The sequence below is a fragment of the Zonotrichia leucophrys genome, chromosome 13 (genome assembly GCF_028769735.1).
Source record: "Zonotrichia leucophrys gambelii isolate GWCS_2022_RI chromosome 13, RI_Zleu_2.0, whole genome shotgun sequence".
In the NCBI taxonomy this organism is placed as follows: domain Eukaryota; kingdom Metazoa; phylum Chordata; class Aves; order Passeriformes; family Passerellidae; genus Zonotrichia; species Zonotrichia leucophrys.
In genome coordinates this window covers 11,210,725-11,429,614 of record NC_088183.1, presented here as the reverse complement: position 1 = coordinate 11,429,614, position 218,890 = coordinate 11,210,725, and the positions used below count along the sequence as shown (strand labels likewise).

The 218,890-nt window shown below is 37.7% G+C and overlaps 1 protein-coding gene and 1 long non-coding RNA gene across 5 annotated transcripts; both read left to right on the top strand.

Annotated features, from left to right (window-relative positions):
* The first annotated feature begins 8,371 nt into the window (after window positions 1-8,371).
* Window positions 8,372-175,736, top strand: GABRB2 (gamma-aminobutyric acid type A receptor subunit beta2). Of its 4 annotated transcripts, XM_064725285.1 has the most exons (13): window positions 8,372-8,451; window positions 13,989-14,111; window positions 38,629-38,746; window positions 39,523-39,755; window positions 39,882-39,973; window positions 40,768-40,835; window positions 83,407-83,627; window positions 109,188-109,270; window positions 149,162-149,299; window positions 150,474-150,626; window positions 153,803-154,047; window positions 165,939-165,989; window positions 169,599-175,736. In XM_064725285.1, the coding sequence occupies exons 4-13, from the start codon at window positions 39,679-39,681 to the stop codon at window positions 169,944-169,946; spliced, it is 1,476 nt and encodes a 491-aa protein (XP_064581355.1). In that variant the 5' UTR covers window positions 8,372-8,451; window positions 13,989-14,111; window positions 38,629-38,746; window positions 39,523-39,678; the 3' UTR covers window positions 169,947-175,736. The 4 variants fall into 4 exon arrangements, with proteins under 4 accessions (XP_064581355.1, XP_064581354.1, XP_064581353.1 ...); XM_064725284.1 differs by lacking the exons at window positions 8,372-8,451; window positions 13,989-14,111 and adding an exon at window positions 37,844-37,899; XM_064725283.1 differs by lacking the exons at window positions 8,372-8,451; window positions 13,989-14,111 and adding an exon at window positions 38,336-38,482.
* A 7,602-nt stretch (window positions 175,737-183,338) lies between these two features.
* Window positions 183,339-192,854, top strand: LOC135453889 (uncharacterized). The gene is made up of 3 exons (XR_010441979.1): window positions 183,339-183,514; window positions 192,070-192,300; window positions 192,425-192,854. It is a non-coding gene; the product is annotated as an uncharacterized LOC135453889 (long non-coding RNA).
* The last annotated feature ends 26,036 nt before the right edge of the window (window positions 192,855-218,890 follow it).

Genomic DNA, 218,890 nt, shown 5'->3' with positions numbered 1-218,890 from the left:
TTTCCCAGTGAATTAATTAATTTTACAGGGAATATACAGCAGAGTATAAGGCAAATAGTTTCAAGATTGTACAATTCAGTGTAAGTGGAATGCCTGCCAGATTGGTATTCCTTGATGCTCATCTTTCTGTCAAAGGACAGTGTTTACTCTGTTTACCCTTTCAAATGTTTCCTCTGCCTCCCAAAGCCTTCAGAGAATATATGCACATATTGTTACCTGTGCTGCTCACCCCACTCTGCCACAGACAATTCCAAGTGTGGATGAGTCATCTGCTCACAAATTGCCTTCTTGCTACCTTGTAACACCAGGAGCTGGCACAGGACAGAGCAGCTCTCGGAACTGAGGGAACACACTGAGGTAAAGATGCTGCTGTCCTATTTATTCTTGTCCTGTACAAAGCTCCGCGACTGTGAAAAATTTTCTAATTAGTACATACAAATTTATGCACCTGCAAAGACATATGCAGACATACATTCTTATTTTTCATATTAAATGCTTAAACATTTGAGCCTATTTGCATAGGAGATTGAACCTGTATTTGCTTTTATGTCCAAGGAAGTCAGAGGTCCAAACAGACAGAAAAACCATAACACTTCCAATCTCAGGCTGGTTCTTAGACATTATTCAGTGTGCAGTCTAGCATAAACACTTCAGTAATGGAAAGAAGCTTGCTTTTGGCAGATCTTCTGGTCAGAAAATGAAACAAATTCTTCATTAAGCATTTTTGAAGGATATGGGACAGACTGCTGTTCAGTTGTTAGTACCTATTCCACCTACCATGCAGATACAAAAATGGCATTTCAAGGTACAGCTAGAGCTGGCTGACACTGTGTGTACAAATCAATACAAGTATTGTGTGGTTTCTTGGTTTTCTGAGTATTTCTGTCCTCATAGGAACTGATTGTTTCTGGGAAATGTGATGTATCCATGAATCATTCTGTGAAAGCTGGGGGCTCTGTCAAGATTCCTACTGAGGCATCTTCAAACAACCTAAACCAAACTGAAGGCCTTAGGCTCCTCACTTGCTGTACAGAGGTGAAACACCACAAAACAAACCTGGCAGGAACCACACTGGAACAAACTGTGCAACCCTCCTTTGCCCCAGAGCTTGAAATGATGCCTAATGATTTTTGCCTTTTTTCTTTTCTATATTCTGTGTATTCTTTACACATCTATTTGGAGCTCTGTGCCTGTTACTGCATTCATAGCTGGTTCTCCCAGGACTATTCCCTGCCCTGCTAGGCAGAAAGACAAAACACATTTCAAGAGCCCTATGCTATCTTGGTTCTCCTTAGAAACCAAGGTTGAAAAACAGCTCTTTTAGACACATTTTCAACAACAAAGTTTAGTCCCATCTAAGGGGAGAGGAATTAGAAGGGGCTGAACTGGGGGGAATTACATCACTACTAGTGCTCCTTATTGGTGATTTTTGTCAATTATGCTAATTTACTAAATTTATAAAACAGTATTCACCCTGTGGGGGGTGGGCATTTGTGGACATTTTCCATATCTGCTCCTGGGGCCTTTATATTACCTGCTATACTATTATCATCTCAAAAGTGTGTGTTGTTTCATTTATAGATTCTTTGAGGCATCAGAAAGACCTTTTCTTTGCTGGCATTTTTGCCACATGCCATTCCAGTCACCTCTCAATATTTTGCAGCAACTGTGTCCTGAGCTGCAGAGGGAAGGAATCAGGGAGTGGCAGCAATACCACTGTGTCACCATGTGCCTCTATGTGTCCCAGTCACCTGTTTTTTAAGCACCATCACTGACAGCAGAGCTGATGGCAGAGTGATCATTCTGTCACTGAACTTTTTGAAGCCTCGTTGGCTTTCCAGATCATCTCATTTATGTAGTCAGATTCACAGTTATTAAAAGAGGGTGTTCTCTTGTACCTCAGAGATGCAATGCAGAAAGCAAAATCTGATTCACTGGGTTAATTGTACTTGGTAGTAGCTATCCATTTTTATTTCAATTTAAGAAACCTTTACAGAGCCATTCACAACTAAACAATGAGGCCTAACATTAATTTGTCAGGAATAAAATCCTTTATCTGAGGATAGACATTTATAGTAGGGGAGAGACAGGTTCTACTCCACATTCTCTGGTTTTTCTGGATCTTGCATAAACTCTCCTGTCTTGACTGTATTGGCAAGTGTCCAAGTCCTAATCTAGCAGAAGGAAGTTCTCCTTATGTCACTGTCAACCTGGGACACATTGATTCTCTGATTGTTTGGATAAGTGTCTGGAACAGGTGTAAGGTCCAAGCTCCAAATGAGAAGGAAATCCTTCTTTAGCAGCAGCACCTGGGGTGGGAGGTGCTGGGAACTGCAGGTTCACTGCCCTTGACTTGGTGTGGAGCTTGGTGAATTCAACAGTGTTAACAGTAATGCTTGTGATTATATAATTGCAATAATGGTGGCAATGCCTTCTTTTCACTGAACAGGAACTCTGTGATGAGAGAGAGATGGTTTCTAGCCTGGCATCCTTCACATTTGAATAATCAGTGAACACCAATTGTTAAGTCTCAAGATTTCTCCTTTTCTGTAAGTCAGTCCTTTTTTTACAAAGCCTAGAGATAATGCTCAGCCCAAATGCACAGTGAAAAAAATCCCAGCAAGTCTGTGCTGGCTTTCTGTTAACTGTGTGGCAGTAGTTAAATGGGTTTCTGTTCAGCCATGGAGGTGGTGGGCTGCCAAGGACGTACAGACAGAGCATTGACACATTCGATATCTTTAATATAAAGGTAAAGCTGTCTGGTCAAACATATGCATGGCTGCACAAGATACATAAATTAGACAAATTATTTAAGGGATTGTAATGTGCTGGTTGGTATTTTTTCCTTGAGCACATGTCTTTAGGAACTCACATTTAGAAAGTAGCCTAAAGGAACAAACCAACTTTCAGATGTGTTTAATAAGAATTTGCCAACTATTGTCTAATGAGCTTTTTTTATTGTACAGACTTAGGGTTAAATTTAATTTGTTTTCATGTTAGTTTTGGATATAGATTTACTTCTGAGATAAAGATATTTCTCTACATTATTTTTTCTTCCAAAAAGAAGATTAAAACTCCTGCTTATTTTAAACTGAAATGAAGGTTAAAAATTAACTTCTGATTTAATCTTCAGCGGGTTTTGTTTTTTTCCTTTTACACAAGATTTAAAAAAAAAAAACGTGTGTGTGGAGCTTATTTGTCTCTTAGAGTCACTTAAACCCCTGCATTGCCAGGATAAGTTTTTTGTGTCTAGTGAATCCATATTTTTCTCTTGGAATCTCGTAGTCACTGGTTTTTGAGTTGTTTGTTAGCTAATAAGCTAATGTAGAAGTGTTACTTTATTGTAGGGGCTCTGAATAAGATGTTAGGTCCAGAATTCCTTAAGTATATAATTTATTATACTAAACATATGGATATTGCCCTCTGGAGTGACTGTGAAATACATTGGTTACCACTATCGTCCCTTCCATCTCCCACTCCTTGCCTGTGATCAGGGGTTGGATTTATGTCACTTCCCTGTAGATACTCACCTAAGCACTTGAGCAAAATTAATTCATCTATATTTGTCTCTGTTTTATATATTCTCTCAAAAACAGTTATATAATTGAAATACATCATTTAAATGCATGAGTTCCAAAGTCATGCACTTGTATTTCTCTGCATTTAGGAATGTGCCATTAGCTGGGTACTCGAACAGAAAGCAAGAGCCTCTTGTAAGTTGTTTGGCAGTCACAAGTTAGACCAGCTTTTAAATCTTGCATACTGCAGAGCACCATTTATACAAAATATGTTAAGTATTTGAAATAAAAATTTTTAATTGTCCCTTTTAGTGTGGCAAATAATTTTCCTGTGCTTATAACCATGAGGCTTTCCCCTGCTTCTTTGCCATCTCTGGAGGAAAAAATGAGGGGAGGGGGAAGGAGCAAGATTTCTGAAAGTATTAATTGTGGATTATTTGGTAATCCTTAAAGGTTTCCACTTATTTTCCTTCATTGCACAATATTGAAATTTCTTTTACCTTCCATGTTGGAGAGTATTTGGGTGCTTGCATAAACCACCCCATCTGACATCTGAATCTTTCCCTCTTGTTGACAGTTTGGATAGAGATAAGCCACTTAAGTGTCTCTTAATTAGGTTCATTCCCAATGTTGCTTGAAGTTATTAGAAAAGATTAGATGTTTGCATTACAGAAAGCAGCAAGATGCACATGTACTGCTCTGTATTAGTAAAAAAATATCAAAACCATTTTATTCTGAAATTTCCTGTTATAATGTCAATAAATACAACAACAATGCATTTTATATTAATACCAATACAAATTATATTTCTCACACATTTCCCCTGTGGAGTTAGCAACTTTTCTTTCTCTCTACCTTAGTACTCACCCAACCTGCATATTAATCATAATATTGAATGGGCTTTTTATTTTACACCAGTCCTAGCATCATCAAAGTTATGGTGCTGTAAAATATTAACTCACCAAACATCTCAGAAAATGTAGCCTTTGTAAATCTCCTGAGGTATTTTACAGTCAAATTTTTTGCTTACTTGTCTGTAAATATTTTAGACTATCAAACAGATGTGTTAAAATATTAATTTCTCATACTGCAAAAATTTTCTGCTCCTTCTTGTGTTGCAAGTAAATCACTATATATTTATATGCAAGGTGCTGCATTTATTTTTTTTTCCAACAGAAGTTGTTAGGCCTCTTAAAGAACACCACAGTTTTGTGACTTTGCTGTCCACATCTGTAAAGATTGTCCTTAAATGCCTGTTACAAACCAGTTCAAACACAGAAGGGTGAGGGAAACTGAGCTTCTGTGAATAAAACAGTTAAAACCCAGAAAAGTTCAAAAAATATCCAAGAAACAAGATTAAACCAAGCAAGGTTAGATGTTGGTGCCAAAAACTATTGGCATATTTTATTTAATAATAAAAGAGGCAAAGAGAGCCCAAAATTGAATCACTTTATTTTATTTCTGTCAATGAGCAGTGCAGATCAGGAGGCCTATGGAGGGTGTGCTGGTTTCTCTGCAGTTTTTGTAACTCAGTTTTGCTATAATGGGCAAAGGTGCTTCATGAAGATGTTAAAGGCATAAATGATGACGTGCCTCACTCTAAATGGGAGCTCACTATCTCAGCCAGTTGACATATGGATTGAAAACTTCAGATAAAGCCAAATGCAATGCAGTTTAAGGAAGTATCTATTTTTGTAGCTTTTCTTAGCTTAAAAAGCGAGCATTGTTTAAATTTTGGTTAGGTTGTTTTTTTAACTTTTACACATAGTGTGAGTTGCAGGGGAAAAAAACCTAAGCACAACAAACCAAGAAAATGCAGTTTATTTTCAATAAATATAGTATGTACCCTCTTCCAATGCAATCCTGAATAAAAATATAATTAAAGATGCAGGTTTATTTCAAAAATTTCATGCAGAATTATTTATATAGAAAATTACAGGAATCAAAAAAGATTGTTATATTAATCATGTCTCTGCCAAATATTTCATGTAAAATAATTTTTGTTCAATTTCATAAACCCATATAGTCTCTCAAAATTTTAATCATGTGCTGATTAGTAGTCCTCCCGTTCTTAAGAATTTTGAATCATCTGTCTCTCTTTTACAATAACCTTCAAAATTATAACTTATTGTCATTTTTTTCTATCTTTGGAAGTTTGTGGTACTGTATATGCTATTTACTACTATTTTTACAGTGGATAAAATTGTATTTCTTGGATGAGCATCTTGGAATCACTAATTTGACACTGGTTATAAAATATAGAAATACTAATTAGAATAAGTGCTTTCTAGGTATTTATAGCCTTTACTAGAAAGGGGATCTGGCAGTGGCTGAAATGAAATACACGGAGAGAAAGAAAATAGATAAATTGTTTGCTTCAAATATTTGCCAGATGTTCTTTGACATGATATATGGTAAAATAATTAAATATACTCCAGAGTAATTTTATTACAACAGATATAATACTTAGAGGCTTATCAGGTTGCTGATGCTTTTACATTAATGAAAAATGATCCTTTTAGTCTTTAAATAGAAAGATAAATAAACACAATGTCAAGAGTGGATTGAAGTGGATCTTTGATAGTTCTTCACATATGCATGATATAATCTCACCTGTTTATATGACTTAGTGAACTCTCCCATCTTGTACTGTCATCATCAGGACCCTGCAAATAAAGAAATGCAGACAAAGCTTAGAAAATCTGATTTGGAACATGAAATTTCATCCAGAACATTCTTGTTGGTAGAGCTGAGGAAGGAGAGGTGTGATCCAGGATTCCTGGTTCTGCGGAGCACCATGAAGGGGCGGCAGTGAGTGCTCTGTGCAGGGCTCAGACCTTGGGCACAGAGCACCTGGGAGAGCTGGGCTGTGCCTCAGAGCCTTGGGCAAAGACAGCCCGAGCCAGCAGCTGAGCTGTGCCTCTCACAGCAGGAGCAATGTAGTGGCTATGGCTGCCAACAACAACTAAAAAACCCACAGGTGCTTTCTTCCCAGACTGTAGAGTATTAATTTGCACAGGGAGTGGGTACAGCATAAGCATGGGTGTGGGATCTCAGGATCTGAGTCCTGAGGTGCCGAGCCACCGAGACCACCCTTGGGGGGCTCGGGAGTCCTGTAATGTTGCCAGAAGTGTCTGGTGGCTGGACTTTGACCCTATACGGGAGACGACACCTGTATGAGGATAGGAGGATTTCACCAGGGTGAATGGTGAAGGGATGAGTTAATTAGAGGGTGAGACACAGGGTTTAGGATTTCTGTACAGGGGGGTTTAGAGAAGTAAGATGGAGGAATTGGAGTGTGTCCTGTCCTTCTTCTTCTTCTTCTTCTCCTCCATCTTCTTTGGTGATGGTGGCACTTTTGGATTGGTTATTACTGAAAGTGCACCGGGTAATAAGAATAAATGGTATTGGGGAAAAATGATAAATATTGTACACGTAACCATGGGTATAAAGATACGCGGCTGCCCGGAGGGCAGCACAGTGTGCTCATGGCTGACTGCTGAGCAGACCTCTGTCGGGCCGAAAGAAAATCTTTTAGATAAACAATTAATAAACATAAAAACAGAAAGAAGAACTGAAGCCTCTTCTCGTCCTTCGATACGCGGGCTGTCCCAAGGCCACTCCAGGCCTTTCCAGGCCATCCAAACAGCCGAAAAACCGACACATGGGCACTGGATTTTCCAATCAAGCAAGGCTATAGTTTAGCAGATTTATTACAATGCTCACTAGCAAGGCTATGGTTCCATGGGATTGTGCCCCTCTGTTCCCATTCATCTCCTCCTGCTTCACTGTTGATAATTTTACTTTCTGTAGCTTCATTCAAACTGGATCATAGGAAAAAAGTCCATCAATTTAAAATTAAATCCATCTGAAAGTACACATTTGCTTCAATTAAATGGTTTCTATTTCCTCCACTATTTTTGCAGTATTTTGTTTATTATTTCTTGTATATAGTAGATAATATATTTTATATATAACCATATAAACACAATTTTATTCAGCTGTGGCATTTTTTCATATATGTGCTAATACATGTAATATATGAGAGACAAAATAGTTTAGGCAGTGGACAAAACCCATTATAGGACAACTGGAAGAAAAATAACAGTTTAATGACAGCTATTTTTATCTTCTTTATCCTATTTCCCAGTATAATTATTTCTGGATCAGTGTCCTCCTTTTTGGATGCTGGCTTCTGTGAAGATACTGATTTATTTTTTTTTCCTTTACTCTAATATATCCTTACAATTTATTTTCCCCAACTTGCATAGCTATGTTTTCTCCATTTCTCACAAAATTATTTATAGCATTAAAAAAAAATTCAAATGCTTATATTATTTTAATGCTGACATGTCAGCCCTTTCTTCACAACAGTAATGGAATTCCTAATTGAATCTTTCATGTGATTTCCCTATGCAAATGCTACAGTTGTAGAAAATTAGATACAGATGCTGTTCCTCTCAGTTTAATCAGTGTGTTGGGTCACAGTGGCCTTAAGTTCTTAACATAAATTCAGCTTTCTAAAGTCTGAGTGCTTGAGTGGATAGGAAGAAGGATGCTGGGTCTATTTTGAAATGCCTTGAGATCTATGGGAGCAAGTGGTGATCAGTGGATGAAAACTATTGTGTATAATTTCTGAACTGATGAAGTGGTAATGCTGTGTTTCCTCTAGGACATGTATTGTAGGGGGATAGAATATAAGAAAATAAAGATAATGCAGAAAGTAATCTCACCCCTAAGGAGTTGCAGCTGGGCCAATTATCAAAGATGAGGAACAGGCCTGACTTTACCAGGCCACAGCTGTGACCAATGAGAAGAAGATGCTATAAAAGAGTGGGGTGGCTGGGTGAGAGGGGAATTGGAGTCAGTGGCTGCTTTGTGAATAAGAAAGAGTCAGTGCTCTGAGGAGATGCCCCCGAGAAACACCAAGAAGGTATGGAACTTTTGTGATAAGGCAACAACCAGATGGAACCCCTGCAGTAAGATGGCAACAATTTATGGGACCTGAGTTGGATAAAAAACAGCTCCTGCCTAATTAATTTTTGCTAGAGATTTCCATTCCTCTCCTTGTACATTTTGTACATTACTGGGCTTATTTTTTATGCAATTTTTATCCAAAATTTATGCAAATAGAATTGTCCATCACCATACTCTAAACTTTTTCCCAGGTAGCTTTTAATTTAAAAGTAGTGCCTGAAAAATATAGCAGCAGTAATTTTCAATTGACTTTTGCCTCCTTTTATTGTGTCCATTGAGTTCCATCCTCCTTTGTATTCCAGTAAATGTAGTGCAGGCCTGCAGTCTCTGCAGGCTCATCGTTTTACATTTTGAAGCTTCAACTGCTTCTGGTTTAGCTGATCTACCCCAAAATCTGAAGTTTTTAGTGGTGTACTTTTTTGGGTGTAATATTCCAATTTTAATATTAGTGAGTGTGAACCTACAAGAATGTGTATTAAAGTTCACATGAGTGCAAGATTGATTCATGAGAAAGAGCTAATATAGGTAAATCTTGTCTTATGGTAAAACTACAGCTGACAAGAAGATATGGGAGTCTGTTAATGGCCCAGCTCTTCCTAAAATTTATTTTCAGGTAAAAATTTCTATAAAAGTCTACACTAGTGATGAAGGATAAGTTGTAGCAATAGCCAGTTGGAAAAATTATGATGATAATAAAATTTCTTACTCATGACTTTTTATTGAAATAAATACTCTGAGAGACCTCTGAAGTTCTGTCTCAGCTGCAGAGAATCTGGGACTTCTTCCTATGAGGGGAATCTGGAGGCTTTGGAAGCTTGGCAGGCACGTGGTCCCCTAAATGGGGGAACGTGATCTAAACCTGCCCTAAGGACTCTGTCCTTACAACAGCAGCTCTGAACTCTTGCCATGCCTTATTAACTGGGCTCCCACTGACCACAGATCAGGAAAACTCTCTTGGAAGGCTGCAGTAAAGTCAAAGTTTTGCAGGAAACATCTGTGTTTCAAGATTTTGTTATCTTTCATAAATCTAAATGTCAAAATCCATTGCAAAAACCCTTTGTCTTTTCTCAGTCAGAGGTAATTATGATACTGCCTTCCTTGTCCTTCTTTTCTCTTATGTGTCTGCCTTTCTGATTTTGAAGATGTAGCTTGCAGAAGTCCATGATAATCTGAGTTTCTGCAGTGCTGCTACAGTTGGCTCTTGTGGAGTTTCTGCATGACAGCCTTCATTGATGTGGAAATGCTTATCTACTGCAGCTTTGAAAACTATTAATCAAATGCCTCATGGGAATTGCCAGCTTTCCTCAAGAATGTATTTTCTTAACCAATGGCAGATAGAATTTTTGACTGAAATTTAGCTGTTCAATCTGTGGGAGTATTGTTGAATGTCTGTCAGTTTCAGCAACCAAAGACTACTAAATAATCCCAGTTGTCATTGTCTGACAAGCAGCTTTTTATCAACAGATAAAATACTAGTTGTACTAACAGTGCTGCCCTAGTAAAATATTGTTCTGATTATTTTCTGTTATGTCCTAAAAAAATTTCTAAAAAAACTCATATTTGCTTACTTTTTCCTTGTATTATTATAATATTATCTTCTTGTTTGGTATATCTAAAATAAAGAAAGGAGCCATATGCTTTCATAAAAACCTAAAATAATTTCAGTTGAAAGGAACTGCTGGAGGTAATCTGTTCTAGTACCCTGCTCAAAGGTTGGATCTAGCTTCAATGTCAAATCAATTTACTTATGCTTACATCTATCTCAGCTTTTTCAAGGATAGGTTTGCAGAACATTTTTGGCTAGTCTGTTCCATTGTTTGACCAATCTTCCCATGAAGTTTTATTTCTATTTATGTAGCTGGAATTTCTGTTCTTGTAGTTGTTTTTGTTTTCTTCATGTTTTAGATCAGTGCCTTAATACTGTTTATCAGAAAGTGAAGAAAAATGTTCTCCATGTATAAGAAAAACCATATCTAGAAATGGGAGGAAAGGTTTGGTGCAGGACAGAAAGACTAAACCCTAAACAAAAGTTCATCCTCTCATCAGGGAAACTCTTACTGTGTGAAATGGAACTTTCCAGGTGGGCTGAGCATGGTGCTGCTAACACCCAGGTCGAAGGTTCCATCCTTGTTTGGGCCATTCACTTGAGAGTTGGATGGATGATCCTTCTGGATCCCTCCCAACTCCAGCTGTTCTGGGATTCCTCCCACCCTCTCTGATCTGCCTTGCACATCCAGATGTGCAAGCCTGCACGAGGTACCTGAAACACCACAAAGAGCACAACACAACCAGCGTTTCTCACAGTGAACAACAGGAAACAATAACAGTCTGTGTGGCAGTGTTTAGCAGAGAATGTGAAATTCTAGAGGAAATGGGAAAGGAGAGGAGTGGGGCACAACAATGACTGAGTAGCAGTGAGCCTCCTTTAGGCCACAGTGCAGTTGCAGAAATATTCCTACTGAAAGTGCCCCGAGTACCTGATGGAGAGAAGGTATTCTTGGCAAGAAGAGCAGTAAAAGAAAACACGTTTTTTCCTATGTCTCTGACAGCTGCAGGTCCCTAGCAGCACCGTGTCAGGTGTCCGGAGCTGACCAGCAGCTGCTGCCTGCGCCCATCTCGTTTGTTTTCCTGTCTCCATCTGCTGGAGGCAGCACTGACGGGCGCTTACCGGGCTTGGGGCTGCCTCAGCACACAGATAAACCTCCGTGTTCTGCAACGCACCAAATGCGTGCTACAGCCAATTAGGATAATTTGCATAAAGACTATATTGGTTTAATTGAAATTATTGAAAAAATCCTATTTTCAGCTTCCTTTGCCCTATAATATATAGGCACAATGTTAGGGAGAGGAACATTCATCATGAAATCTATTGATTTTAACAGGTGATGCATCACTGATTTTTATTAAATGGTTTTGCTTCTTAGCATTAATTAATTGTGTTAGTACTAATGTGCACTTATTAAATATTTCACAAAAAAATTATTGCAATAGGAGTCTTTAAAATTTTAACAGTTTGGTTATGACTACAGCAGCAAATATTGTGTAATTTCACTCATAAATTCCCTAAATTAGAGGCATTAGTGCTTCAAAGTTGTCCTAATAAAATGTTTATTATTTTCCATACCCTTATCAAAGTTACTTTACCTTTTAAGTCTGCTATATACTTTCATTTGCAAAGTTTGGTTGGGTTCATAAGATTTATTATCCACAATCTGCTGAATTTCTGTGTTGTAGGTATAGAGGAAAGTGGGGTTTGACATCTTTAACTCATTGGTTGAGATTTGCATGATTATTGGTGATCAGCTGCTCTAGAGGCACTAGAAATTCCTGATAGGAAAGCTGCTGGTCTTGAAGTTGGCTTTTTGTGGTACAACAGAATCCCAGTTGGAGTGTAGAGAACCATCCAAGAAGAATATCTTTGTGCCTTTACTCTGTGCCGTATTTTACTGAAATATTTTATCTGAGAAAAAACTATGTACGCAGCTGCATGTGAATCCAGCCAGCCATCTACTCAGCTCTTGCTTGAACTTCCCAGCTTACTTTTACTTTTATCTGAACATCATTATGTAACTTTTGCTCATTAGGAGGACTGATCCTGTTTTTTTTTGTTTTAAAGTTAGCAGTCTGAAAGTTTTGTTACTTATTCCAAGGTGAAGATCAGGCTGATATTTATGTGCTTTCTTCTATCTGAACTATGCTGAACTGTTATCAAAATCAAATTTTGATCTACATTCATTATATCAGGATTTGTTAATTTCTACCCAAAGTCAGCAACAATGGTGTCAGAATGTTTAAGATATGAAGAAAATTACATTGGTCTTCCACTGCTCTGTGCTGAGTTTTTCAGTTTATTTTAACAATCAACTAAGTTAGATGTTATGTAACCAACTGAAATGCACATTGTCTTAATTTAAATGTGTATACTGCAGGCAAGTGTAGTACTTCTAAGTAATTTAAAAAACCTGCCCTATCTAAATCTCAATCTTTGCATAATTCCTAAAATATTGTAATTTCATGCACCAAGAGAAGTCTCAATTTTGTGATTACTTTGCTAGCAATGTTTTAATACTCTAAAACAAGTTTTTAGTAAGTTTTCCTCATTTTGTCTTCTGATAAATCTCATTCTTAATTTTCCATTATTATAATTTTTCCAATAAGAAATGATACTTTAAATTTTTTCCAGAATCATAGCACAAATATATCATCCAGTTTAATGAAACATTAAAAATTAAGCTTAAGTGCAGTTGAGTAAAATCGTTAGTTGATCTACAGTAGAGATATATGATAGTGATTTAACTTTCAATCTGTGGAGTCCTTTTGGGACCTCCCTTGTCTTTTTCAGTACAACTCTACCATTGGGGTGGGGATGTTTCATCTATCTTTGTGTTCCTCTAATCTTTTCAGTTATTTGGATGACTATTAGGGCATACAATACCTAAATTTCCTGAATAATGCCAGAGATAATTGAAGAAGAAATTCAGATCCTTTGGAATAGTTCTGAAGGTGGATAAGACGATGAGTGAAACTAAAAAGAAATTTGCTGGTGGACTGAAAGAAAGATATTTGGTCTTTTTGGTATAACTTTGCCGTTTGATGTGTACAATTACATCTGTCACATGTGCTTCATTCCCTATAAGGACAGTTATTTCTTTCAGCACATTCAGATGTTATGTTCAATACATGTGTGTATTCAAGTTAATTAATTTTTCTCAGTTTCAATACTGTGAACTGATGATCATTTTAGTTCTTTCAGGTGATAAATTTGTCAGTTTTGTCAGCAAATACAGTTTAGGTACTAAAAAATAATTCTTGAGGCAAATGAGAGAGATTTTTAAATTCTAAAACTGTGTTAATGGGGCAGAATGAGACCTGATAATTCAGAATAACTTTTCCTTATTTAAAGAAGACCTCGATTGCGTGAGAGGACTGAGAATTCAGGAGCCTTTGCAACATAAGCAAATTCTCCTTACAAATCTTTCTGCCCTTCATTTCTGAAACAATGACTCTCCCATTGTGAGGGAACTCACTTGGGTAAGGGAGCAAGCATTGGATGTTAGTATTAGTTTTATTTTGGAACTCACAATAATGTAATCAACAGAATTCACAAAATTGTCTTTTCCTCTGAAATATCCAAACTGAAAGCTAAAACATAATTCAAGGGAAAACTACCCCTAGAGTAATTAAGTTGGAATTCTGCACTTTATCATCTTTTGCTCAAGGTTTCAGTTTGATTCTCCTGATTGTTTCAAAGCCTCTAATTTTTTTGCTTAGTAAAAATAAGGTAAGGCTTCCCCTACTGGTCTATTTTTTTACTTTTTGTATGCAAGTAGGTTAAGCTGCAGAAGTTTCATACTCAGTTTTCCTGCCATTTTATTTTTGACCTTGAATGTTAAAAAATAAAAATTCTAGTATTCCAGAACTACCATAGTACAATTCCAATTCTTGTACCAATCAACTGGACTGTTGATTCATTGCCGTCCTTCTCTTCTGCAGGCTGTGGTAGCTCAAAAGGGTCCAGTTCCAAGGGTCACTTTATCAAGGCATGACCAGAATGGAGCCTGTCAGTAAGATGCTCAAAGTGTCATGTGACTAAGGAAGCTCATTAATGCACTCAAGGTGAGCATTATGCGGAGATTTAAGAAATTCTAGCTGCAAATATATAATCACAAGATAATTTTGGATAAATGACCACTGATTAGATCGCTAGATAGGGTCATGGAATCTGAATATGTGGAGACCTTTCCAGTACTCTGGAGCGCAAGGTGTTGTTTTAACATCGCTTATTTAAAACATTCTCATTACTCAAATTTTAAAGCACATCTCTTTTTCCTGATTGTAAAAAAATTTGACAGCACAGGTTCACCAATAACAGCAAAACTTGATGACATTTGTTTAAAGCTGTAGTGGAATCAATGTAGAACAAATGGGCAGTGGGCAAAACCTGCAAACATGTCTTTAGATCTGTAGAGTTATTCTTTTGTCAGATGATGAGCAGCAGCTTATTTGGAAGGAGAAATTTCATTCATGGCTGCCAGAATATCTATGGAGAAAGATGAGTGGACTAAGTGAGGCTTTTCTGGTGAATGTGTAGGAGCAGAACTTAACTTTGAATAGTTAACACTTACCCTTGGGCTTTCAGAGAGCTTTAGAAATTGCTTCTCTCCCTTCATTCAAGTGGGAATAAGAAAACCATTGGAAGAGAAAGCCATACATGGTAACTAGAGTACTCAAAGGCTGTGTATTTTAATGATCTTCCTTTGTAAAACCAAAATATCTGTTAATTTTTTTTAAGAAGTCACTTAAGAATCTGCTGTACTGAGTTCTCAACAGTTTTTTGCTGCCTTTCACTGTTAACTTCAACTCCTGATTGCAAATATGATCTCTTTTATCAAGACTTGGACAGGTGACTAAAAATTAGTAGGCTTGTTGATGACAGCTCATGCCTTTCACTTATCTTTCAAGTCCTTCTGGGTAACCACACTTGATTATTTTCCTCACACCATTTGAATTGGAAGTATTGACTTGAGTGACCATTTACAGGTGGATGCTGTTCAGCTGGTTTTGTCCCTGTTCTGAGGATTTCTGTGTCTGGAAATAGAAACTCCCATATAATTGGTGTCATCTCAGTCATGGAGGACAAGGTGGAAGATACCGCTGGAAAATACTTTCTTCTATTGCATTAAATCTGTCTGATATGGGCACATGGCGTTTTTCCTAGTTTAACTGTGACTTTATGACCTGAAGGAGGCTTTGCAGAGGGAATGAAGAGGGGAGGGATGGGCACCTGGCCCCTGTAGCAGCAGGGAGGCAGAAGCTGTTCTCCTCCATGCCCCATCCTCTCCAGGGCAGAGCCTGATGACAAAGATGCCTTGCTTGGTATGAATTCTTCTCTCAAACAACCCAGGTCCAATGATGACAAAATAACTTTCCTGTTGGTTTGTAAATTGAATCTAAATTAAGAAACTCAGAAAGATAAATTACTGTCTCAGATGTGTGTCTATGATACTGTCACCTCTTCCTTTCTTCTTATTTTTTCTCCTCCTGGGCACATCATTTGGACATGACCCCCAAAAAGTAATGATAAAATAAGTGTAACCAAATCATTGGAAAGACATTTTATTTTGAAAGCAGTGAAACTAAATGAAGACTTTATTTTGTACAATGAAGGCTAAGTAGAAAAACATGGCAGTATTCTGGTTTTGAATTTGAGAGACTTCAATGGAATATGACTTCTGGGCTCCAAGACACTCTACTTTTTTAGTTACTTCAAATAATGTTTCTAAATAACTCATTGCCTCTTAACATCTCAATGTTGGTGTGACTGCTAAGCAAAAAGAAAATCTCTTTAACAGCTGAGCACGTTGTCCAGCAATGCTGAAGATGAAGAGAAGCATTTACTAAAGAAAGATCTATTTAGGTGCTTTGACGATACAGTCAGATGTTTAACAGAATTATTTAAAGGCAATTTAGACAGCAGTATCTACTTCCCACTGAATTTCACTTAGTCACTTCTATAAATCCCATATGTATCTTCTACATCTTTAGGCACACAACTTTAGTTGAAAATCTGTTAAAGCTATAGGCAGACTTCTGTTTTCTGCTACTGGAGGAAAATCACATTTTTAAGGCTAAGTCCTCAAGTTAACAAGAATTTCAACCTTGGAGAGGGTTGTTCAATGGGAATATTAAAATTATTTGTGACATTGAGTCAGGATGGCCTGGTAGAAACATCTGTGCATATTACTTTTCACTAACATAATTAATTTGGTAAGCAATGTAACCGCAATTGCAGTGCTCTCATCAGCTTTCCTTTTTCTCATTTCTTTTTTTCTTTCAGAAATTAGACTATTAAATATTGCTGGCTGAATACCAATTCTAATATTTTCTAAAATTAAATAATCATAAATCTAAGTAAGTATAGCTATTTTCTTGTAGGAATGGAATAATCTGCTAAGTAACAAACTCCTACAGAATGAGAGACATAAATTTGTTTGGTGTTTGCTTTTTTCCTTTTAAATATATATATTAAGCTTTTCTACTTTTAAGCTTACACACTAGTAGGGACTAGGGATGAGTAAAGCCCACACTGCCATGTTTTTATTCTAAAACAAGTATCCAAATAATTCTATGGATTTATTTAACACATTACTCATATGGACAATACAATTGGAAAGCCATCTTCATATGCAGTTGTCTGTTATGATGACATGCCACAACACCGAAGGGAAGAGTGGACAGTGTTTTTCTTTCTAGTCTCAACTGGTGTTATCATTTGTTTTTCTTGATATTATTCAACTGAATGCATGGGAGAGAGTTCCAGGTGCATCATTTAATGTTAAATATACGTGCAGTATATTCCTGGCTTCATAATAAATACAAATCTTCACTCTTAAAATGTTCATAAGGTTAGTAGGGATGCTGGTATGGTCTCAGGCCAATTCTACGTACTAATTTTTAACACCTATTCTTATAATGAATCAGTTTATACAAAACCCAGAAACTTAGTGCCTTAACATTAATACTTAAATTTGAGCTTTCAGGCTAGGGAGTTTTCCTTAATATTAATCACTAAGGGTGTTTGAAGATATCATTTCATATAAAACACAGAACAGGTTGATACCTGCATTTCAATAAGAAAATCCTGTATGCAAGATTATTAATGAAAAGATAGCACATAAATTTAACAGCCGGTGACTCCACCTGGTAAATACTTGGATGCTTCCCAATAGGTTTTGGGACAATCTATTCAGGAAATGAAAGAAATAAGAGGTAACTCCTGTGATGTTGGTAAATTAACTGAAAGGTGTAAAGGGGGAACACAAAGCAGCAGCATTAGTAGATTTTAAGTAGGCCAGTAGCATTTCTCCTGCATACACATGTATAAAGCAGAAGGTGGTTAAATAGTCATGGCCAGCAAAATATTTTGCTAGAAGAAATAATAATGAATTGGTCATTTGCACATAAATATAGAGTTGTAAATGTTTTAGCAATTGCAAGCAATGTGTGGAGGAGGGTCTACTGAGGGAAATAGCCTGTGGATGATATACAGTAAGTGACCTTATTAACTCTTGTTAGCTGCTCTTGGATGCTTAGGCCCCAAAGAGGTTCCTGTTTTATTTGTGTTGTTTCTTTCTCTGCTGTATTTTTTTAGCATGAATTGACCATTTGCAAAGATTCTGTGCCACTGTGAAACATGCTGGAGATCATTATTAATAAATTGATACCCAACTCTGCAATGAATTTTATCTAACCCAGATCTCACAGCTCTTGTGTTAGCTAATTGTTAGAAAACCCTGGATAAATAGCTGTAACTTATTGAGACTAAAGTAGGCATTGCTCTAGATGAAAAATGGTTGTGAAAAAAGGGTGGAATACAGACAACTGTACAATCTTTGATAGGGCAGGTTGCAACCCATTGCAGGTTTAATGTTTTCATACGCTCAAATGGTGTCTGGTAGGCAGGGAGTCCTGGCTTCCCTCTGACATGCAGGATGAAATGGAAGCACTGCAGAGGTTTCTAGGGCAAGAGACTTGTCCTATCCTTTGAAATCCTATCCTTTGAAATCTACAGTGAAACTATGCAATATCCTAAATCTACAAGAATAATCTGCTGTGCTTTCATGCTGGGGATGATTTGACCAGACACAAGGAGCTCTGGACTGGTCTACCAGGATCACCACGGATCATGGCAAATGCCTATCTGCTAATTTTAAGTGCTAGTGACTTTCAAGGACTGTCTGAAACGGATTTATTTTGGTAGTCTACCAAGAGTGATGAATAAAACTCAGCATTGAAGGAAACTGATTGCAGGGACAGTATTTCTAGGCAAGTTATATTGCATGCTCATAGCACAAAGCAAAGTATTTTCTAATGTATTTATTTTCAGAGTTGAAAAAGAGTTTTACTTATCCTGCATCAGAATGTATATATAAGAGCTGACATTTTCATAAGGCTGTTGCTGATTTCATGGAAGAAATACACTTCATTCTAGCTAATATAATCTATTTTTGTAACAGACATTTGGGTCAATCTGTTCTCATACAAATTTTTAATAAACACATTCTTTCTCCCACCCAATGCAGTCAGAATAGATGGGGAAATGTAAAGCAAATGGGCAAGCTAGGAGCATTTCATCTTTATATTTCCAAGAAATGTTGTTATTGTTTACTACTACATAGTGTGAGGACAATAAAAATAAATCTTACTTTTTATTGTAGTCTATGAAGTTTCAGGGTACAGTTTAAAAACTCTATTTTCAGAGCTGAGGAATAAAAGCTGGTATTTCTGCTGACAGATGGCTAAGGATGTTGTTATCCTGCCTGCATGTGCAAACAAGGATTATTGCAGTCTCATTGCCTACACCTTGCTTTCAAACTTTGGCCTTTCTTTTATTTACAAAGCTGTTTATTAAACAACACAGGAAGTTGATTTCACTGGGCCTCTTCTTGCACAAGGCTTGTGGAATATAAATGAATTAGGGTTATGTTCTGAAACCATTTTATCTTACAGCAAGATTTAATAGGATGTACATGTAATTAAAATTAAGACTTGATTGCCAACACCAGAGCTACTCTCATGCTTATATATTTGGTTATCTTAGAGAGTGCTCGTGTTAAATTTTTCAGTAATTGAAAAATACTATTGCATTTTAAATTATTTAGCAATTATTGCACAGTTTTTAAATTTAATAACCGAACCAGTTTGGCTAAAATTACTCAGATCATTTGAGTTGCTAACACATTTCAAACTACTTAGACCAATCTGTGAGCTTGTGGCATTCTGCACTTTTATAAACAAAAGATAATTGAATATCTTCACGAAGGGCTTGCCTTCATGATATGCAGAGTAGAGAGAAATAGTTCCAGTGACTGGAGTCTGTGTGTGGCTTGGGTTTTTTGCTTTGGTTTTTTGTTTGTTTTGGGTGTGGGTGTCCTGGTTTAGGGCAAATTTGGGAGGAAACTTCCAAAGGGGACCCTCTAGAAAGCAGATTCAAGCAGCCACTCCCCCAGCTGGTTCAGGAAAAGGTTGCGTTGGAGAAAAGTGGAAAAAATTTGTTTATTTAACAAGCAAAGTATTCATAAGCATAAAAAATGAATAATATTAGACCCTTGCTCTGGGAACCAGTCCTAAAGGTGCAGAACTTAATATCCAGCATAAACAGAACAGACAACTGGGGATACAAACATCTTCAAGTCACTCTAGGATGGTGGGGTTGATTGCTTTGGTTTTGGGGCTTTCTTGGATAAGGCAAAGCATTCTTTTCCTGATGCAGAAGAATATTTTTCTGGAGATCAAAGGTTTGGGTTTTGATGAATTCACAAGAAAACTCAAGCCTCAGGATTGGATCAGATTGTGGGGAAAGTGATGTCTATCCACTGTGTGGCTTTGCACCAAGAAATGTGACTGACAATCTCTGATCAGGGAAGGTTCAGAATGAGAGAAGCTGTGTCCAGGTGCTTCTCAGCAAAACGTTCATGTACCAGAGCCAATTATCAGGTGTCAGTTATTTATTCTTAATAATAGCTATTGAAAAAGTCCCAATGCTCAATTCTATTTTCACAGAACCCCTGTGTTGCTAAATCCCAATTTTAAGCATTTAAGTAACAGAAGCTCAATTTGGCTCCAAGATTAATTTTGCCCAGACTATGATTTTTTGGAGATATTTTAATTAAAAGAAACTAGGTTCTGGAATTCTGGTGTGAATGTGAAGGGGGGCAAAAATCCAAACAAAAATTTTTCCCCCTGCATATTCTGCTTTGATTGAGAGATGGGGTGAGGAAGAAGGGGTGAGAGGAGAGCTTTTCTAATGAATAAATTGGAAAGTACTATTGATCTTTTTTTTTGTCTGGAGGGTTTTCTTGGGGGCTGAGAGCTAAAAGTTTTAGCATAAATCTATGTAAAAAACAGTGTGTCATACTGTCTCATGATGAAGGCAGATCACAAACAAATATCAATTAAGCAAAGTATTTACAGGAACAAAACAGAGAAGGTGTCCTAATTGTGCTCATGAGCTGCAGCTCTCGTTTTCTGTGGCTGACCAGGGAAGGGAGGGGTCCATACTGTAGCTGATGAAAAACAGAGCTTCAAGAAGTCTCTGCAATCTTCCTGAATCACTGCAGACAGGAATTTGTCATCACTGTCTTTTAATTCTGCTTTGGCCTTTTTGCTGCTGGTTTTGTCAATACTAATTTAGGGAATTTTTAGCATTTTTTAATATACAATCCAAAGTATTGAAAAAAGTGGCAATGTGGCAGTGTTTTTGTGCATTTCTGCACTGCATGCAGCCCATGTCAGTATCTTTGTTGGTTACCTTGGAAACTGTCATGGGGGACAACGTGATTGGCTGCATCTTCCAATTGATTATTAAAGTCGTGGGCAGTTTCAAGTGCCAGACATCTCATAGGTTGCACAAGTAAGTAGCACTAAATGATTCACAATTTCAGATTCTTTTATTTTGAAGTAAGCCACATGAAGCAGTACATCTGCAATGCCTTGGAAGTTTGACTAGAATGAGTAATGGATTGCAAATTTCCTCTTTGTAGAAACTATAGTGTGTTGAGGGATGTACCTTGGTTTTTCTTTTTCTTCCTGGCTGTTTCTACTGTGGAACATGCACAGTATGTCTGAGAAGAAGGAGAAAAAAACCTCCCAACCTCCCCTACAGCAACAAACCCAGAATCCATACTGAAACAATAAATAGTTTGTTAGATCTGTTACAAAATATAATCGTTTACTTTATGTTGTCAGAGAATAGAGATTTACATCTCTTGAGCTGCTTATGGGCTTCCCCTTTTTTATATCATAAGAACTGATACCAGAGTTCTTAAGAATAGTTTAATAGCCTGTCCTGCTCCTATTGATGAGTTGATAAATAGTGATAGCCTGTAGTGATACATTCAATATTGTGCTTTATGATTGTGCTTTACATACATTTTTTTCAACAACATAGGAACACATCTTTTATTTTCAACCAAAAATCTGTTGGTGACTAAGGCCTCCTTATGTCCAGTTTTCTCAGCTACTTTTGAAAAAAGCAAGTTGTATAGCATAAAGCAAAGTCATTGTCTTGAGAATATCTTTAGAAAGTCATGTTGATAACATAGTTCCCCTATGCTTTCAGTGTCTGATGTTACTTGACCATCATTGCCTACAGAAATACCTGGTTTTAGTGAAGAGTTGATATCACATTGCAAAGAGTTAATGGCCCAAATTATTCTTGGATGTTTCTATGATTGTATTAGGAGTAAAAAGTGGGTTTAAAGTAAAACTGCTGTACCATTTAGGGATAGTTTATTATCTTTATTTTTCAGCAGCTCCTTTCTTAGTAGCATTTCATTTGTATCCTTGAATGACTCCAGGATTCTCAGAATTGTAGATTTTTTTTTTAAATTCAGAAAACAATGTTTAGTTGTAGTACATCTTCACCTCTGTGCTCAGCCCTGAAAGCAGTGAATAGAATAGGCTGCCAAGGAACTTCTTCAGTCTCCACCTTTGTAAGTTTTCAAGCCCAGACTGGATAAACCCTAGGCAATCAGAGCTGATCCAGTTTTTAGCAGAAGATTGTGCTAAATGACCACTGAGGTATCTTCCAGCCTGATTTATCCTATGCTGTGAACCATCTCACTGAAAACTGTGTCTTATTTCCAGCTAATGTTTATCTGACTGCAGCATTTAACCATTGGTTCCCATTGCTCATTGCCCTGTTAAGGAATTTGTTGGTACTTGATGCCTCTCTCGTTGTGAGTGAATACTGAAATACAACAAGCAAACCAACTCTGGCCTGTTTCAAGACCAGCAGCCGGACAGACACTTGGTTTGTCTACCGTGTAAGTCATTTGCTCTATTTTGCCTTGGGCAGGACAGCACAAAATAAGTAAACCTTTTTTCAAATGCATATATTGAAGCAGGGTGCAGAATTCCCTTTTTGGAGTTTCCAGTGGTGGCCACAGAAGTCTTTTCACATTTCTTGTTTCAACGTGGTCAAAAATACTCAAAACAGATATCTGGACCAGAAGTATTCTAATCAAATAATTTTCTGTGTAAATTTTTACGCTATCATTTGTTGTGTGAAAAAATGAATCTGAAGTAAATTCTGTTGTATTTCTCACAACTTCCCTCACCAGCTGGGCAGTGAGACTTTAAGCAAAGGCAGCCAGACACAGGGATCTGCAGGGCTGCTCCAGTCTGCAGCTATTATCACTCAGTCTTTTAAAGCAGAAAGTCCCAGGAATTTAAGGGCTAACCCTCCAGAGCAATCAGGTACCTTTTTCTGCATGGATGGAGCACAATATTAAATTCTCCTTGTTTTTGATGCCTTGCAAAAATTAAGTTTATTACATGCACATGATTACCTTCATCAACAAAGTTTGTAATCTTTTGAAAGAATAAAATCAAGCTTTTAGTCCAGACCAATTTCCTCTAAAAAAATTTAGCTGTGAATTGAATATTTTTCTATAATTTATCAAACAGTTGCAGCAGCTTTCCTTTATGTTGCCAAGAACAGAAGTTGGGCATCTGGCCTGTGGTTACCTGATTCATCCCTTTTGGCATTTTTAGTATGGACACAACATTGCCTCTCTTCTAATCTTCTGGAGTTACTCCAGCTTTCCATGATTTATTAGAAAGTTAATGCTAGCAGACAGGAGATTGCCTCTGATTCCTCTCCTTTAGTACTCTTTGGGGGTTTTTTGTTTGTGCTTTGTTGCTGTTGTTGTTTGTATATTTTTCATATAAAGCATTACTGGTTTTTAAAATTGTATCTCTAATTATTATACTATGAATTATATAATTTGTTACTGCATTTATACTGTGGCTATTTTTTTCTCTTTTATTAAAAAAAACCCTCCAAAATTTATGATTAATTAAAAATGACAGAATTGACTTAATCTTAGCTGTCTGACTTTCTGGGAGAGGATCCTAAAATCAAACTGAGAGTGGATTGAGATGATTATATTTCCTATTGAAACATGAAGAATTGAACTTATTAAGAGTTCTTTGTACCACTAATCCTGAAATCAAACTTGAAAATTAAGAATATGCTTAAATATCTTTAAGATATGTTGGGCTAAGGGCAATATCTCTGTCCATGCTGCACAACTTTTAATTTCTATCACTTACTATCTTCACTTTTTTAATTAATCCTATTTCTACCATCACCTGATCACTGAAATGATGTTGCCTCTTTCTAGCACTATCATAAACTCGGAACTTTTCATATTCTGGTTTTTAGCAACCTTTGAATTTTCAATCTTTGTTTTCCTAAGTATTATTCTTTTTTGCCCACCACTGGATTTCTGATTTGGAGGGAAAGTGACCCTTTGTAAGCACTGAAGATGGGGAGTGCTACCTGTTTGTTCATGCTGAAAAAATCAATCAGGATAGTTAGTAACTAAAAGAGCAGCACGGTCCAGAATAGGCTCAGTTGCAGTGTTTGAAAACATTATAACATTTTACTGCTCTGGCTGCAGAATAAGACTGTTGGCCAATCTGCCACAAGGAAATTCTCCTTACGTGTTGCCCATGCATTCTGGGTTGATGTTCAAGATCTGTTCTGAAAGCCTATTCAGAGATGAACCTTCCTGGCTTTCTCAGAGCATGGAATATGCATTTACAACTAAAATTTTGAGTTTCTTGACCCTCTGAAACAAATGACAGATTTCCATCTGTATTCTAATTTAAATGGATTTAAAATTTAAATTTAAAGGGATTTGAATTCTGGTGACTACCAGCAGCAATAAAACCAATTATGTATGTGTTTGTTCCTCATCCAGGAGAATTTCCAATTTATCTTTCACAACAGCTTAAGAAGAGGGTGATAGAATTCATACTTTTGGTTATATCTTACATTGCAACCTAAGACAAGAACTGACGCCCTGTTGGTCAGGGTGGTGGTGGCAGTCCAGTTAAATGGTGGCTGCAGTCCTGTTGGAGTGATGGATGTGGTTCTGTTGAAGCTGTGATCCTGTAGTAAAATCTGCTCCTCCTCTGGAGGTCCAGTGGTGGTTATTGAGCTCTTGTCCTCTGGGAATCCAGTGGCAGGGCTCTCATGGTGTTCCAACCTCAGATTATATCCAGGTAGGAATGTTTGATTCCTCCCTTGGGTGGGGCATCTCCCAATGGGATGGTGTAACTCTGTGAGGGATGCAGTGAGAATAAAATAGAATGCATGGGAATGGAATACATACTTTTGGTTGCATCTTTTATTGTAACATTTAGCATCTCAATTATTGGTATTATGTAATGCTTTATTGATGATTTTTTACTCCTCTGTTCAGAAAGTTTACCTCTTATATGTAAAGGTTCAGGTAGCTTCATTCAGTCTTTCTTTCTCATGGAATCTTTATTAAATATTATACAAATTCATATCATTAGCTTCATACCAACCATCCAATTGTTTCCTTCATTGTAAGGGCTGTAAAATATAATTATTTTCTCCTCCCCCTTAAGATCTACTCCATCTTAAACTAAACAAATATTTACCTTTACTTGGTTTGCAGTATTTCCTTTATAGCCTTTCTTTTATATCTCCAATTCTATCAAGTCCTGATACTTATGCTGAATTCTTTAATGGAATCTCAAGGGCCTGGAATGTTGCTTAGTGCTTTCTCCAATGGATAATTAAGTGTTTAAGATCAGATTCTGACACAGAGAAGCACCATCAAGTATCATCTGCCAGGAAAGCTCAGCACTGCATTAAGGCAGCAACTGCTGCTGCCTGGTTTTCTGCCTGGTGAATCTCTGCCTGTTCCGCTGCATTCTGGCCCCCTGGCAGTCTCAAGATTTGCCTTCTTGCTCTCTTGCTTCAGCTTTTCTCCTTGTCATTTTGTTGCTGTTCTCTTTTTCTAAGGTTCTGTCATGCCCCCAGCTGTGTCCTCTTGTGCACAGGACTGGGCACACCTGAATTGAACTTCCCAATCTGCATTCTGTGCCAACTCGCTTTGTAAAGATTTGGAGTTCTCAACTAATTTTGAAATTAATGATATTTGGATATGAGGAAGGTTTTTTTCAACTTGAATGTCTAAATATAGTTTAAGCATTTTCCCTTTGTCTGTACCTTATCCACACCTCAAAGATTTACTTGGGCATGTCAAGTGTTAAAAATTTGGGAGGTACTGAAACACATGCCCCAGATAAAGAGCTGCAGCATCAGGCAGCTCTGAAAAAGCATCCTTGTGTACCAAGTGATTTCACAGGGTGTTAGGTGCTGCTTGTAGCAACAAGTCCCTGTGGCTGTGTGTGAAAGAGTGAGGATACAGCAGCACTTAATAGAGAGTGTTCTGAATATGCAGTTACACTGGAAATTGTCTCCTGTAACACCTCACCAGTTAGCAAGAATGAGCTGACTTAGCAGTAGTAGTACCTGGCAGGCTGTGCCTGACTTCAGTCAGCATCTCTCATCAAGAGAGCTGTAAAATTCTCAGCCTGATTGTTCTTGTATCAGTTCATATCTGCACCCTAGGAAACACCACTGTGATGAACTGGAAGATACAGAGCAGCTGTTACAGCTGCTGGTGGATAAAAACCCAATAACAACAAAAAACCTCAAACCAAAACAAAAAACCACCCTCAAGTCAGTGATTGTCTGTCAATGTTTGATTGTGTTTAGGATGTGTACAGGCCTGTAGTTTCTGTGAAACTAAATTGTTTCCTGGCTGAATTTCTGTAAGAAAGGGCAGGGCTGCTCCTTGCAGCCCATATTTGATAATAGACATTGTTGGAATGCAAATAAATAGTGACTGGCTGCATGAAGCAGTAGTTTTTTTTTTTTTTCAAGAGGAAAGAGGTAAATCCAAAGGGAAATGCTTTTCCTTGTCTATAAAGATGCTGCTATGAAACATGGTTTTATCTCCCTTTTGCCTGAAATTAGGCAAGTTATTTCCTGTATTATACTAACTAGATAATATTGCAGGTGCTGAAATAGTTCAGAAGCTGCTTGCTGCTCATTTAGTACCTTTCTGTATGCCACTCTGAAGCCTGAGTACAGTTTATGGTGTCTGTGTTATAGATACTGTTCTAGACAGAGTATTCTATTAGCAATATAAGAAAAATCTAGCTCTCTAAAAGTAGCTTTGTCTTCTTTGTCTTTCATATTGTTTGGTGTTGTTACTATTTTTCATGGTCCCAGGCAAGCAACATTGGTCAGGCTGTTGTGTGGGGGGTTTATTTTTAGCTTTTTGTTGTTTTGTGGGTTTTTTTTATTTCCATGAAAACACACATGCTTGACTGCTAGCTTGATGTCAAAATATTTGATTCAAATTGTGTAAGTACTTTCTGAATATATTATTACAATCTATTTAAATAAATGCAGAAACTAACTTACAGAATGGAAAAAGGATACCTGCCTGTCCCTGTTTGCTTTCCAAAGGTATGCTCAGACTAGCAATAATCTACAGTGGCTCAAAAGTCATAAAACCACTTGTGCTGAAGTAACATCATTAGATATTTTAATTTGAAATTCCTAGCTTACAGTAATGAACAGGTATTTTCTTGTAGGATGTAGGAAAGCTACGTAATTCAAACTTCAAAGTTCTTATAGCTCTCCTGACTGCAGCTGGTCCAGAAGTGGGTGCTGAGGTGTGGTTTGAGGATGTCTTTGCCTGACTCAGGTCAAGGTCAAGTAGTAAACAGGGAATTCAGAAATTCTTTCAGTCCACTGATGTATATTCACTGCGAGATGCCATCTGCAGATGATGTGTCAGAGCTTGGTCCCTTTGTGCCCTTTTAATAAAGAGACAATGTGTAAGGGAGAGAAAGCAACTTTTTACTGGGATCAGCGTAAACACAAGAAATCCAAAGCCACTAGTTCAGAATGTGATGAAATTTGAGGCGTTTAGTATGCATGTTGTTTTGGAAATTATTGTAATTTTGCAGGGTTGAAGAATAATTTATGTCTTTAAGTTGAATCCAGCATTAGACTCATTTGACATTTTAGATTGTTACTACTCTGCAATCTGTTAATTCTCTAAGCATTGGTTAGTCTTTGTTACTAAGAAAAAAAAGGGGGGAAGGGGGGAAGTGTGAAGGTCTAATTAAAGATGGATTTGTTTACTTTTTTGTCTGGTGCTTAATAAGAAGCTGTTAGCAGATTTAACCTTGGAGGCTGGAGATTAGGCCTGATGTACTGCACTGAATATTCACAAGCAATTTTCAAATACATTTTATTTGTGATAGGCTCTAATCCAGAAGTTAAACTATGAACTTGGAGAAAATCCTTAGCATACAACACATAGCAGTTAACGTAGCTTAATATGTGACATCTTTGTACACATCTTTATTTATGTGAAATGTTGAAATACAATCAAAGATTTTGACCAAACCCCTCTAATTTAAAATCAAAGTTGTCAGTTGAGACAGCTGTGCTGCACAAAGAGGATAATGTGCAGAGGAGCCACTGCTTCTCTGGGCAGTTCCATCAGCAGTCATAGGATGCTTCTCACTTTGGATTGCTCTTCCAATGCCTTAACAAGGCAGATTACCTAATGTAATAGTTCTACTTTAAGGGCAGGAGGAGAAACAGAGAGATAAAAATAGGTATGCAGATGGAAACTGTTTCACTTTTCCATATGCTAATAGCAAACTACAAGGCCTCTTAATCATCCCTCTCATTAGCGGCTGCATTTTCTAAATGGTCTCAAAAAGATCTTTAAATGTGAATAGCCAGAGAAATATCTGCATAGATAAAATTGAACAAAAATTTGAGGAAGAAAAAATTAGATACCAAGAGTTATCATGGAATAACTGGAATGCAATTTTGAGTGTGCAAACAGCTTGCAATTTTTTAATCTAAAAAATTACTTCAAATACCAATCTCTTTGAACAGTGTAATGAGAAATGTTTTACATTATTTCCTGTAGTCAAAGGTGGCAACTTTCTTAAAATGCTTGAATAAGAATTTTTGTTGCTTTGGAAACTTTGAGTATGAAGAACAGACAAGTCTCAAGTCCAGGGACTCACTGGTGCCAAGGACAGAAAGGTAAAACACAATGATTATAGGTGGAAACTTAGTGAAAGCCATGGAGTATTCAGCAGATTTATTTATAGATGCACAATAGAAGCCTCAGATTCAAATGTCCAATTGTGTTTTTTTCTAAAGAACAGAAAGCTATTCTTCAAACATGGAAAATAAAAGTAACTCTCCAGCAATGCCCTATATTGCTGATGCTATCAGTGGTCACTGAACAGTTTGTTATTACGTGTTATTTTAGAACTAAGGCCTTGTTTGTTTAGAATTTAAGTCAAGATAAATAAAATGTGTTGCACATTATGTGATTTGTTATGAATATAAAATAAGACAGCTCTGTTCCTCTGAGATTTTTATGACATGGTTGAATTTCTCAAAATGGACATGATTAATTTCTAAGAGTCATGAAATTATGGCAGGAGTCACTGTCAAGTTGCAACCAGAATCCTCCTTAGACTCCCTTTACCATAATATACATTGTTTAGCTTTTGCTTTACTTTGAACAAAGATTTATATTGAGCCTTCTAAACACTAAAATCTTCTTAACATAGATCCCATCTTTTCTACATTGTATGTGATAGATTTTGATGGATTCTCTGGAGCACAGTGGAAATAAATCATATCTACCCAGTGAATACTCACTACAGCCCTGATTTATCTTATTTGCTGATGGACTTTTTTCTGCTCATATTTTGAAACAGCTATTTGTAAAAAGGTTCTGTATTAAGAATTATTTGTTTGATATTGAAAAAAAATGTATTATATCACATAATGTGTGGTCTTATGACTGTCTCTATTTCCAAGTCTGTTTCTTGAATAACTAAATTTACACAAACTTTAAATATTGTTTCTGCCCATTGGACTCAATGGAATTTGCTACTTTATAGAACTGGTTTTAAAACTACTTTCCAGCACAGTTTGTAATTAGGACATCAGTGACTGCAAAAGTTCAGATAAAACATGATGAAATATTCTGGGGTTCATGGCTGGACAAAGGGATGCTAAGCACTAGAACATTTTAGTATCCCCAAGTCCTGCCAGTTCTCAGGGAAACCACAGGCTGTGGGGTTAGAAATTCAGGCTCCTGACTCGTTGGGAAAAGCATTCCTGCTCATTTTAACTTCAGGAATCAGACAACACACAAGCTGAATTTTGTGTTTTAGAGCCCACAGTAAGGAAATGTAGAACTTGCAGATGTGCAGCTATTTTAAATAATTTTAAGAAAGCTGTTCAAAGTACTGAAACAAATCACTGGTTTCTAATCAACTGCGACCTCTTCAATTCTCCAAGAGTTTCTAAAAGTGATTGCTAATGTTTCAACTCTTGCATTTCTAATCTCACTTACCACCTGTAGATGCTATTTTATTACCACTTTTATTTTCTTCCAGCCTTAATTCCTCATTGTTCATCTTTATTCTTCTTTTATAACACATAGGCACACACACACCTTAAAATGTATTAATATAACTTGAATTTAATATAGCTTGAATTTAATATAACATTATCCTTTATATTCCCATCTTCTCCTAATTAGTGGTTCCTTATTCTATGACTATTTGGAAGACCTTTAGAAGTCTCTTTTTAAGAACAAAGTTTCCTATTCAATTTGTTGTACAACTTTATGGAACAGTGCTGAAATTAAGACCATAAATGTAAATTTTCACATATTATTTAAAATCTGTTTTACCAGCAGCTTATTATTTGAACTCCTTAGCCTTCCTCTAGCATTTTCTTATTGAAAATTCACTAACTTCTTTTATCCACATTTAGGCTAATCTGAAAGTCTATGTCTTCCCCTCTATATGTCATGCTTTCTTTATAATAACTTTTTTATTATAATAACTCAATCAATAAATATTCCTGATATGTTTCATGTACCATGGAGTCTCTAAAGTTTTTCAAGCTCTGTTTTTCAGGATCTTGTAGAGGCCATAATTTGGAAAGAGTAGATTATTCCAGCTTTTGGAAGTATTTACCTGTTGCCAGAATTCACTGATCACTTTCATAAGGGTGTTTCTCTTTGTTGGTTTGGTCATTTGGCAGGTTTTCTTGCTTGGTTTTTTCAGTGATTTTTTTTGTTGTTGTTGTTGTTTTTTGTTTGTTTTTGTTTTGGTTTTTTTGCTAAGGGAAAAACCTATTCTTTAGGAATTGTATGTTTTTAATGTATCAGAATCAATCTGCCAAGAATCAGCAAGTTGCCTTGTGAGTGTAGTGACACAGAGGAACATATTTAGAAGGCATATGGTAGAGAAAGCAGGGTGTGCTGCACCCTGGGAGATCTCTTCCTATTTTCCTGCAGTACTTCACTGACTAGAGCACATGCATATGGGGCTCTCTTGAATGTGTATTAATTGAATAAGAGATGATTTCCTAATGATGAATTCTATGCTCATTTAGTTTCTTTCTTGTTTACAAAAATAACACCCTTGAACAGTCAGTATACAGTAATTGCTGGTCTCCCCCATGAGAATTAAATAACATGCTTTTGTTATTCATTATGCAGTTGTTCTGTGCATAACATACAACTTCCAGCTGAAGAAAAGCAAAGAAAAAGCCAGAAGACACGATATAGGTGTATGGCCTCTCTATATACATAAATAGAGAAGGTGTAATAAAGATATGACGTAACATGGAATAAATGTATATGTTCATGCCCAGCTGCCTGGTGCCTTGTTTTCAAGCACACACGAGCAAAATGCATTTTTTGCAGGGCCTTCCCTAGTGCAGTTCCAGAAGAGCAGGGAGCTGTTGGGCTGGTGTGTGTTTCAGTGCCAGCAGGGCTGAGCGCGGCCTGCGAGAGCTTTCTGAGGAGCCTGACTAATTAGTGCATGCTGAGCCCCATGCTGCTAGAGCTGAGCTCCTGATACCCAGGCTAAATATAATTCCACAAGAAGCCCTCCAAGGATGCAGTAGTGGAGATGTGTGTTTTGAAAGGTACGAAATGCAGAGGCAATGCACTGCTTCAGTCTTCTCATTATACCCACTACTTGCAGACTTTTTGATATCTGTATCTTTGGGAATGCCTCAAAAGCTGCTTTCTGCTTCAGTGCTGTATATGGGTTTCTCATTCTCACTTTAAAGAGCAAAGTAAAATGATTGTCTCACTGAAAGATCTCTGGGGGTACTGACATCCCACATGCATTCTGCTAAGCTTCCAAAATTTGGGTTTTACTGTATTTAGTTCTTATTTTTGGCAATCAGATTGGAATTATAGCCTCCTAGGCAGCCGTTGTTAGGAATCTTACTCGCTGCCATAATCTGAGTTCCATTGATAAAAAGTGGCTTCAAGGCCAACTTCATATTTAAACCTACTCTGTTCATTGCATTTTTGTTGATTTAGTATACCAGTTTTCAGAGCTTTCCCCTGACTGTCTAACAGTATGGTGTCCAGACTGCTTCCTATGGATTTTTGTTTTCTGTTCTTTTTACTTCATTGTCTTTTCAACTGCTATAGCCTTCTCATTTAAAAATAATTTTGGCTCCTGAATTCCAGTGTTGCAAAGTACCACTTAGTTTGGTCTCACAAAACATGTCAAATTTAATTACATTTTTTCTGTAGCAGGTCAATCATTCTTACTTACAGGAATTATTTCAGAAAGTTACTTAAGGCAAAGTCAAGAATAGCCTTTTCTCTTCTGTGCTTCAGACCTAGCTCTTTCAAGATGCAATTGTCTGTTACTTTCAAAATTGTCTTTCCAATTTATGCTGTGATATATTTGGTATGATAGTTGTCCTAACAAACTTGGTTAGAGGTTGCTCTAATCTCTGTGAAAACCAGTTTCCAAAAAATTGCAAATGAATGACAACAACATCCATCAGCACCAGAAAAGAGAACTCTGACCCATAGCCCCAACAGTTGTGACAGTGGATCTCTGACCTTATAATAGGGAAACCTTATAAATCCTTATACTGGGAAGAAGATGGTCAAGCTCAAAACAGAAAAAAATTCAACTGGACTTAAAATTTAGGAAACTAGACAAGAAAGTGTTTAACTCATAAGTTCTTAATATGTTCAAGTGGTTCTTGATGCCCTATGGTGATGCAAATTATCTGTATTTATAAAGTATAACTGGAGAAATGAAAAGGTAGTTGAAAGAACAGTCCAGCTCTTTTTGAGCTTGAACTCTGAGACAGAATGAATATGTAAGTAATTCATGTATAGAGTTAGGATTATGGAGATTTGTTGTGAAATCTGCATAAAGCATACTCAGTTGTTCATAGTGAGCTAAACAGATGCATGTCACCAAAATTAGGGGAAATATATAAATAAAGAGGCATAATTATGTTACTCTGCAGAGAAGGTATTTCCCTTAAGTCTATTTTTAGATTGTTTTTGGTGGGTATGGGTGTGTGGATTTGGGGGTTTTTTTTGTAATGGTATAAAACCTGTAGAGTTGCTCCTGATTTACACTGGCAAGAAATGTCCAAAGTTGCCATGGTGAGAGATAAAATGCAAAGCAGTGCTTTGAATTTGCTGTGTAACAACATCAAGTATGGGTATTACTCAGCTGCTTTTGCCACATATGAGAATAAATTTACAAAGTTAATACCTTGATTAGTATGACTACCCAGAGCTGCTTCCAGTGACAGATTCTTGTTCTGGCTGGTTCATTCACAGCTTTTCCAAGTGGCTCTGAAGACAATTTTGTCACCCTGTTTAAGATTTCCCTGAACTGCCCACGTCTGGCAAAGCAATCAATAGGAGCTGTTGAAGTGACCTTATGGTTGGCTTGTGTGGAATCAATACAAAGTGTCCCTAGGCATCAGAGGGGAGGTCACACAAAACAAATTCATCAAGGCTTCACACCCTCTGTGAGCCCCCAGTCACTGCTGGAGGACTCAGCATACCTGTGCCTTTGACCTCTCCAATAAGACATCTAGTTTGAAAGACTGAGGACCTTAGAGGATCCAAGACACCCTCTAGTTTGAAAGCTGTAGCCTCAAAAGATATAACAACCTGAGGATGTTTTCATTTCCATCTAGTAATTCATTAGATAAAAATTAGAAAATATTTTTAATTTCCCTGTAAATCTGGTAGAGACCAGGTTGGTAAAAAGATTGAATAATTATGTCTGTTGGGTGTCTTAGAGTTTTTTAACACAATGCTTTGTACGATGGCCTTGATGTTGCTGTTCCTGACCTGAATGTGGGTTTTGCCATTAGTTTCAGTAGGGATTGTCTTGGGTGCTGAGCCAGTGTGAACTTCCTCTACCTCACCTGTGAACCTGGCACGGTAATATTGTACAAACTGGCATGGATGAGATCTATTCCAGATCACAGCTGTTTGTAAACTACCGTGTCTGAGCACAAAATGGGATGGGAGGAGAGAAGGAAAGGGAACTCTCCACAGTAACACTGAAATATTTTAAAGAGATCCTTGAATGCAAAGTGGTAAATACTGACAGTATTCCTAGGGGTTTTTGCTCTGTATAGGTTCTTGAAAGGGATTATTCCACAGTAAGTTTTGTGATTGGTTTGAGTGGGGTTTTTTTTCCTGTCCTGGTATTCTGAATTTTCCCAGGATTATCATAATATCCTCTAGGCCTGAGTAGCAACACAGGTGCCTTGCCATCTTCACTGGCCCCCAGCCCATCTCCATGCTTTCCCTTTAGGCAACAATTCTCTTTCTGCAGAGGATAATCAGCTCTTTTAAAACACTCTCAACAAAACTGGTTTATTCAGACTTGGGGATTGCTGCTGAACAGAAACATTTCTCAGTGAAATTTCTACCTTTTAGCATCTGGAAACAGAGGCAGATCCCAGGTAAAACAAGTATTGATTCCATGAAACACAACTTGTTTCTGCAATCTGCTTTCAGCTGAATCTTACACAAACATCATGAAGGAGATTTAGACACAGAGTGACATAATCTTGGTGCACATTTTTTGCTGTCTTTTAAGCATTTTACTATCCTTACCCTATGCAATCACTCATTCTGCCTTGCCCTGCCTTCCTATCAAAGGATATGGATGCTGCAGATATTTCTTAGCTAAGTGCCAATGTAGCTAAAATCAAGGAATTAAAAAATTGCTGTCTATATAGCTGTTAAACTAATTTATTCCACCACCTTGAACGAAATAGGGCAGCTTTTAGTGCTGATTTCATGATTTGATAAGAGGACTTCAGTTCTCAATCCATAGTAATTCTCAGTGCCTGATACTTTGTATTTTTCCAGTCCCCACTGAGTTGCTTCCAACTGTCTGCAATCAAAGCACTTGGGGATGTTTTGTACAACCTTTTGCTTGCCTTTTTTTTTTTTTAATCTGTAATTCAATTTCACATTAAAAGACTTTCTTCAATATATACTTAAGTTCTGCTGATCCTCAAGCTACACAAAAGATTTTTGTTTAAAGATATAACAGATCCTTGACTCATAAAATACTGCCTGGGTCAAGAACTGCAGCAAGGTCTTACCTATAGTATCTTTAACCCTGTGGAGATGCATGTAGTGAATTACAGAATGAAAAAATATGAGCTCCAAAATCTAAAGTCCTCCAGAATCGTGCAAACCAAGAAGAGATTATTATTTGCACCTCCAATTTGTTCTTCTCTTACAGTTAAGTGACAGTCACAGTTTGGATTCTTTCAGATTCTTTTAGTAGTTGAAGCTGATGTGAATCCCAGAAAATTGGGGCTATGAAAAAGTGAATTCCATTGCCCATGAAAAGCAGAATCCAGACACTTGCATGAATATTGTTTTCTGTGTTTGTGATGTAACAGGTATCTTTATGCTGACATGCTGATTGCTAATGGGATGGTGTATGGTGGCACACTAGATGTGGAGACCTACAATGAAAGTAAAGACACCTAGATAAAGTGTATTGAGATGTTGTTCAGGAAATGTCTACAATGGCTGACAATATTGTGTTGTCTTTCACATGAATTTATATCTTTATAGGATTTGGAAATTGAAATCATCAAAATAGTTTATTATTAACATTCTTCTGTTAATTAGATAATTAAATGTTATCTGATACATGGAAACAACTTTCACCTGCATATTTCTGATACTGCTGCATCTTATCCAAATGCTAGAAAATTCAGGACTTTGACAGAACACAAAAGCCTGTTGAGGTGCAATGAAAATAATTTTTTTTAAGTGGGATTTTGCACTTGTTAATCACACCATTTGTGATACAGGACTACTGTTCTTGGGGTACATCAATCAGCATCTCTTCTGTCTCTACTGACTTGAGTGACTGAATCTCTTGAGAACCTATCATGAAACTCTTACTCCATCTGGGAGTTCATTTTGCATAACGAACACATTTATAGCAACCCATCTGAAAACCTTTTAGAGTTGTTAGTACATGGACTGGGATATTACTTGTGGTGACAGGAAAATAATGCTGTAGCCAAGGGTTGACAAGATGAATACGTATGATGTTACTTTATTGCCCATTTCTTGCATAGCACCACACGCTGCTCAGCAAGGACCTGTGCGCCATTATTTCAGAGTATTTCGGTTTTGAGGGGTATTTTTTTTTCTATCTTGAAAGCAAAAAATCAAAATACTCTGCAGTTGCCATTTAAAATAAGACCATCTTTGCTGGCTTCTCTGTGAGATTACAGTACTTGTAGTCAGTCTAATTGAGATATTTTTAGAACCAGAAGCACCCAGCTGGGAACCAGGTTGTTTTCCCATTGTAAGACACCCAAAATCTTAGCAATCATTAAACATGCCACATGAACAGTTCTGCATTTTGCCAATACTGGTGTTCACACCAGTTATTTCCTTCACTTTTCAATCAAACACACAGACACAAGTGAGAACAAGAGGGAAACAATTTATTTGACAAGTTACTTAAAATAAATGGGAGATTTTGAAAGTGATAAGAAATTTTAACTGGCAGAGATAGACCACAACCCCATAGTCAGAGAAAAAGTGGTATTGTCAAAAGTGTATAGCAAAGCATGAACACATTTGTAGAAGGAAGAGTGTTGTATGACTTTGCACACTGTCAATAAGTAATGATGAAACCCCTACCCCACAGGCTTGTCTGGGCACACAGAGCCTGCAGGGTTGCTAAGACAATGTTACTGCTACAGACACATTTAGATAGTGGTGTATTTACAGCTAGCAAAAATAGTGAGCTGTGCAGATCAACCCAAACATGGCTCAATGGAACCTTTATAGGATATACATTAATTTTCCACACATAATGCACCATGATATTCACATATATTGAGTTTGCTAGAGATATGTTCAATTGCTTTTTGCTAGGATAGCCAGACTGAGAGTAGGTTTCACTGCACATGGCACAGGGGTGCTCTGGGCCTGGAACAAGTGTTCTCTGACTATCAGTGCATGTACCAGATCAGAGATACTTTGGCATTGCTTGAATTCTTCTTAACATGAAAATCAAAAATTCTTGTCATTCCAGCACCAAATATTACCAACCTTCAGCATCAGGTTCATATGGATACCTAGTCATATTCAGGTGTGGCAAATGACACATTTCTGTGATGTAATGGTAATTAATAGCAGACACTCAGAAACAGCTCAGGAGTGTCAGATGTGCTCCCAAGTTAGCACTTGCAGGTGAATTTCACAGTGCAGGATTAAAGTGCTTTATCTTGAGACCTCCTGGTCTTATCATATGATTGCAGAAAGCAAAAAAAACCCAAAAAAACAAGTGCCTATTATACATCTAAAGTGAAATGATTCACTGCACAGCATATCCACCATCTTCCTTTCAGGGCTATACTTGAAGAGGTTTGGCAGTGAAACAGCCGGGCTGTGTGAGAACAGAAACCTCCGCTGGTGAGCAGGGAGAGCGGCTCTGTGAAACCAGCCACGGAACGAAAAGCTGCAAAATGGGGTGGGGGCCGTGGGTGTTTTGATTTTAAAAACGCTTAAACGTTCTGTAACTTAGTTGTTTGGGGTTTTTTTTCCTATTGAATGCATAAATGAGAAATTTATCACCCACACAATCATGTCTGTTTCAGCAGGAAAAGTGTGTTTCCTCACTCTGTGCAATTTCAATTCTTACAAATGGGAACAGGTAGTGAAAAAGACACGACGAATTGCCCCCAGCCCCCTAAAGGATGGCTATTTTGTTTCTGGGAGGAAAACCCGAGCAGCCACTCACTCGAGGCTCAAGGCAGAGCGTGTTGGTGCGAGGCAGCGGCGGGGAGCGACAGGGGCACGGTTGGTGCCCCGGGAGCGGTGCCAGGGTGCGCTGGCAGGCCGGGCCGGGCCGAGGGGGAGCCGGGGGCGGCCCTGGCCCCGCTCCAGCGGCAGGGCAGGTGGATGCTGCGGGGCTTCCCCGCTGCCGGGCGCTCCGGCCGGGGTGGCTGTCGCTCTCTATTAAATGGCTGCCTGCTTTTCGGGGCTGCCGACTGATTCACGGTTTGGCTGTTTATATATATATTTTTTTTTTTTTAGCAGCTCTGCCGTCTCTCGGGGGCAGCTCCCCCCGCTCCACCCCGCCGCTTCCCTAGGTGAGGCTCCATCCCACCGCCTCGCCGTCCGCCCCCACCCTAGCCCTTCCCGGGGAGCCGCCGCCGCCTCCTCCCCGAGCATCCCCCGGCCCCGCTCCCCTCCTGACTCTGCTGCTCCCCGGCCAGGGTGCGCCTGGATGTGGGCTGGGGCCGGCCCGGCCGTGCGGGGCGGATCGCGGATTCCCGGGGAGCAGGAGGCGGTGGCCGCTCCGGGGGCGGCGGGGCAGGGCAGGGTCTCCGGAGCGCCTCAGCCCGCCCCGGGCACCGCGCCGTGCCGGGGAGCGAGCGGCTCTCCAGCCCGCCTCGATCTCTGAGCAACACCTTCACCCTTGTCCCTCCCCCACCACGCGCCGGTTTTTTTCTTTTTTTTTTTTTTTTCCTTTTCCTCCTCTTTTTTTTTTTCCTTTTTTTTTTTTTTTTTTTTTTTCGCTCCTCCACTCTCCCGCAGCGAGTTAAATATTTCTTTTGTTAATTGACGCCCAAAGTGTTCCCAATCCCTTCCCCGCGCCGCCCGGGCCGACCGAGGACGTGTGCACGCCCAGATCCGCTCGGTGAAGCAGCACAGATCCGCGGGGCCGAGCGGGTATGTGCGTGAGGAGGAGGAGGTGGTGTAAAAGGAGCGACGGGCACAAAGCAGATTTGAGAGGAATAATTTAACTCCGATGTTTGTTGTTTTTCATGGGTTTGTTTTTTCCCTTCTCTCTCCTTTCTGTCTCGTTTTCTGCTCAGGATTTAAATGTCACTCACAGCATCCCCAGATCAGCTTTCTGCTCGTCTCCGCTTTCTCCCGAGGCATTAATTGGATCACACGCTGCATTTGAAGAGCCTGGGTGTTTTACCCGCTAAGGTAAGTGGGCTTATGCACCTACGAGGGGTCTGGATGGTCACTGAAAGCCTTTCAGGGTGGTGTTTTCCTTCCCCTTGGCCCCCCCTCCCCCAGCTCCGGGGCCAGGTTCCGTTCTACCTGGAGAACTCGCATCCCCGGGTTAACCATCGGGCGATGTAGGGAAAATGCGCCGGGGGGCAGCGGGGTCGCGGGGTCTCCGTGCCGCCCCTCGGGCACCAGCCAGTGCCCAGCGGAAGCCGGCGACCCCCTCGGTTCCCAGCGCCTGTGCTCCGGGAATAGCGCCTGGCATCACAGTAAGGAAAGAAACAGCCTAATCCCCTCTTACAAGAAACTATTCGTCATCATTTTTTTTTTCTCCTCCGTGAGAAATATTGTAGGCGCTCATCTCCCTCCTCCCCCACCGCCCGCCCCCGTTGCCAGCGCCGGCTCCTTTGCCCGCACCTCTCCTCGCTTCAGGCGCTTCCTTCCAGGGACTAAAAAGTTAAGCTGCCCCCTCTCTCCCCCCACCTGCCCCCATACGTACGCAGTGCATTCTCCTTTTTAACTATTCTCCCTGTGCCTAATCCGAGACCGTCCAGCCCCCCCAACGCTTAAACTAGGTTGCAAAGCCGCCGTACCTTGCAACTCCTAAAACTTCTCTTCTTGCTGTGATTTATATTCTATAACAACAAAAAGGACAACAAAATATACTGGATCCTCCTGTGGATTACTTTTTTTTTTTCTCTTTTTTTAAATAATGCATTTCCTTCTTCCCCTTTAATTTTTTTTTTTTCAAGGAAATTTGCTCCATCTCCAGCAGCAACCACTGCTCCTTTTGATGTTGTGGTACGCCGTGCGCATGCGCTTCACATTAGAATTACTGCACTGGCCAGAATAAGTTGGATCTCTTCTTCTCTTCACTGAAACCCTAAATCATATCAAAAGCTAAAGGGATGCTGAGAGTCCGGAAAAAGGGTTACTTTGGGATTTGGTCATTCCCTTTAATAATAGCTGCGGTGTGTGCACAGAGGTAAGTGATTAAGGTATCTCTTTTCCTTTACTTTGAATTGCAGTGCATGCTGCTGCTGAGAGAAATGTACAGCTGGGGGCTGAGAAATCAGAAATAATACAGTATTATTCTTTCTTTTTTCTTTAGTGTCAATGACCCTAGTAATATGTCACTGGTGAAAGAGACCGTGGATAGACTGCTGAAGGGCTATGATATTCGCTTGAGGCCAGATTTTGGAGGTAATTTGACTGCTTTTGCATAAGAGAGGTTGCATATCCGGGCTGGGTGCGTTGTGTATGGGGGCGGTTTCAAACGTCTTGTGGGTGCTGTTGCTTTGGGGGGTGTGTGTATTGCCATTTCCTGTAGCTGATCCAAAGTTAAGCCCATTGTTTCTCAATTTTCTTAGCAAAGGATGCTCTTAATGCGATCACTTAAATCACTTGTATGTTCCTAATCGGTCCCTCATTGTGTGTGATGACACTTTACCAACCTGTAATTAAACCCTTGCTTAACTGGTTTTATGGAGATGCAAATCTCCCTTAAGTTCACCCAACGTTTGCTCCTTTTAGCCTAACGTGCCTGTGATCACAGCTACTATTTTCGAGTACAAGACGTGCCGTTAACTGATACAAAAATGTCATTTAACCCCCTGCGCGCTCCCACTTCCAACTAGTTTGTTTATTTCGGACGTGTTCCCTGTGGGTGGCCCTTTCCCCCCTCACACACAGACACACCTTGTGGCCCCCATCGCTCCCGGGGCTCGGTGCTCGCCGTGCCCGGGCTGAGCGGGCGCGGAGCGGGCGCGGCGGTGCCGCACGTGTGCGCTGTTACATAAAGCACCGCCTCGGCCCGGGCCCCGCGGCCGCGCTGGGACCCCGCTGCGGAGGGCAAACGGGGGGGGAACACTTCATGCCTCCCTCCCGACTTTCTGCATGTCGTTTCATATCTGCGCTGCGTGTTCGCCCTGCTAACTCTGCTAAGAACGAGTTAAGTTCTTCGAGATCACATTGCGGACCATCTTGTTGGTTTGCAGGTCCCCCAGTGGCTGTTGGCATGAACATAGACATTGCCAGTATAGATATGGTGTCGGAAGTCAATATGGTGAGTACTTGGGCTTCGGGGCTGCTCGCTCTCCGAGGGGGCGGCAGCCGCTTCCCCCGCCCCTGCCGAGGCGGAGCGGGGCGTGAAGGGACCCGGCGCGGCCTCCTGCCCTGGGGAGGCGCCGGGGCGGGGCACGCCGGCTGCTGGGGGGTCGGGGGCGGCCTTCCCCCGCTGACGGCGGCGGATCCCGGGCAGGCAGCGGCGGCTCGGAGCGGGGAGCGCGGGGCCGCTCCTGCGGCAGCTCCGGGGGCGCGCCCGCCCTCAGCGCCTTCCAGCGAGCAACGGCGCCCCCTGCCGGCCGCGCGCGCGCACCGCAGCCGTGACCCGCGCAGCCGCCGCGCCCCGGCCCGGTGCCCTCCTTGTGTGCCGGGCTGAAAACCAATTATAATCAGTAATAATAACCTCAGCCCTGCACTTGCCATTGAAAACAAAAATATAGGGGTTTGCTTCTGTGCGTGTTCAAAATTTACCTCTTTTTTTCCTAGCCTGATATTTTTTTGGATGGTGATGAAAGAGTCGATGATTTTAGGAGTTTAATTTTTCCAAGATGTTTGTCTCTCTTATTTAGAACTGACTGTCCTCAAGTACTGAACTTGTTCAGAACGTAGTAATTTGACGTGTTGCTGTCTGTGTTTCGCTTACATCCCCTGGGAGACTAATGATGTGTGGAGAAAATTGGACAAGTCTGATTCATACTTTAGAAAAAGCTGTTCCTGATTTAGATTAAACTTTACTAACATTCAGTTTTATTACTTGGGAATTTTTGGGGTCAAATTTTGAACTCTTTATCCTAACTTGCATCTTAATTGGTTAAGCACGTGGAATTTGGCCTAGCACTCACAGCGGCTTATAAAGAACGACAAAAGGCACTAAAGCATGGTAGCACATGATGCAAAAGTGATCCAAAATAAATGTGATTTTGTCAAGTATTTGTGAATTTGCAAGTTTGTTGTTTGAAGCAAACTTTCCATTATTCTTGAAGAAGTTCCAAGTAAACATTTTTCTAAATACAGGTGTGATTTTAGAGCTCTTGCTGTAGCTGTAACCATGCATTTGAAAATAACACTTGGGAAGTTGTTTTAATAACATTGTACTACTGAAATATTTAGTTCCTCAGTGTCATGCTTGGGTTCTCAGAGATGTTTCACTGGATGAATTGGCAAACATTTCTTTTTCTGAAACTGAATGACTTGTGTGATGTACAGGAGGTTTTTCATAATGTAGAATAAAGCCCTTGGCCTAATTTGAGGGTAACATTACAGGTGATTTTACTGTGGGACAGGGAGGTGTTGGTGACCCAATGCTTGATGCTGGTCTTTTTCTAGACAGCAGGAGACCTGAATAATTTCACCTTCTGAAACATTACTTCTGGGAAATTTCTAAGTGGCTAAAAGGGGTTCCAAAACTTTGTATCACAAAACTTGTTATGGTGTTCTACCTTCAGGAGCTTTAAGTGCAGAGGAAGAAAAGTACATTGTATTTTAAACCACTTGTGGTTCATTAAGAGAACTGTGGGTAGGAGAAAAGGGGGCACAGAGTTATTTCTTAGCCAGCCCTGAGCAGTGAGGGAAGGATGAGGGTTTCTTGTTGGGGCTGCAATCTCTACCAGGTCAGTGTAATATCCTCCCATCCCTTCAGAACTGGAAAGTTCATGTGAAAAAATTGTTGAAAATCTTCTGATTCTTTTCTTTGTTCCTTTAAATGGTTTCTAGACATTTGGTCTCCAGTTAAAGGTGATAGCACATCAGAACACGCTTACAGCCTAACTGTATAAGGCAGTATTATTTTTAGTATTCTGTAGTCAGTTTATTGTGTTTCTATAATGAAATGTTTGACCTTTTTGAAAAAGTCTTTTCAGACTATCTGCAGAACTCAGAGGAGGAACTGTATCTACAATTTTGTCCTACTAATTTGCCTAAAGCATTTAAGCTCTGAGTTTATTTTACTCCAGGAAGCCACCTATTTCTTAAACCCAGGCAATCACGTTACATAATTTTTTTTTTTCACTTACGGTTTCAAAAGAGATACCAAACCAAGATTATAATCTGCTTAATTGCAAAATGTAACACTTGATTTTACAATGATCTGTGTAACATAGCAAGTCCCAATATACCCTGAATATAACCTGAAATGAATGAGGAGAGAGACAAGGAAAAAACAAAATCCTTAGTATGCAAGGCCTTGGCTTTTTTGCTTGCATATTCACCAGAACTTGGAGTAGAAACCAGGAGGAATACCATGGAATGCCAGCTGATGCAAAGCCTTCTGAGATAACAAGAGACACAGAAAGAACCTTTTGGATTTATGGACCTTTTTTTTGAAGCATGGCCTTGTTGTAGCTTTGTTTGTAGTCATGGCAAACATGACTGACTTTAGATAAAGGCAGATCATTGCCTGGACTCATGTACTGACTATTGGGATCAAACTTATGCCTTGGGAGGAAGGCTAAATAATCAGAGTTCTTCAGCTTGAGATAACTTCTATTAATTTGCATGTTTATTTATTTTAAAATTGCATTTCTTTCTCAGTCTGGATATATTGCAACTACCATGGAAACTTGTGCCACCCTGCAGGGAGAACATTTATGTCACTCCAGTGTTATGGAGTAAATCATGAAGTTTTCACTCTGTTGAACAGGATAATTTAGACTTGCTTTGCTAGAAAGTATGAGTATGTTAAGGATGTTCAAGAATATCATGGTTGACTTTGAATTCTTAAAGAGGCAATGAGCACTTGCATCATAAAGAACTCAGGCTGTATTAGGCTTTACAGGTGCCTTATAATTATTTCTTTTATGCAACAGAGCAGAAACTGTAAGCTGTTTACCTTGGGCAGTCAGAAACTTGAACTAGCATTTGTCTGAGTTTGCAGAAATGGTTTCAAAGTACTGGTACTTGTGAAAACAATTTGTTCCAGCTCTGAGGAACACACTGAGTGCACATGAGAAAAGTGAGAACTTCAAGTATTTGTGGTTATCAATAAATATCATGACTATTTGGACTAATTTCTTTGTATTCTGCAAAGAAGAAATCTACAGCAGGTATTTTATGTGATGCAGGAATGATTATGGCTAATTCCACACACTGCCAAGTCCTGCAATATTGTTGAGTGTATTCTTTATTGTGGTTATACTATAGATTTTCTTAGGGATTCTCTTATTCAGGGAACAATGGAGAACAAAGATGGAGATCTGTGAAGGCTGCTTACATGGTTTTCCTGGGCTAAGGAATTTGATGTTATGTAAGATTAGATATGGTGCACTGAGTCTACTTGCATTTCCACATTTTTCTCTCAGTTAATTTTTGGAATAGACCCCTTGAAAATGTAGCAATGAAGACTATTCTCCATTCTAATTTTCTCTCTTTTTCTCCCAACTATTCCTTCATAAACTCTTTGAAAATTTGTTACAGGTTCATTAAAAAGTACAGAAATAAATTTTCTTCCCTAGACACCCCTGAAGATTCTGTGTAACATGTTCTGCATATCTATCTAGATAAGACATGAGGATTTCTATGGATAATGTTGGTCATGTGTTAGTTTTCAATGTCTTGGCTTATTCCCTATTAAATAGGTCAACGTTTCCTTCCTTTTTTTTTTCCCCCTTGGTCTGTGGCTATTCTGGGATTCTAGTACAGAATGTCTTGAAAAGAGAGAGAAATATTCTGTAGCTACAGATTTTACTCAGGAAATATATTCTTGTTGAGGTATTGGGCTGTATATGTGTCCTGGGGTGGCAGTATGGTCCAGTATCACTATGGTCTGGTTTTTTTGGGCTAGATATAAGTATAATTAAATATAAACATTCACACTGTGGGTCATTGGGGTCTGCAGAGAGGAACCTGAAGTGTTTATTTAATTCCAATGTTTGCTTGCCTAGTATGCAGGTTTTGGCACGTGGAGTCAGTGCTGTGTGTGGAGTTAGAGATGATATATTGGTTTGTCTTAGTGGGGCCATTACTGTTGATTGAGAGCATAATCCTTCCATCAAGTGGGAGTTGGAGAAACAAAGGAGCTGTTACCATCTATCAGGGAAAGGTTTATTTCTTAGTGTGTGCCAAGTTTTACATAGCAGAGCCTAATAGCTTCAAAGCTCTAAAAAAAAAACTTTTTATTTTTTTCTAATATGATATTTCACTTCTGTATTTGAGTTATTCCAAAGTTGCACAAAACAATAAGTATAATTCTTATAGATCCAAATATTCTCAGAAACGTGCAGGCATTGCTGTAATTTGCTGGTAGACCTCCGATTTTGAGTTGCTCTTGATAATGGAAGCCCACTACTTGTTTACTTAAAATCTCTCCTTTTTCTTGAGGAATTTTCAGTAGGGGACATTAACAAAGCTCAGGGTTTAGATGATTAAATAGGTTTAGATAATGAAAACAACAGGATCTGTGTAGCTGCCTCTCAAGTATCAGCAATGGCCTTTATGTGTGTAAAGGGAATAGATGGCTTGTGATATAAAAACAAATGGGGATTAAGTGGTAAGAAAATAGGGTGGAGCTGTTCCAAACCCCAAAATTTCATGGAAAAGTCTTGATAGAGAAAAATGAAGAGAGGAAAAAATGTCCTATATACACTAGTGTAGAAAGTGATGAGGAAAGTGGTCATGAAAATGGTTTCTGTCAACAATATTTTCTTTATTTAATCCTTCCTAATTGTTTATGTTGCTGAGAGAAAAAGGAAAGAACAGAGCTGAAAATGCATTGAAATTGAAATATTGGAATATTGAGAAGGTGCTGCCTTGCTAAATACTTCTGGTGCCAGAGACAGTGGGTTTTATTAGTTTCTCTGTGTCATAAATGCATGTGTTTCTTCACATAAAATTGCATTTCTCAGCAGACAGTTTGAATTTGGCTCTTGTCAAATTATTGTGCTTATGCATTACTGACTCATACTGAAATGTGTCTACAGAGACTTCTGTGAATGCAGAGCAGGTGATGTACATCTTACAAGTGAGAACTTCTTTTTACCTAAAACCTTGTTTCACCTTTCCCTTCAGTTACTCTCTGGAATAACATTGCATGACATTTTTGAACTGAACTAAATTACATTAGTATGGATTTCCATTTTTTGTTACTACATATCTCTAATTCAGGCATTTTCCTTTCTTGGTTTAAAGGTATGTGAAAATAAATAAGAGCTCCTATGTCCAAACAAAATATTTATTCTTGAGGACCAAAATAAGTCTTCCTCTTGATACTCCACATGTGGATTGAAGTTTTCATGCTGGTTTTGCTAGAATATGGGTAGCCAGAGCATGAAAAGATTAATCTAGAACATATATGGAGGAATATATCAAGTTTATAGCTACTTTTACAAGATAGTTCACAAGTAATAAATTACTATGTATATTTATATATATTATGTGTATCTATGTTATACATCTCTAGAAGGCTGACGTAATTCTCATTTTTCTTTAAGGTCAATATAAATGGTTTGTTAATTGGATTGCACTTTCAGGGTTCTACAGTGTTGCAAGACTTTAATCAGTAGAAAAATCTTGTTTGGTTGGTGATGGTGATCACTCCCTTCTGCAGACCAGGGGGTGGTTGTTAGAAATTTAAAGAGATTGCCTTGGAGGTGATTTGTACTACTGCATTAATAATTATTGTCTTCTGGGGTGGTTTTTTTTGTTTTTTCCTTTAAGAAAGCCTTGATCTATAAACATTGAAGTGTTTTGGCTCTTGCCACAGAAGAAAAGATAAATTTATCTTTAATGTATTTTATGGGCAGTGTCTTGGTGCTAATGCGTGGGAATGAACATGAAGTGCACTTGTTAGCTCCTGCTATAGGCTGCTTTATTTCATAACTCCTCTATTGAAAATCACATAAAATCTTTATAGATGAGCTGTGTAGTAGAATAAAAGATTTTTATGTTGTACTCTACAAACTTGTTACAAGTTTAAGCTGTTCCAATGGTTGTATTTGTGCTCCTTTGTGACTCCAAAGTCTGTCAGTGCATCATGACTAAATCCTTATTATTCCTCCCTCCCTTTTTTATCCTCATACATCATGCAACCCTCTGCAAGGTTTATAATAGAACCTTTAATATGCCATCATGTTGAAGAACAGTCTTGTATAGTAATTTTTTTCCCAGAAGTAATCCAGATTCCTAGCAGACTTCCAGTGTTTATTGCTGTAGTTCTCAGATAGTGCTTCTAAGAATTAAGTAAGCAAGGTTCAGTCCCCTCGTTTCAAAGGACGGTGCTCATCCTCAAGGTCATTTTTGGAAGTCCCCTTTTAAGACATGGAAGATGGCATCTTGTTTGTCTTTAGAGATGATAACTTCAGAAATAGTCAAATGTCTGGGATTATTAAAACTGAAAACTTTGCTACTATGAGAGACTGCGATCTGTCTGTACCTGTGTATAATTACATATGAATTGTGGCCATTAACAAATGTTGCCAGTTGTGGGTTTGCAAAAAGAAAACCAGGACAGAATCATCCTTTGTGCTCTACTGTAATTACCCTAACTGTGTTTCTACAGGGATTCCCACCCTGCTCCCATTTCTTGACAGAGATGCTGTGTACAGGGGATGGGTAACGGCCAGGACAGCACAAGCCCTGGAGGAATAGTGGCATAGGGGCATATTTACAGTTTCAGCCTTGCCTCACTGAAGGCCAGAGAAGTAGCAGTGCTCTCACTTCACAGCTTTTCCCTACAAATTTTTGCATGCAGATTTTCTGGCTAAGTATTTTCAAATTAGTTGAACAATGCAAAGATCCTCCCAAGACTTGGAATCACACCAACTGCATGTGACATTTTTGTATGAGTTTTTCAAATAAGAGTGTAATTAATTCGCAATAAAAACTAGAAGTTCTGTTCTAAATAAGAAAGCATTTAATATTCAGGAAATTGACATATATGCAATTGAATACAGAATATGCAGATCATATTCAATGTAGTTTATCACAGGTCAGATAAAGCATTGAGAGTGTGACCTCTTCCCCTTTCCCCAAACTTAAAAGAATAGGAGGACTGTGCTATTTCTGTCGATCTTGAGATTCTTTTTCAATATCCATCAAAGTTAAGGCCTATTAATTTTTATCTGTGAATATTGACAGAGGGATTTACTTGTTAGTTTTTAAGTAATAATTTAACTGTGTGGGGAGACAAGCAACCCTTCTGAGAGATGCATTATGCAGCTCAAGGGTGTGCTGTTATAGTAAATGTGTCACTTCTGAGTCTTTCCACTGATTTCTTCCTGTATACAAACCACTGATTCTTTGTGATTGTGCTGAAAGACAAACTCAACTTCATACATTTTGAACAGAAAAATTACAGAAAGCTTGGCCTTGGACAGGAGCAGTATATTAAATTACCGTAATGAAAGCCTGAATGAAATTCAGCTGTTATGTTAGACATTACCTAAGCACAATCCTTTTGTCTATATTTGCATGAGATTTAAATATTATAACCTGTCTGAATGGGCTTCAGTGGGAACAACATTCCTGCTCACCTGGAGCAGCTCCTTCCTGAGTAGATGTGCAGTGCAGATCTTTGTGAACTGGGAAAGCGAAATCATCAAAATGGCAGAAACTTTTGAATTTAATATGTCATAGTAGGGAATGAATGACACGCACGCTGAAACTTAGAAGGTAAAAAGAAGAAAGTTTATTTGTCGACCTCTGTGGGGGGATAGAATGTAGGAAAATAAAAGATAATGCAGAGACCCTTTCCAAAAGATAGTAAATGCAACATTAGTTTATGAAAAGTCTTAGGTTGATGTTCTAGACTGTGAAAAGCAAAACTAAATCAGAACATATGTTCTTACTGTGACATGTTGCCTGAACATTTGTATAACTGTTAGTCCTAAGTGAGATATGTGAATACGTTATAATATCAATTTACTTGAATATATCTTCTAGAGATGCTGCAACTTGGTAATTAAAAGGATGAATTGTGGGGGAATAGAATGTAAGAAAATAAAAGGCAATGCAAAGGTAATATCACCCCTGAGGAGCTGGAGTTGCACTAATTATCAAAGATTAGGAACAGGCCTGCTCTTAACAGGCCACAGCTGTGCCCAGTGAGGATGAGGGCAATAAAAGAGTGGGTGAGCTGGGTGAGGAGAGAGCTGGAGTTTGTTGGCTGTACTGTGAGGAAGGAGGAGTCAGTGCTGCAAGGAGATGTCCATGAGAAATCACCAAGAAGGTATGGGAGCTTTGCAATAAGATTGCAACCGACTTCGATAGATATAGAATTCTAAAAGTGACTCTGGATTGGAGGATGAAATTGCTACTTCTTTAACAACACTTGTCAAACTATCAGTTCTCCTCCTCCAGAAAGGAATGCAAAACCAATCATTATTTACATAAAAGTGTGTGAGAAACTCCATTACAAGAATGTAAACATTAGAAGGCTTAGAACAGGGCGACAGTAATATTTTTTAGAGATTAGTCACCACATTTCCTTGAACAGTTGGTTTGGGCAAAAGGCCCTAATATGCAAAATGCTGTAAGTATTGTTTATTTTTAGATATAACCCTTGGAGAGTTTGTTATTAGGTGTAGAGTTAAGTAAAGGTCATGCTAAGCCCAACTGAGATGAGAAGGTCTTCCAGCAATGTGGATACTCATATGTATGGGATGGCTCAGAATGGTGACTTGTGATTTAGATTTCAGAAGTCTTTCTCATTCCACTTCTTGCATTACATACAGCTCTGAAGCAGCCAGAAGTTCCTGTTGCTTTCAAGGAACTGAAGGCATCTATTTCTCAGTGAGAACCAGCTATTAAAATGTAATAATTCAGTACTGGAAAAGATACCAAAGCCTTTTTGAAAACCATTCACTGCCATGGAAGCCTTTGGAAAATCTGATCCCAATTTCTATTGTAAATGGATTTAATTTTCTTTTCCATGGAAGTTTTAATTGTTTTTAATAATTGGAAGAGATTATTTTCTTCTTGACTTAATAAAATTAGTGTTCACACTTTTAAAATTTTCCGTATAGACCTTTAAAAATTAATATTGTTTAAAAAAGGAGGTGCATTACTGCAACCACAGCCAAAGCAGTGAAATACTGTTAATTCCTTTTGGTCAGTAAGGGTCAATGTGTTGTCATTTGCATAACAGTTATCACCCAATAGTCCAGAAATTGTTACGGTCCACTGTCTAATCCTTATTTGATTATTTTATAAGAAACACTTTTATAAGTGTATTTTTGAGTTTATAGCCCTGCAGTTCCAAAGAACTTGTAAAGCATTGTGGGGTTTTTTCTTTCCAAAGGACTGGTGACCCAATAGACCCCCGTTGGCTCTCTCAGGTGTGTCATAATAAGAGTTTTAATCCATGTTTGACAAGATGTGCACCAAAGGAGGCGTAAAATTTAAGTGGAAAAAAGGAGTTTGAAGCTTCAGTAGATTGAATTCATAAATAATTTAGGAGTGTTTCATTATTCCTTATTAGGAAATGATTTATTATTTTAGATAATATACAGGGTAGAAAGAAATGTGATTAAGCAAACGTGCATGTCATTTACACATGAGAAGGAGCATTTTTCTACTTATTCCATCTTTGTTTCTTTAATCATGTAGGTCCAGAAATGACCAAATAAGCATTTTAATCAGCCTGGAATCTTCCTTAAACTTAAGTGACTGTTCAATCTGTTTTACTGTCAAATTGCTCTTTTTCACTGACATTTTGTGTTGTGAGGTACTTGTAGGAAGTCCATCCAGAATTAACAATGATACAATTTGTATCTTGTGGCAAATGCTGCCTTAGGTTGCACAAAATAAAATGCTCAACAACCGCAGTAAATAGGAAAATGAGGTAAAATTACTATCTTTTCTTAATTTTGTAGGAAGTCTTTTCAAAGGTGTGGGAACATTTCCTGAATAATGCATAGCTGAGACCTTTCATATCGAGTTTCAGCTAAAAATATATTATTATAGCTGACATATAAATCCTCAAAAAATAATTTGTAATGGAAATTCCAGGGGACCCTCAACTACAATCATTCCTGTTAGCGTAAATGCCTGGAAATAAATATAGTTTTTCATTAATCTACTAGTATGTGACACAAGTGACCAGTTACAGAGGAATCTATAATAATTCTAGTTAGCCTGCTGCATTCAAATCTGCTGTTAAAAGTACCCACGTCTGTGCACAGGCTCTGCAGAATGCTTTTGTGAGCTCAGGTCCCACGTGAGCCTTGTTTTGAAGTCTTAACATGTGTAAATGTGATGCTGATTTTTCCACAGAGGCTATTTCTGCATGGGTTTCACAGATTTGTGGGCATTTGAGTGACTTGAAATGCAATTCAAGATGATTCTTATAATGCCTCAGCCATAAGTGTAAATGGGACTGGGTAATAGTCTCCAAAAATGTTAAAATGTTGCTATGCAATAGGTGCTCTTCTGAAGTGAGTAGATGTTACTGGTGGTTTTAATTGGATGGAAAGTCATAAATAAAACTTTGCTGGCAGTTTTAAGGGTATTTAAAGTCCTGTTAGTCCAGTCATAAGAAGAGTACACTTTTTTTACTCTTGGTCTTGAGTTTGTGTTGTAACCAAATGCATTTCTGAGGCAGCATGAGGAGGTTCATGTGGGTTCCTACCAGGGCCATACTTTGCCTCTTGTTAAATTGGAGACATCACTTGACATCAAAATCTTTCTGACATAGTTTTCCACTTTCAGTTAAATGAACAAAAATGAACTTTTTAAAATCATAGAATTGTAGCCGCATTGCTATTTGCAGAGAAAAGCAAGGCACAACTTCCCAAGGATACTCTGGGATTCTTATTCTCTGAACCTCAGAGAAAGAGAACACAATTCTGATCTCATTTGCTGTTCCTGTGTTGTTCACAAGTGGAATGCATTGTGGAAGGTTCACCTGCAGGGAATTGGTGGTTGGATTCTGGTGTGAGTGTTGTGATTCACTGCCCAGTTGGATCCAGGTGTGTGTGCGTTGGGACTGTGGGCTGACAGTCATGAGGGCAGTTGAGTGGAGCTGAGTGCTTGGCAGGTTCAGTTTAGATGTAATGTAATATACAATAATATAGTATAATAAAGCAATTAATTACCCTTCTGATATCAATGGAGTCAGATGCATCATTTCTCCCCCTCACAGGGGTCACCTTTTTTACTATATAGAATCATCTCGGGTAAGCTAGATGGTAGTGCAAAGTCTAAAGTGTTGAATTAAATTTTAATTAATTTTTTAATTGCATTGATTTTTTTGTTAATGTAAAGGTGTATGAACTTTTGATATAGCATATGGAAGTTTAGGATAGATACCTATGTCCCAATAATATGCTGGCTGGATAAGAGTTTTGTTTATTGATGAAGGCAGCAATTATTTAGTAAAGATTGAGAATATGAGATTTTAATTAAAATTGCTGCTTTTGGACATGTAAAGGGCTTGTTTTAATCATTGTCTCAGTTGTTTTATTGAGGACGTGGGGGCAGTTTTCTGGTGTCACCAATGGCAATGTCACAAACAGGATTTATGTCTGGAGTTGTACGTAGCAGACTAGACAACCATCAAGACAGAAAATCTGTTTCCCAGCAAATATTCCAAGTGATAAAGAACCTCAGGAGAAAAAGATAAAATGTGATATATAGGCAGAGTTGTTTCTATGCAGAATATTTTTTCCAAATTTCCCTGGAGGGATCCGCTGTTCTCTGAGCATCCAAGAAGTTCATTGTGCTTCTGATCAGCTTCCCACACATTCTCACCCACACTACTTTGCTGTGTCATCTTAATGTCATTTTTAAATACTAACAAAAGTATTTTGTTTATAATGCAGAAATAAAAATCTTGAGAGGGGAAAGAATGCCTTTTGCATGCTATTTTAGCAGATCAAAGCTGACTCATGAGTAGCAAATATGAAGTAATTAATGTATTTAAAATTCACAATTCCTGAGTTGCAAATTTAAGAGGTGTTTTGATTATAGTCATCAGATTCCATAGACTTTTTAAAATATGCTTAGTATTATTTTTAGAAAGTTTACCTTGCTGCAGAGTATTACATTTAGAACATAGAGGAGTACAGCAATTTGTAAAGCTAGGTATAACTGGTGTTTTAAATAATTGTGCTGAAGTAAACAGTGTCCAGGTACACTGGAGGCCAAGTGGAAATATGGAAAACCAGTCTTTCTCTGAGGGAAAAAAAATGCAGTTATCATTTAATCTGGTTGGCATGGGAAGTTTTAACCTTTGTTATTTACTGCTTTTGTGATGGCCTGAACTTCCTATAAATACAGGAAAACGTCACTGACACCATTGCAGGCAAGCACTCCTGCGTGATTTTATTTGCATCAAAACTAAAAAATTTCAAAATTAGTCAATTTGTACCACATAGAGCCTTGGAACTGCAAGGTGAAACATTAGTTCTTGAGAGGTCAGTAAAACTTCAACCAGTTTCTTCTGGGAGAAAAAAGGAGGAAGGTGTTGATTTGGGAGTGAGAGCTTTGTCTTGCCTTCCCAATGACACAAATGTCTTAAAGAACAGAAAAATAATCCAGTTGCACATGGAATCACTGGTAATCTATGAACAGCAACGGAAGAAAAATTATTTGTATAACTGTATCACATATCAGTAGAAGAATTGCTTAATTTAAGACTTAATTCAATTTTTGTAAAAGACATCTTCAGCTTTTAACTTTGGCTCTATAGTATTGTGGGCTTCCTCTTGTATCAATAAGAGTTTCCAAACTATGGGTTATGAAAAGCTGCAGTTTCTTTTTATTTTGCAGTAGCAGCCACCAAGCTGTGGTAATGACCCTTTTGTAAAAAATGGCAAAGAACTCTTGATTGAAGGAGATTGAACTGCAATTTTTGTCTCATGTGAGAACTAATAATCCAGCTCCCAAGCGATCTGAAAGATTCCCCAAAAGATTAATTTTTAAGTGTGTCTAAAAGCTTCTACAAAAAGCAAGAGAAACGTTGTGGTGTTGTCACTAAATACAGTATTTAATTTAATAACTTTTTTTCTAAAGCTCTGCTGAGAAAAACTTTTCTAGAACTGGTGGTAGTGTAGCGCAGGTTTGCAAACTTTCTACTCTGGAAACATCTCCTTCTTCAAGAGAGGCCAGGTTTTATCTCAGCTGGGGTTTTTTCTGTATATAAAAGCAAACAAACCAAACCAAAAAATTCAGGAAAAAAAGCCCACTTACCTTACAAAACTTACCTTTCAGAAACCTTAGAACATGAGTAAGCCTACAATTTACAGTAGTAAAATGTCTGGAGTTGTATATTTTATGTGCCATATTTTACTGAGGTGTTTTAGTTTATTTTTTTTCCTGTCTCTGCTTGTGTAGCTGTACTCCTGATATTAAGATAACTTGAGTCTTAGAAGAATTGTCATAAAAATCAATGGTGTGATAGAGAAATCATGTTTTAATTCCTCCTCTCTGAAGACCTCAATGTAATTTTTTATCCATTTGAGCATGTGTTAAACCTTGGAGGCCTCTCGAGTTAGGCCAATGTTGCAGGAATTTGTTGTTTCCCAGTTTCAAGTTGACTCGTTTCAAATCTCTTGTTCTAAATTACTGGTTGACCTTCTAAAGCTGGACAAGGTGAGGGAGGGCAGTGAGTTTTTGTTTACTTTCAGTTTACCCTTACATCTACTTAAAAAAGGAATGGGAGAGAGAATGAAGCTATTTGATTACTTTAATGTCAATGGGCATTAGCAATTATGTCTCAGCTTTTATCAATATGATGATAATCATTGCTTATCATTATCATATGATGAAAACTTCAAATCTTGGAAAAAAAACATGTGGATTTCAGAAAGACCTCTCCATCCTTCTGAACTCGATCCTATTTCACAAAATCAGCTTGTTTGCTTGACTTTTAGCAATATGACTGTTACCCATCCAATAGTTTTAAGTTATATGAGAGCTGATTTTTCTCTAATTGTGGAACTTCACTATCCTATGTGCCTGGGCTTCCCAAATGCTACTTGTATATTTTTATGTGCTGTGGAACAATGGTTCTGTTCCCTCCATCACCTCTGAGCACTCCTGACACAGGATTTTGCACAAAGGGCTGCATTATCAACAAGGCTTCAGTTTCACAGTTGCAAACCTGAAAACGTGGTGTTTTAGCCACCTTTTATTTTCCCATCCTTCAGCCCCTTTTTCTTCTAAAATTATTGATTACTAATTCACAGCTTGAATTTACATAGATTATGAAGGTAATAATCATAATCAGGAAGGTTAGAACAGTTGCCACATTGCTTCTGTCTCAAACGAAGTCTTCAGCAGAAAAGAACTGCTGTGTTGGGCTATTTGCCCTCATGTTCTCTAAATATAACTCAACAGCAGTCTGGTTCCTGAGGCCATCTGCATTAATACATCTAGAGAAAATAAAATATCATATTAGTCACTTATTTTTTAAGTGAGCAAAACTTGGCAAAATTAAAAATAATTTCATAAGGAAATACCCTTTTAAGCAAAGACAGGATTATTAATGAGCTACAGCAAAGAGGTTTTGTAATACTGGTGATTGTGCCTCTCTTCTGTTTATAGCACCCAGTCATGGAAGTGCTTTCAAAATATTTTTTTAAGACCTAATTTTGAGAGAGCAGTAATTATTCACCTTGCTCTGAGATTTTTACTTCCTCTGTTTTCAGCCTAAAGCATTGTCTCTTAGGAAAAGGGTAATGATTTCACTGAAGGTGAACCACAGTAGCAGACAGAGGGAGGTTTTAAGTAAAGAGGTGGAACTCAGCTAAGCCAAATGTTCCAGCATATCAGCAGTATCAGTTTTCCAAAATCACTGTTTTTATAAAAATAGTCCTTTAAGTGGACACAGGCAAAATAAATTAACCAGTATTTCTGCTTGGAATAATTAATCATAATCAAACTTTTCTCACTGTTTAGACCTGCAAAAGTATTCATGTGAGGGCAGTCATTTAAAAGTAGCCTTCTTTTAGTTACTGTCACTCAAATTTTGTAGGTTACTGTTCAGTATTCCTCTCTTCTACTGAGAAAGGTTATGCTGTCATTACATTGCAAACCAGAGCTGTGGGCTGCAGTTCTCCCAGGAATTCATCTGCCTGACAGTGACACACAAAATCCTCAGGATTATCTCTTTGGCTGGTGCTCCGTTGCTGTTGTTACTTTGCAGTTCTTTATTTCTGTGGGATGTTTTTTCTGACTTTTGGGTCCATCTTACCTACAGTCTTTCTTTTCTGAATTAAGGTGTGGCAATAGCAGAAGGAGATTCATGGTTAAGAATTGGGAGGAAGTTTTAGTTTTCTTGGTGCTTTTTTAATCTCTGTGTGTAGTTTTTGTTTTGGGTTTTCCTTCAGGGTTTTGTTTTGTTTGTTTGTTTGTTTGTTTTTTCTTTGGTTGTTTTTATTTTGTTTTTTTAACCCAAATATTTTTTCTGGAGGTACTTTTGGTGTTAGTAATCATGGGAAACCTTTCCTCATCGTGCTACAGTAGAGGAGGTTTGACTTATGAAATGTCTTCTTCAGGCATCTGTTGTCAGCAGCTTTCTCTGGGAGTTATTAATTTTGGCTGCATATGCCCCTTTTTTGGTTAAAACTTATTTTCGTTCAGATATCAATTTGAGAGCTGTAACAGTCTTCAGATAGGATATAAGACCTTCAGCTCTGTGTGTTCTTCGAGTTGGTTATTTTAAAAGATTTGAAATAGTTTCTGCAGTGACTGCATTTAATAAGTCATCACTTACTAGTGACATATATACAGTAGCATTTGAGCTAGAACATTTGTATGGTTGGAAGTAACCACTAAAACATCATTGAGTACCAGCTCCAGATAAATACTGCCATTTCCATTTATGACCCTTCTAATGCACCCTTCTATCTTTTCCATGTAGATAAAGTTTGTTTTTATTTTTATCAACTGCATGCTGTTCATGCTATCCCTTTTCCTCTTGCATCTTCATAAATGCTCCTGTAGTGGAATGCCAGTGTGTGCCTAGAGAAGGAAAAATGTCTGGAATACAGCATGCAATTCTCTGGGCTGATAAAATAATCTGAGGGCAATTTTAGTGCCTCATCTGTTGGATCATCTGGATACTGTTGCAGGCATCCTCTCAGTTCTGTAAAAAAAATAAAATTCCTTGGGTTTTTGGAGCTGAACCTGAGTTTCCTTTAGCCATATTTCTGCTTTGAATCCTTGAGCTTGAAAGGCAGATTAAATGAGCAGACTAGTTAACATTAAATGGCTGATTATGAAGTTTTGTCCTGGTGCTTGGCTGTCTGTAGCACAGAGGGAATCACTCATGTAGTGCATGTTTTGTTAAGTAAAAAGTAGTGACAGAGGCACTTTGGTTAGAGGTTGGTCTCTGAGTTCCATAGTCTGTGTTCACAGAAGGGATGACTGTGTACTTAATGCTACAACAGATAATTGTTTGTTAACAGTTTCTCCAGGTACTGTCAGCCCCTTTTTTTAAACAGCTGGTTTTGAATTTCTCCCTAACACCTTCCAAACCTCTATTGCTGAATGAAAATAGTGCAAGGGAAAAAAAAAAAAGGAGATAAGAGCATTAGGAATGAATGTGAAAAACAATTCTGTATTACTGTGACTATCCAGTGCTTTGAGAATTTTAATGGAGTACCCATTCATACTGCCTGGAAGAAAACAAATCCAGCACCAGGGAATGTGAGAACATCTGGAGTGCAAGCCAAGTATCTAGGTCAGCAAATGACAGTTAAGTTATTGCTTTAAATGGTGCAAGTTAAGGATAGACAGTGGTTGAGCCTTAGTTCTGCAGGATTATCTTAAAGTCGTGGGTTTTTTATTGTTGTTCAGTGATTTAATTTATCTTTCAAGTTGCTGGGAGAATATAATTTTCAGCTTCAGCAGCTTTCCACATGCCATTATTCTATGGCCAAGGTAATTTCATTGATCTTGTTATTAAAAGTGTGATTGCAACAGACTTTGTCACAGAGGAGCAACACATCTTGAGAGACACTTGTAATAAAGAATGATGTGCCTTTGATGTCTGTGTGCGGGTTCTCCAAAGAGGAGAGCTTTTATTTATATTTTCATAAAACTCTCAATATTTTAAGTCCTGTGACATAGACTTTAGTGCAGCCTGAGGTTATTCTCATGCTGATAGAGGGCAGGTTTGAGTGGCCTTGAAGACGTGTTATGTGTCTGGGAGGACTTTATTATATGGATAAGTGTATTAGGTTGTATAAAAAATGGTGATGTGAATGAGGAATTCAGCTGAGTAATAATGGACATGTAAAAGTAGTTTGACCAATATGTCATTGTTTTGTTATCAATATTCTACAGTTGTACAATGCCATATTATTTTTAGCGGATTGTCTGGAGTTAATGTACTTTTAAACATGGAAATGAATATGTGTGAAATAAATGTGGTTGCCTGCAGCAGAATCTTACCTGCTCTTCTTTAAGTATATTGAAAAGTGCATTGCTCTTATCTCAGTCTTATCCTCCAAATAGAAAATACAGTTTCACTTTTAAAATAATTCCAGTTTGGGTTTGAGGGCACTTGAATCATACACACATACACTATAAGCAGCCTTTAGAGTCATTACGTTCTGATGGAGAAAGAATATGTGCAGGAATATGGATAAGAAAATTGGAAGTACAAAATTTAACTTGGAACTGTGCACTGTATCTGTCCTTACATTGGGAGTACCTTATTTTATGTAGAATTTTATTTATGACTAGGCATTTTTCAGAAGTAAGCATCAAATTCTGTTTTCAAGGTACAAGATGTATGCCTTATTCCTGTCTAACACATTTATAATCCATAGCATTTCCACTGAGCTGAGAAATGTGTTTCTTTGAATATTTTCTGCCAGCTGATTATCTGAGTTAACTGCAATGTAAAAAAGCTGGCATAGCTTTGCACGTTTGTGTAAGCATGTTTTGTACTCTGTAAAAAGCAATGCAGGAAATAAGTCAGCAGTGGGGCTGTGCTCTGCTTGCCTAAAACACAGCTCATTCTTTATGCATTCCTAAATTATTATAAAGAAGCCTCTTGAAAAATTTAGTATTTTTTGTAACAGAAAATAAAGAAAGAAAGAAAAAAAAGGAGGGAATGCATAGAACCAGCTAAAATTAGGAACCAGCTAATGGCCTGCTTGTTGTTCAGGGCTATGTGCAGCTGACAAGTGATGTGCTGGCAGACTGCAGCCAATTTCCATTAAAAGTACACCCGGGGTTGAAGCAATCTGCAACTTCCTCATGAGGGAAAGCACAGGTGAGCAGTGCCAGGACCTGAGGGGATGGCCTGAAGCTGTGTCAGGGGAGGTGCAGCCTGGAAAACAGGAAAAGGCTCTGCACCAGAGGGTGCCTGGGGGCTGCAGAGCCTCCCCAGGGAGGAGGTCACAGCACCAGCCTGGCAGAGCTCAGGCAGAGTTTGGACAGTCCTCTTGGATAAACAATGTGACCCTTGAGATGTCTTGAGCAGGGTCAGGAGTTGGACTTTGGTGATCCTTGTGGGTCCCTTCTAATCCAGAATATTCTGTTATTCGGTTAAGGAAGTATTTGTTTTATGTATCGTGAAAACCTCAGTATAACATATATTAAAAATCTCCAGAAAAATTCTTGCACTGCAAACCTCTCCTGGCACTTTAAGAGTTGTCACATAATTCCAGATCTATACTCCTGATGAAATTGTCACTTCTACTGAGAACAGGCTAGTTATCATCAATGTGTGCTTTGAGCTCTGTGGGGCAGTTTTCAGGGACCAAGAGCTGTGTAGCATCCTCATGGCATGTGCTGGAGCTGATGGGAATTGGGCTTCCTGGGCTTCCCAGGAATTACTTCTTGTATCTCGGGTCAGAATTGGAAATTGAAAGTAGTGACGAAAGACAAAAGTGTGTTCTATATTAGAAATTGTCACCTCTGCTTTTGGGCACACACTCCAGACTTGTGTTTGCAATGCAATTAAAAATCACTGTCATTTCAGAGGACCTTAATTATATGGAAAGTGTGGCTTGAGAAAGCTTCAGTATCTTGGTAATTGACTTTGGATTTAAAGTTAAAAAAAAAAGTATAAGTGAAGTGAGTCATATAAAACCAGCAGGCTCTTAGTGATGGATGGTTCCTCTAGACTACAGCTGCATGCCTTAATCCCCTCCTCAGCATCAGTGTGGACTGGTTCCATTCCATAAATAGACCTCATGGTAGAAAATTTTGTCTTTATTTCCACACTTCATTTGCATAATATCTCAGTGGAAATGTTTTCAGTTGAGATAAGAATGAAAACATTGGAGTCTGAAAACTGTGAAATACACATTTTAGAGCAGAAGCCATTAGCTTTCATGTTGTCAGTTTTTCTTAGCTGATGTTTAGTAGTCAGAAAAGTGCTTTGTTTCTTAATTCTACTTTTAATTTTTATGACAGGAAGTCAAGTGAACCAAGAGCTAAAGAAGTGAATGAAGTTTAACAAAATAAACTCGAATTAGTGACATCATTTTATTGCTGTGAGCAATGTATAACTGATTCATGATGTGATGAGAGTAAGGAGAGAGATCTGTTTTGTCTGCAATCTCTATGAATTAATAACTGATCTTACTGGCCATATCAACTGTGTTACCTTTCTGTCCTCATATTTTATTTTATCTGGACATTTTGGAGATGAGAATTTTAGGATTTTTTTTCAGTATTGAATGTGGATCTGTTCCCTTTTTGGGAAATTGCACCTTTTCCTCTTTGGTCACATGTTTAGTTTATAAATTGGGAGGTATATAGGAGGAATTAAGTGCTCTAAGCCAAGGTTCAGGTTTTTCATTTGTTCTTGCTAACCCTTACCTAACCTTTGTGAAAAAGAGAGAGAGTTGGATTTTGCTTTGAGCTTCTGGCATGCTCTCCTTCGGAAGGTCACCTGCCTTTGCTCCCCACCCGTCTGTGTGGGCTTGTGACCTGGCAGCTGCTGCCTCCTGTTTGCAGGGAATTCACTTTCTGGAATATTCCCCATTTCTTACTCATGACTTCTCATACCTCTTAGTAGAGAGATTGTTGAGGATTTTCTGATGGGAAATGAGAGCTGTGGTTTCATGAGCACGTCTTTTCAAGTTTGCAACATCCTTAGAAGCAGGTGAATGGTGACACAGGTATCTGTGTCAGAACCACAGAGAGTTTGAGGGTTTCTTCTTTTGAAGTGTGTTATTCTCATCTACCTGCCATATTCTGAACCTTGTTGCATAAAATGCATGTCGAGACAAAAGACAAAATGTTGATTTTAAAATGTAAGGTACCTCTACTTCCTACTGAACAACCAGTAATTTCTGGAGCTTTCTGTTGTGCACATGGATCCACAGTGTTCCTGTGGATGAATTTGCATTTTAATTCAGAAGTACTACAATAAGAAAGAAGTCATCTGGCCAGTGCTGAAAAGTGCAAAATGACACCAGGGAGGTTGGTTTAGAGAGGGATTTGGGTGAGGGAGTCAGACCTATTTTAGAAGGTACATATAGGTACTTAACTGAGCACCACAACAAGAGGAGGCCAAGCAGGTGGCCTGTGGGGAGTCAGACAAAACTGATGACTCAGATGGAAAGAGCTATGTATAATTGAAAAGCACAGCATTTCTGGTTTTTGAGGTCAAAGTCTGTGAGGATGCAGCTTTGGAAATTTGGAACAGTTGAATGGTGTGATATGCAATGGACATTTTGAGGCATAGACCATTCTTTTATTTGTTTGGCCAGGTCCAAGCCTACTGGGGCTTTAATTTGCAATGAGAGTTTTAGAGCACTGTCCACAGACAATAACACTTGCACAGTAACATTTGTGCATTTACTGCTGTCACACAAAGAACCTGAGGCAAGTGGACTTTGGGAAAAGGCATGACTGTGTAATTGTATGGATAAAGCCATTAATTACCAGCAGATTTCTTTCCAGAGCTATTATTATACATCACAATTTAACCTGTAACACTGAGGAGTTTAAATAGACACTGAAACATTCCTATACAGTCATTAGTAAAAGCAGCAGGCATGCCAAGAGCCATTACATTGCTGGAAGGTGGGAGGTAAGGAATGCAAGACACTTTGCTGTAAGGCTCCCAGTGGCTGTATGGAAAGGAGTGGACCTGTATAGGGACACACTTCAGGCGGTGTGAAACAAAAAAAGACAGCTTGAACAAGAACGAAGAAGATATTTAATGGAGCCATTTGGTTAAGGGATGGAGAATTATTATGGAGAAAATAGTAATTTTTCAGAGATCCTGCAATAGAGGAAGAACACAACTATGTGAAATTTGTATTACAAAAAACCCCAGCCTTTAATGATGTTACCCAAGTGAAATCAATGACAGGAGATTTATTCAAGTTTATGTACCATTTGTTTTCACTGTCTTAAAGGCTATAATAGTTTATATTTCACAATAGTGTTTTATTTTTTGGATGTGTGGGAGTAATATTTTTTGCCTGGCCCAAAGCTGAGTAGTTTGGCAGTTTTAGCTCTGGTCTACCCATATTTGTGGAGAAAGGGATAAATTTTTTGCAACTATTTACATTCTTCTCACTGTAATATTTTTTGTTGTCTCATGATAAATCTTCAGGCAGACAAAGCTGCTGCTTGTCTGGAGGAACATTGAGATTAGAAATTTTAGTGGAATCAATATGCTTCTTCCATGCTTTCAGAAGTACTAAACAGCCTTGAATAGCAGTAGTTACAAATCCAAAGCCTCAGATAAAAGTAAATTAATTTTTCACCTCAGTAACAATAAAGATGCTGGCTTTTCTTTGTTTTTGTTTCCCCTCTTTCTGCATAAACCTCTTCCTTCACTCATTTAACGAGGTGAGGAACTTGCCATCTTACCTGAATCCCTGAGAATGTTCTATGGCAGAAATAATCACAGTTGGGAAAATCTATTCCATTCAGGGTTTTATTAAATTTTTTTAAAGAAGAGTAATTTATGTAATAAATGCTCTGAAGTGACTTTTGGGAGGTCTTACTTATAGGACAGGAGATTCAGAAAGACAAATGTCCTGTCGAGCCAAAGCAGCACACAGGGATGGTCAAGATAGACAAGTCTGGACCTCAAGAGCTACTTGAGCACCATTTTTAAGGGGCTTGGTTCTGCTTTTTGGGTTTTTTTGTTTGTTTTTCAATTGACTTACTTCTGAGAGCATTTGCATTTATGTTAACTAGGGTAAAAATTTGGTGATGGGAGAGTCATTTAGCTTCGAGGGAGAATTCATGCGAGCATCTGGTTTTGGGGAGAAGACAAACATGTTATTTAGAGATTTGCATTGCCCTGCAAGGCTTCTATTAGAGGAGACATTAACTGAAAAGCTGCTGCTTTAGCAGGCAAAAGATTTTTGATCACTATTTTTCTGTAGATGCTTCAGAATTTGGTTTTGCATTGCTCAAGAGATAATTTTCTTTCAAAGATTGCTTTTAAGCATATTACAAAAGGAAATGACATTTTATGAATTACTGAGAATACTACAGGACACTTCCCTATCCACCCCTGTAGATTCTCAGTGGCCAAATTATCACGTATATGCTGTACGTTAATTTCACACCTAATTTGAAGCAGGAGGAATCTGAACAGTTTTATGTACTCTGAAAAACATATCTTTATTGTGAGGGAATGATCCAAAATGGTGAGAAGAAAAGAGGGTAATGTCTGTAGTTTGATTTTAGCAGAGGGAAGGCATTTGGGTTGGTGGTACTGCAGCACCTGTGTTTAAGGGTCTTTTCTGTTCATTATCCTGCTCTGTTTCACACTATGAGTTCGTTGGCATTGAGTTTAGGATTAAAGGAGTTTATTTATGACTATAGAAATGTGGTCACCAATTTCTTTTCATATGACCTTTTCTTACATTTTTTCCCCTTTGATATGTGATAATCCCCAAGTTTTTACACTTGGAGTTTTTCACAGTACCTCATTAATAGATATCACCATGCTTTGAAATTAATACTTGGCATTGTCTTTGCGCCCTTTGTGCCTGTTACATATTGCTACTATTACAGGATTTCTTTCTGTAGTATACCAGTAATATCACTTCAACATTTCTGCAACAGTGGCAGGTTTTAAGTTATTATTTTCAGAAGTGCTTTAGACTTTTTGAAGTATGTGAGACAGAAAAATGAAAGAAAGGTGTTACATTGCATTTTTAGAAAAATGAGTAAGTTCTGTTCTCATCAAAGCTCTCTTCTTATCCATAGAAATATGAGTGAGAAAATAATTTTGGTAAACTTTGCCACATAGTCACGTCTAAGTGTAGTCATGCAGCAGTAGCATTATACATCTCTGAAAAAGAGTTTTCTTTGGCTCTCAGAATTCATGTATTTAGTATCAGCAAAGGTTTCCTTCTGTTTTGGTGTTATATGCACAATGAATTTTTTTAAAAATAAGACAGACCTGAAAGGATAAGCATATTTTATGGCTAGATGATGCTCTGAACCATCTGAAATGGTTTGGTAAGAACCATAGGAGGTGCTTTTTGCCCATAACAGAATCTATTTAGCTCTGACATTAGTAATGCAGTATTATCTGAAGACAGTCAGGTCAGCTTTTAATGAGGCAAAAATTACCAAGAAAAATGGCATGTAATGTTCTGGAAACAAAAAAGATAGATAGACAATGGTTTTGCAATTGAAAATAGATGCTACCAGCTGTTTTATAGATTGGTCACTGGGGCTTTAATGTGAGATAATTAACTTGACCTCACATAAGGTAAATTATGCTTGTACTCTTTGAGTGCTATGAATGAGAAGCCCTTAGGAACACATAGAATGAACTGTAGGATCAATTTTTAAGTCTGTCTGGTGTTGTTTACTTTAGCTGACACATTACCTTATGCCACAGGGAGTATAAAAAAGGAAATAACCATCCTTTATCGAGACAAGCAAAACCACAAACATGCAGCATGTGCAATTTTAGTCTACCTCAAGAGCATTAGTGGTATTTTGGTGTCTGCTGAGATAAATTTAAGTATTGTTAGATTTCTGGTCAAATTCTAGCAAATTTTAGCATTTCCAAGTCATATAATGTATTTAATATACTTCTGCTAGCAGGGAAATATAGTGAACCTTACAGAATGTCTTAACTGGTTTCTTCCTGATCCCAGAAGTTTGTAGAAGGCAGAAGAACATAACTGAGGTTTAATGACCAAATCCCCAGATGAACATTAGGCCATAAAATGAGGTCTGCATAAAAAGAGAAGAGGATAAAAATGCCCTGGGCCTAATCTGCTCTCCCAGATTAAAAAAAAAATTAAAGAAAACTTAAAATTTATCAAGACTGTATGCTTTGGAGTTCCTTGAGAGGACCATTCCAAGATTTCATGTCACATTGCCTTCACGGTACCACTTCCTGGTCTGAGCTGGATGGGTGCTGAAGACATAAGTTGCCTCTTAATAACTGATTAATTGGAATGATTTTACTTGTGACAAATTTGGTGCTTTCACTTATTGTGTAAGCTCCCTGAGAAATTACTCATAATTCAAATATAAACTGAAAGACAAAAATAATGCCATAGAGTTCTGTGCAATATAGTGGAGCTTGAAGTTCCTAATAGGAAGAATTGAAGCTATACAGTAACATTTAATTCTAAACATGAGATCTGTGGTAGTTCATTAGAGGAAGCTGAATGACAATTGTACCAAAAAAATTGAACTATTAGAAGCAAACTTATAATAATCAACACTGTCATGAAGTTTGTAATGTAGCACTCTTCTATCAGTTACTGAAATGATCATGATTATGATTAGAACAGTCTTGGTTTTCCTTCCCATGACTGTCTGTATATTGTCTGTGTTTTGCTGTGAATATGCGTGTGATTTAAGCTCCCAAATTTCAAGATATTTTCAGTTGTTAAAATGTGAAACAGAGCTTTTGTGTCTTTGTTCTCAAGCGCCTGGTGTCTGAGTTATAGTCAAGTTTAATTTTTTCTCCATTCCCCTGGACCACAGGGGAATCCTTGCTTTAATTAGTAAATTGCTTTTCAGTTATGTTTTTACACAACCAATCATGGTTGAGTTTGCATTGCACTGTGGTGCTTATCCACTCTGTCAAGTTTGTGTTGGGAAACCAGCTCACCAGCTGTTAGGGAAGAAAAGCAGCCAGTTGGCAGCTCTTTGTGAAACCTGGAGGTGCTTATTCAGAGCTGAAGTACTGGGCTGGGAGCTGGTGCACAGAAAGGCTCAGGATCTTCAGCTCCCGATGGTGTGACTCTGCTGAGCCCAGCTGCCCTGCCAGCCCGCAGGTCACTGTGTGGGGCAGAGGAGATGCTGCTGCCCCTCATTTGTGTGCCAGGAGCCAGCAGTGGCAGCAGCCCTGGCAGACCTTCCTCACCAGCAGACATTTGTGCCAGGAGAGCCAAGAGCCTCTGCTGTCACTGAGGTCTTGTCCTCTGTGGCTCTGGAATGCCTGATGGGTTTCCATTTTCACATGAAGAGTCTTTTGAACTACCTTTAGATATGGAATAAGTGTTTGTGTCTCCAACAGCACTGTGCTGCTGTTGCTCTCCCTGCTTGCCTGTGCTCTGTGTGTTTTAGGGTGGCTCTTGATGAGCTGGCACTGGCTGCAGTTTCCATGGGCGGGCACCAAGGCAATCACCCACAAACCCTGCCATCACAGTTCTTTTGCACTAGGCTTCCCCATCCCAAATCTCCATCCACCTGAAGAAATTGGAAAACATTTCTGAAGGTACAGCTGCTTCATGGACAGGTGAAGCCTCACTCCAGTCATCTGCTTTGCCCTTAGGTAAAGAAGGGTTGCAGGACCTTTTCAAGGAGTTCATCATAGTGTAAAAATTCAAAAACTAAGCATTTTTCAAGTCATGCTTCTGAGACTGAACAAATCTGAGTTACAAGAGCTTTGAGGCCCCTCCTGTGCAGGAGTGAGGAATAAACAACAACTTAAAGGCAAGAGCAATCTCCTCTGTTTAGCTATGTGAAGTCCTGGAAATATGATGTCTCCATGCCCTCTTTTTGGCATCTAGAATACCTAATTTGGAAGGCTGAAAGGATGCAAACTCTTTGTGCTGCTGGTATAAGGCACATCCAAGTTTTTATGTGCTAGCAAATGGTGCAAACCCCAGTAGGAAGGTGTCCTGTAAGATTAAATATTTCTCCATTTTGTTTCTAGTTGTTCTGCTAAGCTGTACTATAAGGTAGGGTGAGTCTTAGTTTCTCTATGTGCCAAATGGCCATAAAAATATAAATCTAATGTTATTTTAAGACTCTGCTGATGTTTATGTGCTGGGATTAAATGGTGCAAATGCTGCAGGTTCTGTGGGTGGTCAGTTCAAACTCTGCAATTTTAGAGCAGCACTTTTGAGCAACTGTTGCTCTGTCACAGTAGCAAGTATCAGATCAAATGATTGAATCAATGTACCCTATTCAGTGTAGTAGAAATGCTATTTGTACTGGAATATTGTCATTGGAATAATGTCCCTTGCTTTGCAAGTGGCTTTGCTGTGCCTTGGCATTTAATAGCAGCAGGAGACCATTATCCTCTAACAATGCACTATTTCATTGACATTATCTCTTAAGTAACACATATTGCACAAAGAAATTTTCCTGTGTGTTTCCTTCTATGCAGAAGACAAAGTGTTCATGGTAGTTCATACAGCTAATTCTGTTGATGTGCTTTTTCCCTTCATTGGGATATGTTTGCGTTAAGATTTTCTTAAGGTATTAACAAATGAAGAAGGAAAATTTTACGATGATTTTAGAAGAGTGTGTGTGGGATCTTAGGGCTTTAATTAGAAAGCCACATAGCTAGCCTTCTCCTTTTTGTAAGCTGCATCATGATATGGGGTTGTCTGGTTCTGTTGGTCCTTTTCTGTTTTGGTTTTTTTTTTTTGGGATTTCAGCCTCGGTAACAGCCGGCTTTTGGCACAGATGTCACCCCTCACTGCATCAGGTCCTGAGTTATGCCATGTGTTGTGATACCAGCCTTCCATGTGCTGCAATAATTTTCTTGCATGTTTATTTTTTTTTTTTGACAAACTTAAAGTGATTGGTGCAAAATCATCTACTAGATTTGGAAATCTAAAGAAAAAAAATAAAAAAGAGAATAAACTTCTCAGCCTGTTCTGTGGCTGAAATCTGAAATGTTATTTGTATCTGGAGATCTCTGTAGAATGACCTATATTCTCAAACCCCACAATTTGTGCTCATCTATTCCTGTATTTGCCTCGTTGCAATTTTTCTTCCTTGAATATGCAAATATGTGGTTTATTTTTGTGGAACTAATATTGTTAATGTCCTGTCACTATCAGGTTTGTCCCAGATGTGGGGTGCCCTTAGCCAGTTGCAGCTAACTTTGCTTGGCATAACAAAATTATATCTTTAAAGAATAGCCATGCAGAACAGGAGGTGCTAAGTCTGCAATAGATGCAGAAAAATCCACCACTGAAAGATTGGAAGCAGTCTGTCAATTGGAGGTACCAAAGTGATTTCTTAAACCTTTATCATGTCCTTGTTTAGGCTTGTTGTTCATGTGTAGCAGTGGCACATTTGCTTTTAGGTGTGATGTTTGGTTCTTCTTCATCAGACATATAACAAGGTGAAGGTTTTAGGTGTTTTAACTGACATTTTCAAACTTGCTGTTTAAGATGCTTTGCGTTGTTGCTCTTTCAGATTTTGTATTCTGTGCTGTAGTCTGGAAAATTTCCTCAATTTTCTCATACCAATTTTGCATTGTAATGTGGAATATTGTGATCTAAGCTTCAATAACTTTTTCATATAGTCATTGAAATACCATTTTATGGGAAGACAGAAAAATGACAAGAGATTTTGTAGGCAAATGGATCATTGCAAGAAAAATAAAATCATAATATGAAAAACTAATTAAAATGAATGCATAGAAACATCCAAACATCAGTCTTAACCCCTATTAACTGTTAATAAAATATTGAAAATTATCTATTTTATTGAAATTCTGAATGAACCCTTCCACATATGATGTGATTTTAAATTATTTTATAAATACCTATATCGCATAGCAATATATCTGTGAGTGATTGAGAAAGTGACCTGGAGGAGGAAGTGCTTTGTAGAGACAGCAGCACTCAGCTGTATATTTTAAACCAAAAGATTCATAGATGAATTAAGATGTGCTTTCCAGCATTATTGGCTCTAGATGCAATTTGGATTTGACCTGTGGATTTGGATTTGGGTTTCAGCATGATTGCTGCTGAACTAGAATGGGCAGGCACCTACTCTGCTGCTAAAGACCACAACAACCCACTGGGGTTTTGTTCTGCTCTACTCCTACAGCAGGGCTGGTGCTGCACTGCCTGGAAATCATCAATGTCAGAGATAGAGAACTCTTGACTGCATAATCAAAGTGTTGGCCCATTTACTCTGAACAAAACCTCTGAAAAATCTCCATGGTAGCTGCATTTTCCATGATAGAGTATTAGGAAAACAATGAAAAGAAATTAATTTGTGTATTTTTTGATCTACTTTAGGTATTTAGCTGTATGTGAAAATGTTCACTTAATATATTTCAAGTCATATGCACCCATGTAAGTGTGGGTAAGATCATTGGCTTTCCTGTCAATTTTTGTGTAGAAGTAGTAGATGGAGATTTAAAAATAGTGATTCCTTGGGGTTGGTGCAACAAGGTCACCACGAATCTCATGCACTTACATGGCACCAATTTTTTCACACATTCTGTTGAGCTGACCTTAGGAAGTTAATTACTATTTAGTGGCATTATAAAGTGATCTTAAAACTGCAAATGAATAAAATTACTGTGATGTACAATGCTTCTGATAGTGCCCTCTGTTCCTGAGGTAGAACTTTAGGACACAAGTCACTGAAGTTCAAGAGAAAATAACAAGTTTTGATTTTTTTCTTCTTTCTTAGTTTATTTCCTTTTCTCTTTTTGATTAGGGATGGCAATTGGAATAATTCACTGCTGATTGTATGATGGCACATTGTCCTAAGCAGAACATTTTCCATAAACATTTGTTCCATAAGTAATTTTAACTTATGTCAAATACTTATGAATCATCCTCTTATCACTTACAAAAAAGAACTTTTAGTCTTCCATCTGTTTCTCCTTAATTTTCAGCTTTATTATACAAGCAATTACAATTTTCATCTTCTAAAAAATTCACTACACAGTTCATTTCCAACAGAAGGTAAATGAATAAAAATTTGTTTTCTTTAGTATTAGCCTGTCTGTTTTCTATGCTTGGCTGGCAGCCAAGAATATTGGATTTCAATATTCAGGTTTTACAATGTGACTTTTAATGTTAATAACAGATAATATGTGTGGATATTGTGTAAATTATCCAGTGGTTGGAATCTGAATCCTCTTTTACTCCTTTTTTGTTTTCTGTTTAATTCTAAGCAGAATGGTTAATTAATTACTGAACTAAGATGAATGTTAAAAATTGCTATTGTGCTACAAATAAACATGAAGTAATGAATAGACTGAGCTTTCCCTATTAAATAGGAATTTCCTGTGAGACTGGGCTGTTATTGAACATAGAAATTATAAAATGACCTATAAATAGCAGCTTTTCCCAGCTCACTCACTGCAGTTGTTGTATTGTCATGTTCTAAAGTCATGAAAACCCATCTATTGTGGTACTAAAGTGTCATGATATCCTTAAGAATGATACTCAGTAATTTAGTACTTCTGTCTGTTTCATTCTAACTTCATCTGGGTAGAAGAGGAGGTTAAATTTTAAATATGTGATGTGATCATAAAAGGTGAGGTCTGTGATGTGGAGGGGTACATTTTTGATTAAATCATCCAAAGACTTATTTACAATTATACATTTTTATATAGGAGGGTGCAGAGAATTTTTTCCTTGCTAAGAAAAATTAGAGCAGTTCAGGACCGTGTAGTTTTTTTTGATTTTTATTTTCATTTGACTCAAAGGAATCACGCTCATGTAAGGATTTAGAATAAACTTAGACTAGGGAATAAAAAATGCGTTTTCTGTTTATTTAACTGATTTATGGATACATTTTTTACAAAGTATGATAGCAATGTAAATAAAAAGCAAATGAAATAAAATACAAAAAGGCTTTTCTTGCACCCTGATCTAGAGAAATAAGGATTGAGATAAAACATAAGAATCATACAGAATCTAATGAAGAATCCATTTTTAAGTGGCTCACATTTATCTCCAGTTCTGAAAAGTTTCGAATTGTCACTGTCTGTATCAAAAATCCCTGGAAGTTTTGTTTGGGTTTTTTGTGGGGTTTTTTGCTTATTTTTTTTTTTTTTTCAAAACTCTATACTGAAGTATATCCATGATTTCACTAGGTGCAGGATTAGCAGATGTGAACTTTGTTGCCTAAAATCTCTGATCCTGCATGAAACTGAAGAGATAGCTGGTTTTGCATGAGAAATTACCTGGTTTGTCTTGTTTCGTACCAGGGTTTTTTTTGGTTTGGGTTTTTTTTGTTGTTGTTGCTGTTGGCTTTTGGTTTTTTGTTTGTTTGGGTTTTTTTGTTGTTTTAACACTCTTCACAGTATTGATTTGATGAAGTGCTCCTTTGTAATACCCTAAATGATATGCTTTGTTTTAAGCACTTAATATTTTCCTTAGGAAAGGTGCTTTTATTTTATAGATGGTGCTATTATTAGGTGTTTTATTATTATAGAGGTATTATTGACTGTATTTACTTTCTGTTTGTGCAAATTTTGCTGTAATTAGTTTTAGGTATTTTTTCCTATTTAATCTAAAGAGTCTTTAATTCTCCCAGGCGCAGAGTGTATCTCCAGCTGTAAATATTCCTTGCTGAATAGCTGAAACAAGCAGACACTAAATTCATGTTTCAGTGAGTTCCTAAATAATTGTGTGTGAGAGCGCTGCATTCCAAGTGTAATTGGTTAATTGTGAGCTGCTGTAGATAATCATGTTATGCCGTAGGCCAGCTGAGGTCTAGCTTGACTTTTTGAACACTGCAGAGATGAGGAGATAATTTGAGAGGAGTACTTAATTGTAATATTTGGTGACATTAATCACAAGTTGTCTAATACAAGAAATGAAGCAATTAATTTAGGGTGTGCTCGTCTCAAAGCGCTCATGGAACAGCCCAGGTTGGGAAGGACCTCAAAAGATCATGTATGCTTGCTTATATTCCATTTTCTTCCCTCTTCACCCTCACTGAGGGGAAAAAAACAAAAAAAAAAAAAAAAAAAAAAAAAAAACTACCACCAAACAAACAAGAAACCCACCAAATTGTGCACCAGTTTTCTAGATAAGACCGTGGAGTCTGGGTAATATTTTCAATAGTGAAATCTCTGCTAATGCAACATACTCCAAGCAGCTGCAACATCCTGCAGTGTTCAGGAGGAGACCTTGGTACAGGTAATAAAGAAATGTTGCATAGAGCAACACATCAAAAACAAACAGTAAAAAACTTGCCTTGATATAGAGCAGAACTTCAAACCAAGTTAAGTACAAATAGTGACAATAAATGAGCTGCTTTGAGGCGAATCAATGAAGACATTTGGGAGGAGTGTGTAAGTGCTGGTCTGAAATGCTGTTTGGAATGAATGCCTACTGCTTGTTTGAACATTTTTGCTTAACTTTAGGATTGGCTTAGGTATTGGGATAACAGAACCATGAGAAAACATAAATACCTGTTTATAGGAAGATTTATTCAATAGGATTTTCAAAATCCTTTACGTGTTTATGATTCAAGTTGGTGTTTGAAAACATAGTTTATTCTCATAATGTTTTTTATATTTTAAGTCAAAACAAAAAAAAGTTTCCATGCTAACAACTTTTAGTCATTGTGTTGATTTAATTTATGTCTATATATCCTCTCTTTGTACTTAAATTGATGTTTAGGCATTTGGGAAGAAATAATATTGTTGCAAGAATATAACACCAGAACTTTTCACTAGCATGATTTCTTTTTTAAAGATCTACAACCCTTACCTAATCTACTCTGTATGTTACTTATTATAATGAATGGAGGTACAACAATTATTTCAGGGAAGCACTACAAACAACAGAGAACTGTGGGTAGAATTCCCATATACCAATCTCATTTGCCAAACAAAGTTTCTGATAAATTTATACCTTTAAATGCCTTTGGGTATGGAACTCTTGTCTCAAAATAATTGTATAGCTATTCTCTCCTCAAGAACAGGGCAGAGCATATGGGCAATACTTAGCAATTTACTTATTTAAAAATTATTCTGAGCTGTGTTCTTTTTCTAATTATTTCACAGCAAAGATTTCAATCTTCCTGGTGGTTGGTTATGGGTTAGCTAGAATCAATAACATTGAAAAACCTCAAGGCCTGTCTGTAAAAATAGAGAAGGGTTTCTTATCCATGGTGCTGGTATCAAATTTGGGTTCTGTTGTGTTTGCTCATAAATGTGGATCTGAATGCTTCCTCATTTTCCCTCTGACTTTCTGGGAAAGGTGATGATCAGAATTCAGGAGTAGGGTGTTGATAAGCAAAGCCCAGTTGGTAAAAAAAGTGTAGTGTATTACGCTGGGGTGTTAGTGCTTTTTCTCTTGCTTACTTAATGGGAGGGAGGAAAATGAGGAAGAGAAAGAGAGAGGCTGTTTCACAGGAGTCAGTTTTCTGACAAGTGCGTTACTGAGGAATTCACTTTTTAAAATAAAACAAAATCATTCTTAAAGATAAAATTTTATAGAGTTTCTACTTCCTTTGGATATGATGGAGAATGCATCTCAAAGAAGAGTTTCTTTAAAAAAAAATTCTAAATTTCATTCAGGTAGTTTGTAGCAACATGAGAATATGTTGTATAGCACTTTGGTGACTCCTGAGACAGGAAGCATGCTGTGATCTTAGGGGAATAGATGTGTCATCAATCAAACCAGTGAACTGCTGGATAAGAGCATTTCATGCATGGATTAACCAGCTGCTAGCCAGTAGATACCAAATCGATGTGTGCTGCTTCCCAGCTAACATGGAATGTGCTCCAGCACAAATACTATATCCAGCACATGAGGTCATGGCTACAAATACATGAGCTACTGGAGGTTTTGCTTGTCTAGCACCTGCTAAAGCCCTGCACTTATTGCTGTGGCTCTGCACTTATTTACTGTGGTCTAATAATTTGGGAGGAAAAGCAAAGCATTTCAGCTAATGTCTTTTTGAACCTATTATGAATAACATATTTAACAAAATCTTTATTGTTAAGGTAGAAAATGCAGTGTTGGAAGTTCATCAGGACTGATGGAGCTGCCAGGAGATGAGTCATTGTTTTCAGGACAATCTCAGTGGAGTCATAACAGAGCTTTTTTGATTATTTTTGTGTCTTCGTATGTTTGATTCTTTTTTTATTTTCATTTCTATCCAAATTTCTTACAGTAGGACTGCAAAATAGGTTTGATATCTTCTGACCATTGGAGGGAAAGGGAAATAATGGTTCTGTCATAAACAAGGATAGAAACTCTTTTGCCAGGTTATCTTTGAATGAAAGCATGTTTTTTGTAAGCTTTAAGGAATGTTTGATGATTAGTTTCTCCTGCAAATTTAGTGTTTGTTCCTGATCCATGGATTAGTTGGTTTCCATATCTTTATCTTAAATTTTTGAGAGTTTTTAATGGAAGAATTGACAGGTTTTAAGTTGGAATATGTCCTTGGAGTTCTTTATAACAGAGCAGTTCGTTAATTGCTTTCTTTATAACAAATCAAATTGTTTAATTTTGATTTATTTCCAAATATATAAAGATGTGAGAATGATAATCCAATTCCACATGTCAAAAAAGGAACCAAATGCATTCTTTTACCTGTGGAAAAAATGACTACTGATTTTGGAAACCCTGGTTTAGTGTTCCTTCAGCTGTGAAGAAAAAGCAAAACCCTTTCTCAAGGGGTTCTGAAGTATTCATAGAGCTCTGATTCTCATTTTCCAGAAATTTCAATGAATGTCAAGTGTGTGAAGTAGAGAGAAGGCAGGAAATGTTGTATCCAGACTGCTGGTTTGGATGTCCAGATGGAAGGAATGATGTCAAGCTGAGTCCCAGCAGGTTGTGTAAATGCCTTCCAGTAAGAGTAGCTGGAGGGAACTGCTGTGGAAGTTGAAAGTTTGCTCTGTGCAAGGTCTTAAAATTGCTTAAAACCCATCCATGTGTCTGCCAAGTCAAATGCATGTAAAGTACAATTATAATGAAGCAGCTTGGTTTAAAATGTGATCTGTGTTTCCTGAATAATTTCCCGATGCACTTATATGGGTATTTGCTAGGAGGGCTAAAAAGCATGGAACCAGTGATATTTTTATTGCCATTTCCCCAACAAGAAGTCTGACCAGGGGAAAAAAAAAAGAAAAGGTATAAGGTATCCTTATTTTGTTAAAATAGGCTGGATTTGTATTAATGCCAAGTAGGAAATACTTTGCATGCCATTTCCATTTCCATATACCTTTGATTCCTTGAGAAAAGGTTCTCTTGGGTCTTGTTCTTGATCTTTCCAACTGTAAAAACAGTTATTTTCACTCACTCACTGAAATACAAGGCTGAATTGAATCCTGGAAGAAATAGTGAAACACAAAGGAGGTGACAAATTTTGAAGGTTGAGATGAGGTATTTAATCAGACACAAATAAATAAACCCATTTGGTAGTAAAGAATGCCAAATTAATTTTTTTTTTTTTTGATTCTTGGATTATATTTCTGAACTGATAGTACAAGTGTAGAGACATTATTAGGTCTTGTTGAAAAGATAGCTCCAGTCTTATAATCAGGATTGTTTACAAAGTATCTATTAACAGTGTTGAAAGTGGGAATAAATTATTTAATTGCATAGAAACTTCTTTGGCACAGATGGAAACCTTGAAGATTAAGAGAGAAAGAACAAAAATAGGCAAAAATCATGTACTGTATAGGAACAGGGAATATTTTCCTGAGAAATTGTTGGTGCCAGTTGAAGCATATAGGAAATAGTGAACAATGGCTGCATTCAAAACCTCAATGGTAACAGAATCCTGTTGATTTCTAAGTGTCTCAAATAGTAGTGAGATTAAAGAGTGGAGGCAATTGCTGAGAAAATGACACAAAAAGACTGGAATAATAATACACTAAACAGAACAGATAAAAGTGGTAGTGTGCAGTGGCTCTAAAAATCAGACAATGGGGATTTTGAATCAAACTGAAATTAAGTTGCAGTCACTGCTGGATTAGAGTGACCATCCTGATTTTTCCTTTTTGGATGATAGGGAGCTTCTTTCTAAATGCAAGTAGCAGTTTCATTGTTATTAAAGTTTTGTTCTAATCCCTTTCCAAGAGCTTTGAAAGCCCTGAGCAACTTGGTCTGACCTCACAGTAGATCTTGCTTTGAGTGCGAGGATGAAATGGAGGAAAATACACTTTTGTGACAGAGGGACTTGTAATGAAATTTCTGCTGTGAGATATTCCAACAGGTTTTGGCTTCGCTGAGCCAGGAACAATTTAGAGTATAATTCATTACTATTAGAGATGCAAATTTTTTTCCACCTGTGGATTTTTCAGGTTTTTTTTTCCTAAAGCATAATAATAATTTTTCTTTCATCTGAATACATCATTTATTCTCTTGCAGTGTCTCAACTCAGTGTATTCTCTTTGCTGAAGTGTTGTGCTGTCATGCAAATTGGACCTTCTAGCTTCCACAGGCTTGTCATCCACTGAAAGAAATGATATGTATTATAATAAATTGTCATTTTTACTTCAGTGCTGCCAGTTCTCTGCAGTGCCTGACATTTTTGAGAGGAAACAGCCTGTCACATTGTGGGCTTCAGGGAGGAGAGCTTAAAAATGCAGGAGAAGGTCTAGGTGACATGACACTATTGCTTTTTTTTTTTCATCTTCAGGCTCTTCACTGTTGAAATTTCATTAAATCTGTACACAAAGTTTCAGTATGCAAGAGATTATTGGCTGAGGAAGGGCTGAATCAGGGTGGTTTGTCTATTCCCACAAGATTGATGTGCAAACCGGGAGGAAACGCATCAGTTTGCAGTGCAGCCTCTGGCGTATTGCGCCAAGGTACAGAAACACTTGTGGGGATGTTTCTGGGGAGATTTGTGCTCTCCAGGGCACTTTGCTCCCTTCAAGGTGTCAGTTTGTTACTGCTGGATTAATGAACCGTTTCAGAGAGCTGGGAATCGGCAGGGCAGAGGATGAAGTGTTGTGGAATGTGACAGTGTTTAACAGGAGGGAGCTGCTGCTGCTGCTCCTCATGGGACTGGGAATGGCATGAGAAAACTGCCGGGTCACCCTTGCTTAGAAACAGCTCTGTTTCCAAAGTGCATGTGTTTGACAAAAATTTAGAAGAAAAAGGGAAAAAAACCCCACAAAAATGCCAGGAAAATCAGAATAAAAATCTACAGTTTAGTACATTTTCCAGATGTTACTTGCAATGATCTGGAGCAGCATTTACTTGCAATTTTTTCATTCTCTGAATGAATTCTTAAGGCTTTGTTGTTTGTGAAGGAACTTAGGAATCTGTAAAGCATAAGGAAAAAGAGCACTTATTCAAATGTTATGCCAGTTTAGTTCTGCATCTAGGCAAAACTTGAAATTCTCAGTTTTAAGCCAGAGTTCATCTATCAATAACTATATTCTTACCCTGGAATTCCTCCCTCTGCCCCCTTCTCTCCCTCCCTAAAGCATCAGATACTCAGGGTTCTGGTTGTTGTTTCTATTTTTTCATTCTTGAATCTCTTCTGCAAAACAATATCTTAGGCCACCATCTGCTCTCACCAACCTTTCAGCTGGATCTCCAGTTCTTCTTAACCACAGGTTTATTTCCACTCTACTTAACAATTATTATGATTTTGTTGTTCTTTAGTATTTTCAACAAATTCTCTACTATTTTGCAAGGCAATTATATAATATGCTATAATATAAAGAATATGAATATGATTTCTGTTGAAGGTATTTACCTTTCTGAAGATCTGTGGAAGTGTACAATAACATAGGGAATGAACTGTGAGCTCTGGGAAATAACTTGAGATACCCAAGTAAAGAGAACTTGGAAATTCAAATATAAATAAACTTTTGGATGTTTCTTGTGGCCTAAAAGATTTTATTTTACTTCAAAGACACAACTAAATAATAATTTTGTCTCAGGCAGAAAACTGCTGTTTTCATAACTTCTTTTAAGTGAGAGTAGTTGCATTCATTCATTGTGCTCTGAATTTGCTTTATTCATCTGAGAATCCTGCAGTGCTGTGTCAGGATGATGGGATCCTTTAGAGGAGAACGATCTCAGACACATGACTCTCTTAACCAAGCAGCAGTTAGATTGCACTTTCCACTCCAGGTTCGCTTTAATCAATCTTCCTCTTATAATCAAGAGACAGCAAAGCGGAGGGAGCTGGCAGAGCTGTGGCAGAGCTCTCTGGTTTCAGTGATGTGCACATTGCTGGCTCAGAGCAGTGCAGTGTCATGATTCAGTCTGGTGACCTGTCAGAAATTCAAATCAACCGTCACAGAGTCTTGCTAAACTAATTAAGGTTACAGGAAACTTATCAGCCAGAACTGCTTCATTTCATTCAGTGCATGAAATCCATTGTACTGTGAGGCTGTGCCATTATCTAAATCACCACGGAAATATAACATAAATATTATAAATATTGGCTACCCTCAGTAGTGCTAAGGAGACACAGCTTCATGCTCTTGATGCTGAAATCCTACAGTCGCTTATTTGAGATTTCATGTACTCAGGGTCAAAACTTTCCTGCTAAGTACTCAAGCTCTGCTGACACCCATTTGGCTTTCAGACCCAAGCCTCTTGCTTGATTCTGTAACACTGTTTTTCTGAGAGCTGTGGTGGAAGATAAACAGCCCATCTTGGCTGCTTTATTCAGCTGACAAATGAGAATTGCTATTGAATAATTCCAGGACAGTTGCAGCAAAATAAATGGTAAGCTTGGTGTTGGGAGCATCTTTTTGGAAATATCGTAAACTTGTGAAGATGTAATTCCCATCAAGGAAAACTCCCCTAGTAAGTTTTAGGAGACTCAGTTAAATACAAGTGTTTCACAGATTTAAAGCCAGCTTGGGAAGTTGGATTTCATAGACTGAGAGAATTCAACTTGAATTCTGTGTAAGGTTCCTGATGTCATTGTTTGTGGCTTTTTTATATCTTTTGAGGAATTTTTTTTTAATTTTCAAGTAAAGATTTACAGAGTGTGAAAAATATTTTTTTCTTAAGGGCATATGACTATTTTGGCGTTTCTTTGGTATCATACATTCCTTCAACCATTCTTTCTACTTTTATAAGTCACTTTGTGGTGTCTCCAGCATTAAGCATAATTTTTACATTATGTTTTCTCAATCAGAGACTGAAATGGATAATTTTGAATCAAACATTGTAGTGGTTGGTTTTATTTAAAAAGAGGGTTGAAAAGATTGTCAATTAGCACTTTTAAATGTTGTCAACAGTTTTTTAAATGTACATGTTAAATAAATATAGTGCTCAGGCAAAATCTTCAGCTTCAAGCTTCTTCAGAAGGGAATTCTTTTGTTTTAAAATGGCCATATGTGGAAATGTAGTAAAATGTTTTTATAAGTTAGTAATAACCAGGAATGTGATGAGGAGTGGACTTAAGCCAAACCACAAATGAGTTCTCTGTTCATTACTGCAGAGCAATGATTAACAGCATCTTCAACTTCACTGTCTTACACTATATTTACAATATACAGAATGTATATTATATACATTAGATATTGTATATTTCTTTTGCATTTTTTTTTCCTCTGAAGTTTCTTGTCTTTATTGCTTCCAGTGTTTCAGTAGCTGTTTTCTAGCCTTGTTAATACAAGTGTTGGTTAGAGTTTTAAGCTGCAGTGTGAATCAGTCCTGATTTGTGTAATGCAGAAGAAGGAGCTATATTTTAAATGTGTTTTCTCACATTGGACCTTATTATTATGCTTTGAAAAAATTTACATCTGGTAGAGTCTTTTGCATTAGACACCCACTGTCATTGTGAATATTCATGACCTCTATTTCCTTTTTTGCCTTGATCCTTCTTCCAATATAAAAAAGAGGATCAGCAATATGTCAGCTATTGGCCCATGGGTAGGTTTAGCCAAGGCCTGTGTTCTAATCTTTTGAAACTAATAATAGGCCCAAACTGATTTTTCTTTTTTTTTTTTTTTTTGCTGAAACATTTATTTGAGAGCATGAATGAAATGTCAGAACATAAATAAGAATGCCAGTATTCCAGTATTCAGATGTGATGCTTTCCTATCCAGTATCTTCTGTTACATAATTGAAATTGATGGCCATTCACTGACACCATGTCTGTCTGTAATACTTGTATTTATCTAAATAAAAGTTTAAATCCTCAGTGTGTTTAAACTTCCAGCAGCTAAAATGTTTGAAGGCAACCACTGCAGAATAAAAGTAACTCATGAATATGCTAATACTAATGAAACTGTTTGATAGTTTTTTATTCATAGGGAAAATTATGCATAAACATTAACTTTGTCTTATATTTACTGCTCTTTTGTTCATTGTATGAAATAAAGAAGCAGGAAAGTGGGAAGGTGAGGTGAGGAAAAGAGACACCTTTTCTTTGATCACAATAGAATAGGGGTAATGATCCATTTTCTGATGCCTCAATTTTTGCTCTGGACAGAACAAAAAACTTTATTAGATTTAGATCTAGGCAAACAATGGAATAATAATGAAATAATTAAAAATAATGAAACTTACAAAATTGATAATATTTACAGAAAATATGTTTGCTTCTTTATGTTCTAGGTTTTTCTTGCAGCTTCGTCAACACTAATACAGTTTTACACAGCTTTTCATGTCCAGGGCAACTGAGGAACGTCTTTATTTCTATGGTGGAAATAAAGAGTCTGTGTGGCTGCAAACAGCCAGTGCCTCTGTAGTTTGTGTCTGTGCAATGCTTTGCACTGACCCCATCAGCAGCAGCTTTGGGCTTGGAGTTCTCTCAGCTCAGCAGAATTAGTCCCTTGTGCAAGGCTGTGAAAATGAATTTGCTCCTGTTTCCTCGTCAAACTTACACTGGTTCTAACAATCCCATCCTGTGAATTTAAAAGGATGCTAAACCTTAACAAAATTAAAATCATCCTTTATTTCTATTCCTCTACCTCTTTCTGTGTCTCTTTTCCTAGAAACAAGATATTTACGTGTTTATTTTGCTATTTATCCCTAGAATAGAGGGGAATGCCCATATTTAATGTGAATTTAACAGACTTTGTTCTTGTAGTATTCCTATTAGATGAGTGTTCTTAATGTCAACATGTAAAGGATCTTGGGATACTTTAGGGACATTTTGTACCAGCACAACTTTTTTGAATGACTCTTTCATTTGGGATTTTGAAAACAGATGCCTCTCTCCTTTCTAAGGAATTAGATCACAGTTTACGTGACAGGTTTTGCTTTTTTCCTGTCTTATCAATTTCACTTTGAAATATGTAGCTTGGAACATCTTTGGGGTTTTTTAAAATTATCATTAAAAATAAAAACCTAAATTCAAAAGCTTGTGAGAATTTTATAACAATTTCAAAGGAGTTCTATTTTGACCATTAGAAACTCCAGTCACGTCTGAAAACTAGGGCCAACAGATGACAAATAATTTTTAGTCAGAACACCAGCTCTTTCTGGAACACAGTGTGTTTGATTTTAAACTCCAGCCTGGTGACTTGGCTTTTCTTTCAGCTATGCCAGTGCTCCAAATTTACAGTTTTATGTAATTCACTTCTATGCAGTGAACCATGTATGTTTAGGGTTTTTCCTCCTCTTCTTTTCCTCTTTTACTGAGGTGTAAAAAGGAAAGCATGTTCTATGCATTTATGCAGAATATTAATACATGTAGGTTATTCCTTGGAGTAGGAATGAAATGCAGCATTCCAAGGATAATAGAGAATCAATTGCTATAGATCATTACTTGATGATGTGATATATTAGTACAATAAAGACTAATAAATTATCCTACTGGAGATTTTCTGGTAGCTGGTTATGAATCAAATCCTGCAGAACAGTGATGAAGCATAACAGTAAAATTCTTCAGATGTAGGCGGAATGCTCTTGCAAGCTCATCTCATCCTGACCCAGGGGAGGTGGGAAGAGATTTCAGATCGTTAAAACTGATCAGGTTGTAGAACGGCACCAGGTGAATATATTTGGTATTTAAACACCTGGGAAGGCTCATTTGGTGTGTGCCTGCTTGAGCCCCTGCAGAGTGGCTGTGGTGGCTCCTGGCCAGAGGTGCTGGGGCTCCAGGCATGGCCAGGGGTGCAGCGAGGGAAGGGATTGCCCTGGAGCCAGTGCAGGGACAGCAACACCATCTGTGCTTTGTGCTGGGCAGGGGGAAACGCAGTAACTGCTCACAACAGAACGTCTATTTCCCTCTGCTTCGCTGAAAATTGAAGAGGCATTTTCAAGCCCATGGAGAGGGATGAGGCAAAAATAAAATAAAAAAAATCTTTCCTCCACTGAAATGCATATTTCTATAAAAAAATAGTTTATACTGATTCTTCTGAGTGCACACTGTTCTGCAGAAGAGGCAGGGTCACTTAGTTTCAGGGTTCTGTGTCGTTGCTTACGGAATTCTGCTGAAATAACCACAGTTCTCACAGACCCTCTCTAGTTCAAGGGTGGGTATTGTACATTGTAAAGAGAATAATTACAGCAACCCAATTTCAGTGATTTCCTACTGGGATGTTCAGTCTGGGAAACTGCAGAATAAGAAAAATTTATTTTTGTATTATCTGAGACGTTCTATATAGTGTTCACATGTCAAATATCCTTTTAAATGAGAGTGCATGTAAAATACACTTGTGGGATATGCTTTTAAAGTAGTTCAGCAGGAGGATAAATTTTTCTTTTCCAACTGTAATAAAAAATGCTTTAAATAGTGGACTCTCCTTTACAATGTAAAGCAGGGAATAAGAACTAATATTGCCATTTATGTGAGTATTTCTCCACAGGGTTGCTCTCAATAGATTTTTTTGTACTATTTGTAGAGGTTTTTTTAGCATTGGCTAAATATAATGATTATTCTGCATCTGGATATCAATTTTGACAAAGGTATAACCTTTGTAAACACGTTCTTTAAAAAACCAAGAGGTCAAAACATCTCTGAAGCACTGTACAATGGTGGTCTGCATCAAGTACAAGTCTCATAATACCATGAGTAATTACTGAGATGCTAATTGTGCTCTCTGAATTGTCCCCCTGAAGTAACCAGAGTTACTTCATCTGTAAAATTAAGGCTAAGTATATAGCTTAGGAACCTTAAAAAAATTCCCATTGGTTTCAGTGCCCAGGGAAAAGTTAACAGACTTGGAAGAAATTTTAATTTAGGGAAGTCTTTGGGTGGTGACTGCAACTTCAGAGACTGAAGGCTTGATCCAGAGCTCTATTGGATACAGTGGAGACCCTGAAATTAAATTTGGATCTGTGAATGTTCCTAATTTGTAGAACTTGTGAAGTGCTACAGGCTGTTAAATGTCTACAATTTTTAAAATTTTATTTTTAAATATTGAAGTGAGAACTTCCAAGCTATTCAAGAAATTTAAATGCCCCATCTTTGTGTTCTCCCTGCTGTTATAAGCACATACAAGTTGCTCAGTACCGTAAAAATAAATAAATCTACTAATAAAAGTTCTGAACAGAAATGTTTGCCTTTAGGAACAGCTCGAGTGAATACATGTGTATTTACATTGTCATTTTTTTGCAGATGTATCTTTCAATGCAAACCTTTTTTGGTTTTTTGTTTGTTTTTTCTGCTCACAGGACTATACCTTGACCATGTACTTCCAGCAAGCGTGGAGGGATAAGAGGCTGTCCTATAATGTAATACCTCTAAACCTTACCCTGGACAACAGAGTAGCTGATCAGCTCTGGGTGCCTGATACCTATTTCCTGAATGACAAGAAGTCATTTGTCCATGGTGTTACTGTGAAGAACAGAATGATTCGTCTGCATCCGGATGGAACAGTCCTTTATGGGCTCAGGTCAGTATGAATATTCCTAACTCTTCTGCCTCTTAATTTAAAACCATGATGAAAAACTAAAAATAAAAACCTTTCCTTGCTCTTTTTTGTTTGTTTTTTAATGGTTTTTATTTCTGTATTCTGTATAACTGATGATAGTCCAGAAAAAAAAAGTATTCTAAGCTTGTATTCTAAATCTAAAGATTTTATTTTTATAGAAATTTTTGAGATAAACTGCCATTTTTAGTACAGTTCAGAGACGTGTATTAAGAACAAATAAGACTGTAAATATTATTTGAAATACTCATTCTGGATTAAAAGCCTAGTTTAGAACTGCTGCTTCAAAGGAATTGAAATATGAAATACAAAATGAGGATTAGAGGAGAAAACAGAAACTGTATATGACAGCTGAACTGGTAGTTTAACTGATATGCTTTAAATATGATTTTCACTGAGATGAGGTATGACTTGAAAGGTTTTATGGTCTGTTGTTGTTCTGTATGACTGTATGGAGAGGGGTGACTGGAGAAATCAACAAAAGGGCTTCACTCTTGAGAAGCTCTGAAAACTTGGGAAATTGTCTGCTTAGTGATGTCAGCAGGATAAATTATTGCTGAGAAATGGATTTAAAAATAGAACTGAGAAAGGTGACTGCCAGTGCTGTGTGGGTGGGAACAAAACAGCAGGAAAGCATTGCCTGGGTCAAGAGCAGGAAATGCTGCAGAGCTGGGGATGGTATTGACCAAAGTTTGTTGTGTCCAGTTGTGTTTTCTGTGGGAGCAGTTCAGGCTCTGGCACTGTGGCTGTGAGCAAGTCTAGAGTTTTTGTGATTTTTCAGTGAACCAACAGATACTTGGTTCCTTGAAATGCAGCTGTAGTTTAAAGTGAAGTATAAACCAGCTACATGACGTATATTTATATTAATGGAGTGAGAGGCAGCATAACAATGGTTTTGGTGTCATTTTCAATTTAGGATTCTGAAATCATAATCTTTATTATTTTCTTCTAGAATAAATTAGAAATAAATATCAAATTTTATGTCTTCAATAATGCTAACATTTTTTTGCTATTTGTGCCATTTTTTTATTCTGAGTGCTTAAGCATCTGTAATAATTTCTGTTTTTTTAAAAGGTTGGTAAACACTAAGTAGAGCTCACAAAAAATTGTCCATAGAAGAATCAAGTAAGAGAAAATTTTGTTTTCTGGGAGTTTCTTTTGATGCTCATTTGTTTCTCATAACCCTCAAAACCTTTCATGAAATATACTTTGTTTAAGGTTTTGAGGGTTTTGTTTGTTTCTTTTCTTGGAGCTGAACTGATGTTGATACTGCTTGATTGTTTTGGGTGAAACCTTTCCTTCTTTTTCATTCAGCATAAAAAGCAAAGCAGTTTTACTGTCTCTTATGAGATGCAGTAAAGTGAAATGGTATCTATTTTTCCCTTAAAGCTGTTTAATGTAATTAGTAGAATCATTATTAATGATTTGAGCCTTTATTTCCCAGAGTTATTTTCTTCAATACTTGCAATCCCAATATGTTATCCAAAATGGTTTTGGAATAATTCTAAAATGGGATTTTTTTTTTTTGTATTGTAGTGCTGGTACACGGCCCAGAGTTAAAGGTTTTTGTTTCCTAGGTAAAATAATTTCACTTTAGGAGATAATTTTCTGGTATTCTGGTATACCTAGCAGTCTCATATTTGAGATTATCAGTTCTTACATCTCTTTTAAGACTCAGTGTATTTCCAGAGTTTTCTTTGCCCTGTGAGCTGGCACAGGATGAATGCTGGTTGTGAATTGTGCCTGGGGTCAGGGGCAGGGTGAGTGTCACCCGAGGCTGGGGATGACAACTGGGGACAGCACTTGGGGACTGCACTTGCCTTCACTGCTGTAGCAGCTCTGTCCTTGGGCAGCACAGGGGTGAAGGCACTGCTGGTTCTTGTTGTTCTGGGGTGGGGACTGTGGAACATAGCAGGTACCTGACAGATGACATGTAAGAAAACCCCTTCTTACAGGTCCTAATTGTTAATGGGCCCCAGACAAGTCTTGTGAGATGTAGAATTGATTCCTGCTCCTCAGACTCAGCCCAGCAGGGCTCAGAAAGGCTCTGTGGCTCAAACCCCCTGGGCTGGATGGGGAAGATGCACCAGAGGAAATACACCAGGGTTATGTGACTGCCCATATTCTGCTTTTGCCTTCCCTGGATCATGTGGCAATCTCATTCTAATATTAAGATTTTAATTTTATAGCTTTAAGGAGCTTTATCTATTTCATCTAAATTCAACTGAGATTTATTGTTATTGCAAATGTCCATATTACTGAGATATTTAATTCTTGCTGATTAGTAATTTCCAAATCTTAAAAAGGCCTGCTTAGTTGTATTTCTCATATATCTAAAACCCCCTATACACTATTTATTCTGAAAATCTACTGTTGTTGCTGCATTAATTTACTTTAGCTTATACTTGCAGTCACATATTCTTAGTGTGGGATTTATTTTTCTGAACTGAGATTCCTTTAAGTATCAGTCTGAAATTTTTCACCTCCCCATCCATCTATTTATAAACATCATAACATACATACATGTATAAATGTTGCTGTGAATTTGGTTGCATTTACCTTGATTGCTGTAACCAAATCCATTGAATAGCAAGTGATTTCATCAGTATAAATGTAACCATCCCTTTCTTTTGCATCCCTACATTTAATTTCTATTTCATACAGCAAGCAGTGATCCCTTAACATTGTTCTCTTTGTTTCTGTGAGCAGAGCCCATACATGGTGTGCATGTCACATCTGGTTAGATTTGATGTTGGGAAGGTAAATTTCTGGAAGGACTAAGGGGCAGTTTTGTGAGCACCTGGATTATGCTGCTGCAGAAACAGGGGAGAAAAAAGAGAAATGGCTAATAATAAATAGCTGATAATGGATGGAGGCATCTAAATGGCTGGTATGTTGTCCTCATAGCCTGCCTTCTCCACTGCAATAGGGCATTAGTTAAAGGCATAACTCAATTCTTGACCTTGTTTTTACAGGGAACATGACATGCTGGTTGCTTTTAGGTTAAGAAGGACTTTTATTTCTGAGGGATAACTGCCAGCTATTTATGTTTTGGGAAAATGTTTTATTCAGTATTTTTTTCATATTCCATCTGTCAAGAAAATTATTCACTGCTGCCAAGACCAGGACATTCAGTAGATGATATACTTAAATCACCTAAATGGTAGAAAATTGTAAACATGTAGTCTTAAATGAAGAGTCATTACAGGGAAAATTGCTATGTTGGAAATTAAGATGACTTGCAAGAGGATATTAGTGATTTGACAACATTTAGAACAGTAAATTTAGACATTCAAATCTAGGATAGCAAACAGTATAGGTTGAATAAAACTTGCCAATTTAGAATTACTGCTTTTTGAGTAACCACATTATGGTGTCTCTCTAGAACTTGCCCCTTTGCTTGTAGAGTCTTGTGATGCCATGTGTCAGAGTAAGGGGGGAATATTTAGTTTACAGTACAAAGATTAAAAATAGTTGAAGAAGTGGCTGAAGACCAAGATGTTTTGTGTGGTTTTTGCACCATTACCAGGCTGTTTACAGAGATATTGACCCTTGCACTTCTCCCAATATTCCTCACAAGAGAGCTTTGTGACTGTGGGTAGAGAATTGATAATTACTTGACCAAGAGCATTGTGTGCTATTGTATCTCTTCAGGAGGATGGTTTTATGCTTTCTGTAAATGAAGTTTGTGGGTGTTTTTTACAGAAAAATGGGATATATACAGAACACCTGATACAAACCATGTTCTGTGAGGTAATGACATTGCCATCCTGTTTAGCCAGAAGAAAAACAAAAGGAAGCAGAACAGAAGAGTTTTTTAGAAATTAAAGACTTTTCCAATTTGAAAGCCCAACAGTTTTACTTGCCAAGATTCATCTAATGCATTACCAACTGAGTCTCCAACTCATGCAGCAATAATTCCTGTTTGACTGATGGAACACAGTAATCTCCCACAAATGAGAGAATTATGTGTATGATGGCCTTGCTTTGTTCTCCATTTCCTGCTACCAGCATTGAGTCACAAAATCCTAAACAGTCCTGGATGACTCTATTTTGTGTTGTCTCAGCTGTGCCTTCTGCTGTCTGCTCACTCAGTTTCAGCTGCTTGGAAATTTTCACTTCTGCAAATAAAATAGATTCTGCCATATTTTGCTCTGGTAAGACAGCATTGGGCATTTTTGTTGCATTATTAGACGTGTTCAGCAGTTTAACTCCTCACAGCCACCTCATTGTCTATGAAATCCCATGGACAATTTTAAAAGCAATTGCTTTGCAAATGTCTTTAGTTCTCAGACCACATTCTTTAAGAGGTGAAGTGCTCACACCAGCTACCCTTCAGTAAAGCATTTTATCTTTATTTTGCTACATTTTTCTTTTTTTTCTCATTTGTTTTTGTTTGTTTTTTGGGGGTATTTGTTTTTTTCTCAAAACCTTTTCTCTTTGGGGATTTCAGAAGAGATAAGAAGAACCTGGACTTCTTTTCTGGGGAGAATATATTATTTTGGGTGCTCTGCTCTTGATCATGATGCCTGTCAAGGGGGCAGGGTTTCTGCTTCTATCACATTGGTGCCTCTCTTGGCTTTGCAGCCCTTCACACCAATTGGGGGCTTGTCCAGCCTCAGGGGAGAAGAGGAAATAAACATTATAATGAGGTACCCGCTAGTATAAATAGCACCAACAATATCTCAGAGTAGTGTTGCTGTTTGTTAAAATAAATAAGTGAACATGATGTTTATTTTTATTAGGATGCCTGAAGTGTCAGTAACTTTCTGTTCTCCAATTAAAAATACAAGTTTTCTTAATTTTGGATATATAGGCATTGCAAAGAGGAAGTAAAAAGTAATTTTTATATGACTTGTTTGAACATGAGAATATCCATCTGTGAAGAAGCGTTTCCATTGTGTTAAGTGGGTAATTTTTTTGTGCACCTATAGATGCAATTACTGACTTTTCCTTTGCCAACACTTGCCAAGGCTAATTCACAGTCTGGCATGCAGTTGTTTACTCTTGCCCAAGAAATGAGGTTAATTCCATTTCTGCGTCCAGGTTTTCAAGGCTATCAGTGTACATAGACGTGTAAGAACCCTTAAATCTTGTATGCAGGTGGTCAAAGCAAGAACTTTTTGGGAACTTGCAGAAACAAATGCAAATGCAGTAAAACATTATTTCAAACTGAAATCATGTAGCTGTTGCAAATACTTGAAAAATTGAATACTGTACAATTATGCAGAATTTTAAGTACAAAGAATTTCTGCATTAACAAGGAATCGTTGCCACCCCAATCTGATTATTTGGAAATCCTGGAGCAGGACATGTCTGATCATGGCCCTTTTCTTGCACTGTCAATAGAGATCCAGCATAAGGAAAGGAACTTAAATTCCAGTGTGTCTCTTAAGTGAATTTATTGTTGTTTTAAATTAACAAGGTATCAGCTCTGGCCCAAGGTGTGCCCAGATGCTGTTTTCCTTTCTCATGCAAATAGTTCTTTTGTAGGTTCCAAGAATAAAGCAGAGAAATGCAACTACTGCTATTTCTAATAACACTGTTTCTGTGAAGATTTGGGCATGAAACAAATCATCCAGCTTTCTCTGCTCAGTTATTCCATTTGGTGAATTGAACACTAAAACCTACCTTCTCACAGGGGTGTTGTGAAGATTAATTAATTAGTTTGTAAAGTGCTTTGATCCCATAAAACACTACACAAGTGCCAAGCATTATTATGAAGAATTATAAAATGCCAGCCCTCATGTGCACCTTGGGATGGCCGGGTTATGGATACAAATCTGCTTTATTTTCTCAGAATCCCATTGTTCCACTTTCCCTTTGTAGCAGCCCATTCACAAAATGAGCCAGTTTTAGGAAAGATGCAATTTCTGGGAAAAAAAAAAAAAAGAGGAGATCATTGACTCTCATAAATATCTGTTTTCAATTACAGACTCATAGATTATTATGTATTTTTCTGCAGGATTTGGAATGGCATCTTTTCACCATTCCTTCTCAGCAGGAGGGAGAGTAGTTGTGTTTTAAATATCTCTCCTATCTGAAAGAAAACAAAGATATCTTTCTATTTCAGTCCCTTTATTAGATTTTAAGTATGGGATGAGTATTCAGAAGGGTCTTTTGCTTTTATTTTTTTATGAAGTAGCTGTTAAATTAGTATGTGAATAATTAATTAACCTTAATAAAAAAAAAGCTTTAAGTCACAGGAATCCTTTCCATTAAAAGCCCTATTATCCAAAATTATTACATTGCAATGAAGTGAAAAGAATTCTGAGTTTTATTGCCTAACAGACAGACTGTGGCATTTAGTCTTTATTAGTAAGAAAAACTCCATCAGCTACAGAACCATGAAATAGTTTAAGTTGCTCCAAGGGTATTGCATATTCCAAAAAACAAATAGAGGTCATCAAACATTTAATCTTAAATTAAAATGTAATAATTTATATAATTTAGAATTACAGCAATCTATCATTTCTCTTCTGCAATGTCTTTGATCATATTTGAGCTGGTGGTTGGTGACCCTGAGAAGGGAGATTTTCCAGTTGAAAGGACATCCATAACATCTCAGAATTTTCTGATAAAGACTCAGCTTGATAGATGCTAAATGTGTGTATACAAACACATGCTTACATATATTATATATATTTCATTAATAAATATATTATATTTTATATGTATAAATTCTACTTGAAATATTGGGGTTTTTTACTAAAATTAGTAAAATCTGAGATGGATATCAGAAGGAGAACGAGGGTTGGGGTCCTTGTGTGTGTAAGAAAAATAAAAGTTAGGACACTGTACAACTAATAATACCTCTTGTGGGTCATAATCACTTTCTAGTTGTTGTGATTAACAGATGAAGCTTTTCTTTCACATTTTAATGTAAGACATTATGGAATACTATTTATTGAATGGAAGAATATGGGCCTTGAATGGAAGAATTTGTCCCTTCCAAATGTCTTATCTGAAGGAGTAAGTACTTGGATTTAGTTTTTATTCTAGTTAAATATCTAGTTTGGGTAATTTTTTTCACCCAAGCCACATTTCCTTTATGTTTGAATGCATTTTCTGGGAAGATGATTGCTGATTTTTTCACCCAATGTTTTATCCTACTTTGGTTTTTAACTTTACAGAATGGTAAAATGTTTTCTGAGAGATAAGGATTACCTAAACTCCTCAAGCAGAAGGAGTTTGTTGGGGTCTTTTTTTCTTGCATCTCCTGGATCCATTTCTTTATTTCTCTGAAAATTGAAATTTCTTGTGGTCTGCAGTGTGCAAATTGAAGAGAGCTCTTCTTGGAACTCGGTCCTGCTTAGCAGGAGAGAAACTAGGATAAGTTATAAGAGATTCGGAGGGTTTGTACTTCCAGGTATGTTCTCCAGATTCAGGATCTGTGTGAGCCTCAGCAGAAGAGCACTTTAAGGCTGTGTCTATCAGTGGTTTTTAGACTATAATGCAGATATTTCTTCTTGCTGCTCAGTGACCAGATTTTTTTTCCTCCTCTAAATTCCTTGTGTAAGATCATATTTTTTTTTTCTCTTTCTGAATAGTCATTCCTAGAACATTTACTGCATCTGCTAGTCTAGAACTATCTGAGAAGAGAGAGAATAGAAAACGTTTGGAAAACCCTTTTTTAAAATGTACATGAACGTGCCATCTGTACGAGCAGATGGCAAGGATGTCTCAGGGCCAGGAGGAGGCTGTGAGATCACATCCCAAGGAGAGAGCTGCATGAGAAATGTTCCTTGTGTCAGAGCAGAGGGGAGCTCAGCAGTCCTGGGGGCTGCTCCCCAGAAATGGCTGTGCCAGCACAGAAGGGGCTTCAAGGTGGTGCCATCAGTGCAGGGAGGGTCCCCAGGGGTTGTGTTCCCTGGACGTGATCTTTGCTGGCATTTGCTCAGAAAAAAGCAAATCTTCAGCACCCTGAATTGTTCTCACATATGGCTGTGAGTCCACATTCAGCATTTCCCAGGGAGGGTCTGCCACAGTGCCTTATCCTGCTCAGATTTTGAATTGAGAGGTCACTGTTTGCTCCATCTTCATGTGGTGCAGTGGGTCAATTTTGAGAACAGTTTTTCAAAAAAACTGCACCAATTGCAGCATATGGAATACATGCAACATCCTTCAATGGTTTACCTTTATTTTTTGTTTGCTTTTTTTTGTGGTGTCTGCTGCTGACACATCTCACATCTGCACGTCTTTGAAATCCCTGCAGGAATGGTGACTTTCCCTCTTTAGGGCAGCCCATTACCATGTTTAACAGCCCTTACAGTAAAGAAATTTTTCCTAATATGCGGTCTACACCTCTCCTAGTTCAACCTGAGCTGTTACTCTTGCCCTTTGCTTGTTTCTTGGTGGAAGAGAATGACCCTCACCTGGCTACAGCCTCCTGCCAGGGAGCTCTGAGAGAGACAAGGTCTCCCCTGAGGTTCCTTTTCTCCAGGCTGAGCCCCCCAAATCCCTCAGGGGCTGCTCCAAACCCAGTCCCAGCTCCATTGCCTTTCTCTGGCCTTGCTCCAATGCCTCTATGGCTTCTCTCCCTTGCAGGGAGGGGCTCTGAACTGAGCCCTGCAGTTGTGTTTGTCATCCCAATCCCTTTCCACTATGGCAAATATATAATAATTTTTCTGCTGCCCAATGGCCCCCTGTTCCTCATGTGTGTTGCCCAAAAAAAATACTTACAGCTTATGGGTTTGTTTTCATTCACCGACAAGCATCTGTCTCAGGACTGTTTATTAAAACTCTGACATTTTAAAATATTTGCGCCAAAAATTTATCTTGAAAAGTGAAAGGCATATGAAAGCATAAGACCTTTTAATGTGGAAAAATATTCTTTTCCGAAAGCCCTTTGCAGGATTGTAAAGCCACTGGGCTCATGTCTTTTCCATTTGGTCCTCTCTGTAAAAAGCAGAGATGTCCATCAGTGCATGAGATGGAAAACAAGACAAAGGCAAGGAGGCAAATGCTGAGTGTTCATCCCTCTCTCCTATTTCTCATTACACACAACAGGAGACCTTATTTCATAGTTCCATCCCAGGGTGTATCTTATTCTTGGCAAACAACTGAGAGTAAAACACTGTGCATCTTTAAACACCAATCTGTGGGCTGCTTCTCCAAGGGGGTCTCCAAAGCACCTACGGTTGGAGTGTACAAATGTTCCATTATGGTTATCCTGAAATGCCTTTGAATATTGTTTCACAGCATTAGTGTTGCTGCAGAAATGGCACATGCAGCAGAGAGGAGATGACTTTTGTTGCTGTTGGATTTTTAAAGAGGTGGTAGAGTAGCTATAAGAAAGATATGCCATTAGTCATTTCCATGTAACTGTGCTATGCCTTCCAGAAATGCATACAAGAGCTGCAATATTTATCTGAAAAAGAATTTTCTAAGGACACTGCTATGTGTTAAAGAAACATCTACCCAATCTCCCAACCAGAGCATTTTATTTCTTTTTGAAGAAAGAGATACTGAAAATGCACTCAAGATTACTTTTTCATAGCCTTCTGTCTTCATCTTCTAATGCAAGCTGGCTTTATGTTATAAAGAACTCACACTATCATTTCAAGTAAATTTTTTGCCCATTATTAAAACTGAAGGATATGGATAAAATCTTGAATGCTATTGTTCAGGAAGGTATTTTTATTTTGCAGTTATATATGTGTGTAATAATACAAATACAAAAAAACTTAGCCTGGCTTCACAGGGTCCTAGAGTAATTTCCAGGTGAGTATACTGCAGTATTCAGAATTATGATTTTTTTTAAAGAAATAGATTTTTCAGTTGTTTTTTTTTTTTTTTAACTAAGTTACAATCTTAGAAGAAATTGAAATCTGATTGAGGGTATAAAGATCTTTGTAGACAAGGATTAGGAGGAAACCTTTCCCCTGCACAGGTGGTTCTGGAGGTTACCACTGATGCTGCAGGTGGGGTCCCACTCATGCTAATCAACTGCAGCTGCACTTTGCCATTTAATTCAAGCCTCCAGTCCTCATCTCTTTTCTGCTCCTCTGATTTAACTGGACAGACCCAAAGCTTGTATCATGGTGCTCTTTCTTTTTTTATAACTGAACACTTTACAAAACCTTGTAAAAAAGATTATGTGTAGGGGTATCTCAGAATCTGATACTGGGGTATTATGGTAAGTGTTTTGGTAGTTTTTTTAGTTTGGTTTATTTGCACTTTTTGGGGTTCTTTTTCTGTTAATATTTTGTTTCCATGAGTACTGAAGGTATTTTTCTTGTATTGAAGGAGATAGAGACCCATTCCAGCTGTCTTATCTGGTCACATCTTCTCTGGTTCACCTCATTTAATTTTCATTAGGGTTCATCTTTCCATTTTATTTCAATATCGCTTTAATTTCAGTACAATCTATATTTATGATTTATAGGATTGCTAAGACAATTGGCTGTGTCCAGGTTTTAGAAATAGGGGTAAAACTGAAGAAAGGCAGTGAAATTGTTAACAGTGGGGAAATGCTGAACCTCACAGAACTGAAGACAAATAAAAGAGCATGGAGAGTAGTTATTGTTCAATGTCAAGAAAGAAAATAAATATTGAATGTTACCTGCCATTACAGATATTACAGAACTTTATCAGTAATTTGTTCAGAGGAAGGTATGGATTTAACATCAATATAAAGCAATTAGAAAATACATGACCATTAATGCAATGCTCAAACTCTAGATAGGCAGAGGTAATTATTACCTACCCATTTGAAAGAAAAAAGCATCAGTAAACCAGTTTTTTGCACTTGGATGAATTTTTTATTAAGTTATACTTGTCAGTGCAATATGTAGTAAAAACAGGATTTTGTTTTGTTTTGAAGGATTGGATCAGCAGATTGTGTGATAATAGATGTGTGATGGCCAAGCTGATAAACCTGGAGAGACTTCTGGGCTGAATATCATTCTTAGAATCATCAATTTCCCCACTCCTGCAACATAGGGTGGGAATGCAGCAAATTTAATATTGTGCCCATGGCACAACCCCTAATCTAACCCACTATTTATAGAAGTAAAGAATCCTTATACTTTGAGCCTTAAAATTCTGTTTCAGTTGAGAGAAATGAGCGGGGTATCAGGATTCATTTTTCTTGTTAATTTAGACAGGGGTGAAAAGTGAAAAGTTTTATTCCTCGCAGTTATTTGTTTTTCAGCACCTCTTACTAGCCCTGGAAAACATGATGTTCAAAGTGCTTTTTAAAAGACAGTGACAGTTCAGGCCTAGTGTGACACTCTATTATGTTCTGTTCTGAAAGTGTGATGCCAGTTAGAACAGGGTGTCAGCTCTGCATCAGGGCATTGATCAAATAAAAAGGTTTTAGTGATGATGTTTTGTGCCCAGGAACATGGGAGAGTTTCCATTTAGTTAAATAAGTTCCTCTCAATGTTGGCACAAAGGATGAGTTTCAGCAAAACCATTCCCCTTCTCTGTTTGAGCATAACTTTTGTGTTATTTTCAATATTGAGTAGTAATGAAAATAGCACCCTGGCCCTCCCCAAATTTTAATTCATCAAATATAGTTTTAGCACTGACCAAGTTTTCCTGCTTTCTTATGATTGTTTTGAAAATGCATTATCCTCTCTCCTGGCTTTGCTTAGTTTTACTATTCCACCTCATCACTGTGCTCATCCCTGCTTTCTGTTTAGCAATTTTCTTATATAAAATCTCTCCAAGCTCTAAAACTTGTGGAAAAGCAGTGTGGTTTTGTAGTCAGTTTTTCATTGAATTACAGACCCTCTGAGTTATTGTTTTTCACTAAAATTTAGCATGTGCTCTATTTTTTTTTCCTCCTAATTGTGAAAGGGGGGAGTGAAGAGGGCTGCCTTAGATTAATAGCACTGGATTGTCAGTGCATTGGATGTCATGCTTCTGCTTACCAACTACTCTTTCAAAAGGCATCATTTTCATCCAAATCCAGTGGGACCATTTTTAGAGTATTGTTTTGGAGCCACTGTGACAGCTTCAGTAAATGTGAATTTTAATTTATTTGTCTAATGAAGATGAGGACCTTGGCTAATGACTACATAGTCATAAGTGATGATGCTTTTCCTCCTACTCCCTCATTGCTTAGAGCACGTATTAATTGTGCAGATGGTAGTGGCTTAGCTGTGTGATATCTCCTCCTCTGGTGGCATTTACACTGTGCAGAGAGGGTGTATTGCCATCTCATTATTTAGCAGGATTTGTGATTCATCACCTGCCTTTTAAACCCAATGCTGTGATCACATCTTGTTGCTAAGAGGCAGAATTTGCACGTGCACTTTTTTCTTTTAAGTATACACCTGTGCCAAGCTTTGCCTGAAACCTTCAAGCAAATCAGAGCCAGGAACACTGAATTTTCATCTCCATTCCTGCTAACAACATGTGACATTTGCAGTGCCAGTTTTATGTGGGTAACTGTTTAAGTCATTCCTTATGTGTTCAAGAGATTCTCAGACTCTTCAGCCTGTGAACTTGCCAGAACTTAAGTCAGGGTTTCCAGATTTTGAAGTTTCACTAAAAGCATTTGTTTTTTTTAATTTCTAGAGCCTAATTTGTATGTGACAGGTAAAAAATAAATACTTTTACTGCTTTATTGTTTCGCTTTGCTTTTCTACTCATGCATTTATTTGTTTTTATGGCTTGCACAAAACAACAGGAGTAATTTAGGCACAACTAATGAAAAAAGTTTCTTAGAATTTTATTTCTTCTTTGATTTTATCTGTCTTTCATGGCCATTCTGCTCCCCAGATTTTCTATTATTGCTTCTTTCACACAATAGTATTGGCATTTCTGTGTTCAAACATTTTTTAGGTCACAGATTTTATATATGTTACTTATAATTTAAAGGCTTTCTTTCTTTTAAGTATCACTGCTGTGTACCTGATCACTGTTTGCAAATACCAGGGCAGTTTGGTTTGGTCTATTTTGCCTGTTTAGGAAAGATCCTGTGCTGCAAGTGCAATTAAAGGAAGTTTATAATTACTTTTTAAAAGCTACAGTTCTTTTTCTAGCAATGAGAGTTGTACCACAGGTGTCTCCTTAGCAAGTACATATTTACTGTTTCTGTAAATATGAATATAGGGATGAATTCCCCTGCACTGCCTGCAGGGTCTGGGGGAGAGTGAGCCTTTGGGAGTGACACAAAGTGATGCTGAGAGGGGGACTCAGGGCTGTGTCTGGCATGTGTCAAGGTTTCCAAGATATAAACAGAAATGGGAATGAAGAAGTGACCTAAAAAGAAGTAGAATGAACCTGAAGAGAACCTGGTTTTCCTCCATACAGAGTTGTAGGCTTGACCCAGAGCATGATTTCTGTTACCTAACACAGAAAATGCAAAGGCTTTGCATAATATGCAGCTTGCTCTCTGAGTCAAGTGCTGGTGTTGTGAATTTAGGAGTGCCTCTGCTATTCCAAGAACAGAGAAATTATTAATACCCTTCTAAGGCACTGCAGTCATGTTTGACTCTGTTGGTAGAAGCAGCCTTGGAGTAAATGGAAAGCTGAGGCAGATCCACTGCACCACAATCCAACTTGTAATACTTGCAGAATTAAAAATTTGAGATGGTAACAGTTGAAAATTCTGAGAAGTGGAGCCATTTTGAGGAAGCCAGTTATGGCCTCAGTTTCTTTGTCTCCACAAAATGTGGATCACAATATAAACAGACTCCCATCTAAATTCCTAAGAATGATTTCTGTAATTCAGTACTGATGTTCATGTGGTTACTCTTCTCTTTTGTCAGCTTGGAGGGGCAGCAGGAGAAAAACATTTAACCTTAACAGGGGAGTTATTAAACTGCTGAAATTGTTTACTAAATTTCTGGTCTGTGGTTAGAAATGAGATTTACCACCTGAGAGAGATTTTGCAGTCACTGGCTCTAGCATTAGGTTAAATGTACATGGGTAATGCATGACAGTAGTGATAAATTCTGGCCAATGCTTGAAATATCTGAAAGTAAATTTGTATCAAAAATACTGATATGTTGTGACAATTAAAAAACGCTGAATGAACCCAACAAAACCCAAACAGATGTTTCTCCTAACACAGCATTTAACTGCATACTTGAGAAGGTGCACTGGGAAATGAGAAAAATGCTGAACTGGCTTATAGAGAAATGTCTTACCCATATAAGACACGGCACAGATAATTTTCATGTATCACCCCATGTTTGCTCCTGCTTGCCCGTGAAAGTGTGCCTGTTTTGTCAAACAGTGTCCTCTCCTTCTGACCTCGTATTGCAGGCAGCACCAACTTGAGTCCCCATCCCTGCTTAGACTTTGCTGCTGAGTAGTTATTTTTTAAAAATCTCTTTCAGCATATTTCCCATGAGCACTCTGCCTCATGGAGGGAGTGGAGATAACACTGTGCTGGTGTTATCCTTGTACAGTAAAATAGTTAAAAGGTCTTGCCAGGTGGGCAGTGGTGACTTTTCACCATGGTGAGTGACAGCAGTACTGACATTTCTGTGGGTTGGTCAAGGCTCACGTGCCTGGCTTAGGGCTCAGGAATGGTGAGGATGAGCAGTGGGGACACAGCAGCCTCCAACCCCTGTGCTGAGCCTGGGGGATGTCTCTGTGCTCAACCTGCTGTGCCTGTGGTGCTTTTGCTTTGTGCCAGTGTTTGCAGTCACCTCAAAGCACCTGTGCATTTAATCAAGTAAATGCTTCCCAAGGCCCTGAATTTGATTTACTGAGTTGCAGCATGTGTTGTCCTATTGTTGATGTATAAAAGACTTTTAAGTAATAATTTTAGAGATTGGCTTAAAAAAAAAAAAAGAAAGAAAAAGGTGCACTTTCTACAGCCAAATGATCACTTTAAAAGTTTCCTGAATTGAAGGAATGGGTCCTGGACAGATCTGACATATCTGAGATAAACATTTAATTTCTCATCACATGTATGTTTGCTGTGTTGGGTAGGATTGACATTTTCCATCTGACTTTTAATCTGCCTCAAATGTGAACTAGTTTTAAATTGTTTCTTGGAGAAAAGAAGGTTCATGTATAACAAGGTAACAGAAAAAGCAATGGGGGACATATTTTCTAAATTAAATTATAAAAGTACACACCACAAAGAAATCCTTCATATGTAGCCCGTGTATTGATTCAACTTTCAGTGCAGAGTGAAGCATTAAAATGCAGCTCTGGCTGCACAGAATGTTAAAAGGGATCCCCACTGTCTGCATAAGTCTATGGGAAGCCAAGACCTGATTAAACTCTGATTAGAATCAGTTGAACTCAGACTCTCTTTGAGACTGAGGATGTCAAAGAGAGTCTGAGTTCAACTGATTCTAATCTGCCTCAGGTCACACCCTCTCTGCTAATGGGATTGTGAACAGCATCATCCTGGGCTGCTTGGCAGGTCAGAGTCAGTATCTCCCACATCTAATGGCTTTATTGATCATAAATGCAAATAACTTTGACTGCAGAAACTGATGGATCTAGCTAGCTTCAGAATGGAAAAGAAGGGGCCTTGGTAAGATTTCTGAAGCTTGTCTTAAGGGAATGCAGATTTAATTTATTTAAGAGCATTTCTTGCAGGAAAGTTTTTTTTTTTTTTTTTTTCAGTGTATGGATTAGTGTTCTGGCCACTGAGATCTACTTACGCAGAATTTTCAAAGGTTTTATTTTATAAACAGGACAGAACCAACTGAATATTCCCTGTCCAGATTTTCTATTTAGATTTCCAGCATTCAGTGTGTCACACAGCTTATCAAGCTTTCAGCTCTTGCCAGTATGATGCAGCTGATATGTCAGAAGTGGTTTTCCTGTTTCTGTTTGGAACAAAGATATGAATGTTCTGAAATTAGGATGAGGAAGAGAAAGGTTGTGACTGAGCATCCTAATTTTGGCACAGGAGGAGATGTAGCCCTTGGGGGTTGGATTTCAGAAGGATGGCTGGAGTTAACTTTGATGCCTTGTTAATTTTAGTCATTAGGTTTGACTCATTGTTATGCTTCTCTCACACATTCAATAAACTCTTAGCTAAAGCTGAGTTGAATTGATGTAGGTACAGATTTTGCAATGTTCGAGAAGGACACGGCCTCCCATTCTCAAAATAATATTCCTGCTGCTTTAATAATATATTAAAGCAATAAGAGTATTTGGTGTTCCAAATGGATCAGATATGAAATGTGCAATACAAGCCTAACAAAATAGATGGGGAGAGTGCTGAAGCCAGATCTGACATCTGGAATGTGATAGAAGGCAATTCTAAGTGATTTATTTTTTCATTGTCAATATAAAAAAGAGTTGTACTGGCTTGGGCATGTCAGTAGACCTATCTGTCAGAAGAGAGAAAAGAGGAAGTAGGATCAGAAATAGCTGCAAAATGGATTTTCCCCACAGATCTCCACTTGCAAATTAGCCTGAGCAGGAAAAATAGCAATGTTTAAGAATAAAATGAGCAGAATAATCTTGTTCATATTTTGCTCATGTCAGACCTATCCTAAAGCATTTATATGAATAAGGAGGATCTTCTTTTCCCAACTCCCCATTACAGCATTTTATACAAAAATCATCTGTAGGTGTTTTTCTTGTCTTTTTCTTTTCCCCTCTCTACAGGAGCCTTATCTAAAGTCATTTGATGATAATAGATATTTGTAATTTGAAACTTATTTGCTGTGAATTAGGCCTAAAAATATCTCCTAAATCTTTATTCATTTCCTCAATTAAGTACTGTTAAGTACACGTGGGAGTAGTGGTTGAGCTGAGGTATATAACTGCAATGCAAACAGGTGATTTGTTCAAGGCACCCTCAGCAGCCTCAGATCCAGCTGATAACTGGGCAGGATAATTGATAACTGACAATTGTCCCACTGGCACTCTGGACACACTGGGCTCAAGTGAAGGGTGAGGATCTGTAGCTTTATTTCTCTAGATGTTAATTCCTAGTGTGCCCATAGAGGATGATATATGCAATATGTCTCTTTCATCTGTGGTTTGTAGGTAATAATTTAATACAAATCGAATAAATTGTAGCCATTTTAAAGAATTCTCATCATTTTAAGGGAGCAATTTCTATAAATATAAAATTTTGTTCTGGAATACCCACTGTCTGTATTTGTACTGTCCATGTTTGTCAGATCTTATTTACTCCGGGCAGGATTTGGTGTCCTGTTTGGTATACATGGACATCTGCTTAGGTAATTTGCAGGATTAAATATAGGCACTGAACCTTTAATTGATAAATAATGCATTTTTAAAAATATTAATTAAGAGTATATTCTACAAAATAAATGATGTGATGTCCTTAATACAACCAAGACAAATCTTCTGGAAACAAAAGCATCACTTAAAGCAAAATGAGGCAATTCAAAAGCAATTAGCAGCAGAGTTGCTTGTCCTTTTTTCTTCTCTAATACTGCCTCCCCCACACTTAGCAGTGCAGTGTAGACCTTTCTATGGATCATGGCAAGCAGGTGAGGAGGAGTAAAAGTGAGAAAAGTAGTTGAAAGTAGTCTGTAATTAGCCACACTGGACTAAAAGATTTGAATCTTAATTGAGGTTCTGACACTGAAAGTGTTCATTCTGTCTTAAAAATGTCATCATCCTGTCCCCCTGCAGTTTTGTGAGATGTCAATGTCTGATGCCTGTAATGCACTTAGACCCTTGGATCCACAGCTCTTGCAGTCCTGTACTTGTACTGCCTATATGGTGCAGCCTTAACTTTAACATCAGTTTTTTATTATACACATATTTTTTGGCTTTTGGTTGGGATTTTTTTTCATATTCTTGGTATCTAACTACCTGGAGTGCTGTTGACCACTGAATTTCTCCCTGTTCTAGGGAAAAATTCCTAAGTGAGGAGCTGACACTATTCAGTGATCACTACTCTATGGACATAACAGTTGCTGCAAAAGAACCATTCAGAGCTTCCCCCAAGGGCTTCTCTGTAATTTTACAGTGCCTCTTTTAATTCTGTGTGATGTTCCAGGTCGTTATCTATTATGTCAGTTGTACCACTCCAATATCTGGAAATAGGCCCTTGGTGCTGCCGTGCAGACATTCCTAAGGGCATGAATTAAACACAGTTTTAAAAACTGCCCAGTGGTCTCTGTGTGCAGTGTGTGTGATCTGCTGACATCAGAGCTGTGGGGAAAAAAAGAATAATCCAGTCCAATTATCCTTATTACATTTTTGCAGTCATATAATGGTAATTTTTTTGCAATAAAAAGCAAAACCTAAAACCACGTGGGATAAAATGATAGGTTTGTTGACAGCAGTTGGATTGTTTATTTTAACAGCTACAGGAATCAGTAAATCAAATTATGTAAAAAATTAGATAAAAACAGTGGTAAAAAGTTGAATTCTTAGGAATGCAATTATATATTGGTGCTAGGTATTAATTGGGGTCTTGTGACATTAATATTGGAGTCAGCTTCTGTTCTTTGTGTTAAATCTAAAAATTCACTTGGGTGATGCAGTAGTGAAGTACAGTTCAGGAATTATTAGTACTAAAGATTTGTATAAAATCAAGGATAAAAACTTGGTGAGATACTTCTCAATCACGGTCACCCAATCCATAGAAAATGGTATTTGGCTGCAAAAAAAAGGAAAATACAGCTGCAGGGATAAGCCCTAAAAGTCAGAAAGAGCATTCATCAAGTGTAATTAAGGAGCATATGTTATTTACATTGTTGTGTATATTTGTGTGTGTGTGAATGTATTTGTGTTACTTGTCATTCATGATGAATAAGAATACAAAATGTAATGAATAGTGTTTACTGATATGGCTGCACAGTTTATTGAATTGTTCTGTGTGTTTCAAAGCTATTGTTGTTTTCTTCCTTTTAAAAAGATGCTTTCATGTACTTTGAGGCCCACTGTATATTGGAAGAAAGATACTTTTAAGTATTTCAAATCAGGGTTTCCATTTTCCTTTGAGTCCTGAAAGACATGCTTTTCAAAGTATCAAGTCACAAATTGGTAACTGCAAGGCAGCAGGGCTCACACATAATGATGAAGTTGTGGATCTGCTTGGAGGAGGATTTTTCCCTTACTCATTCTCTACTGTGGTGAGCAAATCATGGTGTTGTGTACCATGTCACTCTGACATGCTACTGAAATAGTTTCTGATGCATTTCAGGGAAGGACAGGTTGTCTATAGGCAGAAAATATAAGAATATATTAAGAAAAGGTGAGCAAACACTTCATTACTAGCTCTGGTGAAGTTCTTTCAAAGCAGAGAAGAGGAAATGTTTGTAAGCTTTCCTTTTTTGCTAGAAATTCAAATGTAGATAGTAGATCCTCTAATGGGGGAAGAAGCATAGAAAGTAAATAGTGTAATAGCAATCATACACAGAGGCAGTGCAAGTCTTTGCATTCCAGTCTGTGTTGGATAAAAATTTCTAATAAATTTGAGTTAGGTAGTGATAACCTGTGTCTGCTATTCTACTGTGCTTCTTGCAGCTCACCTTCATGCTGACTCTTAACTGTCTCTCTGTTTGATTGTATTTAAAGTGTGACTGCTGTTTTAGGACAGGGAGAGTTCATTTTTCTTTTGTTTCAGTGCTTTGTAAGAATTGCATGGGTTACTGCTTTATTGTAAAGGTGTTGAAAGAAACCTAATAATTTCTGGTCTGTGCCATAGGGTTTTTTGCTGATTTTCCCACCTTTCTGGATCTGTGAGTGATTCTGCTTTTTAAGACTCCACTTGCATTTATGATTTCTATTGACATTTTCCTGTGGGAAATGAGCTGTCTGACTCACAAAAGCCAGAGGAATGGGAGTTTTGGGCTCTTATCTTACTATTTCTGTAAGAATTACTAAATCATCTGCAATCATAAAACATCTTACTCAATATTGTTTTGACTTTCTACTTGAGTTAAAAAAATAATGTGAACTTTTTTCCTCCAGAACTGTGAAAACACCTTCCACTCAGTTTCCTGGAATCTGATACATGAAATACATCTGATAAATCAAATACACAGAAACCATGGATTAACAACTCAATCAAAAGGGGCTGCAGTTTCTGTGTGAGCTCATTATCCAGAGCACAAGCTCCTCACTAACAGAGGGAGGTGCAGGTTGTGTCAGCAATAAATATTGTTAGTATAGACTACATTTACAGTGCAATGTACTTGTTAGAGATAAGCACGTTATTTTAGGTGGTGAGAACTGATTAAAAACCCACTAAATTCATGTGTCCCCTTGAAAAGTTCTAGCTCTCTTCCCTAGTTTGAGAGTCTGTATTTCATGTGGTGTAATATCAGAACAACTGGTTTAAAACTGTTTTGTATATTACATTTATTTTATGCAGTGTGACTTGGATGGTAACCATATAAATTTTTAAGAGAAAGAAAGTGAAATAATGCGCTTTTTATTTCAATGCTGACATTGACTGAAGTAGACATGTCATTTTCCCAACCAGAATAAGAAATATCTTTTGTGAAATATTTTAAGACTTTCACATTTTCAGTGATTGTTAGTAAAGCAAAAGAGCTACAATCTCTGGATAATAGAGGAGATGTAGTAACTCTTTATTCCAAGGTTGCTTGTTTTATACTGCTGGTCATGCTCATGTTGTTTCATTTTCTGTAAGTTCTGTAGTACTTTAGCATAACTCCTTTTATTTATTTCTTTTGAAAGGGAGAAGTGAAGTGAATGCTGAAAGACAAGGATACATTTCTCAGTGATAAAATATTAAAATTATGAAGTGCTCCTCTGAGCTTTTCTGCCATTTTATGTAGGTTTTATTTTCTGGAAAAGAACCTATTACTTCAGAGAAAGGTTTGAATGAATTCAGTCTAAAGCTGAGGTTATTGTAGCAGAAGATTTTACTGCTTTGTGATGTGTGTTTTTTTGCAAGGATATAATTACAATGGTGCAATGGCTGAATTTTGGACACAGTGACAGGATAGTAGGAAATGCTATCTCACTTAAAGAACAATTTATAGAGCTACGTATATAGCAGAAGATGGAATGGAACCCTGCAGCAAAATTCTGATTCTTCTATGACAGAATTCTTTTACCATGAAATAAGAGCCCAATTCTCTGGTTTTCCAGGACTCTTCCCTTCTGGCATGCAGATGGCACAATAGGCTGTACTTCAGCAGGGCAATGCAGAACATCTTCCCAAGAAAGATCAGAGGCACATAGATTTTAGTTTCCTTTAAAAATCTGGTCTGCTTCTTTTACCAATAATCTCAGCAACAACAAAACTTAATGAAGTCAAAGTTTCTGTGTGAATTCTGACTGCCTGTGTTTTATCAGCTGCTTTTTTCTCTCTTTTATTACATTTAGATCATGTTTTAGTGTAATATCTTTCATATTCTTAACTTGTATTATGGTTATGCCTTTCAGCTTTGACAAATATACTTAGTGCTTTCAGAGAACACCTTACTGTCTGAGGATTGCACACTGCAAAATCAAGGGGAAATATCTACATGTCCTTACTTCCAGATGGAGTAAGAAAAGTGAGCTCTTGGCACTTAGGTTGGAATACTCAGGAAATGTTGAGGAGTAGTGAGAAGAGAGCACATTACAGGTTCTCAGGAGCATGTGTATATTGTTTCATCTCAAATAGAGACATCAACATCAATAAAAAAGCTGTTCTTTTCCTATAAAACTCCACATGCTGTTTACAATTGAAAGTTTATAGCTGATTTATAGTTGAAAAATTCAGTAGCTGAATTTTTAGATTTAATGTTGAATTTTTAGAAATGTCATTATTGTTTGGAGTTTCCTACAGCCAACTCTTTACCTACGATCACACAAGCGAAGCTTTTCTGTGAATAAACAGGAGAAAAATTCTGTGAACTCTCTAATTAGCAATAAATATATTTTATTTAAAAATAGATCTGTTATTATGTCTATCAACCTTGACACATGTTTAAATCCAATGTTATCACCCAGGAGAGAGATTTATCCCCCTGATGTTTTGTTCCCAGAATTTCCAGGTATTTAAAATTGGTTCTGCTGGCTGCTGCTGTCACAGGTATTTCCAGCTGTCATGCACGAGGACTTTTTCCAAGAAGCAAAGGTGAACAGTGGGTTTAGCTGCAGTAAATTATTTCAGCAACTAATTTAGAGAGTTCCTGACTCTCTTTCACCACACACACAGAATTCTTATAAAATCCTCAATAAAGAGATTGAGTCTGTTGTCCCTGTGAGCTGTTTGGATTGCTCCTGGTGCTGTTAATGGGGAGTCAGCCAGCTTGCAGGTACACAAACCCGAAGCAGAATTTCACTCTGCTTTCAATAGGATCTATGTGCATACATTTAGAGAAAGAATTAGTTTTTATATTTTCCTCCTGGGCTTCAGCTCTTTGAGTCCATAGGATGATGGTCTGTTAGAGCTAGAACAGGAGAGGAGGGTGACAGAGTTCTTGTACTGAACTTGTCACCCTCTTGCTCATCATTGCTGTGAGTCTGTAAACCTGTAATTACAGGTCAGGGCTGCTCCCAGGGCAAAGTTTCGTTTCTCTTGTTGCTTTTTCTCCACAGCTTTGCAAAGCCATTGCAGCTCCAAGAGGGAATTCATTTCTGTCCATCTCCACATGGCATTAGCATCGCTCTCCTCTCTTCCAGTGCTCTTTTTCCTTCACTAGTGATGTCAGAACTGTTTAAGTTGCTATTTTGGATTTCAAATCATATTTGGACTTGTCAGAAAAGCAAAATTTATAGGATTTTGAAAAACTGTTCCCTGCATAGAACTGCAAAATAAGACCTACTGGCACTTCTGGGATAGTATTATAATAGGGGTATTATTTTCTGCCTCGCTTTAAGTTTGGAAGTGTTTAAAAAAAGTTCTTTATGGCCTTCACATTCGGCCTCTGAAAGAAGTAGGGAGAATTTTCAATTCTTATTTGAATCACAAACCCTCCAAAGATCTGGAGGTGAGCAGATTTTCAGTTTTCTCAGAGTTTATCTGAATTATTTTGAATTATTGACAGCAAACTTTACTTTCCCTGCAAGTCAGTTGTGGTGCAGAATTTTTGCAGTGAAGCTGTGCTTGTTTTAACACAAGAAGTTTTCTCTAGGTCTACTTCATAATACTTTATTTAGTCAGTTCAGTGGTGCTTCAGGGTTTGCTTTTTTTTGGTGCTTCATAATCAGTCTACATTCAAAATATGGTGCATAAAAGAGGAATATGAAAAAACTCATTTTCATTGTTAGGAATCATAAAATATCACAAGGCTCCTCTTTCTTTAGCAACAGATGAAAAGATGAGTGTATGAGAGAGACAGTTCTGTGATGTGTTTCATTTCATGTGGTGCCTCTGAGTTCTGGTATTGTGTATCATCCCCAATGACTGCAGAGCCTTGAGTCACTCTGTTGTTTTTTAAAAAGCTTTCACTTTTTCACTGTTTGTTCTCAAGGTTGCATTATGCAAAACACAATGTTATATTTTTTGCACTAGTACCAGCTGTATGAAAATATTTTTAATCCTGCTGTGAAAATTGAAGCAGCTCTGCTCTGGGAGAGAGGCTTTGGGCCTGTTTCAAGCATTCCCAACTTCTAAAATGAACTTCTGTTTCTTCCTCTCTCTGAAAGGGTGTGGGTCATGTCTTTTGCCTTTAAAAGCATTCCAAGGTGATAATTCTTGCCCTCTTGTTGCTTTGGTAAATTGATTTAGCTAATCACCATGAACTGGGAACCACTAAGAATTATCCAAAGGTAGTTTTGCTGTTTAATTAATTATGAAGATGAAAGAGAACTTTTTCTACTTTACTATTAATGTGAGAAGCCAGGCTAAAAATATGAGGGAGGTAAGAGGAGAGGAAAGGACAGAGTACTGACATTATTTCAATAGATTTGCATTATGGATAGGAAGGAACAAGCAAGTTGAATTTAATACATTATTCAAAACTTCTGTTTTGACTTGATTAGATCCCTGCTCTACAAATCATTTTCCTTACCATGCCACTTTTTCCCCCGTTACTTTCTAGTGAGGTGCAGGGCATTGTGTCCTTTAAAAATTTCCTGATGTTCCCTGCAGAGCTTTTATCCAAGCTGTCTGCAGCCTTTGGCCCCTCTTGGTTTTTGCACCAGAAATCCTCTGGAAATGTGTGAGAACTGTGAGTTCTGCACTCCATCAGTGGGTACAGACACTTTGCAGAGGGCAGCACGGGCTGGGGCTGCCTCTGTGTGGAACCCTTGGATCTGGTAGACTTTGGGTAGAAGTGTTTAGTGCAGAGAAAGCTCTGAGAAAACTTAGTAGTCAACCAGGTTAGCTTTTACCATAACTCTTTTGTGCATTTAAACCTTGGCTGTAAGCCTGTGCTCTGCCTTTTCCTCTGTCTACTACTGAAACTGTTGTAAAATCCTGACTATAATATACAGGTAAGTATGGAAGTACTGAGGAAATCAAAACATACCTCCCCACAAAGAACCCAAACATAAACCAACAAAAAACATCAGCTGTAATGTTTTTCTGGTCTCACTTCACCTCTCTTGAAGTTTGCCCCAAAATAATCAGTCTTATATTGATACTGTAACAGGGTGATTTCTTTGATTTTTCTTTAGATTTAAAAATAAGGAACCAACTATTAACTGCTAAGAGAATTTTTTACCAATATGTGCTGCTGCTTGCTCCATTTGCATTTGATATCAACACACATGTGTGATTTTGTTAAAAGCTGGAATGCTTTCACTCAGAGGCACCAAAGGAGCCTTTCTCCCTGTGCTGTTGTCCCTCTCCAAAAAACTTTCTTGTGAAGCGTCTCTGGTAACACACCCTGATTAAAAACATTATATTTTCCAAAGCAATTCTATGAGTACACCTACATGGAATGAAGAAAGGACATGCTGCCAAAAGATGTTCCTTTTCTCCAAGAGACCAATAAGATAGGATAGTAAACATACTTATGAAGATTGTTAATTTCTGCATTGCAGGAATGATTGCTACAGTCAATTTTGAGTGAATTTTGACTAGGCAACTGTAATTTTCTGCCACTGATGAACGCTTTTTGGGTATTCAAGGAGAAAGAATAAAATCTGTCAAATGAAAGAGTTCACTGAAGTCTTTTTACCAGAACAAAGAATATACAAAAAGTTTATGAACTCATATTGAACATTCTAAATATCTACTATGAAAGGCCAGTAGTAAACCTCATACATGACACAGGATTTTGAGAAGAAAACTGTTGGTCACCCAATCTCTCATTAATACCTTGGAAAGACATTTATCCTGTAATGTCTTAGTGTCTGCGTGTGCTGCAGGCACTCCATCTACTCCACCTTGGGTCCCATTGTGGAGATCATCATCTTGGATTTTACAATTGGAGCTCATTCCTTTGGTCAGCCTTGCAGCTTGAAGAAAGCTCGTACAAATGGCTGCTCATTTTTCTCATGGTGTGGAAGCAGGCTCCCCAGGTGCTTTGGCCAGTCAGCTGTGCTTAGCCCACAGCAGAAAACCCCTGTGCTGAGGGGAACTGTGCTGGGAGGGCAAGCACTGGTTACCCACCAGCAGCAGACATGGCACCCAGGCAAAACCAGGCTGAGCATCAGCCATGCAGAAATACAGATTCTTCTTTCAGCACAGTGTGATGGAGGAAAGATTGGAACAAGGCACATTAACAAACTCTTCTCCTTCCTTCCCAGAATTACAACAACAGCTGCCTGCATGATGGACCTGCGGAGATATCCGCTGGATGAGCAGAACTGCACGCTGGAGATTGAAAGCTGTAAGTACTTCTGCAAATCCTACTTATTCTCTGCTCAACTGCTTTGGAGTTTTTATTTCTGTTGAATTCTGGTTTTTTCATGTTTTGTATTCAGGGGTTTTTTTTTGTTTGTTTGTTTTTGGTTTTTTTTACATGCTACTAACCCAGTTGTCTTTCTGTCTGATGATGTTTAGATCCTTGTAAACACAAGCAAAAAAATAGCTTTCCAGATGGATTAGTAATTTGTGGCACAAGGATTAGCAGAAGTTATTCTGTGTTTTTATAGACAATTTACAGCTTTAAAAGTCTCATTCAAATGCCTTGTTGGAGTTCATGTGAGGAGCACAAGGATTATTATCAGTTCTTTATCCTCCTTTACTGCTGAACTGTGTGGCAGCTTGTTTCCATTTAAAAGTGAAGGCAAGAGGTTAGAATCGTCCTTGAAATAGGTGTTTTGTGGGTTTTTTCCTAACCACTGTGCTCTAGTTAAACTTTCAAAGCATGTAAACAGTCTGTTTATATATATTGATTTAATGACTGCTGTCTATTGAACGTATATAGATAGAACTTGTCAAGTAAAATCTCTTCTCTCTGAAAAAGATTCATGATCACTTTTATAATGACAATATTGCAAGCACCTTATTTAACACTCCAATTAAGATTATATAAAAACTTTCAAGGTTAATATAACATTTTAATATACAGCACACAAGTATGTGTATTTTTAAAATAAGTTCTGTATTATGAAATATGTGGAATTTCTGTGTTTAATTTCTGCTACAGTCTGGTAAGAACTCGGTACAGCTGAACTTCTGTTTGAGAAAGCATTTAAGAATATGTTTTGCATTTGTGTCCAAATTTCATTCATCTTATTGGAATTTACAGATATGCAAAAATTCTTGTGACACTGTTGCCTGAAATAATTTCCATGCATAAGTAAGCAGAGTTGAGACTATCTTTAGAATTCTGTGTACTGATATTCACAAGCAGCAAATACAGTGGTGGACTTGGCACTGAAAGTGGATAAAATCTAGTTTGTTTGGGCTTTTTTGTAGTTCTGTGTACAATTTCCATTGATAGCATTTGATTCAGGATCTCATACCTGCAGCCAGGTATTATGCAACCAGTATATAGGTAGTGTGAGTATATATATATAGATAAGGTTGATTATAATGTGTGAGAAAACTATTGGCATAATTCAGGATTACAGAGATTTTTATTGAGAATATTTTTGCTGTGACAGTGTCTTTTAATTGTCCTTGTAGCAAGGACTTGGTATTTTTATGTTTTTCAATTGTGTGTGTAAGGTGGGGAGCTGGAGAATCAGAGGAAATCCTTTCTCTCTGTTCACAGCATTGTTTAAATGGCCAACAAGGTTTTGCCATCTCTCTGCATTGCTGAGATGACTAAGTCTTATTGGGATTCACAAAGTAGATATCCCTCCTCTCATCCTTTCACAACCTGCTCTGGAAAATATTCCCAGGAAATACCTGTCAGGTCAGTCCTTGGGTAAAGCAGAAAATTGTGTGTCTGCTTTTCAATGAGAGCACTTGTTCTCATTCAGACTTAGAATGTGGGACTTGTCAATTGAAATTTCTCTTTTATCTGATTTAGAGGTTTGATGCAGATCACTTATCTTTCTAGAAACAATCCTAAAAACTGAGGTATTGAGTGCTCAAAGTTATTGTTCCACTCAGTATGAAAACTTAATGCTCATCATATGATAGAGAGGGTAGAAACTGAATTTACCATAGAAGTTGGGATGCCTGGAGCAGAGGTCATTTGGGGATTTGTGAGCTCTGTTGCAGCATCACAAAGGTAAAATGGATTTAAATCAGGATACTAAGTGTAGCCAGCCTGTCTGTCATTGCAATGATAAAGTCCACTAAAGAATGTGGATAAAGTAACACTTGAACTGTGTTTTGAAGCACTTTAAAGTCAGACTGCTGCAGAAAATGATTGCTCTTCATAAACACCATTTTGTCCTGCTGAAAACCTGTGTGTCTACTCTTCATGAATCACTTAAGGCAAAAGTGCTGGTAGGTAGATGGGCAGGGTGAGTAAGATTGAAAGTGACCGTCCAAGTTATTAAATGCAGGTGCTGAAGTCATAATCACTTGTAAAAAGTGCTTAAGCTGCATGCCTGAAGAAGGTTGGTTTCTTGCTCCTGTGATCCTCTTAGATGGCTGTTTCACCACTGCTTTCTTGTAGTGGTTATATATTCTATGAATTCCTACCCCAGGTCTTTTCATGCCTATGAAGGCATGAAATTAATATTCATTGCTTGGGCCTACAATTTTTTTTAAATTCAGTGTCTTCTCTGACCCTGCTGGGACCTTCATAACATATTTAATTAAAACACTTGCAGTTTCTCATAGACTTCATTTCATTAAACTGATTATTCCAGTCTTTTTTAGCTTTCTCATGCAGGAGTATGTTAAGAGAACTTCAAAACTGGCATTAGTTCTTCATTAGGAATAACTAATACCATGAACAGTGTCCCAGATGAAATCTGTATTACACTGTGGCATTTATCCTGCCTTTCTTCAAAAAGCCACCTCTGCCTTTCTTCACAACTGCATATCACAGGTGAGAGTCTTTTCTGGAACAAAAAGTACAGTAAGGTCTTTCCCTTCCTCGCTCATTTTCCAGCAGTGGGTTCTTGCTGGCTTTTTGAAGAATTTTTTTGCATAATGCTAAGAACACATGACTTGGCATTTCATAACACTGTTCACATAAATCAGTGTTCTTAATATTGCTACAGTCCTCAAGGTTATCCAGTTCTTGTTATATTTGTTCTGATCATCCTTGTTCCTGACAATGCCTGCTGATTTTGTTTCATTAGAAATTTCATCAACACACAAATACTAAAGAATATTAATGTCAAGAAGGAAGAGCTTTGCTTACAGTCATTTTCCGTATTGAGCATGACCTTTCAGTGCAGTACAATTTCCTACATATCTTTTACTTATCTTTACTAATTGTCTTTTCTAAGTTAGTCTTATAAAAATACTACTATGAATTCCAGTTCAGCTATGCATTGTTTGAAAAAGAAGTTATTGTCAAGTCAGGTCATTAGAGTTGTAATGGTATTTTTATTCTGTTTCAATACATGTTACTGTCTCTAAAGTCCTTCCTCTCTTTCTCTGCTTCCTCCTTCCTTTCCTCTCCTCATTCTCTTACTGATCCCAGAATTGAATGCCTTCTTAAATACCTGGGCTTTTTTTATTCTTCATGTCATAGTGTTTACTGACATTTGTGGCCAATATCAAGTTTTTGTTAACCTAGATTTGCATCAATATAGATTGTCAAATTAGAAATTATTGTGAAAAAGGGTTGTATAAAAATATAAAACATGATATAGAGGGGGTGATATCATCTATTAAGATTCAACAGACAGCATTTTTAAGGGCAGTCTTAGTGAGATGCTAAAAGTATAAGAGAGGACTATTCCCCATTAGTTTAACAAGTATCAGTTTTGAGGAATGAAATCCTGTTTTTTTCCAGTATAGCTAGTTACAATCTGAGGTCCTTTAAAAGTAGAAGCTTGTTGAATATTCAGTTTTGCTAAGATGCTTCTGAACCTGTGGGCTCTCATGTCCAAGGGGGCTTACTCTGAGCTATTCTGCTTCTCCCTTTCTTTTGTTCTTCTCCAACATACTGAACAGCAGGGTTATGATACCAGAGAGAAACTAATTTTCCTATATATTCGTTTTTTAGTTTCCCAACTTGCAGGAAACAGAGTTTTTTCTTTTTTGGTTGAATATTGCCTTGACTCAGTAAATACCTGTCTGTTCTGCACCCTACCTGGGCCACTGCAGTTTGTATTGCTGAGTTTCTGATGATTCATGAGAATGATTTTATTTCTCTGCTGTTTGCTGCCTCTCTGGAATTGTAACTGTTGAGAGAAATGTCTCAGCTAATCATCCATAAGACTAGTGAGAGCTCAAAGGTAATAAGAAGTACAAGACAATTTGATGAATACTTCATATTCCTATAAACTAATAAAATATCATATTGCACATCCTCAGCCTAGCAGAAATTATTGTGATTCTTTTGACTATTCTTAAACACAATTATTCAAGATTCATGTGGTACATCTGGACCTTTGTCTGTTTCAATTATGTGGTGCCACATAATTTACTTCAATTCCTTCTTATCTTGTTTCATAATATGTTAGACCTGGCTATATTTATGGTATACTGAGTAAAATTCAGAATCTGCCTTGTGACAGTGGAGTTTTTTTCCATTTCTTTGTTGCTGTGGAACAAGTAAGAATTCGGTGAGTTTCTCCTCAGAAACACTTTCCATGGTGTGTGGCATTAAAGCAGCACATCCAAGCCCTTGGCAGACAGTGAGCTCTCCACGTGGCTGTACTGACCAGGGAAAAGCACTCACAGACAGGCAGGGGGAATTTTTGCTGATGAATCTTTGCTGATGAATGAGAAATAATTGTTTTCAGGACATTTCATTTATGTGAAAGCCTGAGGTGTTCAGAGCAGAAACCATTAGAATTTTTTTCTACTTCATGACAAAACCACCAGAGAAGCACACTAGGTTAAAAGATAAAAGTACACCATTCAGTAAGAGGATGTGGAAAAAGCCAGAAAAGGAGGCAAAAAGAGTGTCATTCCTGCCCGTGGCAGTGCAGCCCAGTACCAAACACCTTCTAATCAGATCATCTGTGAAATCTCATCAACAAGAGAAAGAGAAGTCATCTTTGTGTGCTCAAGGTGACTTTATGAGTACTTTGAAGGCGCTGAAAAGAAATCAAAGCAGCCTTTTGCTGGAGCTTTGAGTACTTTGCAGATGGCTGCTCTGGCCATCGATCAAAGCTGTAATCAGGTCACAGGGGACAAATGGTGGAGCTCCAGGAGCTGACCAGGCAGGGCTTTTCTGGGTTAGAGGCCAATGTGTTTGATGCCAGGCAAGGAGCTGCAGTCCCCAGCTGTGGGGTGCCCAGCACAGCTGGATGCCATGGCAATACCTGACTTCAACAACTGCACAGCAAGGGGGGAGCTAAACACATGATTCTTGGGACACTGACAGCTAGAATTTTAAAAGTTGTTAATTTTTTTCTTCCTTTTATCAAACATAATGTGTATTCCATCCCCTTTGTTTCTTCAGCTTGAAACTGTTTTGTATCATGGCCCTTGCAGAGAGGATATTCCTCTATCAGCAGAAGGTGGTCTTATCAAGGTGCCCCTTTTTTTCATCTTGTTCATCATCTCCATATTCAGATTTCCTAATTTGGATTCTGTGCCAATTCAGCCTGTACAGCACTGTGTGTGGAGCACAGATGTGTTGTTTAACAAACAGTGATGAATTCCACCTCTGTCTGTTGCCTTTTTGGCACCATCAGCTTCCAGTGTGGCTTCCTTGGGACAGGTACTTTATTCTTTATTTGTCCTCAGTAATTTCATCTCGAGCATGCTGAGAAGAGAAAAGGTATAATTTCAGTGGCATAATGCACACTGAAAATGAACAGGAAATCCTTGACTCCTCTTCAGAGTGGAGATAGGATGATTCAGGAAGAGCTAAAATAATCCCCAGCAGTGGATGATTCTTGTGTGCCGCCTGAAGAGGGGAAGGAAATTCAGACTCACCAGCAGTGCATATGATCAGGGTGGGCTGTGCACAAGGGAGCCAGTGTTTGTAGGGTTTGATAACACACACCCCCACACCCAGCTGGGGGTTGGGCTTTCAGGCTCTGCTCAAATAACACCCGAGATTTATTACCCTAAGGTAGGCAAGAGGGAAGTATTTTCCTTTTCTTGTTACATCTCAGTAAGTCTTTGCAGCAGTCTCTGCATCCTGGGAGTTCTCATAGCATTAACAAGGTGATGTACTGTTTGCAAATGAAGAAAGAATTCTACAGGAGCTCTGCAGCATACTCTTAACGCTTTCAAGCTACCTGGAGTTAAATCTAAAAGGGAATGCAGTATACAAATATCTAATCTGTGCCTTTCAGCCCCAGACCGTACCAGCAACACAGATTTCCACAGAGAAATTAATTTTAAGTGCTTTTTTTCCCATTTCTTCTCATTCTGTGGTTGAATATGGAGAACATATATAATCAAAAAGACAAAATACGAATGGTTTTAAAACTTTTAATGCATTTTGACTTTTATATTCAATTTGAACAAGAGAAAGTTTTTCCTTATTACAAATAACCCTAAGATAGAGGGCTTTTTCCCTATATATAACTACAATTGTCTTTTGTTCATCAATTACATTAAAGAATGAATTCAGTTTTTTCAGATTAGTTTTCAAAACATCTAGGGGCAGGAGGGCACTTGGGTCTGTTGTCAGTCTGATCTGTGTTTGCCCTTGGTCACTGATAGCAGCAACTCCAACAGTCAATGCCAGTGCTCTTGCTAATGCTCCTCAGCTCATGCTCAATTACTTAAGTGGGGGAAGAATGAAAATGAATATTTGAGTCACTGCAGAACTGTGGATTCAGATGAAATCTGATTAGGAATTTTGGCCTGTTTACAAAACAACAACAACGAAAATGGGATGAACTCTTACCCACCCTGGCAAAGGGTGCCCTGTGTCCCCATGGGCAGCACAGCTGGGCTGGGATGAGATGTGGCAACACTCATTAGATTCCTGCTCTGACAAGAATTCAGTTTGCTGCTTGAGGAGCAAGCCAGATCACCAGATTGGTGAGTGTGCTCTGTGTTTGGGTCACTGATACTTGTCCATTTGTCCTAAGTTTCTAGAATAGGAACTGGAGATTCATCTCTCAAATATGAGCTTAATGTTCTTCATTAGCTCTTGTTAAAGAAAAGAAATAGCTGTATTCTCCATATTCTCCAGCAGGGTTGTAATTTTTTTGTTTGGGTGATTTAGTTTTGGTTTTTTCCAAACTCCAAGTTTGCTTTACTTTTTCTTGCTGATGCTCAAATGCAGAATATTGCATCATTGGTCAGTGAGCAGGAAAACATTTAAATTGGTTTTGTTTCAGCAAGTAGAAGCCAGAGTGACTAATGAGATCTTCTTTAGTTTTGATTATGGCATTAGATTTGGGTTGAGGAAAGGTTGACCTTCCAAGCAGACAAGTCTAGGAAACGTTATTTTACTTTGGTGGAATAACAGAGAAGAAACTCAATTAGAAGCAGCTTTGGCAAAGTTAAAATTTAAAATATTTTCATCCCTTGATCACACCTTCCTGTGATGAGAGCTTTGTGAAACAAGTTAATTTTGTTTTCATTTGCTCATGTTACTTGGTACTGCTAGTCAGGCTGATCATATTGATCACCAGTTGCATTGGTGTGCAGATCTACACAGGGAAACTATTCCAGTTTTAGAAATGTTTAATACTTATGCCATTCAGAATATCCAATGTGGCTTTGACACCCTGTCCAAAATTATTTGGATGGAAATTCAAGGTATCTTTTGTGTACGAAATATTCTAACTCTTAGATAAACTTTCTCATGATATGCATTTGTTCTGAGCAAAAATGAAACACCAGTAATACTGTTATTACTCTAAGTAGCCAGAAAAACATTTTGTGAATGAGCATTTATTAAGGAAATTATGTCTAAGTGGTTTAGAGAAATAAAGATTATAGTCTTTATCATATATGTTGTATTTATAAAAGAGTTGGGGTTTATTTTTTTCCTTTTTCTTATGCAATAATTAAGGCGTGCTTTTTAATGTTGCTTTTTACGTGAGGAAAGAGAAGTCAATAAGTAGATTAATATGTGCTTACATTTCAAGCTATGCTTCAGGAATAATTCAGGATGAAAGGGACCCCAGGAGGTCCTTAGTCAAATCTATTAAAAAAAGGGGTCAGCTCTGTGGTCAGACCAAGTTACTCAGGGATTTGTCCAGTCTGGTCTAGAAAACCTCCAAGGACAGAGATTGAAAAACCTCCCCAGACAACCTGTTCCAGTGCCTGACCATAGCAGTGAAGAATTTTAATTGAAGTTTTCTATCTGATTTATCCTGTCCTGGGATCCTACATCTGCCTTACAGCATCAGGAATAAGTATTCACCATTACTGATCTGAAATAGAACCTCAGGGCTGCGTGACCTGCATGGTGAAAAAGTTCTGAGTCATGGAACAGAATGACAATTCCATGAGAATGCTCTGAATAAATCACTATGCTGTGCAAGTAGCTTTGTAATTTAACAAAGAGTTAACAATGCAGTTTTTTTCCATGTACAGTCTGGTGTGGTATAATCTCTTCCCTATCTCTTTGTTCAGGTACACGAGTGCTTTTCCCATTATATAGACTGAAGTGTGTCTGTCACTGCTTGTTATGGTTTAAAAACTCTCAAAATAAGGGTTCTTTTCCCCGTATAATGATCTCAGAATTTTCTTTATGATGTTTGGTTCAGTAACATCTTCATTGTTACATGCATTTAAAAGGCAATTCTCTGTATTCTATGACTGTACAACATACACGTTGTCTTCATTAGGTATGGAACACAGCTATAATTAGTTTTGCAGGAATGTATTGGAAATGCAGAGATTTTGAACCTGTGGTATGTCATACCTCTGCTCTTCAGCTCCAGAGCAATCCACTGTGTGCGTTTCCTCTCAGACAAGCCTGTCTCATCTGGTGACTGATGTGTCACTGCAGCTGGAATTTGAGATGTAACCTGAGCCCAGCCAATAATCTCATATAAAACCAGGGTAACATAACAGAAAAAACAGTGTGGGAGTTGGTATTTGGCTGTATGTGTAGGAAAACACCTTTCCGCTCTGACATGATGTGCAACACTGGAAGTAACACCTTGTTAACAGGAGGAGCCTGCAATGGATGGAGTCAGGTACTCTGCTGAATCCTGGCACTTTATTGATGTGCCAAAGTTGATTATTTGAGTATTTGGTGGATTTTGCATAAACTTATGTGTCAGTTTCCTGGTTAAATCACCACTTTTAGCTGTTTCCTTGAACAGTTAATTGACAGTCACCATACATTACAAGTGAACATTTGTCCAGTATCAGACTCAGCTTTATTCAAGCCAAACACACCTGTTGTGGGCTGCTGTGGGAACAACTTCCATAAAAGCACAGCAGGCACCTGAATCTGACTGTGTGGGAGCCCATCAGTGAACATCAGGGCAGTCCAAGGAACCAGCAGTTTGTTGGTGGAACAATCATCCCTTCCACAGCTGACTTGTGGGAGAATGATCTGCACCAGAATGTTACATGGACAACCTGAGTGATGCTGAAATGCTGGTAAGTTACATTTTTGCTTGTGAATTATGATTTTATTCCTATGGGGGCTTTCTGTGTCTGGAAGCCTGTAACCTGTTCCTGACACACAAACTGGAGAAAATTCTGTAAAGAGACAAAGAGCAGAACAGTTTTCATTTTACCTATGGTCCCTCTCTATCTTCTTTTCTTTGCAGACCAAAAATGAGTAATATAAAGAGTAAAATTAGGAACTCCTATCCTGTTAGAATTATTATCATAGTGATGGTATTCATGCCAAGGAACTTCTCGTTCTCCCCAGACAGCTAACAGGAATGTTCAGGGGAGCAGATGTGCATCAGTGCTGCAAGTGTGATGCCTTTATGCTGTAAGCTGTTTATGTAGCTGTAGCACAGGTAGGTAGTGGTGGTACTGTGCACATGTACTAGATTATTGTTTTCCTTTCAGGTTTCAAGAACAACTTTCTTCAAGTCCTGCCAGTTCAACAGCATTATAGGTAAATGCACTTTTCTCCTACAAAATCAACCTGACTTCCTGTCAAAGTTGCTGTCTTGCTGCTCAAGAAGAAATACCTTTTACTTCTCTCTATTTTTATTCATTTTTGGGAAGATGGTACTAAAGAACTGGGTTTTACATTTTGCTATGATGGCAGAAAAACTGGCATCTCACTATGTCCAAAATTAGCATTTTACCCTACAGTGTGCTATATACAGCATAGCTGTCTCTTCTTTTTTTTTATTTTTTGCCCCTTTGATCTCCTTCTCTCTTTCCCTTTTCCTCTTTTTCTTTCTCTTTTCCTCTTTTTTGCCCTTTTCGCCTTTCAATGAACCTTTATGTACTGCTGGTACTACTGTAGAATAGATTGTATAGGTGTGGGAAACTTGCTTGCTTTATAAAAGTACAAGGTGCTTACTAAATATGTTAACTTTCTTTAAAAAATAAAATGGTGGTTTTAACTTTCATATCTGTGTGTTTCTTTATGAGTGCAATGCAGTTATGAACACAGCAAAACATGGACAATATTTGAAATCTGCTGAGAGAAGATGACTGTGAGGTGTGAATGTCTGACAGCTAATTTTTATTTATACATATAAAAATATACTTTAAAATATTATTTTGGATGGGGATTCTTGAAAGTGGTGCAAATATAAGTGGCATTTCTACTGTGCACATTCCTATCAACTTGTGCTGCTGAGTGATCCACGAAGAGACTTTCAGTCACCTTTTTTTGAAGATAGGTCTTTGTAACTGAACAGTGAGTTCCTATTTGCACATATTTACATTTGTGCTAGCTCTTAGTTGGCCTTGAAGCTGTTCTCAGGGACACTTTGTTCTATGGCTGGATGCCAAATTGCTTTTGATTTTAAGGAATTTTAAAAAAGATATTTGATAAATTAGGTCAATATGCTTGTTATATATGATATGGCCATAATTTTGCCAGACGTGAAATGGTAAAAGTAGTGATGTAATTATCATTTAAGGATGATTTTCATAGTTGTAATGGCCACATATGAACAAGCATTGTAACCTGTTTTCATACTTTATATCTCAGAATGGCTTGCTTTTACAGGGAGCTCTCTAGGCTGATTAAAACTGCACTTCTTTTTCTGGGCATGAAATCTGCTGTTGGAAGATGAACTTTTTTTTTGAAAGGGCTGGAGCACGTCTTTCCTGCTTGAGCACTAGCCAGCACCTCCCACCAAGTCCAGCTCCTCTGGCTACTTCTTTGAGTTTGTTTCTTCTTGGACTAGAAAAGTGTTATTGTGAATGAATTCTGAGATGTTAATATGGCTGCTCTAGAGGTGATAGAGGATGATAGAAACAATGACCTTTTGTGATTTTTATTTCTCTTATGGGGAAAATACTGTGGTTTGGAGTGCAGCATGTTTTCCATAAACACAAGGCAACCTAGAGCAGCTGTTTGTTTTTGTTTGTTTTTTTAAATTTTTTTTTCCTTTTTGGGGCTTTTTAAAGTCATCTTTACCTTCAGGGATTTGGATTATTGTGGCAAGTATTTTAGCCAGAAGGTAGAACACAGCTCACTAGGGAGACTCCAGCTGGGACTGAAAATACAGCAGTGTTGGCTCCACACGTTCATAAGTCAACACATGAGGCCTCTTGACCAGCCAAAAATTCACTCAGCCTGTAAAAAAGGAGGCAATACCTTGTTATTACAAATATATGTCCAAATTTCCTAATTTGCTTTTGCATAATGGTTATTCCATGAGTGTCTGACCTTTGAAGAAGCTCAGCTCTCAGCTCAAGCACTATCATCCCTAGTGAGCTGTTCAGAATAGATTGCAAACTGCTTCCATAGGAAGGATGAATGTAAGCCCTAAATAATTATGAGAATGATGACTAGGCAAGCCTTTTAGTTAGATCTTTCCTTATCTAAATTGTTTTTCCAATCATGATAAAAATATCAAAGTATGCTATAAAAATATCTGAGCAAAATATCGGAGTCTGTTGCATAGAGGAAGATAATTAGCAGATAGTGTACATCTGTTCTTACAGAATCAAAGAAGGGCAGATGAGCTGATGTGGAGCTCTGTGTACTTTAACCTGGACTATTTTCAGCCCCTTGGTTGTCTTAGATTTTGTCCACTGCATTGCAGCTGTCTGCAGAAGGCACATCTATCAATAAGCCAGTGCCATTTCCTGTAGCGTGTGTGGGAACAGCTGATGTCAATGTAGTTTTCTGGTCAACATAGCTAAAAGAGATTCAGAGTCCTTGTCTCTCACTAAAATCTGATCAAATAAATGTTAGCCAAAAGCTTTCACCCTTTAAAGAGGTTTGCATGAGAGATGTTCCCGTCTCAAGTCATCGTTGTTGGAACTGGAACACGCAGTGTGAAGTGTGTTGTGCCTCTTTTGAGCCAAGTGTTGCTGGTTTCTCATAAAACCTGTTACTGCTGGTGTGTGCTGATACCCAGTATTTAATAAGCGGGTTTGTATTCCAGATTTTTGGGAACATGTCATCAGTGTATGGAGTTTTACCCATGGAAGCATTCTGCTGTCACCCATGTGGCAGAGTGGCTGAAAGAGATTTATAAAGTTCAGACAAAAATTTGCCCAGTCTTTTCTTGATGGCTGCTCATAGATGTCCAAGGTGTGAGGTCAGTCTGCTCCAGCTGCCATCTGGACAAGGCAGGGTTTGGTGCTTTGTGTTGTCTCAAGGAGATCCTGTGTCCTGTGACTCTTTCCTAAATTCGGCATCAGTGCCTCAGTGTACACAGTGTGAAATCCGTCTTGACTGACAGTTCTCAATCTATCAGTATACCAATGTTTGACCATACAGGATTATGATTAAGGGAATAAATGCAAAAATAAATGCTAATTTTTAAAATTGGTCTGATTTTCAAAATAAATGTAATACAATTTAATCAAGCACATTTAAATAAAAGTTCTCTTTAGTTATAACGGCTTTTGATGAGGAAATTATTGTGTGTTATTTATTGTGTGTCTGCAGCTAAATCACATATTTTTGCATTTTAAGTTGTTGAAACTAGTGCAAAAAGGCCTTGGGAAGTGTTTGATCAGATAGATTTCCCAGAAATTTGTTTTCTAAGGGTAGACATGCTGGCTTATGGAATGCACATGCTTGTGCTTCCATAAATCTTGCTAATGGTTGAATATTTCATCTAGGGGACAGGTTATTCATTCCATATCTATTTTTTACCTGTCTGTATGCTCTGTATGACTTCTCTGAAAAATGATAGTAAAGTACAAAAAAGTTCTGTAACTTTCAGGGTATTTTAAGAGAGAACAGGTGGTCTATTGGAGTTGGTGCCTATCTCAATATTCTCTTTTCTGAACATGAAGGGCTCTGATCTCCTAAAAAGGAACTGAGCCAGTTCACTTGCTGTGTGCTTGATGTTGATGATTTGAGTTTTCAGATTGTTAGAGTGAAATATAAAAATTCCTGAGAATATCCATTCTTGCTTATTAATGTTCAGTGCATGAAAGAGGGGGAACACTCACAACCACTTTCTTTCTCATATATAAGACGGTAAGGTTATCACAGGCCTCTTGAGCAATGAAAAAAAAGTCTTACACATATCTTTAAAATTCCACCTATCCCTAAATTATCAGAATTTTTTCAAAGCTCCACAGAGTCCACATTCACCCCAACAATTTGGTAATCCTGCAATGTCAGGTTAGGAGCCCAATACCAGGTTTGCAGTTGTTATCCATCTTTTATAAACCAAGTTGACTCCTTTCATGTTCCCCTGTTATTTCAAGACATGCTGGTTACTTGAATTACTTGTTATTTGTGTCATAACTCCAGACACATTGCATGTCCTGTGAAGTAAGTCCATACTTATGACCTGACCAGAAATTCTTTCTTGAGTATTTTCCTAAAAGGATGTCATCCCACAGAAAATTGGCAAGTAACCTTTATGGCTGTGAAAGCAGTTCTGTACTGTTTGGATTTTTGATTTTCATTGCCTTTTTCTGTTTTCTGTCATCACTTGCCTTTCTAGTAGTAGGATGTCTTTGCCTCCCTGCTCTGTTAAGTGGAGTAGTAACATGCCTCACTCAGAAATGTTATTTCTAGGTTTTTCCTTCCTGCCTTTCAGAGTTTGTCCTGGGCTGTGGCACAAGTATCAAGAGTCAGTGCAGTTGGTGTGTCTGCTCTGCCACATCATGGGCAGTTTCCCCATAACTGCACCTCACCACTGATGGTTCCATGCTGAACCTCAGATTTGCTTTCTGAGTTCTTGTGTTTGAATCATCAATAAGGGATTGCTCTCCTTTCTAAACCGTCTTTAATAAAGCATTCACCAGTGTGTTAGCAAAGCTGGCAGCACAGTGAGGCCTTGCCCTCTGTGCCAGCTGAGGAGCCCTTGAGGCTGCTGCCAGCACAATGGCGCTGTTAGAGGCACAGTCTGCAGAGGAAAACCACCTCTGGGCAGTCACACTAAGAGCTGGAAATGTTAATGATTTTAAATGAGCAACAGAATTATTTGTCCAATTAGTATTTTTAAACCTCTAGTCTGAAAAAAATGGTCAGCTGCCTATATCTCCCCGCCCTGCGAATGGAAATATCTCCTTTTTTTGTTACTGCTTTTTCCATTTTGAACCTAACACTCCTGTTCATGAGTGGATCCCATGTGGTGGTGCCTGGATGATTTCTGAGCAGCAGAGTTGTTTGCTGGAGGCAGTAGATGTCCTATATTTTGACATTAATAAGGCTCCTGATGTTGTATTGAATGACATTCTTATAAACAAGGTGAGGAAACACGGATTAGAGAAAACCACATTTGGAAAATAACATGAACATGATCATTGAGTTTTCAGGAAGGAAACAATTTTTTATCAAGTCTCTCTTCACTGTTTTCATTTAATGATCTGAAGATTATGGAACTTTCAAAACATTTGTGCAGCTTGAAAGGATAGAGTTAGGTTGTCATGGTTCTCACTAGAGAGGTGGCCTGAAAAAAAATCAAATTCCCAACTTTACATCTAATACTGACATCTCAGAACAGTGAAATAACAAGGTTCAAATGGCAGCCCAGGGCAGGGGTGTGGGAATCAAAACAAAATAAAAAGCCCAACCTTGGGGAGATGTCATGGATTGTGATGTGGCACTGATTGCTTGGCAGCAATAGTTAGGCTGACATCAGGGTCTATAAGTGGAAGTACTATTTGTAAAATAACTCAGTTTTTCTGTTTGGTCCTGTAGTGGCAATACCTGGTGGTCAGGATATGTCCTTCTAAGGGCTGCACCTCAAGGAAGGTTTGTATCAGTTAGAGAATATCCAAGGCATAGCACGAAAGTTAACCTCAGTCCTAGAAAACATGACTTAGAGAAAAGAGTTGTTTGGTAAAGGGAATTTAAGGAAGAGAAGTGTGAGTCTTGTAATGTACAAAATGTACTGCACTGGAAGAGGATAATCTGTTCTGTATCATGTTGGTTAGGACAAGAAGTGAAGATCTGAAATTGCAGCAGTGAAAGTTGAAAGTGGAGGTTGTGGGAATGGGAAGTAAAAAGAGAACCACAGTGAGATGCAGGTATGGAATTTCACCGATTGTGATGCACACCAGGAGGGCTCTCAAGACAAGCAGAAAACCATTTGACAGGATCTGTGGAGGTACAGTTGCCCCTAACCTTGCCAATAAATAGATTTTGCATGAATGATGGATATGATGGTAGATACACCAGCATGGAATTATCATTATATAAGCAGTTGATTAAAACCCAAAAGTAAGGCTTGATAAACAGACGAGGAACTCAACATGTCTTACTCAAAGACTGTATTTGCATTTTCCTCCTACCAGTCTGAAGCAGAGCTAGGATAAGTGTCTCTGAGTATAATCAAGATCATAAAGGTTGTTTTGATTTATTTTCTAGTAGGAGGTTGTCTACACTTTCTCCTTGTGATGGTGCACGCTCCCTCTTCAGGTGCATACAGCATCAGCAAATAACAAGTATACTGCTCTACATACTGAGTAGTATTTGATTATGCATAGATGTGTTTATCTTTCAGTATTTGCAGGCACAGGACAGGTTGAGCTGTATAAAAGGCTGTGACTTTGTAAATTTGTCTCATGTTCTCCTCTGGAATAGCTGTGGGTAGTTACCCTCTCTATTACCTTGTGTGTGTAATTTCTGTGCTATGAAAATAATTTAAAAGAGAATGAGTACTAGAGGTTTTGGTGGTTGGGTTTTTTGGGTTTTTTTCTGAGAGGGAAAATGCACAGTACCCTGCATCAGTACTTTGTGTGTTTCTGTTGCTTATAAGAGTGAAAGAAGAAGCCCATAAGAGTGTGCAATATTATTTTAAATATCCTCAGGAGCTTCTAGTGGCATTGCTGGGCTTTGAGCAATTTCAGTTTGTCAGTATTTCTGGCTTTTAGGTGTTCATGAAATTGGCACTCTTCTGGGTTGCTGTTTAAGAACAAATGTATTTCTGTTAAATTTGCTTTTCTTCCAATGTTCTGGAAATTAAGGAAGGACGTTCACCTTCTTTTTAAGTTTCCTCAGATATTTCTGCTTCATAGGAATCATGCTTTTGGGTTTCAGGTATTAGTTCTTGCTAGTCCTAATACCTAAAAGGAGGCCACTGTGAAGAAGTGGTGATGATGTGGTTCCACTTTTCTCTCCAGAGCTGACTCAGCAAGGGAGAGCATGGCATGCTGCATCATTTGAAGATCACCTATTGCAGCAAGAATTTCCAGGAATTTTCAGATGAATGAAACACAATGAATGAAACAGAAATCTAGTTTTAGATACTTCTTGCCCTGCAACTTCTCATTATCTGTAGCTTCAAATCTGGAAGTCATCTTTATTAACGTAAGAATTTCCAAGAAAAAAGTTTCAGCCTTCAGCAGGAAGGGAGAATACATTTTATTCCAATATGGATATACCAGGGAACTCCCCTGACAGCATTCTTGTGAAATGTGTGACCTATGCTCTGTGCCATAATGGGGACAGAGCCTGTCTGTTTTCTGTCTTCAATCATCATTTTATGGGTGTTGTATTCTATCCTGCTCCTTAGTTAAAAAGTTCTTTCCTGTGATTAACCTTGGCAGATTTCTGCTGTGACAGGGAAAGGCAGTGATGGCATGTTTACAGAGCCAGTCAGTTTCATACTATTAACTCTATCTAAACAGATTGCAATAAAAGTAACAAAACATGTGGAAGCAAAGTCCCACGTGTATAAAATTACTTATTAATCAGCTAAGTACTTTTAAAACAATATGCAGTGTCAGTGCAAAATATTTTTCTTGTAGAAGACATAAGTCAAAGAGCAGCCTTTGCTGTGTTGTAGCATATGCTTGTGCTTGGCAAAAGTAGTGGCAGAAAGCATGTCAAACGACAGTGCTTAGAGTATTAAAGTTTTAACAAAATGTCAGAGAAAACTGGAAGCTGGTTAATCCACAGAAATCTGTCATAAAGATTGCATTGTAAGGTGGCTTCAGCATGAATTCTGGTGACATATGGGAGCTTAAAATATAATCTAATGATATATCTCTATCGGTGAGATGTTTATGTAACATGATTGCAACAGAGATGTCTTTTCTTGTTAATTTATTAGGATAATGAAAGTTGCCGTCTTTGTAGAACAATGCAAAGAACAAGTTTTATTCAGAAAAATCTTAGTGTCAGAACCAAAATGCTTTTTTCCTCTGTGTGTTTATGAAAAAGAGAAATGATGCACCTAGTTTGAAGCATGCTGAAGACTGGCAGCCTGCTATGGAAGTCTGTGCTGCTCTGGCTTCTGCTCTGCTCTGGGCGTTAGCTCATGTGCCCAGGAGAAAGATCTGATGGAAATACAGGTGAAAGACAAAACTTTGTTCTGAGAAAGCTCTGGCAGAAATAATAATAATTCCCATAATTTCATATGGGAGTTATCAAGTGAAGGTCTTTTCCAGTGGAGCTGGAACTGAAAAAGCTCTGTCCATAATGCTGAAGAAAAATCCTGAATTATGTCAATATGCAGCAGTTTATAAACCATGGGTTTTATTTCTGTGCTGCTTCGTTTTATAGAAATTACGAAAGAAATTTTGAGTTGCAGTGTGGTTCCAGAATTCATATTGATCCTAAGTTTAAAATATTTCTGTGTTATGGAAGGGTTTTAATTCAAATAATTTTTGATGGACACAATTTTTAATGTGATGGGCTGCAATGTATCACTAACGAACCATCTGATTTTGTCAAAATCCCACATGTGACACTGTTAAAATATTTTCTCATACCCTTTATGTCAGTGGCGATACTTACACATTTTATTAATTGCATACTTACAAATACTGTGACAGAGAGCAGGAGTCTCTCTACTGTTTTTCCCTCAATTTGTGCTGAGCCCCGAGGGGCCCTTTGCAGCTGCTGCTCTTTGTGTGTGAGGTGAGGAGGCATCTCCGGCAGGGCTCTGGGGGGCCCAGGTGCAGAGCAGTGTGCAGGGATGGCCTGTCCCTGCCAGCTCAGTGCTCCCTGGGGAGCAGGACAGCCCTGCCACCGCCCTGAGCTCTGCAGCTCCTGGGAAACCTGCCCTGGACAGCCCTGCCATCTCCCTGGGCTCTGCAGCTCCTGGGAAACCTGCCCTGGACAGCCCTGCCATCTCCCTGGGCTCTGCAGCTCCTGAGAAAGCTGCCCTGGACAGCTCTGCCATCTCCCTGTCACCTCCCTGAGCTCTGCAGCTCCTGAGAAAGCTGCCCTGGACAGCTCTGCCATCTCCCTGTCACCTCCCTGAGCTCTGCAGCTCCAGGCAAGGGGCACTGCCCAGCAGGGGAAGCTGCCCTCGCTCCTCCTGCTCTGACAGTGAGGGCTTGGAAGGGCTCAGCTCTTCCCAATGATCAGGCACACTGCATTCTGGCTACTTGTACAGCTGTCTAAATAGATTCCAGCCACCTTTTAAAAGCTAGATTTTTCATTTAATAATTATTGTAGGTAGATTGCGGGAGGACTGAGAAATCCTGTCTAATACATTGTTGTGGAAGAGCAGTCTTTTAAATGAGGATGAAAGTTATTACTGCATATGTATTCAGATCACATTTCTTCTGAGTGATTTTCCTGTACCCTGAAAGATGTATGCAACTGAATATTATGCCTCTTTCACATATTCTTCCTTTTCTCTCTCTCTCTTTTTTATAACACTCATGATTGTGTGAGAGAAATCAATGCCCAGTTTTGCGGGTTCTGTAACAGGAAAGCACAGGGTTGCCACAAAAGATACCCATGTACACAATTGCTTTTAGCTGTTGAAATATTTTCTGTATCTGAGAGAACAATAAGTCTCTGTTGGCTTGTTATGTGTGGTAGGGAGAGTTGTGTGGGTAAGATGCCATGTGATTGCCTCACTGTGGGCTGTGTCATAATGCAAGTGTACAGCACAGTGAATTAAGGGAAGAGATTTCAACTGGAGGGATCTACTGTTGGGCTTTAGGGCCCCCATGTTTTATTCTTCATATAGTTTAGAGAAGAAAGATGTTGGAGGATATTAGTTCTTTTAATGTTGTTCAGGTACATGCCAGCAGCACACTCCATCTATCTGTGATGCTTTACAATTCTTGAGACTATTAATGTTCACAGCAGATATAAAAATGGCACAGTTCACAGGCAAATTGAACATATTTGTTTCATGTCTGTGGCTTGGCTGTGTCTGCATATTTTTTTTTTCTTTTTTTTCCCTACAATATGAGACCAATATTAAAAGCAATTCCATCCTTCGGTTCAGGAGAATGCCCTTGTGTTCTGTGATTCTGCTGAGCTCTTGTAAATGCTAAGAGAAATAAAAAAATACCCTTAGAGTAGCATTTGTCTGATGTGTTAGTGTTTAGCTCACCTAAGGACAATGATCTAGCTAAATAAATTGTTTGGTCTACCTGGATTGCCAATGGGAAGTAGTACATCCCCCAAAACCAGGTCATCAAAGCTGATTTACAAGGGGATGTAACCTTCTGAAGGTTAATTCTTTCCAGTTTCTGCACATGGAGTCCAGGTGTCCAGTCTGAGTCTCAAGATTAGGATTGTGAATTTAGGAATCCTAAATCTCTCTCTAGCATGAATTGCACTGTTAAAATCCTCAGAATTCTCAGTATGTTAATTTTGTCCTTTTGCCTATGAACATTTAATATGTATTCTGTCTTGTTTACTCTGCTGGTGAAACTGGAAATTTCCTCAAATTCTCATGTTTTGTGTCTATGTAATGTCCATTTTATATCCAGGCAGCAACTTAATAATCTGGAGAATTGATCACGGGTCTTAGTGCTCGCCCATGAGTACCTGTCTTTTTATATAAATATATCTGAATCCTAAGAGGCTTTAATCATGGTCATTCATTCAAAATGAGAATGGTTTCAGGTTAGGTATAATCATGATTTGAAGGACTGTGTGTCTTCAGTCATCTTCTTTTATCGCAGGGAAAAAAACCTCTTATGTGTTATAAGTATTTATATCTCTAGATTCTCTCAGAGAAAATTTCTTAATTCCAAAGTAATCTTTGGAATGATCAGTCATCTGGGCTAGAGGAGCTAATACCATAATGTCAGAAGCAAGGCTTAGTGTCTCTGACATTGTGTGCACTTTTCCCTTGACATTTTTTTTCAATTCCCAGGGTATGTGAGCACAGCCCATCACTCAACACTGCTTCCTACATGTTGAGCAGAGCCTCTGCAGCTCCCTCCTGTGTGGCTCAGGGGTTCAAAGCCAGCCTGGTGACATCATGCCAGACTCATACGAATGGTATTTCTCTGGCTGTATTTGTGTTCTGTAGAGAAAACTGGTGACTAAATGCTAATGGTTTTGTGAGTACAATTGTTACAAGCAAAAGGAACAGGGAATGTTAAATATCTCAGGTGTGTAACCCACTTCCAAGTAGTGCACACTGGCACCAGGCCCCGGAGGCTCCGCCTGATAAAAATTCCCATTTAAGGAGTGCTGCTCTAAGGTGTAGAGCAAGGTGCATTTCTTTGAGTAGCTCAGGTCACTGATTGTTGTTATTAGATTGACTAAAATCTGTATCTCTTAAAGAAAGCTCATTTATGAGAGTTGTGTCCCAGTCAGGATGAGCAGCTGGTGTGGAAAAGCACCAGACTGGGAAACAGATTTCTGATTCCACATTTACTACTAATTTGGTCACTTCTGTGACCTGTGGTGACATTTCTCTGTGCTGTAGTTTCTTTTTGTACTGTATTAATGTTTCTCTGGCTGTTGTAGCTGTTGAAGCTGTTGTAATCTAGAATGTCAGGAGCATAGAAACATGAGGAAGATGCTGCCCATAGTAAAAGTAGTGAAATAGAATATAGAAAATAGTACTACTGTGAGAGAACTGCTTAAGTAAATTGTATTTCCAGGTTAGCAGCAATAATTACTGTCAATATTATGCCCTTTCCATGTAATTACCTCTTTATTTAAAGCTGGTTTTGTAAAGCTTTTTCTATTCCATGTTTTTTGATTCAGGCACCTAATGACTCCCCAAGAGCAAGCACACCGTGCACAGATTGGCCCCATTAGTGCAAACTGCATAATAAGATAATACTATAGACTGTTACACATTAATTTTCCAAATTTTTTTGCCTTTCTTACAGATTCCAAGCAGAAATTGATAGCATTAGGCAGTGTATGGGAGCACAGTAATCTGATTTGTCTCTCCCCAAAGATTACAAGCTATACACCGTCTGGCCTGCTTGAACACAATTAACTGATTATATTATATTTTTGCTACATTTATTAAAAATATTTTATCATATCAGTATTCACATACAACATTTTAAAAAGAAATCCAGTATTTATTTATGTATTTTGAAGAAAAGCAAATTATTCCAGGTAATCAAGAGATTTTGAATACCAACAAGATTTGAAAAATAGAGCAGGTATATTGAAATCCAGGGGATTAAATGCACTCCACCTGATTGCATTTATGTAACATATGCATGAATTCCTGATTTTTTTTTTTTATTTCTTTGACTTTGGACTGTTTTTTTTTTTTTCTTACAAAACAGAGAAGTACTTGGAATTTATCTAGTTAAGAGAATGTAATTTTCAGGAGCGCTCAAGCCAGCCTTCTTTTATCTGAAACATCCAGTTAGTGCCATTTATTTTTTACTGTATAGGAAGTTGACTGATTAAAATTCAACACTTTGAATATTGAGGGCATTTGCACATAATAATGGCATTGCAATGAGGATAAAACTTCCTGCTTTTGTGTCTCAATCAATCTCCACCAAGGACAGAGAATTTCTTGTCTTATCTTATAAAACTGTAGAATATCAAGTATGAGAATAAATGTTTGTCACAAGAAACAGACGTTCCTTTGAAGAACTCAAATAGCTACAAAAAACCCCAAAACAGAGATCAGAATAAGCCCTGCTGCCCATGTTATTAATAGCAGCAGAGCTCAAGGAGACACAAGGATCTGGAATATTTCAATGAAAAGCCCTCAGGTCAGAGATTTTAGGAGAACTTGCCCGACAAGGTCACACTGGTTTGGATGCTGCAGTTATGTTCTCATCTCTGCGAGCAGCCAGAGCTTTCATCTGGTTTGTAGGATGGATTTGAAAGTGGATTGTTGGGTTTTTTTGGGGTTTTTGTTTGGTTTTTTTCCTTCTCCTGTAGTGTAAATCCTGACAGCACAGGTGAGAGGCCAGAACAATTGAGGGCTGAAGATTTAGAGGAGATATGATGCTGTGTGAGGCTTTCTGTCTGACATGGGGTTACAAATTTAAATGATGAGATTATGCTATTACCTGCTTTTTTCTACAAAGTAAAATCTAAAATTGATGTGGAATGTGTGGAACAGATTTTTCTTGAGATCAGTGACACTTAAATCTGATTTTGGAAGGAGGCTAAATTTGATCTGGCTGCCTTCACTGTGTGAAAGCCACATATGTTAAGTCTCCAAGGTAGAGCCTAAAGTAATAGAGTACTGATCAGCACTGGTAAATCATGAATCAACCCAGCTCTTATTGATTAAATCTGATGGGTTTGATAAATATGTGATGAATAGAGGCAAAGTCAGGTATTTAAGCATATTCCTTGCACATTTTTCAATTTTCTTACAGCTGCCTTGCCCCATTTCAGTTTTCAGCCTTTTCTTATTAAGGCAATTCATTATTAGGATGAAGAAGAAACAATATTATGTGAAAAAATAACATGTTAAAGTGACTTTTCACCCTTGCATATTGATCAAAGCTATCTAAATGCCAATCAGGTGGGACTTCTCCAATCTTCAATAACAGCTAATCCATTTTAGGTGTAATTCCTAGACAGAAAAGAAACAATTGGAATTATTATTCTTTTCTATGAACTGAATTAGTGATTTTTTTTTTCAAGTACATCATTAGGACAGGGGGAAGGGATCTGAGGTTAGGGACTTGTGATTTCTCAGTGATTGCAAATTTTTCAGTATATTCCTGTAGTTCAGTATATCCTTAAGGAAATGAGAGGAATTTGTAAACACTCAATGGGGAAAAAACAACTGTATAGATAAAGTCTGAATCCATTAAATTGGTCTGTGTTAAAGATATGCAATGTATATAAATACAGATATATGCATATAAACTAACATGAGGTAGCATTTTTGTTTCTTCTAAAGCATCAGTTCCCTATTTAAAGTACTAGGTGAATGATATATGTATGAATGCAGAAGTCTTGGGTTTAGTTATTCAAGTTCATGTACAGAAAATCAATAGAAGAGGTGGAATGTCTGCCTTCAAAAGCTCCATTATAAAGTAGAGTCATGTATCTAAATCAAGAGTGATCTCTGCCTGTAAGTGATTGAAAAGTTCCTTTGTGCTCCCACAGAAACACTTATTTGCTGTTTAAACTATTGAGCAGCCAAAATGAACTGCTGACAGATTTTTTATTATTTTGCTGTTCTTGCTAGGTGTAGTTAAAAGCATAGAAAGTTCATTGTCTGATAGTATCAACACCAACCTACTTCAACAAAGACAGAAAGCATGTAACACATTGCTCATTTTAATAAGAAAGATGAATTAGATGGGTGAGAATTTTCCAGGAATTTTCATTTCATAGTTATTGAATATAAGTGAGAGGAAAGTTAGAGTGTGTTCCTTTCACCTTGAAGTTACTTTTCACTTTAAAATACAATAAAATAAAAGGGTTTCTCTGGTTCTGCCTGTATCATCTGTAGAGATCCTTCAGCCATTGCACAGTGAAAGGAGTGAAGGACTGTGAGTCCCAGCCTAAGCAGGAGGATGTTTCATTCTTGGCACCTACCTGTCTTCTCATTTTAGTGACTCCCAGAGCAGAGTGGGCCATGGCACATCCTGAGGTTCCCCAGGTCTGTAACTAACAGTAAACTAACAGTAAACTCAGTCCTGTGTTACTGTCACAGCCCAGTGGGGCAGAATGAGAGCACAGTGAAAAAAATAGCAATAATAATCAGCATAACAGCAATTAAACCTTCTCTGCTGGGAGACAGGGCAATAATGGAAAGTGGAGGTTCAAGCCTATGCTACACTTCTTTATTTAGTGTGCCTTTTGTCAGCCAGAGTTAGACAAATTCAGTTTTTAAAACCAAAACCCCCTTTAATGTATCTTAAATAATGCTTTAGTTTCTTAAAATTGTTGATTCCTCCATATTGCTGAGATTTAAAAGCAGTGCTGCTGTAGAAAGTATTAAAATACCTGATTTTATAGATGCAGGTTATAATTGATGCTGGGTGCACACACAGGAATTGAGGCATTTCTTCAATCAACAGCTTGCAGCCACTTTTCAGCAGATAATTAAAGTCACTTGCTGACTGAGAGCTGAGTTAGGGTAACCAAATGCTCTAGGTGAGAAGTGGGTTGGAAGGAAATCCACAGTGCACAAACAAATAGCAATCACACAGCACACACCATGCCCTGGAGGCTTTCTTGCCACTGTAAAAGCAACTTTACAAAAACAAACATGTTTTCAAAATAAATCAGACTTGTTAAAGCTGAATATATTTAATAAAACCACTTCAGAACATACAGTAATATCTATTGCTTTGGATGGCTTGGTGAGATGGACTTCTGAAGCATTCTTTTTTCCATTCAGGGTTACCAGTAATTGCTTTTATTTCATCTACCCTAAGATGTAGCACTTGGAGATCCAGTAATATATAGATTTAATTCACAATTTCCCAAATCACAAGGCTTTATTTTGCTCTCAGTAAAAGTAATTGAAAGCATACACCATGCATACACCTTCACTTTATGATGAAAATTTTTATTTTCTAAATTGAATTAAAATTCTTATATGAGAATTACAGTAATGGTGCTCCATATTTCTGTTATTCAAAGGGCAGCCTCGAGGCAAAAATGAATTTTTTTGAAACACTCTTTGCTTTAAAAATTACTTTCTCTCTCATTATTTACGTAATTGTCAAAGCTCAAAGCTTTAATCTTGATGCTTTATTTGTCCTGCACTGTAGCTACATGTGGATTTACTAACAGTAGGGTTCATTAATGCTGGGTTTCTGATATGTATTTCTTTCCTTTCATCAGTAATAGGATAGGATTTTAACTCATAAGTATAATGCTGATGGATATAATGAACAGCTTAATCAGTGGCTTCATCTTTCATCAGTGAGGTAGTCCAGTGACTTGATGTTAATGATAATGAAGTTGCTAGTGAACCTAGAGAAAAACATTAACTGCAGTCATTAAAGATAGTAGAATTGAATTTGGATTTTAATTCACAATGTTAGTGAATGTAACAACTTGCCAGATGTAGAAAATGCTCTTATTAGACAATATATCCCTGCTAGAATTGTAAATGAAGGGTATGTTTCCAGGGATGTTTTGCATGTGGATCAAAGCAAATACCAACACGCCCCTAAACAAGTAAAAAAAAAACCAGAAGAATATAACAGAAAATGGTGATGATTCAGTTCATGGCTTTAGTTAATTTTTAATATTTCTGCTGTTGGGAACACTTAAAAAAATTAGTCATCTGTATTTCAGGAGGTATTCCAATATCTTGAGGTAAGTAAGTGTCCTCATTGCTACTTTGGGCATGCAAAAGGTAAATAGTGGAATTTAAGAAAATCTTAAATTAATTCAGCTTGGAAAATATGATAGAACTGAGTTTTTTTGGTTCTGCATTTGTGGCTGGGCAGGTGCTGTGGACTATCCTCCCAGGTGGGACATTGTGGGTGAATCCCAGTGAGGAAGCTGGTTTCACTCGCTGAAATCCCCCCTGCCATTCGGACCTTGTTCTCTGACCAAGGAAACAACCTAAGGCTCATTTGCCCACTTCCATGTGCTGTGGGCACAACCCTCATGTCCTGTGGGCACAACCCTTGTGTCCATGGGCACAACCCTTGAGTCTTGTTGGCACAGCCCTTGTGTCCATGGGCACAGCCCTTGAGTCTTGTTGGCACAGCCCTTGTGTCCATGGGCACAGCCCTTGTGTCCCATGGGCACCCACAGCTGCTTACAGGAATCTCTGCAGCTTCACAGAGGGCAAAGATGCAAATAAATGGGATTTGAACTGCATGCAGAAGTAGGTAAATCAGCATTTCAGTGCTCCAGCAGTACTGCTTGGGCTGGATTAGGATTTTGGGATGAGTCAGAGGCTGCTGCAGCAGCACTTGGAGCTGAGAACTCAGCGCTTCCCCAGTCTGAGGGAAACAAGGGTCTAAATGCCACTGGAGGAGCTGTCTAGCAAATGCAACGCGAATTATGACCCAAATCTTTGTTACCACGTATTCCTTGTCACTTTACACTTGAGAACAGGTGTTAGCCACAGTCTTCTGGCAAAATTTTCTCTTTGCTAATTAAATTCTGCCCTGCTAAACTCCCCCTGTAATTTTAATTGGATTTTGCATTCCTCAATGTATGCCATAAATTGTTATGTGAGGCTACTTTGTGCTATTAAATGGCTGCATCTAATTTGTAGCTGGCATACTCCTTAACCCCTAATACATATAATGATAATTTGGGAAGTGATTTAAAATATATTATTTTTCACAGCTAAAATCCATGAAATCTTCATCAGGCAAAACTCTTTCTTGGTTTCCCTTAGTTTTCTCAAGGGATTTTATTTGGCTAAAACTGTGTTCGAGAATTGTCTCTAGGGAATGTACAGGTAGAATTGCAAAGTGTTTCTTTCTTAAAAAGAAAATAAAAGCCCACCTTTGTCCATGCTGGGAACTAATTTAAAAAGAAAGTATTGCAGTACAAAGACTGCAAAAGAAACTAAGCTGAAACATTATTCTCAAGAGACAGAAGTCTGGTACAAAAAACTGGTTTTCTCTGTGCTTTAGACAAGTGAGCTCTTCATAAGATTATGTATTAATTTGCACATAACATAAATATATGATTTAAGTGAATTTAGGTAAAAAGAGAAACATAAACACTTCGAGTCTACCAAAGTGGAAGACAGATTGAAAGCAAAATTGTTTCCCTTGGATCTTCCTAATGTGTTTCTGAATAATTTTCCTTTTTAAGAAGGGCCTTTTTTGTTGCAATAGGCTTTTGCCTTTTCCAAATTTGATTTACCTTTTGCATTTCTATAATTTCAGTTCTGAAACACATCTAACATTTTCAAACTAGAATGATTTTTCCCTTGATCACCGTGTTTTTTTCATGAACGAGTCTCTAATGCAGCCTAGTGTTGTAGTGATGGTAAAAATACCCATGAAGGATGAGCCCAACAATATTTCTGATCACCTTTCTGTGTGAAAAACATATGTTGGTAGATCTTCAATGGGTGTAAACCCTCAGGAATCTGTCCATAATCAACCCTATCTGACGCATTGTCCCTGTGTCATTTCATTTCAACGAACCAAAATTCTGAGGTTTCTGAGTTACAAATAATTCTGAAATATTGACATTCAGTAATTCTGCAGAGCAGAGATGATGGAAGTGCAGCTTCTGTATTTCTGCTCACTTAAAATATTATTCTCAACAAAGTCAGGGAAAATTCTTTTCAAAGGTGTCATTGCTGGATATGCAGTTCTGATGTAAATCCATGGGAATGTTGCCATTGTTATGCACAATAATTATACATATGATAATGACTTCCTGTTTTATCTTTTTCCTAATATTAATTGTTATTTATATGGGATCTTTCTTTATATACTTGATATTAAAGTAATATTTGTTTATATTCATGGCTTTATGTATTAGGCTGTGTAATTATGCCACTTAGAGTGGTTACACATTTTAAAACCTGGATATTCAGAAGGAAATATGGCATATTTTTAAACATTTTCAGAAATTGTTTTTTAATGTTTTCTGCTCTTTTAAATTGATTGTTTGCTAGTGTGCCAGCCTTTTTAACTGTTGGCATTATATTAGTTCCACATCTTCAGCTATCAACCTTCTTCCCAGTGCAGTGATCCTACAAAATGTTAACAATGTAGAGCTATTTGCTATACTTAATGGTGCATCAAATAGCTGTAATGGACAGGTCACGAATACATTTGGATTAGTGAAGAGGACAAAAGTGCAGCACAGATTTTTGGTTTTTTATTGTAATTTAGCTGGCAGACTGTCTTCTATGTGTTCAATTTCATCCAAAATCAGACAAAGAAACCTTGGAAGTAAACTTAGCATTTAATATTATTAGGTCCTTTAAGTGTTCTATAGATGTTGATGTATTTTATGATGTGATATTGGAAGGTTTTTTATTGATGATGTCAGCCAGTAAACTGCATGGAGAGTTCAGGGTGTGCCTGAGGAGGAGTAGAGGTTGTTTAAATCACCTCAACCGAATATGGGGCATCCTCTCAGAGAGCTGCTCCTCTCCATCCTCCTCTTGCTGGGTTTCTGGTATTCAGCATGTGACCACAGGATTTTGGATGCTCTGTTGGGGATGACCCATTCTTTATGGTCACATGCATTTCTGTTTATGGTATTCAGGAATATTTACCATTACTAGTGGCCAGGCAGTGCCATCCAAAGAGTCTAATGGGCCTCCAGGGAGAGCTGCTCCACTTCATCCCTTTCAGGTTTGTCCTTGGCATGTATCTGTACTGACAATTTTGAAGCAGCACTGCATTATTATGAGCCTGTAGACCTGGAAGGTTTTTGGTTTCCTTGAAGAACAAGTGCCCTGTGTTTTCCCTGTTGACTTGGCAACGCTTTTGTGTTTCAATAGCTCTTGATGCTTTAAAAAGCAAGAATCAGACTCAGTCTGTCTTTCTGTATTTATGCTTGGTACAGGGTAGGAAATGAAAGGATTTCTTAGCTTCACCACTCTACACACAAGTTGGATGTTATTACAGATCTTGTGCCCAGGACAACATCACATTTGCATACCTTCCATTTGTCTAACAGCTCCCTGAGGTGTTCCAAGTCACAGGGGCAGTTTAAAGCCACTTGGGACAGGTCAGTTTTTCAGTGTTCCCACTCCTGACTTGTGACAGAATGACATGATAAAACTCAAATGACAGAGATTATTATCTTCATCTCCGTGCCTTCCTAAGATATTTTGTTTTACATTTTTCATTTACCACACAAGAGGCCTTTCATTTTAAGCTTTGGACAAACAGTTGCTTTATGCAATCATAGCAATAAAAAATTTCCTTATAATTACTGCAGCATACACATACTTGTAACATAAACAGGGTACAGCAGTAATTTAATGATGCAAAGTTGGGAGCACCACAGATAGGACAATGGTTTGATAACAGTGTTTACAAGGTGCCTGTTAGATACCTGCCTCAGGGATGTTCCTGAGCCCTGCCAGCTTCCTGGGCACTGAGGCTGCTGCAGAGCAGAGGAGGAATCCAATTTTCATATTTATGGTAGCAGAGCTCACTGTACTTTCAGTTTCTTGCTTCTGCACTGAAGCAACGTGTTCCCTGCAAGTAGCAACTTTTCTGATTCATAAAGCCCACAGATACTTAAAGGATAACACTTCCAAAGGAAAGACAAAGTTAGAAAATAAGAATATAGATGTAGATAAGGGCATATGTGATGCACATAAGCCTTGAGTTGTAAGGATAAGCTAGAAATTAATGTCACTGTGAAAGGGAAAATGCAGTTTAAAGAAGGAACAGACACGTGCAGGTATGGAACACTGTAGGTTTATTTGAAAATAGCTACATTGGTATTTTGGTGGGAGTTTTTTTTGTTTGGTTTTTTTTTGGTTTTGTTTTGTAGCTTGGATGTGACTTTGACTCATAACTCCTCCAAGAATGATTCTGTGCAGTTGTGTCAGGAATGTATAGTGATTATGAAGCACTACTTATAACATATTCCATTGCTGCATGGTTTATTATACATTATTGTATTATTCATGTGTTTTTCTCTTCATTTTTTCTGAAGAAGGGTATTTATTTCAAAGGCACGAGAGAGGTGCAGTCCACATGGGGCTCTCAGCAAAAAGTAGTAGTTCGTTAACTTTTGTATTTGAGGCTGATTTCCTTTTATGTATGTAAAAATATTGTACTGGATTCTTCTTAATGAACATTTATATGCAGATATTCTGCTTTTCCAGCCCAAGAGGCAACCTTATGTAATACATATTTGCATATTGACACAGTTACAATACTAGAGCTAGAGGAAAACAGAATAAAAGTCAACAGGGTGTTAAAATGTGCTTGCAAGGAAAAATCCCTTTAAGGCTTGGCGTTACCTTGTCTCAGTCACATCTATTTCATGAACTAGGCACAGCCTCGGGCAATGCCTGCAGTTGCAGCTCAGAAGAAAAGTGAGTGTTAAAAAAGTTACAGACAATTTTGTGAACTTATAAACTTCTAAAATGTAGTAATGAAACCTAGTATGGTACATCAATGCAGATCAGAGGAGGAAAACAGATAATGAGTAAAAGAGTATGTTACCTATAGAGCAGAATTTAATGCAGCTTTGTGGTACATAAAAGCCAAAACTTTAAACTTGACTAGGGCAAGTGGAATTTTCTAGTGAAAACAAGTGGGGTGAGGTCTCACGTGCCATGGATTTGCAGAAGTAGCTGCTGAATGGTGTGTTTGAGGCTCCCAGGGTTAACTCCTGTGCCAGATGGGTGCAGAGAGCTGAAGTAGCTTTCATTCTCCTTTGGCCTTGTCCCCATCTCCTATTAAACCACTTCCAATTCCTGCTACCTTGTGCATACCCATCCACAACCATTAGCATCTTGTGACCCACCAAATAACTGTTCCCTGTGTTCCATTTCTAAAAAGCTGGAGGGATGGGTGTCAAAAGAATTTATTCTGGCCTCTTTCAGCATCCCAGGAAAGTAGCTGGGATACTGCCAACAAACCTGTGCTGTCTTTTCTGATAGAGGTGTCACAAGAGAGTTTCCTGCAGGAAAGTCCTCTGAGCCTTGAGGCACACACAGCTCCCTCTAAAATATTTTGAGGAGGCAGCGATGTGGTTTCTGATACCAACCAAGCTGTGTGAAGGACACATAAATGTTACAGGACTATTGCAATTTTTAGAAAATAATGATGTAGTTCTAACAATATCATGGTCTATAATTAAAGTTCCTATAAACTTCATTCACATGGTACTGTATAAATAGTTCTCCACATCAAAGGTAGATGTAATTATCCTTGAAAAACTTGTAGATGACAGAAGACTTATCCAGATAGGAAAGAAAAAGTTCCCAAATCTATACATGTGGATGACTTTAGAAGGAATATTAATTATATCTTCCTCATTACTACAAGAAAATTAATTTCTGCAGGTTCAGGTAAGTGTCCAAACCCAATCATTATTCTACACGTGTAAAAATCTGTGGGGGTTTTTATGTTCTAATGAACATTTCACTCTTGGCAATAACAGATTTTAGCATGTTCCTGCTGGACAGTCTATGAGACCACTGTTCCTAAACCTTCATAACCAGGCTTGTACCTAAAAGTAGAAATGCTTTAAATACTGTGATGTCCTTCAGGCAAAGATGGAATAATATTTCAGAATATTACCTCACACTTCATTGCAAGCTAGCATATCATAATGAATAAATATTTTTCTAGATTGAAAAAATGGCACAGCCACAAACAGAAGGGCTTTCTTCTACAAATTGCATTTTTCTCCTTGTGGCCTTGTATTTTTAATACAGCTATGGGATAATTAAACAGAGTGGAGTATTAATGCAATTTTATAAATAAGGTTAAGGTTGCCAGATGTTGTTCATTTTTCCTCTCTTTTTTTAATGTACATCAGCATTCAAAATGTAGGCTGGTAGTGGGTTGCAGGAAACTTAGAACATTTGGTCTTACATATCTAAGTATTAAAAATTGAGCTTGTGGAGATGATGCTTTGCTGATTCATTTGTTTGGATATACCCCTCATTTCTATTTCCAGTTTCAAAAAACCACTTCTGAAATCAGATAAGAGAGCAAACAGCATACACAGTCTTTTTATTAAGTCTTCTCTGAAGTAAGCAAATTGTGAGATTTGTTTGTCTAAGAGAGAACAATATTCAATGACCTTCATAACTTACAAATTACATATAATTGCTCTGGATAGCAATTTTCCTATGCATAAATTAGTTAATGTAGTCAAATGAGATAAAAGTATAGGAATCAGCTCAAATCATGAAATACAGGCTGCAGTGATGAAATTCATGGTAGGGTGCAAATATAAGTATCTGGTTTCCCTACATGATCCTTGTCCTTACTGAAGGGAGACAGGAGAAAATAATTTGTCATTTACACCCACTCACTATGGATGTGCATTTTACTATAGAAGTTCTGTTCCTGAAATATGGCCTTAAAAAAGTAGAAGACAGTTGCTAATAATTATTTTCAAGGAGCAGAAACAGTGTTTAGTTTTATATAGAGAGTTGAGGGTTAAGACATTTCCATCAATCTTCAAAAATATCTTTTCAGAATACAGTTGAAAATTGTGTGTGTGTGTGTGTATATATATATATATGTGTGTGTGTATATATATATATATATATGCATCAAAGTACCAAAAATTGTTCCCTCTGCACCCATGTTGGTTATTTAATATGATGCAAAAAGAACACAGTCCTTCCTATTTGGATCATTACTTATACATATCCCTCATTTAAAAACACAATAGAGTTTTCATATTTGATTGTGGGGTTGATGAGATTACCAATGCAAATTTATGGACTTTTTAAAATGATCTAGTTAATATATGAGAGGCACCATTTAATTTGCTGAATTGTTCAGTTGAACATTTTTAGCCATGTTCATTAAAGTTTGTGCACTTCACTACCATGCTCTTTAAACTGGAGGCTTGGGTGTGGCAGGAGGCTCAAGCAGACCTTGAGTGGTCTCTGGGCATTCCAAGTTCTCTCTTCCATGTAGATCTCCCAGTTCAGCCTTCTGGGACTTGTGTTCTGTCTCTGATTGAGATTAAATCTTGTGAACTAGGGTAAACAACATTTGTTTTCCTGTAAGCAATTTCTGATGTCTGTGAGATATTGAAGGTATTTTTTATTATTTTTTATTTAACTTTGACTTTTTTTCATTGATTTAAATGGGGAAGCAAATAACTATCAATTATATAGTAAAATCTTCAGTCCTTAAGCCTAGGAAATAATTTGTATTTTCACTTTGTTGATCATTCTGGGAAAAAAAAGCCTATTGCCTGCTTATACCTGATTGCGCTTGTCCTTTCTCAGTGGTTTTTTTCACTTGAGTTCTGTTCATTTTGTGATTTAATGGCATTGAAATAGATCACTTAAGTATTCATGTATTCATTTTTATCCTATTTACATCAGTTCACATTTCAATAGAAATTTATTTCTGCCTAAATGTTGCTTTCCTCAGCAATGATTGGTATCATCTTCATGGTTGCATATTGCAATTTCCTACTGCTTCTTTGCAGCTCCACCATTGCAAGAGGTGAAAGTAAATTTCTTGGCTTCTCTGTGTCACTGACAATAAAATTGAGATTTAAGGAAATACTTTATTATATTGAGTTTCTTAATATTGAGTTTGAGTTTTCTACCATAGTACTTTTAATTGCAAATGCAACTAAACTTCCCACCATTTTTTATGTCTGGGACAGATTTGTCGTGTCTCACGTAGTCACTTGTGTGTTCCAGAACTCCTTTTTTTCTGTGGTATGTGTAATAAGGAAATAATAAACTTGACTGCATAAATCTAATATATACTAATCTGTTTTTTTTAAATTTAAAAATTAAGGGGTTTTTTCTTCATAATTTTAGTAGTAGCGGATGTGAGAAATATGTTTAGCTCTAACTTCATATTGACAACTGTTGCCACCCATGTTTTCCTCACATATGTGCTTAATGTCACCCATGCTACACTGAAATATCCTTCAAGATGATCCAGACTTAATCAATGTGCTGACATAATGCTGTCAACCTTATCCTCAGAAAAGGTCATTGCTAAGTGAAGTGGGTGGGTTAGGGAATACAAACTGTGGCAGAAATGGGGGACAGGATGTTTCTGTGTGCTGTATAAAACATCATCTAAAGCTGTTTGTTTGCCTACAGAAATCAGATACCTAATTTCCACAGTGATGCAAATCCCTGGATTTTAGCCATTTAAATAAATAAAACTGAGCCAGATGTATTGTACTTTATGGTGTTCTGGGATATGTTTAATGCATTAACGTGGCACTTGGTCTGCAGGACAAAAGGATGATGGAAATCAGAAGGAAAAAGATGGAGAGCATGCTTGTGTGCAGGCAGGGGGAAAGATCTGAGCTCCAACCCACGCAGAGGGTGCCCAGCTCTCCCTGGGGCCCCAGGAGGAGCTTGGTGCTGATGCACCCTCACTGTATCCCACCCAGCCACCATCACCTCCCTGTCACCGGGGGCTTCTGCTCCTCATGCTCCTGTTGTCTCTGCTGCCTGAGGAGCTCCAGGGCTTGCAGCATCTCCACAGTGTTGAACCAACAACGTTTTAGATCATTCCTACTGGTGGGAGTAACTGAACTTATAGAAGTGAAAAGATTGTGAGAAATTGCTGTGCTCCAGGAGATAAAAGGTTTTTGGATATTATTGCATGGATACAGTTCTCCCTATCTGATTCTGATCTCTCTTTCCTTCCCTAGAAATGTTGTAGCAGTGGAAATGTATTTATGAAAGCATTTTGCAGGAGGTGCTCAAAAGTATGAAAGATTTTCAGGGAAATCATTAGGGGAAAAAAAAATAAGGAGTTCTACCAGGATACCTATTCTGTAAGTTACCAGGCTTCCTGTAAGAATCAGCTTGAAATACCTGCATAAAAATTAAATTGATTCTGCTAATATCATGGAAATCCCACTCTAAGGCCTGGAATCAATTTCATCATTTCACTTCTTCATCAAAAGATATTTTCTTTTTTAAAATAGCTGTATATAGTAATTACAGCATCACATTTCTGTCTCTTTCTTTGACCTACCCTACTCTGCCCAGTAAGGAGCCATTTGTACAACTTGAAGATGATTGTTTTTTGAGAATGTTGCCAATTTAATCTAAAAATCACTTGAATTTCACTGCAGTCAGAAAACTGTACATACTCTATCCAAATCCTCGGAGCCTTAGGGGAAAAAGCCTTTGAAGTGGAACGTAAGAAGAATTTTAATGTTTTATGCAGAAAGACAGAATTTAGAGGGGATGAGAAAGAGGAAAAAGAAACAAGTGTGATGTGCTTTTTTCCAGTTGCTCTGGCACACAAACTCTGGTTTTCCTACTCACCCTTGTATCACCCCACTGGTTTCAGCACCTCATGTCTCATGTTCTCCTCAGCTTGAAACATCTCTGCAAATTCAAGGAAACACTTCTAACTTTCTCTTTCTGGATATGTTTTTGAATGAATAAGTGAATTGAATAAGTGAAGGCTGAAGTGATGCAGTGAAAAAAGTTTGAGAGATCTGAAAGGCTTCTGAATTTCAATATATGCTTTGCATGTTGCTTAGGATTTTAAAAGTAATTTTGCTGTTTACTCTGTGTGAATGCAAAGCTGCTGAAGAAAATCTTGAAAAAGGAGGGAGTAGTGGTTCTATGTTTAAAAATAAATGTATGGATTTTGCTACTAAAGGTATTCTACAGTATTTTACAAACAGGATTAATCACTTAATATTTTTTTGCAGCATTCATGTAATTTTACAGGGCCTGTAGATGTCACCTTCTTCAATTACTCTGAAAGTCTATGACTTACATTTATATAAATTAATGTATTATGGTGTTGCTAGCTAACAATATTTTATATAGTTGTATTCAAAACTTTCTCTTGGGTATAGATATCATGCATGGGTTCTCTCCTTTTTATCTTGGGAAGCTGCCATATTGTGAGTGGCTAGGCAAAGAAAATCCATTTGATAGCAGCAGGAGAAATTAAGTAGCTTGTTACTCATTCCCTACCTATGAGGCCATAGATTTTGTATATAGTAATGTACATTTGAATTTTTTCCACAAAAATATCATGTGTATAATAAGTCTGTTATTCTCCACCAGGTATAGGCTGTTCACCTTGTAAATGGTTGGTTTGTGATAGTGTTTAAGTCCAGAATCTGCTGTAAACTGAGTTCTCATATGTTTTTTATTGGTGAGCAAAAGACAAGTATCTCAGGTGATCCAAGGAGGGGTGTGCTCCCAGCTTTCATTGAGTCTCCAGACCCACGCAGCAAAAATTTTGAAGTAGCTGAGCTGTGCTTCATTGTAATTGCATGCTCACAATGCTCAGTCCCAGATCCAGGCTGTAACTGGAGGAGCAGCTCTTTGGATAGGCTTTAGCAGCTGGAGGTGGCATTCAGACAGCTGCCAGCAGGATGCTTCTGTCTCCTGAGGCTCCTGGTCAGGGCTGAGGTGGCTGCCCTGAGCTCAGAGGTGATGCAGGATGTGTGCATGCACTGCCCAAGCTCACACAAATTGCTGATGGTTCAGAACAGAGACAGGTTAGAGCATGGCCTCACAATCCTCCCCTTTTTTTAGGCACATTTTCACTGTTTTGCATGCTTATGTCATTTCTCTCTCCCTCCCAAAAAAAATCAACAGCTGCCTTATGTTGAGTCTCCAGGTGCTGCCATGGTGTCAGTAATGTGAGCACTTGGATTCCTGCACAGTGCACACTGGAGATGTGTAGATGTAAAATATCTCCTGGCTGTCATGTATAAACTGCAGCATTGTGAGGCAGTGAATCCTGATAAATCCTGAGTTTTTCAGAAAAATCTGCTTCTTTTCTTCCACTGTGTGGTGTTTCTGATAATTGTCTTGTGTCTAAATATTTTTGTTTTCAGTCAGTAAAGTTACAGTTTTCATTTTACGTTGTTTGTATTAGAAGAATTTCCTATTTTTGACTTGTCTTGCATAGGCTGGAAAAAAAATTGGCGCTTTTATAGTTTCTGTGTGAAGGGGGTTTTATTTTATGTTCTATTAGTTGTTTGTTTTTCCTCCACAGTGCTTCGTCATCTGTCATCCCTCAATGCATACAGGATGATAAACTCCCTGTCCCTGTTAATGGGAGCTGAGAATGTTTTGCTTCTCTCAGGATTGGTGCCATATTACCAGGACAATGTATTGATTTGGGTGGCTGCCAGTGTGTGATGCATGACAGAAATGAGAAATTGAACTTTCTGAACGTGAAGTAAATCGTGCTGATGATGATATATAAATGACTGAGGGAAAAGCAATCAATCAGATGCTCTCTGCTGGCAGCTGAGCTACATACAATTTAATATATAGTAAACCAACAGTTGTTTACAGTCTAAATCAAATAGTGTTCTGTGCTAAACTCATATTCCTGCAAAGATTACTTGGAACATTTTTGGGTTTAGTATGCTTTCCTTTCTGCTTTACCAACATGTGATGCCTGATAATTTAAAAATATTGAACTGACTGTATTAATGCTTGGGTTTTTTTTGTCAAGAGCTACAGATTTTTTTTCTAGACTGCTTATTGCTACTATAAATTGGTTGATTTTTAAATAATTTTAACTTGTAAGTAGAGTTGTTTTGAGTCCCAGATACCTGCAGAAGGAGTTTATTATAGCCACAGGTAATTGGACTTTACTGTAAAACATCCACTAGAGACATGAATAGTCCCATTCTCTCTTTTGGCAGATGTTTTGCAGATCTTAGACTTATATCCAATTATCTTTGGGTACTTTAGCAGTACACAAGAGCATTCATGTGCAGATGACTGTGATATTCTTTGCTCTCCTTCTCCACACACTGAAATGAATGGGATAATTTATCCTTTTAGGAAAGAGAAGTATTTTAATGAAAGCTTCAAGAGACTTCCTGAAATTCTCCTTATTGATAAGTCCTGTCATTCTGTGTCTGTCTCAGGTTATCATTTGCCCAATGTAAAAACCCTTCAGCAGCAGGGAATTCTGCTCAGTTCTCCCCAAAGCCACCCAGAGCTGCAGAGTTTGGAATCTGCAGTTTGAACTTGGGGGTGGGAGTTTCCAAGGATTCCTCTCTCCTGGAGAGTTGTCAATGTTTGCTTTGTGTTAAGGCTGTGAGAATCCAGGGAGAAGCTGAACCACAAATTCCTGGTAGAGGGTAAAGCTGAAGCATTTGGCAATCAGCTGGAATGTAAATCCTGGGGATCTCTTGTGAACCCTGCTATTATCAGACAGTTCAAGGCTAAACTGTTCATATGCAGTTCAGCAAAAAAGTTCTTCCAACAGATATTCTAAAAAATACAACCAAATAAAAAAGCCATTTGGGCTTTTCATAAACTTTTTCTCTCACATAGAAAAGTGGGGGTTTTCCCTGCTGAAACTTATTTTGACATTTGTTTTTTTCAGAAATATACAAAATGAAAATAAAATACTAATTAATTAGCTGTGAAGTTTAACAGTTTAGGTACCTCAGAATTAAATATCTTGCCTTGATTAATTGCCTTGATTACCATTTACTGAACTTGAATCCAAGTTCAGTAAATGGTATTAGAATCTGGAACTTGCCATTGGAGGGCAGGGTTGATGTCAGAATATCAGCAAAACTTGACAATATCACAAAGATACTCCCAAAAAACTAATATTGACCTTCCTAAAATATCTAAGGGTGTTCTTTTGTATTTTTCATAACATGAAATGCACTAAGTTGCTTTTACATCTCAATACCAGGCAATATAATTATTCATCTTTATTTCATTTTAGACTTTATTTTATTTTAGATTTGATTTTATTTTATTTCTCTCTCTGAAAGCCTAGAGGAAGACTTGACAAATATGAAGTTTCTAGGCAGGGAAACATAAGTAAGCTGTTGGCCTCTTTTCTGAGGGCAGACTTGTGGGCAGGAAGGAAAAGGAGTCACACAGAACTCTGGAATTGCTATCAACATGCTATAGGAATGCATCTACCAAAATACTTTTTAAAATTATGTGTATTAGATAGATTTTTATAGTTGTTTTAGTGGTTTTACAGATTATTTGGTTCATGTCTTCAAAATTGCTTGCCTTCCACTAAAGCTGAAGTCTATATTCTACTTGGACTATCAAAAATTGATGATGCACAGGAGCAAAACAGATTCTATGCATTATTCCCTGAAATTCAGTGGTATTTGAACATTTTGAAATGGTATTCAGTGTTCAATTTTGTCCTTAGTTTGTGGATGAGGACTTAAAATCAAGGTGTTTTATATATTTATTATCTCAATTTGCAAAGTCATGGTCATTCTGTGTTTTAGTTTCAGTGACAAACATCTTTAGATTAATGCATAATGAAGCATTAATGAATATTGTATTTCCTGGTTTTGCAATAGATTTATTTCTGATGTCTCACGATCATTTCTGTACACCAACTCTGGAGCATGGAACTTGGCTCAGGTGCCATTTGGGAACACAGATTCCTTTCTCATGGATGTTTTATCACTGTATGAACATGTGCTGTGTTCTGGGCTGTTTTGTTGGATGGTGGGAATTTTATTTTTCTTTGGTTGGTTTCTTGTGGGTGGTTTTTTGCCACTGATGGGTGTTGCATCTGTTGCTTCCTACATGGCCTCTTAGCAGCCTCACTGAATGTGGCTGTGTTTTACTGCATTCAAACCATTTTAGAAAAAGAACTATGCTGGTTTTTACAGCTGAAAACTAAACATTGCCAGTGCTGATGTTTCAGCTCAGGGACAGAAATTGCAGAAAACTCATGCTGTTTTATCCAGCCTTGGGATCAGAAGCTACCTTAAGCTGATGTACAGTTGCTATCTAGAGATGGGATATATGTAGTCTTTATTTGGTTTTAAAGGTCTGTTTTGTCAATACATTCATGTAATATATCCTTTAGAAAAGTACAAAACCAACAAATATTAAAATGTACCTAGGATTGCCTTTTGAAGTTATATTTGGAATGACCTGTGTCTGTATGTTTATAAATTGTTTAATTTTAGAAATATATTTCATATGTTTTGGGTAAATTAACTGTTCCCCATGATGTCAGAAGAGATTTGTATCTCACTTGTTTGTTCCTGTTTTTATAGATGGCTATACAACAGATGACATTGAGTTTTACTGGCGTGGGGGTGATAATGCAGTCACAGGAGTGACAAAGATCGAGCTGCCACAGTTCTCCATTGTGGACTACAAGCTTATCACCAAGAATGTTGTTTTCTCTACAGGTTTGTGGAGGGGAACCTAAAACGGGAATTCTCTTAAAGGCTTTTAAAACTGGATTAATTCTTAGTGTGCTGTTGAGCAAAAACTTTTAGAAATAGGAATAAAATAGAGCAGCAGCTGTGAATTTGGAAAGCAGAGGTTTTTATTAAAGCTTCCATAGTGTATAAGGCACTACTCATTAACATATGTAATCTGTCATGTTAAGGCTCATCAAATGAGCTGTATTTACTGTTTACCCATGAAAACTTATTAAGCCACTTATACACATCTGTTCCCCAACATGTAGGATATTTAGGAACCTTTTTCTCCATATTTTCGGATGTTCCTTTTGCCAATTTGGAGATGTGTTAGACTAATTACTTTGTCTTCAATATAAAATCTTTAAAATGCTTGTTCCAGGATTTCCAGTTTAGCCTATTCTAGTAATTGTATGACTTTCTGAAGGCTGAAAAGATGCTTTCTGAGAAGTAGCAGAAAATCAGATTGCATTTAATGAAATAACAAGAATAATAATTAAAAACACCCTAACATATTTCAATGACATTAAATTGTTCAAGAGAGGCAAGAGTTGAATTGGGCTGCTACTAGGAGATGTTTTCTACCTATTTGAGAAACCCATTAGGTGTGTTAAAAAAATTATCTTCAAAACTCACTGTCCAGATATGGGTAGAAATCACCTTTGCAGGGACTATAGAATGATTGTACATTGCAAATTCTTCAAAATCAAGCAGAAATGGGACTTGAAGAATGATTTCTAAGCACCCATATTAACAAATGTTTCAAGCACTACAATATTTCTGGTGTCCAGTGACAAAAGAGGAGTGTTGCATTTCTTGGAGAGAAGTTTAGGATCAGGGTCGCACTGAAGCTGGCAAATGAGAGTTTGTCAGGGAAGAGGAATTTCTGTGCTTTGCTGCTCTGATTTGTGTTTCAGCTGTTGATTGTTCAATGTTATGATTACCAGCAGATAAGCAACTAGAACATGTTTGTACCCTTAGCATAAAAGATTATTTAATCCCAATTCTTGCTAGAAATTCTGCTGCTGAATATCCTGAATCTTTCAGCTCTGAGTGCACTCTACATTGAATGAAAGAATAAAACAAAAATGACAGAAAAGAAAAATGTTTTCAGGCATTATACAAATAAATTATGGCCATACCAAATATTCTCTTTTAGGTGCCTACCCAAGGCTGTCTCTCAGCTTTAAACTTAAGAGAAACATTGGTTACTTCATTCTGCAGACCTACATGCCTTCTATTCTGATCACTATCCTGTCCTGGGTTTCCTTCTGGATTAATTATGATGCTTCAGCTGCAAGAGTTGCTTTAGGTAGGCATTTTTACACATCTCATGCAGTGTGCATTAGCTGAATGGTTTTTCTAGCTTCTGGCTGAGTGGATGGTGCATGATTTGAAATTAAAAAATATATGTGTTAGATCTTTTAATGTATGGGTTGTTAAGCTTTGTATTATATGAATCAGCATTTAAACATCAGAATTTAAATAAAAATTAAAGTGATTTCATGTCTGAATTAGCTAACTTTATAATCATTGTAATCAAAATTAGCCTAATTGTCTCAACATATTCTGTTGTTCTTTTGCTGCTTGTTTTTTCTTTGAAAAGAATGCACTTTGTTTGCTTTTGCCCATAGCAGTCCAGAACACACGTTCAGCATTGTGTTATGGATTGTAAATTGCTTTTCCTTTCAGGAATTAAATAAAGTTTAACTAGGTTTGTATAGCTCACTTGTCCTTATGTTGAGGGAGTGCCTCAAATCCAGTTCCTGGCTCCTCACTTCAGGACAGACATTGAGGGGCTGGGATGTCTCCAGGGAAGGGCAGCAGAGCTGGGGAAGGGTCTGGAGCACAGAACTGATGAGGAGCAGCTGGGGGAGCTCAGCCTGGAGAAAAGGAGGTCAGGGGGGACCTTCCTGCCCCCTAAAACTCCTTGGCGTGGCAGGGAGGTGCAGCCAGCTGAGGGTTGGTCTCTTCTGCCAAGTGAAAGAACGAGAGGAAACGTGCTCGTGTTATGGCAGGGGAGGTTTAGATTGGATCCTAGGGGAAATTTCTTCACCAAAAAGGTTTCTAGGGTTTCTAGCCTTGGCAGAGGTTGTTCTGGGAAGTGGTGGAGTTACCATCCATGAAGGGATTTAGAAGATTTGGTGCCTGGGGACACGGTTTAGTGGTGGATGTGGCAGTTCTGAGTTAAAAATTGCATTCAATGAACTTAAAGGTCTTTTCCAACCTAAATTATTGCAGGAGTCTGATTATTTTTTCCTTACTGTTACCTTATGTTCCAAAAGCAAAACTGTTTCCCTAATTAATCTCTAGAGTATTTGTCTATCTCATCACTAGTCCTATGTGTATCTGTTTATTCTGTGCCCCTCATCATAAGGAGCATGTTCCAAAAATAAATATTATCTATTGCCAAGTTTTGTCAAAATCAGACTGATTCCTGCCAGTACAGCTCTTGTATAGCTAAAATAAGTAAAACCCCATAAAAGATGCCATTGAAAATTTGACATTTTAATGTTATAGAATACATCTGAGGTTTACCAGACCTTTCTGTGTAGCATTTTGCCTTAAGAATTTCAGACTGCAGACATCCTGAAAAACGCTGGGGGAAAGCAAGATAAGGCAACTGTAGCCTGTAATTTTTAGCTGAGACTCATTACAGAAGGTTGCAGTTTATCTGTTTAAAAATACACTTATGGAATCCAACTACTGTTTGCTTGACTGAGCTCCTTTTATTACAGATGTAATGTTTTTTATGCTATGCAAAAAATCCAAGTCCAAGATAAGGACTGAACAAGATGTTCCTGAAAAAGTTCAAACACAAAAAGGAAACCTACAGAGGGTGGTGGCAAGGTCAGGTAGCCTGTGAAAAATGCACAAAAAAAAATCTGAGCAGCCAGGGATCAGGTTAGGTAAGCTAAAGCCCTGAGACAAAACTAAATCTGTCCAGGGACATCAAAGGCAACGAGAAAAGCTTCTGTATAGGTACATCAGTGCTAAAAGATGATGAGGGAAAATGGGAGTCCTCTCTGAAAGGAAACAGGGGGCCTGGATAGCCAGGATCTGGAGAAGACTGAGGTACTGAACACCTTTTTAATGCCTTGCTCTCATGGAAATGTGCTCCAGACACATTGCCCAAGCTGCTGAAGGCAAAGGCTGGCACTGGGAGAATGAAGATCCGCCTGCTTAAGGGATCTTCTTGGAGACCCTCTAAGGAATGTGGGGATCCCAAGCACAAAGTCCATGGGACCTGATGAGATGCATCCACAGGGCCTGAGGGAACTGGGAAATGAATTGGCTAAAATTCTGTCCATTATGTTTGAGAAGCCACGGCAGTCTGGTGAAGTCTCACTGACTAGAAAAGTGGAAGCAAAGCCCCCTTTTTAAGAGGGGGGAAAAAAGAAGACTTGGGGAACTACAGAACTGTCAGTCTCATGTTGGTGCCTGTCAAGGTCATGGAGCAGATCCCCCTGGAAACTGTCTAAGGCACATGGAAACCAAGGAGGTGATGGATGAGAGCCAGCCTGGCTTCACTAAGGACAAGTTGTGCCTGACAGAGTCTGTGGCCATCTAAAGCAGGGTCCCAACACTGATGGGATGAGGGAAGAGCAACTGATGTCATCTACCTGGACTTGTGCAAAGCATCTGACACTGTTATCCATGAGATCCTTGTCTCTAAACTGAAGAGTCATGGATTTGTTGGATGGACCACTCAGTGGATAAGGAATTGGCTGGATGGTTGCACTCAAATAGTTGCAGTCAACAGTTTCATATCCAAGTGGAGACCAGTGAGAAGTTGGGATTGTGCTGCTTAACATCTCTGTCAGCAACATGGACAATGGGATTGAGGGCATCCTCAGCAAGTTCCTGAGCTGTGTGGTGCTGCCCACATGCTAGAGGGAAGAGATGACATCCAGAGGGGCCTTAACAGGCTGGAGAAATGTCACAAAGATAATTGTGTGACTGGAGCACCTCTGTGAAGACAGGGGAGTTGGAATTGTTCAGCCTGAAGGAGAGAAGGCTCCAGGGAGACCTTAGGGCACCTTTGAGAGCCTAAAAGTGCTCCAAGAGAGCTGGAGAGGGGCTTGGGACAAAGGGGAATTCCTATAAAATGACAGCTGAGTACTGAGGATTTAGATTAGATCTTAGGAAGAAATTCTTCTCTGTGAGTGTAGTGTCACAGTGGATTATGTTGCCTGGAGTTGGGGGATCCCTGTCTCTGGAAGCATTCAAGGCCAGGGTGGATGGGGTTGTGAGCAACCTGGTCTAGTGGAAGGTTCCCTGCCCATGGTACTGGATGGTTTTGAGGAGCCCTTCCAACCCAAACCTTTCTGGGATTCTGTTAATATGTACAATGGTTAGAGATATCTTTTGTCCACCAGGGGAAAAAAAGTATTTTTCAACTCCATAATTTGAATTATATAAATTATTATTCTAGAAAATAAATAAATATTATTTCAATCACTAGATTTCTCAATTCTTTTTTTCCAGGAATCACAACTGTGCTCACAATGACAACAATTAACACCCATCTTCGAGAGACTCTTCCCAAAATTCCCTATGTGAAAGCCATTGATATGTACCTTATGGGATGTTTTGTCTTCGTTTTCATGGCTCTGCTGGAGTATGCATTGGTCAACTACATCTTCTTTGGCAGGGGACCTCAGCGTCAAAAGAAAGCAGCAGAAAAAGCTGCCAGTGCCAACAATGAGAAGTTGAGAATGGATGTCAATAAGGTAAACTGTAATGGGGATACATTTTTAGCATTTTCCCAGGAAGACAGGCTCTCATTTGTGTCAGACAGTGCTTTAAAATGTAATTTCTTGTAGAAATTGAGTGGAGTGGAATTGTGATGACCTTGTCTTAGCTCTGCAGAGCAGTGTACTTAGGCACCTCAGCAGTGAATGCTGCCCTCCAGCCTGGGAGGCTGAATGTCTTGTTTCTAAAGCATGCAGTCAGTGAAGTTTTACTGAGAGATGTTTTCTTAGTCAGAATGTAGACTTGAATATGTACAACCTGTTTCCAAAGGAATAAATCCAAAATGATGGCTGTATATTCTAGTAAGAGCTGTATGGAACACTGGAACTAAAATCTAAATTTAACCTCCTTTCATAAATCTTTCAGATGAGCTGGATAAGAGATATTTGCCACAGAAGTGTTTAAAGTTTGAGAAGTTTGCATATTTTCAATGTCTAATGGGCCAGAATACTATTGACTAAATGGGGAGCTTCTCAGAAATAAACCATCAATGTGCTGTGTACTTAAATTTGAATCTCAAAGTGGCCCCCTAGGGATGGAGAATTGAGGCAGAAAAGGTATTTGCCAAGATACACACTTCTGGGAAAAGTATCCATTATGCTTAATGAAAATGGGGCACTTATCATAAAGCACTTGTAATTTATCACTTTGACCATTTTGGAATGAATTTCACACCGTGGCAAATCTGTGCTGAATGCAAAAATATTCTCAGTCTAAAATGTGTAAACTTTCACACACACGCAAAGTTGCAAAGTTAAATAAGGTTGAATTATCTTTGGGGGTTTGGGGGCTTTTTGGAGGGATGAGAGGGTTGTGGGATTGTTTTTTGTCAGGGGAAGCTCTTTGAGTTGTAATTCATCATGACAGTCCAAAGAGAAAAAATCAAAGTCAAAATCTTAAAAAAAAAAAAAATCTGCATTAGAAAAAAGCAAGGGATTATTTGTCAATTGGAAACTTAAGTTTCATACAGCTCTAATAGTGAAATTTCTAATGTTTGTACAGAACCTCTACACACATAGTGGGTCTGCAGACAGAAGAACTTTTTATTCCAAAAATCCATCACATATTGATAGCACAAAATCATTTTACAGGTTATAGTTTATAGTCTTTTAAGAAGGAGAGTTATATCATCATGGTTCATAGCTCATCCATTTTTTTTTCTTTTTGATTGGAGAGAAACATATTTTAATGAATAAAGGCATACTCACAATGATGAGTTTAATTTTGATGTTATATTACCATATATCACCTTTTAGCATTATAAAGTTCATGAAGACACTGTAACATGTTTTTATTTCTATTGGTGATTTTTCAGCAATGAAAAACTCTGTGAGTTTTTATTTAAACTCTTAGGGTTTTTTTTTTCTTTTTTTAGATTAAATTTCACTTTTAAGGTGCTATAAATTACCCTGTAGGTAATTTTGCAAGATTAAACTTGCATTTACCTGAAGTCTTTCCTCTAACATCAATGGAAATTTAAGATCCATAGGTGTCAGAGCGCCACCAATAGCTGAGGTATATTTTTGTATGCTTTGGTTCACTTGTGGTGTTTTCAACATTCTTGTTCATACAATAGGCCTTTCAGCTGTGTAACAGAATAGCCAAAGCCCAGTGGCAAACTGCTGATCATGAAGCAGAATTTGAAAGCATAGCTGGTGTGTTAATCAATTCACTAGACAGAGTAATTTCAATAACTGTTGCAGAGCTCTACCAGCTTACTGGATTGACACAAGGTATGCTGTGGAACACAAGGAACAATCTTACATTATTTGTATTTTTTTTCATAGTGAGCCTTTCAGTTAATGCTCTAGGCCAGCATGGCTAACAGTCTCTGTCAGTTCTGCTCTGGTACCCAGATCCACTCTGATCTGGTGATCAGGTCTGCAATCCTTTAAGCAATAGGCAGGGAATCAAACAGGAGAGGATCAGAGAACTTGTCCTGCTGCACAGACTGCTCTGGGGAGAAGGAAAGGAGCTGACAGCTGTTCGTGTTGTTTGACCAGCAGCGAGAAAACACATTAATATTTAATGGACCTGAATATTTTATCTATTAAAGAGAGACAAATATTATGTAATTATTTTCATTTAAAAGAATCAAAAAGGGGTCCAAACTGCTGAAATTAGTTCATAAACAGTTTTTTCGTAAAAATCAACATATTTTGGAAATGGGATCACACAAAGACTCTGTCTTTAACTAGGCTCCAATAGGGAAGGACTGATTTTGCAAGGTATGAATGTTCTTTTGTGATATTACTAGATTCCTCTTGAATCACTTTGTGCAATATTATGAATTCATAAGAATCGGATACTATACAAGAGAAGATTGATGCCATGAGGAATAAACCTCAAAATATAAGGATGAAAACTTCTACACAAAACTTCTGTTGCTGCATTCAGCATTGACACTGTAAAAGAGGTGGATAAATAGTTATTAGAACTGCTGTTTGTAGTGCAGTATCTCTGCTTCTATTTTAGATACCAGAAAATCTGTAATGGTTTTCTTGCAATTCCAACACTCTTATTTAGTAACAGTCTCGTAAAACTCTCAATCAGCCGAATGTGGTGAGAGAAGTACTGACTGGTCCTCTCATCCACAACTCTGCTTGCAAAATCAAAGGAGAAGTTAATTCATGCTCCCGTTATGCTGTTGAATTCTCTTCCATGGACAGATCCAGGGTGGACACAGGCATTGGTAATCTCTCTATTTTTGCTTGGTGTTATTCAGAAGATACTAGGGAGCCTACAACACAGTGTGCAATGGGAGCTTTATTTCCATGGCTGTGGTATCTGCTGAATCCATTTTAATCTCTTGGAGATTTGGTGACTCAGGTGTCCTTGTTTTTTCCATTTGGGTGAACTTCATCAGGCTGGCTGCAGAGCTTCCCCAGGGTTATTCCAGATGAAACTGTGGCCACATCTTTCTTTAAATTTCACATCATATTCTTATCATGTGCAAAATCTGGTAGTTTGGGGTTTCTTCTGTCTTTTATTTTTAAGTCCTGGAATAGTCTGAGTCGGAAGGGACCTTTAAAGGTCACCTACTCCAACCTCATTTTAATGAGCAGGGCCATTTCCAGCTAGATCAGGTTGCTTAGGGCGCCATCCACTGTGACCTTGGATCCCTGTTTCCAGGGATGGGGCATCCACCACCTCTCTGGGCAGCCTCTTCTGCTGTTTCATCACTCTCATTTAAAAATGTTCTTCCATATATCTAGTCTGAATCATCACAGAAGATACACTCCATTTTCAATGATTATTGATCCTGTTTGTGATAATGGAAGGGTAGGGAAGGAATTGGGCCTGTATCTTGATTTGCTTCTTGGATACTGTAATCTGAGTAATAAAATCATGTAGAAATTTAAAAAACATAAAACTCAGACTCAGTTACCAGCAGATACATTGCCACACATTTGTTAAATCATACAGGACTTACTTGATTTTCTTTGCAGTGAGTTCAGATAAAAATGGCTGTGAGTATCATCATTTCACTCTTGAAACTTCTCAAGCTGCATTTAGCAGTTTGTTCCTTTAGTCTAACTCATCATCTTTTGTCTTGTCAAGACTAGTTCTTCTTTCTGTAAACAATCATATTGTTGCTTGTAGGTAAATCACTGCCTTTCTTCTTACTCTAGAAGAGTACTTACTCCTTCATTTATTTGAGATAGCATTCACATAATTTCCTCACCTCTCTTTTCAAGTTTTTCATCTCATGTCTTGAAATGCCTTTCTTGCCTTGGAGGTCTCAAGTTTCTTAGTCTCTTCTGTTCTGATTGGCAAAGTACTGCAAGTGTACACAAGGATAGGTACACTGAGAGTGTCCTATGTCTGCTTGAGGACCTAGCATGTCATAAAGTATGATATATATACTCTAGACCATTGCTATGCCTTTTTATTCTGTGAAATGTTTTGTTTAAGAATGTTGATGGTCATCGGTGTCCTTTTGGTCCTTTGCATTTCATGAATCTTTATGCTAATATTGTCTGTGCTTCTTCAAGATGATGAAGATACATTAAAATACAGGGCAAATTCCTGCCTCTGACTTCCCAATATCATGCACCTGTCTTCCTGTGGGTAATTATACATTTATCTGGGACATGTTATCCCTTCTATTTTAAAATAATGTACCAAAGGCTTTACTGAAATCCATAAATCATATCTCCTCATACAAATGATCTAGAAAGATTTGGGCTAGAAGCCTCTGTGACCCTGTTTTTCATTCCATTGTGATTTTTTTTTTCTTGTTTCCTTTTGGGATAGAAGGGGGCTAGGGGAGGGGAAACAAGCCACTGTCATAAATGTTTTCACATTTTCTCCCTGTGAAGTTTGGCTTTGTCTCCAAGAAGATGACTCACCTTACCACAATTCCAGTTTAGAGCCTGGTACAGCTGCAAATGATTTCTTAGGCAGACCCCCAGCCATTTTAATAAGTTTCATTTCTCTTATGAGAGCTCAGATAATGAGTTTCTTGGTTCTCTCTCAGAGCTGATTTATTCCCCTTAAATTTTTTCCAGAATCTAGGAGCCAAGTTGTTTTTGGTTAATTTTTAAATGTCCTCTTAATTTGTTGTTTCCAATAATTTTACCTTGGATGTTTCCATCTTGGAACTCTGATTTAGATGGGCTTGCTGATGCTGACCATTGTGATGAGTCTGATATATCTTCTAGACATTTGCTGTCTGATCACCTGCCAAGTTCTATATTTTCCATATGTTTTCCTGTGTTACTAAATTTCCTGTCAGCCAGCTGCATAAGCTGCTGATTTGTCTATTGGATTCTACTGCTGTTTTTTCTACAGTTACTCATCTGACCCATTTGATCCAAACTACTGTGTGCATGAATTGACTACTCTTGAGATGTAAGTAGGGTGAAAATGCTTTTCAATATCAATTAAATCTCTATTTGTTATTCTGGATAGATCAGAAAACCTTCGTTAGAGTGGTAAAACCAGGACTGTCACTTTAAAGACCATGGTAAATGAAAGGCTGACTCTTCTTCCTCTGTAAAGAAGTGCTTCTTGCCATCGGGATGTTTGACAAGAGTGATTCCCATGGAAAAGCAGCTCTGTGCCATCCTCTTCCACAGCAGCAGAGATGGTACTCACTGTGAGTATAGGGAGCACTTCTGCAGGAAGACTCTCATTAAAGGAAGAGCTACAGATCTGTCTCTTTAAGGAGGTCCTGGTCAGTCTTTTTTTCAACATCACTGTTGTTGCCTCACTCGGACATTACCCACAAACAGGATATGGTACTTCCTTTTTTCAACTCGGATATCAAACCTTACAGAGGCATTAACACATCATGATTTAGTGCACCTTTCTTCCATTTCTACTCCTTCTAATTCTTACTGATATGTCACTCAGGTAGTGTTTAAGTTATTTCTATGTTATTTAATTTTTTTCTTTATAGTTCAATCATCTAGGTTTATAAGAGTTAGCAAATTAACATTCCATACATAGAATTTCTTAGCTATGTTCTTCCAAATAATTTTATTTGCTACTTCACAGAAGCAGCATTACATTTTGCATAATGTAAAATACATGTAAATACATCACTGAATGTGGTTTTGGATTGCATGCAGTTGCAGTAATGACTAAAGTCTACTTGCTTCCAACTAAGCTTAAAGCACAGAGAATGCTCCAATGCACAGGCAATATACCTGAAGTACATGATAACATAAGTCACATAAATAAAACTACCTTTAATTTTGCAATCATACTTGGTTATTGTGAGCAGTAACACAGCAATTTCCCTCTGGGAAAGAGGGGAAAAATGTCAGCGTATTATGCAATGCTTTGTAAAACTGTTTATGCAGATTTATTCAGTCGTTTTCTGTAAATAAATGTGAAGTGACATTGCTAACCTCTGCATGTTTAGATAAGGTTCCTTTTTAAAACAATGAGTAATTCTTTACTCAGACCTCTTTCTATTACATAAGGTAATAAAAAGTCAGCACACCTGAAAGGGACAGTGCATTGCTGCTCATAGTGCAAACCATGAACAAGGGAAGCTGCCAGACTACTGGCATTTTTCCATCCAAAATTTGGCTACCAAGAACATGGAATGTCAATATGACAATGACTTTAAACACATCTTAATAGATTTGAATACAATAGAAGTGTTCTCAAAAAGTTAATGAAGGGCTTAGGAGGGTAAGAGGGTTTAAACAAATAAGGTATCTTTGCAATTCATTGCCCTCCTGGCCCACTGTTGTTAAATCTGGATTAGCACAGGGGTGCTAAAGGAGGTGAGATGGCAAACCAATGACAAATAGAAACTTAACCTGCCCTCAGAAACACTTGGTAACTTTCTTCCCCTTCAAGTTGTCTCAGCTGCTATTTTTTTCCCTACAGCTTTTTGACTAAGGAAAGGAGTCTGAGTTTAGCTGGGCTGGTTTAGTAGCTTTCCTCAGATCTTTCAGTCTAAGGGAGCTCCATTGCATTATGAGAGCTTTGAGAGAAATAAGAGCATGCAATCACCTGTTTCACAAGTGATTACATCTAATTATTTCAACTACACTGGTGGGCTAAAGATGGACTGGCAGTTTGTAATCTAGCAAGGAAATGGGGCTCCCACCGCATCCTCATTCCCCAGATGCCCATTTTCAGATTCACTGTCTAATGTAAGGGGGCTCTTGGAGCAGGGACACTGAGAACTGTCTAGTCCATTGTGCCAGAAGTGTCCTCTGTTCCAGCAGCACACTTGGAAATGGCACAGTCAGTTCAGGTGCTGCTGTGCTACCTGACATTTCCCATGACAGCTCCCAAACTTCTTTTCACCACTTTACAAGAGAATAACTGGAAGAGCCTTGTATTTTTTTTTAACCTGTCATATCCATAGATGTCTCTAGAAAAGGAAAGGTGAATTAGATGGAGTGTGTTAACCTGAGCCAGAGGGAATGCTCTGATCTGTACCTGTGGCTTTTTGCAGCTTGTGATGGCTTTCAGTGCACTGCAAACAGACAAGGTCACTCTCTTCAATTTTCAGGCTGTGGTGTGAAGATGCATTAGCAGGGCTGTAGGCCTGAGATAATAGACCTTGCTCCAAAGCAGTGCTCCAAAACAATTAGGCTTGGCTAATGCCTTTATTTCCCCACTGATTTGCTGCTGGCTTGCCACTGGCCTTTTCAGTTCATAGCAATATTTGTTCATTTCTATCTGAAGAAATCATATAATGCATCTTCAGGGAGAAGAAAGTATTGCAAAGCTACCTAAAACCAGTCAGTACGTATTACATAGAATGGCACTTTATACCCTAAGGACTAGAGGTACTTCTAGTATAAAACATGAGTAAGCATATATAACATGCAAGTGTATATAACATTACAAGATGTAAAAGCTTTTGGTAAAAAGAGGATTTTTAAACTGGTTATAGACACAGACTCAGTTAATAAACTGAACAGGATATTAAAACACTAAGGCAACAGGAAGTTCTTAAAATTTCAGTCTCAAATCCTTACTGCTCTACATTGCAGGAGCTAATGCTGCCACTGTCCAGATGTCAGTGAAAGAATTCATCCTCTTTTTCTCCAGGGAGAGTTTTCCTTTTGTTTGCAGTACAGGTAAAGCTGCACAAGGACTGATTGTTGATCCAGGATCAGAAGGTATTCATTCCACAGCAGTTTATTGAAGGACATGGAACAAAGTAGGGATGGATTATAAAGGCTTGCCCTTTCTCCTAAATTTCCGTTCATGCATTCTCAGGGAACAAGTTGCACATGAAACAGTCAGCAATGCACAGGGTGTCTGGGCAGCCTCTGCAGGTTTTATCAAACCAGAGCTTGGATAGGAGTGAAATTTGAGGAGGTTCCCGTTTTGGCTCACAGCACTTTGCAGAAGCAGTCAGAAGGTGATTTTCCACGATCTGTGCTGGTATTCCACATGACATCTGAATAAAGGTCAAGGCAGCTGCGTGAGGCTTTTTTCCCCAGTTGCACTCCTTTGAATGCCATATTTAATTAATGTAAGACCGGTGCCGGTACACTTGTTTAAAGCACATTCTCCTCTTTGCTTTTGTACTGCATCTACAGCCTGTGACCCTGAGCAGAACACAATTTTTAGTTCATAAAAGAATCCCTTAGTGCAGTTTAGGTAATTAGATCAAGTTTTGAAAAAATAAGACACAAAAAAGACAAATTATGTACAGTGAAGTAGAAGAAATCTATGTACCTGCAGTCCAGAAGGTGTGTCTGGCTAGGGAAATTTGGTGAATTGATTTGCTGAAACACAACACATTTTAATTTAGTCAGATTTGGGGGGTTTTTTTCATAATTTTAAAGCAGAAGACTTTTCATTTTAATATTGTCAGGACTAGTCCTCTGAGCCTTGCACTATCTACAGCTGTGGAACTGTCTCTGTTTCAGGCTTCTAAATCAGCAATGAACTGAAATACTTTTCTAGATCTTTTTTAATTTGGACATTTTTTATGAAATGTTAGAAATTCATCTTTCTTTTCTTTGTAACAAAAATCTTCTTGGTGATTTTTCCATAGAAGGATCTCGGGAATTTTCTTTTAGTTTTGTTATTGTTGTTGAATTAGTTGCAGTTTCTCTCCAGAGTTTTATCCTTGGACCTCTTGCTGTCTCTGAACATGTTTGTCTTTGGCCTGAGCCCAAGAATTATGTGTTCCCCAAAACCACAAGCCTGAATCTCTGAATCTGTTGACAAGTGAGTATATCATGGTCAGACGGATGGAACTGGTAGACTGCCATTCAGCCCACCCACTCTCATGACAAGGATGTGCTGTGCAGTTCTTTGCACATTATATTTGGCTTCAAACAAGAAAAATAACGTCTTTAGTATATTTTACAGATGCTGTTCTAGAGGAGCAACTTAAAAACCTTATTTTTACCATCTATTTCATATTTCAAAACCATAGCTATATCCAAATTATACCCTTGAAATTTTGAAAGTTGTGGTGATAATTGTGTGTTCGATGCATTTTTTTATATCTTTCGCAACACTTTCTTATATAACCAGTTTTGCTCTGTTTCTGTAGTAGATTTTTGATGCTAGATGTATCTGCTAAATTGTATTTTGTAAGACACCATAATGGGAGACTTATGATTGTTATAAAGGCTTGATGAAAATTTGATTTTGTCACAGATGGAAGTGAGCAGCTTGAGATGCAGATTCTTGCTGATGTGTTCTTCATTTATATTATCTTCAAGAAAATTAATTGTATTCTCTTAAATGGGATGATATTTTTAAAAAGAAATAGCAATAACTTAATCAGAGTAGTATTGCTAAAAATCTGGACTGTCCAACACCTTGGTTTTTGTGAAACAGGATTTAAGCTGTTGTTAATTGCTACCCCAGACATCTTCTTCCCAGATCACCTTCCTGTGCTTCCTCCTAAATGTCTCAGTAGTAAAAATATTGTTGCTGAAAATTGTATTTGAGAAGACATTGATGTAAACTTCAAGCTTATTGGATTCTGTGCAGAGGTTTGAACAAGTTCATATTTCATGGGCTTTTTTCAAATGTCATCAAAGCAAAGATGCTTTAGCCTCTCACATTTCATCTGGGCACTCATTCTTCAGTGCCTTAAGTACAGAATGCCATGTTTAAGTAATGCATACTAACAGGAAGTTATATTTTCAACCATTTCTCCAGAATCCTGCAATACTTGCAACTAGGTTATTGGTGGGTTACTAAAGATTATTATCAAGAAGTCACATATACCAGAAGGTAAAAATGGATGTCTAGAAATTGATTTACAATTATTTAGAGCAATGTTCAGATCTTGTATTTTTTCCTCACCTCCTTTTTTTCTTTAACTCTTACAGGTTTCTTGCAGGGTCAGGGTGTGCTTAGATATTTAGTCTTTGAAAGGTCAAGAACCTGAAGAAAATCCTGTAAAATTTGCAAAGTTTCTCTGAAATTTCTGATCTGAAACCATGAGAAACAACCTGAAACTATAAGACTTCCCCATTACTGTCCTCTAATTGCACTCTTTGCGTCCTGACCCAAATTTTATGTGTATAACAATGCATGCTAGCCTGGTTTCGTATACAGTAACTGAGTTTTGTACAGACAATGGAAATGCAGTGTTTGTTGCATTGTTAAAGACATTGTTTCGCATATGGGTATTTTGAAATATTAGGCATTTGTGTCTTATAAAATTCTATAGCTTTCTCTCAGCAGACTGGCTTATCATGTCAAAAATACCACTAAACTTTAGGCAGGTGCCTTTTGAAAATCATTAATTGTTTTTTCATCCAGAGTGAACCCAGCAGCAGCTTACACAGAGCTGTCCACCTCCCACACATTGCCTGTGTAGTCAGGGCTGTCCCCAGAGCTCAGGGGTTCCCTTTCATAAGTCAGACCTTGCTGATGAGGTGGAAGATCCCTATTACAGGTAAAGTGCACATCATACTTTCATCTGGTCTTTCTAGAGCCCCTGAGACTAGTCAGAAAGAGAATATTACTGGTTTTCCAAGCAAACCTCAGCTTTTAAGACTTGGGAAACTGTGATACATAGTAAGGTTTTCATCCATAACAAATTAAATTATATATCTAGATATGTCATGTAAGTCTTCATTGAGAAAGGAATCTTTTTCTGTCTTCATTTCTTAGGAATATCACTTCACAGGACGTATAACTGCTATATTTCAGGTTTTAATCTTTATAATAGACTGGGTACTAGTTTAGACTCCATGGTCTAGCTCACCAGATTTTGTTTTAATCTAATGGCAGCTCTACTTAATAAAAAGTAAGTTTTCAATTTGCAACTGTTTTGTTTGAAAGAGTTTTTTTATCAGGAATTCTATTCCCACTGTCTATTTTATACACAGTTTCTGAGCCAGTCTACCATAAAATGCAGCTCCTGCCTGTCATTGAAGGTTACAGGTAAAAATGAACAGTGTATGAGAAAGGAGAAATGTCAATGTTGTATCTTTTCAATTCATCAGTATAAATTTCTCTTGTACAATAAAGATGTGTTTGGCAGAGCAGCAGACCCTAATCACCAAGGAACTGATTTACTGAAAGTTAATAATTTCAGAGGTCTGGTCATCCTTGGAGGATTCCTAATGAATGTGTGTGGGAGTTGTAATTTTCTTGTATTTAACTGTTGCTAATGTATTATTGTAAGAGGAATTCCTCAAGAAAGCCATCATTTTGGAGTTCTAGGTAATAGGAAGAATATATAATGGTAACAATTCTATGCTTTCCTCTGTATTTCCTTTGTTTGAGACCATCAAAAAAGTCATGGCCGCTTTCAAGGCTCCAGAGTCAGCTTTTCTTCGGTTTGACCTGGACCTGTAAATGAATCATTTGCATCATCTCTTTTGTCGTTCACATTTAAGATTGATTTATAAAAACCCCAGTGTCTTGCATGGTTGCTTAGCTCTGGTCATTTCTCCTCCACTTCTGCCTTCACCTTTTATTTCCATAGTACTTGCTGCTGCTTTTTCTTCATCTTCATCCTCCCTTCCTTTCTCGTCCTGGGAATTTCTCCATTAAGTTTGAACTCTCCTGTTCACCATAAAGAGTCTAGTTCTATGGTTGAACAATCCTTCAGCACCAAGAGATCTTTTTAACCTTCCTCCACCTCCTTTTGAAACCACTTTTACACTTACTTTCCCCCCAGAATAATTTTAATAATTGTTTTCATATCATCATATCTTCCTTGGTCAAATGACCAGTTGGAAAAAATACATTTACATCACAACATTATGTTACCTTGAGGAGCACAGCAAGGCAGTAATAGCACCTCTGAAGCCAGAATGTACCCATGCTAATTGTTGGCTTAGAGGTCCCTATATATTTTAATTACTTGTCCTACTGTTATACTACAGTGCTTTAATTTTAAATGAAAGATAACAGCTGCCTTATCTCTAAGGAAACTGGTCTTGATTTTATTAACTTACAGGACAGAAGAATAATTGGCACATATCATTGTCCAGAAATGTATTCAACAAAGGTATCTTTCATTGTTTTCTAATGTTTTTATCCTCAGAGACGTAAAATTCAGGTCTTGACCGGTTATGGTCATTAAAGATCCCATGGCACTTTTTTATAGCGTGGTCATCTCAACCCAAGCACCTGGGCAAATATCAATTTGTGTAACTGTTCTGCTTACCCAACATTCCCCACCACCACTCACCCACCCCATAGTTTTAATTGGCTACAACATTCTCCATTTCCTCGACTAAAACAAAGTGTGTTGTTCTGCACTGTCAGTCACCACATTTCACCTCAGAGGTGATTGTGCTTCACTGGGAAGTGAAGTGGTTCTTCTTTCTGATGCTTGTAAAGCGCTTTGGGATCCTTTTGAATGGGTGCTGCTGTTTACAGTAAATGTAGATCACTGTCATTCTATCTCAGGCGTCACTTCGTTACAAAAGCATGTTTTAATTAGAGCTGGGCGAATCTACTTGGTGGAAAAAACAGTCCCAGCTCTCTCTAATTTGACAGGGAACCTTTTGACAAAGGTTTAAGAGTTAGATTCCCCTTTCCCCTTTCCCCTTTCCCCTTTCCCCTTTCCCCTTTCCCCTTTCCCCTTTCCCCTTTCCCCTTCCCTTCCCTTCCCTTCCCTTCCCTTCCCTTCCCTTCCCTTCCCTTCCCTTCCCTTCCCTTCCCTTCCCTTCCCTTCCCTTCCCTTCCCTTCCCTTTCCTTCCCTTCCCTTCCCTTCCCTTCTTCAAAATATCATGAGAAAATGCATTTATTCTTATGGTCAGTTCATTATTCCAGATGCAGGAGGGTCAAATTAGTGCTCAAGAAACAGCAGAACTTTGTGGTGTTTTCCTGGGTGTTGTAACACTTGAAGGTTCGCCCATCTCTAATATTTACTGTATTTTGCGTTATTTCTTCTGAAATAGTCTTAGAATATTGAAAAATGTTGTGCTTCAACTCTGATATGAGTGTGATATGTACAGAAGAAGACATTTTTCCCTAGAAGATAGTTTAGAATATTGCTTAATGTTTTTTTCTGCCCAGCTTCACTAATCTTACTAACTGCTTCCAAGATTATAGACATCTGCAGCATTTTGCTGCATTAAGAAAAAAAAGTTGACTGGAGTGATATCATGCTGCTAAAACATGTTTGTGTCTAACTCTGGCAGACTGAAATAGCCTTTCTTGCATGTGTGCTGCATAGAATGTATGCAAATATGTAAAGAGCACTCAAATTTCTAATATCATTGCAGATCAGAAGGATAAAGTGGTTAAAGTAGATTCATCCTAAGAAGATTTAAGATGTGAAAAAATTTTTGGCACTAAAATATTTTCAAAAATAGTATCCTAGAATGCACAACATTGAGGTGAAAATAACCCAGGCTCTGGGCTAAAGGGTAAACCCATTACATTAGTGGATGTTATATCCAACTTCCCCTGATGTCACTAGAACTAAAACTTCTTTTCTTGAGGTTATATGAAAATACAGAAAATGTAGTTTCCAAATGGCTTTGCACCCCTCATGTAGGAAACTTACCTCTTGTGATTTTAGACATTTTGGGATCAATGAATGCCAAGTACCTCTAATTAATTGTTTTATTTTTAGGATCCTGAGAGTCCTATGATTGGCCTGAGATCTAATAACAAAAATGAGTCCCCTTTCGTTTTACCCCAAAAATCAGAAAATAATTTTCCAAATAAATACACTCATTAGAAAATAATGTTTGAAATCCATCTTGAGAAGTTTCATAGATCAATTTGCTCTTGCAGATATTTGCTTTTGTTGGAATTACAATAGTAGAATGCTACTATTACTTGTCCAATGCAGATGAGAACTGATTTGATGGCCTTCCTGGATAGAAGCACTGCTCCCTCACTATTTTCAGTATCATGCTACAGAGCTCTTAAAGGAATTTTGCTTGAGTTCCAGTTCAACTTTCCCATTTTTCCAGTAAAGATTGATTTCCCACACTATGGATTTCATAAATTTCATGTGGCTTTCATGAAAAGCTAACGAAAAAGAAAGATTTTGTTTCACTTTGAGTCATGACATTTGATTTATGATTAAAATATAATGAAACTAGAGGGGTGCAAATTCACACAGACTGGGGAGAAAAAAGAGAGGGAAATCTGTCATCTCAGCAACAGTAGGTTTTGTGCCTCACTTGAACAGATGTAATCACTCAAATGACAGTGTTTCAGTAGGTCCAAAGTACCTTTGTGAGTGACTTCTCAGTTCAGAGCACTGGGCAGAGGGTGCTACTGGTTTAAACCCAGTTCTCTCATCTTGCCATGGTAAATATTACACAGGGGGTTTAATAATGATAAACAATCTGCACTGGACAGTGCAGGGTGGTACAGGCTGCTGACAGCTAGTTTCTAAATATTACAGAATATACTAATACCCTGTTTTTGTTTAGAAATCCACAAAGGTCACAGTTTTTGCACTTTGAGTAATAATCATAGAATATATTCTGTACATGAAAAATGAAAAATGTGGCTGAGTTATTCTTAAAGGAGCTCTGGGACAGTTTTTTCTCTTAATTGGCCTGGAGTGTATCTGCACTACCATCACTAATTCAATGTAATTAATTAGCTTCTCATTAGCTATTACTGTTTTTAAGAACTTTTAGTTAATTATAATCTGTTATCACACAATTCAAAATACATGCTAAGAGAAAAGGCAGAGAAGAATTAGAACTTCCCTAAATAACTTCTATTTGTTTTCTATAAATGGATTCTTTTTAAAATCTACTTCCACACTCCAGATCTTCTCCAGATTGCCTAGGAGTGGAACTTAGTTCCTTATCTTTGAAATCCTCTTGATTGTCTGAGGGGTTTCTCTACAATATTGCTTTATTTTTTTTTTTCACTGAATTGCTTTAAAAAAATGCATAGCAGCTAAATCTACCCATTGAAACAACTGTTCAATGTACATTTGATGTGATTACATTTTGCATATCTTTCCCCTTGCTTGAAATTGCAGATGTCTGCTATTACAGCAGCATGCTATTACAGCATGCGTTGTATTGAAGAAATTTATTAGTTCTGGGGCATGGAGTTTCCACATAGCTATAGCCAGACTATGCCATTGCCTTTCCCCAAGTAACCAGCACTCCTGTTTGGAATATGGGGGCCTAAAATGTGCATTCTCTTGTGCAGTGCTCTGTACCTCATTCACAGAGGCAGAGAGACCACATGAATAATGGCAGTTTATGTCAGAGCCAAAGCTTTCATTTGAAAGAAGAAAAACCAAAACAAAGCAGATCTTTTCCCATTTGATTTCCTTCCAAAACCCCTGAAAATTCCAATATTTGCCCCAGATATCCTACTCAATGACAGAATGCCTCTTTCAGGAGCTGAGTGTGTTCTCTGTTCCCAGGTATTGCTTGTGCTTGCTGAGCATCGGGTCCAGGGAAATACCATTTATTGCTTTATACTATACTGGCCCTATTTCTCCTTGAGGTCACAAATAAATGATAATAAATATAATCCCAGCTATGCTTAGAGTCCTTCAGGCTGACATCCAATCAATTAGCAATGCTAGATATGGCCCTTACCAGCATGGCTTCGTTTTGCAGCTGACCAGGCTTCCTTTCCTTCCTTCTAAATCCACCTCCTTACATTTTTTTACAGATGGACCCACACGAAAACATCTTGTTGAGCACGCTGGAGATTAAAAACGAGATGGCTGCCTCGGAGGCTGTGATGGGGCTTGGGGACCCTAGGAGCACAATGCTGGCCTACGACACCTCGAGCATCCAGTACCGCAAGGCCGGCCTGCCCCGGCACAGCTTCGGGCGCAACGCGCTGGAGCGGCACGTGGCACAGAAGAAGAGCCGGCTACGGAGGCGCGCGTCGCAGCTGAAAATCACCATCCCTGACTTGACTGATGTCAATGCCATAGATCGATGGTCCCGCATCTTCTTCCCCGTGGTTTTTTCCTTCTTCAACATCGTCTATTGGCTTTACTATGTGAACTAAGAAACAAAGCCACGCAGGAAGAAAGAACTGGATTTTCTCTTCGAATCTGTTGTACAGCCAAAAGTGGGACTTGGAAAAATTCTATTCAGGACAAAAAGTTATTTTAAAACACCTTAGTTGCTGGCCCACTCTATGGTCTGTTTTTATAATGTTTTGGTTGTATCTGCTAAACCATATATCTGTTAAGTTGCAGTATGGACACATCCCCTTATCAAAATATAAGTGCATTTTGAGTGTAAAGGCAAATTGCGTTTTGAAAATCACTTCTGTCTCATTGTCCCTCACTCTTTTTTTTTTTTTTTTTTTACTTCCTAATGGCCATTTGAGTTTAGTGGTACAAATTATAGAGCAGCATTTGAGAAACAAGTTTTAATTTCAACAGCAGTACATGCCATTCTAGGGAAAGTGCATATCCAAGGCATGCATATACACTGAAAGAGTGTACTAAGTTATCATGCTTATGAAACACATACACTTTACTTTTTAAATGTGTAAACTTGAAAACAAGTAGTGCCTGTCATCTTTCCAAGATGATGATGGTCAGAGGTTTCCCAACCATATTCAGGTATTTCCTTTTATTTATTGAAAGAACTGAACCTTTGACTGATAATATTGGGGTTGGGTGTTTGCACAGAAGCTGAAGCAAGAAGCACTAATTGTATTTTAAAGAGAGAACATATGCTCAGTCACAGTGACTGTGTTTGGGATCAACAGAGGAATGTAGGGACAGTATAAAAATGCATCAGCACTGAAAGGGTAAATGCTGCTGGGTTGTGTTGAGGAAAGGGAATCTGTCCAAAGTGCCAAAATTGATTGCCCAAATAGTAATTCTGTAGATGGCTGAAGGAAGCCAGTGGTGCCCTGCCTTTCTCCAGGGCAGGGAGAGTGAGAGAGCAATTACAAAGTGCAGGGGCAGGGGAGACAGGAGGCAACATATACATAAAGGTGTTTGTATATACATATATATATATATGTGTGTGTATATATATATATATGTATATATATTTATGTATATACACGGTGCAGGTGAATGTTGTCAGTTGTACACACCTTAGTCTGAAATAGTCATGTGGAGTTGTGTGATTTCTTCCAGGTTTTCATCTCTCCAGCATTCTGCTTCCTGCTGTTGGTTAAAGGTTCTGTACCTCTTTCAGCAGTTGGGATCTGAGCATTTCTATTTCTGTACAAGAGGTACTGACAGGGTGTGTTCTCAGTCTGGATTAGGCAATAACATTTCACTTTTTGTTTTCCTTAATGCACTGTTCTAAAGGAAAGAAATTCATAGCAATCACTTTAAGAGTTTAAGTACACTCTTGAATGTTTCCTGCTTTAGGGTGATTTCCATTGAAAAACTAGAAAATTTCTGTTTTTCTCTGGGAAGCTTCTTGAATTAAAAAGTTGATATTTTTTTCATTCCATTGAGCTTTATTTTTACAAAATAGCAAAATATATAGTAGAAAAAAAATTAGACAAAATATTTTGTCACTTATTCCACTGTGGAATTCTTTTTGTAATGAAAACAGCAGTCACAAGAGCTGTATAAAAAGTTAAAATTCTTGATGGCTTTTACTAGATCAGATCCCCAATATTGTTTGACACAATCTTTCAAGAAGCAAAAGCCACATCTGTTGCATCCATACTACCTCTCATCTGTGTACGAGTTTTTGAAAGAGACTAGAGAGTATAAATGGTTTTTTTCAGGGTACTAAAAAATTATTTAGACTATTTTTCATAAAATATATTTTTTAATTTTTTTGTTCTTCAAAAGAGTAATTTTCTTACAAGTTTCTGTGGTTTTATTTTTGATCCCCCCCCCATTTGATAGTAAATGATACTAATAGGAGGAGAATAGTTCTGAGAACTAATAGGCAAATATTCTGACTTTTTTTTTTTGAGCACTTCATATGCTTATTTCTGGTTCAAATAAGAAAGGACAGTTTCAGAGCCTGGGATGGGATTTGCAATACACCCTACCTGCCAGGAAGCTGTGTACATTGACACACAGCCTCCAGGCTCAGACTCTGCAATATGTAGAGGCAGGTTTCCCTCATGTGATTAACTTTCCAAGTGAAAATTTTGCTCTTTGTTCACACAGTAAATTTGTGACTGCATTTCATGCATAACGCAATAACCTTTGTAGATGCACTTGGGATTTCAGCTGATAGCTATGAGTCAAGTTGGATTATTTTTTTCCCAATTTTAAGAAATGGAGCATATCAAAATTCAGTATTTCTCCTCAAAGTCTGTTCTGTGAAAATTATATTAATTAACCTAAATGAAAGCAGTCTTATGGTATTCTTCTGTACAAGCTTTTCTTTCATTTCAGAAATTGCTGACAGCTCCTTTTATTGTTTCACAGAAGCAGAGTGTGACTGCAGGGAGCTCGCAGCCTTCCTGTGGTTGATACACATCAAATATAAAACCTTACAGGGAATATGTTGACTCTCTGCATTGGTAACTGCTTCAGCTATTACAAAAATCACAGAGATCGAATCCTGGAACTGCACATTCACTTTTCTGAAGCTACAGTACAAGCCATAATACTCTCTGATATTGCTTTTCAGAGAGTGAAAGAAAATGTTTGGTTTCTGCTCAGGTGTCACTAGGAAAGATAAATTATCTGTGGGGAAGGAGCACTTTTGCTTTTACTATGTTCTTCTGGCTATTAATGTGATGTATAAAATTAGTGAAAGAGAAAGAGTCTACCATTTTGTACTAAGGCTTAACACTGTGATATAAAAAGATGGGGGTGAGAAAGGCTGGTGAGGCACTATCAAGGAAAAGGCATAACTCGAGCCCCAGGTAAGCACTTACTCCTGAGATACTTGAGTGAAAGTGGGAAATGATGCCAACAGACGTGAGAATGGGGTTTGCTATGTGTGCTACCCTCCAGGTAAACTAGAATAAATTTACTTTTACTTTAGAATTGACCGAAAATAAATATTCTAGATCTTTTTAATCGTGTTAATTGTTGTTGGTTTCAATAAACAAAATAGCAAAGTTAATAATTTAGATAAAAAACTTGTAATATAATTATAGTTGCACATTTTATTGTTCTATTAGACATAATAGCCAGCAATTAAGGTGTTTTTCATCTTTGCGAAATTCATGGGGGAATTATGACTATAACATGGCACAGTTTTAATGAAATCTTTGAGATCAATCTGTAAATATATACTGTACATGACTGCTAGTAAGTATGATACACATTTTCAGAACTGAAAATTCATGCAACATATTTCTGTGTTTGCATAAGGAATGTTATGTTTCTATCCTATCGCAGTTCAATGACTGGGAAGAAAGACTCAAGCAATGACATTGTGACCATTTCTTTTCTCATTCCCAGGGGAGGAAAACAAGAGTCCTAGATAACAGCATGTGGCAGAAGTCTTCAGAGAGTTCTTAAATTCAAATAAAAAAAAAAGACATAAAATCTGTAAGGTACAAAAAGCACAATGCATAGAGAAAATCGGTGGTGGTCTTATACCTGGGGAAAATATCCTATTTATTTCAGAAAAATGTGCATTAAAATTGAGCCTCAGTTTATTTTCACTATAATTAGTAGACTGTGTTCCAATCCTACAACACAGTGCAAAACATAAGTGAACAGATGTGAAACATTTTCCAACTGTATGTGCATATGGACGTACCCCCAAATGTCTGTATGGACATATGTGTGTATATATACACGTGCTGAGTATATATATATATATATGCACACACATTCACATGTTGGTGTGTTAAAGGAATAAGCTAATAATAGTTTTGTTTCTATCATCAACCAGTGTATGAATATATTTTTGAGAAAAAAAAAAAGAGTAATGTATTTAGAAAAAAAAAACCAAACAACTAACTCTACAGGGTAACTGGGCATTTCTATATCAGCAGATCAATGCTTATGATTCGTATGGAGTATTGCACCGTTTGACATGATGATAGTACTGTACCTCCTTGCATCTGGAATTAGACTAGTCCTCACATTGCTTGCCTATTTCTTCTCTCTCTTTTTATAACAGCATTGTCCACTAGTAAGTTTTCAAAACCAACAAATTCCTTAGGGAACCAAGAAAAAAAAAGGCAAAAATAGTAACTATTTCTAGAAAATAATCTAGGGTGGGATGGCCAGGGTACAATACTATATCAGTAGTGATCAAAACATTTTGCTATGTGTACATAGAACATACGATGTGAGCAACCATAACTTAAGCTGAACGTGTGTAAATATTATCAGATTTCTTAAACATTTTTAACTTCTAATTTGTACTTTATGGTAAGGCAAAAAGCTAATTCTACTTATGGTTTAGGTTAATGTGTCCTAAAATTATGTAAATAATTAAATAAGCTGTAAATGAGCAGTCAATAGATACAGTATTTGTTTAGTGACTTTTTTTTACTAAGTACAATAATTGCAGTGCTCTAGCAGAGTAATTTAAACACCCTTTTGCATAAACAGATTTGGACTCCAGATATAAAATAGTACAGGAAGTGCTGTAGTGTAAAATAGCCACCGTGGCAACGTTCCTGCTGGCACAGCTGATTCTTTTGTATGGTTAAAATGTTCAGGCCACACTCAGTACTCAGACTAGCCAAAACTAACAGGGCCTGGTTTTCACTTACAATAAGGCACCTTGATGTTGCTCCAGTGAGTGGAGAGGTGAAGGTGTCCAGGTAAGTGAGAATTCAGCTGTCGGCGATTTCATTACAGAAGCCTGCATATTGCATCTGTCTGATTCTGAAATCTGTCTCTTATGGTATTTAATAGTAGGCTTATATTTTTCTTTAAGGAAAAAGAAAAAAAAAAACCAGGATGTTTGACTGTCGTTAGATAGCATAGTCCCCCAAAGCCAAAGAATCTTCACTCCAGAAATTGTTTAAAAGGGAAATCTAAAAAGTCACTGCTTAACACCAAAGGTAAAGCTTAGTAAAATGCACTAGGAACTTTGTCTAAATTTTTAAGAAGCAAATGGAATGTTGTTGATCAAAAAGACTGCCCTATTCTACTTTGTAAAAATACTGAGAATTTAAATATCCATTATATAAAATTGAAATAGATAATCTCTACAAGAATATGCAACACTAGCATTTCATAAATATAAAATTATTTTCTTTGTAAGTGCTTTGACAAAAAAATGAAACTTAAATGATGAAAAATCTCACCTCTACTTTCATACTAAGGGTTGTATTTTTTTAATGTTTTTCAGACATGAGGTCATCTATTCCAATTTGATAGCATTTTGTATGTTTTCACTGTTCCTGTCATTTGGCAGATACTCACCAGGCTGTATGGTTCATGGTCTGTCCTGTTAATTTCAGTTGAAGACAAAAAGAACATTTGAAACATGATTAATTCTGACAAACTGCCTATGATTTGACTTCTATCACGTTTTTATTGGCATGGGTGTTTAAATGGTTCTGTTAGTACTGTCTTTGCACAGTTCTGAGTTATCTTTTACTTAGTACTATTTATTTCATAATGTAGTAATCATCAGCCTTACTAATGACCTTGTAGCCTTTCTTATATGCACATAATGCACATTTTCCAATGGCTAGAAAATGCAAAATACTAGTGGATATCATTGCATCAGATCTTCATGTCTTTCTCAAAAGGACTGCTAACCTCTGGGATTTATGAGGTAGTAAAATGATGATTGTAAATGAGTAGCACATAAGAGATATTTTCTTGAATTTAAAATTATTGCAGCCAGTTTCAGCATGTAAATATATAATAATGTTGGCTAGTGTGTAATTCTTGAATTTAAAAATATAAATAAAGAAAACCTAAAATATGTACATGTAGTTGTGTTATGTTGGGCAGGCTCTATTCTCAAAGCTGCAGATTTCATTTCTCATCTGAAGTGAATAACTCTGAGTTTGGGTCAGAAAGGGACTCAGAAGCTGGGTGTTGAGGCACCTGAAATGCAGATGTAGGATGGGAATGGGGAGCCATAACATGGTGTTAATTTGCCTGTGCAGCTCTAGGGGGAGCTGGGTGTGTGGGGAGTGTAAGCAATGTGCAGTGAGAAGCCTGGTGCTGGTCAGTAAGGAAAGGCTGAGAGCAGGGGGAGCAGCTGAGAAATCTCTGAGGTTCAGCAGCACCTCCTCAGAGCCAGCTCTTGTGCAGCTCTTACTGATGGTGAGTTGCTGGTGTCCCCCGTATGGAAGGGTTTGTTTGCAAGGGGATGATATTTCCTTTTACAGTGAATGGTCTTAAATCTGAATATGTGGAGTTCAGATATGGAAGTCCCAAGTTTCATTTCTTCCTCTTCCTACTTAGGGTCTTACAGGAGAGATTCTGGATGACAAATTATTGACCTTTTCAGGATAGTGGCTTTAGATTCTCCTGTTTGAGTGGTTCAGTTCAAGAACAATTCAAGATGACCAGAGGAGAGGAGAGAGCAGTCAGGCATGGTCATGAGAGGCTCTGACTGCTTTGGACAGGGATTAGAATCTGGGTCTCTCATTGTGCTCCAAAAAAGTAAAATGTCCACTAATCCAGGTCTGGTTTTGCTGCTTCTTTGTGTCTTAGTGGAATCTTGAGCCTTAAATACATTTCAGACTCACACTTGTTTGCTGGCTATGCTGGGTGAGCAGTTTGTGTCTATTGGATTTTCTTGTCTGCTGTCCCAGCTCTAATAAAAGGAAGTCCATAGCTGTGTTTCCAAACCCCAAGCGTTACTACACTGAGGATACTACAGGGTGTTCGTTGGTAGCTGTAGCTGCACATTCCTGCAGTCCATTCTCTTCAGGGGGAGCAGATGGAGCACCAGAAAAGGGAACAAATGGCCATCAGACTAAAGGCTGCCAAAGGCTAAAACTGCCAAATTCTCATCTTTGTCTGGAAATGCAGACAGCAGTTGGTAATTCCTTTTGAAGTTGTCCACCTGGCTATTCTCTGTCCCAGCCCCACAGCAGCACTGCTTTAATGATGGATCTGTTCTCTCTTTTCTGTGGATGAAGGACACGAGCTCTGCAGAGAGTGAAGATGGGAAGGCTTGAGCCCTACAGATGGCACTGAGGTGAGGAGCTGCTGGTGCAGGATGCTGACTCTGTGTCAGGAGACACAGAACATGAGAAGTTAAATATTCCAGACTGTTAAGGAAAGCTCAAATATGACTTCCTTCCCTCACTGTTTAAAATACCACATCGTCCTCTGAAGCTTCTGAAAAGTAGAGCAAAGTTCTGAGGACTGAAATGTCAGCACATTTGCTTTATTACAACTCTGTGAAATACTGTTGCCCCTTATTTTCAGGATTATTACAAGATAGGAAGCAAAGTATTTAAACTTTAAATACTTAAAGACTGGTTCATGATTTCAGAGACTAAAAATATTTATAGTAATTGGTGAGTATAATTTCCAAATCAAAAATGTCTATTTCACTTGTCTGGGTTTATAAATGCATTTGATGTTATCCCATCCTAACAGGAGTTATATCAAATCAACTGGCACAGAAATAAGGTTAGTACTATAGGGTATTTGAATAATTTATTTCCTTTACTCTGAGTTTTAACACTTCATGACATGTAACATGGCCTCTCCTTCATTCAATTTACTGGATTACAAATTAGAAACCTTAATAGTGACTTCTTATGGGTAAATTGCACTGTTCAATATATCTTGATAATCTAAAATTAAGAAAACATGAGAGAAATTATCTAACATCACAGTTCTTAACTTATAAAAGGAAAATGAGTATTTTAAAGAATGAAATTATGCATCTGTCAAATACTGAACAGCTGTGAAACAGTGAAATAATGGGAACTGGCATCTAACACATTGTAACTGCTGCATATAAATAAATGCAACATTATAACTACATAGCAAGTATGTTCACTGACATAAATTCTGTGGTTATCAAAATTAATGACCAGCGTGACATTATTAATCCATAATGCTTGTTGTTCTTGAGGGATATCTGGAATGACTCATTTATTATGGTGTTCATATGAGTCTAATCATGGGATATGATTTTTAAAAAAATGATGGCTATGTCAAGAAATGTGGGTTGGCTATTCAGGTGATGAAAATTGATTGTATAAAAGGAGATATGATTCCCTTGGCTGAGCCTCTGGGCCAGGTTTTCTGGGGAGAGGGGGAGTGCTTGTTTCAGTGTAAGGGCAAAACTTTTGAACACCTCTTATTCGTGGAGCAAAAGTATTTTTTTCTCTCTTTCTGACAGATTGTCACAGCTGACATACTACATTCATTTTGGCACTCTAATGGCTAAAGGCATACTTCCAGCTGAGACCACCTTTTTTTAAACTTTTCTCTTTTTTGGAAAAAAATATAGCCAAGGAAACATAGCTATCTTAAATTCCCTTACAAATGCTTTAAAGACTAAATCATGCAAACTGCACATTTTTGGTTTTGGTGCTGTTTTGTTTTCAGATGGGACTTGAGTAAATCTCTGTATAACTGTGAGTGTTTATGGTCACACACAGATTTCTCACCTTGGTTGATAACATCTGACATCTGCTGCTTTCTAAGCCCACATGAAACTGGACCGAGACCTTTGAGGTCTCCTTGTTAAACCTTCCCTAAGATCTTTTCTGAAGGGTCTCACTGATCGGGGCAGCCTTTAATCTTCAACTCTGTTGAAATTTCATGGCATTGATGCTTGTGAAGGTGCTGTGAAGGGACATCCCAGGAAGCACAGGAGTGCAGTGTCAGACAGGGGATGAAGCCCTGTCATATCCTCTTTGAGAGCAGCAGAAAGGGCAAGAGGGGCAGTGATAAACCCACAGCACAAAAGCTGCTGTGGCCACGGTAGGGTCAGTGCAGTTCCATTACTGAGGGGGATATTTCCACTTCCATGTCATGCCAAGAAATTGTTTCTTCAGGTGAGAAGACATTGACAGGAGAAGCAATGTGGATAATAAACAGATCAAAACCTACATGTCAGGACAGCAAGATTTATCTGCAAGATTTTCAGACAAATTGGATTGCTTTTGATGTGCTTCTGTGTTTTAGGTTATGAAAAATCAAGGCTTTTTTATTGCTGCTGTTAGTCATCATTCAAACGATATCTGAATTGGAAATATGTGCTAAACAGACAGGAGAAAAAAAATTGCTGGACAGAAAAGGGGAGTAAAAAAACCACAAAAAAAAAAAAAACACAAAAAAACCCACACACACAAAAAAAAACAAAACAAAAAAACCAAACGAAAAACAAACCCACAACCAAAAAAACCCAGTGTGGTGAAATCCAGCAAATTCCCTCCCATTCTCTCAAGCAGCCATGAAGTGCAACATGCATCACCTAATTTATGTTCTCTTTTCTCCCACTCATAACACACTTTAAAATTAGAAGGTTTTAAGACTGTGGGAAGGACAAAATTTTTCTTTCTCCTTTCCCAGCCTTAATTTTAATGGCTTTTTTCTTAGACAAGCTTGGAAATTTAGTGTGATAACTTTGGCAAATTCCAGCAAAAAAGCTAAGCCTTAATTGGTTTTGGAAGGGTCTCTAGATCTCTTTAAGAAAGGTTAAGTGTTATTTATTTGCCTTCCTTACTACCCAAAGCAATGTGAGTACTGAGAAGGTTTGACATTCAGACTAGTTAAGGATGAGAAAAAGAGGCAGGGGGAAATCTTTCTATGGGGTCCAGACAAAAGGAACAAACATAAAAATGGGAAGGACAGACAGATGAAAAGTAAAGGCTGTTTCCTCACTCGTGCTCTAAGATTTTAGAGTAAATATCACCTGCTCCTCTGGCATAACGTGGTTCCCTGTCTTTTCACTGCAGCCCAGCCATCCATCACCTGGGTTTTCCCATTTCAGATTGCTTACAGGAAACTGATATGAGATAATAGCTCCTGGTGTTGATGAAAGGAAAGGATGTCCAGCATCCAAATCCTTACATTTTCCCTAGATGTGTATTTTGCATTTGACAATACTTAAAAGCAAATACCAAATCCCGCTCCCTTTACTCTGCCCAAAGGATTTCCAAAGGTGTTAAGCATCCATTTCCATTTATTGTGCACACTCTGAGAAATATTTTAGCCATTGCATCAATGGAGAAGGGAAGGGAAGAACTTTCTCCTTTAAAAACTGAGATAACAAGACAAATCTGTTGCCCTGTAATTGAAAATGCTTTGCCTAGATATTGCAAGCACTCATGCACAATGCTGAAATAGAAACTACAATTTATGCCAAATCTGTACACTACTGAGAAGAGAGTTGCCTTTGCTCATTTCTGCAAGAATTAGAGAGACTTATTTCATTCTAATGAAACAGAATGGTATGGACATTGGAAAATAGAAAAAGTCAAACTGTAATGCCCCTGCATCATTCTTTAGCAGACACTGAATGCCTCTTGCTAGATTCTATGTTTGAGACCCAGCTCTGGAACAGGACGACAAATGTGTGCAAGAATTGACACTTTGCTATGAGGAACTAAATTAAAATTACCAAATCTTTTGCATAATGGGACTTTGGAAAGGACTTCTGGGATTTCCAAAAACATTTGTTTGATAGACAGTAAGCCTGCTGTCAGACTGGGACTTGCCTCAGGTTTGCCTCCCATGTGGCATCCCCCTTCTTCTCTGCTAGACACTTTACTTCCACTATAGCTGAATTAGATGTTAACTATCAAATCAGTAGTATTGTTATACCTGTGCCTTAATTATATCATTAATTGATAATTGCACAGTGTTACGTAACTAGAGCACTTTGTTACTGTTATTTTGAAGGGAAAAGTGACAGAATGGGAGAATGTTAAGTGAAACTCTCATCATGCTAATAATAACTTTAATAATTTCTCATGTCATGAAAGACTCGTAAGAAATTAAGGTATAAAGATGAAGTTTCCAGGTCTTGAAAAGCAAGAGGTTAACCTAAATTTTCATTAATTACAAGGTGTGCAGATCACTGCACTGAATGGACATGCTAAATATCCCCTTATGTTTTGGAAAAGAGCACCTTTAATCTGTTTATCACGTCCCACACTCTGTGCAGGTTGTTAGCATCAGTCCCTGGTAGCCATGAACAGAACACAGACACCCTCAGCCTACCTGCAAGGACCCTGTGAACAAATGAAGAAACAGATACATCACAAATAAAGAGTGCCTTTGTAGACAGCTGGGGCCTAATTAATGTGCAGCACAGCTGAGGAAGGCAGAGCCCTTGGCCCTGCAGGTATCCCTGGATTTTGTTACTGCACCAATTACGATAAAGCTCTGCCAGCACAAACAGCAACAAGGCATTTGCTGTGCACTTGGAGAAAAGGGTTGCTAGTTATTAGTCTGCTGGAAAAGTGTATTGTGATCCTTTGTATTTGTTTTCTTTATTTTAAGTTCTTGCTCCAGACAAACAGGAGATTTTCTGTTTTGGTTTTTTCCTTTCTGGTGACCAACAAACTGACCTCCCCACTGCTCCTGTCTGATCCCAGATAAGTGAGATCTTCAACATGATGCTCCTATAAGACAAGTAGAGCAGCATTCCTTATTTCATTGGAACCAGGTCCTTTTCTGACTGCTATGGTTCATTATGGTTAGTCCATTATAAATTACATGGTGTCTCCAGGGACCTGTTCTATACTTGAAATATCACAAGACAGCTGTCATGCATAATGCTGCAGAGAGCTGCTAAATTTATATCCTCTAAAAATGTGCTTTATGTTGCAGAGTGACCCACTTTAACTTTGATGCATAAATGGGTTGGTTTTCCTTTTCTTTTAAGGAATTATCTGTTATTTTATGTTTGTCCACAGACTTAACTTGCTTAGAAAATGCCTTAGAAAATCTGTTATTTGTGCTTGGTGTATTTTGTGATTATCATTATTTTATAAAACTTGGACATACTTCCAAATTCCCCTAGAGACAAAGCATGCAAAGGGCAAATTTTCTGCCAGCCCATGTAAATTCCATCAGACTACATAAACAGACAACAGTGGCAGATTGGCTCCTGGAGCTTATGGTTTCCTCTGCTCCTAAGCAGTTTGCACAGCAAGTAGACAGAAAAGACACTAAAGCACAAGTTATTCTAACATATATATAATGGCAGTTTACTTGTATACTTTTCAAATGTGCCCTATGAGACAATTTTAAAAGCTTTTTTGCCTTTTTTTAAATGAGAATAAGAATCCTTCAAATTCCACCCTGTTTTTAACAACATTTTTAAAATCAAATATAACTCTCTGATTCCATGTTAAATTTCCACCCTCTTAGAGGGGAAAAAGGGAGCAGAATAACTCTTAAAATGCCTTCAGGACAGTATGTACTATAAATCATTATCTACAGGAAGTATGTCCACAGGAATCCTGCCCTAAAATTTACTTATAATAAAAAAATATACAATAAGACATTTATGCTATTAATTGATAAGGCTTCTTGCCAGTTAAATAGTTGATAATATATTCCACTCCATAGAAATTTAAAAGTGAACCTATGGAAGAAAAGAGGTGAGGAAATTTGAAAATTTTCTGGTTTGATGATTTCTAAATCACCTTACGATGGTCAAAAATGATGACTAACAATTTTATTCCTTTTAGGGCAAAAATATCTCCTTGGCCCTAAATGGTTGCACACAATCTAAGAAGTTGGCCTAGATGATTGCTGGAGGTCCCTTCTAACTGAAGGATTCTATTCTGTTCAATTCAACTCATTTTTGTCCTGAGAAAATGGCCTGGCATCCACTGTGCCTGAAAACCATGGAACTGATGTACTGTGGTAATGAACTCTTCTGGGCCATGAACTCCATTCCCACTCTTGGACAGCGTCTTAGGTTACAGTGTGAGATGTAACCACAGGAATGTGTTCTGTCACCATCTTCATAAGCTGTTAAAGCAGATGGGGCAGTGCTCCTTATCTCATGCCTGATAACTCCCTCTAGGGTTTAGCTGCACTAATGGGCCATCGAGTCTCACTGCATCTCTCACAGAGTTACATCATCCCACTGGGAGATGCTCCACCCAGGGGGAGGAGCCAAGAATTCCTGCCTGGATACAATCTGAGGATTGGAACGCCACAGGCAGCCTTTACCTCCTGGGTTCCCAGAGGACAAGAGCTCAATAACCACCACTGGACCTTCAGAGGAACACCAGGCTATTGTATTTGCATTGCCCCCAGACGAAGGAAGGTATGATGAATCCATGTTCTCAGAAGGCTAATTTATTATTTTATGATACTATATTATATTAAAGAATACTGTACTAAAACTGTACTAAAGAATACAGAAAGGATACTTACAGAATGCTAAAAAGATCATAATGAAAACTCATTACTCTCTCCAGAGTCTTGACACAGCTTGGCACTGATTGGCCAATGAGTCAAAACAATTCACACCAGAAACCAATGAAACAATCACCTGTGGGTAAAAAATCTCCAAACACATTGCAGATGAGCAAAACACAGGAGAATCAAATGAGATAATAATTGTTTCCATTTTCTCTGAGGCTTCTCAGCTTCACAGGAGAAAAATCCTTGACGAAGGGATTTTTCCAGAGAATGTGAATGTGACACCAGGCTTTTCCACAGGATCACAGCTTCAGCAGAACCACACTCATCATTCCAACAGGATTGCAGCCACCATTTAATCAGACTGCCACCATCACCCTGGCCAACAGGGCGTCAGGTTGTATACTGACTCTATCAGTTTAAGCCAGTATTTTCTGTCTTTATATCTTTTTTCTTTTGAACTGTAGTTCTGACTTGTAATCTCCCACTGGTTTATTTTCAAACTGGTATGGACAGGCAGAGATGGGTGATGGAAGTTCTCTTCCTCCAGGTGCCTTGGCTTCATGTATTATATTTATTTACATTTTGGGCTATGGTACAGTGGTAGTTTTTGCAGTACTAAGTACCAAGCTGTCCCTGCTCTTACCTCTCCTTCTCTTGGAGTCCTTCTTAAGTGAGTAATATTCTCTCTTTTTAAAACAGAAGAGAATTGTGGAGTTACTTAAGGAATCCAGGGGAAGGACCCCTCACTGTTTCTGAATTCTTCTGTTGTTTCACTATTTAAAAGAGAGAGCCTCATATGTTCCAATATTTTAATTTAAAATTTCAAACTCAGAATGGTTATCCTGATCTTTTTACATCATGTGGCCTGTCTCCTGATTTTTAAAATCGGTTTAAATTAGTTGTGTTTGTTACCAGTAATGCACAGGAAGAGTTGCATTCAATTAAATTTAAACCACATTTTCAAAATGCAAGGACTAAAATAAGGTTTGTTCATGTGAGGAATTAAAGTAGTACTAAAGTACACACTAAGACATATTTCCTAACAAATACTTTTCTTACTCAGGCAATTTGCTAAACTTGCCCTTTCTGTGCTTGCATTGAAAAAAACCTGTTAATGCAGTGGTGTTTGCAACTTTCTTTTGACTTTAGAGTATTTCAGGGAGAAGATGTACACAAGTGAGGGTCAAAGAAATGTGCATACATATCACCATTTCAAATGAAGTTAGTGGAAATGTCAGGAGTCTGGGGCAAAAGGTTTTGAGGCTTTAAAATTTGAACCTTGTAGGCTGTGTGGAATCTGGAAGCTAATAAGCTCTACTTGATCAGTGGGACCTCACGAAAGTTCATGCATAACCTGGAGGTTTGTAAATAATAAAAAAAGGTTTTTTAAAGCTGATTTTAATGAAGAACCAGAGTGTTCATGGGTTAGCTTTTGAATGGTAAAGGTTAATGTAGGCTGCAATTACTTTCTGGTTTTTGCTCTTGTTTGGGCTACTCCTGGATAGGAAAATAGTTCAACAATCTAATTAGAAGTCTTGTCAGACACCAGATGATTCCACAGAAGGTGTTTAAAATCGTCTAGAAGAATATTAAAAGGGACCCTTTTCAGTACTGTAAAAGAAAATGAGAATATTAATTTTGGGTTCATATTCACACTTTTGCTGGGAGTATTAATTTCCTACCATTGGAAAGCATCAGCTTTGCAGAAGGTGACCTGGGAGACCTGGGGACAATCAGCTGAGGGCAGGTCTGTGGTGTGACCTTGCAGCTGTGACACCACTCGTATGTTGGGCAGTGCTACCAAGGCTTGAGGCAACAGCTAAAAGGGAAAGTCTCTCTTGGCAAATGATGGCTGTGTTTAAACAACACACAGTGGTCAAAAAGTCCTCTTTGGAAAAAAAAAAAAAAAAAAAGGAATGGTCTACTCATATACTATTGCTCCAAAATCAAATTATTCATTTTTTACCATTTCTCTTTTTCATTTGATTGATAAAGGTATAGGAAATTCAGTGTAACTGGGATTACTTCAAGTTCAATACAAGCAAGATAATTAAGCCCATTGTTCATACAAGTACTTCCTAAAATTATGGGCATGTTTTGTATTCTCAGTGTCACATTACTGTGGCATAAGAGGAATAACTGAGACAAAATTTTTATTTTTGACTAGACTGTCTCTTTACTCAATTTTATGGAAATCTTAATTTAATATCATCCAAATGTTAAGAAAAGGAAGTCTCTAGAACAATTTCTATTATTTGAAGAAATAAGCTACATTTAACGAAAAACTTTGAGTGCAAGCATTTAGTTCCATTACATGAAACAAAAGCCTACTTATCTGCAGAAGTGTGAATCAGATCCTTAAGCACTGTGCATTTTCTGGGGATTTAGGCTTTAAATGTCAAGGCAGTTTTTTCATGCAAGCAACACATTGCTTTGTGGTTTGCTCTTGTTTTGGCAGAAGCTGCATAAAAAAATCAATTTTTACTTGATTTTTCAGGCAGCTGCTGTCCTCCATCTTAATAACTGCTGTCTTAGCTACCTCTCAGGTCCCTTGTCTGTCAATATATTATCAGAGTTGCCACTTTTGAAGGATAGTAAAGTAAAAGCTATACTTTTCCCAATTTTTATTCCATAAATTCATAAATGTACTTTTTGAATCCATATAAACTGGGTCAATGCCATGTATCAGCAATAATCTCCATAGTTCAGTTTGTGTGAAATTGCTTCTAATTTTGGTTTGAATTTGCATCCTAGTCATTTTGTTACAACAAAGAATAAATATTGTTGTTAAGCTTTCTCATAATACTCATAATTTTATAGATCTCTGTTGCATCTCCCTTTCTTTTCTCTACCTGAAAAATGAGAGGAAAGGTCTCTGACTCTTGGCTGAACATTCATATTTGGTTGCATTATAATTGTTAACAGAAATATCAACAAATGTCAGTTATAGGAGCACTATTATTTAGCAAGCTGAAAACAAAAAGCAAATAACCTTATGCTAGACACAACATTTTAGCTGCATCCTTATTTTCGTTAGCTTTAAAGTATTTGCTTTAGAAAATTATTTGATCATTTGTGATGGTCTGAACCACTCTGGATATGAAATTGTGAGACACAAATATGCACTGGAATGATCTTTGAGGCTGTGGTCACATGAATATCCTGGTGATTAGGAGAGAGGAGGCTGAAATGGTCAGGTGGCTCAGTCCAGGGGGTGTTGTGCCAGCTGGGGTGTCAATTTTTATTCATTAAGGGAGAAACCTTTTTATTTAAATGCTTTAAGCTAATTTCTTGCCACTATTTTTTTGAAAATTTGTCTGCTAGAAGTGACACGAGTTCAGTTTGCTCTTCAGTGAGTGGCAGCAGAAACCCTCATTACTTTTACTTACTAACAGTCATGGGGGTTATGATAATGAATAGAATGTGGATGAAAAGCACAAGGGAAAAGGACAACGTGACAGCAACTGCATTTTCCATTATGAGGGAGATAAAACATACACTTCCAAGTGGGAAGAAATCCAGAGGGAATTAAGGGGCAACTGAGTTGCTGCAATAAAAAAATTAATTTTACTGGGGAGACATGAGAGAAGAGATGTGGTGTGGGGGTGAAGGGAAGTATCAAAAGAGGTGAGGCCATGGACTGGAAGCAATGAGTCTTGTTAAGACTGAATATTTCCTTGGGATTTCCCTGCTTTACCACTGTAATAGCTGCTCCCACTGGTGTTCTCTGAACTTTTCTTGATACTTTTTTTAAGGTGCCACCTGTGCTCCTTGCGTGGGATTAGGAAGGATGTTTGGAAATACAGAGTCTTGGTTTGGCCTAAATGGGACAGTGTGCTCCTCTGCAAATCAATCCTGGCCTGGAGCTGACTGTGCTTGGGCTCCCTGCAGCCCCAGGGAAAGGTTTAACCAGAATTCAGACAAATTGCTCATTTGTACTGGTTTATACTGGAGGAGAGATTATTTCATGGGACCGTTTGGGTTTCGTCTATGACAATGTGAGTCCTTGTGAGGAAAAGCCTTCAGAAATGGTAGGGAAGCCAGCCTGAAAAATGGAAGCTCTGTTGAAATTAGAGGGGTTTGACATTTGTTCTTTATTCTGAAGTGAAACAAATTAAGACCATGCAAATGAAGTTTGTGAAAACATCCGAGAGCAGTGCTGGGCTGGCTGCTGGGAGCCCAAGGTTTGAGATGTTGCTCTTCCTGATTCATTAACGTCATGGGCGATGTTCCAAATCAGCCTTCATTAGTTTGATGCATATTTAAAGAACTATGAGAAATGGCACAGAATACCAATATCCCAGTGATTAGGACTTCAACCAAAGGTACAAGAAAGATGGATATTTGTTCCTGTTTTGTGTAAATCCTTGGTTTGAGTACAAGTCTTTGGTATTCCAGCAGTTTTTCTCTGAATAACACTTACTCATTTTAGTCTGTGCAAAAATTTTTCGCAGGAACCCCATATATTGAAAACACTTCTTTTGAAAATTTGTCCATGTATTCTAATAATGAAGAACCATAAATCTTTCTGAGACTGCTTTGGAACACTTCACAGACAAAACCTGACAAAATTCTGTCATGAAACCGTACCTGAAATAGGTTTAATCACACTGTGCTTCATCACAAAAAATCCAGTATCTCTTGCACAGTGAGGTAACAAGTTAGTACCTTGATGTGCACCATGGCAAGAGATGAAAGAAGTTTGTTACTCATTCCATGTAAAAGAATTCCTCCTTCAGATGTATGGCAAACATACTTAAAAAATTCACTGAAAGCCTGATGTGCCTGCAAATGAATGCCTGAAAGGCAAGAATATTTATCTCAGTTCAATCACATAGACTGTAGACATAACTGAATCCTCTGAGAAATCAAATATACAAACTCTGACTTTTAAAAAGCTAGATGTCTTTTCCTTGAATCAAGCCAACAATATGTGAGAAGCAGCAGTATTTATCTAATTAAAGGCAAAGTGACAGAGAGAGACTCTGATCCTATGAGATAATAAAAAAAGTATTTTTGAAAATCAGGCTTCTTTTTTTCCCAACTTTTTCTTTGTCTGAAGTATTACTTAAATGTCAATGTATAGAGACTTCAAAGGCTCTGTCTTGATTTGGTTTATCTTACGTGAATTTTTGCAGTCTGCAAGCAGCAGAATGGAAGACATTAGGAGCTAGATATAGAAGGTAGGCTAAAATACTTCTCTAAACATGTTTTTTTAAATCACTGCAAATGGAGAGATGCAATCACCTCAGCACAGGGCCTGATTCAGATTTTGTTCCACATCTCACAGCCCATGGGTCAGGCTGCAGTGGGGGCTCCCACACACTGACCCTGAGGGACAATGGCTCAGCAGAGCCTGGAACCCTGATTTTGTAGTGTTAGGAACTGATAATGTCAAATAATGAACCCCCTCTGGGTTTTATTGGGTTTTGCATGGTGCTTACTGAAACAGGCCACAAGGTGCAAGCCCCACATCCTATGCATTGAATGCCCCTTTTCACATGTGCTTAATATTTGCCTTAATTTTTTTTTTTTATTATGACATCAATGGTAAAATATTCAATAGACTCTAGGCACAGAAGCAAGGGTTTTGCTTAGGAAAGCATATACATTATTAATACTGTATTGTCTTAATAATATGTAATTGTTCTACAAGATATAAATTTGGATATGAAATCACAGTGGTAAACTTTTGCATGTAAACATGATATACTCAAGAATTTTTCTCTCATCTAAACTAAGGAAGTAGTCTGACTGCAGTATTTGAACTCATAGTACAGCAATGCTGACAGCAAAAGAATGAAGTATTACACGTGCATTTCTGGATTATGTAACTATTGAAAACTTCCTTAAAAAACACCAGAACAAACAGAAAAGCTGACTTATCCCAGTTCACTTTGTGCTTTTGGCTTTGAGTTTTGCTGGAATTTTTTTTTCTGGTTTGTTTTTACATATCTATAACTTCCTGCTATTCTTCCAAGAGTACTTTGGAGACAATAATTATGCACCATGAGACCTACAACTTCACATTCAAGTCTACAGCTTTCATGGCATCAGTGTCCAAATAATGTTGATCCTAATGGCTACTTGGTGCTTTTGGATGGAGTAATTAAATTTCACAGGGAGGGGAAGGAGCACTGCCAAAACATTTTAAGTGCTCTCTCAGCAATGTGGAAGACTTGGCATTTCCCACTGTTGTTTTTCATTCTCAAAGCACTGCAAACATATGCTGAAGAAGTATTTCAGCTACCTGATCATAGTAACACAATATAATATCATTATATCATATATATCACAATATCATTATATCATATCATTATATATCATTATATCATATATATCACAATATCAGTTCAAGTCCTCTGAACTTCCTAATTTGTTTTTCTGAATGAAGACACTATACTTGAAGAGAAAGTAGTGCTGACCCAGGTAGTCAACACCAAAGGAGAGAGTGCCCTTTCCATTGTTGTAACCCAGATCTATCCCAGCTCTCCATCACACCTTTTCTAGTATTCCAGGGATATCCTCCTGCCCTCTCCCAACAGCCATGCACTCCAGAGCAGATATACAAATTTCTGTATTTTCAGAGAACAAATGATAAACTCTTCTAATTTTCAGATTCTATGATTTGTCCCTGTATTTAATCCAGGCAACAGCACCAGGAAATGGGATGAGTATGTTACTGCAGTTTAGCACCAATGTTTGCATTGACTCAAGAAGTTCCTGAATTCCTGGAAGAGATGTGCTTTACGTATATCCTCTGCCATTTGGAGTGTGGGTGGAAGGCATGCTTGAGCTAAAGGTGTTAAAATGACACTATTAATGTTTTTTGCTGATGCTCCCTCTGTAAGAACAAAATAGCTTCAACCAGTTAATTTTTTGTCTGCAAAAAAGTAGAAAACTAATTTATTACGGACCTTGAAAAGGCAAGTGTGTGTGTGTCTATGTACAGATAGAAATCTATATATTTAAATAGACATGCACAAAAGGAGTAGTTCATTGCACTGAGAAAGAGGGTGACTTAAATGATTTCTCTAGTATCCTTATTTATTTTTCATGCTTTTTTTAGAGTCACTCTGCCCTAAGTTGCCTAATACAAATGGAAGAAGCAGAGAGCTCATGGTGCTTCCTTTTTGCCACCCTAATAATTTCCAGCTATGTGAAAAGAAACCTCCAGTGAACACATGTTCTGTACTGGAACAACAAAATAATGATTCTGATAGAAGACCCAGCAAAAGATAAACTGAAAAAAAACCCCAAATTGCTGGTGCTATAACTACGGCATTTCTTCTATTTGTTTCATATAAAAAATAAATTTCCTTTATGTAGTTCATGAACAAAAACTTTGTTTAGCTGCTTACATGCCTATTGCCAAAGGGAAGTTGGAGGTCCACGTAAGCAGAAGACAAGATTTTGGTGTGAAACAATGAAAACTCCAAATTTTGCATTCTGTGCAGAGAGCTCAAATCAATACCTCTAAAGGAAGATCACTGTGTTCCAGCAGTAAGGAAGCTGTCAGTGGCTCAGCAGCACTATCACTGAGCCACTCTTCTGGAGCAGTATGGGAAAGGATTCTAAGGTTTATGTCTTCTTTTTACAACTATTTTCTTTAGAAATTATGGTTTAAGTACTAGTGAGTTATTCTTAACAGATCTTTCCCTAAACTGCGTTCTGTAGTGTGGATTCAGCAACAAATGTCCTGACAAACTGGAACAGAGCAAGCACAGTGACAGCCAACCTTCAGGCTCAGTGCCAGTTCTCCAGACCCACACAAGAACCTGTCTCCAACCTCACACTTATGATTCAAGACACACTTTCTGACACATATCCATGATTTCTCATCCAAAAAAATATTAAAACAACTTCCAGATAGATTTCTGATTATGTTATTCTTCATTTAGGCACATTTGAAACAACAACAACAAGAAATCTTTTCCTCATTCTCTCCTTTTTCCTTCAGGTTGCTTTTCTTGTTATTGGCTTTTTGTTTTTCTGGTCCTCACTTCACACTATACTGCAGGTTTGTGTCTCAGAGCCAGAGAGAAATTGATACAGAGTCGTGCTGAGAATGCATTGTAGTTACCAAGGAAGTGGTTTCCCAAGCAACAGTAACCACATGGAATCTGACAGAATTTCTTCCTCTGTGTCTGTATCATGTTTGCTGCTTTGCAGGAGGCAGTGTGTGGGCAGCTTAAGTGATCTCATTGTTAACTTTACTTTTTGAAGCAGATGTCGTATTTCTGTATTTGTTAAAGAAAGACAGCTTCAGTTAGAGTTGGTTTTGTGTCTGTGTTGTTTTTTGGTATTTTGTTTCTTTGGGGTTTGTTTGTTTGTTTTAATTTATTCTCCTGCTAGCAGATAGATTGTGGATAGGCCAGATAATGCTGCAGCATGTGGGCAGATGCTAGAGGCAAAATTCTCAGCTGTTAGACACTCAGTGATGATATTTACCATTCAAGAAAGCCATGCCAGCACCTTGGTTTGCCCCAGCAAATTGGATGAGACACTTGCCAGCTTGATGATGTCAAAAAGTGTAGAAAATATGCACATGTTCAGAATTAGTGGAAGGTTGTGAGCCAAGGGAAACAACAGGGGCAGAAGTCCCAACTCCTCTATGGTGGGGCAAAATAAAAGACTGTGTGACAGCTGGGCCTCAGTCAAATAAGATTTTCAATAATTTTTCTTAAATTCAGCAGTATGTCCTAATACCCACTTCACATGCATAGCACAGTCTTAAAAAAGAAAATATGGTGGTATTTACATAGGCAGAATCCCAGAGGAAGGTGTGTGTTTGAAGCAGGAATTGCATTACTGCAATACTTTGCATTCATGTTGTGCTAGTTCCCTTAAATGTTTTCTGACAAGTTTCTGCTTTGTCTAGGATAAAAAGTCTGGTTTTAACTGTCTTAAAATATCAAATTTTTAACTCTCTTATCTTCTGGATTGCAGATAACTATGAATAAGGCAATGTTTGAGCTACAAAAGCTTTTAAAGTGTGTGAAGAAACCATTAAGTACAATATGAAAACACTGAGGACCATGGATCTGAGCCAGTTCTTTGTATACCCAGCTCTAATGAACCTACTATTTGCCCATAATTGTGAGGCTCCAAGCAGAGACAGTGGAGTGAATGAGCAAGATTATTAGACTGTTGGCTCTGGATCTATATCAGCCTCACCAGGTACAAGATGGCTCATAAAACCTTTTATTCCATTCCATCATTAATATTTTTTCTACCTTCCTGAACTTTATACAAAGAAACTTTTGACTTTGACTTTTTAACCTTTCTCTCAACCCCTCTTCAGGCTCTTAGCCAAGTATCATGCTCTTTGCAGAGAAAGCTGCCTCTGTCCAAGCAAGCCTCTCACTTTACCAGGAAAAATGCACTGGGGACAGACCTGGTCAGGGTCTGCATTCAGGTTCAACTTGTGGAAGTATGTAAAAATAATTTCAGATTTAGTGGATAAAATGTTTGAGATCTAGTTTACTTAAAGGTTTGGGATTCTCTCTCAGTGTGGTGTTGTGTGTGGGATAGCACCCCCATGGACTGAATGTCAGAGAACACTACAGTGCCAAGAGCTGGAATAAAGTGTTTTCTCCTCAAAAATTCCAAGGATAGAGGCCTGAGGCTGTAATGGGAGTAAAGGAGGAGCAGCTCCTTTTTCTCCTCACCTCCTGGAATGGCAATAGAACCTTAATTCCATGATGTGTCAGTTGTTAGGCAGAGTCTGTAGCAATGAGAGGAAGTTAAAGAAACCAGAAAGCTCCAGCTTTGCAGCTAGAAAAGTTTCCTATGGGATAAATAAAAGAGACTTGTAGCTGTGTTTCAGGACATTTTTCTTCCAGATGTGAATATATACCTATGGATAAAAAAGTTTTGTGAGAGGCTGGATGTGAAGGTTGAATTAAAATTTAAAATTCAGAGAGCTTTTAAAACTGGCAGTCAACAATTATTTACCTAACTAATCTGCCTGTTGAATCTCCAAGCATTCTAGCACTCCACCTTCTCTTCTTGTCTCTGTTCCTCCATACACCCCTCATTTACCTCTTTGTGGGAGATGATTTATCACCTGCTCTTCCTATTCTAATCTATCAATGGACAAGTTGCCTCTCCCTCTCTTTTTTCAACATAATTTGCATCCCTTTAACCCCAGAAATTATGGTCTACATTACTTACCCTTCATTATCCCTTTTTCCCTCACTCTTGCTACAAATGTACTTGAGGCCTTTATTCAAAGTCTCTTTTTCTTCACTTCCATCAGCTTGACCTACAATCAAATTTATTCTTTGTAATTATAACCATTTAGGTTTTCATGGAAGTGAAATAGCACTCAGCTCCTGGGATCTAGGCTGGTCACCCTAAATGCCTGCTGTTGAACTGTGTTTTTATGAACTGTCCAATGCAGTGCCAAACCCTGCTGTTCTGAGGGCATGATGGGAACAGGTGGTCCAGGCAAAAACAGCAGTGGGAAGCCTTTAACTAGGTATTAAAAAATGGACATTGGCTGGAGGACAAAAACCCAACCAGAAGGGTAGAATTAATTTTTACGCCCTCTCTTTTTCAAAGTCTTTCCCCTTAAACAGCATCTTTTGTGTTTGATACGTTACAGAATATTGATTTAGTTACTGTTTTGCTTAGAGTAGGGAAATTTCTGTCTCCTGGGAACAAAAATTGTAAACATTAATGCAGAATCAAACATGGTGCTAAAATGCCACACATTCAAGTGGCACCCTGCAGTGAAAAACTGACAGATTTGCCTTAAAGTAATTTATGTTTTCTTTTTTGCTTTTGTTATTTAATGGAACTTTATTTATATAATTGTCCCATAATTACTGCTTGGTTTCCATCTAGAAGATTCTTTGATTAAAAATTAAAAACAAAACAAAACAAAGCCCAGCAACAAAACAAAACCACCCTGAAGTACTTGATATGTTTTGTTCAGGACTCACATCTGAGTGGTAAGAAGCCTTTTTTATACAATTTGCAGGATATCTGGTCATTCCAAAATGATGTGTTACATTGGCAGTTGCAACAAGGCAAACAATAATCCCATTGCAGTGCTCAAATATGTACTTTGTGCTAATTTTGAAGTTAATGAATTTCAGCATCTCCTTGTGGGGTCAGGTTGAAAACATGAGGCAGACCTCCAGAAGAGGGCAGCTGCACAGATGCTTGGGGATCCTCATCAAAATTTAGGGCAGTGGAAACATCCAGGCAGAAGGTCTTTCCTGTGTAAGGTATGCAAAACAGATCTGAGTGCTCTGTAAGCATCCTGAAATGTTATAGCTGGCTGATACTCTTGAAATTGGAAATTGGATATTGGATATTTGCAGGGAGCCTCTTTCAGAAAGTGGCAGTAACCTGCAATCCTGTAATTCTGGGTTAACATACCTGCAGAAATGTTTTGCAGTGACAGGCATTAAGCAGAAAATTTTCTCTGGGGGGCAGGACAAAAGGTAATTATTTGACTGGGTTCTGCATATTCATAACATCAACTATTTCCTTATTTTTGAAAAATATTCCACTCCATTCACCTGTTCCACCCTATTGGATTGTAACAGCAATACTGTTTGCTGAATGCCATTATTTCAGAAAAGCCTAAATTCCACCAGCCCACTCTTCAATGTTTCCTCCTCACTAGTTGGAAACACCGCATTTCGTCCAGCCCATGAAGCCAAATTTGCTTTTAAATTATGAGATTCTGAAAGGATGCTGCTGAAAAAGTCTTTGCATGTTAAAAGCCTTGCTTATTGAAGCCCTGGTGGAATACTAAAGCTCTAAGAATTCAGCTCTAATCTATGACATTTATATTCCTTCCTTAACCAGTAACCAGACTTACCATCTTCCAAACCCAAATGTCTGAGCAGCTAACATCTCTTCATGTTTTCTGTAAAATCTTGTCCAAAATATGCCCATCTTTTTCTCAGATCTTTTGGGAAGATTTTACAACATTTTCATAAGATGTAAATATTTTTGTTTACTTATTTCCCTCTTGTTTTGCATAAGCCAGAAAGATAAAGAGTACTGCTCTTCACAAATGTCTACAAATCCTTCACTCAGGTCTGCTGAGTACATGGTATCCTTGAAATTCATGGAAAAAGTACACATCTGAAAAAACTATTTTGCCCATTGTGATGATGCATAAGAGGTATTGAAAAAGAATAATTTCTACTGACCTGTGAAAACAGGAAAATCCTTTGTATGTTTCTCATTGTTTATATGAGCCACATTCATTGTTAAGGTGAGGGGAAAATTACAGATCTTTTTCGCCCAGGCACTAAGGGTAAAATATCGTTTGCCAAATCATTTCCCAGGTCCTTTTCTTCCAACAGGTGGAGCCACGTAATTATTCAAATTGACAGATTTTCCCAGCAAAACCTTTGTTTCACTCTGTGCTTTAGCTCACCTGTTCTACAGAGTCACAGCCTAATTTCAAAATAATTTCATTTCTAAATCCAAGGAACACTTGGAATCACAACCATTTTCCTTCTTTCACTTCCCAGTCTTCTCTTGATTCTATTACACTTAAAAAGGAATCTTTAATATAAAAGTGGGAATGTGTACCTAGGAGGGATGGCTCTGCTTCCAAGTAGTGCTAAGTCATGTTCTTTAAATGGTATTAGCTTGTTAATTCCACGTGGGGTTTTTTGTGACAGATTAATTCACTTTAAGACACATTCATTCAAGAACTGTTCAAACAACAATTTATGAATGAAGCTTTTATCTTGAGGATTTAAGAAATAATACCAATACCTTCTGGCATCAGCAACTGCTTTTGTGCATAATTTCTCAGAAAGATTATTCCTGAAGTTTAAATGATAAATTTAACTTTAGACTTAGCCATGTGGCATCAAAATTTTACACAAGAATTCTAGAAACTGGAAAGTTTCTAGAAAGGGACCACCTAGTTAGTTCACACTGATTGATAAGCCCATTTATGTGTTTTGGTTTTCATTGAATATATTTTCTAGAACACTGGCCTTGATTTTATCATTTATGCTAACTCAGAACTGTCTGCATTACATTTCATATTTAGGTTATTTAGTGCTCCTCACAATAATGAAGATATGGTGCCTTCCAGAACAAGCCCTTGTGATTGTTTATGTTTTAAAATGGTAAAAAGTGATAATTATGGAAACACATTTAATTAGGAGTCATTTCATTGTATAAAGCAATATACACCATTTCCAGGAATAATTGTTTGCATTTAGTCTTCAAATAACTGAACACTTTCTTCATAGACTTCCATTCCATTCATCTTAGTTTGGTAACACTTTTCTCCCTCAGAGAAAGCACATAATCTGGTTTGGAGATACTCAGTACTTACTGAGATACCATGAATTTTCACTGGCTGAGATTGAGGTTTATTTCTTTTTAACAGAAATTCACAAAGTTGCAGTAAGTAACTCTTAAATTCAGGCACCAGTTGATATTCTTTGTATAAAACATGCAAGATAAAGCTAAATTAAATGAAACTGAATTCACCTGAGTCTATTTGGCCAGTCTAACAACTTTTGCGCTTGACAAGAGAAGTTAAGATAGAAAATTAAAGGGAAATATTGGACAGGAGGACACTGTCCCAGGCACTATTTCACCTTTTGTCCAAAACCTTCAAGGCAAACCAGATCATTGGCAAGAATTTCCTGGATTATCTTTGATTTGCTGCTCATATTATTGTTGTGACTAAAACCTCATAATGAGTTTTTGGCATTTACTAAAATATTCACCTGAAAAATCAAGATGCTCTGTAGAGCACTGAGATCTCACTGAAACTGATCACAAAAGAAAAGATTACTCAAGTGAGCCCAAAGTTAGAATATATCCTAGAGAAAAATTGCATCTTATTTAAATCTAAAGGAAAAAAAAACTAGTTGGAGAGAGGGAAATATAGGACTAGTTTATTTAAATGGAGTAATATTTATCCTATTTATGATTGTACTTTGCACTGAGAGATTTATTTTACTCTGAGCTATTTTATTACACCAATAAAAGGATATTGTTGCCAAGAAGAGCAATTCTCATGATAAATAATTTATAAATCATGATAGACAAAACATAAAAATAACTTATTTTCTGAAGCTGAGTAACCCTACCTTTAAATACAGTATGCAACTTGTCCTCTATATGCAGACTAAGTCTGGATAAGAGAGTACAAAGTACAAATGGCAATTATGAATGTTCTCATTTACAAGCAAATACCTGATCAAAAACATTCAAAACCTTTTCAAATCATGGTAATTTTTTACTCTGCAGAAATGAAGATGGTGTGAAAGGACTAAAGTTTCTATGGATAGGAGTAGAGTGCATTTTTTGAGGAGAGGGGAGTCTCTTCTCTGAGCCCTGTGAATTTCCCACCACCTTTCTCCTCTCTCTCCTCACTGCCTGATTGCCACAGATTCAGTTTTAGTCTCTGGGATGTTTCAGCTTTAAGATTTTTGTCAGACATGGTGGCCATAACAGCTGATTAACTGCACATGCATGTACAGAAACGTCCTTTTCTGTGTGAAGCTTTGTTCTTTTTTGCTTTCTCCCAAATAACTGTCCCTGACTCAGTTCTAGAGTTCTAGATGTAGCATCTGGCAAGCAGAGAGCCCAAGACCTGGGTGCTGTTCATCAGAGAAAGGTAAATCACACACAGCTCCTAAAGGAAAATGGGTAAAGGCCACATCTTCAGATGTGTGACAGTGTGATCTCGCATCCTGCTGTCAGATTGCACCAATTTACAGTCATTGACATCTTGTCTGCTCTTCTTATTATCATTTGTAAATTAGGCCAGAGTGACATGATTGAGATTTGGGATTTTTTTTTAATAAAGAGTTTTTAAGGCACAAGGATTGAGTTAAAGTATTAGGAAAATACTTAAATTACTATTGACATTTATTTATATTTAACAACAGGAATTAATACAAATTATGTTAATTCATGACAACATATCTCTTTAAATTTGTGAATTACTTGGTATGGAATTCCATTTTTGTAACTGCTTTTATATATTGACTTTAAAATCATGTGAAATCTTTGGCATATGCAGCTCTACTCTTTTTTTTAAGTTTATAGTTTTTAATGAGATTACTTTTCATGGTTTTTGAAATGTTTTGTCATAAAGTGGTCATTTAATTCTTGTACTTTAATTGTAATAGGCCATGATTGCTGCTGATTTATAATAGATTATCCTCTTACAAGCAAATTTAATCACAGGAGCTCTATTTCCCTCTAATCTTTATTAGTAGAGCGGAGAGAAAATTCTGCCACATATATTGTTTAGCAAATAACTGAGTATTTTCAAAAAAGACAAGAACTCCTGAAAATCAATAAAACAAAATTTTGTTAAATGGAGAGTATCTTGAAAATGGCTGAATGACTAAAGAAAAATGCCTAGAAAAAGAACATGGCTGTCTTCATACATCAACATCAGACAGAAATTTGACAATTTGGAGTTGTGCTTACATTGTAGAAGAATTAAGGTAGAAATTTACTTGAATAAATTCATCTCTACTTTTATGTCTAGGCATTCTTACCCCACTAATATTTCAAGTATCCTGACTTGAGGTGGGTGTTAAGGTAAGTCAGTTGTCATATCACACATTGTTAACTGGACTGCTTGTGTTTGATCCTGAGAAGTGTGAATTTTGCATTCATGTTTGGAAGAAGGCAAACATTGAAACACAGGTTACATTCCTAAACATTTTATTTTATAGATTTATTGTTGCAGAAACCTGGGGTTTTTTTAAGGTTGAGCGTTAAAATAAACAATGCGTCAGCACAGAGCAAATTGATTTCAAACACTGAACCAGAGAAATGAACAAATTCTAATTGAATTCTAAATTGAAATGAGAAACAGTTTCATTTAATAACCAAACATTTGAATTACTTACTAAAAGTTTCATAGCTATCTGTACCGAGAAAATCTTATGCCTTCAAAACAAACAGCAGAAAAAGTAAATGCTGTTAATATAAGCAGTGTGTTTTCAAGATAACATGAAAACAGAATATTTAATAGAAATGCAAATACAGTGCTAGTTTCTTGAAGAGATTTATCTTAGGAAACAAATAATTTAATTATAGTGACAAAGCTTGCAAAAAAGATTTTTTCCTAGAGGTAAGTAGGAATTTTCTGATTATACATTTTTTCAATAAGGAAAAGTTTATGAAAGCTGAAGCATTCTACTGGAATACTCTTCTTTCTTATTTTAACAAAGAGCCATTTTCCTGTCCTGAGGGTAATTTCTGCTCTGCCAAGAGACTGATTCTGAGCAAAACAAAGAATTTTCTTACCTGCAGTCTTTGTGTGCCTGTGAAAGGAAAAATATTTTCAAAGTTCCTGCTCTCAATACAGAATATTGAAAACCACAATGCAGGTTCCCTACAGCCTAAGGGAGCATCCAAATAATAACTACAAATGTACTTTTGGTCTTTTCTTCCTCTTCTGCCCTCTTTCCTTTGTCAGGGAGTGCTTTAGTTTGTTGTAATATACAGTGGGAATATTCTGAAATTTCAAATGTCTGTAGCAATACAACTGCTTCCTTCTGCTCAGTGCAATCTTCAGCTCTTGGCTCTCACAGTTCTCTCCAACCAGATCAATGGCAATAATGGGTAATAGTTTTGTTCCTGTAGTGATTGACCCTGGCTGGATGTCAGACACCCACCAAAGCCTCCCTGTCACTGCCCTCTGTCACAGCTGCACAGCAAAGGGAAAATACAACAAAGCCCTTCATCATATGCGGACCACAGGACTCAAACAGATTAGGATGAAACACAGACTAGGATGGTTTCAAAGTTTTAAAACATTAGAAATTACTCAATAAGTGATAAAAATGAGCATGATCTGTATTTGAAGGACTGATTACCTGAAATAGATCATACACAATTCCTTGAATTCATGTTGTTTCACCATCAACCTCTGAGTTAATTTCAACCTCTGCCCATCTCATTCACTTTTGGGATATGTGGTACTGGGCTGCCTGTCAGTACAGGCGGATTTCAGCCTTGTCTCTCTGGCATGAAATGCAAAATGGTACCACAAAAGCAAGTAAGAATGGCAAACATTGCAATGCCAGGCATGGGAACCGTGACTTTTGATTGCATTCTAAAATTTGGGTCTCTCTCAGCTTACCCACCTGTGCTCCTGAATGCTCCATGCAGGAGCCAAATTCCACAGCAAGGGAATTTCATCAGCTGTAGGCTTAGCTTAGAGGGCTCCCTGGGCATGTAGGAAATTTCTGACAGATTTTTGCAGCTCATTCCCATGGTTATCTAAAAAAATATTGAGTTCTATTGATTTCTACTTGCTGTAAAGGTGTCTTTTTCATTTGTGGTTTTAAAATTATGGGTTTTTAAAAGGAATTAAATACAGTGCTTCCATTTCTGCAGTTTTACACAGGCCTTTCAACAAGTTTCAACATGAAAAAACAGGGGTTTGGTCAATCCTACACAACAATTCAAAAGCATGTATTCAAGTGTGCTGCCTTTCACTTATTTCTAGCCATTCTATTGCTGAGGACATAAGCAAAATATTTACTAAAATAACATTTAAAATTGTACTCACAGAACCGGCACTAAAACTACAAAAATATATTAATTTTATCTTAAAATAATTGGATGTAGGCAACCCATTATATTTACCCAATAGATGTTTGACCTATAAACTGAAATTACTGACAGCAGTAATGGCTCTGATAGGTTTGCATTAGCACTAAATGTGATGAAGGAGCAGCACAGCTAATGGCTGTGCTAGTGTTCAGAACCAAAAGTGTCAGCAATCTTGGCTTCCATGTGGACTTCAAAGAATTTCCTCTCACAGCCAAAGACTTTCCTGCTTTCTCTTGCGTGAGTTTTGTCCAATTTATTCTGGTTCTGGAATATTTTCTCTACCTCAGCTTGTCTTGCTTCATTTTCTTTACCATTTACTTATGGGGTCTTGTTTCTCAGGCTTATTGACTCCGTTATAGAATCACTCTTCAGGCCATGGTGTGCTGAGCCCACCAGTTTTCTTTTCTTCATAGAATTTCATTATGTTCTTTTGGTGGTTTATGCATTTAGTGTCTTCCCTCCTTTCCAGATCACAGCCCTTCCCTCTCCATCACCACATTTCACTGCTGGTTCCCTCCCTGTTTTCTCAGAGCAGCAACTTTGATTCCTTTGGGCCTCTCTTGGACTGTGCTTTGTGCATGGGCTGCGCAATGAGCATCTGGCCTTGTTTCCTTCAGTACATGGCTGCACTGGAATGTCAGACCAAAATAGAAACAGGACTCAGTGCAAACTCAGAGCAAGAGAGGGCACAGGAGTCGCTCAGCACTTGGCACTCGGGGAGAAGGTGCCTGCCTGGGGAGTGTGAATCACAGAATTTAACCACTGTGCAGCACCCAGGGAGCCAGGGAGAGGAGAAAAATGAGAGATGAACTCAATCTGATTGGGTTGAATCATTGTTTGAACATAGTTTCCTGGCTTCTGATTCAAATTCATAGATAAATTCATCATATTGAAGATCTCCGACAGAAAATATGAACAGCGAATATATTACTGAGAGAATTACGGTGAATGAGTGGCAAACCCAAGTACATTTCAAAGTTTCATTTTGTATTGAAAGATGTTAATTTTAAAACTTTGAACCTCAACAGGACTCAACTTATTTGTCATTCTTTTTAAGCTGTGTTCTTGTTTCAAAGTCTGTGAGGTGCTTAGAGCAAGATCATCAGAGCTGAGGCTCAGATTGTAAAAAAAAGTTGTTCCTTTTTTTAAACTATCTTTAATGTTGAAAATTTTTTGCTCTATACTTTTCTTAAAGAAACATTATACTGTATGATTACTTGGGTATCACTAGGGGGAAACCATGATTTCAAACTTTATCATGGAGAAAATGTATGTGACAAAATAGTTAGCTTAAGCCTTTCTAAAACCAGAATTTGATTTCTGAGTGAATTCTGATTGATGATTTTATGATTACTTGACTGAAGGCTATTGTTTTCCTTGATAATTTTTATTATTATATTAAAAAGTTGTCCTCAGTTTCTTTCTCCCACTACCAGGTAACCCTGCAGCAAATTGTTCTCCTTGCCATAGATGCATAGTGAAAAACTATCTTCCCAGTTCTCCAGAGACTGTAAAATGTTTAAAAGGGTTAATTAATTTAAAAAGTCTTCTGAAAGTATAAATATAATTCGAGGTAAGTTAGAATTGATTTTGGAATTATTAACTGCCATAAATTGTTACAGATTTTCAGGTGTCAGTGCTATTTTCCTTCAGATGCAGATGAAACCTCTCTGATGCATTCCTGCTAACTGCAGTATTTTCTAAGATTACTGAACTAGGTTGTGTTAAAAGGCTAAATGCATGTTTGATTTTTTTTTCCTCTAAATTAGCTCCTAAGGTATCTGGCACTTTCCTGTGTAGGTGCAATTCCACAGCATTTCTACCACGGGCCATCCCCAGGGCTGCCCTTTCCTGTCTGCCAGCCACCCCTACACGTGTGCCTGCAGCTCTGGTAATTCTGTCCTTTGGGGTCCTGTGACCTGTTAATTAAGAAGGCAAGTAGAACTCCTTTAAAACTCATTTATTTGTTTTCAAAAATTGACCTTTGATTTGATTTGGAAATCAACTGTATGAATAGAAGAATTTTTCCTGTACATAAGCATGTCAAAAATGTATTTTGATAAAGTAGTTTACAGGAATGGTTGAGTCACTGGAGGGATTGGCATACCCTGATAGTGACTAGGTCTGATCTAATTTCTGAGATCCCTTCTGAAGCTTTCTCTCAGCCTACTCACTGTCTTGAGCAGCAAACCCTCCTGAAGCAGGTTCAGAGATTTCCTTTTTCTTTATTCCAGGATGTGGGCCTTCCTGTTTACAAAGATCCAGAAATGTAACCAAGGCATTTTCTGGCAGCTACACCTACACACAGTGACTCTGTGAGGTGCATCACCCTCACCCTGCCTGTGAGATACTGCAAATCTGCCTTTACCTGGAAATAAAAGACTTTGTGCGGTCAGTAAGGGAGAACTTCTGTAGACCATGGTAGGGATTGGAGCTAGATGACCTTGAAGGTCTCTTTAACCCAAACTTCTCTGTGATCCTATGATTGTCTGTTGGGCTACACTTCACAAGAGGGATGCAATCCTGGCAGGACATGGCCACAAGCCAGCCCTGGCACTGTCCCACCCAGCCCTGGAGTCCTTTCCCTCACTTCTGAACTGTTTCTATCCTCAGCAAGAGATGCTAAATCATTGAAATAAGTGCAAAAAAAGTCAATGCCTTTCTAAATCCAGAATTTATTTTAAATTCTTTTAAACCCCTCTCTGTGGTTGCCTTAATAGACATTCACACCATGTTAAGGCTGTGGATCTGATTAGATTCCCACAAGTGAAGGTATGGCTAGGACCAGGATCTCTTGAATTTGTAACCGTAAATAATACTTGCTTCTCAGACAGTCTGTGCATGTTTAGTTTTGTGTAACCAAAGTTTTATTTCTCTCTGCTATGAATGACAAAATTAATTCTTGATTTCCTCTTCACATATATATTCTAAGAACTAATGACACCAGTGTATGATGCTAATCTCAGCCTTGTAGCTCCCACTCCCCACAGATGTTTAGGAGCTTCTTTCACTGGCAGTAGCTGATAGATTATAATATTTTATAATATTGAATCCACTGTTGCAACAAAGATCTCATTTGAAGCAGTAATAGCAGACTATTATTTTAAACAGCCTTAATCTTCCTAGCTGTAACAAATCATTTAGAATTATTCAGTGTAAAGAATATAGGTGAGATGTTAATAGAGAACCTGTTAGCCCAAAATGCTTTTTTAATCAAGAATTTGAAATTCAGACTAGAGTAGAATTTGATACTATAATAACACCTTTCATACTGAAGGCATTCTAAGGCAATTTCTGTAATGAGCTAGATAGTGTGGGTGCTCTGACAGTGTGAGGAATACAAATATCAATAGCCACAATTTGTTCAACATAACCTTTCTTACACAGAAATTAGAGTATGCAAATATGAGGGATTAAATACCCAAGTTAGTTTTCTGCATTTTCAGCAGTCATTTTGAGGGCTTCACGGCCCCCAGTACCTCAAGCCTCAAAACCAACCCACACATTCAACTTTACTATAAACAAGGTAAAGAAAGAAGCAGTGGCATAGCTAAAATCCAAAAATTATCAAAACAGGGGAAAAGCAAAAGGAGAGAGTGCATAAAATGTTTCCAGGGTGTCATTACTTCCAAGATAGTGAGTGGATTGTAGCCAAAAACTGTCAGAAAGTGAACAAAAATATTCTTATTTTAAGAAAAGGAGAAAGAAAAGATTTTTTTTTTATTCTACTATATGGAAATAAGTATGGTAAAGACAAATTATACCAGGGAATAGGAGAGAAAACCAATAAATTCTTCCCAGTTTAATAGCTTATGCATTGGAATCCTTTGTATATTAGCACCTTGTAGCAACACTGTGGCAAAGAAGTCTCTAAACTTCTGATGGATGTATTGTTAGAAAAAATCCTCATTGCTGAGGTACAAGTCTGTAGAGCAGAGAGCAATATCTTAATATGCTGTGCAAATATGCTTTAGCTTCACTAGGCAAAAATAATTAGACTATCTAAAGTAAGAATACTCTCTGTTAAATACAAAATGGAAAGCTAAAGAGTATGTGATTTCCTTCTGACTGAAAAGCTGAAGTCAGTTTCAAAAAGCAGTTTTAATTAAAAATATTCAGAAAATCTGGTATTATTTGATAATAGAGAAATGAAAATGTTTTAAACTTTTTTACTTGTAAGGAAGTAGAAATAAAATCTTTGGCCAGTAGAACAAAGATTTTTCTATTCTAGAGATCAAAGATTTCATTCTTACTTTGTGACAAGTGCCAGTAACTTAACCATGGATTTGAGCATACCAGTTCTTTCAATAAAATAGGATAAACCAGGCTGGCTTCCAAACAGAAATATGTGGAATAGCTACAGAAGTATAACTTTTTCTGTACAAGATGGTGGAAAACTGTTTCTTGTTTTGGTAAATACTTCTGTCATCAGTTCAAGCAAAAATCTGGAACAATTCATCTTTAGTTGGAAGATGAGATACAAAATTTCTTTGTTTCCAAATCTACTAAATGTTCATGTTGAATTCCTTCCTGATTTTGCAGGGAATGTGTCACAAGTTTCAGCTAACTGATGTGGATGAGATGTTCAATGTCACTGTGCACTTCTTACTGACAGACACAGAAATTCAAATGTTTCTTTTGTGACAGTTTTGTCGAGCGAAACATTTCACTTTGGACCAAATTTCTTTGAATGTTTGGCTTTGATGACAATCAACCATTGTTCATACCAGATCTGAAAGGCATTTTTGTGCATTTTGTAAAATTTAGATGTCTCCTGTTAGCTATCTCACTTGAAGAAGTGACTGATGTGTACCTTAGCATGTTCTGCAGTTCTGCTCTCCAGATGAACAAGGTGAGAAGGATAACGTTTTAGATTTAAAAGTTTTAAAGAAGAAAGTGTCCTGTGGGAGTTATTTTCCAGCCTGCAGATTTTTGTAACAGGCAAACCAATGGAAGCTCCAAGTCTTTTTAGTGAATATTGGTTCCTTGCATATCAAAATATTGTACATGGCAGAGACCAGCATACTACAATGAAACAGTCAGCTGGAGGCAAAAGGAGATCTGATCTTTAAGTAAAAAGATGAAAAATTAATGTTGAATTCATTATTCTGTGTTAATTCCTGCTTGCTTAACACCACTTTGGATTGAATGGAATCCCTTTGTTCATTACCTACAGGAAATGCCTTGCTACTCTTGTAAGTTTTGAAATGTTTTCAGTGGAGCATGAGCAAGAAAAAGTTGTATTTCCTAAGCAAAACCCTTTGCTACTAAACATTCATGTTTTCTCCTTTTAATTTTATAACTTCGTAAAATTTATGGGGGATTTTTTGAAGTTACATACCTGTACTTATACTGTTCTGATTACCTTTTGTGGTTGCAGTAATTTGTAACATATTTGAGCTGGTTGTCTGACTTAAACCTCATCCTATAAGCACACACCCTTTAAAAGGTACAGTTTTTTTCAATTGATTTTGCTTGGTTTCATTAATAATTTTTCCAAATGCACATGTATGAATGTATTTATGTGTTGAGGGACAAAGGAATGATAAGCAGTGATTCATCTCTAAGAATGGCATTTTGGTGTTCACTAAATATATCAAAAGCTGCCATGCTCAATATGAAATAATTTCCTCAGTATTTACCTATTATATAAGTAGTTCTTAAACATTCAGTACATTACTGCCTGCCTTATTTGCATTTGTCATGTTCCAGGGCTATTCCCTTATCAACATAAACCCCTCTGCAGTTGTACTGCTTGCAGTAAATTACTTCTGCTTTTTCTTTTGTTCTCAAGGTTGTCCTAATCTCTCAAGAACACTTAAGGACAGTAAGGCTATGAAGAAACAGAGAATGACAACTGAAGTTCCACTACAACATAGTAAGTTCATGATTTTAGCACTGAGGAGTATAGAAAAGATATGGAGATGCTGCACCATCATTCAGGAAACTCTTGCTCTCACTGCAATCTCAGCTGTGAATAAAAGCACTACATCATGGTGACATAGAAAATTTTAATAATTTCAGGGTAATCCCATGTCTAGTTTTCAAGAATAATTCTTTTATTTGAAAATTGTTGGGTTGGGGGAAAAAGATAGATATGCAATTTATCTGATCAAATTATAAACAATTAAGATGCCTGTTCTTCACTTAGGAAAGGGGTTGGGTGTGACTGGTTCAGATTTATTAATCTGGCATTAGATGTCTGAATTAAGCCCCATTAGTCCCTCACTGTCTGTCTAACTAAATTTCTGAGCTCCTATCTTAGTAAACAGAGAAATGTAGCTCCAGCAGGCTACAAAGAACTCAGCCTTTTCTTATTGTCTATGCAGAAGCAAAGTATTCAATACTACTTGAAAATGTGTCCTTTGCATAGGTATAAATAACTTTAAACCCACAAAATATTTATAATTGATTCAGTACAGAACAGAACTAAGCTAAGAAGGCTTTGGATATGATGCCTACAGGTAAGACTAAATATATTTATCCTTAAAAATATAGGGAATCACATAAGGAAGTAACAGAAGACAATAATTATTTAATATTTTATATTATCAGTATTTAAATTTTTCTAAATAATTTCCAACTTGTGACATATTCCTGTATATATTTTAGTTTACAATGTCACAGCTAAATTTCAGATCAGTCATGGCATTTGTGTGAGAATTATCTGAATGTTACTGATTTTAAAATGTCATTATTTCAGGGATTTTACCAAGTATATCCATCATCAATTTAATCCCATTGTTTCATTTCTTTGGCTGAGCATTAATTTCAAACAGATTCATAAAACTTTTGACACTTTCTTGAATTACATTGCTGGCACCACTGACTTATTTATTCCTTCTCATCTCAAAACTGAAATAATATTAAGGGTTGCTCTAAATACTGTCACTAACATAAGCAGTGCTTTTAAGGTATTTTTTAACCAAAAAGAGTATTTTTTTGTAAACATGGTATTGTAAAATAACTGTTCTCCACTTGCCTGAGAAACACATGGAAAAGGGGTTTGTTCTGCTGCACACTTTAATACAGTGTTGCTTAACAATCTATGTCAGGAAGCCAATCTATATCTTGAAGGAAATATTATTACTTTCTCTGTTTTAAGTCCAACTAAACATTTAGACAATTTTTAATTGAGACAAGGTTGAACAATGTAGCATGAATTGGGAATTGGGAGTAAAAGCAAAATTAGTTGCTCTGGCGCAAGCTCTTGGCTTGTTATTAAGTAAGATGATTACTATAATTAGTGGCAGAGAAGATGTACAATTGTCTTTATGAAATGGCTGTGGATGATCTCCAAAAAATTATCATGCTGTCTGTCTAGCCAAAAAAATATCACAAGAGGACACCTGTGTTCCAGAGAGGAGCAGTTGTGGATCTGCTGTTGCACAAGCTGTCACAAACTGTACTTGCTGCTGGAATCAGCATGGGATGGGGAATGGGGAATATTTCTTGTTCCAATTGAACCAAACATAAAAGAAGAGAGATGGATACCATTTAAACAAGATCCCTTTTCCTTCAATTGTCTTCCTTAATGTTTTGAATTACATTTGTCTTTTTATTCTGTAGGTAGCCTAGAAATCCATCTCCCCAGCTGCCCTCTGTTGTTCCTAGGTCAGGGAATACTACCCAACCTTTCTCCTTCCCATAAATACCCAACAAGCAGTGCCTGATTCTTATATAGAAAATGCCACAGCCTCCAAAGGAAGCTTGAAAGCCCTTCTGTCTGTACCTCTGTGCATTTTCTGATCTGGCAATTACATGGCCTTGAACAGCATTTTAAAGGCAGGAAGAGAAATGAAGCCTGGGTCACTGTTCCAAAGGGTGAGCTTTAGTCTGAAAGCAAGGGAAAGGAAAATCTCACTCTTTTCTCTTTTTCTGGTCATTTTGAAGAGCAAAACTCTTTCTGGGAATTTTTTTATAAGAGCAAATGAGTCTGCAGTGTGCTTTAAAACCTTCTGGCACAAGCTCTTTAGAAGGGGAGGCAGAGAAATGCAGGTTAGTCATCTGCAGTGAGGTACATGACACTTAACCCTTTCAGGAATTTGTTATTTGTCATCATTTAGAGAAGTTAGAGATTTTTTCATCTGGAGAACTTTTATATTGAACTCCCTCTTGATTTTATGCTACCTAGAGTCTGTGTAATCCGTAGTTTCAAGGTTGTGTTTTTGCATCTGGGAGTTCAAATTCCATGTAATTTATGTATTAGACATTTAAATCCTTTTCTGAGCTGGAATATCTGGTTTGGGGTGATTAAAGCATTTTACATGTGCTGTATTTATTTGCTCAGTCAAACAAGACAACTGTGATCTGGTATTTAAATGCAATTTTAATCAAAATATCTGTTATCTTGCTACTGTGACATACATTAATAGTCCTATATATATAATTTATCTTCTCTCTGTAACCTCCAGCCATTATTCATCTCATATAGATTGTTTATCTCACTATTACAGTTTTGATACCTAGGGTGTGGGAATAATGAGGAAAAGCTTCTAACAGCAATGCTACACAAATAGTACTTTGAGACTAGGGAGAGAAATACAGTGCATCCAAATGAAGATTAAAGAGAATTTGTAGAGAAAGAACTACCTGATTTGGAATGAAATCAGGAACCCCACGGCTAATGAGCTCATCCTTGGGGAAAAAACACCATAAGGTAAATAATGAACTCAGCCCCAAATGTACAGGCTATGAAAAGTGGATCATTAATTAAATTTATTTAATGAAATACATATATATTAAAAATACTATTCCACAGGATCTGACATAGTGACTTCAATAATGATAGCATAACATTTAACTATAAAACAAATTTTGATGAGAAATTTTGCTGTCCTTCTGAGAAGAAATTCTGTTTCAATAGATGACAGCAGGATCTTTCTGCTTTTTTTTCTTTAATCAATTTCAAAGGCCAACAGATATTTCATAATGGTGCCTTTCTTTCCTACAGCAGGCATCTGGTAAGACATTATATTTCCCAAGCTAAAATCCCCTGCCTTAACAATTGTTCAAGGTGAGCTTAAATAGGGCAGGACACACGCTGTTCTTACATCTGTATTTGTTCAGGTGCACAGTTCCCAACTGCATGGGGCTGCCCACTCCTGTACTGAGTGCCAGAAGAGAGAAAAAAGGGAAATGGGTAGGGAGGAGAATTTTATTTAAAGGACCTGCTATTGTTAGAACAGTTATAGTATCCAAAAGCATTATAATAGTACCAAACATACAATTTTGTAAAAAATTGGTGTAAAAACCCCAAGTTATATTAGTGGCTGCTCATGGTTTGGTTGGGTGCACTGTTCAGTGAATGAAAAGCAAGCTGGCCAGACCCAGAGTGGTGGTGGCTAAATCCAGTTGATGGCAGGTGACAAATTTTGTTCCTCATGGCTCAGTACTGGGGTTATTAACATCTTTATCAATGATCCTATTTAACATCTTTATCAATGATCCTATTTAACATCTTTATCAATGGTCCAGCATAGGACTTCGAGCGCCGCCTCAGGCAGTTTGTAGGGGACACCAGGCTGGGTGTGTAGGTGTCCTGAAGGGCAGGAGGGCTCTGCAGAAGGCCCTGGACAGGCCAGATGGATGGGCTCAGAGCAGTGGTCTGAGGTTCCACAAGCCCCAGGGACAGGTCTGGGGTCAGAGCAGCCCCTGCAGTGCTCCAGGCTGGAGCCCACCCTTGCACGAGCAAATAGAGTGGCAGCAGCACCAGGGCAGGGATTGTCCCCTGCTCTGGGCACTGTGAGGGACAATGACAACAGAGTGGCAGCAGCACCAGGGCAGGGATTGTCCCCTGCACTGGACACTGTGAGGGACCTCAAGTGGCAAGTTTGGGCCACTCCATTCAGGAAGGACACTGAGCTGCTGGAGCAGGTTCAGAGAAGGGCAGCAGCTCTGGGAAGGCCTAGAGAGGCCCACAAGGAGCAGCTGAGGGGCTGGGGGTGTTCAGCATGGGCAAAAAGGAATATCAGAGGAGAGTTTATTGTTCTCTACAGCTCCCTGAAAGATGGTGGGGGAAAAGAGGTTGTTGGTCTCTTCTCCCAGGTAACAAGCACAAGAGGTAAAGAGGAAATGGCCTGAAGTGGAGCCAGAGGAAGTTTTCTAGTGGGATACTGTAGGTTGTTCACTGGAATCTGGAACAGGCTCGCAAGGGCCATGGTCACAGCACCAGTCTGCCAGAGCTCACAGAGCATTTGGAGAACCCTCTCAGATACATGATGGGGTTCTTGGGGTGTCCCTGTGCAGGACAAGGAGATGGATCTGATGATCCTTGTGCATCCCTTGCAGCTCAGGATGTTCCATGATTCTACACTACTAGGAAATCTTTTCTCACTGACAGGGCTGTCCAGCACTGGAACAGGAGCCAGAGAAGCCATTGAATCCCCATCCCTGGAGGTGTTTAAAGGACCTGTAGATGTGGAGCTTAGGGACACGGTTTAGTGCTGGGTTAAAGGTTGGGCTTGATGACCTTCAAGGTATTTTCCAACCTAAAACACTCTATGACTATTTCATAGAGATTGTTCAGATTTATCTGTGTTTAAGAAACAGAGGAGTTCCCTCCTCTTTCTTCCCAGGGAACTCTACCTTTTGTTCTTTTATTTTTTAAAATTTCTCACAGAATCTTTATTAAAGAAAAAAAGTGTAAATGCAGTGCCTCTAGCAGTATAATTAAAACTTTAAGGCTTGATTAAAGTATGCAGACTGTCAACTGCTACACCATAAGAGATTCTGCCACTGACATTTCATAATATGCAATGCATTCAGGGGAAAATATCCCAAAAGAGGGTTGCTTTCTCCTAAATAAGCATTATTTACAGCAAAATTTAAAGAAGAGAAGCATGGAATGGACTAAAATAAACAAGACACTTCTGTGTGAATCTTAGTAATGTTCGACCAAAAATTGGTGCTGTATTCCCAGGATAAGGCACTGCACATTTATATATAAATAATGAGATGTTATATAAAACATATGTGCTACAGACAGCATTGGAATCTGGACATCTGCCTTGCTTACTAATGAGGCTAAGACACTGGAGTGAGTCATGCTGCCAGGGAATATGTTCTTGCAGAGAGATTTTAAGATCTGGGTGTTTAATTCAAAAGAACAGGTTTGTGAGGAAGGGCCAGTAAAAGTGTGTGAAACATGAAGTAAGAGGTGGGGAGGCCTTAGTGCTGTACAGAATGATTGTATGTTTTAATACAAATTTGCCTTTCAACAGAGAGTAACATCAATTCAAGGGAGAGTAAAAATAGTTCATTTATAAAAACTCACAGAGGCTGAAAATTGTTCCCATAAAATGACAAGAGAATATGATCCTATCACTTAATTCCTTGTAGCAGTCCTACTTTTTTTTTTTTCTATACTTGTTTTTGATTTTTGTACGTGACTCTGGAATTTGTCCATTTTTTTTAAGAAACAAAATACACCTTGATTTACTTCAGTTAGCTATTTTCCCTGTACACAGATTGAAGCTTGAAACATGCTGTTTAGTATTTCATAAGAAACTGAATGTTACCATACAAGATTTTACTTTTTTGCTTTCTGGATTTTATTTATGCAGCTCAGGTCTGCAGCTTGCTTAGGACTGAGATCCACAGAGTATGAGAGTGGCTCTGACACTGGTGAGGGTGTGACACTGCCCTAAGTGAATATTCTCACTGTCATCCAATTCTTTTGTTATAGCTTTGCACACTCCAGTCTGCTACTGGATCTTCTGAATGCTGACTTTTGCATTTTTTCTGTATTATCCAACATTTGCCCCTGGATCCCTATGCAGGTTTTTAAAACTTATTAGTCAAATCGATAAAACAAAGACTTTTTCTTACTAAGACACTCTGCAATAATATGAAAACTCCTTCCTTGCTAATAGAGCCTTAATATATAAGGCTCATCTTTCTTTTTTGTTGGGATAGTAATAGAAACGTGCAGGTGCACCAGGATCAGCCACTCAGAGCCTTCCTTCAGCAGGATGGTGCCTAATTCCCCTGGCTTTGTGCTGGGCCTTATTAGCTTGAAAGTGAGCTGCTTTCCAGCATGAATCATACCAAGCAGAAATAGCCCTCTGGAATACTTAATCTTTCTCTCACTACACTAATTTTATTTAAAGATATCTCTGGTGATTCAAATTCAACTGTGGTTCAACTTTGAAACTTTTGCCATATGGATTTCCCCAAGTTGTTATGTAATTTCTCATAGGCCGAAGAGCCTTAGTTATTAACATTTTTCACTTGAAGTATTTTTTTTTAATGAAGTGGGAAAGATAAAGAACTGAAGGAGATTTAGTGCTGTTTATTTTATATTCTTTGAGAGCCACAGGATTATGTGCTAGCTTGTAAATGGGCTGTGAGTTTATTTTCCCTCAAGAACAAAAATGTCCCTGGAACACTACAAGGAAAATGGATTTCAAGACTCAGATCTAAATTTAGAACTGTGATTAATTGTCAGCTTCTGTGAGAATCAGTGTTTTATAATGGTTGCTCATATGAACTGCTTTCTAACCTATCTTTCCATTTTGAAAATGTTTTTCTTATTTAAGCTTTTGGAGACATCATGATCTTGGCAAAACTGGAACATTGTCTTTGCCCTGTTCTAGGATAAGGATGATATCAAAAAGAGTTGCTAATATGACCTGTGACTAAACAAAGCACTGTAATAAATGAAAGAAAGAACAAGTTTCAAATTTTAATAGACATCACAAATATGTTCAGGCTTAAACACCTTTGTGTGTTTTATGGAATTTGTCATGGATGGAACTTTAAATGTAAACTACCTCTGTGTAGAGGAAGGATAAAAGAAAGCGGTCAGCATTTGAACTTGAAATAAATTTACAGATAATATCTGTTATGGGTTTCTGGTTATCCATTCCAGTTTATTTCATTCTCTAAGATCTAACAAGGGAGAAAATAGAAATACAGGATGTAGATCAAAAAATGCAAATTTTTTTTTTAATAGTCAATTTTTTAGAAAAAAACTGAAACCACTTTTTCCTTTTTAGTCACAGAGGTGATCAAATTAATGAAAACATTTCAAGTCCTTTAAAGTAGCTCTGAAACACAACAGAAGTAGCTCTGAAAGCAATTGTATATAAAAACTTCTTGTACTCAAAGTAGCTGAGTTAATACATTTTAATTAACTTAAGATAATGCCTGAATAATTTTGCTGTGTTGTACAAATAGGATTGCCAGATAATTTTAAATTGGTACACACCCATTCTGAAGAATGAATTGAAGTAAGAATTTGTCACCTTCATTATTTTTGAGGAAATTTTATGTGGGAGCTCAGTTATGAAATTTTTGTATTGCCATTCTTTATATATCTCCTCAGCTGTTTTTGTTTTTCTGAGTTGAAATGTCATGATCTAGATACTCTGCTGTTTTGCAAACATTTAAAGCCAGCATTGTCCCTGAAAGGTTAATCCCAGTATCCTTCCATTCATTTAATCCCTGTCCCCATGGTTCTTTCTCACTTGTTCTGGCACAAGTGCTTGCATGACCATATGGTGCATCTGATGGGGGTGCTGATCTAATGAATTACTATTGTTTTTAACCAGATTTGGTCCAAACCACAGTAGTTTCCAATTCATGTACTGTTCAGCTGTATAATCTCCTGTATAGTTACTTGTCAGCCTGGTCCTCACACTTCTGGTTTGTCTGTGAAATATTTTTCATTTGGGTGACTGGAATTTATAAACATGTCTTAGAAGTGCTAAACATGCATATTGTTTTGCCATCAGCTCTTTTGTTTATTTCACTAACGTTCAAAATTTTCATTTTGTTAAAATGAAAAAACCTGACATTTTATTGGCTGAAACCCTGCACTGCACTAAACATTTGTGCTGAGTTGACAGAAGGGATGAGTCTTTTAAAGAATATCAGTCTTTATTCTGACTTGTAGTGATACTGGGTATGCAGAGAGGCATCTTTCATTATTCTAAAACATAAATCCCTCCAATATTTCTTTACAAAGAAATAGAGGAATCCCAAAATAGGGTGCTATTAAGAATACTGGTGACAGTCATTCAGGTTCTCAAAACAAACTGTAACTTTGAGATTTAGAACAGAAATCAGGAATAAGATCTGGTAGGGTCAGTATACATCTAGGAAGATTGAGTGAGTCATATTGTCTCCAGTGTTTAAAAACAACTTTCCTTATTTTCCATCTGGCATGTTGGGGGAATGAGGGGGTGGGGGCCTGTGTGCATTATTTAACATGCCCAAGTTAAGCTTGGTGGATTCAAAGATTCCCTGTGACAAAAAGAGAAGCATGTTGAGAGAAGAAAGGGAGGAGAACTTCCTTTCAGACAGAAATAGTTTCCTTCCATGTTCTTGTATCACACTGTAAGAATGGGCTTGATTAATAGACAATGTTCCAGTTTTGCCAAGATCATGATGTCTCCAAAAGCTTAAATAAGAAAAACATTTTCAAAATGGAAAGATAGGTTAGAAAGCAGTTCATATGAGCAACCATTATAAAACACTGATTCTCACAGAAGCTGACAATTAATCACAGTTTTAAATTGATTAATAGGGTAAGAAAGAGTGTTTTCAGGTGATTAAAATTTTCTTCATTGAGTTTTAGATGATGGTAATTTATCAGAGAATTCAGGTTGGTTTTTAGTTATTCTATGAACTTTTTTTCCTTCCAAAACAAAGGAAGAGCATTTGAAGAAGGAGAGGAGAGAAAGAGTGGGTAGAGAAAGTAAACACAGATTAATCAAGAAGAAAGTCTAAGAGGCAAGAGAACCTCACTGAAAGAAACAGACATGTATCAGTGGCTGTAGGTGCTTTTGTTCAAACGAAATCTTTTAAGACACAAGGGACAGAGATTAAAAAAAAAGTAAATGCAGAAAGGAAATTGAGTTGAACATATGGATTTTTAAAAAGTGTACATGAATAATGAGGGTTTATCAGCCACTACAATTTAGCGCAGTTGAATTTTTCTGATATCCTTTGACTACCCAGTCCTGGAAAACTTCACTATGAAAACCTTAAATTATGTTTTGATTCATAGCTAGCTTTCACGTAGACTTAGTGTCACTTATTTTAATACCATTATCCAAGACTTTCATCAGCACAACAAAACATAGCATTTTTGTTTGTTTATTTGAACTATAATACTAAGACATCATTATTTGGAATTAAATATCCACTGCATGGAGGTAAGGAGTTTTCCTTTTTTTTCTCTCAGGGAATTTTCTGGTATTTGTTACTTAAGAGATGATAACAATGGGTACTTAAGAGAACAAAAGATGTGGATGGGAGGAAGAGGAAGGGTGCAGCTGGCTACTCTTAGCTGAGGTGTTTTATCTTGGAAAAGGCAGAGATACTGAGAGATTTGGGCTGGGGGTGAGGGATTGAGCTCTGCTCCTCCCTCTCTCTGGAGACTGGGCTGGAGAGAGGTGGGATTGGTGCCTGATGCTGCCCAGAGGATTTGCTGCCAGTGCAGAACTTTTGTCCTCCCAATGCTTCTCCTTCCATGGGTGAGCCTTTGCTTGTAAAAGCAGATGTTGAACTGGAACCTTATCAACCCCTGACCTCACTGCAAAAGGGCCCTCACCATCTACTGGGGTGCCCCAGGGGAGAACCCAGGGCCCTGAGAGAGGTTCCCACCTTCACTGGCAGACATTGCCTTGCAAACCATCACAGCCTGCTGTCTTTGAGGGTTCATTCTCACAGCATTGCTTATGTGAAAGCCCACAGTGGAAATAAACTTCCCTATTTACCAAGATCCAAACAGAGCCAACAAGATTTCTTTTCTCTTTAGAAAAGAGGATCTGGTTTCTTTTCAGTTTGCTTGGATATCTGCTTTCAGGACCTTATCTTTTAGCTGCTGAGATATGAACAGATTAGATTCAGTAGCTACAGCAGAGAGAGATTATAAACTACCAGTTACTGACACACTTGGTGATTTAGAATCTCTTGACCTTCAAGTGTATTGGAAAGCCCATCTGCTTGGACAGGCTTTTGCCTGACAGGGGGCCACCTTTGTCTAATTTCAGTGTCATCCCTTTTGTCATGTTTACTAAAATAAATTTCATATGCATGCACATAGTGCTGTTCAGTGGGAAGCACTGTTTTCCTCAAGTCCTGTCCCCAAAAACCTCATGGAACTTTGAATGTAATGTATGCCTGTCTCTGCTACTGACTGGAGGCCCATGTAGCTAAAACTGTCTTCCTAAATGCAGGCTGAGGGAGAAATTCTTACAATTACACCATCATTTCACTCTTTTAATAGCTTTACTATTGGCTGTCCCAATGCATTAATTTAGAATGAAGCTAAACTGAATTAGTCATATCTATAAAAGCTCTTCAGGGTTGCACTTGTTATACTAAACTGAAGGATTTCCAGCTGGTGTGGCAGTTTGTGAGGCTTTTTTGGCAGAAATGTCGTGTAATTTACCGATGGGTACAAAATAACAGTTCCTTCCAATTTGTTTTACAGGTTTTACTCCGTCAGTGGTAAGTGCAGTTGCTCGAGGAGGTTGGGAAAGATGCTGCTAAGACATTTCATACCAAACACCATGTTCAGTTCCTTGCTGTACCCATCTGCATGGAAAATGGAATGTTCCTCAAACAACCTTTTATGTGATGTTTCTTCCCATACATTTTGGTAAACAGTTAAAGATAATAAACCCCCAGTGATGTGAGTGATTTCTTTAAAAAGAATGTTTTAATTCTTAGAGTTGCATATATAAAACAGCAAATCCAGGAGTTCATGTCTATAACCTTGGGTGGTGAACGAGTTACGAGTCTGAATCATCACCCTTTAAACTGAATACATAGATTGAGTCTTTTCATTCAGCCTGGTCAATGAATGAGTTCTGCAGTGATGAAAGCAATAAAGAATGATCTTAGGAGTTGTAGGATCTCAGGCCAGGCTTTGCTCTTAAAATGAAAATCCTTGGATCCATTCTGTTGAACAGCATTATGTAGCCCAGTGTTGTGTTAAGGACATCAGAAGTCACTGGTTTTTGATAAAGGATACTTGGATAAAGGACAGAGCCTTGCACAGACTCAGACTTGAAGGTTTTCATTCTTCTCTGCCTTAGGATCCTTAGCAAGAGGTTTGCCACTCTCGCTTTCTTTTATGTGTGGTAAAACCTTGGTTATTATACTGACTGGATTAGATGTTTAATAGTATCAAATTATCAAATACAATTTGAAATATATCAAAGGGATGTATTCTTTTATAGTCTAATAAAGTCTTCAAGTAGCTGCAAAGAAATCTTGATTTCCTGGATTTCCAGGTACTTAAATCATAATTCCTATTTAGTTATAAATATTTAATACATCATATATTTATCTTTAATTTTTCTTCTTTAATAATTGCAGTGGCTTTAACAGAAAATAGCCCTCAGATTGTGAATTTGTTCTGTTCTTGGCATTGGCTTTTTTTTCTTCCTAAGAAATGCTGGCATTGTCCAGGGTACTTGATCAAAAAACTCCCCTTTTCTCTTTTCCAGAGTTCCAAATATTTCAAGCATTCAATGAAAGATAAGAACATGAGATGCCACATGCATTTCTGGCTTACGTGAAATGAAAATTTTCCACTTGAAGTAGAGCTCAGGAGAGAGAACTGCCAAGATTATTTCTATTCTTCCTTAGTATCTGATTAAATTGTCCAATCTAGATTTTTTTTTTCCCTAAATTTACTTTCAGGAAGCCTTCCAGAGTTAGAGTTCCATTATCGCTTCCTGCACACATCTCCACTGCTTTCTCTTTTATTTCCATGAGTTTTATCTCCTTGCTATATGCTGTTAAATCTAAGGCAGAATATTAAGTCCAAAACTTTTCCTACCAGTAAATGCTTTTTTTCCTCTAAAATGGATTCATAGCATGAATTTAAAATAGCTGCATTTCTCGAGGTAGTGAGGAGATTTTTGTGAACTTAGATCCAGCATTTCAACAGACCTAAATATTTTAAATATTTTATAAGGTTAATTTTGAAAATGTAAGGACAGAGTTTAAATTCTGTCCTCATTAAATTCCATGGAAGCAGGATTTAATTCTGCAGTTTCAACTCTATGGAAACCCTTTTTTTTCCCATATATATTAATCAAATTGCCCTCATGAAATCAGACCTGCATGAAGAAAGTGCATTATGACCAGACAATATTATTACATAATAGTTATAATTTGGTTTCACCTCTTTCTTAGTTTCACCAAAAGCTCATTTTCT

What these genes read in the sequence shown, in the direction of transcription:
- GABRB2 (XM_064725285.1), top strand. Translation starts at nt 39,679, where the DNA reads ATGCTGAGAGTCCGGAAAAAGGGTTACTTTGGGATTTGGTCATTCCCT. An exon ending in CACGCTGGAGATTGAAAGCT is followed by an intron (nt 109,271 to 149,161) that starts GTAAGTACTTCT and finishes CTGTTTTTATAG; the next exon opens with ATGGCTATACAACAGATGAC. An exon ending in AGCTGCAAGAGTTGCTTTAG is followed by an intron (nt 150,627 to 153,802) that starts GTAGGCATTTTT and finishes CTTTTTTTCCAG; the next exon opens with GAATCACAACTGTGCTCACA.